This window comes from Nesoenas mayeri (assembly GCF_963082525.1).
Source record: "Nesoenas mayeri genome assembly, chromosome: 4".
In the NCBI taxonomy this organism is placed as follows: domain Eukaryota; kingdom Metazoa; phylum Chordata; class Aves; order Columbiformes; family Columbidae; genus Nesoenas; species Nesoenas mayeri.
Window position 1 is genome coordinate 458,019 of NC_137540.1, and position 234,267 is coordinate 692,285.

The 234,267-nt window shown below is 49.9% G+C and overlaps 6 protein-coding genes across 6 annotated transcripts; 3 read left to right on the top strand and 3 right to left on the bottom strand.

Annotated features, from left to right (window-relative positions):
* Positions 1–5,469: 5,469 nt before the first annotated feature.
* Positions 5,470–6,662, top strand: STBD1 (starch binding domain 1; the record flags this gene model as incomplete). The annotated part of the gene is made up of 2 exons (XM_080343933.1): positions 5,470–5,713; positions 5,848–6,662. 2 exons carry the CDS (start codon positions 5,470–5,472, stop codon positions 6,660–6,662), a joined length of 1,059 nt encoding a protein of 352 aa, XP_080200059.1.
* Positions 6,663–10,712: 4,050 nt separating this feature from the next.
* CCDC158 (coiled-coil domain containing 158) lies at positions 10,713–33,528 on the bottom strand (the record flags this gene model as incomplete). The annotated part of the gene is given in 20 exon segments (XM_080343320.1): positions 10,713–10,789; positions 11,956–12,057; positions 13,981–14,048; positions 15,026–15,189; positions 17,040–17,150; positions 17,945–18,037; positions 19,712–19,870; positions 20,635–20,747; positions 21,190–21,342; positions 22,243–22,432; positions 23,196–23,678; positions 24,947–25,144; positions 26,628–26,744; positions 29,086–29,241; positions 30,355–30,413; positions 30,416–30,468; positions 30,867–30,943; positions 31,287–31,614; positions 31,870–31,979; positions 33,457–33,528. Coding segments are annotated over 20 exon segments (2,883 nt in total).
* A 5,701-nt stretch (positions 33,529–39,229) lies between these two features.
* SHROOM3 (shroom family member 3) lies at positions 39,230–157,813 on the top strand (the record flags this gene model as incomplete). Its single annotated transcript, XM_080343723.1, has 11 exons — positions 39,230–39,394; positions 71,136–71,290; positions 129,879–129,998; positions 138,951–139,082; positions 141,461–144,644; positions 147,223–147,299; positions 149,521–150,417; positions 151,437–151,952; positions 152,643–152,793; positions 156,561–156,833; positions 157,457–157,813. 11 exons carry the CDS (start codon positions 39,230–39,232, stop codon positions 157,811–157,813), a joined length of 6,027 nt encoding a protein of 2,008 aa, XP_080199849.1.
* Positions 157,814–167,686: 9,873 nt separating this feature from the next.
* Positions 167,687–170,132, bottom strand: LOC308039718 (16 kDa beta-galactoside-binding lectin; the record flags this gene model as incomplete). Its single annotated transcript, XM_080343321.1, has 4 exons — positions 167,687–167,830; positions 168,323–168,494; positions 168,608–168,687; positions 170,124–170,132. 4 exons carry the CDS (start codon positions 170,130–170,132, stop codon positions 167,687–167,689), a joined length of 405 nt encoding a protein of 134 aa, XP_080199447.1.
* An 11,031-nt stretch (positions 170,133–181,163) lies between these two features.
* SOWAHB (sosondowah ankyrin repeat domain family member B) lies at positions 181,164–183,380 on the bottom strand (the record flags this gene model as incomplete). The annotated part of the gene is made up of 1 exon (XM_080343322.1): positions 181,164–183,380. One exon carries the CDS (start codon positions 183,378–183,380, stop codon positions 181,164–181,166), a length of 2,217 nt encoding a protein of 738 aa, XP_080199448.1.
* A 5,125-nt stretch (positions 183,381–188,505) lies between these two features.
* Positions 188,506–229,680, top strand: SEPTIN11 (septin 11; the record flags this gene model as incomplete). Its single annotated transcript, XM_080343694.1, has 9 exons — positions 188,506–188,532; positions 213,762–213,876; positions 217,381–217,576; positions 219,699–219,885; positions 221,776–221,937; positions 223,695–223,791; positions 225,543–225,711; positions 229,170–229,302; positions 229,489–229,680. 9 exons carry the CDS (start codon positions 188,506–188,508, stop codon positions 229,678–229,680), a joined length of 1,278 nt encoding a protein of 425 aa, XP_080199820.1.
* Positions 229,681–234,267: the final 4,587 nt, after the last annotated feature.

Consider the following 234,267-nt stretch of genomic DNA (forward strand, 5'->3'; position numbering starts at 1 on the left):
ATGCTTTCTCCTGTCATCAGACCAAAGCAGCGCATGACTAAGTGACCACTGACACCCTCCTGCAAACATGAAACTCAGAAAGAGGAACTCTGAGGAACAGTTTTGGCATGGGGCATGTAGATTTGGTGTCAGCAAAACTGCTGTTTCAAGGCACATGAAAGATTCCTGTTGCTGCCTTAATTGCATCCTGCCTTCTTATTTCGGGGGGTAGGGGGGAAGTACATAACATTGATGAATATACTCCCATGCATCTCTGTGATACCAGATCTATCATCCAGCCTGTTTGGGTTGTGGAGATAAACATTCTACCACCAGAGCTTATAGATCATTTGTAAGAATCCTTTCCAAAGAGCGCTGTGAGGAGTCCTCGTGTGGTAAGCAGGATACACAGAAAAAAAAGGCAAAATCAGGGAACTGGAAGCTTCATTTGGAATTCAAGCATATGATTTATAAAACTATCTAAGTGCTTCCAGCTCTTAGGAAAGCATTATCGAAATGAAGGGACATGAACACCATATTCAGAAATTCTATAAAGGTTTGGTATAAGATATCTCCTGAAGATTAAGAGCATCTTAAGCCCCTGAGAATGAAATGCTTGTATGCAGTGATATACAAAGAAGTGCAAAAGAACATATAGTCAGGCAGGGGCTGAGGAAAGTGCTCATGAAAAGAAAGCCCTTCGGGCCTTGTTTCTGTGCCACTCCTCTACATGTCCTTAGCTCCTGTGATACTTCATTGTGATAAACTTCAGAAAAAGCTCAGCAAAATCGTTTCCTCTCTCCAGCTTACAAGGTTATACCTGTCAGCTACAAACACAGACACCCTTTTTTTAATGACAAAACTCAAGCTTGTATTTGTTTGCTCAGTGCTCTTCAGACTTTGGACTTTGCTAAATTTCTGTGCTAGAAGTTGTTTGAAAATCAATATTCAGATATGGTTTATGCTGCATTTTTCGATGGGCCTGACAACGTAAAGAATCTATGTGGAAGTCAGAGCTGATTCATGATGAGAAACAGCTTTTCCCCTCCTCCTCACTGGCTGCCTCGCAGAGTTAACAGCTGAGAATGTAAAGCGGGTCTGGATCTGGGGCGTCCGCATAACTAACCCGTCAGATGGCTAATTGTGGGGACAGCACTCCCACCACTTCTGATCTGCCTGCCTCTCTGCTCTCCCTACATTCTTCAGTGTCTCACTGCAGAACGCAACTTCTTGGTCAGCAACCAAGGACAGAAGGCATGGAAAATATTACTCTTCAGAAGCCGATAGCAACGGAGAGAACCCACTCCCGGCTGGAAGGGCCGAGCTTTTCCGGACAGCCGCGCTCCTCATGTGCCGCCTGCTGGCTGCGCGGAAATGGTGCACAGAGGATCCAGGGTGCGCAGCCCCGTTACTCTCAATGAATATGGAGAAAGGATGGTACAGAAAGACAGGCAGGGTTATGATTTCTTCCATGAGTGTGATGCAGGTCCAAAGTATATGAACACTTCACCGTTCCCGTTTTTCAGCCTGGCTGGGTGAGACTCAATGCAGAAATTGTCAAGGAAAACTCCCATGGCAGCAGAAAGGCCTATTTCCCAGTGTGTCCTGAGTCCTGAATGTTAGATTGTAGCTACTGTAGACTAAACTTTGTGAGCTACTGTCATCTATGAGATGATGTTGTTCTTTTTCCAGTATCTCCTTTTACCTCACTAGCAAATGGGTGAGTTAGAATACTCAGCAAGAATAGCAGGTGGGATGTAAGTCTTCTGTCGAGTATTGTTCACACTGAAAGAATCAATGGTGCTGAACTTGGCTATGCTTTATTGCTACTGCAAGGAAGAACTACCGAAGCACAATTAAGCAACACTAGTACTTGGTACCTGCTCTATCAATAGGAAATATGATTAAAGGAGAATTACTACACATTATTCTCTATTTTTTTAGGAATCACGCCAGTCTAAATTTGTTAAGAGTAGATAGAGTGCCTGGTGCCTTGATCCTAAAACATGGAAAAAGCAACACATGGGTGAATCTTTAATGGATCTGAAAGAAACGGGCTCAAAACTTCCGAACGCTGTGTGCTTAGAAGGTACCACCAGCACAGAGCCCAGCTGAGCTGAGGACCACAGGGCACACAGGTTACGGGAACATGCCCATGCACCACATGCAGCGATAATAAGAGGCATAATATCTCCTACTGTTCACCTGACTGGTGACAATGGCTGCTTGGTTCTGTGACACCGAGAAGACACAGTGTAAGGCCTGGCAATGTGCAAGCACCGAGAGCTCTTATTCGTTATCAGAAAGCTGCTACCTGCTTCTAACCTCACCTATGAGCTCTTCTCCTTTCCCTCCTCAACAGTTTTATAAAAGCACCACTGGGTTTCTATGTGTGCTGTCCTCACGCTCAGGAAGAGCTTCCTGCAAGCCTCCACAAAGCTCGCCTGCCAAACCCTCATTCTGGAGTTGTCTGTGGAAATTCCAGGTGCCCCGATAGTGCTGCCACAAGGAATATCAGGGCTCCCTAATTTTGATTTCTTCAGTACTTACTCATGTTTCCATTTTGTTCTATCAGAAAAGTAAAATTGGAAGAACCACTGTATACACACAAGGGCTGTTGAAGAGCACGACTCTCCAACATCCTTAATAGAGCAGCTGTTGATGCCAGGGATCGCGTGGTGACCTGCAGCCAGGCTCAGAACAGCAAACGCTGGAGCCCCTGTCAGAGCCAGGGCAGCGGGAACCCGCACCCCTGCTCTGGCTCAGCAGGGCACTGCTCGCTGCTCTCAAACCACAGCGGAGATTCCCCGGCACCGCACTAGATGGCACAGCTTACAAAATAAAGTTCAGAATGTTCATTAGAGACAGTGCACATGGGCCAGGGCTTCCCAATAACAGCTATTGCTGGAGAGCGGTTTCTAGAATTGTAGCAACAAACACCCACACTCCTGCTTTGGGTTTGAAATCCGAAAAGGCAGCAGGCTGGTGGCTCCTGATCTTACAGCAGTCAGCTGGCTGGGCATTCTTCACACTCACATGTGCCTCTTCAAAATGTAGTCGCATTTACTGACTAAACAGCACAATGAAGCCTCAGTGTTCACAGAGCACTAACTTCCAAACCAATGCCACCTCAGAAATGATCACATGAACAAATTAAAATCTTGAATTAATTAGAAACAGAATTGTTAGTGTCTCTGAGACCTTGGCAAACTGCCTCCTGCTCCTTTATTGAACTATCGCTTTGCCTAAAGAGCAGCAGGATGTAGGTGCCCTAACTGATGATCCCAGCTGTGCGCAGTGGTGTACAAATACAGAGTATGGAACCCTCCCTGTTCTGAAGGCTAGAAAAAAGGGATACAAGTAAACTAGGAAAATCGCATCTATTACGCAAAGAGTTTCAGTAGTTTACACAACTCATTACAGTCAAATGTCTGTTTCAAGTAGCAAGGCCAAGATGCACCCTGAAGCATCAGCAGTGGTGGAAGGGAGCGCACCCCAAAGCACATTGATTGAGAAAGAGCCCAGGCAGGTCCTCACTTCTCAGCACTGGTCTTTCACTGCGCCACTGAGCAGAAGGTCCAAGCAGTGCACGCCTGGCACACGCCTCGAGACACTCCACACGCCTCGAGACACTCCACACGCCTTGAGACGCTCCACATGCCCCGAGACGCTCCACACGCCCCGAGACACTCCACACGCCTCGAGACACTCCACACGCCTCGAGACACTCCACACGCCTGGAGACGCTCCACACGCCTCGAGACGCTCCACACGCCTGGAGACGCTCCACACGCCTCGAGACGCTCCACACGCCTCGAGACGCTCCACACGCCTGGAGACGCTCCACACGCCTCGAGACACTCCACACGCCTCGAGACACTCCACACGCCTCAAGACACTCCACACGCCTTGAGACACTCCACACGCCTCGAGACACTCCACACGCCTCGAGACACTCCACACGCCCCGAGACACTCCACACGCCTCGAGACACTCCACACGCCCCGAGACACTCCACACGCCTCGAGACACTCCACACGCCTCGAGACACTCCACACGCCTCGAGACACTCCACACGCCCCGAGACACTCCACACGCCCCGAGACACTCCACACGCCTCGAGACGCTCCACACGCCTAAGTACCCAAGTAGATATTTTTACTTAAGCACAAGCTCAGCACTTGGAGCAGGGCTTAGCTACTGTGGTAAGCAAAGAAAGGAGAAATATTTCGATCATGAATTCCGTGTGTTCACACAGGCCACCGTATAGCACATCAGCCAGGCTGCACACTTGTGCTTCTATAAATGCAAATGACATTTACTGTCCTGTTAAGCTGAGGTAGCACTGCTCCAAGTGACACTGAGAGATTAAGAAGTTCGCACACTGAAAATAGACTTATTTGGAGATCCACTTAGCCACTCTCTTTTCTAATGAGATAGCAGACAGAATCTCATCAGTGAGCTTTAGAAATCAATTAATGACAACACCTTTGCTAAGATAACAGAATAGATTTAAAAAACAGGGGTCAACACCGAATGGAACCGCCTTCTTCTCTGGTGTTAATCTTCAGTGTTCAAAGTCCAGCCTCTGCTAGATTGATAAGCATTTTTACAGTTCATCACTCCAGAATTACCAATTCAAAATACAAAATCATTTACTAATTCTTTTGGGTTCCTAGTGTTGAATTTATCTGTATAGCCCTCTAATTAAAATTTCACATCATCACTCCAAGAGGAAAATTGGGCAGTAAATGAAGGTAAATGAAAATGAACATCAGATGTACTCTGCACTAATGGACTCTGAAGTCCTGGCAGTCCAAAAAAGCTTCCTGAGCATAATATGGAAGATGGCAGAGAAGGACAATGTTAAGAAATCCAATTGTAATCATTAGACTATGATGCAGAAGTTACAAAATTAGTAGTGAATTAATCTCCCTGCTCAGAGGTAACAGTGAACGCCTGGACATCCATCAGTGCAAGCATTAAAAATACAAGCAATCCGTCCCCCTCAGTGTGCCCGTTAGAGCACATAAATAAAATGCCGTGGGTACTGCTAGAATTAAACTTCATAAACTTGCACAGTTCCTGTAGCTCCAATGTTCTCTTTCAAGCAAAAAAAGGAAAGAAATTCAAGCATTTAGTCCTCAACTTTTGGGTGTCATTTTCCCTCATTTTTGCACTACCTGTGGTTTAAAACACTTGCAGCATGGCTGCCTTACGCAGAGTCTAGATATAGGGACCGAATGGAGAGAGAGAGAAGGAAAAAAGATGGAGAAATGGCAGAAAAGAGGGGGGACGAACAGAAAGCAAGCTTTTCAACTCCTTCCCACCTGACTCCTGCCTTTCTCCTCCTGCCCCGAGCTCCCGTCCCGCAGCACCGCCCGGCGGGGCCGGCCCCGCGGAGCCCCGCGTCCCGCCCCGGGGGCGGCCCCTCCCGGCCGGGCTAAAAGCGGCTCGGGGGCAGCGCGGGCCCCGCTGCCAGCGCCGGCCATGGCCCGAGACCGCGGCCCGCCCGTGCTGCGGCAGCCGCCCGCCGCCCGCGTCCCGCCCGCCGGGCCGCCCGCCGAGCCCCGCGCCTGGGCCGGGCTGGGCGCCGGGCTGTGGCCGGCGCTGCTGGTGGGGCTGCTGGCCGCGCTGCTCGCCTGGCTCTGGTACGGCCGCGCCGACGGGCGAGGCGCGGAGGGCGAGGAACGGAGCCCGCGGGCCGGGGCCGAGGCCGCGCAGCCGGCTGCAGGTACCGGGCGGGGGGGTGGGGGCCGGGGCCAGGGGCCGGCTCGCTGTGTTTGGCAGCGAGGACTTGGTTTTGCGGCTGCTAAGGCTAATGGCGTTACTGCAATCATTCCTGTTTTAATGAAATGTCATTTTCAGAGGCTGTTCTGGGAAGCAAGGAGCAAGTGCTGCTGGAGGCCAAGGCTGCCGCGCTGTCCAGCCCTCAGAAGTCAGGAGAGGATCTGGCAGCTCTACCAAGGAAAGAGCTCAACCACGTTCAAAGTGGTGGAGTTTCTGCCGAAACTCTGGAGACGGAGCAGCTTCTCCCAAAGCAGGGCACAACCCAGCCCAGGGAGCGTCCCGCTGATGCTCACGGCAGCCAGGCCGGTGAACTGAGACCCCAGACGGAACAGGCAAGCGATGGACGGTGCGTGATGAACTTGGCAGGAGCTCCCGATGATGTCTGTAAGGACACAAGTGAGAAGCAGCTGGGTCAGCCAGCTAAGAGTCAGGACTGGGACCATGAAGAAGACTGGGAAGTTCTTTCTGAGCACCTGGCCTGGGGGGAGGCTGGCAAGACTGGCAGCGTGGAAGACTCCGACAGCAAGGAATGGGAACAAGGAGACTGCCCTGATGGGGACTCGAAAGCAAAGAGAGTTGCAGCTGTGCCCCCCATGTTTCAAAATCTCCACGTGACTTTCCGAGTGCACTACATCACCCACTCTGAGGCCCAGCTGATCGGTGTCACTGGTGACCACGAGTGTCTGGGCCAGTGGCACAGCTATGTTCCCCTCAAGTGCGACAAGGATGGCTTCTGGTCTGAATCCATTATTCTGCCCGTAGACACCAAAGTAGAGTGGAAATTTATCTTGGTGGAGAATGGGAAGGTCAGTCGTTGGGAAGAATGCGGTAACAGGACCCTAGTGACTGGATACGAAGATCAAATTGTTCATCAGTGGTGGGGATACCATTAACGGGAGTTGGGAAGCTGCCTGTCCAATGGCAAACCTGGTTAGATTCTTTACAGAGCCCCTCAACTTTACCCTCTTCAGTAGAGACAAGCTCATCTGCAGAGCTCTGTAAGATGGCTCTGCGTGGAGCCTGGTTACACTGTGTGAGCAGCAGATCCCGGCCATCCCCCTTTAGGAAGACTATTTGGCAACCTGAAAAAATCAGCTTGAAACACACTTGGAACATGTGCAAGGTAGGCTATGGAGGCACGAGCGGCATCCCAAGCGGCTGCCTGTCCGGGGAATCTGGACCCTGGGCATGAGCTGGTGTGGCTTTGACTGGGGCTATGGGCTGCATCTTTGTATCAACTGCTATGGGCTTCTGAAGATACTAGGAGTGTGGTTACCTACACTGTAATAGAAACTTAAGTGTTTTAACTTATGCAATGTATTCAGTGAGCAATAAACATTTTCAGACTGACAGTCCTTTACAACTTGACCAGTGATCCGACTCTTCATAACTTTGGCAGAAGTGAGTTACTTGATCTGAAACCTCAGTGCTAAAGAATTCCTGAGAAGGGGCTGGCACTCCCTGGAGTAACCAAGGTGCAACCCCCACATGTTTCAGTCTCTACTCCCTACTGTCCAGGAAGCAGCTCAGCTCAAATGAAGATTTGGCAGGTAGGTCCCTTTAGCCAGATCATCCTGCAGAGCAAAGGTCAGAAAGGACTGTCTGGGCTTAATAAATTACTTTGTCAGGGTAGGAGCAGGCTTTAAAAAAACCTGGCCCGCTGGGGTGGCCAGGGAATAGGATTCCTCCTGAAACACAGTCAGGTGGCATATTCTGCTTACTTATGAACAACACCACAACATTGTTAACAAATACTTATCTTCATTTTTTTTTTTCCCCAATTAGGCTTTTCAACACCAATTTCTTTAAAGCCGTGGCCTTCTAGGAAGCCAGATAACGTAGAGTACTTCCAGCTTCAACCAGATTATATTTTTACATGACAGAAACAAAAAGCTGCTGTGCTTGCCTGCTTTTTGGGGGTTTTGTTTGGTTACAAACAGATGATGCCACTTTAGCAATCCCGTCTTTCCATAATGAGGAGTATAGCTTGCAAAGATTAGTTTCCTAGAGTGAACTTCATCTGAAGAGCAGTTTTACAGGAGTTCTGCCTAAATTAGCACTTGGGTTTGGAATATTTACTCCAATAGCACACTGCTGACCTAATTGTCTCTGCTAATTCTTTGCTGCTTTGCATGGTGGAGCAATGTGAATATGTGAAACAGACTGGAAGATGAGCTTCAGAGGCTTATCTCCTGCACCCAGCAGTTACTGGCCATCCAGCTGCTGAGACCGTACTGGAGCTGCTGGGAAGAACAAGTGTCTGAAAGGTTGGTAGTGGGACTCCAGTACCAGCTGCTTGACAAAACAAATCCAGTGAAAGAGGGCTGGGCTGCCCGCTCGTGCAGGCACAGCCACAAAATGGGTAAAGCAAGCTGTGTGAGAAGTGTTGCAGGTGTAGAAGGAACGTGGTACCATTTCTAGCAACTGACTGAAAAGGGAGAGGATGGAGCTGACGATTCAGCAGGTGGCTGATGTTCCTTCAGTGGTCCTAAACACTCAAGTGCACACACGTGTCTCAGCTCTCAACAGGAAACAAATATGGGACCTAAGTTACTTACTACATGAACTTAAAAGAAAAACAGCATATAGTTAGCATGGCCCAGGCTGAAAAATAACTTAAAATGAGGCTCCTTTTGTTTTAGGGGCTACTGCTTTACTGTAACAAATATTTCTACTGTTTAATTGTGACTATGCTCACTGTGTGACAGAATTTGTGCTCTCAAGTTCTGTCCGTGTGCACCACTACTGAGTACATAAAACATTTGTGTGTCAGCAATTTAAAACTCTAAAGGAACAGGTTAAATTGTGCTGGAACTAGTGGCTCGGTACCCCCTCATTGCATTTTTTGCACTTATATTTTCTAACAATAAATTCAAGTGAACGATATACCTAATATACAGAGATGCAGCTGAAGCAGAAGTTGATCCTCAGAAATCATTCAAGTCAAAGCAAAACATATTATTTCAAGCTGTTTACAAGTCCTTTTCCCACTAATGCAAGCTCTTCACATATTGAGATATTGTCAACTTCAGAACTTGTCCAACAGCCACCGCCATTTGAATATATTTATACATACATTGGAAGCTTGGCTGAGAAGATTACCTGTGGTATTAGGTTAAGATATGCACCAGAAAGCCACTTAACCTGCACTAGAATAGATTCTCTAATGCAATTTTGAACATGTTTCAGAGTAATCCTGAGAAGTCACTCAAATTCAGAACAATTTATTTTTTTAATTAAACACCTTGCACTTTGCTCCCACAGACAACACACGGTCCTCATGATTGCATCATCTTGCTGAATGATCAAGCAAGGTTTCTCCAAAGCCCTGTGCCGCACTTTTACTGTAGCCTCTAAATTATAATGCCATTGACATCACTGCTTGCCCAGCAGGCCCCATCCTATGTAAATTGTTATTTGTATAATGAAAGAACTCTGGATTTCAGTTTTATCGGAGGAGCTGATTAATATTTTCTCCAGTTTACGGAGGTGATTCTCATTATTGAACAAATGATTCACTTAAATGCCAGAGCAAATTTCAACCAAGTTGCCTTGCTGCATGAAGATGAAGCTAGAATGGGCTGCCATCTGCCTAACACAATGTCCCGGCTGTGAGACAGATGAAGCTACATGTGAGACAAGTTCTTGCTGACGTTCCTGCATGGATGTAACAGCCTAGCAGCCGGCAGCTCAGGATATCGGAACGCAAACAATAAACTGCCTCCCTTACAGCTTGGCAGAGCCAGAAATACTGCAACCACAGCCCTACCTTTAGAGTTCACCTGCTCATGCTGCTCACAACAAACTTCTGGCAAATTAGACAATTTGATTACTTTTAGGTGAAATGCTATCTACTTCTATTTGTGAAGTAGTTTGGTGTACGAATGCTAACTCCTGCACCTTGCTGGTGAGATGAGCAGGCAGCCTGAGGCTGGAACGGGTACTGGGCTCTTGTTGGGCATAAACCAGTTTAAAGTCACATATAGAAACTTGCACTGCAACTTGTCTGTTTCCTATTCACTTTGCAGATGCCTTTGCAAAAACCATGCCCGTCCCATGTTCTCTTTGTGAGTTCAACTTACTGTTTGGAGTCTCTTCAAATGTTCCATCCAAAAAATATTAGACTGCTATTAGGCTTTCTCTCTAGAGGGCTGGTTGTCATCTCTGGTGTCCTGCTGTGGGCAAGATCTGCCTAACAGTCCTCCTGTCATCCACCTGTGTAAGACGGAACAACAAACGCTGTTTGTGCTGCCAAGTCCAGGCTGTACAGAGCTGCTCTGGAGCCCACAAGTCTATGACCCCTTCAGCTCCCCAGGCCAATTCTTTCCCTTCTGCTGCTGGCAGGGAGGAAGCCCAGACCTGTTCTCAACTCCACTGAATTCCAGCACAAGGATGTTAAGCTGCCTTCTTGCTTGGCAGATCTCCATTCTCCGTCTTTTTATACCTCTCCACCTGCTCCTTTCCATTCTCACAGGCCTGCGGTCTTTTGAAACTCTTTTCAGCTTGGCTCCCTTCACAGAAGTGTGAGTGCACTTTTCACTGACATTCTCTAACCACTGGGCTGTGGGCTGAATATATACTCTCCTTCCCTACGCCTCAGCCTTTTCTTACTAAAAAACTGGTACATCTCTCTTATATGTATAAGAAGTCCAAACTAGAACGCTTTGAAGAAATCCTGGAACCTGAAGCAGTCAGCAATGGCCTGTGGCCAGAGTCCCTCACAACACAGCTATTGAAAATGCGTGCCAGGAAAAATCTGCATTTAGATGTATTTTTACTCCTCTGTACTTACCACTCATTTAAAAGTAAAAACTCTAAATAGTGTGTCCTGGGTAAAGGCGAGAATTACAAAACTTAAAAAATGTTTATTAATCTTTAAAAATATAACATATTTTAAACTTAATGTACATACGTGAAAGTAATCACTAATGTATACAGCCTCTTCACTTTGACAGCTTTTTCTTCTTTTCCTTTGCTTTGTCTGTCTTCATTTTCTGAGTTCTGATCGTTGATGACAAGGCTGAAAATAGCAGCAAGAACAGATTATCTGAACACCACCTTAGGTTAAAATGATTGAGGCCTTGGGTGCAGACACCAGAAGCTTTGTGATACCCTCCCGCACATTACACTGGACCTACCAAGCCCTCCGAATACCGCTTTGGTTTGCATTTCTTTGTATGCAGGTTCTTAACAGAAAAGATAAACCTACTTATAAACAGGCACCACCTCATCTGCTTTGTGAAACTAAAACATCGAATGCTGAAGAAGTGGCAAAATGCTATTGATTTCACGATCTCTCATGGGATGCTGTGAAATTCATACCTTTGGCCCAGTGCTCGTGGAAACAAGTTTACTTAGTGTGCCCCTAAAGAATTGCCCCATGTTTTTATATAGTAACTCGATACATTACAGATGAATACATATTTTTACGTGGTTATAGAAAACTGGCAAATTGAAGATCTTAATGGATAGCAAAGAATAAAAGTGAGAACATTACCTTATACTTTTTAATAAAAAATTTGATTAGTTTTATCTAAATCAGGTTACTTGTATGTCCCTGACATGTGTGCGCTGTATGATGAGGGGAAATGATAATTTCCCAGAACTATGCAGGGAGACTTAAAGGGGAAGCAACTGTAATGTGCAATAAGAAAAAGCACAAAGAAGAGAAATTCCATCTCACTTGACCCCCTGCTGTCATAGGAAATCAGGAGCGTTTCACCAGGAACTTCAAAGGGAGCAAGGACAGAAGTCGAGAAGCTCTCCACCGACACATTTCAGAGGAAAGGAGCTGGGGAAGATGGGTGTGCTTCCAAGGCCACTGCTGGGAAGCCATGTTTTTGGAGTCTACTGCTGTCAGAGTTATCTTGGCATTTCCATCAAAACATCATCAGCTTCTTAAAAATGTCATTTAATTTCATGTGAAGGCCCCCCTGACCAGCTGTCATGTTTGAAATGTTAAGGATCTTGAAGCTTATTAGAATTAAGGGGCCGAGCAACAGTGCATTGGGGAGTTAATCTAATTACTCTCCCAGGACCAGGATAATGTAAAGTGGGTGCTGCCAGTACATCTAAACCTGACCTTATGCAGAAACATAGGCAATGCTTTGGCAGGTAAGAGGAACAGTTTCTGCAGAGTGTGGGTATTTTAAATGAAATAGGAATATTTTTGGTAAATTCTGGCACCTTGGTTTTTCGTCTGTAACGATTCCACCAGGTTTTGCAGGCTTTCCACCTTGTTCTGCAGCCTCCTAGGTGTATTCATGCTGGTTTCCACGGGCTGAGAAGCTAGTGAGAAAATTAATCATCAATATGGTATCACATATTAAAAAAAATAAATCATTGAAGTATTGAAGGCCAGTGGGACTCCAGTGGTTTCTACACAATTACCAAAGGGCTGGATTTAACCTACAGTTTGTAACTCCTTGACTGTACTGGCTGTAAGAGAGCTAGCCAAGCTCTTTGCATCAGTAAACTGGACACACGTACTTGTCTGGGGTACCGCTGCTCCCCCTGGAGAGCCGCACTTCCTGCCACGCCGTCGGTGCTCTGCTGAGGCGCTGGGGCCAGCCGCGACCTCAGAGGGTGGGGAAGTCAACAGTGCGTGGACCGGAGACTTGTCTCTGCATCTCTCCTCCCGAGAGACCTTCTCGGGGCAGGATGTGCGACAAGGAGCTGCTGAGAAGATGGATGTACCTGCTAGGAGATCAGCAAGCCAAGAGCTGTAAGCACACACCTGGGCACTCTTCCCCAGAGTCGATTCTTTCTCTGTAAGAGTTATAAGGCGGGTTCCCTTCATTGTGCTCTCTGGTCCTTTCAATTCCTTACTAGTAGCCAAAGCAATAGGAGACTAGAGCCTCAATGCAAACCACGCTTGTTTCTGTTAACGCGATGGTCAGGTGAAGAATGGCTGCTACAGCTGCCTGCCCAGGAGAAAGCTGTGCCTGCTTCTGACGGCCACTCACCTCATGTTTACTTCCAAAAAGGCCTGATGGGAGCATCATTGCTGCTATCAGCAACAACTGAGACTCCCCGTAGGTTACTGCTGACTTGGATCTCTTTACTTCGTATAAAAAGCAGAAAAAATTGCTTATGTGGGTCTGCCATTTCCCCTCTTTCCAATCACAAATTGGAAAGCTCTGAATTGCTGGCAGAAAGGGAGTCATAAGGAAAGAGACAAGATATGCATAGAAATCAGCTATCAATGGATTACACAAAACATTTTTGTATGTACAGCATTCAGCATGTAGGTTAAAAAAAGGGTATATGCAACTAATAAGGGGAAGATGCACTACAAATCTTTCTTCCCATAGTGTGTTTCCTTACTCCTAACGTCCCTCCTGGAACGTCTAGAAAACAAATTATTGGGAGTTTCTAAAATATTCCTCTTGTTCAACTATTTCTTGACTCTCCTATGTAAATACTACTACCTGCAGCTGCTTTGCAAGCTAGGAAGGATCCCTGGGCGTTGCTGCAGGTTTGCTAGAAGGTTGACAGTATCCATTCAGGAGATGTTCTTTAATGCTCAGAAGTTTAAAAAGAGGACCCATAGTAGTTACTTAGGACACACAGAGAAGATCTAGCCTATCTAGGACAAACAGAGGAGAGCTAGCCTACCTCTGAAGCACAGTGGCTTAAATACTAAGAGAGAACAATTAAACCTATCAGCATCTGCAGGCAATTTTCAAAGAAAAATCACAGAAGGGAGAATCTGGGGGCACCAAAACAGAAGGCAGGTACGACCAGTATCTTCAAACCCTGATACCCAAAGCCATATCCTTCTGTTTCTGCTTAGGTTACTAAATTAATGTCACTGTACTTTAAAAGGTACTGACTACTCAGTTCTTTGAAGGAAATCAATGGCATTTACAACAACCTAATTCCTCTCAAAAGCACGTCCATAGACACCTGGGTACAGAGTTTAACAGACTCAATTTATGCGCCAAAATGTGACAATATTATCCATGCTAATTAGGCAAGACTATTCACTAATAACTACGATAGAAAATAACCATCTAGGTGTGCTGGTATCAGTCTCCATGGAGCTGGTTTCCAACAAGATACAGATTTTGCATTAAGTGCAATAGAGATGTTGTAATAGCAACTGTGAAAAGGTATTTGAATAAATGACCTTGGAATAGGTCCCTGTATCTGGGCTGTATTTTTTGTAACATTCTGTAATATTCCAGTTCCACGCCAGTGAAAACTTACCAGGGGACGCAAAGGGCAGCGTAACATCTTGGGACTGAATATCTGCAGTGCGTAAGCATGAAGGATCCCTGCAAGAAAAACAATGGCACAACTTGCATTCTGGAAGGATTATGCCCAGCTCTGGTAATGCTAGCGAGCCTCCACATTGAGAACGAGAAGCTCTCGTATGTAATCTCCAGATCTTATACCTTTATCTCAAAGGCAAACAATATAAATTAAGTTCCAGAGCTCTTTCTTGAAGGGATGAAAGTAACATCACAGCTTTGTTTTGTAATTCCCAGGAAACTTTTAGAATTTTGCATAAAACAATACAAAGAAGCTCAGGACTGATGCTGTGTTAAAAAAGCCTTAGGAACTGAATCTCAAGTGAGTACTTTGAGAAGCAGGTTACTCAGCTAAGCAAAAGCACTTCCCACTGGTCAAAAGTGTCCTTTTCCATGGTGCTTTCAGCAGCAGAGTCTCCAGCTGCAGTCTCCCTGCATGGCAAACATAGCGCTGTCAAAACCACAGCGAGGCCTTGCCAGTACGATTGCTACATCGCACATTTTCAGATGATCAGCTTGTTTTTTAAACAGAGTGCAACGGCAGCACGTTTGAACAGTGCAGAAAAGACATAGTAAAACTGTTATACGAGTTCACTCGAAAAGTTTGAGAGATCGATTTCCAAAAAAACCAGCTACACTCATTTTAAGCACCAGCATGAAGAGACACTTGGAAGTGTTCCAGCCAAGTAAACCTCTGCTCAATTTAACGTTTACCTTTTAGAAACACTCCATTTCCACCAGGAGCTCTGCTGTTGTACCCATACCTACCCAAAAACTCCCTGCTATACATCCTTGAAACACAAAGTGGTCTCCTCCTTCAGCATACAAAAGCTTCTTGCTCTGTGCCAGGCTTTTGGTGGCAACCTCAGCTTTGAACAGACAGAAAAAAACCCCCCACAACAGGGAAGATGTTATAGCCCCTGAACACTTGCCAGAACGGCCAGATCCTAGTTTTAGAGCGCACACAGCACACAACAGAAATAAAAGTATATTATTCTTACGCTGTGTTCCTCACGGTGGCTAAAGGTGACTTTCTCCCACCGTTGCTGTCACTCTTGCCAAGATCCACAGTGGGAATGTCATTGGCTGAGCTTGTTAATTCTTGAAGAATCCTCTTCAGCTCCTGCAACAGTTCTTCCTTCAAAACACCTGGCTTGGAAGGCATCTGAAAGGAAGTAATGCAGTTACAAAGTATTTATAAAGGCACTCTCTTTTTCAGCTCTTACCCACTCTTCCAAAGTCACACGTTTCTTTCCCCCTCTATTCCTGTCCTATCAGTTAGATCAGGGTGGGGCTTTTGTAGTTTAGTATAGAAGTGGTGGAGACTAAATGATCATCACTTGAAGACTGTCAAAATACCTTCTGAATATGACTGCGGTCTTGATCTGCAAAGTTACCTGTGGAAAGCAGCTAAATATGACTGAGGCAGAACACAGCTAACATCTGCATTTTGAATAAATGTTGTAAAAACGTTACTATTGCTCTTTCAAGGTCAAAAAAACCAAAACAAGCCTTTAATTATGAAAGCTCTGCCCAATACAACCATTACCTTCTTCAGTACCCAGAACCATTAATCTTTGCTTATGTGACAACGCTTTTTTCTCCTTTATAACCTATGATCCCATATATTAATGCACAGTACACAAACACAGCTCTAAAGACAGAAATACTAGCACACTGGTGTTTTCTAGGCATTCATTTCTGTAACAGCTGAGTTGTGGGCAGCTATAAACCAGCTGAGTGTCACAGCCCCGCTCCGAGGTGAAGTGCAGCATTCTCTCATTACACCGATCAGGACCTGGGGCAAAGGCCTAGTTCAAAAGAAACAATTATTTCTGTCAAGAACTGGATTTTTCAGACTGTTTAGCACTTCGCATGTTCAAAGAGCTTCTCTCACTTATTTACACTTCATTTGTGGATGGAAGCAGCTACAAACACGGGTCAATGTGCTACTGAGTCAGACCAAACCCTTCTTTCCCACATTGCTGCTGAGAAACCGTGCTGTTGAGTCTTAGTCTCAAGTGTTCGAGCTGCTTCATTTTGTGCAGTAATTAATCATGCAGGAAGCAAGAAGGTTCAAGGACACCTTGAATCAAGTTCTCCTACAACCTGTTAGGGCCTACATGGCACTACATGCAAAATTGGTCCTTTTTCCTCCTCTGTCCTCAGAAGTATAAATGGATTAACCCAGAGAACAGAGAATGGGAGTGCCTGATGCTGTAGGTATTTCACAGAATTAACTGCCCTTTGTCACCACATCACAAAGTAAAAGAGACAATATTAAAAATATCTGCAGTAGCTTGCAGCCTCGAACAGACCATGAAGTAAAAAATAATGGAAACATTTCCACCCATTTTTGTGGGAGTTACATCAGGCCCCTTCTGGAGAATTATACAGAATCTATACAGAAAAGACCAAAGCATTTGTTTTGCAAGAGAGATTTGAGTTGGTGTTCTCTGTAAGAAAAAAATCAGAACACTAGTATCTAATTTAAATCAAAATGTAGATGTGTAAAACAAAAGGAAAGAAGGGCAATGATATGTCTTTTTAGATAAAGCTGGTCAAAATCAGTGAAGGCCAGCTTGGAGAAAGATTTCAGTATTAAAAGCTATTACAGGTCAGTCAGCTGGTGAAATTTATCAGAACTATGTACAAGTCTGTTTTCACTGACAAATGTGATTTACGGCAAGTAAAGCACCAAACTGGTTAGAGATGAGTAAATTCAATTGTAATACTTTATAAATGTTACGGGTGGTAGAGACAAGATAAACTCCTATTACAATCTACAGATTTTCCTACCGTCTGGTTCTCACCTATATTTTGCAAACGGAAAAAAATTAAAATGTGGAAGGTCATACTGTATGAGAAGCTACCAAAAATTATTTCATCTTTGGTGGTAAGAATTCACTGTCAGACACTTTTACCAGATGCTCTCCCGCCTACAAATTCCACGTTATTTGGACTCTTGGGAGCGTCCCTGCTCCGCGGCAGTTTGGCTGTGGAGCAGGTACTCACTGGAGGGGCACGGGAGCCGGCCAGGACAGCTGAGCGCAGCTGGGAAAGAGGCGCCGTGTGCCGCCGCCTGCCCCAAGCAGGAGCCGACGAGAAACCAGGGCCCTGCAGCTCCTGCGGAAAACATGAGGCAAGCAGAGTGAGCGGGGATAGAGAGCAAGGCCTGGGTAACCAGGCATCTCTGTTAGTCACATCTTTTGTAACATCCAACACTCAATTCTCCAAACATTTCTTAGCACTTTTTAGCTGTGCTCAGACATGATGCTCTTAGTGAGTGAACTGCATGCAATAATGGAAGTTTTATTTGTTTGGAGAATTTTAACATATGCTCTGGAACCATTCAAGCAGAGACCATCTCAGGGCCACCACAGAACTACACCGTTCCACACCTCCTGTACCTTTTTGCCCGCCACTTAGGGCTGGTGACTCCAGCCCTGCCCTGGGCAGCCTGTTCCAATGCCCCACAGCCCTTTGGGGAAGAAATTGTTCCCCAGATCCAACCTCAACCTGCCCGGTGCAACTTGAGGCTGTAAAAGGCATCACCCGTCCCTACAAACCTTGTCTCTCTAATGCATTTTTTATAATAATGCCATGAACATTTCTAGCTGTTATTTGTCTAAAGCTGCAAGAAGATGCTGAAGTGTCACTGAAACGAAATGCTTAACAGCTGAAGCATATGTTCAAGTATTTCTGTAGCTGTTTAATTTTGTTATGCCCTTACTGTAAATAACACTTGGAAACTGAAATGATGAACATGACTTGTACAGTAATGAGGTACTCCAGGTGAAAAAAGGATTCAGAACATAGACTTTTGAGAGCACTCTGCAATAAATGGGCTTAAGCCAGAAGTCAGGCCGCAAAGTAAATGCATCTAGCTTTATAGCCATACTTTTCAGTAACGTACTTACTTTTACATCTAAAGTGTGCTGCAGTCTGAAGCGCATCGCTGCTTGTTCCTGACACTGGATTATGCACTGACATTCCGCAAACTGTACAGATGCCTGTGAGAGAGGGTACAAGGGGCAGAAATTGATTTTACTAACTTCCTGTGGATGACACTTTTCTATGTTTTCTTTCCAATAAAGAAACAGCAATGTACACATATAGACACTTTATTTGTTTGCTGCTCTAAGTACAGAAATACTGGAAGATGACCAGATGCCTTTCTTGATACTGGCAACCAACCGGTTATATGATCCTAGTAGCTATAATATGCACACCATAACACCGGAGAAGGGAGCTAATCCTGCCAGGGACAGTCCTAGACCTACCGAACACCTCTGGGATTAGATAATTCCAATGTGCTAATGAGGCAAAACTATTCTGAAGGTTTTAAAATGGATGGCTCTTAAGTTTGTTGACCCATCTTTGTTAAGTCATTAAATGTTCTTTCCTCTTTAAACAGTTGATTCCGAAAGGCACGGGAAGATCTAATAATTTAACTATTTTTCATTGAGTACTTACCAGGATAGTTAGAGAGAGGAAGCACTAAATCAAAACAGTGAAGGACAAAAGGTAGGAGAGACCTTTATGAACCAGACCGCTTTTGTCTCTCCAGCAGAGTTCCCTTGCTGTTTTAAATAAACCTGGCTCTCCTGTGCTGCTGTGTGAGCGCCACTGCGGCGAGTGCAGGCTCACTGACGCACTGTGGCTGCGTGGTTACAAGAGCAGCTTTTGGAACACTTAACTCTGAAGCAATAATGATGAGCAAGATGGCAAATTACACTTTCTAATGTTTATACCACAGATGCTCTGTAACGGTATATACTAGTGTCCTGTCAGACAGCACAGTACAGCCTTTACGAATTTCTAAGCATTGTTATTTAGTGTACCATACGTGCTGGTTTTCAGTGAGCACCCGCCCCCACTGTGGCCAGTACTGTGCACAACGATCTGTATTACAAGGAAAGTTCAGTTTCCAGTGTCAAGCCTTTAAAGTGAGGAATGCCACACTTGGGGTACAGTATCACTCCTTTTTTCTTTTTTTATTGAAAGCAATGAAGCAATCTGAGAAAGACACTTCACATGGAACTTTACATCCTGAGAAGCAAATTCAGAGCAGCTGAAAAGGACTCTCCCTTCTGGAGGAGCAGCAGCTCACCTGTAGGCACCTGGGATTTATGTGCTAGTTGGACCAAAATGCAGAACCTTGTCTTAAGAGTCAGGTATGTCAGCAGCAGAAAGCTCCACTAAAACAGGCAGATCCAACACCACCATGTCCCTCCTGAGGGACCACAGCTGGCTGCCTCAGGCCCCAGAAAGGACTCAGCCTGGTCAAGTGCATTGAGTCCGTGTGTGCTCACGCTTGGTAGCAGCAGAGCCCCTGTTATAATCGAATAACAGCCTCTCTCGCCAGGGAAAGGAGCCATGCAGGAGCAAGCGCTACTGCCTGGAAGGGCAATCTCCTTTAAATCCCCTGCTGTTTGCATTTCCCTGAGCTAGAAAGAAGTAAATCAAGAATTCTCTTAATGAAAACAGATGCCTTTTACCATTAAAAAAAATACACAACAGAAGATGGTCTTAACTATAGGTATCTCTTCAGTTAAGTATTCCAAAGTACATGCGAGTAGGACATAGTAAATACAACCTAAGCAGGAGGTCAGACATCTGCTCCCCAGAGACTGCAGAGGAGAGCACCCAGCAGTCTCCCGCAACTGAAAGCTGCCTTAGGGTACCTTATCGAGGGCTCTCTCCATCTTAGCTATTTTTTCTTTCAGACGTTTGTCTTGTGATCTCAGGATCTCCAGCTCCCCAGCAATCTTGGTATTTTCTGCTGTAATATAGCTCAATTCTTGACTTAGTTTACTGTTTTCCTCTCTGAGGTAATGCTTCTCCTGAATTTAAGGAGGTGAGGACAACAAAGAATGAGCAAAGAATTTACAACTACCTACATAACACATAATTTGTACTCTGCATTTTCTTATTCCCTTCAGAAGATGTAAATTAACCCTTTCAGAAGCTTAGCTATTGTGTCTTGCAGAAAGATGAGATTTTTCAACTGAGGTCTTATAAAGAAAGTACAATCAGATTGGTGCTGATTAAGTAGCATCTCAGATATTAGACTGATTTTGAAACTGGAATTTTAAGCTTCAAGATGTGCTGGATCCAAAGTCAGTAAATAAGGAGGACAAGTCATAGTGAACAGATATCAATAGTCATTCAGTAAACTCCAGCTATTGGTAACTCAGTGATATCTTTGTCACAGAAAGTGCTAGAAAGACTTCAACATACTAGACAGACCTTGACACAGTTTACAAGTAGAACTGCCTCGGAAAACAAAGAGGGGAAACACTGTGGGCCAAATTCACAAAGATACAGACTGCATTACGTGAGGTTTTTTAAAAAGAACCTGATTCAAGAGCCTGATTCTCATTGAAAGCAGTACTGTTCTTTCCCAGAGAACAAAGGAAAACGAAACGCTGGCTCTATGGAGGAGACTAGTTGATGTGGGAAGCTCTGTGCTGGTGGGAGGCCAGACAAGGTGCCCATTACATTCCCTCTGGTCCTTCTTGCATGAGTTGTGCTTCTAGCCATGCATTTCTCCAAAGAACAATTTATCTAAATAGAGTTAAATACATTTATTTGGCGCATTTATGACCTTAACTGCATTTGTCATTGCCTCTTCCAAGAATTTAATCTTGCTCTGTAACGCATCTATCTGTCCCCTCTTAGCTGTGATCTGCTTCTGCATTCCCACTGCAACTTTCATAGCTGTAAAAGACCAAGTGAATTCTCAATGAACAACACTGATTATGCATTATGACAAAAGGCTCTCGAAATCAGTATCAGCAATGTGCTAGAATAAGTTGAACCAGGATCCTCTAGTCACTTATGTGCACCACCCACCCACCACAACCAGCAGGAGTTTTGTCAATAGCGGCACCAGAGCCATCACACACACGAAGCGAGATGACAGCATTCCCTGGCAATCTGCATAAGGAGCAGAGAAAATTCAGCCCATGCTCCAAGTTTTACAGCATGTAGTAAATAGTGACATAAAAAATATAATGTCATCATCTGCAATATTGTTTCTTTATTACACAAAATATCTGGACTATTATTACATAATCTATTGAGGGATCAATACCTACAAAAATCCCCATGTTAAAAAGACAAACGTGTGTGATTTTTGGGAAGTTCAATCCATAATTACCATGGCCGTCAGATCCCTCCATAGCCTTTAGAGCAGTCCTGGTCTGTTCAAGTTCAGCCTGAGCAGATTTCAACTGCATTTTCAGTCTGTTTACAGTGTTTTCCATCTCCTTGATTTTATCCTGGTAATCCCTCTTCAGATCTTCAAATTCCTCTAGGAAGGGTAAATTAAGATTAAAATTATAGTGACAATAATAATAATTCTTCTAGAGTAAGAATGCTGATCTGTCACCCACTCCCTTTAAATGAATATTAGATATGGAGATACCCAAGATGTAAAGCAAAAAACTGCTAACAAAGGCACAACTAGGAATTTGTTGTCCTACATGTTCACTGTTGTTGCACCAGAAACAAATGTGTTATTTCACTGCTCACCAAAGCAACATCTTGTTAAAGTGACAGAAATCCACATTTCTGGGTTCCTGCTGCTAGAACCAACTGCATATTGTGAAAGTTAAGGCTATAAGTGAGAGACAGCTGAGTTCTGAAGAAATAAATGATATCAGAGGGCATTTTATGACAGTCCAGGGCTGTGTAGAGAGCAAAGTATGTGAACAGTATCATCTGGCTGGCTGCAGTGCAGACTGAACACCAGACTGAGGTGGCTGCCAGGCTCAGAGATCCAGCCCTCTAAACAATGCTTGGAGTTAGGACATTATCTTCTGAATAACATTGTAGCAAGCCCACCACAAAACAGAAACCAAGTTCCACTGTAATTTAACCACAGGTGGTTAAAGGGACCCGCTAAGGCTCTTAAATACCACTCAGAAATAGCACTCAAGTTTCTATTCTGAGATTCACCAGATCTCCTTTGGTCTCCAGAGACAGACAGTTTAAATATTTTTGCCAGGGTGGCGAGAGGCTGCACTGAAGATTGTATTCCCACTATTCTGTAGCAGAACCCCAGCCCATGACTCCACTCCGCAGCAAGCTGACCATCCCCTGCGGCAGGGAAGCTGCTGCTGTACCAGTAGCCCTATTTGGATTCAGCAGGCAAGACTGAATTCTATTTTTAACACAGCTATGTGAGCTGAGCTAAGCGGAGGGTCCCTACCTGCCAGGCCAGCCAGCTCACTCTGGCTGTCTTGGAGCTCATTCATTAGCTGGTCTTGTTCCAGTTTCATGTCATTAAGCGCACGGAGCCTCTCAGTGCATGTGTTTATGAGTTTAACATTTTCCAGCTCCAGCCCTCTCACTCTGGTCTCCATTTCATGTATTCTGGCTTCTTTCTCATCCATTGCAATCTACTTATACAAAAAACAAGACCAACTATGTGTAATATACATAATTATATAAAATAACCACAAAGACATGCAGACATCATTACTACTTTAAATCTCAGCTGTCAGAGAACAGTTGGAGGCAAGAAAGGAAAACAAGAGAAGAACACAAAGATTACTTTTGTGAAAATTCCTAATCCAGGCAAAAAGGGCACAACAGAATCTGATCTGATGGCTTTACGGCATGTTTAACCGTACCAGGTGTGTGGTATGAATACTGTTTCCATCCTCTTGCGGCACTACCTCCATACTCACTCTTAATGCTCAACAGTTTTTTCACAGAAGAGGATGAATTCTTTATCTGGAGTGAATTTTTCTGAAGCTGCTGACCCATCTCAGACTGCCCTGTCACGCAACTCTTGGCCCAGAAAGAACCACTTACAAACAGTGTCGTCACATGCGAATTCTGAGTGCTCACCCTCTGCTGTTTCTCAGTGACACTCTGTGCTGCTGGCTCCCTTATTCGTGTGGATAAATGCATCACTGAGGACAGCTTGCTACACTTCAGCTTTCAGAAGCCTTTTGGCAACTGCTTTGCACTAGCGAATTTTCATTTTTGGTGGTCATATTATTCTTCTCTGCCCACTAACTCCTCTAGTGCTCTTAGGATTCAAGGAGCATCACCTGACCTGCTTTAAAACCTTAGTATTAGCACATTAAGGTACAGATTTAAAACAGAAAACATTTACTGTCTTAGAGAGACATAAATACAACATCATTTGCACACCTTAAGTTCTTGTGCTTCAAGTTTCCAGTCGTTCAGTTCTTTTATAAGCTGAGATTTCTCGACTTCCCTTGCTCCAGCAGTTCGACTGTGCTGGCCCACGATCTGGGTGACGATATCAATCTGCCTTTGGAAGATGTCAATAATCCTCTCCTTCTCTGTCACCTGCAGTTTCAGTGCTTCACACTCCGACTGCACATCGCGTAAATGGTTCTCTTCATTCTTCAGGCGCTGGAGCTCCTGCATCCTACTGCCGAGTTGTGAATGCAGCTCCTTGATTTCCTTCTCAGTGAGCTCAAGGGCGCTCTCTTTCTCCTGCAGACAGGCCGTCAGATCTGACACCGTCTGCTCCGCAGTCTCCAAATCCTTCTGTTTGGCTGTAAGATCTTCTTTAACCTTGCAGAGTGTTTCCTTGGTTGACTCCAGTTGGACAGTCAAAGAGGAGATTCTACCAACGCTTTCATTCTTTTCCTTAATTGCAGCCATCTGAATAATAGAAATAAAATGATTGACCAAGAGAAACATTTATTTCTACCTTTAGAATTCCCTGTGACATTGCTGGTTTTCTATAGTTCATCTTAACCACTTGAGTTTTATAGGTCAGCAAGGTCTGGTCTGCAACGACTAGGTGATTCGTCTGGCTTTCTTTCCTCTTTCTCCATGTTAATAAATTAACTGCTACTTGAAATATTGTGGATTTTTTAATCACAGAAAATGAAATACGTTCAACTGACTCAAATAAAATACGAATAAACCAGCAATGTTTTCTATAACTTAGAGCAGTTCAGGCTAAAGAATTTAAGTGTTAAAACTCAACTGACTGTGCTGTAAGTTGGGAAAAAAAAAAATGTGAATGACTAATTTACCCCCGACTTCATTTCTGCAGACAGTGATGTGCACCACTGACAGCACGCGGTGCTGAAACTCGGGAACTGCTGGTAGTACGGAACAGAAACACAGGAAAACAACTAACATTCTGCTGAGAGGATTTTAAAGGAAAAAGAATGGATTGAGGAAACCTAGAAGGATGTGTGAGGTAGGACAAGCCCGTGGTTTGGTAGAAAATAAAAGAATTAACTTGATCTTTACTTGTAATGCAAAGTGGCTAGTGAAACTGTCAGTGAGTTACTTAATTACAGTTCAGTTTTTGACAGGCTGAAGCCTTAAAGAAAGAGGATTGCACTAGGATTGTGAGTGTCTAGGAGTCTACTTTGTCAGAAGCAGCTCTTTCTGACACAGCACTGCATTCAGCTTAGAGTTCTAACACAAACTTCATTAGGTGTTCATTAAGCACTACATAAAGTAAGGTGGTATGCAGGCCTTTAATTTACTAATTCTCCTCACGGAAGAGCTCACTGCTGAAAAGAACACCTTCAACTGTTCGTTTGTTAGGTGTGGAAGCATCAGACTTCCTGGAAATTTACAAAGTTGTGTTTGGGAGGTTTGCAATCAAAACCGAACACATTATCAGCAGAACATGAATTTTCTTCTAAGGATTATACACCACAAGTCAAAATTAAAGAGAATGTTCCTAGTGCCCCATCAGCAAAGAAAAAAAAAGGCTGGATAGGCCAGATTGATAGAAAGAAAAATGCAAATTCTGACCGTCATGTATCTGCATCTTTGGAAGGGAAATTTTGGCACCCGAGGTCCCAACCACAGTAGCTGGAGTTAGAGCATTTCTACCTGAAGAACAGCCCCTGGTCTGTGTGCTTTGTATCCTGAACACGACCACACCGAATCTGCTCACCAACCTGGTGCTCCATTTGCCTGTGACACTCAGCCCTCATGGCCTTCACTGTGCTTTCCATGTGCTGCAACTGCATGGTTTTGTTGTCCAGTTCTCTCCTCAGATGGTCAATGATGATGCTGTCGTCTGTGTTCCGATCCCAAATCCGCTTGTTCTGCTCTTTTTCTAGATGTAGTTCTATCTCTTTTTTATGGAGTTCAGTCTACGAGAAATTAAAGTCATCTCCCTCCTTGAATCTCATTTAGGATTTCTCATTTTTCTTTCAGCAACATTCAATTACACAGTTACATATCCGAATAGTGGCTACTACACCTTTTACACTTAGTAGGGCCAGGAATATTGGCTAAACCAGCATGACACCTCCTACTCTTTTTCTTCCAACAAAGTAGTAACTTCTGAGTTTACCTATTATGGCTGTAATTATTTAACATGTGTAAGGTCTCAGCGCTGGAGTCTGATGTCATTTATATCTATTCCAAAACAAGCGTAAGGTACAAATCAAAAAAAGCTAATATTGTATCAACATCAAGTGAGAAACAACGAAGAACCATATGACATGCTACGGAGGGCTTCTCTCCAAAAATACCTCTCTTTAGATTTGTTCATCACTTCTTTCATTTAATGCAATAACTTGTTACATGTTCATCAGAGCTTAAATGTTTTTCAACTGAGACATAATCGTAATAGTACATAATTACAATTATAAATAATTTAAAATGTAAATAATAATAAAAATACTGACATAGACATTTCAGAGCTGCTTATATAAAAAATATGAATGTAAAATGTTCCCAAACTGAATTATCAATAGACACGTCTGCTAATAACTTTTGCTACTATTTTGGAAGCTGAGACTATCTGTATATTGTTACAGCTGAAGCAGAAAACTAAGCAGGCAGCGCAGAGAATGGCAGAATGAAAACATGAACTGATGATAAAGAAACAAAAGGGGTCCTAAAATTAGACTCCTAACTTTCAGTTATGTAATGACTATTCTGACTGCAGTCTCCACTACAGCTGTGTACGATCTGTAGGAGGATTTATACCAACATTTGGAATGAAATTATTTCACCACCTCCTTCAGAAGCACTGTGACACTAACTAGGTAAACAAACCTAATGAGACCACACAAACTAACCTCTCAAAATTCTGTCATTAAGGCATAATTTTATGTAAAGAAGAAAACCAAGGCTAATTATAGTAGATTAAGGCAGTCGTGATGAATCAAACCCTATGTGACAAAATTTTCTCCACTGCATGTTCAATCGGTGAATATTTGCAGTCAGTCACAAAGGAATGTTTAGTGCTCTTAAGAAAATCCTGGATGTGTCTTGCAAAATATGCGTTAAGGCGCCAAGGTTCCTTAACGGAGGGATCTAACTACGGGGTTAGAGTAAAGGCGACTCAGCATCTCTAATATGATTTGCATAAGCTTCAAGGAATTCAAGGAATTTGAATTTATGACAAAGTTAATCTTAATCCTGAATGTCCTGTATTGCTAGCGGCAAAGGCCTTTGGGAAACTTCCTGCACAGCTAATTCAAATTTCTAGTAAAAATAACCCTCAAACTCCAGATTAAGGGGATGCTGCGCTTTGGAAACAAGGAATGAGTGTATCTGAACACCAGCAGTAAGAAGAGTCTTTGAGGAGGAAGGATTTTTTTCAATGCTATCACTTGTCCTTACCATCAGCTGATGAATCTGGTCTTCCAGACTGCCAGATTCTTGGCCACGTGGATCCTGTTCTGTGTGAGGTTCGGCTGTCTCAGAATGAGCTGGGTGTGACTCCTCAAGGTCTTTGACCTAAAATAAAGACAAAATTCATTAAGAATTATCCTACTGTATTCTACTTTAAATAGTACATTGGATTTCTTCCAGTTTTCTTTTAGGTTCGACCCTAAAGATGTCCAAATGTTATCTTTTGGCTCCACAGCGGTATTTTCTAGCTGTATTCAGAATTCCATTGTCTTCTTTCAGTGACTAAGCTTGACTTCATTGAAGAATTTATCGTGGTCCCTGAGAATGGATTGGATTCCACTCTGATCCAAAACTAGGACATTCAGAAATCTACAGGCAAACATGTTTTGCTCCAAGTGGTTGTCACACCCTTCCCTGAAAGTTCTGACAGAGTATGAGATGACAGGCTACAACCCTTTTGAATCAACAGAAAGAGATTAACATGGGCATAACCAAACAGAACACCCACACATGTACATTTGTATCCACTAGTTAAGCAGCAGATTTTCTGACTGCTGAAAGTCCCTGGTGCCAATAGCTTACACTGGCTGTAGTTAGCACCTACTGCCTCGAAAACTGTAGTTGCTAAGGTGTTTTCCTACCAGAGAAGCTGCCAAGAAATGTGTGTTGCAAAAGAGAGACATACAGTTGTAAAAGCTTTATGTAGATTCTCTCCTACACCTTCCTGGAAATGACCCCACATCACAGCCTGAGACCAAGTGACCTCCAGCGATCAACTTGTCTCTCACTGAAGCCTTCCTAAGCAATTTAGTGTATGACATCTCCTATATAAACACAATTTGTACTGGACCAAATAGCATAGGCTTCATAGACATATGGAACCCACATTTTCTGGATTGGGTAGGCTGTGAAAAATAGCCTGAAATGGAGTCCCAGTTTCCAATGTTACATGTTATGAGGTAAGCACTCTCAAAGGGAGCAGGCCTAAGAAATACACACCACAGTTACAGCTACCTGTGATATGACCTTATCCTGTGCACTGCTTGATTTAAATCAAAAGAACAGACCTAACATGAAAAGTGCAGTGTACAGTGTACTCTTCCTTGAGGATGAAATACAGTAGTGGAGATTAATTTACCAATTCACTATAGTTCAGTTACAATGCCATGACAAGCCACTATTGAACTGACCAGTGTGAGTTTCGGTCCGTGTGAATCCATGGAATTTATAAATGTGGAAGCCTCCAGGAACAGGCAAACACACCATCCTCCCCGCTCTGCTGCGCAGCCCGAGCACACGTACAGCACGGCCCCGCAGCCCTGCCCTGCCGCAGCCCTGCCCTGCCAGGCCATTCTCCGAGTGGTTTGGATCGGAGACTAACAGCCCTGCCAAACTTCACAGCACTCCTGTGACCCGAGCTGTTCCTGTCCAGTAGTGTACAGAGGATGCCAAAATCCTCACGACTTGTAATCTAAGATGGACTTGGACCCATAAGCATTTCTGCGTGGGTCAGCCCCTCAAATTTTTCAAGAGAGGGGAGAGCAACTGTTTTCAGGTCATTTTGAAGGGGCAAAAATGAGCTGCCTTTTACCAAAAGTAAGGAAGAATTTAAAGAAATTCAAATTGTTTATAACAGTGGAATCCCAAGCAGCAAAATAAGTGAAAGATACAAGCAACTGATATGGAAAGGGGATATAAACTGCTGCACTTAGTGACCGAGATTCTGTTACGGCACTGCAAGAATTTCTCTCCGTGTGTCTGCAGTAATTCCCTGCTGTACTACCAGAAAAAAAGTTTGTTATAAAGTGCGGTTATAAAAAAGCTTGTAAAGACTGAAGTTTTCTAATGGGATTGAGAAATTATTTGAATAAACAGGAGCTGGCGAGCCAGTCTTTTTTTTGCCTGTATAACATCCTGCCTGAGGATTTCAGGGATGGTTAAGATTCTTAACTCCAACTGGAGCATCTCTGGGTACCTCAAACACTGTTGTAGTCTCTGTGCTCTGTCCTCACACTTACTAAGACAAAGTAACCAAAAGATCTTTCTGGGCAGTACGACTTAAATAAGAAGGTATTTTTCCTGCCTATTTTTCCTGACATATTCTCTAGTGATATGGCAGAACGATGATCTTGTCCTGCATGTGCAAGTGATGTTGGTAGCGCAGAACCATTTTATTTATTTCCAGAAGGCATCATTTATGGTATGCTCTCAATACATTCTGCAAAACTACTTCATGTTCAACACATTCTGCAAAGCTGGTTTGTGTTAAAGAAATAGAACTTGTTCTTGGAAATAACACAGAGTTAGGGATAATGTAATTTACCTTGTTGTCCACATGGTTTTTCAGAAGCAGAGCTTTGCCAAAAGACTTATCTATCCAGAACATTTCACGATGCACATAGCCAGTTTAGCTGGCACTAATCATAACATATGAACCCATACGCACCTTGTCTTCAGACATCCTCTTAGCCCCTTGTGATTCAGAACGCAGCTGAGAAACTGTAGATTGCAGGTGACTAACTTGATGCGCACGCACTGTGTTTTGGTTTCTTGTTTGTCCTCTACAAAATGTTTCAAATGGAGAAATTAGAAACTGTAAAAACTGTGAAATCATGAGACAAGTGTGGCTGGTTTTGCTGTAATCAGTATAACCACTGAAACGCACTGCTTGGAAGTATGATTATCATTCCCAGCGAGATCACATGGAAAGTATACCTTATCACTGGTCAGATTTGTCCTCGGAGAGCCACCTCACATAAAATAATTAATATCTTAATACTTTTTATTCCTGATGATATTCCATTTATCCTCAAGTAAGTTCTAGCAAAGTTAAGTCTGTTTCCAAATGCACCCCAACTGTTCTACATGCAGAACTGAGAAGCATTTTGCTATCAGCTATTTGGTCTCAACTATTCAAGTCAGACACAGCCCATACGGAGTTTCAAAATCTCCTGTTTGGAACATTGCATGGCATGTCCTCCTTTTTTAACAGAAAAATTGAGGACTGATTTTTAAGTCAAGTGGCTGGTAAGAACTAGTGGTTTTTTATACTTGATTACTGCCAAAGTCAATAGTATGAATGTAGCTGTTTATGACAAATGACAATTACCCATTCTTTAAAGTTACCATTTCTTACTATTTGTACATGCATGCGAGCATGTGATTCAACTGATAATGCTGCTGCGAATTAATTTTGAATCTGGACCACTGAACATGTTGAAGACAAAGCTCACGGTGCAATACAGCCACATAAAACTGCACTTTGCCACAACTCTTAGTCTGTATTCTCTGTAATCCCTCAGCTTTAGCCAGGTGCTCTGCAGAAACTGGTCCCAACTCAGACTGAAACCCGAGATCAGTCATTCCAAAAGCCGGTGACAAGAACAGGGGTGATGGCTTGAGCCACAGCTTGTACTCCCACCCACTTTGCTGACCTTACCCTTTTTCTGAACCACCGTGGACTGACAACAGACCAAGCCCGCCAGTCTCCCAGTTCTCAGAGTTTGCCTAATGCATTATCATTTTGCCCCTCCTTTAAACAGCATGTTTGGGTCTTTTTTCTTCATTTCATAATTTATGCAAGGACTGTTTAACTCTTTAAACAAAGACACTGAGAAATGAAAAGAGTAGGGCAGAGAACAGAGTATACTAGCAGCATAAGCTTTGTCTCAAATTAAGGTTACTCTTAACATTTTCTGTACTATAACTAAAAAACGTATTGAATGATCTCTACCTGACTCGGGATACTATTGGCATAGCTGCGGGCACCGTTAGCTGGTCAGTCAGTGCTGCCCCCTCCTGTTCATGCTCACTTATTAGCTGCTCAAACCTGTTTTAAAAAGAAAATACTGGTTATAGTTTCAGTCTTGGGAAATAATGGCTTCTCCACTGAAGAGGTAATGATATTTTTCAGTAGCCAGAAATGTCGTAATTTTGATATTTTATTGTGGATGAAATGTTACGTATCAAGTTATTTACCCTTTTACTTTGAACAGGTTACTGTATAATTCAGGCAGACAGCTCAGAAAATTAGGACTTCTTGAACAAAGAAGGACAAAGCTCTTGATTATATCAGGAAGAAAGAGCTGATGTAATCACCCAAGCGATTACCTTCATTATTTTATCTACATTTATTTACACCCTCCCAATGTCATAATCAAATAATTATCCATGGACCGTGGGCAAAACTGTCTATATTTTATGAAAAAATAAATGGAGAACAGGTACCTATTTTGATGTTGCTGAAGCAGAAGTTGCCTTTGGGCCTGTGAATCTTTTTTCAATGACTCCAGTTCTTCTTCCACCTGTTGTAAGCAGATGACAATGCTAACGCCTAAAGAAAACACTGTCTAAACAGTAGTTTTCGAAGTGTTATTCCCTTCCTTTTGTTTCCACCTTGAACTGTGAAAATGTGCAGACTACAGCCTAAATTCTAGCAATAAATCCAGGCTCCAGCTGGGGACAGTGCAGCAGCCTGGCATACCAGCCCCTGCCACCTCAACTGCAAAACAGCATTTGTACATGTTTATGCCATAACAATTTCCTTAGGCCAGTTTAGATGGGAGCTTACATAGAGTTTTAAAAACTATTCTCTAAAAAACCAAAACTCAGAGTGTTGGAAGGAGAAGGAGCACTTTTTTCACATACCAGCACAACCTTTTCCTTGAGGCATGACACCTCTGAGTCTACATCTCGCAAGACAGCAGCAAATGCTGTGCTCAGGTTGTGCATGTGCAGGGTAGCGATATTCTCATGCGCACAGAGTTTCTTGCCTGTGCAGTACTTGTAGTCCCTAAGGATGCGGTGTAGTTCCAGAAGCACTTCCTCCTGGCTTTGGACCATCTTTTTCAAGCGCTCCGTTTGGCTGTCAGCCTCCCTCAGCATCTCCTCCTGCAGCTGGTTGGCAGCTTCCAGCTCTTGAATAGCATTTTTTAGCTGTATTTTTTCATTCTCTTGGCTCTGAGATTCTTTTTGTCTAAATTTAGAAATCAAAGACATAATTTACAAAACAGGATTCACAACATAGATTTTTATCCTGACTAAGAGATACAATACTCTGGTTGATTAACTCCTGTTTTTTACAACTACATAGTAAGTGATCTTCTAAACCAAGGTGCCACAGTCTCCTTGTCTTCATTCCCGAGGGCCACCTTCTCACTTGGGAGATCTGGTGCGCCTCTGAAAGCTCATGTGGAGACCCTCCAAAATACATCTACCTTGGTCTTTGTACCTGGTATCCTGAAGCACATCTCTTTCCAATTGCACTTCCATGGGTTTGGTCTGTAAATCAGCAATGATGGCTCTTAAATTGATTTTCTGATGCTCATGTAGCTCAGTGGTCTAAAGAAAACAACCAAACAAAACAATCAAGCTAGACCAAGCAAAACAGTGAATAAATTACCCTAAAAATGAGGCTGAGAGTAGCATGGGTATGGGAATTAAGAGCTTATTTTTCTTTCTTTCTTTCCCCTTTTTCTTTTTTCCCCCTAACTATTTCCTAGTTAACCAGGTAGTCACCCTGTGCTGGGGTAGACAGACTATGCATGGAACACTGTTACGGGGATCAGGCCAACAACATTATTACTCACTACCTATTTCTGTCTATCAAATAGCATGCGGGAACCACAAAGGCCAAGTAGATTTACGGCAGCCAAGAGGCTGCTCAAAATAGCACCAGCAACACTATCCAAAGACACAGCAGTGACAAAAGCTCCTCTCACTACAGAGTGACTTGGGCACCTATATCGTTAAATTTTGTGTTCACATCTTTTCTGTCACATTAGTGTAAAAGCCTAGACCTTCAGAATCTGCTGGCTTCCATCCCCAGCGAGTGAGCTTCTTACTGTAACGGCTGATAGCAGCTGCGGGAATTTCTCTAATAACAAACAAAATCTGTGTACTACCTTAATTCCTGAGAATTCTTGATCATTGTAACAGCACCTGCAAAGAAAAAGATCTGTATTTTCTTATATATTAAGAATCAACTTTAGGTCATAAAAAATGAATTTTGTTCGTCTAATTTTAATACCGCAGGAGGAATTGAAGGATATTGAGAGAGGTGGCTCCTCTCCTTTGTCAAGTCTTAGGCTTTGCTCTGCCGGGATGAGCAGAGATGCAGCCTGTTAGATGTACTGGTCATTATCTCCTGTTAAATCTTTCAACAATTAAGTAGCAAGTGGCATACACTAACACTTTGCTACACTGTTTCCACGTACAGAATTTTTCTACAAGAAACACTGAAGAGGAGGCTTCTATAACATCTATAAATGTCTTTTTTTATCCCAACCGGTTTGATTAAAGCCAAATGGACCTTTTCCTCCCAGAAATGCTTTTGGGGGTACGCCCGAAGAAAAGAGAAACTTAAGTCAGGGGCAAGGCCAAGGAGGGAACATTTAGACTTGTACATCTTGAATTTTGGGAGTGTTATTGCTATTAAAAAGCCCTGAGGGACATGTCTGTGAGTTTACTCCTCAAGACAAAAAAAAAAAAAAAGGAAAATGTATTACTTAGGTGTAGCTTTGAGCAGGATGGTATTTGATGGAACTTCATTTGCATTATTTGGATTTTCCTAGGTCCTCTGGAAAACACGGGACTACACTGTAATTCTGAGGTAGCTGCCGCAGCAGTTTCCATGTTACCGATAATTCGGAATTTTTAGTCAAATGGTGTACTGAAGAACACCACCCCAGGTGCTTCCCGAGGGCGTGTAACAGTGCAGAGCCCTTTGTCCGACACCCCAACCTGGAGTACCAGGAGTACCTGCTCAGTGTGAACGCGGCGTCCCCAGCCCTCACACAGCAGCCCTGGAGCGCCCCACGGCGCCAGGGCCGCTTTCCCCAACTATGGCGGCCCCGCCGCCCCCGCCCCTCGCACTGTCGTGCGGCAACATGGCCGCCGCGCGCGGCCACCTGCGCTCCCGCGGCGGGAAGCCAGGGGCGCGAGGGGCGCCCGGAGCGCCGCGGCCGGGCTCGCGGGGCCGGCCCGAGACTCCCCCTGCCTCGTGCAGCCTCCGCGCCCACCTCCGAGGAGCTTCCGACTCCACCGCGGCTCACACGGTAACGCGGCCCCGGGAGCCCGTGCTTTCAGGGGCAGGGAGCCGCCTGCTGCGCGGCCCGGGGGCACGTCCGGCGGGGTCCGCAGGGGCCGGGCAGCCCCGGCGCCGCCATCCCTGCGGGGCTCAGCGCCCCCCGCCCCGCCGCAAAATGGCCGCTGAGGCGCGGCCCCTCCGGCACGGGAGGAGCGCAGCCGGCCCACAAAAACCCTTTCCTGAGGGGAAACGGGGCAGGGTCGGGTCATTTTGCCCAAGGGATTTGGCCAGCACGGTAGCACACTTCGGGGTGACCACGGGAGCCCAGGTTGGGGTGAGGAGGGTTTCCTTCTGCCGCAGAGAGGGACAGAGGCTCAAAACACTCCCCAGAAATCCAGTTAAGAAGTAATATCAAAACGTTCTGATTCTTGTACCAATTTCTCCAGAGATGAAATAGTTTTGAATTCTTAAAGGTATTTTCAATACTCGGAGAGTGGGCCCAGAGTCACAAGAGTATAACTACTTCAAAAAAGAAAGTACTGTGTCTGACTGTCCCGTTTTGGGTCTTGGTTTCGGGAGTGAACACACAGGTGTCAACTGACTGTCCCTCCTTTCAACTTATTCAGAGTAACAGCCAACAGCTTATACCAGATACCCCATGTTACGAGCCTCCAGAAACCTTAGTTCTAAAAGACAAGCCTAAAGACGAAGAAAAGTGGTTTTATGTGGACTACTTCAGGCCGAGGGAAGAAAAGTAACAATAACCCGCAGGAAACAGGTCTGGTCTGCACTCCCTTAGCTGCACCGCGCTCCAGAACTGTCAGTGCACCAACAGCCAGAACACACATGGAGGATGGAGAACAACTTGAGGAAAGGGGACTTTCTATCACACTACTTGGAAAAAGAGGCCAAGGAGTTTATAGGTAAATATTCTACACAACATCTTGAAGCCAGATTTCAATGTTCAAACAGTCTGAGCTGTTAATAAAGCACGAAAACCCACCCGTGGGGGGAGTTGCACCTACCTGTGACAGACACGGCCGAGACTGGTTTCTGCTGTGGTTTGGGGGTGCACGGGGGCTGTGCCCCTTGCTCTAGGGCTGCGACAAGAGGGGACACCGCTCAGCTCGCAGCCGCTCCTGCTTTTGCTGGGCATCCAGCCGCCGAGCCCTGCGGAGCTGCGGGAGCCACCTGCGCCTCCCCGCGCCCTGCAGCCCGCTCGGTAGCCTTGGCAACAAACCGCTCCCGCGGGGCTGCCCGTGGGCGGGGAGCCCGGACCGCCGCAGCCAGCGCCGGGATTGCTCGGCAGTGTCGCTCCGGTGCTCCGGCTGCAGCGGGAAACTCGATCGCTTTTGCCGTGGGGGCTGCGCAAGTGCTTGCTGCGGGCGTTGGTTCTTTCCTGGCAACAGCTGCCTTTTCAGTCTGGTGGTGCGTGGGCTCTCTGCTGCTCCCCCTGCCACCCTGAAACACCAGTTGCACCCTTGAAACAGAATAATCCTTTGAGGATGTAATTCCTGAAAAATTTTCTCCTACTTTGGGAATATCTCTGGGAAGAAAAAAAAAACAATCTAAGAATCATGTCAGGCTTGTCAGCAAGATGCAAATATAAATTTGTTAATTTAAAATAATCTGTTCTTCCCACAAAGCGGACTATGAGCTGTGCAGGGGGATATAGCTTCCAAGAAAGGTCATGGAGTAGTTTAAACCAGCAGAGGCTCTGCTTCTAAAATGCCTGGACCATCCCGTCAACCATTTCAAGTTGGGTTAAAGGCATTAATAGCTGCTTTAACTGTTAAATAATAATCCTATTTTTGTGAGGAAAACTCCCTGGAAATTTATCTATCTGAACCTGCTGTGTTTTTTCATGTGGCACATGACAAACATAAATGTCTACAGACTTGACCCTGCTCTTTGCAGAATGAGCTCAGGCACAGGGCTGCATCAGTTGCACTTTTGCTCTTCTGACGTCCAACTCTGAGCTGTTTTGGTACGTTACTTCTCCTCAGATGTCCCGTCTGTACAGATGAGGGCTGCTGTGTTTTATAAAACTGATTTTTAGACTTAAGTTGTGAATTTGCTTCCTCTGAACTTAAAGAATATAAATAAACAGAAGGTAGATTTGAACTAAGCATAATGTTTAATTCCTCAGTCGAGAAAGGCAAAAACAGATGTGTACAAAATTTAGGAGCTGAATTTCCTGTCTTTGATTTCTAGGTTTACTTTCATCTGAGCTGATGACTTGCAAGCTCAGGGACTCAGGTAAGATCAATAACACCACTCTGACTACTTCGGAAAGATTGTGCTTCCTTTCTGAAAGGGCAAAGCATAGTAAATGCATGTTAGCTGTTTCTGAAATGTCACATTTATATCAGGACAATTTGAGCTGTGATAGCTGTTTAAAAAACTGTGTTAGCTGAAAACCAGCGGATGGGGGCAGTGTTGCTTTGATGAACTTCTGCATTTGCAAAAGAAACTGGGTATTTGAAGGAATTTAGGAAAAATCAGAGCAGCCAGCAGCAAGGAGTCAGTGCCTTTACTGATTATAAATGTGGGGTTTGGTTGTGACATCTGAACAATGAAATCAACGGCAATTTCGCCTGCTTTAGCAGTGTAGTACTCGGCAATTGAGAGAAAGGGTTCTGACATTACTCTGTCCAAAATTTATTTTAATAATTCATGGAAATGAGGATGAATAGCGAATATTGCTTTAACTGTATTGAGCGTGGAAACCTATTTCTCAGAATATTTAGTTTTCAAGTAAAGCACACCAATGCATGTTGTTAATCCCACTTTCTTAATCAAGAGTTGCACTATGTTATTAATTTATCTTGCACTGGTTTGGTTTGCCTTGCGTCTGGCGGGAAGTTCGATCCCCCGTGTGTGGGCTGGCCTTGGTGCTGTCTCTAGGCTTCCAAAAATCCTTTGGTTTCTGTGGGCGTCGCCAAGAGCTTGGCATCGTGAGGACAGACAGAAACTGCATTCTGTCAGCACCTGAGTGATGTGTAACTCCTGTGCAGAATACAAGCCTGCTGAGAAAGCAGCACGGTATCTGGCAGCCCATTCGGGTGATTGATCCACCGTTTTTTCTTAGCTGTTCTTGGGTCTCTGGTATGTGCAAAGCGCCTGTGTGTAGACCTTTTTAGAGCTGGCTTAGCAATGTGGTGGACTAGCACATCTGGAGGTGGTAGGGGCGAGAAAATTCCATGCTTGCGACAATGACAAATTTGATGGAGTTATTGGGGAAAAGGTGTTGGATTCAGCACTCGAAGTGAATTGCAGTGCTGAAGCAGAATGAAAGCTGGACCTCAGAACTTATGTTGATAACAGTTAATCATCAGCCATTGTAGGCACCCTGGGAACCAAAGCTCTTGCTGAAATTCCGATGTCTGCAGACATGAGGTTCCGTATTTAGTGTTGGAAATTGCTATAATGCAAAGAAGTACCTTGGCTTGTTAACAGACTGGCACATTCTTGCAGAGTCCTAAACAGCCCTGATGGCTCCGGATAGGAGGATATGTGGCCCCAAGAGACAGGTCCTGGAGCCTTAGCCTGTCTCCAGAAGGCCTGTGGAGGGACAGAAATGAATTGCTCTTTGTGGTGACTCGGAATGAGGGTTTTACAGTGAAATACTAGGAGTGTAAAAGTGCAGAAATCTGATTTGAGGCAGGCTGAAGGGAGAGTTGGGGATAAAAGCAAGCTGCGAGCCCGACCAGGGTGTGAAGCGGCTGAAAACTCAGCCCCTGGGAGGGAAGCAGAGGGAACAAAGCTCCGTATGAGCACGGATTGAGGATCATCTTCCATGAAAAATAAAGGGAGGGGCCACTTTTCTGCATTTCTCCTTGTGGCTGTTGGGAGTGAGAGCTGGGACACATGGGGCAAATAGGAGGCTGTGGGGAAACCATAACATGAAAGGGGATGGGAATGGGGCAGCATGAACGGTGTGAACAAATGCAAAGATTTCTCATTTTAGAGTCACAGCTTCCAAGTTTTTCTCCCACAGTTCATTTTGTGTTTGTTAACACAAGATCTTCACTGCTTTCAGAGCCCAAAGGAGAAAATTCACACGTACCAGGCACTATGAGATCAAAAGTGCAGGCACCTCACAGGCACTACTGTTGGTTTGCTCGGCTACACAGGCAGGACGAGCAGTGGTCTGGGGGCTACCTTCTGTCGTCCTGTTCAAGGGCAGATACGAACCAGAACGTTTTGTGAACATCTCGGTGATCTCTGCTAGGAGTACAGTCAAGAGCTTTTAAAATGATGAGTCAGATGTCTAAGCCTGTGTGCATATGTGCAAGAAAAACTGCGTTCACATGGATAAATTCTGCATTCTCATTGGTGACTGCCTGCATTCGTAAAAGTATCCTAAGTTCTTACTGTTCTTATTCCATATACTGGAATAGTATTGCCTTTTTATGACAACAGAAATGGGAGAAAGAAATACGTTCAGGGAAGCTGGTAGGCGCCATGCAGAGGAAAAGCACTTTATGCAAGCGGAATCATTAGCAGCGCTCCACTGTGCTGGTTTGGAACAGGTCCATTGTGTTTGCAGCAACTGGCAGTTTGGATTGTTACAATTCCTTGGCAAGGACAATAGAAAGATGGTGGTTTCCGGGGGCAGGATAAAAGGGTGAGCCCCAGCTTTCGCACACGGCATTTTCTAATTGCGTGATGTGCACAACGGGGCAGCACTGCCTTAATCCACCTCTCTCTCTCTCTCTCACTTCCTCACGCTCTCATAGCAGCGGTAGCTGCTGCCGCTGTGGCAGATCAGCGGGGAGAGCACAGAGAATGCAAAGAGCTCGGCTATCGTCTTAACATTTTTCCCAAAGGATTAATTTCACCTGCTTCTCTGCTTTTCCTCATAGACTTTTTCTGTGCCTTTTAATCCAAAGGATGGAGTTCTGTCACATTTTAAACCCCTCTAAATAGTTTTGGGAATGGACTTTCTCTCTCCTCCCCAGCCTTTTTTATTTTTTTTGACAAGTCCGAAAATTGTGAAGTAAGTGGACAGAGCAGCTGAGAGCTGAGAGGGAGAAGACGCTCCATTCTTTCAGTGCAGTGGGCTGAGGCAGAAAGGCCATTGTAATGGTAAATTGCGTGCAGAAAGGAAGAAAAGACCAATAATCAATCACAAATGAAGCATTCGCTTGGATTTTGGCAAGTTGCTGCCCAGGGGCTTTTAAATCTATGAACATTTTATTTGCTTTTTTTTTGCCTACGCCTTTAAAAGCACAAGTTTGATATATCAAGGACAGGAAGATAAATCTTTATAGAGCTATCATGCCCAGGATAGCTGGGAATGGGGAAAGCACAGTGCTGAAACAACAATAGAATGTCACAATTCTGAAGGAGGAACAATGTGCTGAAATGTTGGTGGGAACCGTTTTTAACCCATCACCTCGGACTGCCGCTCTGAAGAAAAGTTTTCCGTCTCAGGCTCGTCTTGTTTCACGCGTTCAGTAATGAGCTGTGGGGGCTTCTGGGGAGTTCAGTTTGCAGCTTCGTTATTCTGTGATTGCCTGAGTGGGTTTTGTATTTGACTGAGTATGTGATAGGACAGATGAGGATGTTGGACAATATTAACAGCAGCCTATCATCTCCAGAGCCCAGCGCCACCCAGGAGGGAAGATACATCTACCTGGAGGCGCTGCTCCAAGGCGGCGCGCCGTGGGGCTTCGCGCTGCAGGGCGGGCTGGAGCACGGCCAGCCATTAATCATCTCTAAGGTATTTTTCTTATTTTTAATGGAATGCACGCAAGTGAGGAGGGGTGCCCGATTTAAAGGGCAAGAGACACTGAAATGTTGTATTTGAGATTGTGTTGGGCTTGGTTTTGAAAACTGTTGAGCATCTTTTGAAGTCAGTATGCCTGCTCAGGAGCTGCCTATCTGAGCAACACGAGAGCTCTCGGCATTGTCGAACTACCAAAGGGCGGGTTTTGTCCCACAGGAAGTATCTTGGCTTGCAGAAATTGGCTCTATTTATCTCACTGCTGTGAATGGGGGCAGTAAGGGACTCTCAGGAGGTGATCTGGTGTCATGAAGTCATAACGTATCTAAGCGTGTTCAGTAATCCATCGCCACCTCTTCTGAAGAGAAAGAAAGTAAGTGCTTTAAGTCACGTGAAGTGACGTTGGCTGATTAGAAGTGTGTGTGGGGAACCAGAAGAATAATGAATACTTAACCATACATTATGCTGTGTTAGCAGTTTTCTTACCCTACTTATTAAATATTAAGTATGGTGCATTTTCAAGATTTTTATTATTTTAGTAACTCATGACTGAGAAGTGTCAACAGGCAACTAGTAGTGTAACTCACCAGATGTTTGGAGGGGAAAAAATGGGAGAAAGAGTTCCTCGTTCTGATCAGAACCAGGCTGTTTGGAGTACCCAGGTACCTGAAGGTTCACATACTGAAGACAACACATGTTGAAAAGCGTCAAATTGGATCTATTAATATCTAAAATATGTTTGACCTGTGGCTCTAAACCTTTTTTGAATATAGGATTTAGGTAATTCTGAAATTTTACCTGTGTGGCTCTTGACCATATTTCTCTTCAGTGTCATCTGTCTGATCAGTTCTGCTTGTTAATAGTATGCATTTCTATAGCAAGCTGTTAGGTGCATAGGTGTACTTATGTCTAATTCTACAGCCTCATGAAAACTGGGATGTATGTGGGGTGTTTAGAGGGTCAGACCAATGTCAGCTAAGAGAAAATGCTGATAATCAAACACAGTGTTACTCACATCCTGCAGCTCGCTGTGCAAACAGTCACATGAAGAGTGTCAGTCACTTGAAAAGTTGAACTGAAATAAGTGATTTGTAATTAACGCATCAACATGCTGAAAGTAAAAAGCAGAGACTTCCATAAAAGTAGTTTCATCATGAAGGGATTATAGAAATTTCACATAATCGTCTTTCCTGCAGGACGTTCTTGGAGATAGTTTGGCATAGCCACATAAAGCAGAACTGAGCTCACTGGAATGCTGTTAGGTGTTTTCACTATATAAACATGAGGGACTAACACTTCAGCCAGGTTGTTCACTTTTATTGGTAGTGTTCTGCATCTGTGAGGAAAAGAGCGTTTCTTTCTGCTCGGGCATTCTTCTGTGATATAAAGAGCATCACCTTCCTCTTTTCTTTTTTATTTTAATTGGTGGCGGGGGGGCGAGAGGAAGAGGGACAGCCCTGGCTGCCAACGTTCATTCAGCTGTGGGGTTTGGTTTCCACAGCAACCGGGCCCCATAATGTCGACCACGCCTGGAGCGTGCACAGCGCCCCTGGGAGCGGGGTGCCTTGTGCCTGCCGCTGGGAAACAGCGCTGCGAAAATGGGGAGGGGGTTTGTTTTGCACTGGTAGTGACTGCTTGGTCTGTGCTATCGGTGTTAGCATTTGCTCGTTTCGCTCGTGCTGGAGAGCAGCTTGCGCTTGAAAGCCATGCTTTCTGAATTCACGCAGCACCTTGAGCTGCTTCCTGGTTCCCAGCTTCAGCTGAGGAATTATCTACTTTCCTCTTGTGTTTGAACGCACTGTACGCTCTTCAGAAGTAATTGTGTGTTAGTCATGTAGCTAGTTCAGTATTCTTCTTCCAAGTATACTGTGAAGTAATGAGGAGCTGTGGAAGTGATAGATTGAGTCGTGGGAGAGGTCAAATCCTCCCGTGCTCCCCCAGGGGTACTCGCAGAACCATGGGGTGGTTGGGCTGGGAGGGACCGATGACGATCACACTGCTCCTGCAGGTACGCACTGGGAATGATCCAATAACGCGTACCTGTAAGTATCAGAAGAAGTGTGTCAGTTTTTCATTTCCAATTATTCAGAATTAAGGTAGGAGCTTTATTTCTGTTTTGTTTCAGCAAACATGTTTATGACCACTTAACTGTCTGTTTGCATTGACAGAGTGGTGTTAAACAGCCTTAGTATAAATAAACATGTAGATTTCAGCAAATATTTAAGTTGGTACCCATGAAAGCTTACAACATGACATAAAGCAATCAAAGTAACATTGCCCTATTGTTCTAGAACCCTAGACAGATAGCAGGTGTGTTTGAATGTGATAGTTCTTTCTAGACATCACGAACTGGTGCTAATTTGAGACCCACAAGTATTGGCTTGTCTCGGTTTCAGACTAAAGACTGTGGTAGAATTTAAAAACCAGGATGAGCGAATTTACGAAAGGCCCAGATGCACAAATACTGATTCTCACAGCCCTGTGCAGTTCTTCGGAAAGACATATTTTTTCCACCAATAACATGCCAAGAAATTACCCATAAGCAATGGCAACAACGGTTGGGAGTGTGAGTTGCAGAAAGCAGACTTACTCCGCGCAGGCAGAAGGTGTCGTGTTGGAGGTCCGGTTACCAGGGTTTTCAGAGCTGTGCACCGTCTCTGAGCCGAGGTCCCTTTGCAGTGCGGAGCCCTGGCAGCGCTGCAGCGCACCAGTGCACCAGGACAGGCCGTTTCTCCGGCCCGCGGTGCAGTGGCAGACAGGCACACGGTTAAACACACCAGTAAGCGCTTTGCTTTGTCGGCCACGGAGCTCAGCACATCACGGGACCAAGTCTAAATCAACTTGTCAGAAATGTCGGTTGTGCAGCTAAGGTGAATTTAGCTAGTTAAAACAGATGACCTTTTTATGCTAATACTGGTCTTTTTTTACTTGGTGGAAAGATAAACTTGTACTGAAGCAGTTTCCTAAGAGCTAAATCAACAGGGGTCTCTTCATGATGTGTTTTGCTGAAGGTGAGGGCAGACCATCAACAAATTTATTACATCCGACCCATGGTTTTCCCTCTCCACGTAGGAAACTGCTTCGATTCCTTCTAGCTTACTCGTTCTATCTTGTTTCTGGACTGACTATATACAACTCGTCATATGAAGGCTGTAGAATCATAATATGTTATGATTGTGGCTATATGGGACATTAGAGTGTACTGATTTTGAATGAAAAGAAACGTGGCAATCCTAGCAGTCTGTTTCCAAAATGGAGAGACAGGGTGTTGACTGTCCTGGAGCAGCACTTAGTAATCCTGGGAAGGTAAGGAGCTTCCCCTTGGCTTCTGGAGCTGCCTGTTCCACCGTCCTGCTGACGTTCCCACCCTTGTGGTGACATTTCCACTCTTGCGGATGGTGTGTGGTGTTCCTGTGGTGTGTGCTTCAGGTTGCTGTGTGGTGTTCTGGTCTACCACCTGAACACAAGCTTGTGGGAAGTATCATAAATAGGCTTTGTGGAATTTTTCCAGCGTGAATTTTTGCTGTACCAGAAGAAAAGGAAAGGAAGAATGGGCAAAAACTAGTGAGTTGCATGTTCTTTTTCCACAGTACCTCAAGGCAACGTCCAGAAATCAGCACCTGATGAGCAGCAGAATGTCACTGGTTAGCAGTGAGCATCCAAAACCGTGGATCTGGATCCCAGCTGCCCCCAGACACTTCTCCCCGTCCCTGCCTCTGATCAAGGCCCTCGGAGTCAGTGCTCTCCCGTAAATCGGTACCAGGAGCCAGTTGCTCTCCCCATTCCAATGCCCAGAGTCCCCATAAACAAAATCAAATTATCTTATGCCCTGACAGGCAGAGCTGCTTTGCATCCATTCCCCATATCCCTGTGTGTGACAAATGGCAATTTAGAAACTGTTAATCTTTCTGTAGGGTTGCAATGCTCACATGAGAGCTGCTTGTCTGAAGTTGGCAAATCACGGAAGTTAGTGGCCTGGGCATGAGGACACGAACCTGAGCCAGGGGCATGGTGACTTGTTTTGTGATTTTTATAATTGGTTTTTTGTCTCAGAGTTTCCACACTTGTTGTTTTTTGGCTAAATATGGACTCCATTTGTTTGTCCTCACTGCTGAAGGATAGATAGAGGCTTGGGGCCTCTGTGGGGTTCATGTTTGAAAAAAATAGCCCTTTTCACTAGTTATCTTCCAGTATGCTGTGAGTGGGCTGATGAAAGGATCCGTTTCAAAACCGTAAACAGCTTGTTATGCTCAGTCCTTCTTGCAGAGCATCATTGTACTGGTTACACTTTTAGGGCCATAGACATGGATGTTATATATATATATGTGGCAGGTCGTCAGAAATGTGTATTCTCTTGTGTACGAATAGAAGAATGGTATACAAGAATTGCCCGAGTACTGCTCTTACTGTTTAACTGTATCAGCTTACTGGGCGTGGAGAGTTGGTGCGTTCATTGTTCTTTCCCTTCCGTGTTCCCCAGGGAAAGCAGTCAGTGAACAGTGAGCGTGCAGTAATTCGTCCAGGACTAAGCCAAACTGGAATTGCTTTGTGTTTGGTCTCTGTCCAAAGGCAGGAGAAAAGGTGCTGCCGAGAGCAAAAGAATTACAGATCTGCACTGACCAGCCTCCAGTCCACCTTGCAGGAAAAAGATCAAGGACCAAATCAGCTGGTTGGCACAAATGCTTTCTCCCTCTCCTTGGCCCCCAGCACCTGTTTCAGGTTGGGCGCTGGCGAAGGGTGCGCTCTGTCCGCTGATGAGCCGAGGGGTTCATTGTGCAAAGTGGTTTGCCTGCGGATATGAGTCCTGTTCTTGACTGTGGCACACAGTCAAGCACACAGGCATTTTAAGCACACAGGGAATCTGGATGATGCAGCCCTTGGCTCTCAGAGAAGGAGAAGGGAACTGATGCTGTGGTTGTTTCAGAAAGCGGAGGGGCAGTTCCTCACCACTCTTCCTTGTTTCTGAGGGCTCACAAGTGCCTCACGAAAGACTGCTGATGCCAGCACAAGCAACAGGATCGTCTACCTTTTCTTAAGGCTAGGGAGCTGCTTGATGAAAAGGCTCCTATTGTCAGCCCCCTCCGTTAGGCTGCCGATCGTTCTTGAGCACAAAAAGACTTCTGTTCACTTCCATGGCCCTGAATTGGCAACTGCAGACGAAACGGCTGAGTGACGCGAGCAGTGCCTGGCTGAGCGTTGCTGCTGCACCAGCAAAGTCACGGCGAGCTTTGCCAGCTGCAGCGGGCTGTCTGGAGGGGTAGTACCGCTTGGGCTGTGGTGCGCCGCGATGAGCCCATCGCACACCTTGGTTGTCCTTGTTAACAAAGACCAGCACGGATGAATCCCAGGGTGCGCAGGTGGCTCAGTGGTGTGACTTTGTGAACGTGCATGTGGAAGGAAATTACCCTTGACAAAAGTCATGTCTCTGTGCTAAGGAGAGGAGGGGGGTTACTGACAGGTGTCTGTCTCCAGCTGACTGGTCATGCCTTAGAGTTACCTTCTTACCAGAAATCAACCCAAGCTCCCAAGTTTTAATCCAAATCCAGAGATAGCTGATGTGAAAGATCAGCTCCTGTACTGCTGTGCAACCACATGAGTTAAAGAGGACCATATGCGGTGTAATGTCCTTCAAAGTCACAAAAAGGTGTCACAGAGGAAGTATTTTCTTCTCAGGTTCTTGGACAGAGAGGACTCCTGTGTGATTAAAAACAACATGTAATCCTTAGGGTCAATAAATGGAGCTTTCATAAATCTTGCCCTGGCTTTAGCTTACATGAAAGAGATTAGACAGAAATAAGCCATGTATCCCTCTTTGCTTGGCTGTAGCAGGTATATAACCAGAGCTGAGATTTATACTGATCCTAGAATGAGAAGCAGAGAATGTGCTCTGTAAATCGGTGTTTGTGCAGAATAGAGGATTGCTTGTGAAGGGCTCCACTGCGTTCAACCTTTCCCACGCTTCTTGGGAGCCCAAGGCATAAGAAGAACAAGCATCATCGATAATAGAACTGGAGCTGAGCTAATCTCATCTCAAATTTCGTCAGTGTTTGCCTTCAGGATCGTTTGATGAAGCTCAAACTGCGGAGCATGAATCCGCCGTGAACTTATTGTGTGTAAACTGGTCAGAGTTTGGGAGGGAACTTGGAAGGTGTAAATGAGCCGAACTGTAATTGGCTTGCCAACGTTGAGAGTCAGAGAAAAAACGTCTGGAGGCCTTGGCAAATAGACGGCTGAAGCACAAAATCTTTGTCACTTGTTTGCGCATTTCCAGAGCCCTGAGTGGATCACCGTCTCGTGGCCACAGAGAACATTCGAGAGCAGTGGCAGAAAACCCTCCAGTGTGTTGCTGTCCCTCAGCCCAGGAGGCAAATCTCTCCCTCGCTTGAGAGCTGAGAGGTTAGACTTGGAGCGTTTGAGCACGAACAACAGAAAGAGCTGGGTGTTCAGCCATCATTCTGGAGTCTTCAGGATGCGATTCTCACCCTGCCTAGAGGGGCTTTCCTTTTCTGTCTGCCCCAAACCCGCCTTTGTGCTTGGAACAAGGAATGTCCAGTGCATGATGGAAAAATGCAATTCAGCCCCAGGACTAGCTCGTCGGCAGGAAGAGCTCGGCACCCTCCAGCTGCCCAGCGCCCAGCCACGTCAAGCTCACATCTCAGATTTCCTTCAGTGAAGTCAGCAGTGTGGTCTGCATGAGGAATTATGATGAATATCTGCCGGTGTGGGTGCTGAACAGAACCGAGCCTGCCTGGTCCACTGGACATGAGGAAGTCGGACCCTTGGGTGGCCCCGGCTATCACACACCGGCGATGGAGCAAGGTTCCCCGAAGACCTCCCTTGGCTGGGGCAGGATACTGGTCATGGCCGCGTGTCAGACGAGCAGAATTCCAAAGTGTAGATGTTAAGTGTGCTAACTATGTTTCTCCTCTTCCTTATAATCTCATCTCACATAGGCTGCCTCATCTGTGTGTCTGTCTCACCCAAAGGGGTTCCCGCCTTCTTTGTAGGTATCGTGAACCCCTCAGCTGTGGCTCGCCTACCGCAGCCCGTTTCTGAAGGGATCTGCATCTCTGTATCACACTTGGCTCTCCAGGTGAAAAAACATCTTCCTAGATGTTTTAAGTTTGTTTTAATTAAGAGAGGGCTTGTGTACGTTTGTCCATGTCTGAGCTGCAAACAGAGTTCTGTTTCTCCACTTGCAGCCAGACGCTGCCTAAATCCATCGCCACTGCTCTTGTTTCTTTGCTGTGGACTTTAAAAACCCACCCAGACAGAAACAACCGAACCCAAACAAACCAATAAATGATTCCAGGTTTCTTGGTCAATTGGAATCAGGAAAAAGACACCAGGAACAGCTTATCCAGGACACAGCTTGTTAACATCCTAACTGGTATTCAAGCATAATATTAATTTTTCACACTTGCGTTAAAAAATCCCACAAAAAATGCCTAAAACCATAGCGAAGAATGATTCCTGCTGATAAGAAAATCACTGTGCTTAAATTCTTTAGCAGAATAGACTGTGGGATACATTTCAAAGCGCGGGGTGAGAAATAAGCTCCTAAATCCCATTAAGAAATAACAGGATTTATGTGCATTCCTGCCATATATTAACTTTCCCCTCTGGAAACGCCTTGTGCCGCGTTGGTGCCGTTGTTCAGGCAGGTGCAGTGTGTCGCGGTTCCCACAGCCCGCGGGCTGAGCCCTTCTCGTGCGGGGCTTCCCGGCGCGGCTGAGCGACGCGCCTGCCTCACCGGCGTCTCGGCTCCGAGTCCTCTGGGGACACAGGCCCACATTCTGCAGCGGTGCTGTAACCAGTTCTGCTCTGTCCCTATCAGCAGTTAGAATGGTTCAAGGAGCAGCTGGCAGAGGTAGAAGAGAGAGTGCTTTTCAATAGCCATTATCAGTAGTGGGCCGTTCTCTGAACATCACTTGACATATAGATGAACAGCATGCGATGCTGAAGTCTTTGGGGAATTGGTTTGTATTGGCAGCAGGGTCAGATTTTATTAGCACTTTAAAGGTGTTTCACCTCTTTATTAAAGGCAAGTTTTTGAAAATATGCCAAATCTTCACATTTGCCATAACTTAAAAGAGTTTTCAGTACTTCTTTCCTTTTGAAGGCATGCATACATGTAAAATGTTAACTCACATCAAAATGCAGATAAACGTATTACAGAAATATTTGCCAAAGAATTGGCAAACAGTTCCCTTTCAAAACGTGCCAAGTGGGAACAGTTTAATAGGACAGCAGGAGGCCAGAAGGGTTTCTGGGACCCCGAAGAGACACGTGTTATGGAAAGAGGTGTTTATTGCAGGAGAATTGAAAGAGCATACAGTCCATGACATGTTGCAGAGCACTTCCTAACACCTATAGAGAACTACTGACTTCCTGATAAGGGTGTTAACTACAGTCATACAGAAGTATTTTTCTCGGTTTTCTGTTCAGCTTGTATTCAGTATTTATGTTTTCTGTCCTGGTTGTGCCAGCAGGTCACAGTTAAACTCTAACCCCTTTGTTCTGTTTGTGGGCGTGACAAAAACAACCTGTTTCTGGGCATTCAGAATTTACAGTTGTGATACAGTCACAAGGTGTAAATAGAAAAAGACAAAAACCAAACCAAACCCAAATATGGTGGCGGTCGAAGTGTGAAGCAGGACTGAGTCTGCAAACACATGGGTGGCTTTACTATCTCATGTAATTATATAATATGTTGCTTGGAGCTGTGTTGCTGAAGGTTGGATTTGAAGACGTGTACATAATCACCGGAGTAACTGCATCTTTGAAAACGTGCAGGAGTGCTGGATCCATTATTGCTATTTTTTTATTCTTCTGTAAAAATATGCGTTATTTAAATGAATGATTCTTTTAGAAAGGTAGCTTGGTGCCTGGTGTCAGACCTCATGTTTTTATGCATTGATTGATGACCGGCCTTGCCACCGGGCTGAGAGACGCACACTTCTCAACTGCAGTCTCATAGAAACTGGGAAATGAGCTGGTGGAATTCAGACCAAAGGTCTGGCTGTTTTCCAGCAGCCAGTACATGGCAAGAGGCATTTCCAGTTTCAAGAGAGAGGCTTGAGATGGAGAAAGCAATGGGAAACATTTGGACAGAAAGGGGGAGAGTTGAGGGGGAATCTTCATGCAATCAGTGATCCCACGCCGCTCCCCTGCCCCGCTTCATTTCGTGTTTGCTAGAAACACTTGCCAGTGTTTGTGAACAGTGGCCGCAGAAGGGACGCAGCCGCTGACCTGACTGCAGGGCAGCAGCAGCAGGTTAGTAGAATTAGTCTTGTACTGCAGACTTGTATTAATAGTTGTATTGTGGTGGTGTTGGCACAAGCTCTGCAATTAAATAAGTTGTTGGCACTCTTCCCTAGGTTAAATTACTACCGCTGTTCCCCCTGCTTGCAAGTCAATGAGCACAACACTTTTGGGGACGCAAGTTCAAACGTTTTTGTTCTTTTGGGATTCTGCACGTTGCTGATTTCAAGCTAAGAGGTTTCTGCTGGCTTTCCAAGCAGACCGCTGCTGCTGTGTGTCTCTGCAAACAGCCCCTGCAAACTGCTGCTGGAATGACCAAGCGGGCAGGAGGTGGGGGAGCAGGAAAGGCACAAGAGACTCGTGTAGAAGGAAATGCCCTTCGGAACGGGTGCTCACTTTCTCTCTTGGCTGAACGCAGGGATGTTTCTCAGCACCTGTCTGTTGTTGCAGGAGATTAGGTTTCCATCACAGCTTCATCGGGGCAAGGTCCGCTTTCAGTCAGCCCAGAAAGACAGATACAGACACCGATGGGGTAACCACCCCCGCCTTTCCTTGCCCGAACACGCCAAGCAGCCGCGCTTTCCAGCACCAGGCCCGGTTCCCGCTCCCGCTCTAGTCCTGGTGCTGCGTGTGGCTGCGGCTCCTGCGCCTTGGTGCTGCGCAGCGGGGCCGCCGCAGCCACGCGCCGCCCGCTCCCGCTCCCCAGAAAGCTGCTTATTCGCAGTTTATTGACAGTTCCTTCTCTTACATTTGGAGAATAGGAGGCCTTGTCCTTCTTCCCAAGTCTGCCTCTAATTTAGCAACAGATGTTGGCCTCCCAGACAGCACCTCTGTCCTCACCTGGTCACTAAGGAGTATATCTGAAAACTGCTGCTCCCTGGCACATCATAACTTTCTTTTGCTGCAGTGTTTTCAGTAAAGCGAGAGAGTCAACCACACTCTGACTTCTCTTCATGACCTACACGAAGCCCAAGATGCGGCCCAGTCCTTTGGGCAGCACCCCGTGCACATCAGACAGAGCTGGAAGTGCTTCGGTCTGTTTGCCTGTGGCCAGTGATGAAATGCAGCAAGTCTGTGTGGAGACAGTGCTACTGTATGGGCTGGGAAGCTTGGGCGAAGAATGGTGGTATGCAGAAAAATAACTAGGGAGAACCTTAATCTGTGTTTTCCTCAAGACTGACCGTTATTTAATCAGTCGTCACATGTTAATAACGAACTGCATTTAGAGGTTTCCCTGCCCACCAATGACATGATCTTTCAGTGGCTTATCTGGGTGTTTAATGGAGATTGACAGAGAGCGAGCCCCTGCACGTCAGTTGGAGCTGGGGGTTAGCAGAAGGGAGTAAGCAGAAACAAAAGTAAGTGCGCTTGAGTGACTCTGTGTCTCTATGACTTGTGTGTGTCTCATCAGCTGCTTAAACAAAAGGTTCCTCTGCTGGCTGGAGCTGAAGGGAACCAGCATGAGCATCCATTGTTCTGTATGCTTTATTGTGCTCAGGCTGTGATCTTGCCAGCTCTCATTAGCTTAACAGGCTGGACTGTGTCACTCCTTGGCTGGGAGACTTTGCGATGCAACGAGAAATGACACAAGTGGCTCAGTCTGTGGCGCTGGTCCCTCTGTCGGTGCTGAATCACTGACCCTCCAGGGCTGCGGTGGAGGGGTACGGTAGAGCTGCTCTTTGAGATGTTCTGCCTTTGGGGATGGAATGTTATAGAAGGTCAGTTGGTGGCATATTTTACTACCAAAAAAATGTGATCCTATGAGCCAAACTCTGTTTGGGATAAATTGCATACCAACACCAGTATCATAATATTTATTTTTTCTTGTTCTAGAGCAGCTAAGACTTGCAGGTGACTGTTACGAGATGCTTTGGTAGCAGATCGGAGTGCTTGCAGAGAAATGGTTGTATTTATATATATGTATATATATTTGTGTGTGTGCATCAGCAGAGGGTGCTTATAGTTTGTAATCCTATAAAGTCCCAGGATGCAAAAAAGTCATGCTTTCGAGGTGAGTCAGAATATATGCTGGAGTATAGAACTGCAAGGTGGATGTACAGGGATCCCTGCACACCAGTCCCATGCTGTTCTCTTCCCTTAAATCAGTGTTTTGTGGAGAGGGAGAAAGAACTGGCCCTTAGCACAGGAAACAGAGACGTGAGAGTTGGGGAAAGGAGTAACTACAAAAAGTCAGGGCTTGCATAATACGCTTATGACAGTGTGGTGGTGCTGGTTAAGAGGTCTGGCCCGTGCATCCAGTCAGCTCAGTTTTTAAGCCCTTTTTGTAATTCACGGGGGTGTAATCTGCCCTTGTACTTTCAGTCAGCTGTAGACCGAGCAGAATACTCGGCCAAATGTCTTTGGTTAGTTGCTGAGTCTTCAGCACTACAAGTGGTCTGCTTTTCTCTCGGGTAGTTTGAAAACGGTGGCAGTACCCTGCCGTTTCCAGTTAAAGCATTATCTGCCATTGTGCTCGTGCCATTCCAAAATGACCTCAAGGACACAAATTACTCCAGTGACAGTGAATCTGAGTGCCAGTGTTGCGAGGCTTTCTACAGCTGTGGGGTAGCACTGACCATCTTCAGCAGCAGAGCCCAGAAATCTGCAAGGCAAGTGCATCCTGCCAAGGGATTTCCTAACGCGGTGGTTGGAGATATGGGTGAGTGCACGTTCTGTAAGGTGGTGACGTGGGAGCTGGGCAGGGGAGCCAAAGGTAGAGAGACAGGTGAGAGGCTGTGCCTTTCCGAACTCTGCATATATCCTCGCAAAATCCCTATTAAAAATAAAAAAAAGGAAATTAAAAAAAGAAAAGGATTTTTTTTTAAAGAAGGAAATAAAATATAAGATGGCCAAAGGGAAAGAGTAGTTGTCTCATAGCTGCTCAGCAGGCGGCTCTGAGGCTCGGGACCCTCCTGGTGAACTGCAGCTGAATGGGTCATTGTTCGGTGTGTCACCCAGCTGGGGGGTCAGGGCGCTGCTCTGACCTGGGCCCGCCGCTGACGGACAGCTCTGCAGAGGCCATTGGCACAACATAATCACAGGTCTGAAAAGAGAGCTCTGGGTGCCTTTCTTAACTTTTCCCCCCTGTTCTCCAAATCTTTAGGGTAATACAGCTTTTCTTATTTTACTCTGAATCTCTTAATGCTTCTGTTATGTATGAAGGTTTTCACAGCAAAATATGACCTGGAGAGCAGAAAATGGAGCTCTTCCAGGGATCCACGAGGATCTGCAAGGATTCTCTTGTGCTGCTAAAGGAAGAATTAATCGCGGTCAGAAAGCTTTCCTGCAGGGTTGTGGTGTGCTCTGTGCTTTCATCCATCTCTGAGGCACTAGTGGAAATTCCAGCTGGCAAGGAGATGCTTTGTTTGGTTTGGTTTGGTTTGTTTTTCTGGTTAACTAAATCAGTTTTGGAATCGGACAGAGTAAGTTCTCAGTGGTGTTACTGCTCTTACCAAAACCAACAGCAGCCGGGAAGAAGAATGCTGGAAACGCGCTGGAAACTGTTTTCTCAGCTTTGCGTGGCCCACACCTTGTCCGCTTGGCTCTGTCTCTGGCTGCTCTGCGCTCTGCAGGTTTGATGTCTGACTATATGTTGGAGCACAGCTCGGGAATGGGAGCTGCCCCGCTGCTGGTGCTCAACATAACAGCAGCTGGAAGGTCACCAGACCTGGTATTTCTGCCCACCCTTGTTCTCGGTTAAGTATCCAGATGGCCGTAAGTCCCAGCACGAGATATCGCTCTCAAGGGCTGCCTAACCCGCAGGGCTTGCCTTGCCTGAGTTGTCGTGGCGTTTAACCAACTTGGCCGGCTCTAAGGTTAACTGAGGACAGCTGCGGCATGCAGGACACGGGCTTGCTCCTCCCCACGTGGAGCACGGAACGGGCAGCGGGGTGACCGGAGGAGGGTGGGAGCGCAGGCGGAGCTCGCTGGGATGTGCGTGTGCGCTGGTGAGTCCCCGAGCCCATGGCGGCCAGCTCTCGCCAAGGGTGCTTTGCACGTGAGCGCACCGAGAATGCGCCAGCTATTCAACAATAATAAGTTTCTATAAGCACGCGTTTCTGAGCATGTCAAATTCTGTGCCCATTCAGCTGCTAAAATCCATGGAATTTGACACTTGGGAAACAATCCCATCTGAGAAGGGCTTGTACAAAGGGGAACTCGCATTATTTCCCAGCTAGAGCCTGGGCACTTGATTGGCTTGTCTAACACAATATCGCACATTTATTCCTAAAGCAAGATTAAAACTGTAGAAGAAGAAAGATTAGTCAGCAAGATTAGAAGAGGAAGCATTCTTAGAGAGTTGTATTAGCCGTAAAGAACCCTCTGCTCTCCGCAACCGCAAAAGGAAAAGGTTTTTCTTCCACAGTTTCGGATGGTAGAGTTCTGCAAACACACAAATGGAGGGTCTAGTCTGTTCTCAGCTTAGAAATCCCATTATTTTCTCTAACATTACTTATATGTTTGAAGGAGAACATACTTAAGATTGTGAATAAGATGAGCAAATAGAAAAGATTCATGTTCTTAGAGACCTTGGTGTCCCAAAACCGTGTCAGCACCGGAAGGTGCTGATGTGCCCAAGGGCTGCTCACGCTGGAATGAGAGCGGAACACGTTATCTCCTCCATTAGAACAAAATGCTGGAATCTAAGCCTTTCCAGCTATAGAAAGTCACTGGTGAGACTCAGTACCACCAAGGAAATGGGAATTAAGAGAGAATAGGGATCAGGATAATGCTAAAAACAGAGAAGTCATGAAGCAAAACTTCTCCGATTTCACTGGAAAGCTTTTCATCTGCTTTGGCTAAAATTAATGTACCAAAGGCACAGGGGTTCCCCACTCGGGTGGGCTGAACAGGCCGTGTCAGGTTGGAGCTGCTGTAAATCGGTGTGGTTTTCTGACCTCAGGAGGCTCACCCTCACACACGTCATTCCTTCCCGCTTTTCCAGACCATCCTACAACCCACATTTCCTCTCCGTTCCATCCATTCCTTAGTCAAAATAGAAATGCTGCTGGGGTTAAGTAGTTCGCTGGCTCTGGGGAGGTCATCACTGTACCAGCAGCAAGGTGTCCTCACAAAGAGAAAATAACTCTTAGATCGACCCATTTTTGTCCACGTTACCTTCCTGACTGAGTATTGAAAAGCTGGAGATGAATGCACTGAAACCTTTCCCACACTGCAGTCTGGTATCAGTTTACCACAATAACCGCTCTCTGGAAAAACAAACATTAGCTCAGAAGAAGGCAAACTGCAACATACAAAGAGATGAAATATTAAGGAAATTGTCAGCAGCCACTTGAGCTTGTACAGTGGCACTTCACTTTCTGACCCAAGGGCTCAAGTGAGGTGAGCAGAGTTATTGAAACTCCTTAACCATGAATCCATTGTTCGTTTTAAGCTTTTTCCATGGGGTGATCGATACTTCAAAACCTGCGTGGGAACTGAAGGGAGATGGGAACAAACAGTGAGACCAGACGACAGGCTGGGTCCTTTGTTTGTGCCGCCGGTGCGGAAAGCGCTGGGGCAGGACAAGGAGCCCTGCGGGAGGGCCGGGATTCCGCCTGCGCTGTCCCATCCCGCGTCTCACCTTTGCTTTGGGGCCAGAAGAGGCTCCAGCAGGTTGGTGAGGGTGAAATAAAATTTTCAAGTCTGCCATGACGAACTTGCTGCTGTTGTGGGGTTGGTTTGTTTGTGCGTTGCTTTGTTTCTAAGTGTTGCACAGAAAGGATTTTAGAAGCAGGACTGCTGAGTGCATCTGTGCAGGCGCGACGAACCCTCAGACTGGAAATCTGCGTGGGAAATGGTCCCGTGCTAAACCTGGGAAGAGTCGGCGAGATGTCAGTGGTATCTCCTCTGCTACACGCTGATGGAGCAGCAGCAGGTTTGGTTCTGGCTGTTTCAGTGCGATGGATGAGTGTCATTATCTGCCTGCAGGAACCGAAGGACAGCAGCAGAGCCACCCGAGGACAGGCTTGGGAGCTGGCCAACACCCCAAATCTGCCCTATGGCACCAAAAGCCAGTGGTTTGTGAGCTGAGCTGCTTCTCTCCCAGACACAGAAAAGAGAGAGGAATTTTGTGGATAAAGTAGAATTCATTACTGCTACAGAAATAAAATATGACGGCCTTTTGAGTTCTGACGCAAAACAACGTATATAATTCTGAATAACCGCATCACCTCTTTCTTAGATCAAGGGTCAGTTTTGCCTCCTCCATCACTCCCACGAAAGGCACCTCATTGATCAGATTCATCAAGTGTAACGCATGGAGGAATGATTTGCAGAGCGCAGTGCTTGAGCTGATACAAATCAAGGCGTTGGTTCTACTGGAACGACACCAGGATCTCAGCTGAGAAACTGGCTTGTGTTTTTCTTTCATTCTTCATTTCCTGGAGTGAATAATGTTTCTCTAGGGTACAAAACTCATTCTAGGAGGCATATTGCTCTGTCGCAAAGGACAGACTCAGGAATTCTGGTAGGTAGTGTTAGGCATAAAGGTCAGGCGTAAGGTTCAGCAAAATTTTGGGAGAGAATAATTTCCCAGCTGTCTTTCAAACCGGGTCTTTTGGAAAGTTTGCTTGCAATAGTTGTGGGGGATTTTCCTGCTTCGTCCCGCTCTTTAAGGAAAGACACCAGCAAAACCAGAGTGGGGTGCCCTGGTATGTTTGTTCTTAGAAAACTGGCTTTTTTAGGGATAGAAGTTCAGCAGAAGGAAAGCGAGACTAGAAGTGGCACTGTCTTGGAACAGAGTTTCATACACAGCTTCAGCAGCGCATTCAGCCCTGAACTAACAGTTCAGAGAGGAGATAGGCAAAATACACAATGAAAATAATAGACGCAGCAGGTCATTCAGATGAATGCGTTCTTCTGCCACCCACATAAAGAGCTGCAGGGTTTTTGTTCAGAGAGGCTTTCTGTGGTTCCTTCGGAAAAGCAGGGCTGGCAAGAAGCATTTCTTGTTGCTGTCCCAAGGGAGAAAGACATTTGCTTGAGGATGAGCCCCTTCCATGTTTGCAGGGCAGGTTGTGAGAGATCCCAAAGGAATGTGATCAAGCGACAGAGGTGATATTTACATCACTGGAAAAATGGTTCCAAAAGGGAAAGTTTCTCAGGCTGCGCTATGGAGCGTGTGTCTTTACAGTGCAAAAAACTGCTGTAATGACTCCTATTAGACAAGAGTATTTTGTAAGAGTCAGTTTTACAGAATGAGCTGAGCCGGCGGCATGCATTGTGACACATGGTAGTTAAAGCCAGTGTTTGTGCTTTCCAGCTCTTGCTGTTTCGTGCACGCTTTATTGTTATGTAGAAAACACTAGGTTATGTACCTCAGCTCTGTCTTCTGCTGTATTGACTCTGAATACCCAGGTAACTTATAGGGGCTCTCAGCCTCGCTTCTGCTTGCATCTGATTCATTCATAACAAAGGACAATTTAACCATATGAATATCGCATTTGTGTATTCCTGTGTGTCTTAAGTCATTCCTCTCACGGTTTAGGTATATGTAAACTTGCAGAATGCCTGATAGGGTAACCGAATCTGCATTGTAATAAGTGTCCAGGGTCTGCTTTATTAGCTGGCAGTATTGCTCTATGATTCTTTCTCCTCCTCGTGAGGTAGTGAACAAGCAGCGTCCAGTATCAGCGTTACCATGTATCCCATCTACCGCGTCTCTGAGCCTGGCACTTGAGAGACAAAGCGGGAATGGCCCAGCGCAGCAGTGTCCCCGAGAACCCGAGCGCTGGAGGGGCAGCCGGTGTGGGGTGCAGGGAGCGGATGGCGGGCAGGGTGACTGTGGGCTGGAATGGCACTCGCGGGATGTTCCTTAGCACTTCATCTTTGTCCCTGGGCATTTGTGAAAGCTACTGAGTAAATATCGTCTGGGAGAAGAAGAATCTGGGCTCCCCACAACTGTTTGTAAGTTATGATCTCATGGTGCTCAGGGAATAACGGTGGCAGCGGGAGCTTGTGCTTTCTGATGAGAGAAGGTGGTTTGCTGGTGACTGGGGTCACTGGCACTGGCAAGCGGTGGTTTGGTCCTTTTTCTTAGCGTTGTGCCAAGGCGGCTGGTACTGGGTTTCTTTGCTGATCGCAGGCCACCAAGGATGTGACGCGGCCGTGATGACTGCTGCTCTGGCACAGCCCTCCGCCTGTGCGCACAGAAAAACCTCGTCTGCTGAAAGTACTTGCTGTTTCTTTTTATGTATGGGGTTCAAACATGCCGAGAAAAGGAGCTGGGTGGTTGTGCACAGGTATGTTTCCAGCCTAAGGGAATGCAATTAACTCCAGTGCCTTCGGAGTCCAGTTGACCTGACCCAGGGAGCTTGACTCAGTGTGCTGTGTGGCTTTAGTTCCCTGAGCCCAGCGAATCCTCCGGCACCTTCTAAACCTTCTGCTGGGATAACGGAGCCAGACAGTGCCAGAACCACTAGATTTTAAAATGCAGGCTGTGTTTTTGGACGTTGTGTTAACTGATATTAATGCATTTTCCTATTAGGTGACCTGAATGCAGGGTTTTTTTCCTTATGAATCAGATAGTCAAATTCTCATTTTAGAAATGTGTTCTGTTCTCATAGTACTTTTAAATCCATAAGGAATTTTATATACATGTAGTATTTTGGTGCCTAACTGATTTCATCTGCATGCAGTTGGGGATCTGGGCCTTTATGTTGCTGTGCATTGGTTTCCTCTCTGTACTTTCTGAATATAAGAGGCGTTTGTGAGACTGTAACAGTATGAGATACTAGAGTGTCTCAAACGGCAGCAGACACCTAAACATATTGTATTTGGGCAAAACTCATTGTTTTAAATAATAGCTTTTAAACCATAGCAGTAGGGTTGCAGTGTCATCAGGGTCTTAATTTCTTATGGAGCTGGGGAAAAGCCATATCTGAAGTTGTAATAGACCTGCAGGTCACCTGGCTGTATTTGGGTCTGCCTTCTCAGTCAGGCTGGCGTTTGTGCCCGTTGCAGCAGTGTGGTTGGGATAACGGTGGGTGAAATGGAACCATGACAATGAGTATTTCAGGCACGCTGAGCTGGCACTCGAACCAACGGACTGTGACTCAAAGGGAACAGATCTGACATGGAGACCATGCGGTGCAAACGGCAGCCACAAAAGAGCAGTGTGCCTTTCTTTTCTGATCACAGTAGGTTAACAACTGCTTGTTAGTCCCAAGGTGTCCTCTCCTTCCCCAAGTCCATTGCTTAGGGAAAGCAACGAGTTTTGCCTTTATTACTCAAATGAACAGTTGGATGTGATGTGAGGTTTGAGGTGATGAAGCATGTATTATGAGCTATTACAACTTTATTGGCAAGCGTCAGGGCAAAACTGTTTAGGGACTGTGGGCACAGCAATGGATAAGAGCCTTTTTATTTATTAATCACTTTAGTTCACATCTGAAACTCAGCCAGCGGAAAAATAATCAGCTCTGGAAAATAGGCACATAGAGCAGAACACAGTCAGCTCATGGCTTGGTCTTGACATCGGCATTTTACCACTTGTGCGCTAGGACGATATGCCAGGTTTAATGACTGCAGACAGAGCTGAGGAAATGTTCATTATATGTGGAAGTTTATTAGATTAACTGTCTGGGAGACATTTTGTGGGGAACTTCAGTGAGGCACTGCCAGTCCTGATGCTCCATGTTTTGCATTGCATGTTAAGTGCCTTCGGTTTAACTACAGAAGATACGTCAGCAGTGGTTGGATGCTGAAGCTACAAGATGTGATTAGAGACACAGCGTGGCTGGCAAGGACAAGGTGAAGCGCAGCAGTTCAGCGCCGCGTTCACACGGTCTCTGCGGGGCGGGAGGGCCAGGCTGCTGTCGGGCGCGGGGCTGGGCTGTTACACACAGGCTGCTGCACATTTCAAGGCCCAAACCTTGGGCTTCCTTTGGATTTGGAAGCCCTGAGGAAGGGCTGCTGCTGGCCGTCACTAGCCATAGCGGAGTGAAATAGCCATTGCAAGCCCTTGCAGGGCGCCACTGCATGGTCATTGCTCTCTTACAACGGGAGGACTGTGTCTGCAAAATACTTCTGTGTAGTCGTCATCCACATATAGTGACTTTAGCAATGCTTGGTCAGGTCCCCAGAAGGATGTGAGTTAAACCAATTCCAAACAGCCCAAGCAATGTCTGCCACAAGATTTCTGCCTCGAGGTTTGGAGCGTACTTTTTGTTCTTTCCTCTTAGAACATTTACGCAATCTTGAAGTTTTCTGCAGCTTTTTTGACTCAAAGCTGTTGTTGCAAACTTGTTTACCAGAAGGGACATGTTCATCATTCTCAGGACCTGTTAAATTCCTGAGAGATTCCTTCAGTGACGATGACATCCCGGGGATGCTGTGGATGCGGTGGCTGATCCCAGGGGTGCTGCGGAGCCACTCGGAGCTGACACAATTGACCACATTCATTGAAGCGGCAGGGAGAGCGCAGGGCAAGAGTGTAGTTACCTTCTCTGGAATTTGGCCAGCGTCCCAGCTACCACTAATGCCTCTGCTCTTACAGCAGTGTCCTGGGATTTTCTTTAATGTATGATTCAGCTTATAAAAACATGTGCCTGCTGCCTCAGCCCCTGGAGCTATGGCAATTAACGAAATGTCATTTAGCCAGTGTGTACCGACTGGCTTTAGCAGGCACATTTCCTTCCTTTTAGGTATTTCTGCTCCCCTCCCCTTTCTTGTCCTCCCCATCCCCAGGATGCCAGAGTGAAGTTTCCAGCGCCTTGCGTAAACAGTGAGTCCCTGTGCCCCGTTCAGGTGGTGTTTTGGTCGTACAAAGAGTCGAGTGGATTTAGAAAAGGCTCTGAGCAGCCTGACGGTCAGACGGACTCGGCGTCTGCCAGCGAGCGAGGGCCCTGCGACGCTCTTGACTGTTCCTGTTGTGCATGAAGCAGGAATATGATTTTCGGTGCTTAAGACTGAAGCCAAGAAAATGGAAAGGGTCGTTTAATATTCAGATGTAAAGTGCTCCCTGCACTTGGTCCAGCAGAGCCCACAGGCATTCATACGTCACCATGGGGACATGCTGATCCCTCGGGACCCAGCTCTACGCGTGAGAAGGGAGGACACAGGCGAGCCCCAGAGGCCTCTCATGGTGCAGGAGTCATGACAGGTTTTGGGCGCTGTCCTTGCTTAGGTGTGGAGCTGGAGCAAGCCTAGCAGTGCCCATCAGAAACATGCCTTGGGAGTCTCGTTCCTTCCTGAGATCAAGGGCCTTCCGCTGCTGATGGCCGAACAGGTCATTTCACATTGCCCGTGTCAGTGGGAATCTCGTAGCTGTTTGTCCTATCAGTTTATTTTCAGTGACATTTTTGGAAACAAAAGAGCAGCAAAAAAACGGAGAGAACTGTGAGAAACCAGGAAATGGTGCCAAGTGGAGGAGAAAGCAGGAAGGGAATGAATGTTTGCAGTTTGTATTTGACATGCTTATGGTGGACTTTTCACTGGCACATATGGTAAAATAAGAATGTGAAAGCCTTACTCTAAAAAGCATTTACATATCATGCCGGTGGGTCTGAACCCTGCATTTCGGGTGCAGGGCGAGGGGTGAGTATAGGCTTCTGCTGAGTCAGCAGCTGTCTGGACTGTGCATGGAGGTTTGTAGTCACACAGAAAGCAGTTTCAAAAGGCAAGCGTAAGAGCGAGAGCTCTCCCGCCCGCGAGGAGGCAGCGGGCAGCGTGCCGGCTGTTCTTCCAGGTGTGCTTGCCTCCTCCATCTCCGCAGCACCTAACGGCATCGCTGGCTCGGAGGACTTGGACCGGGCTCCACCTGAACAGCAGCTGAACTCATTAATGTGTCTGCTGTGCCTAAAAATAGTTCTGCCAAGAAGTATTTGGCTTGATAAAGGAATGAGCGTGGAAGCACGGCTATAAATCACCTTCCCTAAATAAAGGGCTTGATAAGACAATTCTGAGAAAGATGTGGCTACTTCAGAGGACTCAGGCAGGGAGAGGGATAGGTGCTGTGTGCATACATTAATGAACTTCAGCGCTGCTGGTACAGGACAAAATAGAGGAGGAAAAACTACTGCTCTCTTGAGAGGACAAAGGCTGGACCTTAGGAAAACAAACGTTGTGCTCTGTAAGGCCTAGGAGCTTGTCCTGTGCATCATCTCTCAGGATACATGTAAAAGGGACACAGCAGGCACTTTGCTTTTCTGTTGTGAGAGTAGCTTTAGGAACGACCTTTCCCTCTCACTCACATCTGAGGGGAATTTTTTAAGGCAGAAGAGAACAAACGTGCTTCCTTGCATACCCTGGCTGCTTTTGCATCATTCCTGTCCACATCTGCAGCGTAATATTAACAAGCAAGTTCCTGTATTGCTGTGAAATGCTTTGCTAATCACTAGCTAAGCCTGCTTTTATCATCTTACTTTCAGAATTGCTCCAGCATTTTCTTGATCTGGCAGAAACTGCTCCATGCACAGGTTGGGGACATTTAGGCTGACACTTGGGCAGGGGTCTGGGGGGGCTCTTGGCCTCTTGGACACGAGTTAAAGAATTGACACAGAGCCCAAACAAAATGAATTCAGCGCTTGTTAACATGCGTATTATCCAGTGTTTAGCAGCCTAAGGTACTTCCAGGACAAACTGGTAGAGAACGTGCTCTGACCCAGCAGGCTGAGTGCTGTGAGCAAAAACGTGGGAGAGCTGCGGAGCTGCGGAGAGAGCATGGGCACAGGCTGGAGGGCAGGACCCCTCTTCTCTCCTTTGGTACTTAGGGGACTGCAGCATTCCCTGGTGAGTCTCACTGCGTTTCCAAATCTAAATTAAGAAATAAGGTAAATGCCGCTGTTTAACAGTTTATTCTTGCTTTCCCACACCATAAAATTTATCCATGCATCTGCCTTTGACTCTTTGAGATATTCACTCTGGCTTAAGTGCAGCAACTGCTCTGTTTTCATGACAACAGTGATAACTGGATGGCCTTTCAGATTAATTTGCCACTCGTGCATAACTCATGTTACTGAAAACAGAGCTACCCATGTGTTTGAAGAGTGAAGGTCAGGCTTAGGCCCGGCTCTGGGCTGGCAGGGTTTCGTTCCTCTCCTCATTAACACCGCATGAGCTGCTCTTTCAGCCCATCATGAGGAGCGCAGCCCTCATTGCCGAGTCCCGCAGAGAAAAGCGATTGTCCCTGCCATTCCAGCTGCCGCGGGGTGGCAGCAGGGGACAGGAATAGTGGCAGCAGGGGACAGGAATAGTGGCAGCAGGGGGAAGGCTTTGAGCAGAGTTTATTCTTCCATCTCCCTGCCGCTCTCAGTAGGACCACCGAGCCCTGAGAGACATCCCCCATGCCTGAGCACGGACAGGCTTTCCAGATCCCCCACTCGTTTCCATTTGGGTGAGCTGGTAGGACCCTGTTTAGGAAACGGCTCAGCCCAGGTTGCACACCTTCTGCCCGGTTCATGGGAGCAGGCTCTCTAGTGCGCAGCCAGGCGCGGGGTTGTGGGCAGTGCAGGCAGGGTGTACAGCGGTACGTGGTGCCGCTCAGAGGTACACGGACACTTTGATTTTCAGATATTCATTCTTGTATGAAATTGAAACATATTGCTCTGCTCCCTCCTGTGCTTTTGATCAGTTCTGAGGATTTGATTGTGATCCTTTACTATCTGGGGGTTACAGCAGTGTCACAGAAAATGCTGGGGGGCAGTTCTTTTAGTGTGTTCATGTGGGGGAGAAGACTGATGGATGGTGCCATGAAGTGCTCTTCACACAGACAGCGTGCCTGTGTACGGTGTGCTACCACACATATGGTGCAGTGTGCTCCCACATTCTGCTGCACAAAACCCGTCTTTTAAAAGTAGCTGCTGCATGGATCTCTAGAGCTGGCCTTCTCAGCAGCAGCACTGAGCATGTTGGAGAAGTAGCCTTCCTTTTGTCTCCAGGAGGCTTTGTCCTTCACTGCAGGGTTAAGCACGCTGGAGGTGCGGTGGGGAGAAGGGCGGCAAGCCCATCTGTAGGCAAGGAAGAGGAATCTCAAGGGTTGCAAGTCTGGCATCTGTCGTGGGCACTAAATTCGCTTGAGAAGACTTTTAAATAATTATGGAAGGCTGGGGAATAAAGAAAGGGTTTGCCAAGTGCGATGTGATGACAGTGGCTCGGACTGTAAAATTCCTCTTCTGCAGCGGCACCGTGGCTCTAAGCTGCACTGTTGCCATTATCTGGTCCGGGGGAGTTCTCGCTGTGTTATTGTGGAGCGTGTGTGACCTGGCAGCGATTCAAAAGACATCGAGCCGCTGTGCTGGGATAAACTGGCCCAGCTACCTCTCAGATCCCAGTAGCATCACTTTCTCATGGCCTGGGGACGTTAGCGGTGCTGTCTTGCGCTCAAGGACACATCTCTTGATGTTGAGCTGTGCTTTAATTGCTGTTGGCTGCTCTAACCTTCAAAGAGTGCCTAAAAATTTTGATGTCTGGTTCTCATTAAAAAGAGCGAGAACTCAATCCAGGGATCCCCATGGCAGCTGTTGGATGCCTGGCGGGAGCACCGGTCGCTTCACCAAGCATGGCTCTGCTGCATCATCTTTTTGTCTTCCTTTTGGTTAAAGACCGTTTAGTGGTTATTAGTTTGTGTTAGGAAGCTCAGGGAGGAATGAGGATCATGATGAAGAGCAGAATATAGCGTAAAAGAAATTGAAACGGAACACAATGGAGGAGATGACAACCACAGCAAATAGAGAAGAATTAAAACTATGGAGACAAGTGGGGAGCCAAAATACAGATGGAAGGCTATCCAAGAGCAGTTCTGCTTGGCTGCAGAAAGGGGGAAGTTGCCATGAGGGAAATGTCTCACTGGTGAGGACATGGTAGAAATGGCGAAGGGGAGGGAGTCTCGGTTGGCATCAGCACAGCATGGCCCGGCAGGCAGCTGCAGCTCCATGCTGACGTGTGGCTCTTTCTGTGACCCGGGAAAAGTTACATCAACATTGCTGCTGGTTTTATTCCTCTCTAATTTAGGAACAATACTTCCTGCTGTCTTCCCATGGCGTTGAAAGGTCAAATTAGCTAATGGGAGGAAAGTTCTTGAGGATCATTATTACTGTTGTCATTACTATTATTATTGCTGTTTATAATAACAGGTATGATAAATGCGTTAATACTGGGGAAGGGAAATAGGGGCAAGAGAAGTGGGAAACATCAAAAGCAGCGAGTGGCTGTGCTGGGCCAAGGATCTGTCTCCAGGAAGGATAAGTACTACCTGTTCAGTAGCCAGAAAACCCTCTAGGTTTAGCTTTACCTAATGTATGGAGTTACCTGATCGCAGGGCAGATTTTCTTGGCGTCCGTATTTTGAATTCAGGTGAGCAGTGTGCCGGGGCAGGATGTTCGCTGTCTAATCGTGGTGAAAAAGCCCCTCAACAACTACACTTTGAGAGCTTGCTGGTTGTCTCCTTTCTTCTCTGACCCGACCACAGCTGTGTACATCTCAGCCCTGTTTTCTTGGGTGGAAATATTATCCAGTTACCCCAAAAAGACACAATCCAGAGAAAGTCTCATGTCAAGCTACAACCCCTAGGGGTTATGGCAATATAGCTCATAACAGCAAGTAGAGAAAAGAGGTAGAGAGGTCTGAGGGGGCTTGTAAAGCCTCCTCTAACAAGGACTGCAAGGCAAGGGCTGCATGTTGTTGAAAATTGCCCTTAGAGTAGGTAATAAAAAGAATTTTGCATCTCTGACTGGTTTGTTGTCCTAGATAGCAAGGACGGGGAGGGAGGGTATGTAAGGTCTTGCTGTCAGAAGAGAGTATGCAAAGCAAAAGAAACGGCAAACAGCAGAGCAATAGTAAAATGTTCCTGTGCCTGTCCATTTGCACTCAAAGGTGACATTTCTGGAGGTGGGCCCGTTCTTGCACGTTTTACGTTTTGGTTCATGAGGGGGTGTTGGTTCGTGACATCCCACAGTTTGGGGGATACATTGCAGCCCCCAAGAAGGGCTGTTTGGAGATGGCAAGGGAAAAGGTTCAGGGAGCACTTGGTGCCATTGACCCCAAATCCTAGGGTTTGTAGGGCTCAGACGGACTCCTAAAGCAGTCCTGATTGCGGAAACCTTGGGTGTGCTTGGGGCAGGGTCTTTGACAAGCAGCTATTTGTAACTCTCACACTGCAAAGCAAACGTTAACTCTCAGACCTGTGCAGCCGTGGCTCTGGGTGCTCCGTCAGATACACCAGGGTAGCGGGGAATGAGTTCTTGCAGCCCCTTGAGCCGATATCGCCCTGATAATTGCTGCAGACCAAACAGGAGCAAGTTAACGTGCTCCAGGCCTCGTATTTGTATCACCTGTTCATATACCCTCTGTGGCACGCATGGAATGGATTGTTTGCAAAAAACAAACAGTGAACAAAGAAGTAAGGCTCTCGGATTCCCGTGTGCACGGGGTGTGTGCTGCGGGCAGGATTGCTGCACAAAAGCTGGGCTCACACAGGGAGCGGGGAGCCAGCAGGAGAGAGCGGTCCCGCGGGTTCCAGCGCTGCAGAGGGCGAACGTTGCCTTTCCACAGCGGCTCTGTGGCTCAGGTGCACATGGGTGCTTTTATTCAGGAGCTGGCCGTGATAACGTGTTTGTACCATCCCTCTGCAGAGGGAGCTGATACGGCTCTAGGTGTTACCGTAGAGCAAACACAGGTTAGTTCTTTGTCTTGTATATATGGAGTGGGGTGGAGTAAATTCATTGTTAGTTTTGCTGCTTCTTACAGAAAAGATCCTGGAGGCTTCTTGAAGGCCTTGTGTCAAAGCTGTAGTGTTAGGTCCATCTTTTTTGTGCATTAGCTGAAAGGAGACTTGATTTCCCTTGCCTCTTCTACTTTTATATGTAAAAATCTCTGTGGGAGCCTAAAAGTTCATTGCTTAAGAAGATGGAAAATTCTCTTAAGAGCTAAGCCTTCTTTCCTCCGCTGGCTTAGGAGCTGAGAGCTACCCGGAGGAGTCAGACGCACACTCATCCAAGCAGGTCTCCTTATCTCCTGTGGCTGAAGCCAGCAATCTGTTTTCCATCCGCTTCGTGCCAGTTTTTGCGGAAGGGCCGACTGCTGAGATTAACCTTGTTCCCAGGACAGGAAGCAATCCTGTGGGACGCAGGAAGGCGTGGAAGTGTTGGACTGCAGGGCAGTCCTAGGAATGACCTTCAATCCTCGCATTTGTCAGCGCTTGCACCCATCCTGCCTGGGTCACAGTGGTATTTCTGCAGCTGGATCGCTGCTTCAGTGCCCGAAGCTGCTTTGCTTTGCTCCCCTCAGTAAATTATGCTGGGAAAGGTCCCGGTCCTTGGGGCAGTCTGTCCGCGCTGGGATGGGGGCTCTGCAGTGTACCGCCACATTCCCATCTGCAGTGCTTGGGGGAGAACAGGCAGCGCTGCGGCTGCATGGGCTTCGGTTTGGCTTTGGGGAATAGCCAGAAAAGGCGAGATCCTGGTCCCCTTTGTACCACAGGCTCTGTACAGTTTTCACACGGCATCCTGGACGGGTTTCAGGTTGGGTAAATACGACTCGCTTGCCTGAAATCCCTCCTGTGAAAAAAACATAAGTAGTTCCTGCTCCTTCCAGCTTTCATCACACACGCTGCAGAGGAGCCGTGAGCCGTCTGGGAAGCTCTGGCGCAGCCGGGGCTCCTGACCCTTCCCTATGGGGACAAATACCGCGGGGTTTGTCACAATGCTAACATCAGAGCTGGGGGCACTGCCAGCTTGGTGAGTAAATGCCCCTCTGGATTTACGGTGGTGCCTGGCTGATGTAGTATCTGGAAAATAATATCCCACTATGTGGAAAATGATGTCCCTTCCAATCCCGGACATTCTGTGATCCTGTGAAAATAAGCCTGGAGATGCCAGAAGTGTCAGAGCTGTGAATGATAAGGGCTGGGTCTTGCTCCAAGCCAAGTAAATATATTTGTTAACATGGTTCACGCTGAGTGTGGGAGAAAATATGTTTGTTTGCCTGTCTTAAATAACAGATTTTTTTTGGAAGTGCCAGAAAAATTTCATAGCGCTGCTCACCCTTCAAACCCGTGTCGTTTAACTTGTTCTTCTACTGGATAAAGTTCAGCCTCTCAAGGTGAATTCATTCTGTGTACACCTTGTATGACTACCTGGAATAAATCAGTGTCTCCACTACCATGCTTTGAAGATGGGAGCAGAAATGTTACTGTAGAACCATCCAGAGCACTATGAGAAAGAATTCCTTCCCACTTCCCTGCAGAATAAAACAATAACTAACTTGGAAACACTTTTCTTTGGCTCAGGGTAAATGTCACTAGATGAATTCTCTGGAGGTGCGTGTCTGCATCAGGGATGGGGATATCCAGCCGAGACACGGCTCCAGAGAGAGACCTTTGACTTCACTATTTTTTGATTGAATTGTCTTAACTGCTCTATCATGCTGACACAGAGGCTGGGGACAATGGGGAAGAATGTCTGTGTGCTGCATGGGAGACACTGGCTGCCCCGGCTCGTGACACGGCACTGGGTCTGAGCGAGGGAGCGGCGTGTGCCCTGGGGCTGCTCAGCAGCTCTGCAGCGTCCTTTGCAGGTTTGGGAGCCCGCTCTGAACTCCCCCAGGGGCTTAAAAACCTCCAACAGGAAGCCGAATCAATCAGGTACTGCAGGAGTTCAGTGAGCAAGCCGCGCTTGGCTGTGTGCGCTGCTGTGCGTGCGTGGTGCGGCTGCTCTGGGGTGCTGTGTTACACCTAGCGGTGCGCACCTGTCTCACCTGGCCGGTGCTCCAGTCTGCACACTGGGAGGTGATTAAAATCTTGACTGTTGAATTTGGAAGAGGAGACAGTCAGTTTCCCTGTGTTTGCTCTCAGATCCTCAGCTGGTTTGGCCCTTTTCCCCGGGTTGCAGCAGTGCTGATGACCCGGTGAGTGCCCCGGCAGAGGCGAACCCCAGATTCGCTGGCAATGCATCGTTCCACTGGAAAGAACAAAACCAGCTCCAGGAAAATGTTTGAAAATAAGGGGTGCAAAGTGGAGAGCGTTATTCTGTATCTCTCCTGGGTGGGTCAGATCTTGTGTAGCAGAGGTAGCGACCTCTCTCAGTTCCTTTGTGGAACAAATATTTTTCCCTCTCTCACCCTGTCGTTTCCTATAAAACCTTTTTCTGCAGCTCAGGAATTCTGGACAGCCATCTCCAGCAGTTCATTTGTGGTGCTTCCCTTCCCCCCGTTGCAATATCTGACACGAAAAGGGCAGCGGTTTGTCGTTGCGACTGCTGCTGCTGCCGACACGCAGCTGAGCCGGCCGGTCCTCGCAGAGCACGTCCCGGTGTCGCGAGCAGCTGCACCCGCCTGCGCGGCACAGCTCTCCCTGGGTACTGCGTATGCTGTGCATACGTGTTTGCTTCCTTGCTTGGTTTCTTCATAGAGAAACCTCGGCCATTAGGTTTACAGTCTAGGAATCGCTCGTGCCATTTGTAATACAATGAACACAAAGATGGAACGATCCATCTTAAGAGCTACAGAGAATTTGTTGTTACTAAAGCCCCTCACAGAAAGACGCAGAGAAAAGAGAAATAAATAAAGAAAACCTATTTAAAATAATCAAGAAAGGATCTCAGTTAGACAGCATTCTCTAAACCTACAGTAACCATAGCAAGCCAAACAAAAGACAGTAGTAATAAGTCTTATGTATCCTTGGTGATCTGCTTAAGCAACTTGTTGCTTTTACAGTAAGCCAAAAAAAGGGAGAACAGATGGGTTCAAAGTCTGCCGCAACATCTATTGAGTGACAAGAAGCCTCCTCTAATGGAAGAAAATGGAGTGGATGGTGAATGCAAAGCAGGGCCGGGGTGGCCCGGGGCTTTTGAGGGGAGGGCAGTGGGCAGGGAAGGCTTTGCTGCAGTAAAGGCAACTGAGGGACGTGGGTTTGCGTCAGAGGCGTTTTGAAGCGGGTGTATTTCGGGAGAGGCCACCTTGGCAGGGAAGGGCTCTTACTGGCTGTCGAGTGACCTCTTACACTAGCTCACGTAGCTCATGGCTATTACATTTTTGGCGCAAGTGAGTGTTGAGGATGATTTTGACGATTCTGTGACTGCTCAAGCTGCTCCAACACAACTTACACGCGTAGAACAACTGTGTTGCTGGCTCTGCCCTTGCTGACGGGCAGCACGCAGAACCACTTGAGGCTGAGGGAACAGCTCGAGACTTGGCCTCTCGTTTGTCTCCCAGGGTGAGCAGGTTGTTCAGGAAGGTGAGCGCTGGCACAAGCGGCCGGCTGCCTATTGCCTGCGCGGCTCTGCAGGCGCCTTCCCTCCTGAGCCGCCAGGGCATCGCGGAGCAGCAGGTCCCAGCCCTGCCTTTGCTCAGCCTGGCCCCGTGAAGCAGGTGTTCATTTCAGTAGATGATGTGTACGCTGAGCTCTGTTTGCTTTGTTGGTAATTGTTACAAGCAGTAGAGATAGAGCTTTGTGTTTATAGTGCAGCTTGTTTTGTTTGAATCATTCAGTCCTTTCCTTGAAATATTGCCACTCCTTAAACACAAATATTTTCAGAGGCATTGAGGGAGAAGAAATGAACGTGGAGCCCGGGAGCCTGGCTTTGCGAGGCAGTGCCTTGTTTCGGGGCTTCGGATGGAAACCCGGGACTCTTTTAGCCTCTTCTGACTCCCAGAGTTCTATTGCCAGGTCACAGGGCTGTCGTCAGTCTTTCCTTCAGAAACCTTCAGGAATTTGCATCCAGGGTACGCCAGACGAATAGATGAGACAACTGTACCTAAGCAACAGACAGCCGAGAAGGCTAAAGGATTATTAATAGATAACGATGTAAACAACAAAAGATCAATCAATTAAAAAAAAATCCCTTCTGTTGACTATATCCCAGGTTAATCTAACCCATAGCATCCCAGTCTATTGTATGTGGTTGAAATGATACCCACCTGTTTTCCTTCGGAACAGCAACAAACTGAGCAATACCGCATCTTAGTTTGTTATTTATTTATGCTGGCAGCACGGTCTAATGTTTCATCTTCCACCCTTCCTGGTCATTGTGATGCAAGGCTCTTTATAGCAAGTCTCATTCCTGTGGTTTTATCCATTCTTAAGAAGAAAAGAACAAACTCATTCATCAGTGGAATGACTTCCTGGTAGGATGAACGACAATGATTTTTACCTGCCTTTGTAGGGGGGTAAGAGAATCTATTAGCTAATGTTTGTGGAAGTCAAGATTTTATGTGTTAGAAGATACATGAGCTGGAATACTATTGTTCAGAAGAACAGAGCTGCTTTGCCTGTGGGAAATCACCATTCAACACAGAAATGAATGTTCTGGTAAAAATCTGGCTAATCTACGTGTGGCGAGTCCCATGTCCGAGTTACGGCTCAGTTACCTTTTGCCTGGCATGGCATGAAATGAGTGACTGCGTGCAGTCTCGGTGCTCAGCAGATGGGACCCTGCAAGCAGCAGCGCTGCCGCTGCCCGAGCAGAGCCCCAACTCACTTCAGATGCCGTTTGTTGTCTCAGGGCCATGTTGGGAAGGGGAAGGACTGAAGAGAGAGGTTATACTTCTAACGTGCCATGAGACGTTATACTCAAGTATGGGGCACACAACAATTGCTGGCTTCTGGGGAACAGGAACTGCCAGGTGCCTTGAATATCAGATTTTGTGGTGGCAAGTTTTATAATAAAAGCTATTTCAGTCGCACTCCCAACTGGTTGCACTCCTTAGTCCCCAGAAATCGGGGATTTGCGGTGCATTAACCCAAATACACCCTGGCCCTCTGCTATGCTAGTCCTTTGCAGAGAGGTAGGGCATTCATGCACAAGGCTGCAGTTCAGAAAGCCAGGGCCAAATTTGCTTGTCCTTTGCCTTGTCACTTCTTTGCAGGCTTGATGTGTTTCTGCTGGCACGCTGAGGGAGAATCGGTGCGCGTGGAGGACCATACACAACAAAGTGCCTTAAGATTCCTCTTTGGTTTGCCACTACATAGCCTTGGGCGTGCTGCTCACTTTCTCAGAAATTAAAACATTTGCCTACTTTCTTTTACACTGTGCTTTGAAATCCCTGGCTGAAAATCCTTGAAGAGGTGCTACATGTCATTACCAACATAGTCCTGTGTGCATCTGCTCTCTTGCTGCCCAGTAAGCAAGAAGCTGTTGTTAACCAGCCAGCTAGATCACCAACAGCAGCTTGAACAATAAAGAATCCCATCCAAGCTCTTCTCATCCTGGCTTTGCCCTTGGGCTTATGCCTGAGTACTGTTATCAGGAAGTGTTCCATGGCTGTTTTGCTGGTGTTTACTGCTTCCAAATACCAATGACTTTTCAAAGCAGTGCTTCTTGGCAGGATTAGTTTGGCAGCTGATCCCCAGCTTCCATCTATATGAAATGTAGGGGAGTCAAGCACAGCCCTTTGAGGAAGCTGGCTGGCAAAGAGAGAGCTGAGTTTGGGGCTGACAGACCTAATCCCTTCAACAGAAGTGCATGCTCAACTCTGTGTGTGACAGCCAGAGCATGGCAGGCATGTCTCACCATTTCTTTCCTCTCTCCTCCCTGTGCAGGTCGAGGAGGGAGGCAAAGCGGACTCCCTGCCGTCCAGGCTGCGGGCTGGTGACGAAGTGGTGAACATCAACGAGGTGGAGCTGAGCAGCTCCAGAAGAGAGGCCATCTCCCTGGTTAAAGGGTCCTACAAGAAACTGAAGCTGGTCGTCCGCAGGTAGGCAAGATGCAGCGCTCCCTCCCTCCCTCCCCGGAGGCTGTTCCAGCTGTCCCCTCGCGTCTCCAGCTGGAAGTCTAGGACTTTCCTGGTCTTGGCAAAAGCCTTGGTTTAGGCACACAGGCGTGAGCCCAAGGGCAAGTGTTTGTTCTTCCCAGCTAACATTTCTGTGACTCCTTTGCCACCAGTACATCCAAGCATGTGCAATAGTTACCCAGACCTGTTCCTCTGCTCCCCTGCCACATGGCAATCCAGGACTCCTGCTCAGTGACTGACCAGCAGTCCATGTTCTCTCCAAGTGCCTGGGGCTCTCTGTGAGGGGGTGGCGGTTCTGTACGTAGCGCATGTCTCATTTGCTGCATGTTGTCACTGTTGCGGTGACAGCAGAAGGATTTCCACTGGCCTCAGCAAGACTGGGAGCTGTTTCGTGTTCTGCAGGTGAGTACTGCCTGGCTGTGGCTGTGCTGCCCGCGAGCAGTCTGACCGATACTGTACTCGGGACTGATGCAGGGGAAGAGCAGCTGCCTCACCTGCATCCTTTGAGCAACAGCCTCTGCATTATCACCGAATGAATGAGCTGTGACCCATTCTGTGTCGCCGTTTCCCTGGCTGTCTCAGGCCTTGCAAATGGTCCTGAGTAGCGATGTCAGTGTGCTGGGTTTGATGGCTGAGCATAACCCAGCTGAGCAAATCCCGCTGATCCCCTCTGGTGACATGTGTAACAAATCTGTTTGTCTTACGGTCAGGCCACAGAACTTGCGTCTTGTTGTGCATCTTGAATCAGAGGTGTTTGGATTTGGAGTCTGGGTGTTTTTCTGAGACCTTAGTAGAGATGCTTTCTGTATGTTTTTGCCATGGGCATGTCCAAACAGTTTTTGCTGTGTGGGTTGGGTGGTAGCGGGTATCACTGTATGGAGTGCTCTATCCTGAGTGCACTCAGACAGAGGAGTGTGGGCCAAGATCAGCATAGCTGAGGAGCTGCCATTAGCCAAACAAAAGGTCTGTGCTGGAGCTGGAGTAACTAACACCCTCCTGCTCTCTGGAGTATATTTCAGGCTTTTGCTGGCTCTGTTCTGCTATTTACCTAAAGCACATTTGGGTACTGACCAGTTCTGGATATCCATAGACAGAACTGCTAGATGGTTTGCGTGGCCACTGCCAGGAGATTTGCAAAACTAGTTCATTGCAGTCTGAGTGTTTTCTAGAAAAAATGGTTTTTATTGAAGGCCTATGTAGATTGTAGTGCAACTCTATTGACTGAACAAAATGTTTAATTCAAACTAAGTTAGCAAAAGTTCGAAATTAAAACCCCTTTGTCACATTTTAGTTTCATTTTGCCAAGACGAACTTTCCTTTTCCTTTGTAACAAGTGTGCAGGGGTATTTGATATTTTTTCTGGTTCAGAATACTATAGTGAATGTGAAGGAACTTTGGTTCTGAGCCTTTCATGGTTTCATTTCATCCCCACTAGAAAGCACGTCAAGCACACTGACTTTAGGAGTTGTTACATTCACATGCCGTCTCCTTGCCAAGGTGCTTCAAGCCCTTTCTGCACATTTAAAGCTCAGTGACAATCCATAAACTTTGAACTGGAGAATGAAAATGAAGAGCTCAGCCCAGACTTTGTTTGGGGTAGCTGGACGCAGCCCCGGCTGAGCCTGCAGTGCTGCGCGCGCTGGAAAGCAGCGAACAACAGAGCTGTGGCGTCCCGACTGCTTCGTGGGCAGTGGCTCAGAATGAGGAAAAAACCAACCCAAAAAGCAAATTAAAGCAAGCAGCTGAGCGCAGAACCTGAGCCACGCGGAGCCTTTACCTCAGTGGGATGCTGCGGGACCGGCCAACATCCGCGTGATGAAATGTGAACAAACAGAGGTTTGCAAGCCCAGTTTGAATGTGCAGACGATCTTCACTCCAGACATAACGAGTTTAGCCATTGAGGCTGATGAAGGAAGCACTGTGTGCTTCCCTGCTGGGGCTGGGTTTTGTTACGGGCACAAGAAGGTGATGTTTTGCAGTACCGCATCATCTGAAAATAAACTAGTAGTGAAGTGCCTAAGATACTGATTTTTTTGAATTGGCCATAATGATGTAATTGAAGTGAATTAGGGTTGCTTGCTGCAAATACCAGCAGTCTGAAAACTCTCTGAACCGTCACTTGTCACCTGAAGTTTGAGTCTGTGATTTTAGCTTCACACTGACATGGACTTTACCCCTTAAAAGTCATATGCAAACAATAGCGAGGTCTGTTTGGTGTCTGTGGTTTTTCCAAAGCATATTCAAGGTCAGCGTGTTTTTGATTGCTTGTTTTTCAAATTGCAGTCTCCGGAGCTCTGTGGAGCGGTAGGCAGTGACTCCAGACAGCACAAAGGCCAGAAAGCACACATCTTTCTATTCAGATGTATTGCAGTGAGAATACCAAACAGAGGAGCTACAAGATACATCTGACCCACTCCATACATTTGCGTAGCCCATGTAACACACTCAGATTGCTGTTTAATCGTAGCTTTTTATTTTAGGACAAAGGCAAGCTTTTAGTACCGGTGGCAGCAGAGTGGAGCTCTAGCTGTGTTACTAAGCAAAAGTTGATGTTACAGCAGCTTGCTGGGTCTGCAGACAGGTTGTGGCAATTGTGTTATTTTACTTGGAATGTCATCTGCAAAGCTCAATACTGGTACATCAGTGTCTGTCATCGTCAGTCTGTTATTTGTCACTTTAATCGAGGAAAAGGGTGGGAATGGTTTCAATGAAGGGAATGTGAAGGGAAAGTAGAGGCTTAGTTGTTTCATTGTGGAAGATGAGTTATTTTTTCCAACTTGCTTTTTTTCTGTCACTTCCTCTCAGACTTCAGTGTCTAAGCAGATTTGGTGCAATTAAAAAAGACCCAGGCCTTTCCAGTTGTATCGATTCGATCTAATTGTGTTGTGCACGCTCATATCAGCTGAAGATAAGGCTCAAAACACGGGCATTGCCTTGTCTGCTTTGCAGTGACCGCAGTGGCCTACAGCAGTTGCCAAAAATAGACTTTTGCACAGGTCAGTAAGCAAGAATGGCTGTCAGAGCGTCACACTGTTTACATAGTTTTACATTCAACGTGTTCATAACGGCAGCAATTAGCTCACTGAGGCATGATGGCCAGTGTAGCCGTGCTGCGAGTACAGCGCTGCAGGGAACGCAGGGACAGCGGCTCTCGGCCGCAGTGCTGCCTGCAGCAGGGTCTCCGCCAGCCGCCCTGCAGAGCCGTGCTGCAAGTACGGCGCTGCAGGGAACGCAGGGACAGCGGCTCTCGGCTGCAGTGCTGCCTGCAGCAGGGTCCCCGCCAGCCGCCCCGCAGAGCCACCGTGCTCGCTGCTGCAGGACGGCAGAGCTGGAAACACCAAGTCATTCTTGCTGGCCCGGCACTGTCACGGAGCGAGCTGGTGGCGGGCCATTTGCACTCTCGGCCGGCGTAAAGCAGCTCCATCGGCTAGAATGGAGTTCAGATGAACCTCGGGACAGAATTTGGCCCTCGGATTCTTTAAACTCTTGGATCCTGCATCAGTCTTGTTTAATAAATGCAAAGGTCTGTTAAATTTGCTAGTGGAACAGCAAGTAACAATTTTCTACAGAGAACTACCAATGTTTTAGGCCTTTCCTCTGCGGCTGCTGACATGCAGGAGTCCTGTGGAGACCTTCCGGGGTGCTGTTTTTAGGGTTCAGGGATGTGGGGGGTTCTGCATTTGCAGAGCCGGTGAGATTGCATGAAGCATGAATCACAAAAGAACTGCGGCGTACAACAAAACCGCATACCCGGAGATGCACAATACGTGTTCTTAGTGAATATCGGATGGTACAGATATGAGCAACTGTAGGAAGCCTGTTCGAGTATTACTGATGTAGTATATACAATATTGTATCAAAAATGAAGTACATTCTGTTCCTACAGCGTATATTTCCCTAGTATCTTACTGCTCTTGACGCTCGATGTGGGACAGGGTGGCACAGAGCCCAGCGCTGCTGAGCCCAGCGCGGGAACACCGCCCCTCGCCTTGTTCCTCTCCACAGCCGCCCAAGAGCGACTCCTCTGCTCATACAAACCATCGGAAGCTTGAATGGGGAGCAGGTGTTGTGGGCTTGGTGCTCGCCATCACTGCGAGATGTGTACCACAATTAAAACACGTGGCTGCCGCTGCTCCTGTACCGCCTAACGGCTTTGCTGGCAGCTCTGCCTGTCCCAGGGCTGCGCATTCGCACAGTTCTCATCCTGTGTTGTGTGTGCAGTGAAAGACGTTTGACTATGTTGTCTCTCACTTTCTGGGGCAGCTCTCTGGTGAGGTGTAAGTAAACAAAAAGATACAACCACAGCAAAGATCCGTATTGAAGGCAGCTGATGTTCTGTTTTCAGTGTTCGTGGTTGGTAGTTTGTGTCTGCTTCGAGTTCAGCAATGCCTGCAATTCTTATTCATCTCAAAGAGCCTTAAGCTGAAAATACAAGTCAAATAAAGGAGAAGTGGGCATAGAAAACGTTATCCTCATTTTCCTGTTGTGCTAAAAACTGTACAAAAAGAAAGGATTAGGCTTATCCGTGGCTATAACTGTAATCTGTGTGTTGGGTTTTATGCTTCCCTACAGATTCTCTGTGTTGCTTGAGTTATTCAGCTTATTCTCTTGGCACATTCCTGTCCCTGGGCCCCCTTGTCTGAATGATGGGACCTGGGAGGAGGAATAGGCTGTAGACGTGAGTGCAGGAGTGCCAGAGGGAAGCTGGTGATTGAGGTGACCGCGGTTTCACCAGGGATGCACCCCCTGGGCACACCAGTCCCCTGGTGCCAGGAGCTGTGTCACACCTATGCAGTCGCTGCAGTGCAGACTGCTGGGGCCGGGAGGAGGCTGAAGGGTTGGAGACACAGGTGTATTTGCTCTGCTCTTATCTTCGTCTTGACATGTCTGCGTCAGGTGCTGACAGGGAGAAGATGCTGGTCTACATGGCTACAAAGTTCTTCTCCTTTCAGCAGCCAGCTGTGATAACTAGGGCTTTAAAATAGAGACAGGGAAAAGTCTTCCACTGTACTTGAAACATGACCCTATGGAAGTCGAAGTGTGGGAGGAAGATGTCAGTGCGACCCACATCTGAGGCGTAGAGCCGATTGGAGCTCGTGGGAAGCGGTGGAAAGATTCCCACAGACTCAGAAAGGTTTGGCTCAAACGCTCACCGCGCAGCAGTTCCCTCATTGACCGGGAGAGAATGGGCTGTTCCTGGAGAGAGGGGAGGCTGCTGGTGTTTCTACAAAAAGCCAAGCGCCAGCACAATTCTTCAAAGGACTCTGGGGACTAATCCTTTCCTCTTATGACACTAATGTAATTTTGTGTCGTATCTGACAGCGTGCCAAAATTTGCGTCAAATAAATCCAAGTTTTGTGAATGAAATTAATGAGGACAGGCGCTGGCTCGCGCCGCACTCTGCAGTACCGCGGGAGCGGGTTTGCCGGGAGCTGCTGTGCGCCGTGGCTGGTGTTTGTGCAGCGATGGTGACCGGTGTGGTGTACATGGAAGCTGTAATCCCGACAGCTCGGGAGGCCAGAGCTGGCACCGCGCTGCCAGGCACTGGCAGGGCGGGCTTGTGGGGACACTGCGGGGCGCTGGGCCATGAGCTCCTCAGCTCCGCACTCTGCCTTTGCTCGCAGCTCCCGGCTGCCGGCTGTCACTGATGCTCTGTTGCATGACGTCTTTGCACGGGGGCTGGTTCTTTCAAAGAGTGTCTTTTTAACGCTCTGAATAATGAGTTGGAGTTTTACATGAGGAGATGGGTCCTCAGCTGATACAATTGAGGGCAGACTTTTGAACAGGGCCTGTTGAGCTAAGACAAGGGGTGATGGTTTTAAACTAAAGGAGGGAGATTCAGGCTGGGCATGAGGAAGGAATTGTTGCCCTGAGGTTGGTGAGAGCCTGGCCCAGGTACCCAGAGAGGGGGTGGATGAACCATCCCTGAGACACCCCAGGCCAGGCTGGATGGGGCTCTGAGCACCCTGAGCTGGTGCAGATGTCCCTGCTCATGGCAGGGGGGCACTGGGGAGCTGGGAACATCCCTCCAACATGAACCATCCTGTGATTCTGGGATTCTGGGATTCTCTGACCAGCCAAAGCCCATCAGGGTCCTCAGCCATTGTTTGTACGGTGTTTAAAATACATCATTCAGAAACTGAGAAGAGCCATTTAGCTCTGAGTCTTCTGTTTACCAGAGTTAAAACCCGTTGCTATGGGAGGTGAGTGGAGGCGGTCAGTGCCATCCTCGCCCTCGGGGAGTCAGGAAACTCCTCCAGAACGCCGTGTTGGGTTCCTCCTGCTCAGAGATGTTTTCATGCAATACCACTCCTTACATTCGCTCCCCTTACCAACGGGCGATCCAGCGCTGCTGCCTGGTGGCTGCCAGGGAGCTGACTGCATCCCGGGGGATCTGTGCGCAGAGCCTCCAAGTACAGGGGACAGGGAAGTGTTTGGGCAAGACTGTGAAAAATGTGGCTTGTTCTAACAGCGGAACTGGGAAAAAGATGGTTAGGGGAAGTGGAAGTGAAACTGTGTGTTCCTTTTGGCCAGAAATGAAACATTTTGCTCCCTGTAGGAAAAGCAGGTTAATGTAATGTAGGTAGCATGGATGTAGTGTGTGTTTTCAGCATTCCACTGGACGCTAAGGCAGGCTGGCTGAGTGGAGGGCAGCTGGGACTGCCTGGCAGTGTCAGGCTGACATTCTCTGTGTCAGGATGGGTCCGGCGTGCTGAGGGGCAGGGACTTGTCAGCGGTATTTCCGTGGGTTTCACACAGACCTGCGTGCCCGCAGCCTTCTCCTGGGCCGGCTGTCAAGCCCCAGGCAGGACAAGAGGCAGAGGGACCTGTGGAGCTGCCGCTGGCAGAAGGAACCATTGTGGGCGTCTTTTCAACCTTGACCTTGCAGCTGAATTCCTCTGCTGGAACGTGTGGGCCAGGGAGCAGCAGAGACTCATGTCCTGCTCCACCTCTCCTCCACTGTGGGGTTTTATCCCCCACTCTCACTTCCAGTTACTTTTTCCTAATGAAATCCGAGTGGTGAATTTCAAGAGAAACAATAAATATTTGTGGGTGGCTGGAAGCACTTCTTTATTGAGTACAGTTTCTCCTCTCTCCCCCACACAGCCTGCTGTGCGTTCCGAGCGCGGGCCGAGCTCGGAGCTGCGGAGCCGGGACGGAGCTGCCTGGCACTTTCCCTGGGCAGATTTCCCTTTGCTCACGGTCCGTGCTCCTGTCTGTCAGGCCTGCTGACGACTGCCGGGGAGGAGGGCAGTAATCTGAGCCGCCGGCCCAGCAAACCTCCAGCTCTTTACTGCGGGATTAGTCCCGAGGTGCCTCTGTGCGCAGCACCTGTATCTGCGGCTTGGTATCTCAGTCGCCGTGCTCCCCTTTCTCCGCTTTCCGGGGCGGTGCCGTTCCCCGCTCCCAGGACCGCGCTGGCCACATGGCGGGCTGGCTCCGCCGGGATAGGGACACCTGAGGCTCCGGCCGCTGTCTCAGAAGGTAAGGAGCCTCTCGGCACACACAGCAAAGCGAGGCGGGCACAGCGCTGTGCCCGCAGAGGCAGCTGGACCTCGCGGCAAGGCTTCTGAGAGGGACGACGGGAGTCTTAAGGACCCTGCTTGTCCTAAATATCACAAGCATCATAAGCTTCTGAGCAAATAAGTGCCCAGGCAGTGCCGTGGAGGGTTTTTTGGGTGCTGTTGTAAGCGAGCTGGTAGCAAACCAGGAGCCGGTGCCGCAGCGCCGCTCAGGCTCTGTCGCGCTGGACTGGCGAGTGCTGTGAGCAGATGTGCTGGGCTCAGGCTACAACAGTGCCAGGAGCTCGCAGGGGAGCTGGACTCAGAGCCCCCGGTGTGTCTGAGGCCATTGTCGCCCTTGGTGTCAAAGGGTACTAATCACACCATGCACTTGGGACTGGAGGATGTGACTCACATCCACAGCATGTTGTGTCGGGTGTATTTTGCAGTTTTGTGGTCTAGAAGAGTCTCTGCTCAGTGAAGTGGCACTGGTTTTGGGCTTCGCCTTTTGTCAGCTGAGTGTTGTTCCACATGGGTGTCAAACCAGACCAACACTTGCGTTAATGTTTAGTGTGGACGGACTAGCTGTACAGCGCAGGATATATTCTTGTTTGATTGGAATGGTAACATTGCAGACAGCAGAGACAGAATGAGAGACTGCTTCTTAGGAGATGGCAGTCAGTATAGCTCCAGTGTGGCCCTGCACAAATTTACGTTCGTTGAAGACCTGTCCTATATTATACACACCTATACACCCTTTTAGATTGGTTGTGAATCATAAAACTAAGTTAACTGAACTTTGATTTTGATTCTTTCCTGAGACATGAAGTCCTTTAGAAAACCCAATAAATAATCTTTAGACTCATTACCTGCTTCGTTGCTATGAGGGTAAGTTTCACTTCAGCTTTGTTTGTTTGTTGCTGTGGATGTGAGCCAAACCTTTAGCCGTGCGCTCCAGCTGAAGCTGTAGCACCTGGTGGTGTTGCTGCCATGTGGTGATCTGTTTAGTGAAGATTGGCAGTGCGGGTGAAGGCGCGTTCAAGTGGTGCTGGTGACATATTGGGGTCTTTGTCCTTGTCTATGCAAAAAGGAGTATTTTGAGGGTTTAGATTATCTGCTTAAGAAAATCAGCTTGAAACAGCCCATTCTGAAGTACAGAAGCAGCCACGACATGGGAGTGCAGCACACCGCTTTGCCTAATACGCACTCATTATTCCAGTATTTAGAGAGCAGGGAGATGTTCACAATAAAACTAGAACTGGCTGCAGTAGCAGACTCCCAGATTTCCTCCTTTTGCCTTGCCTAAGCAAGCTCTTCCTTGCCAGAAGGATCTGGCCGGGAAAGGACCGTCCGTGTGCTGTCAGCTTGGGTCGCTGGAGCTCTCGCAGGCCAGCTGTCCCACCGGGGCAGACACGTGCGCTGGGAGCGCGTGGGTGTCCTGCCCGCTGTGGCTGCTCTCAGGAGCACACGCTGGCCAGCAGAGCCCAGGCTGCTCAGCACGTCAGTAGCCCTGGAGGTTCCCGCGGCGGCAGAGCTGACAGCCCCACGGCGTGGAAAAAGCAGCTGTTTCCCAGCACAGGTGCCATGGCCCTGCGGCACGGGCGGGTGCCTGCATGGATGGGCATGTTCCCCGGCTGCCGTGGCCTGAGGAGCCTCCTGTCCTGTGCTGAGGCCCCTGTGCCTGCAGCAGGGAGGTGGGAGCTCTGCAGAGGGCAGCGCGGCTCTCCCCTCTCACCCTGCGGCGTGCTGGGCTCTGTCCCGAGGCACTGCAGGCAGTGCTGCAGACCAGGCACTCGCTGGAGCTTACTGTGGACACAGGTACGGGCAAGGGCGTCACTTGGGTCCTCAGCCACTCCTGCTTGGGTGATCGGACATCTCCTGTGCTCTTCGTGCCAGGTTGTAGATGAGCCAGACGTACATTTCTTCTTCATTCCTGGAAACAATGTGAGCAGAGTGATTCAGTGCTCTATAGTATAGAATGCGGAAAAAGGTCACGCATGTAGGATCTGAAATTTGAAGAGATGCCTAAATTAAAGAGCCTTGGTGGTCACCTCCTTCAAGTGAATTGAAAAAAACATCTAGAGGTGATGTTACTGTTTCCTCTGGTCTGTTTTATAGTCTCTTAAAAACAAGTCTTTCTGAAGCCTTCCAAGGGTTAAGGGCAATACCTCATAGAAACCCAAGTGGCTGAAGAAATACCAGATAGTAACATTTACCTCAGTTGCCAAAGCCTGGACATTTTTTTCTGCTTTTTAGTAATTACAGCCTGCAGGGACCATTTAACAATAAATCGTAGCAACTTGGCTGTTATAGGGCAACCCATGTGCATAAGCACTTGAGGGCTGTGCCAGCATCTCCTTTGTCCAATAAAGTAACAGCAGGAATTTGATTAAAGACTGATAGAAAAGAGAGGGAGGGAGAGGGAGATACATAGGAAAGATTAAAGAAAGAAAGAGCCACCTGGAAACTTCATTCCTCCTTTATTTCTAACTTAAGCTCATAAATACCAAATCTAAACCATTGTGTGTGTGAGAGGGAGGGAGAATTTCCTGCGTGCCTGCACAGAAAAGACTGCACACGCAGCCGCGCCGGCTGACGTGCAGCACAGTCGTACTCTCTATTACAAACTTGGTACTTGCTCCTTGTCTGCATCAGAAGAAAAGGGAACCAGGAAATAACTGTATCCGTGGTGTGTTGGAAGGACGGCACTCGGGAGGGCCTGGCGAGCCGCAGCCGCGAAGGGGAGCGCTGGAGGAGCTTGGCCGGAGCTGCGGGCGAGCAGCGCGGGCTGCCCAGGCTGGCACAGTGCACGGCAGCTGCACCGCCAGCGCCGCGTCCTGCTCGCCCACTGCATCTGCCGCTTTGTCTGCAGCCCGCTCGGGACCCCCAAATGAAAATAAACCCGGTGACTCCAGCAGACAAACGCAAATAAGCCCCAAAGAGCCCTCTTATGTGTGATCAGCAAGCGACAGGCAAATCGCACTCAAATTCCTTACTGCAGAGCCAACACGCCTGTTGTTTGGGTTTAGGAGACCAGAACGGTATGATCGAGTGTCACATGTGCACACGGGGGTGGTGGCGGTTGACTTCTCCTTGGTCCGGTTGTAGCCGGGAGCTGGGCAGACGCCGCTGTGCGGTCGGAGGTGCGTTTGGCTTCTCAGGCAGGATTTTGCAGGGCTAAGACCATGAACTCGCCAGCACTGGGATCTGCAGCAGGTTTCTCAACAGAGTCTTGCATATTTTGGGTGCTCTCGCAGGTAACGTTGCCCTAGACTAGACTAGATGGAGCAGGAAGGCAGAATGCTGTACCTGGAGCTCATCGCTGCTGCTTCTGCCATCTGTCTCCTATAAACCTGGACACCTCATCTGCTTAAATCATGCTTTTCCCCACCTGGTGCTTCTCTTACTCCATCTCTACATTGTTTTCCCTCTGCACACTTGCACACTTTTTAGCTCTTAGTCACCTGTTAGCCAGTGAATCCTTTCTGGCGGTGCCCTTGGCTCTGAAAGTGCTTTGGATGTGACGATGTGCTCTGAAGCAGAGCAGAGAGCCCCCAGCTTTCCTGGCCTCAGGCCGTTATCCTGGAGGCTGCTGCCTCCTCCCAGCAGCACAGGAAGGTGCGCAGCCCAGGGCTGGACCAGGCCCTAAGGGGCTGGTTTGTCTCTCGCCCTCATTCAGACCCGTGCAAGGATGCAGGAGCCGGCAGCGTCCGGGACTGAGCCACCAGCCAGGAAACCTCTTTGTCAGAGTGAACACTCAGAAGGTGCAGAGTTCAAATTCTGTATGGCAGCTCAGTTGACGGCAAGCTCAGGGATGGAGCGGGATGGAAGAGGCAGAGGGGGTGGCACAGGCGCCCAGAGCAGAGGGGTCGGCGGGCGACGAGGGGCCGGGCCGCCCTGCGCCCCAGCCTGGCCCGCAGGAATGCGGGGAATGCGAATGGCATGCTTGAGTGGACAGCTTCAGAGCCCGGCCCGCCGGCGCTCCTGCCATCTGTTGGGAACCCCGCGGGCCCATAGCAACAGCCGCTCAGGAATGGGGCTGCTTTTTGCTTCTTTTCCATAAAGCAATTCTTCCTCGCCCTGTTCTCCCTCCTGCATGCGCATACTCATGAATAAGCGGGACGGGGCTGGGATTCCTCCTGCGGAGTGATGCATGCTGAACGAGACAAGGGGCTTTTAGCACTCGGCTTGCATTTGGGGTGGGGAGGAATTTTCCTTCTGAGCTGCGACATTCCAGGAACATGAACCGATGTGTGCAATTTATTTTTAATTGCCAAAATCTTGTTCTACTCAAATCAATAGCGGGTTCGTATTTGTCATGGGGTATTCTCAGTAAAGTCTCCAGTGGATGTGTAGCCACCTGGTTGTCCTTCTTGGTAAAACAGAGACCCCTTCTGCCATAGTATTACAGATGCCAAGGTTATAACTGCTGCAGATAACATCAGTGTGTTGATTTATTGTAACTCTCCTTTTCCTCGGGCCCCGCAGCAGTTCTGTTCTAGCCAAGGGGCTTTGCTGCATGGTCAAGTGGTGGGACCGGATTCCTGGGGTTCCAGATAGCTCAGCATCACCCGTTTCCTGAGCGATGTGCACTGCTGTGCCAGGGAAGGTTTTGCCCCGTGAGAACTCTGTCTCCTAAAGACAAAAGCTTTGAGATGTGCTACTGGGAAGGGTCAGTGCAGAAACAGCCTCCATTCAGGCAGCAGGGCTAGGATCTGTCTGTCTGTCTGTCTGTCCAAGTCCATGGGTTTACTCCTCCTTTTCCCCTGGAAACTCAGTTCTGAGATGCAGGCTTCTGGTCCCGCTCTCAGGTAACTGTGGCCGCGTTCCTGCGCATTGCTCAACCTCTCGCTGTGACTCAGCAAAGGGGATTGTTTTTAAGCAGGCGTTTTACTGCTGTTAACACAATGAATTATACGCTGTAATTTAACGTGAGAGTTTCAAGAGGTTTGAGGGGAGACATTCAGAACCTTTCCAAACAGTGTGTTGATTTATTGAGTATTCCTGTGCCTCAGTCAGCACCGAGTACAGCGGGAGGGAGAGCGGCGGCTCCTGAGCGCTCAGGGCTGCGTGGAGCTGGGCGCACGGCTGTCCTGGCCGCGTCACCGCCCGCCGGGTGTCCTGTCACTGCCAGCCGACAGGGCCATGGGGAGGGGACGGAACTCTCCCTCTTACAGGTATTTATTGTCACTTGACAGCTGTCAGTTCACAGTAGGTGATTTGCCTTCCTGTCAGCTCTCTGAGAACTGGGTGTGTTTGCCTAAGGTTGTGGGGAACGGTAGAAATCCTGCTTTCAAGTGCAGGTATCATTTAACCGTGATAAGGCAGCAGGTAACGCATTTCTTCTTCAAGATGGCTGTGGGGAACAGGGAAGTAAAGTCTCTCTGTTCCTACCGAGACGGGAAAAAACAAGTCATTAAAATCTGATACCTACCTGCTTTTAATGAGGGAAACGTTGTTCAAAGAAATAATCTCAGCCCTATCGCCACCGAACTATTTTCAGGAGCCATTAGCCTTTCACCTCCTCATATTTCCTTTCTTTTACTTTTGATCTCATTCGGGGAAAACGGCAAAGCTTCTGCAACCGGAGATTTGGGCGTGAGCTTTGATCCGGAGCTTAGACAGCCATAACCATGCTCTTACAGCCTTTCCTTCCCAGCAGATGACCTGCAGAAGAACAGGGGGGTAAGGCATAGAAAACAACGCTTGAAATCAAGCACTTGGTGTCTTTAGTTGTGCTCATTTATTCACTGAGCCACTACAGGTATTTTAAAGGGTTCTGCAGTGCTGCCTTCATCTTTAGGCTCTTCTTCCCGCCCAGAGACCTCTTTTCAGCAGTTGGGGTCTGTGATTGTTAGCTGCAAGCGTGATCTACAGGCACGATGCTGTTGATATTTCTCGTCAAGCTGGAAAAAGCAAAGAACAAGAGCAAGCTGCTAATGGATGTTGTGAGTGACACCGAGTAGACACAATATCCGACTCAATTTAACCCAACCTTAGCATTGAGTTATACCTTTTGTTTCCTCAGTTTGCTGTATTTTCTACTTGAAAGCTGTTGTAGTGTATTAATAGAATAAGGTCCTTCATCCATGCACAGGCACTCCCACATCCCCCAGCTGTGAGGAACAGGAGCGGAGTCAGGACAGTTTATTTTTGGACAATGGGATCCGTAAAGGAGGCTTGTGAGTAACTGAGCTCTCTGGAGGTTCAATCTCATTCTCTTCAGTGTGTATTACAGAGTTTTGTACTTTGCTCCATTCTGAAGAACATTTAAAACGAAAGCAGCAGAGCGGGTTAGGTTCTTCGCCAGCGTGCATTGCCGTTTATCTGACGTACGATCCTCGCTTTAGAGCTCCAGCTCCCGACCCAGGAGACACTGACTCTGTCTGCTTTCAGGTTTCTAGCTCTCACAATTCAAAGCCTGGAAGCCAAGTCAAAATTCTGCATGTCCTAATTGTGACACAGAGATGACTTTTAACCTGCTCATGTGGTTTTGGGGGCCGATTGACGCTTTTACACAGTTGGAGCATAAGGGCTCAGCATAATGGAAGGGGCAGAGGCTTTTTGCGATGTTCAGGTTTCTCGTTCCTGTGAAGTTCACTTGCTCCCATCACAGCTCCTGGGACCGCGTTGCCCCTGAAGATCCAGCCCGTGGCATCAAGGGAGCGTCGATTCCTCACACAGCTTTGCAGGAGGCTGCTCGGCAGAAATCTGTTTGTGCAATAGTACTGCACCAGTCGTCATTGCATTATAATGACTTCTTTGGGGACGGGGGAGGAAGGAAAATGAATAGTTACCGTTGGCATCATTTCATTACACTCTTCCACCCTGAAAAGCATCATCGTTTCTGAAGTGGAGAGGAGAACTGCCTGCAGAAGAGGCGATGAAGCCCCTGCTGAAGGGGGTTCTCCCTGTCAGTCTGTTGTTCTTCACACCACAAGGACCTGGCCACAAAAATTGTTAAATCTGGGGAAAATTTGAAGCCTCCAATCAGCTCAGTTCTGGGAACAGCTACAGATCACATCAAGAAAGAGGCTACTGAAGTTGCCCGTTCCTTGCATCTGACCTCCCCAGAAATGTTTCCCAGTTCCTCGCTTTGTACAGCATCATGAAATGCTGGACTGTCCTACTGATCTACCCAGTTTGAGGTGTCGCTTCAGCCGGTGCCCAGCAGAGGAGGTTCAGAGAGCAGCTCTGGGCACACCTGCCTGCCCAGCCCGTGACAGGAGCTGTGACCGCGCTGCAGGCAGGAGCGCTGCTGGCCAGGCTGCCGTCCCCCCAGCCCCGCAGCCGGACGTGCTGGGGACCGTCCCCCCCAGCCCTGCAGCCAGACGTGCTGGGACCGTCCCCCCCAGCCCCGCAGCCGGACGTGCTGGGGACCGTCTTCCCCAGCCCCGCAGCCGGACGTGCTGGGACCGTCCCCCCCAGCCCCGCAGCCGGACGTGCTGGGGACCGTCCTCCCCAGCCCCGCAGCCGGACGTGCTGGGGACCGTCCCCCCCAGCCCTGCAGCCGGATGCACTGGGGACCGTCCCCCCCAGCCCTGCAGCCGGATGTGCTGGTGACCGGCCATCGCCAGCTCCGCGCTGGTCTTGTTCTGGCCACCTGGTGCCAGCCAAGGGTTTACCCACCACCTGTGTGTAAACGCAGACGCCGTGCCTGTACCGCCAGATGGGAAGACGAGCTGTATCCTCTGCCTCATCTTGTCCAGGGGTCCCTTTCACTATATTAAGTGTAGCCGCTGTTGTTGCTGTTCCCACACCACAGCAGGTCTCCAGAATCCTTCATCTTCTGAAATATTTTCCACCTCAGCCCCAACATGTAGCATCAGGTGGGGTTTGATGCTTCTTTTTTTTCCCTTTGTTTATTTCAGACTGGCAGCTGTTTTAATTCCAGCCCAGTTTTATTTCAAAAGTTTTCCATGATCAGTGCATCAAAAAATTTCTTTGCTGAAGACAAATGAGTGAAAAAATATGAGAATTATGAATGAGATAAAATATATATGTTTATTTCAGTGCAGCATGTCCATATTTCTTCCCTTCTTTTTCTTCCTTTTATCTATGGCTATCAAAAAGCAAAAAAATGCCAAGAATGTCACATGGCATTGCAGTTACATTCAGAGCAATCCACGACAACAGCTGTATGGCCCATATGTCTTCAAGCAGAAAATCGTACACCGTGTGGGACAATGCCCGGCATTGCAGACCGACACGGGGCCACATCGCGGTCACGGTGCAGCCAGCGCTGCTCCCCTGGGCTGTTTGTGTGCACAACATCGTGCTTATAATATTGCTGTAACATAGCACTTTGCATCTAATTTAAGCAATACTGGGGCTTTTGTTTGTCTTACAAGGTCTAACGTAAAGACAAAGGATGTAGTCCGGCCTGAAGTTTATGAGACGTTACCAGACATTCATGTTCACACATACACGCTCCGTCAGAGGAATTTATGGCCATTACGATGTCCTCTAATGAGTACAAAATGAGACCGTTACATCTTCACTTAATTAGTTTGACAGATTTTCATTTAAATATAAAAAGACTTCTAGTCTCTAGAGAACAAAAGCAGGGCTTTGTTTCCAGCGCAGTTTTTGACTCTGCTTTGCTGGAGCAGGAGGCTGGGGTGACAACAGGAGGGGGACGCTTTAGTGTGGATGATTCTCATCCTCAGATTTGGCGTTGCCGTGGCTGTGCTGCTCCTCCCGCCCCCCGGCGCCCCTGGGGGGCTGCGTGACGCTGCAGCACCAGCACAGCGGGGCTGCCCGGAGCCTGGGGGTGCTCTGAGGTTGGGAGCAGGGGGAGCGCTCGGGATGTTAGAGAGATGCTGTGAGCCCCAGGTGAACTTCAGTCTGCAAACCTATTAGCTCACTAGTCCTTTGGCCTAGATAGTATCAGTGCAGGCAACTCCTGCTTTAATAAAAGTTGGGAACTGGCATTATAAGCTTGCTTGCAGCTTTTTTCTGCCCTGTTAACAGCTCTGTGCATTAGGAATTGTTCCAGAGTCCAGCACGAGCCCTGACACACAGCAGACAAGTAATGCTGGGACATGATCTTTGTGGGAGCCCGTTCATTTGTGACTGGGATCCTGTGTCTCATCGGATGAAGTGGATGAGAGCACCGTACTCTGGTGTCTCCGTACCCTGGAGCAGCGGTGTGTTGGTGTGGGCCCTGGAGCTCACAAGCTGTTCTCTCAGGTTTGTAACTGTTCGTTGGGAGCATAGAAGCCAGCAGGGGGAAGCTGCCGTGTGCTCACAGCCACGCTGGCACAGCCGCTGGGCTCTCCTCAAGCCTTTCCAAACACCGTGTGCCAGTCGGGCTGTCCCCGTGGCTGCCCACCTTACCTGCCGTGAGCTCGGTGGTGCCTTTATCCGTGTGTTTAGGGATCTCCTAGGCAGGATCAGACAACACACTGGTAAATAAATGCGGTTGTCTGAGGTGCGTTAGCGACACAAACTCTATCGCACTTGGAGTTACCCGCATGCCACAGGAGCAGGAAACGTGTAGGGAAAAATGTGCTGCAAAACCAGCTGCTGTCCATGTGGAGAAATGTTGATGTTTCAGCAGAAATCTCCTTTTTCACCCGTTTCTGAACTTAGCAAAGAAAGTGCCTCATTCTTGCATCGCGGACTTGCAGACTTGCCCTCGTCCCTCGCTAACACACAGGCTAACAGCACGAGAAGAGGCTGATGGCCGCCCAAACACCCCCGGCCTTCTCCCTGCTCTGGGATTTCCCGCAGGACAGCCCTGGCAGTCCAGAGTCCCTGGGGAGAAGAGGCTCTGGGTGCTGTGAGTGCGGGTTTCTGTACGCTGCTGAGCGCCGCTGCTGGGAAAACCCGCTTGCACAAGTGCCTGCTCACGGTTCAGAGACGTGGGAGTTGCGCAGTAGCATCTCTAAGCTGCTTTCTCAGCGTGACTGCATTCCGAGTGATGTTTTCTGTAGAGGTCGGTGGGATTGTGTGGGGCAGAGAGCTCAGCAGCGTGTCTCTCACAAAGGAGGCGTGTTTGCGCCAGAGATACCGTGGTGCGTACATGCAAGTATGTGGGTGAGAGAGAGAGCCACACAGTGGCTCCCACAGACTCCTGCTCTGGAAGCCTCGTCATCCCGACACGCCGAGGAAAGTGTTGCAGAGGAAGGTACTCACAAATCCAAGAAATCATTTGGGGCTGGCACAGGGTAAGAGTAAATGGTCCCTTTTTATTGTGCCACATTTCCATGTGGGAACGAATGTGTTTGTGTAGTGACTTCATTGAAGAGGTGAGCCTGGCCTCAGGAAATTACACGCTTTGCAGCATGTTATTTAGCAAAAATGTAAAGCGTGATGCTAGGTACCATCTCTTCTTTGTCCAGGGGGGAGCCGAAGGAATGTGTCCTTGCTCTTCAAGCTGTCAGTCTGTACTGCAGTGGCTGTTGATGGGAACACAATAAAATTGTATAGAGAGATTTTTTCACCTTAGTAACTTTAACCACTTGGAACAACGTCGGCCTTGCCACTGAAGCCACAGGGTGTATGCACCCAGCTCCCCGGCGCACCGGCCACGCCAGCGCTGGTCACAGCACACCTGGGTGTGCTCACCGCGGCGCTGGCACCTCGAGGCGCCTTCTCCTTGCACACCCAACTTGTGTCTCCATGGGAGAGCCCAGGTGATGAACTGCGGGTTTGTGATACCTTATCTTGGGCACCCTGAGATAACACTTAGTACCTCCTTTGCCAAGTCCCTTCCTGGCTTTGTCGCTTCCTGGCATAGCAACGAGTTAATCTTAAATAACCTGGAGCTGGGCCTGGCCCTGAAAAATGTCTTCACTGAATTTACATAACAGGGACTATCTAAAATACAAACCATTTTGAAGGTTAATAGTATTTTAGCAACATATGAATGACCCTTTCTAAAAAGATCAGTGTTCTTTTAAGCTAGTGTTTGTCTCTAGAGTCACTTAGCAAAGGTGATGAAGCTGGCAGGCAGTGCACCCTGGAGACTGGTGCTCTGAGTCTTGTGTCAGTCCTGCAATTTTGGGGATTTTTTCCCAATATCATCCTGCAGCGACAAGTTCTGTTTCTCAGATCGGAAAAAGAGGTAGTGCTTTTGTTTTTCCAGTTGTGGTGATTTCTCTTTGGAAGGGTTAGCTACAGCTATACCGGCTTCCTCTGGCCCTTTTCACATGCCTTTTTCACGTCTCTTCCATCTGCGCTCATTTGTCCTTCGGTTTATTCATCCTTTTGTATTCCATATGCTTTACTGGCGTCACTTCAGCTGTGGTTTTTGCTGCTAAACTGGTTGGGATATGCAGCTATTTCAGTGACTCACAAAGGGACACTTGCTTGATTTTGCTTCTGTTTCTTAGAGGCTACATGTTGGCCTGGTCTCCTGCAACTGAGGAGCGCTGAACGTAACCATTTCCAACAACATTTCTGTACTGACTAGCAGGAATTCTTACAAGTCAACCTTAAGTGTCCTTCAAAGACCCATCTGGCATATCCAAACCAAAACTCCTTTGGTTACGGCAGATATAGATTGGATTACCCACCTGAGATCTGCCACCTAGCACAACAGGTTAGTGCCCTTAAACCATTTAAAGCGTTTCTTTGGTTCATGGTGCCGTCTGTGGGGCCACTCAGCTTTGTGTAACCAGCCTGTATCCTTATCGGGGCTGACAAAGTCTGTTCCTGCCCAGGGGTGACGTGCTCGAGCAGGACTGAGTGCACAGCTGCTTATTTACATGTCTAAGTGCACAGCTGCTTATTTACATGTCTCAGTGCCTCCTGGATGATGCTGGGAAATTCGTGAATGCTGCAGGTTCCCTGTGACATTTGTGCAACGAGATCTTGTGCAAAATCCAGACCGGCTCAGACAATGTGATGCTTCCCACACCTCTCTTTAACCTGTTAGAGCTTATGGTGCCCTTGTTGTCTTTGGCTTACTGGCAACGTCCCATCCCAGGACGTTCCTCCCGTATAATTTGTCCAGCTGTGATCTGAGAGTAGGAAATATTTTATTGGTGGTTCCCGCTGCTGGTTCCCCCAGCCGAACGGAAACACCACTTTGCACGTTTCATTCAGGATGCAAGCACTTCTGATCCATGTTGTTTAGCTCTATCATCTGTCTTGCCTGGCACAGGCTTTTTAAAGTGACCTAATGAAAAGGAGTTTGGGCCTAGTGATGAATGAGTACTATTAGAATTGGAACTGCTTTTGTTTTTGCAAGTTATTCTGATCAAAGAGGCCGTGCTTCTGGAAGAGGAACAGAGGCTGCTCTGTTCGGTGGAACTGACAAAGCAGGAAATGATCAGACAGCTCTTAACCAGATCATAAGTGAATATTTTCTTTGAGCCATGGTGGGAGAGCCCCAGACTCACAAATCAACCTACTAAGCCTTCAGACACAAGTTTTTGGAACCTCCCAGGTATTTCTTTTTCTGCTGCTGATAAGAAGTCTTTGAAGCCTGCAAGCTTCATGATCTCATTAAGGACAAGAGCAAGTGATGTTGCTCCAGGCCTGTCATCAAGGCAATGGGTGACCTTCCCCTCCAGAAACAAATACCAGCAGCTTCATCTCTGTGCATTTATTATGCATATACACAAAGTGAAATGAGATACCAGTTTATCGGGAAGGAGAGATGGTCGTGTCTGTGTAGAAGAGGTAGAATTGCCTGACTTGTTTTAAGAAGGTACATTGAAGGAATCGGACCCTGTCTGCCCAGTAAGTGATTTCAGAGCAAACAAATGAATGTAGCCTTTGCCCGCTCTCTTGAGCAACGTGGAAGCAGATGCTGACACTTCATAGAGTTATCTCTTTCTAAGAGACCTTGACCAACACTTTGGACCAGCCTTTTTCAGACCATGACTGTTTTCCAGAGCAGCAGCAGAGGCAGCAGAGCGCAGGGGAAGCAGGCAGAGGCGGTGGCTGCGCTGTGTCCCGGCAGCTCAGCTTTGCTTGTGCTGTAGGACACAGCTTCTTAGATCTCTGAGTCCTTCTGTTTCTTGGAGAGACGTGGGAGCCGTGACTGTGTCGTGTGTTGCTTCCTGGATTACGAGCAAGGTGTGCACAGAGATGTCAGGAAATTCCCCCACCCAGTCTCTTTGAGGAGAGTTTCTGCCGCCCGCCTCTCCCTCCTTGGGTGGCCAGGAGCTCCAGGATGCTTTTCATTGCCTATTTATTGCCCATTATTTATCTGAAGGTTAAGCCTGGCCCAAATGAGTGGCTGAGGGGGAAGCATCTGTCACCTTGTCATGGTTCAATCCTGCCCCATGGAAGATGGGGGGTTTTGGTGCGTCTGAAACGGAGCCCGTCAATAAGCCCTGTGTGCAGTCTTAGGACGTGCATGTCTGGTGCTTTGCAAAGAGACAGCAAGCCTTCGGATGAACGGTTAGGGGCAAAGAAGAATACAAACCATCAGCACTTAACATTATTTAAACTTGTGAGTAAGGCAGGTAGTATTATTCTTCCCTGTTTAACCAGCTCTGATCCCCTTAGAAGCTTAAAGAAATAATAATTAACCAATATCTACTTTTAAAAAATCAGCAGTATGTCTCTTTCCTCGTAGAAAACATTACAATAAGAGCCCGTAGTTACATCGTATAAAGTCTGATTACTAGGTGTACGCTTTCAGACTGCTGGATTGCTATAATGCTGGGTAATGATTTCCCCTGGGCGTAGAATAGGAACCAAATCGTCCTTGCTGAGCAGAAAAGAGTTTTCTCCTTTATGTGGTGGTGTCAGGGAGAGATGAGCTCAAATATTAGGGGTCAGGGTGTCTGGGTTTCATTTCTGGCCATGCCACATATTCACTGCGAGATGAGATGTTTGCTTTTGTGTGTTTGCATTTCTCTGTCTGGGCAGCGTGTGTGACAGTCCTTCCTAAGGTGAGGATGCTATGAGGCTTAATTACCATGTGCAAAGCACTTTGCAAAGTGCATTGTACCGCTGAAGGGATGAAGTGGCAATTAAAAGGAAGAAAAAGAAGGTCTTTCTCTCTAATTTTCAGAGGAATGTCTTTGACTCGGTTTCTGTAACTGCAGCCCAGGAGATTTTCCTGCTAAGTAGGTGGTGAGAACTGCTTCTTAGTAAAAGAAAAATACCACCTTCCTCAGCCACAGTCACCCAGGAATGAGCTTTTCAAAGCTAAAAAACCCCCAGATTCTTCATCCAGCCTGTGGACCCTTTCTGCTTCCCCTCTTCCTCATTGTCTTTGTCGTGGCAGGGGGGCTGGAATCATGAGCACTATAAACTTCTCTTGTACTTCCAGAGCCTCTGAAAGTGTGCAAAACTAATGGAGCACCCAGGTACCTGTAGCTCTCCATAAGCATTAGAGTCTATAGGGTTTTGCAAGTAAAGCTGGCACTGTCTGTGGTCTGCTCCCTGCCATCCCAGCAGCTCATGATATGGGCTGAAACCTGCAGAATCACAGAGTAGTTTGGATGGGAAGGGACGTTCCCAGCTCCCCAGTGCCCCCCTGCCATGACAGGGACATCTGCACCAGCTCAGGGTGCTCAGAGCCCCATCCAACCTGGCCTGGGGTGTCTCCAGGGATGGTTCATCCACCACCTCTCTGGGTACCTGGGCCAGGCTCTCACCACCCTCAGGACCAACAATTTCTTCATTTCTAACCCGAATCTCTCTCCTTTAGTTTAAAACCACCACCCGTTGTCCTATCTTAACAGGCCCTGCTCAAAAGTCTGTCCCCATCTTTCTTATTGCCCCCTTTTAAGTACAAAAAGGCCACACTAAGGTATCCCCGGAGCTTCTCTTTTCCAGCTGACCAGCCCAGCTCTCTCAGCCTGTGCTCCCAGCAGAGCTGCTCCAGCCTCGGGTCATCTCGGTGGGCTCCTCTGGCCCCTCTCCAGCAGGTCCATGTCTTGTCTCTTAGCGGAGCATCTCTGCTGAAAATCACTGTAACGCTTTCAATGCTGGCACTTGCGCGCCCCTGCGGACTCTGCAGTGCTTCAGCTCCCGCACAGTTCAGCTGAACTGAAGAATACTCTCAGCAGAGTCTCCATTGCTAAGGCCTCTTCTCCTTCTGCAGGTTTCCATGGGCACCCCATCCCCTCATGGCTGCAGTGGGACTGATCAGACAGTCAGGATTACTCATGTGAGTAAAACCTTGCAGGCCTGAGCTGCCCCGTGTTGTCCACCGTCACGTTTGTTCTTCCCACCATTGGCCACAACCTGGGAGACGGGCAGAGGTGTATTTTCCAGGGCCCTGAACCTTTTAGCAGAAGTCACAAGGTTAATTTGAGCTGTCCTATGACCTTCTGACCCACAACATGCTCTGGGGTGAAAGGTGCTTTGTTCCTCGCCCCAGTTTTGTCTGAGCCTCTGAGGAATGGACAGGCAGAGGAGCTAATGTGCTGTCCAGATGATGGAGGAAGGTCCAGCAACATCAGCGTTACTTGGCGTTAATGACTGATCCTGATTTCTGTGTTAGCAGATGGTAGGGTGGAGCAGCTCCTTTGCAGTGCCCTATGTCTTATTTTTTATAAACCTCTCAGTCAACTTCATGACCTGGTTCCTCTCCAGTGGATGCTTTGGCTGAGGTCGAGTCCTGCAGTGCTTGGTTGAGAAGAGGGAGCTGAAAGGAGACGTTTTTCAAATAGCCGAACAATCTTCTGTGTGTGAGCTGGAGGCAGTAAGGTGTGCCGGGTACAGCACTGCCCCTGGAACCAGGACACTGGCTTCTAATTAGTGCTAGTTGTTATCTACACGGTTGTATCTCCGAGGAGCCCTGCTCCTGGGTTAGGAACCAGCAGTGCTCGCTGCCATGAAACCAGAGCACGAGGCAGAGCCCTGGGGTGCAGCGATCCCCAGTGCGCCTGGTCCCCATCACCCAGCGGGCGTTACGGCATCGCTGCAGCTCTGCAGCAATCCCCAGTGCGCCTGATGCCCATGATGCAGCGGGCATTACGGCATCGCTGCGGCTCTGCAGCAATCCCCAGTGCGCCTGGTGCCCATCACCCAGCAGGCGTTACGGCATCGCTGCGGCTCTGCAGCAATCTCCAGTGCGCCTGGTCCCCATGGCCCAGCGGGTATTACGGCATCGCTGCGGCTCTGCAGCAATCCCCAGTGCGCCTGGTCCCCATGGCCCAGCGGGTGTTACGGCATCGCTGCGGCTCTGCAGCAATCCCCAGTGTGCCTGGTCCCCATCACCCAGCGGGCGTTACACCAAATGCTTTCCACCCTCTGTAAGACTGTTCTTCTTATTTCTCTTTCATGATAAGAAGCGAATGTGATGTTCAAATGTCTTTGTGATGATTGCACTCTGTGTCACTTCAAAAGAACTAATTCACAAATAAGTGAAGAGATGCCATTTTAACATCGTCCGCAAGTAGGAATGCAGCTTGTGCGTGTCGGTGTGTGAGGCTGGCTCTGCAAGCAGCTCTCCATAGCAGAAAGTCATGTGCTTTCTTATGCACTTATGCACTGAGCTGAGCTCTGTTAATCCCACCTGCATCAACAGATTGGTGTCGTGGAAAGCCAGCGATTTCTGTGGAGCGATGGTTCCAGCAGCAGGACGTGAGGCAGCACTGTCTGTGGCTGAGGGCAGGGCTGAAGGCTGAGGTTTGCGGGGTGTGCGGTTTGGTGGCTGTGGCTCTGCACCCCGCAGCGGGTGTGCCTGGTGCTGGCAGCGCTCCTCTGCTACACCGTGGCTATTTGCCTTTCAGTTGTGTTCAGACGTGGGAGACCCCGTTCCAGCCCCAGCTCCGCCGCTCGTCTGTGGGGTGGCACCGGATTTGGGACGTGCCTTTTCCTAAAGAAAAGGACTAAGAGCTCAGCTTTATTTTTTCATAGTTAAGGTGTACGTAAGAGGATCTCACTTTAATTTCAAAGTCATTAAAATATCTTCTGTCATGGAACTTAGCAGGCAGACATCTTTCATCTGACTTACCTCTGTGTGTGTGCATATGAGAGCTTGTTACAAATGGCTTTTTTTAAAGAGTGAATAAGGGTTTGCAGTTACCATAAGCTGCCTAAGAATTGTGAAGTATCTTATCTTTTTAATGAAAACAGCTCCGGTGGTAACCTCCTGCCTGCTGGAGCTCCTGCTGTCGCAGTGCAGGTTCCTGCCCCACTTTGCTCTTAGGGGCTAGCATTCAGGGATGGATTCACCCACGATACAATTTGCTCGATGAAAATATTTTACTTCTTCAGCGTCTCTGCCATTTCGTCTTCCCCCCAGGGAAATGAGGAGTGTGGTGCAATAGCTGCTGGGGTTGTTTTAAGGCTAAGCCCAGCAAGATTGCTGATGCCTCAGGGGCTAATCTCTAAGAGCCACATATATCGATCACTTTCCTTTATCAGGTGAGACACTGGTAGGACCAGAGAGCGGTGGCGATGTCTGTTCCCTAAAAGCGAAGGCAGGAACTGTTCCTGGAGTCGAGGGACCAGCTTGCCTCTGCCAGGCTGGAAGCACAACCTTTCCAACCAGTTTGACAGCTCAATTATTTAGCAACCTGCTTTGTTTATGCTCTACAACTTGGCTCCTGCATTGAATGTGGATTGCCAGAGGGCACAGGAACAACAGGGCGAGTTGCTTTAAATCCTGTGCGTTAACTACATCAGGCCCTAGAGTTGTAAAGACAAGGTTCCTTTCTGGTTGCTGGATTTATTCTCAGTCACATTCCTGTGACCCCGGTGGGGGCACAGGCAGAATGCAGCTCGTGCGCTGTGGTTAGAGCAGCGGGAGCTCCCGAGCAAGGACCAAAACACTCTGCCCCATGGGGAATTCGAGTCAGGCTGACAGAGCAGAGGGGCTTCAACAGCCTGCAGATCCTTCCCCTGACATTGTCTTCAGACCTCTTTGGGCTCTAACAGAGCCAAGGTGCGTTAGGGGGAGGTTTTCCTTGAAACCTGAGCTAAACAGTATTGAAGATGCTCAGACCCACCTTGGGCTCAAACCTGCCAAGCCTTTCACACTGAGTCCCTGCAGGCTCCATGAGCTGTGGTGCGGGAGGTGGGGAGCTTTTCTTTTACTCGTGTTCCTCACAAGTACTGGCGTACCTAAAGGCAAGCCCAACCCACGTGATTTACGCTTCAGCCTGGCTCTGACCTGTGCCGCAGTTTGGAAACTGCTCCACTCATCATTTTGTTGCCTTTGCCGCTTCCTGGGGATGTTCATCGGGCTGCTCAAGCGAAAGGGCACGTTGCCTGCAATCAGCAGTTTGTAGTGCAGAGCAAAGTGCAGGCGGATCGCTTCACGAGTGCCTTTTGTGCGTGGCGCTGCCATGGAGGTGACCGGCACACCAGAACAAACCCTTCCCAGCGGCGCAGTCTCGTGCTCCGCCAAATATCCTGGTTAGATCCCGAAAAGCTTTTAAGATCACGATCAGCTTTAGGAGGGTGAGCAGTTCACTGATGTGGGTGCCGCGATGCTGGCGTGGGGACAGCAGGCACAGCCTGGCAGGATCAGGCCCTAGGAGAGAGGCCACATCCCGGTGGAAGGGACATGATGCCGGCGTGCCTGTCGCACACCGGTACCCCGGAATTTAGGGAAAAAGCACATGGGACTTCTTTGTTTCGTGCCAATCTGCCTCAAGTCTTCAAACTATGCAAACTGAGATCAACAAAAGAGGCTAAAAGCTCCTAACACCTGTTTCTCTTATTTGCCGACAGCAACTTGAGGCACAAAATCAGCTTCTTTCTGGGTGTCAGGTCGGTCGGAGAGCGCAGAGTGCCCCAGAAGGGGATTCTTGGGGATTTATGTTCCATCAACAAGACGGGTGATAATTAAAGCTGAATATTTCTGCTAAGCTGGGAAACAAAGAAGACCTGTCTTAATTCCTTAGATTCCTCATGCCAGGCTGTAAAATCTATTCCATTCATGCCTGTGTCTCGCTGCTTGTTCTCTTGGTGCCTCATTCTTTAGCATCGAGCCACCTGTTTGCAACCAGCGTCCTGCAGGTTCTTGGGGCGCTTTCTTCCCCGCTCTCGCTGCCCTTGGTCTTGTTGCTTTGACACTGAGGCCTTGTTGTCTGCCAGGGACGGTCCATTAGAGCTCCTGGCTTGCCTCACTCCCGTAACTTCATTCTTGGAAAGTTTCTGAGTTTCCCGGGTGATAAAACACGAGCAACGTTTGCTCTGACCTGAATCGTTTCTGAAGGCATCCAGCCCTGTTTTGTTGTGAAGGTTACTCGGGCTGGGTGGCGGGGCATGAGAATTCCCAGCGATGGCCGTTCCTGAAAAGTGTCAGTAAGTCGGCGCCCGCACCTCTCACGGCACGCGGTTGTTTTGCTTGGTGTTGTGGTGTATGCGGGAGGTGCAGCTGACACTCGGGAGGGCAGGGACACCGCAGAGCGAGCCAGCGCCTTCCGGGAGGGGCTGTCGCTGCCTTCCCCGCAGAAAAAGAGAACAAAAGAGGAAAGGAAGCAACCCCGAGCCCCAGCTCTGTGTATGGAGCGGCTATCAAACCGTCACAGATCACTGCTGTTATATCTCGGGTTAGGGTAATAGAATAGTGGAGTGTTTGCTAGACTTGTAAAAACCTCCAGTTATTCACTGGAGACCAAACTAATGAATCAAGCAGGACACTGTTTAAAACTGTTAAAAACCCCATAAATTGACAAAAATCCCTGCCAGTAAATAGCTCTGGAATGCTGTGGGTTGACTGCATGGGATGTTTTTTTCTTTGCTCTGCAAGGCAGAATAGGCAGAAGAGTTCAGATTAAGAGGCTAAATGCAGCTTTTATATTGCAGCAAGAGGAAGTTTACATTACATTAAAATGTTCTGCCGCCTTCACTGTGGTTGGAGTGCTTGTGCTTCACCCATTGTTAACTGGCTTTACTTAATTGCTCGGAGTGGCACAGAGCATTTCCTTGGCGTGTCATGTGTATCAAGATGCACATTTTATTTTCAGCATCGCGGTTACCTTTGCAATTGCTTCTCGACGTCATAAGGGTTTCTCTGTTATAATAGAAGCGATGGCTCAGTGACCTTTGAAGAACAGCATGTGCTCAGAAATGGCCAATGTGAACATCACGCACTGAAGGCAGTGGCACACACGGATCCTGCTTTGCCCCCACGTTTTCTGGGAACTCGCACATTCTGACCACGGAGCAACAACTAGAGCACATTTCGTTTCTCTTTCGGGAGTGCTGTTCACAAGGGTTCGTACACAAGATCTGAGGTGTGAATAAAACCCCGCCATTTCTGCCCTGTCGTGTCTTGTTAATTACAGTGTGACACAGAGACCCTCGGTGGGGTCTCAGGGAGCGTGTGGACAGATGATGTTAATCCAATTCAGACAAATTCCAAGGCAGAATCTTGTATGCCCGTGGTGTTTGGGGACAGCCCGTAGCAAGGCTGTGGCTGGCACGCACAGGCTGGGCTGCAGCCTCTTCCAGCATTACCAGCTGCACAGACGTGTATGAGGTGAGGGAGGAACCACACTTGGGTAGTTTGGCAGAGCAGTTGGCTACCTGGCAGTCTGGGAGCATATGTCATTAAAACATTCCTGTCTCCAGCTCGAGGCTTGTGAATCTGTGCTGGCTGGCTGTAATTAGAGGTGCTGAGCAGATGTGTTGGTGTTTGGAGTGGGATTATTGGTACTTTCCTTGCTTCTGGTCCTCCTGCTTTCTGGTGGCGTGTTCCTTGTGACGTCTGAGGCGTTTGGTATCGGGGAAGGAGCGGAGCAGGAGGCGGTGTGGGCAGGTTGAGATCCAAGGAGGCACTGCCCTGCTGTTTGTCTGCTCTTCAGAGAAAGCATTCGGAATTGCGGCACATCCCTAATGAAGCTCCGGAGGGACTGGTCTCCTGTTACTGATATAGATATATATAGATGGGGAGGGGAAATCATCCCAAGTTCAGCAAGTGCACACTGTGGGCAGAGCTCACCGGGAGATGAGCACAGTCCTCCCGGAGCAGAGCCAGCGGTTCACGGGGAGCCGCTGGATCCCAGCGAGCGCCCGCGCTGCGCCCGCCATGTGCTGGCGCCGGCGCTCTGCAGCCTGGGTGCCATCCCAGCCCCGGCCCGCAGGCCAGGCTTTGGGCAAAGACGGATCCTTGTCTTTTCCCTCTTTTCCAAACCCTGTGGAGGGCTGAGCGGGCTCTCTGAAGGCGGTGGGTCTGCAGACTGCTCCGTGCTTTCGAAACTCAGGCCAGGAATTTAGGCACCAGCTTTTTAAAGATCTTGATCTATAAACTTAGCAGCGCTTTAGCTTCCCTATCCATATGACAGGTCAAATGATTCCTGCTTGCTTCAGGATCTGAAATGTGGAGTGGAGCAAAAATGCCCCTGCCTTGCAGGAAAATCTCACGTAACGTCATGTGGATGGCTGTGTGAGGGACCCAGTTGAGCCAGTAACCTTCCGAGTATAACAAGGAAATGAAATCATGTTCACGAATGTTTCCCTTTACGGGAAAATTAATTATGTAATTTGATTGGATGGCATAAAGCCTGCACAGAAAGGTTGTCATATGTGATTCAGTAAGGTGACCTTTTATCGTAAGGATTCCCTTATCTACCTTTCTCTGGAACTCATTTTCGTCCTGGTCTCTCCGTCATTTCTTTTTGGGTTATGAATGTCACCGTACCCGTCCCTGCCTTTCTCGTCTCCTCGTTTCGCCGTGCGGGGCGGGTGGGCAGCAGCGTTTCCCCGGCCTGTCCCGGGACCAGCTCCCGTTGCCGGGGCAGAACGAACGGGGTGTCTGAGCCAACAGGGCCGGGGCAGAACGGGGCATCTGAGCCAGCAGGGCCGGGGCGCCCGGCCGGTGTGCTTGTGAAACTGGCTATGCCGTTTCTATCCAGTCTGTCTTTCTGAGCACTGGAGATCACACGGGGTAGCTGATCAAAACCAGGAAAGATGTGAGAACTGCTGGCATTGTGCTTGTTTCTGTTATTGTCGTTTCCCACAGAGCCATTGACTCCACTGTGAAACTGAAATAGAGGCTTTTAAAAATTCATTATTTATAACAACATTTTCAGAAAGCATCAAGATGGGGCTGGAATAAATCTTCCCTCCTTGGTGCAAGTCTGCGAGGCGGCGCTGATCTGTTTGAGCTTCTGAGGGCTCAGGGTCACTAAATCTGGTGGGTCTGCCGTCAGCTTCCAGGGCTGGCAGTGCTCTCCCAAGGGGTGACGGGCGCGTGGCTTCTCACTCGCGCACCCTTCCTGCTTCTCCTTCCTGCCTTAGTTACCCTGCTCGCTTGACTCCTGTCCCGTCGCTCGGTGCCTACAGCCACAGCAATTACTGCGGCGAGCGTCCAACGAGCCCCGGCTGTCTGACTGCGGCGAGCACAGCTCTGTCATTACTAGCGCCTGCCTGTTAAAAGGGCGAGCGAGCTGGATGCTTCTCCCTCCTGCCCCTCACCTGCCTGCTCCTGCGCTCCCTCGCCCTCCCCGCGCTGGCAGCGCCCATGGTGCAGGGACGTCCCCCCGCTCGCCGCGAGCAGCCCCCCGGCACCGCTCACCATGCAGCCCAACCTGCACGCCTTTAGGAAGATCCTGGCCTTCTGGACCGCGTCGCCACGGTGCGTACCCAGCTCCAACTCACTGCTGCTTGTTCCGTCCGTCTTGTTTCGTGTGGGATTGGACACTCAGACACATGCTGAGCTAGGACGCTGGCTTTGCTGTCGCCTCTCATTCTCTTTTATGCCATTTTCTCCTCCTTTTAATCATGAAGCTGGATAGGTCAACACAGCTGAAGCTTTTAGGACGATACAGCCGGCTGTGCGTGGGAAATAGCGTGTTTCTGACCAACAGTTCCAGCCTCCCGCAGGCCCACCAGCAGCAGCCAGGGTGCTGCTTTCCTGCCTGCATGTGTCTCATGCTCAGTCCCTGCAAGGACTCTACGCGCTCTCTTATCACAATGATGTATGTTTCTGTTCTTGGATGTATTGTTATAGATGATGACAAGTTCCATCACAGGTGGGCTCTGTTGTTCCATAGTCTTGAACAGCTGTATGATTCCTGAAGGCGTCAGTGTTCAAGTGATTCCTTTTCTTGGGCTTCAAGTGTTTGGAAATAAATGGCTTGGCTTTTCAGAAATACTTAGTATCTAGGACAATCCCAAGGAAATCATCATGTGTTGCAGCTTAGACATACTTAAATCTAGGCACTTATTTAGATGTCAAAGATTTTTAGGTGTTGTACCCAGCCCTAGATTAACTCGCCACTAACAGGTTCAAATGTTTCTTGTTTGTTATTTACTTTAAGTGCTCAGGGTGAGTTCCTCTCCTTGGCCTCTTCCCATGTCAACAGATTGCAGTTTCTTGTAGTGATGGATGCTAACGAGAGTTTAATTGCATGAGAGCACAGGGCGCCATGCCTGTTGTACCACCTGGACAGCGCTGGTGGGAGAAAAGGCTCCAAGCCAGGCTTTGCCGAGTCACGCTGACCTCATTAGGAGCAGAAATAAACCCTTGTGTCTATACGTTGCAAGTGACATTTGGCTTTCACCAAATTCTCCATCCCTCAGTGTGGAGAAACAGCTGAGCAAATTCTGATCTCCAGAATTTCAGCAATAGCGTGTAACAAGATTTGTAGATGACATTGTATTCATCAGCACAGGGAAGGTTTTTTAGATGCGTTGACTTGCAGATGGTCACTTATTCATACAAGGGAAGCAAAGCTTTATCCAACTATAAAAGGGAATGTGAGGACTTAAATTGTAGTCTGGAGGTTTTGAAAGTTAAAAAATATATGTTTATTTAAGTGTACCTTTACACGTCTGGTAAGCGTAGTAAGGCAGTAATTGGTAGGGTGACTCACAGAGGACTAATAAGAGGGCAGAGGAGACAGAGACATCGTTGTGTGAACAGCGCCGCGTCCTCCGAGCACGCAGACCCTGCCGGGGCTGGTCACTGTTCCTGCAAACACACCACCCGCAGGACTGCTCTTCGTAGCAGGGAGTGAAGTGAGCCCGGCCCATTCGGAGGCAGAGCACCGTGTACCTAAGGGATCCCACAGGATAACAAACTCATCTATTTCATCGGCTCCTTGAAGATGTCTCAGCCCGAGTTCATTGCGGAGAGCAGACCCAGTGGTGTGTTCTGTTCTGAGCACTCGCTCAGTGGTGTGTCCAATCTCTTTTAGGAACATACTTGGCCTACAAACCCCGCGATGATAATTTGCAGATCTGGATCTACCTTTACCGCCGAGAGGTTTTCAGCTCTGTGGCTCCGAGTGGCTGCACTGGGCTCCTGTGGCTAAATTATTCACACTTGAGCTTCGCTTTTTGGTTGTATTGGTTTACACAGCGCTTTCTTGTGAAACAGCATGTTAAAGAGATCAAATCATTCTTCTTACCAAGACTTTGAGGGATCCCAAGTGTATTTTGGCATCCAGATCTATTAAATTCAGGCGAGCCTCAGGTGCTTATCTTTCCCTGTTGATTACATAATATTCTTCCTTTCAGGAAACAATCCAGTTGCCCTGAGCCCTTGTCACAGAGTTAAGGTCCATGTACGCAGGGAGCCACCGAGACCACAGCGCCCACATTTTGACAGATTCAGATGTGGATCAGGAGCTTCCCGCTCCTGCTGTCCTTCCCAACTTGTGTCTCTGCCGTGGGGCGGGTGCTGGGGGCTGGATCCTGCGAAAGCTGCAGGAGGAGCGGGGAGTCACCGGCTCACATCGGAGCTGCAGATTACTGAGAGATAAGGTCCCCGCTCCTCTCCTTACTTGCTCTTACATTAGATGACACACCTCGCAGTGAGTTTGCTGGGGGGGCAGCAGCCAATCATGCTTATAAACTAGAATGACTCTTAAGCAGAGCAAACCAAGAGGGCACGTTACGTGAGGAACATGACACGGTGCGTATAAAATATATGAAATTGAACCTACAGAGGTTATGATGCAGTTGAGAAGATGCTATATTAGATAATTAAACAAGCGGCTGCGACTTAAACCAGTGGGAGACCAGGTGCTGTGTTTGATGGGCTGTTCGCAGACCTGTATCTTTCCTCACCTTTAAGATATTCCAAGGGCAGATATGTAAGGATGGGGTGGATTTTCTGTGCTCTGGTGGCTCTGCATTTCTCTAACAGTTTCCCCGAGCTTTGCCAGTAATTCAGTCTAAATTACCTCTCATTAAAACAACGAGAATCACCTAAAATACACCTCTCATTAAACATTTGACTACCGACTTGCACATAGGAATGCACGCAAAAACTCCGTTTCTTTCTTAAACCTTTATAAAGCCATTAAAGTAGAAGTGGCCACTGACCTAGAAATACAGCGGCTGCATCTCTGGTAATCACTAGAACAGCCTCCTGGTGACCCAGTTTCTGCCAGCAGTGAGCATCGTGCTGCACGAGCACGGATCCTTCCCAATAAACTCATGGACAAACGCTGCTTGCCGCTCGGTCTTTGGAGAGGTTGCAAATAGAGTGGCAAAGCGGGAGGAGCTGTCATGTTTTCAACTGGGTGGAAAAATCTGGCTTTAGATAATTGTCAAAGCAGGAACCCTTCAGTTAAGAGTGAGGGAGTGTGTCAAGTGTCTGAACAGCGGCTTCGGATTTGAATGGCAAGTCCCAGTGTACGGGCACAGCCCAGGTTACACAGGACTCATTAAAGCTGGGAACGCCCGAGTTGCTGGATGCTTTGGGAAACGTGACCTTGTATGCGTTGGTTAACCCCGGAGCTGCTGTGCAGTTTGCTCTTCCAGCCCTGCAGATACTACAAGGACGTATGTTGGCTTTTGAGACGCAAAATCCAAATAAAAAAGGGACCTGATTTTAAGCCTTTGGGGCAATGTCATCTCTCGGTGTTTCCCGCAGGCCCCGCTGCGGTGTGCAGAGCGGTGTGCAGAGCGGTGCGGAGCGGAGCAGGAGCGCGCAGCCTGCTGCCGTGCAAACCCTTGCTGTGCAGCGACGGCTCTGCTTTCCATCCTGCATCTTGCGCAGCCTGGGTCATAGCCTTCCTCTTCTATACACAGCCGTTAGCCTGACCCTGCCTCTAGGCAACAACACGATACGTGAGACATGCACTTGGGAAGCCCCTGGAGAAGCTGTCCAACCTGACCAGGCTAGACAGCATTAAGTGTAAGCCCTAGGGAACTCTCTCTTATAAGCTTATTTTGTTTAAATTATGTTTTTTTGCTTTCCTGTTTTGGTTTCTGTAGAGCAACAGTGACATCCATTGGCCTGTTAAGCTAACCAAAAGCACTGTACACCCCGCGTGTTTACCCAAGATGGAGGGCTGTACCAGAGCTTTCTCATTTAAATAGCAGCTGCTTGCTCTCCAAAACAAGAGCTCCTCTCGTGCAGCAACCTGTTGGCATCCTCATTTCAGACACTGACTCTTCATCTCTGCTTGGATGCTTAAAGCATCCTCGTTAAGATGCCGGTGAAAGCTGGGATTCCCTTTTCAGCAGGGATACATGGAGGCCGAGCCGCAGGTCCTGGGAGCGGCTCGGCAGCTCGGGGCTGGTGCAGTGACCTTTCTGCATGTGCCTCGCACATGAGAGGTTATAAAACACCAGTTCTTCGGGTAATTTTCAGCACTGCAGCACCAACCCAGGCAGAAAAAAATTGAAGCCATTTTGCTTCAGCTTACTTGTTGGTGAGAATGTGTTAAATTTTGATTCCAGAAATAAAAATCTGTTTTATTTTAATAGCTGCATCATTTCTTAGAGACAGGAGAGTTTAGAGGAACCACAAAAGAGAGAGTTGGGAGAGACTGGGACATGCGGTGGCGGAACTGACAGCAGGAGAGTTGAAAAAGCAATGGGAACGTCAGACTTGAAGTCTGAAATAGAGGATTCGGTGACAAAAACAAAGCAAAACAAATTATTTGTCCGGGAGGGAGATCTGGAGGATTCCGATTTCGTTCAAAAAACCCTGAACACCGTTCAGTTCCTTTTTCAGCTAGTAAGTAAATCAGCAGAGGTTTCCTGCAGACATTTCACTGAACACGACCGGTGTTGCAGATTTTTGAGCAGCCGTGGTTACGATCCCACTCGGGGTGAACAGCCCGTGTGTGCCGGGGTGTGTTTGCCATGCAGGTTGCGCTCAGGAGCCCCGGGGCCGTCTCCTGGGCCCGCGGCACAGCGCGGCTGTTGCCGTTTGCCTGCAGTGAGGTGCAGCCTCTCCCTCGCCGCTGGGACAGCGGGACCGTCACCCCGCGGGGTCAGCACGGGCAGAGGAAAGGAGCTGCCAGCACGGGGCAGAGGAAAGGAGCTGTGCTGAGTCCTGTGGTCCAGGTCAGAGCTCTGAACTGGAACGGAAATTGTGAGCGCTGTGGATCCTGGTTTGGAGCAATCACAACACAGGGGAGCCCGAGGTCTTCAGCGCAAGGTGTTACATCCATCTCAGCAGCTTTGGGTCTGTGTCCAGAGCACCTGAGCAGAGGGACCTTCCCCTTATTTAGGGGCTGATTTCCGCCGGGAGAGCCTAGGAAGCGTTTCCAGGTGCTGCTCAGTGTACTGGGGGATTTCAGACTGCGCAGAGCGAGCAGGCGGGAAACCCCTGCAGCCGCTTTGCCTCCCGTCCCTCCAAACTGCAACGTGCTGGAAATACTTCTGTCCAGCTCATGTGGCTTAAGCCCTTAGAGCATCTTTCCCTCACCTGCATGTCTCTTGTGTTGCCCCTTTGTACGGTCTCACAGCTTGTGAAGCTTTCTCCTGGGTGTTTTAGATCCTGCCGTGCTGTACAGCTCAGTGCAGGCAGCCTGTTGATACCCAGCCTTCCCCTGCCTGACTGTGGGGGCTTCTCCGCGGAGGTTCACCGCTCCTTTCCCCTCTTTCCCAGCTCCTCCGAGGTGCTTTCGTGCCTGTCGGTGGATGCGCGTCTGCCAGGGCCAGCGCGCTGCTGCTAGGCTGCCATGGGCCCAAGGGAGAACGCGGCGTTTGTTTTTTCAGCTCTCTGGCCCATCTCTGGCTGGTTTCTCTCTCACAGCTGCTGTGCAGTCCAGCTGCGTCCCGTGTTTGGGTTTGCAGGGGCTGATCTTCCCCAGCCATTGCCAAGTGCTGGAATGTCCCCGGTGCTGAGTTCCTTTCCCCGCTCCTGCAGTGTGCGGTTTCACAGGGAGTGGCTGCCTGGCTGCTCACATTTCTTTGCTTATGCTTTGTATACATTTTCCATGATCAGGGACCCAGTGTTTGCCGATAACAGCGGATAACATTGTTGTGCTAACAGACATTTGCATGAGAGATATGAAAACGGCCCCATTCATACCCTTGTGTGACAGTGCTGGGTCACAACAGCAGCTTTGAAATTTGAGGTGGCTGGTTGCTGGATCACATACGGCAACCGGCATGGCCAGGGCTCTCCGATGGCTGCAGGTGCAGGACTCGGCTGTGCTGGGAGGCCAAGGCCAGTGTTCCTGCCCCTGCTGCAGAGCTCCCGGCACCCCCGGCAGACTGCGGGCTGCCCGCCCGTGTCACTCTGCGCGTTTCAGAGGGTGGAAGGGGAAATACCGTACCTGTGCTCCATGCTTAGCCCCATGCCTACCCAGAAAGCAGGGATGATTTACAATAAAATCATAATAATTAAAAAATCCAAATGCCTTTTGGTAATGAATAAGCAAAAATGTGGTCTTCTTCTGGAGAAAATATTGACGTGTCATTGAAAACCAGAGTACCCCAGAAGTGCACCGGCACGTGTGGCAGCACACGCTGCAGAGGCTGCACCAGCCGGTTGGTGTAGCGGTGAGGGCGGCGTTTCTCCAGCCGCGTTCTCGTGCCGCGGGGCCCTGGAGCCTGCGGTGAGCGGACAGCTCTGCCCGTGCTGGGGAGCGAGGGCTGGGGCTCTCCTGTCCCACAGCGACCTTGTTCTGTCTGCGTGTCCCTCATTAATAGCATCCTGTGCTGATCGCTGCCGTCACCAGCGCTGCCCACTCAGGTACCTGATTTTGCTTGTGCTGCTAGACTGAATTGTCCAAATGTGGCACATCTGGGGCAGCGAGGAGGCTTTAATTTAGACAATTCTCTCTCATGTAGGATTCTGCAAGGAGCTTTCACGGCTCTGCTGGAGCGAAGGGGACATTCTCTCTTTTGGTGATCTGCCAGTGCTCCTGCGCTTTCACATGCTCGAGCTGTGTGCATGTTTTCAGCAAATAATGCTTTATTACTGCCCTGGTCAAAGGAGGAAGGCAGAGTTAAAAAATGAAAGAGAGAGAGAAGATCTTGTGAACCTGCTGTTCTCAGATCTCTCCGATAAGGACAGTTCCGAGTGCGTGAGAAGTTTCCTACTCCGAGATTTATTTACTTCTGAAAGAAAAGCCACCTTCATCTCATTATTTTATTTTCAATACAGGTTTTAATTTGGTGAGAAAATATCTTCCCCATAAAGAACCTATTCTGCCTCATTAACTCCTGTAAAAAGCATCCCCCCTAAGCTTGAAATGTTAAAAGAAGCATAAATTAAGGCTAAGTTTGTTGTTTGCCGCTTTAATCAACAAACAACCTCAAAAGGGACCCACAAAAGGTTCAGTAAACTAAATTTATTGGTGAGCAGAACAGGCCCTCAGCTGCAGCCCCGGACTCGCAGCGCCGGGCTCGCGGGGACCGGTTTTGTTTCGGGCTCTTTCTCTCCGGGCAGGTTCTGTGCTCCCATGGATCTCTGTCAGACCTTTGTGATGCAGCTGAACCGAACTGACTTGGGACGGACTCTGTTCATTAGGTCTTCAAAGCCTCCTCCGTTCATTTTCTTCACTGTACAAATGTCCTTTTAAACTCCTCCTTTCCCTAAATCTGCTTGTCAGTAGCTCAGAAGGAGAGAGGAGCTTTTTCTCAGCAAGAGCGATGTGCCGTTCTGCCTGCCTTCCTCCGGCCTCTCCAGATGCTGCACGTCTCCTTCCTGCCCTTTCCCTCTCCTTGGTGTGTTTAAGAAGCCTTCCTCTGTTTCTTCTTTGTGCTCTCATCATTCTCATCATTTACATCTTCAGGGTATCTCCACTCACAGAGTGATGCTCGCAGTGGATCCAGGGAAAAGCCCAGGGACATAATCTAGAAAGTTCCAACGCAGGGGACAGGAGAGATGGATAAAAACACTGAGAATTAACTTTCCTAAGCCAGCACATGTGAAAATGTGATTTAGTTCTGAATTCCCCTTGACATAACAATGAATGTCCTTACAAACCTCTTGCATTCAGATTCATTTCAATCTTAAATGGATTTTTCACTGGCCTTATTCGGGAGAAGCTGCCATGAGAACATTTCATACTGGATTTTGTTCATTGCTGCAGGGTTTCGACTTCCTTGCTGCTTTTTTTCTCTTTCCCAGCTATGTTAAGTTCAGTGTGAGATACGCAGTGCAAGAGAGATCCAAGAAAAATCACTTCACTGGAAACAATTGCCTTGACCCATTAGAGAGCGGTTTCTGATATTTATCTGAGCACCTTCTCACCTCCCAGGAGTTCATTTGAAGTGGAGATGAGCCAAAAGGGGGAGTTTCTCTAAACTCCGCTGAGCTTTATGGGCTTGGATTGGAAGGGTCCTGGCTCTGAACAGCCTGCGGTTCAGGTTTACGAAATCCCAAGGCGACGGGGCACGTTTTCAGAACCTGACCCTCCCGGGAGTTTTGCTCTCGTCCGATCGCTGGCCCCGGCCCCGGCCCCCCTTGCTCTGGCTCGTCATGGTCTGTGGGTAGGTCGGCACTGCAGGCAGCTCCTCAGAGGAAACCATCCTTCTTCGGTGCAGCCCATGTCTTATTTCAGAAACTCATTTCCTCTGTCCATCCCACGCCTTCCCTTCCTCCGCCCGCAAACGTGACACGGGTCTCGCGTTTCACACCAGCTGCCTCGGCAAGTGCACAAGCCCGTCCACGTTCGCTGGAGCCTGGCACCTGCGCTGCCCAGAGAGCCAGGGACATAAATTACAGGCACAAGACGGTTTCCCTTTGGGCGTTTGACGTTGTCCTTTCATCCTTCAAAGCAGATGTCCTTCCGTGCCTGTGAGGCAGCCGCAGCCCAGCTCCGTGTCCCGCAGCTCGCGTTGCGAGGAGCAGGAGGCGGGAGGCAGGGGAGCGGGGCCGGGGCGCGGGCTCCGTGCCCTTCCAGTGCCACATACAGCCTCCTAAAAACGTGCTGGGCATCCGCCTGCGCTGGCACTCCTGGGCGTTCTGGTTCTGCCAGCTAGCCTAGGCTTTTCTGTCATTGGCTATTGATCCTATGGTGAGTCTCTCTTAATATTTATTTCCCTTTGGACTTTTTGCTGTTGATTCAGAGGTTTGGAGAGTTTTTTGTGGTGACTAGAAAAAGCGAGACAGTAGAAACCCAAGACAAATGTCTGAGTGCTTTGTTTCCCCAGAGCACAGTGACCCCTGTCATCTCTGGTGAAATGCGTGAGGAGGGGGCGGTACGTGGAGTTATTTGTGGCATTGATCTGAAAGCTGTGCTTGAGTGCTTTGCAGGTGTGGGGCAGGTGTACCCGCTCACCACGTCCATGCATTGATCCTGCTAATGCACAGCAGCCCCAGCTTGAGGAAGCTTGCTGTGTTTATTCTTCCGTCTCCATCACCATGTCCATCGGTGACATGAACCAAAGAATTTAATAGCTTGAAAGCCCCGTGACCCTCCCAAGTGCCCCTAGTCTCTATCTGACAAGGGGTGCAGCTCTCGTTGTGTGGTCTGCTGACCAAAATGCCACATTTTGTGTCCTCAAATCACCATGGCTATCGGTCGGCTCTCCCCTTACCTTCCAGAGCTCTCCTTGTGATGGCTTCTGCAGCTGGTTCCCAACAATTATTTGCACGAATGGTCCAGGCACAGCCCTGAGGCGTCTTCATCTCCTCCCAAAGGCAAACACAGCAAAGGGACGTCAGGGCGGCGTGTACGCAGGTTGTTTTCAGGCTGTCCCCCCGCTGCAGATGCAGCTGGCGGCCCAGGGCTGCGGCAGCAGCGTGTACACGGGCTGGTGGCTGCGAGGTGGAAACTGAAATGGAATCACCTGCCTGCTTCCAATCTGAGTCCAGTGTTGCCAGCGTCACAAATCTTGCTTGCTTATCTATATTATTTCCTTTGTTTGTATGGAAGGGCTTTTTTCTCCAGAAGGAGCGCTGGAGGCCGCGGCGCTCAGGCTGGTCGCAGCTGGACACAGCCACGGGGGCAGTCCGGTGGGGCCGGGCTGTGCCGTGCCGGGGAGGCTGTGTGAGCACGCACGGGACAGCACAGCACAGCACAGCACAGCACAGCACAGCACAGCACAGCACACCATCCAGGGCTGTTCCAGGGCTGAAAAACCACTTTGCTGTTGAGGGAGGATGAGGAGAGAACTGTGCAAAAGCCAAAGTGCAGTTTTCCAAGCTGGCACTTAGTGTGAGAGCAGGTATCAGCTGGCAAGACACGGACGTGTTACCATCACTCCCAGTTAATTCCCGCTTGGACTAGCTGCTTGTCATCTGCCTCAGGGTGAGACCCTGTGCTATCCTAAGTACGTAATAGTTAAATAAACACTCCAAGGTTCTGGGGAGCCTCAGGTTCCTACTGCAGGTGATAATTTTGTTGTTTTTATCACATGAGCTTTTATGGTTACATCCCAAAAAAGGACTTTGTTTCATTGCCTGGCAACTTCAGGGAAACTGTTTACCACTCGGTATCGCTCGGAGTTTCTGTCCAAGATGCAAAGTACACTTACAGTGTTTAAAACCCCAACAAAACCATCTGGAATCATTTAATGAGGCAAATTATTGCAGGTCTATCTGGCTGCTAATGGACAGATCCCGAACAGGTGAGATGTGCTGTATATGCTGGCGTGGGGAAATACAGCGTTGCACGTAGCTCTGCAATCAGAGCGAGCGATCGCTCGGGAGAGGTGGTGGCAGCAGTCGTGCCTGCGCCTGCGCCTGCGCCTGGCGGTGCTGCAGGCAGGAGCTCTGCTGGCAGCAGTCGCCCTGCTCCTGCATGAAGCGCTTGGGTTTTAACTGGGTGTCTGGTTCAGATCGGAAAGGGACCCTGCCTGGGAAGCAAACGAGAGGGCAGCTGTCACCCAAATCATCTTTCCTCACTGTTATTACCAAGCTGTTCAATCCTGTTTCCCTGAAGGCCAAAACATCGCCTTTCACGTTGTACGATAGCAGTTTAGGGCTGTTGAAATTGTTAACCCGTTTTGATGGCACATCCCCATAGCACGTGCAGGGGAGGGCTACGAGGGTGTCCCTGGGTGCAATCCTGACTTTCACAGCCACGCTAACCGTGTTGTCACAGACTGGGGCTGAGCTGAGGCGTGTGACGGCACGACAGACTTTACAGAGACAAGTAGTTTGCACTAGGAAGCACAAGTGGAAAGAATCCTGGCAATGATACTCACAGTGCTGTGAGAAGTCCTGCTTCATGATGGGCTTCTCGATTCAGACTCATAGCTAACGCTTACCGCCTTCATCACGTCGCCTCAGGTGTTCGTCCGCATCTCACATTCTGGTTTGTCACTGGCTCTTTGATTCATGCTGCTTGTTAAACATGAAGCATTTTAGGCTTGGTGATTGTGGAAGATAGAGAGGAAGAGGTGTCAGCATGAAAAGCAGCACTGGCTGAGCATCATTTAACCTCATATGGATGTGCCTGTGCAAAAGGCCATTAAGCCACTCTTACATTTATTTGGAAGTAGAATATTTTAGTTCAAATAACACTGACAGGAACCATTTTAAGCTAAGACAGAATAAGTTACTTATGAACTGAAATAAAACTATTGACGTAACCTTTTATGCTATCTTAACAGTGTGTGAATGAACGGCTGCAGTGAAGCCAGAGCCTCTTGTGAAGAGCACACCAGGGAGTGGGATCCTTTCCACTCAAATTAGGGGCACATCCCTCTTCCTCCCTCTGTAAAATATTTATTCTCCCTCTAGAAAATAGGGATACTTTTGGATGGCCCTTGGACATTCCTGGGTAAAAGATCCATTATGGGCCAGATACATTGTGAAGAGCATTTTTTGCAGCATCTCCTCCTCTCACCTCTTTGGGGTCAAAAGGTATTTTCTTTCCTTTCGTGCATATGCATCACATTACCCATGGACTTGCCATGTCACCGATCTCCGCCTGTCATCTTCCTTCATGAACAACAGTTCAGCTTTTCATCTCTTAGGGCTGATTAAGTGTTGTGTATGAAACAAGCCTGGTAGGTGACAGTAGCTGTCCAAGCCACCCTGGGTGAACGTGCTTGCTGTGGCTGCTGGGTTTGGCTCTCGAGAGCCGCGGGTTGCGATAGTGCAGGGTCAGCGTGCCGTCAGAAGCACCCGCCATGCAGCCCTGATGCCTCTGATCCACGGTGTGGTGGGACAGGGATGGCAGGGATGGAGACAGCCCAGTTCTCTGAGGTCTGTGCACCACGGCTGGATGGGGCTCGGGCTGAGTTCTGCTGGTGGCACAGCCCCAGTGGAGCTGTGCGAGGAGGGCGAGCTCGGTACCCAGCCAACTTTTGCAGCGGGGTGCTGCTGGTTTTCTGCCATCGTGGCCATAAAAGCACAAGGCAGCGTGAGTCGGTGCGGTTGCAGGTTCGCACCCGCGCTGGGTGCCGAGGGGAGGCGGGGAGCGCCGGGGTGTCCGTCCCTGCACCGCCAGCCTGCGGGGCTGCGGCTCCGCGCTGCCCCTCCCGCCGGGCACGGCCGCTCGTCCCGGGGCTCCGGGGGCGGTGCCGGGGGCGGGCTGCCCCCGCGGCACCTGCCGGGCTCCGGCGCCCTCGCCTGGGGCTGTGAGCGCCGAGCCGCGGCGGGGAGCTGGAGGCGCCGCCGGCCCCGGTGAGTGCGGGGACCGGGCTGCGGGGCCGGGCGGAGCGGCGGGGGCTGCGCGGCGGCCGGGGGGCGTAGGGAGCGGCCCCGGGGACGTGCGGCGGCCGCAGTTCGCGGGGACCGGGGCGCTGGGGCGGCGGGGCGGGCGGAAGGCGGGCTGCACATCGGCCGGCGGCAGGGGCTGCGGGGGGCGCTCGGGGTGGCGGCAGCCGGGGGAGCCCGGGGCAGGGACGCTCCGGGGCAGGGACCCTCCCGGGCAGGGACCCTTCCGCGGCAGGGCAGGGCAAGGCTAACAAAGAGCGGCGGGCCCGGAGCCCGGCGGGCACCGGCGGAACCTCCCGGGGCTGGGGAGGCTTGGGGGCGGCCGCCCCCTCCCGTTTCACGTGCGACCTCCTCTTTTGGTGTTTTTGGAGGCTCTGGATGCAGGAGGGGAGCGGTGAGCGGGAGAAGGGGTGTCGGATCAGCCCCCGCCGGGCTTCTCTGTGCACATGTGAGAAGCTCATTACCCGGAGGCATTCTCCAGGTGTGATTTTAAACCCATCTTTTGTTCTGATTGCTTGGATGTCTCCAGGACAACATCGTTCAGCTGTCCTGTCTGCCCGCAGAGCGGCTAGGCAAGGGCTGGGTGTTCCAGAGGTCTCTTTCCATCACTTTCTCCAGAAGGAATTGCCGGGCATCTCAGCAGCAGGAGGTCCCTTGTTTGCGCGCCTGCTGGGCTGCTGCGTGTTGCGGTGAGCAGCATGGTGCTCTTGGAGGCAGTTCTGCTGGGGGCACCTTGCAATGAGGCACCGGGACAGAAGCTGAGAAGTTTTATTGCCTGGTTTGAATGGCCCAGGGAGTCTTTAAAATGGCTAAGAACAGAATTATATTCAAATGTAAGATGGTCAGCCAGCATCTTTCTTTGTGAATTTGGGAGGAATGTGACCCACAGACCTCATTTGCCCATTTACCTTTACTCTGATTTTCTCCTCTGCTGCTTCTGCTCGGAAGGTCCAGAGGTTCGTTTTTCTCATTCCCTGCTCTAATGTCTTTTTAAGACTGATCCCTGTGTGCTTTTCTGCCTACGCCCAGCCTTAAATTTCCTCTGTGTTCAGTGCTCCCTGCCCATGCGGTCACACCAGCAGCACCGCTTGAAGCTCCAAACCTTGGTAGTGTTTTGCCCTCTTTTGCCCAGCAAAGGCTGAATCTCAGCAGCCTGGTATATTTTCTCAGCTGTGGAGCCTGATTTGGGTCCAGCTGGGTGGTTATTGAATTTTCATTGATTGTAGTAGGAACAATGTTAAGGAAAAATCAATACCCTAAACCTGCTTTGGCTAGAAGAGGTGAAGCCCAAGGTGGCTGAGACTGAGGAGAGAAGAGGGTGCTCCTGCAGGTTCATAACATGGGAATTTAGAGGACTGAGAGCTTTTTGGCTCGTATTGAATGATGCTTGGTACCTGTCATTCTTAAATTGAAGAGGGAAGTTCAGTTTGACTGAAATAATTAACTAATTTTTATGGGAAGGTTCTGGCTGTCATTTAACAATTGCAGAGGCTTTTCTTGTAGAGATGAGCAGGTGAGAGGTTTAGGTATAAGACGCTGCTGAGAAGCCAATGACTGAATACCCGGAGAGCTCCGGCCTCCTCGGCAGCGCCCAGCAGAGGGCTGTGCCCGCGGCAGGGGTCGTCCTGCCTCGGGGGACACCAAGCGGGGATCCTGCAGCAGCCAGAAGCCTCGGCACGTGTCCCTGTGTTCAGCAGATGGCAGAGCAACAGAGCTCAGGTTTCTGATGAGAAGCAGAGCGATGGGATGTCGGCCCTTCTCCCGCTGCGTGGGGGCCTGGTCTGGGCGGCAGCGGGAGGAGAGCCATGCTGCTGGTGGTGGGTGCAGCCAGTGAAGGACCGAGGGAACAGCACTGACGGGAGAACGTCCTTCCTGTGGTTGTTTGGTTAGGGTGGACCTGACTTGAGTGGTAAACCCTCGGGGTGAGCAGTCATCCTTCACTGCCGTGTTTGCAGAGCATCTGGCACAGTGCAGCCTGGTCCATCCCTGCGCTTCCTCATCTTAGTGGCGGTATAAGGAACTAAATGAGCAGGATATGACATCAAATGAGGTATTTTATAATGCTACTTTTCCCTGGGGTTGCGTGATATCAACCAGAATTGCTAGCTTGGCTAACATTTGTTTAGAAGAGGAGTTCTCCTGGCCAGCACTGGGTGTTTGGTAAGCAAGTCTCAGCGTCTGGCTTTGGACATCTAGGACCATAGCACCTCTGCTTCTGGAATGGCACTAGGGGTGTAGGCGAAGAGCTGAACCGCTGCTTTGAGGGCCCTGATTCAACAGCAAACACTCCGTTTTAAACCTGGGGTAGGCTGACCTGGCCCTTAGCGCAGGTTTCAGCAGAGCTCATGTGGTGGGCGGCAGGCTGGCTGCTTTGGTGGGTGTGGGAGTAGAGAACAGCTTATGCTCAGCAGGATCAGGCCCGCTGTAGCCACACTCTGTATAATATCAGTGTAAAAACCTGTTATTGACATGGAAATGGAACGAAGCTGATTTTCGCTAACTGCAGACCTAGCCCTAAGTCGGTGACAGGTCAGACATTCGAAATTAAGTACTAATTGCCCGTTACAAATGCTTATTCATGGCTGTCCCCAAGTGGAGGCTTATTTGTGCTCTGGATTCCTGTAAGAGTGCGGTTGGGAGTCCTGATTCTCGCCACACAAAGACTACCTTTATATGAGCGGCCATACAAGCGAGCTGCACAGTGGGGATAAAGCCTCTTGCCCTGAATGAACAATCCCAGAGCTCAGCTGAACTCCTGTAAGCCAGGGGAGGGACAATGACAATGTTTCCCTAATTCTTGCACCAGTTTTAGCCAAGCCGCTCTGCCGGCCTCCGGGGTGGCAGCGTCCCTCATTTCGGCAGCGGCAATCGAGCCGAGGGTGGTCACCCTTCTGTCACCGCTGCTGCCACCGCGATGTTCCCGCTGGTCACCTGTGCTGCGGAGGAGAAGGATGCAAACTGTCGATCCATCCTCACAAACATGTCCTTTCTGTTGGCAAGTGCTGCGCTGAAAACAGCTGATTCTGTCCAAAGAACCCAACGTTGCCGGAGGACATGAATACGTAAAGCTTTGTGATACCCATGCAGATAGAAGAAACACATGAGAAGAGACTGCGTGTGTTTGCAAGCGGTGATTTAGTGGGATCGTTCCCAAGTTTTAAGTGGGGTGAGCAGCCTGGCTAACCGTGATGTGACGCATGCTTGCCTGTATTCAGCTGAGAGCCACTTCTCTAATCCTTCCCATTCTGGTTGTACCAGTGCTTGAATTAGTGGCACTGTCCTTTGGGCTTAAAGAAACGTGAAGAATTTCAGTCATCCGTTGTTCTTGATGGAAGAGGGTTGGGGGGTTTTTTTGGACGTAGCTAAAACTAATGTATTGGCTCAGTTCTAGTGGAATGGAGGATATCAAAAGGGTAAATTTGTGCCTTTGAAAGAGGAATCTGGTGAAAATGAAACCAGCCCATTTCACCCTGATTAGATTTCATCATGTCGTGACTTGAAAATGCCTTCAGCATCCCAGCAACGAGGGCAGAGAGTTGAGAAACATCCAAAAGTTAAAAGGACACGGTTCCTATGGATTATCAGCCTATCTGCTTTTTAAAAAATCTCATCTTTGCTGTTCTTTCAGCAACTTAAAGCAGGCGTCGGAGAAAAGTATTCAGCCAGACAATAAAAATAGCAAGGCCAAGTGCTCTCCAGCGGTGACCTGATCCCGTCTCGTGTGGTACGGAGGGCACAGATTCCTTTGCAGTTACAAACCGGCTCCGGGCTGGAGACAGACTCCATTTCAGACTAATTTAAGTGAAGTACGTGATGATAACTGATGGCCAGTGTACAGTGCGGTTATAATGGGGACAGGCCCCCCCGTGCAACGTGGCTGCACCCTAATTGTGCTGCGGCAGCTTCGGTTTCCTGGAGAGATGGGAACAAGCCTGCGCTGTGAAGCATCGCTCCAGAACCTGTGCTGCAGCCTGCAGCGCATCTGTCTTAATGTCAAGTTAGCCCATCTAGGCAGGGAGAAGGAAACCATGTTGTTATGCAGTTCCCAAGTTCTTCTGAAGTGGTTTTCACAACGTTTTGTATGCCGGTTTGTTCAGGGTATGTGTCGTTCCTGGCTATTTCTGGCAGATTATTAGATCCCATGTGCAGCAGACAAGGAATACGGTAGCAAGCAAGAGAAACAGGAAAATATAGGGGTAAAAGAAGACCTAGCAACAGCATACAAACAAAAGCCCAAATCTTGCCTGTGTCACAAGCAGGGGTCAAATATAAATCCAAGTATCTACCCTGCAAGACGTGCCACCGTCATTGCACCCAGCGGGAGCTCCTTTCTGAGACGGCGGACAGAGGAAGGCGGCTCTGTCCCCAGGCTCGGCACAGGTGACTGCAGCCTGGCCGAGGCTGAGCCGGGCTGGCTCCCTCCGGCTCTGCACGGCTGGTGCGCGGTGCCGTCGCACACCCGCGGCACAGCGCGTACCGCCGCTCGGGGAGAGCGACTCTGCGACGTTTGGAGTTTGCCTTGGGAAAGCACGGCTTTGCTTTTTCCCGTGCAGACGTCTTTGGCCCAGGAGCACTCTTACTCTGTGCTAATTCGGGTGCTTAACGCGCTGCGGTCCAGACTGCGGGACGGTGCTGCTGTGTGTCAGGGAAGAGAGCAGTTAATCCAGCAAAGCCGCTCCAGACCAGACAGAGGTGTGTGTTGAGAGGTAGATGGAAAGGAAAAGATTTTCCGGGGCCCAGTGGCTTTGCTGTGAAGGATGGCAAACCTTCGGGCTGGAACCTGTGGGCTATCACTGTGCGAAGTATAAAAAGAGCTTAGTTTCTAAGTGGTTAATGAGTTTACTGCCTTGTTTCTGTCAAGGGTTTTGCAGGGCGATGCTGATTAATGTGTCATGCCCTTTCCCCAAGGCTATCCCCTTCCTCTTCCACCTCACCAGGCTCAGTCTGACACCATTTATTAGTCTACTTGTCCCTGATTTGTGAGGAATAACTATTGACAGTGATGGCTGCTTAATAGGATTTGGGTTCACTGTTCCCTCTGTGAAAGAGTTTGGCGCTTCTGACTCAACCGACAGTTTGTGTTTGGGAATGGCTCCATCAGGACTTGATTTGGAGGGGCTTTTGTGGGGTTTTTTTGGTTATGTCTTTGGGTTTGTTTGTTTTGTTGTTTGGCGAGGGTGGGCACAGCATGTCCTGTGCGTGAGGAGGCTGAGACTGGAGAGATGCATTGCTCCCTTTTCCCCTATTGACAGGCAGAGCAGAGGTTTCCAGACTGACTGTCGATCATGGTGTGTCCCTAGCAAAGATGTGGCTTCCTCTGAGAGGGTGCAGGTGTTCACGCTGAGGAATAGTAAGGGGAGACCCTGAGCTCATCCAGGTGAGTGTGTGGGCTTCCCCGGCCTCTGTGGGAGCAAATCCCGGCTCCAGGCTTTGCTTTGAGCCCAAGGAGGCTCAGGGTCTGGGCTTGGGATGGTCAGACCCAAACGCAGTAAACGAGGTGGCAGAGTGGAGTTTTCCTGTTGGCAGGGCACACGGAAGCTCCCGCAGACAGCTATGTACAGCGACGGTACCTGCAGTACCTTTCCAGCAGGAGGAAGGCAGAGGTCTGGTTATGCTGCATAACAGTAGAGCTAGTCCTAAATGACCTGAAATTTGTACATTCCCCGGTCCTGTGATTAACAGAAAAATGTTCATGACTTTGTTACTGTTAGCAGTTGTTCACGTGTCAGCGGTGGTGGTATTAATCTTGTTCCTGATGTGTAAGACCTCACGGTGTAGAGACACCAGGTGAGTGTTTCCGCAGCCGTGCGTGCAGACAGGCAGCGTCCCGCGGGCCGGCCCCGCTGGCAGCTGCCCGGGGCTCGCTGGCTCCGCTGGTGGTTCCTCCTCCGCTCAGTGCTGATCCTCCTTTGAGTGGTGTGTGTGAGCAGCCGGGCGAGGGGCCCGAGGGTCCTGCTCTCAGACCGTGTGTCCTGTCGCCCCTGCACTCCTCGTCCCATTCCAAACTCTTGCCAGGTAGCTCTGGTCTCGGCAGACTGGCAGATGCTAAAAGTAATTTGAGTGGCAAACAGATATTTAGATTTTTCTTTTAGCTTAGCCCACATTTCTGTCTCACCATGTGCGCTCTTTGAAAGCCCAAGAGTCACGGAAGGCTCGCAGGGCAGAGCCCAAGCCTGGGCACACTGTGGTGACTGGAACGGCTTCCCTTGCTCAGGCTTCACTGCCTGCACTGATCTATAGCTGCATTTATGGCCCAAGTGATGCAGGGGGACTGTAACCACAGCAAACTCATTTTACTCTTGAAAAATAACAATGCAAGGAGGTGAGCACCAGACTGCAACTGTGCTGCATTCAGCAGGCTTTTGTTTGCTCTGTGCTTAAACCACGCTCAGTGCACTCTGTATGTACCTGAAAACTCAAGTCTTTTCTGTTATTGCCAGGTTATTTTTTGCCCTCCCTGCATAGGACATTGGTTTTCCACAGGACCTGCCCAGGTAACGTGGTGCAGAGGTGTGATGGAGCAGGGACAGCGTTTCTTGCCTCGGGGATGGATGCACAGCTAACAGACGTAGCTGGGTTCTGTTGTAACTGTGGTTTTCCCCTTGCTTGTCTGTCGTACCGTCCCTGAGAGCTACAGGTCTTTGAACCCTATGCAAAACGATGCTGCAGGTGCTGCAGAGATTTTGTATTTGCAAAGCAGCTGGCTAAATCCTTGTCTGCTTGCTCAGCCTCTCTCATTTGTCACTCCAGCAGTCTCCTGCTGAAGTGCTGAGGAACTCACTGGGTGCTGTGTTGAGCACGGGGTTCAGGAGTCTGTCCAGGCAGAGGCGGCTGGGTGGGGTGGAGAAGCAGCTTGTTAGAATTAGCTCCTGTTGTGGGGATTGGGCATTGCTACGCTTGGGAAGGTGACTTAGGTCTGTAAAATGCACTCCACCTCTCGCGTTACTGCAATTAACATCCGGCGTGCCAGGAGACACTGCGAAGTGGTCAGGGTAGAGAGACAGAGACAACTCGGCTGCAGACTCCAGTCGTTCTTGATGCTGAACGTCCACCATACCTGTGAGAAACGTGAATGAGGCTTTCTTCTGCCCACTCTGAATCGATGTCTGGATTGTCACTTGCTCAGTAGGAACCATTGAGACCAGTTCTTCAGAAACCAGCTGAGCTCCGGCTCCAGCACGTCAGTAACGCCCGTCTTTTCCAAGGAGAGCCAGCTGCTCGGGTGAGGTTTCAGGGCAGGTTCCTTCAGGCGCGGTGTGTGCAAGCCAGGGACAGAGATCCAGCTGTGCCGGTGGAAGAGATTAATGCCCTCGCTCGCTCATCTGTGCCAGAGATCTCATCCATCTGCCACTGGAACAGTTCCTGTAAGCGCTCCCTTAATCTTTAGCTTTAAACCATTTAAATTGCTGGTCTGAACTGACCTAGTTTGTTTTGCCTTTAACGCGTTAGGAAGCGCTCACGCGAAGCAGTGAAGCACCCAGCTCCTCTTTGCTGTCCGAAAGGTTCCCGCTGAGGGTTGGTCTCACCTTTCGGGTGTCGGGTCTGCACCCCATGGCCAGGTCGCAGGTGGGATCAAGCCCTGCATGGCGTTCAGACCCCTCCCTAGGACATTCCTTTTGTATCTGGAAAATAGCGCTGCTCTGAAGGGTGAGTGTAAAAAGAGTCATTCTGGAAAAATAGCTTCTGCATATGGATCTCTCTGTGAGCATAATTTCTTCAGCAGGGAGGGCTTGTGGTCTTTTGCCATGGAATTGCTTAAATACTCTGATCCCAAGATGGAAAACAGCTCTTATTTTGTATGGGTATGGCTTTTGCTTCCTTTTTATGGCTGCCTTTCTTTGTAGGAGCTGCATTTCTCTTTCATTTACACCTGTCCTTCACAGCCAGCTTATGCTTTGTGTTGTGTCATGTACGAGAAGGTGAATGTTGCAATTCACACCAAGTGACTTTTGATCAGCATGATTCAGCATCGGGATACCCCAGAACCTGTTCATATGAGGTTATTGCGTGTGATTGTCCTGGCCTCAAAGGGAGAGAAGCATTAATTGCCCTTCTGCTTGCCTGAGCTCTGCAGTACATCACCTTCCTTTTGGGGACCTCTGACTAACAGATCTGAGCACTCTGCACCTCAGACAGAATTGATCCCAATCTGTATTGCCAGGCCTGACAGGGCTGATGGTCCTGAGCAGCCCATGAAGTGGAGCGGTGCTCCGATCCCCTAGGCGAACCCCACAGCTTCCCAGTGGGCCCATGGGACTTGGTGTCATCTGAGCTTTTCCTGGTGGGCAAGAGCGAGTCTGCAGATGTGTGAATCCTTGTGAGGAGAGTCGGGTGCAGGCGGATTGCACTCCCCTCATTTGGGTGGTACCATCCAAAGACCGAGCACCTCAGCTGTCATTTCTCACCTCCTGAGAAGGTGAGCTCTGCGCAGAGTCGGTGCTGCAGCACTGGGCATTGGGAATTATCACAGCAATTATTATTCCTATAATGAAAGGAGTGACCTTTTGTGATATATCAGTGTCTCCACCTGGACTGGCGGGCTCCAGCGCCTGGCCAGGCCGGCTCTCTGGCTGCCAGCGCAGCACAGCCACTGAGTATAATTGAGTATAACCATAAACCTCTATTACAAAAAGCCAAGAATCGGGATGCAAACTAATTTCTCAGCCCTACAGGTTCTTCCTTCCGTCCAGACCCAGGTCTCTTGGCAGGGCTGTGCAGGGAGGGCAGCGCAAGCAGGGACTGTGTGTGGGGGTGCGTGCCCAGCCGCCCCTGCCCGCCCGCTTCGCACGCTGTCGGAGCGCCGTGCAGACACCGCGGTTCAGAAAGCCTCAGTTTAGGGTGTTTTAGAAGTGCGGCAGCCTCTGAGGTCGAGGTCCGGGTGCAGTGGAATGCCTATTGTCAGACCTAAAGACCAAAGTGAACAGTACATATTGTGGACCCAAATGCAGCTGGCATGAGCCAAAAATGTGCATGTGAGTGCCTTTCTAAGTACCCAGTAATCCTCCAGGGCAGAACGAGGATTAGGTCTCTCTCGCACACAAAGAGGGAGTTCATTTTCTCAAAGATCCCTTGGCCAATACCAGATTAAGTGAGGAACCCAAATGAATGCGACTACTCCTTTCAGCCCTCTGCTTGCAAACAGGTACAGCCCGGAGCAGCTTGTTTGTGTGGGTCTGTGCAAACACAGCGCCGCCCGATTGTGGGATTGAGGTCAGGCCGAGTCAAACCCATCCAGTCTCAGAAAATAGAAAGCCAGAAAAACGCTGGACAAGTGGGACTAATGGTTATCGCACAGTCAAAACGTGCTCTCCTTCCTCTGGACTTTGTGCATCTGACACTGCTCACTGAAGTCATTCAGGTTGGAGTTGTGTAAGTGAAGAGCCCTCCTAGAAGGAAACCTGGGAGTCTCAATGAGTTCCACGTGGCTTCCCGGGCTCCACATTTCTTTGCCCTGACATACGGCACGTAGGAGCCTTTACATTGGAAGTGGTGGATGAAAGAGTCTTTCCCAGGGTTTTCACAGGTAGGAGCCTGCTGAGTTTTAAGGTGCCCATAAAATAGTCTTGACTTCCTTATCCGCCTTGTTAGACTGTGGACTTGAACCTGGCTCTTCCACGTCTCAGGTGAGTGGCCTAAGTGTCAGGCTTGAGGCTTTACCCAGAAGCAGCGCCTTTTCCTGGCAGAAGCTTCAGTGCGAACCGCAGGCCCTCCAAAGAAAAGTTTTAGTTCAACTTAGGAGAATTTTTCTGATGGAAAAATGGTTTTGTCTGTGCATTTCCAGCTGGTCCTGGCTCTTTGTCTGGCTCGGGGGTACAATGAGAGCAGACTAACAAACCTGTGCTGGCAATGCTGGTGCCAACTAAGACCCCCATGTGCCCTGTCCAGGAGACAGCCTGGATCTTAGTGCTCTGACACCCAGGGCACTTCCACTTCAGCTAAAGGAGATTCTGTGAGCGTGACAGATAGGTGGATTATGGGCTATTTCTGGAGTGGCCAGAGGAGGTAAGGAAACAGGAGCCAGGTTAGCAATCCTGTCTTTGCGGTTGAGGCGCAGCGGCGGATCTGCAGGGCACCCGCTGGACAGCGCAAGGTGGGTGCTGCGGTCCCTCCCCTCCCACAGCCCGAGCCCTCTCCTTCGCAGCGAGGAGGAGGAGGAGGAGGAGGAAGGCTTGCTGTTCGCCAGGACGTGAGGGGCTGGTGGAGGAGGCATTTTCATTCACAAGGAGACGTAATTCCAGCTCACCAGCTGCTGAGATGGCGGGATGGGGACAGGCAGAGGTGGAGCTGCCCAGCTGTCCTCATGTCCCCTGACGGAGCTGGGCTGTCAGGATGTGACACTGTGTAACGGGCGCTGTGGGATGGAGCGGCAGCCTTAGCCTGCTCCTCCTGGCAGGGCTGTGGGGCTGAGCTCTGCGCTGCTGCTCCTGGTTTCTGTGCTGGAGGGGGTTTGCCTCTTAGTTCTGATTTAAGACAAAGAGAAAACCCATCAGGAAATGCCTATTGTAGAACTCTGAAGAAGAGTTCCTTGCTTAAATCTCAATTTCAGAAGCATCAGCGTGTGAGCATTTACTTCTCATTCTCATAGCGGTTCTAAACACTCCTGTCGATCTGGAATGATTTAAAAATCAGAATTTAAGCTCCATCCTCTTGTCTAGGAAAAGCAGTGGGCTTAGAGGTAATGAGACATTGAAAATTACGAAACCTATTAACATTTGGGGGTCTGATCCTCAGGGACTAAAGTCCTTTATTACCATGCAGCAAACTTGACAGTTTAAAGTAAGTTATTGTGACTCCAAGAGGCGGAGCCATTAGGAAAAAAACTATTTTTAAAAGTTAAAAAATGGTACTAATTTTTTACCTTTGGCCCAGGTGCTGCTGATAGACGATCTCAGCTCTATCCCAAACTCACCTGGAGCTGCAGACAGACAGACACAGCAGAGCAGGGGATGGTGTGCAGACAGAAGCAGCGTTAGGCTGGGGTGCTGGAAACAAACGCTCTGAGCAGAAAGAGCTTCAGGAGTTTGGTTTTGTGAGGCTTACCTGTGCAGAATCTCTCCTCTTTGGGACTTGCAGCCAGGCAGCTGAGCCGACACCGCAGCGTTTCCTTGGTGGAGCAATGATTTGCGCTGCTTCCATTGCTCAGGGAACTATGAAACTTGGCCTTTAATTCCTTGAGACTAATATCTCTGCAAAGCCTGGTTCAAACATAGCGGTTGGGGGATCTGCTGGGCAGAGGAATGCACCCACACCTATTGACGAGGCTTGATTTAGGAAGCCAGTCCCTACTGGAATGTGGAGATTATAAATAAGGATAAGAAAAACCAAAGAAGGTGAGAAAGAAGCGCCTAGAAGGTTAAGATAAACAGTATGAAACCGTTTCAAGTATGCAGGTAACAGGAGGTCAGCACAGGAGGCAGATAAGGCAGCTGGCGAGCTCCGAGTCGTCTGTGGTCAGAAGCAAAGGATCTTCTTAAAACATCAGGCATTTTCCTAAGGCATTTCTTAAAAAAGACTTAAATCTGTAGTACTGTGTCTTTGGTGTTGGTCGAGCAAGCACCAGGAGAAAAACCTAATGGCATATTTTTAGATAAGGGGAAAAGCTGAGCAGAGTGTCTTTGTGCAGCGAGTCATTAACGTGTGTGGCATTACGTACCAAGGGCACCATGGAAGCAGCAGGTATGAGTACCGGCTCGTAACTAAACACGAACTTTGCAGAAAAGGAAGGATTTTGGAGTCAGCCGCCAGCCCCAGGTGGAGGTGGAGGAGTTTTAAATAGGCTGCGCCAGGTGTCCTGCTCTCCAGCTTTGGGAACCGCACGATAACAGAAGAAAGGACTGCAGGCTGCTCCTTGCCAAGGGTACATTTAGCTTTGCATTTGTGATGCTCTTTGTGACATCCCCAAATCAAAGGCAGCCCAGAGCTGCCTTAGGAAACGGTTTAGGAATGTCTCAGGCAATCTCGTGGGCTGAGTGCTCGGGTCCCTGGCGCGGGCGTGGGGCAGGGGGCTGTGCGTGGGGGGGCAGCGCTGGGTGTGCGGGGCCGTTTTGGGGCACGTCCCCCAGCGCAGCCTCAGGTGTTCACCCCCTGCGCTGCCCCATCCTGGCGACCGTGTGCTCCGCCGGAGGAAGGACCCTCGTCTCTTGTGTTCCCCACTGAGCTTGATTAATGGTCTTATTTATAGACTGGCTGATTAGTTTTCAATGTCTTATTGAGCCTGCTGTTCCACACAGAGCTCAGTAATTACAGTTTTTTAAGAGGCTCGAGAAAAACTGCATTGCATTTCCTTCTTACCCCCCAACAACAAGTGCAGAGCCCATGCGGACACTAATTAACGTGTCTTTGTCTCTGCGAGGTAAAGCCCAAAGCTCTGCGGGCTGGCGAGCGGGGTTCATCCCGCTGCTCCCCCGGGGGGCCGGGTCTGTGTGCATCCCTATGGGGACGCTTGGCAGTGACAGGCTCGGAAAGCTGTGCTCACAGGCTGTGTTGTTTCCTGCTTTCTTCATGTGTTTCGAAACCTGTAGGCGCTTTCTCATTTTTGTTTCTCAGGCTGCTGATCACTGTTTTTAATGTATTTGGCACAGGGGCAATTCCCCTGTCCCAGGTATTGTTACTGACCCCTCCAGAGCTGAGCGGAGGGAAGGCACAGCAGCTTCGCACGCAGCCGCGGCACAGCTGCGTGGGGCCGGGCAGAGCCTAAGTCAGGGGGGTTTATTGCTGATCCGAGGTGTCTCCTGTGATCATGGCAAAGATCTTCTACCGGGCCAGCATCTGCTTTCAAACAGGTTGAAACAGCGTTCGGAGAATCGTCTCAAAGAAACAGCTTTGACTTTGTGTTTTGGTGTTGGGAGGAGGGTTGTGGCCGTTGGTGGCACCTTGGGACGTACAGTTCTGACGCGCACAAGGGTTACCCCAAATCAACGAGGCAGGTATGGCTTGTTCTCCCCTTTAAACTAAGGTCAGGTCACCCCAGCATCGTGCTGTCTGTGAGGGATCCTCATCTAACTGTCTGTTCTCCTCACTGCCCCGTTAGCAAACCAGGGAGGTGCAAGGGACGGTGGTTCCCAGGGTGCGAAGGGCGGCCTGAGAAGGTCAGGATGTGCCCTGGTGTTGAGAGAAGCGCCTCTGCTGGGCTCCGTTCCCCGTCATGGGATCATGCACCCGCACTGTCACCGAGACACCTCGTTAGGCTCAGCACGGTACGCAGCAGCCTCACCGCAAGCCTGAGCTGAGCTTAAACACCTGTGGGGCTCCTTGTCACAGAATCTCCGGGGCAGTGCTGTAGGGGCAGAACTGCAGTTCTTTGTGGCTGGGACCATCTCTCTTAAGCAGGGGACTTGGTCCTCTAAACACTACAGCCATAAATATATTTTGCTTCCAAAACTGTACACCTGTTTGTATGTATAAATTGAGTATGTACAGTCTTTTAAATCTTGCTCTCATCTGTAGCAGCTCTCGTGTCCTTTCTCTATCTCGCAGTGAGATCTCCCCAAAAAATGAGGAGTTTTTCATGGTGGACTTGGTAAGGAAAGAGAACCGGAGCAGTTAATGGCATTGGCACTTGACAGAGCTGCAGGAAGGGCGGTTGTGCTGCTGGTGAATAGCAAGCTGGTACAGGAGCAGGTCCCTTTCTAGTTGGGTGAGCGGCTTGACATCATCTCCCAGGGGAGACAAAGAAGAGTGGGTTTGGTACACGGAAAGAAAAGGCAGCTAAGGTGGGATTCGGGGTAAAATTTGGATGGAGATAAGCAGGGTGAGCAAAAAGGCCGTTCCGGACCAGTCGCTTTCCCTAATCTAGGTGAAAGTGCCACTGCGCTTCCCTGCTATATCTCATCCGCAATGTGAGGCTTAACATTCCTGCCTGGCACGTGGGGCTTGGGGCGGGGGCGCGGGGGAGGACCGGGCGGACACAAAGACGGCTGGCCTCTCAGCGCAATGGCATCCCAGCCATCCCAGCCATCCCGAGCCCCCCTGCCGGCGTGTGCGCCCAGCCTGCAGCCCGCTGAGCACCGAGACCATCCGGTGTGCGCCCAGCCTGCAGCCTGCTGAGCACCCAGAGACCATCCGGTGTGTGCCCAGCCTGCAGCCCGCTGAGCACAGAGATCATCTGGTGTGTGTGCCCAGCCTGCAGCCCGCTGAGCACAGAGATCATCTGGTGTGTGTGCCCAGCCTGCAGCCCGCTGAGCACAGAGATCATCTGGTGTGTGTGCCCAGCCTGCAGCCCGCTGAGCACAGAGACCATCCGGTGTGCGCCCAGCCTGCAGCCTGCTGAGCACCCAGAGACCATCCGGTGTGTGCCCAGCCTGCAGCCCGCTGAGCACAGAGACCATCCGGTGTGTGTGCCCAGCCTGCAGCCCGCTGAGCACAGAGATCATCTGATGTGTGTGCCCAGCCTGCAGCCCGCTGAGCACCGAGACCATCCGGTGTGTGCCCAGCCTGCAGCCCGCTGAGCACCGAGACCATCCGGTGTGCGCCCAGCCTGCAGCCTGCTGAGCACCCAGAGACCATCCGGTGTGTGCCCAGCCTGCAGCCCGCTGAGCACAGAGATCATCTGGTGTGTGTGCCCAGCCTGCAGCCCGCTGAGCACAGAGATCATCTGGTGTGTGTGCCCAGCCTGCAGCCCGCTGAGCACAGAGATCATCTGGTGTGTGTGCCCAGCCTGCAGCCCGCTGAGCACAGAGACCATCCGGTGTGCGCCCAGCCTGCAGCCTGCTGAGCACCCAGAGACCATCCGGTGTGTGTGCCCAGCCTGCAGCCCGCTGAGCACAGAGATCATCTGATGTGTGTGCCCAGCCTGCAGCCCGCTGAGCACCGAGACCATCCGGTGTGTGCCCAGCCTGCAGCCCGCTGAGCACAGAGATCATCTGGTGTGTGCCCAGCCTGCAGCCTGCTGAGCACCCAGAGACCATCCGGTGTGTGCCCAGCCTGCAGCCCGCTGAGCACAGAGACCATCCGGTGTGTGTGCCCAGCCTGCAGCCCGCTGAGCACAGAGATCATCTGATGTGTGTGCCCAGCCTGCAGCCCGCTGAGCACCGAGACCATCCGGTGTGTGCCCAGCCTGCAGCCCGCTGAGCACCCAGAGACCATCCGGTGTGTGCCCAGCCTGCAGCCCGCTGAGCACAGAGATCATCTGGTGTGTGTGCCCAGCCTGCAGCCCGCTGAGCACAGAGACCATCCGGTGTGTGTGCCCAGCCTGCAGCCTGCTGAGCACCCAGAGACCATCCGGTGTGTGCCCAGCCTGCAGCCCGCTGAGCACAGAGACCATCCGGTGTGTGCCCAGCCTGCAGCCTGCTGAGCACCCAGAGACCATCCGGTGTGTGCCCAGCCTGCAGCCTGCTGAGCACCCAGAGACCATCCGGTGTGTGCCCAGCCTGCAGCCCGCTGAGCACAGAGACCATCCGGTGTGTGCCCAGCCTGCAGCCCGCTGAGCACACAGAGATCATCTGGTGTGTGTGCCCAGCCTGCAGCCCGCTGAGCACACAGAGACCATCCGGTGTGTGCCCAGCCTGCAGCCCGCTGAGCACAGAGACCATCCGGTGTGTGCCCAGCCTGCAGCCCGCTGAGCACACAGAGACCATCCGGTGTGTGCCCAGCCTGCAGCCCGCTGAGCACACAGAGACCATCGCAGCGCCATCGCCGCTCCTTCCACACACACTTTGCTCCAGCGGGGGTTCCCTGGGCTGGGGAGATTTTAAATCAGTGCTTACACATGGAAGCCAGTGAGAGTGCAGGATTGTTTCAGGCTCTCCTGTGCCTGCGGGAAGGAAGGAGCTGAAGTGATGGTTACGCGATGTTTGTGTGACTTCTGCGTGCATTTGGTCAAGTGGGGTAAATAGTTGTTTGCTGACTTTGTGGGAATATCAGTGGGGGGGCAGGCTTCTCTTCCTTTCTCTCCCTGTGTGGACCTTTCTCTGAGCTTTTCTCGTGTGTTCACAGCATTTCCTGAGCTCGTGTAAGGTGCGGATAGGTGTGAGGTGTCAGCTCTTGTAAGGTGTGTGGATAGGGCACATCCTGCAGTGAAGCTTCTGAATTCCACAGTTCGGGGTTGTGGGCCCCAAAGCGCAGGTGCAGAGTGATGAGTTTTGTGCCGTGGATGCAGGAGCTGATCTCTCTCATGCTGCAGTATTGTGCAGCTCCTCCAAAACCGTGATGAGGGGCTCTCACAGGGACTGACCGCTGCCAGAGTATGGAGAGCGAGGCCTCGCTCTTACAGCCTGCCTGGGCAATGGCGGAGAGGAGAAAGGGGATACATGTGGCTTTCTGCAAATTTCTTTTTGCCCTTTATAAAAACTAGACGGATGCCCGTGCCTTGCCCCCTGCACCTCTATGTTGCCTTCTATCTCAACATGCTTTTTCAGCCCAGGGTATGAAGGCTGAGTATTTTGTGCGTTGTTTTTTGCACGGCCTTGGTTTCTTTTGGCAGGGACACGCATGCAGCCGAGGGATGCGCCGGCCTGTCTGCCAGTCCAGCCGCTGTGACCGCTGACTTTGCGCCCAGCGAAACCACGTGGTCGGGAGGAGTTAAGTTGCGGCTGAAGACCAGGTGAGAATGTGTGTATCTGTGTCCCTATCTGCCCACCTTTTCCCAAGGCTTCCTTGCCCTCGGCACGGTGCCAGGGAAATGAATTCATCAGCGTTGCTGGATGTCAGTAACTCCTGCACAGATCCGGGTGTAAAACAGTCACTGCTCTGGCTGCCATCAGGGTGAGGCGCTGAGAAGGGGCTGGAGGAGGTGTCCTGTCTCCCCAGCAGCGCTGTGTGTGGTGGAGAAGGTCGGCACACATGCAGGACCAAAGCGTCTCCGTGCGAGCGGTGTCAGGCTGCTGTGGCGCCCAGCTAGGCGCCTGCCTCCCCAAAACCACCTGGGACTTTGTGGAGGAGCTGGGTGTTCATGACACCCTGCGGAGTGCCGATCTGCATTTTCAAATGGTTAACAGTCTTCCGAGGCCAGTTTCCTGAATTGCTCTGGATCGGCCAGTGTGCCCGATTTCTGTGCAGTTTAGGACCAAATCTAACGGCATTTACTCAGGCAAGGCATTTGCTGGCATCAAAAGAGCCTCTTACATCAGTCAGATGGTAATCCGGATGACCTCATAGGTTTTTGTGTCTCAGGCCCTGAGATTTGCACCACAAAGTTGGAGCAGTGACTTTTATTGGCAGCATCGCGTTCAGACCTGGCCTTGCGTAAAGCCAAGAGGCGGCCCTCGTTGGCTGTAGCCGGAGGAAGCGCGGCCCCGCGCTGGCACCGAGCGGCTCGGGAGGGACTGCGGCACGGGAGCTCGCCTTTGGTTTTATCAGCGAGGAAGCACTTGCGGAGCAAACTGCCCGACCTCAGTGGAGTTGCTGCGCTCTGCCCGCTAGGGACGCTGACCCTGTGCTGCTCTTCCACCAGCGTTCACGCGTGTAACCTCAGCAAATGCCTATTGCTTTCCTCCAGCCGAGGATTTGGACCATAGATGATGTCTCTCTGGGCTGCAGCAGACCTTAGAGGCTAAAGTCTCTCCTCAAGCTTGTTTTGTGAGGGAGAGATTGATCTGTGACCGGCTTATGGGCTCTGGAGTTCCTGAGATACGTGACCCACATTGAATTTGGGGAAGAAGCTCCCATACATCCACCACCTTCTATAGCAATGAGTGTTTCAGTCTATGCCCTCTGTAAATCCTGCTTGCCTGTCAATCCAGTAGCAGATCGCCACAGAAGCTCCGAAGTTTAGCGTTTCACTTGGATTAATTTGTATTTGGATGCAGAGCCGATGTTGTGCTTTACTTTTCTGGCAGTGTCAGAGGCGGTGTCTGCACGTCTCGGTAGTTTAGCTGGGGCTGAGGCTTTGGTTACAAACAGGAAGCTGTTTAATGGGTAAGAATTGGGGTGTGGGAGGGTATTTCGGGCTCGGCCGCCTTTGCTTTGGCCATACCCGGGTGCAATTCTCCCACCTGTTTACTTACAGACGCACCCAAGGCGCTGAAGGCGACAGGCTGTCAGAGTCCCATTGGTTTCTGAAATTGGGGGTGATGGATGAATGAATGACCTTAGTCCAAGGGGAAATCCAGGGCTCAGGGCCGGTTTCTCGGGTGTTGCAGTTGAGCTCTATGGCAAGGAGCAGCACGGTACCATTCCGCCGTCCACCCTCCCGAGAGTACACACAGTGATTGCTCATTTCCTCCGCTGTGCAAAATAAATAAGGCCAGGGAGGTGTTGCCAGCCAGCCCAGCCACGTTACTACAGCTCTGCCCATTGGCAAAGGGCAATCTGAGTTGTGAAAGGGGGAAGAATTAGGTCTAGAAATCCAGATCCAGGGGTGTCTTTCATCAAAAAAATGGTTATTACCAAATTGGTTAGAAGTTTCCATGGGGAGAGGACAGATTAGTTGGCGGTTCTGTGATTTTAATGGTATTAGATCACTGCAGATCTGCGGTCGCTCTCTCTTCAGTGCTGTAGGGCTCAGTGAGATACTCGAGGATGTCACCTATCCCACCCGCTCCTGCAGGAACAGTGGGAACATGAGTTCCCATCTAGGACTAAATCATGACTTCCCCTGGCTTGCTGGAACTTTAAACTCCCCTTGGAACCTTGTATCCGTGTTTTTTCTTGCAGTACCTCAGAAATCCATGTGTTTGTGAGCTCCACACACTACAGTGTGTACTCAGAGACATATAGCCGGCACGCACACCTAAAGGACCTTCTTCTTCTCTCCTGTGTATCATTTCTACTGTGGCACTCTGGTGTTGAGTTTACTAGCGTTGTCTGTGGTTTGCAGCCCTGTAAGTGGGAGGAGAAGCCAGCTGCCGTCTGCAACGCCCTGATCATCCCCTTGGTTACCTGCCGTGACTCATTGTCCACGTTTCGTTTGGGTAATCAGGCTCACGGGGCAACGATTCCGCTGCCAGTCCCTCCTAAGCACCCAGACTGGGAAAACACATTCCTGCCATTGTTCCTAAGTCTCTCCTGTTGCAAGTTGCTGTGTGTTTGATATCAGAGTGTGAAAGAATCTGAACTATGCTTGTTTTTCTGTCTTTTTAAATAATTTACTGACTGGGGAAGAATGAGGAAAAATGATTTGAATTAAGCCCATTGGGCCAACTGATCAATACAGATAAATCACTGCGGCTCTGTGACTCCTGCGGCGCCGCAGGCAGCGTAAGTCACCGCAGGGTCTGGCTGCCGAGATGCTCTACCTGTGCTCTGAGAGGTGACGCGAGTGCTTGGAGAGGACAGGATGTAACAGGGTCCTTTTTAAAGACAGAGGCTGAAACAGAGAATCTTCTCAGCTGGTCGGCTGTCTCTTTTCCAGGCCTGTTCTTTCTTCCTCTTTTCCAGTGAGTCAGATCGTAGCAAGAAGAGGAAAGTTGCAGAGCGTCTTTAATCCAGCTCCTCACTCAAGGCAGTAAGAGCCAGACCCGAGGCTGCCTTGGCCGTCACATTTCCGAGCGGCAGTCCTGTGTGAACCGCACACACAGGCTGTCCCGCAGCAAGTACTTTCTCAACATAGAGTGCTGAAATACTCTTTATGAAAGCTGTCGGAAGATCCCAGTGGGACAAAGTCCTCGAATCCGATAATCAACAAGAATGAAGCTTGTATACATCACCTCTCACACTAATAACCAAAGCCCCGCTGTTCCTATTCAAGCGGGTTGTCTGGTTAGCGTCAGGGAATGTCAGTGGGACCCTTTCTTTGTGCGGGGCAGAGCGCAGTGTGAGCGTGGCCCGTCAGACAGACGCGAAGGGCACTCGAAGGGCGCGCTCGCAGCGCTGCGGTGGGCGCGCTGGGTGCTTCAGGTGAGCCGCCTCACCTCTCCAGGCCTTTGCTCCCCTCGCTGGAAAAGGGATAAATGCCTCTTTCTTGGATAAGCAGCCTGGGGGTTACCGAAGAGATGTGATAACACAGAGGTGTGACGCGCAAGGCCAGTCATTAATTACAATGTTTGACTGTTCCTGAGTTCAAGCAAGGAGCGGCTGTTGCTCACAGCTGCCATCAGCTCTGAGCAGTCCCAGCACATCCTGCTGCAGCCCAGGGCAAAGAGCGTCTCTTAAAAGAAACACCATCTCTGGTCTCCTGCAACCTCTGGCCATTTTGCTGCAGCGCTTGACGCTTTGGTGGATCCCAGCAGTCGCCCCGGCTGTACCCGTGGGCCTTCTCATCCACGGAATAATCTCTCCTCACCATTCCTCCCTGCCTGATTTTGGTGCCAGGGAGAGAAGAAGAGGGAGAGGTGGTTTCCTGCATGTGGAGCTGGGAACTGTATAAAAAATCCATGTGTACATCCACGCACGTGGTTGTGACCCCTTATTTCACCCAGGGCCTTTCCTCACAGTGCTGTGGTGGGGAGCTTTTTGCCAAGAGCTGGTGGTGGTAATGGCAGCAAACCTGAGCAGAAGCCTCTGATCCTCTGCCTCCTCACCCAGAGAGACTTCGAGGAGCTTGGTACCGCGCTCCCAGTTCCCATGAGGCACTTACAGCCTGTTGTGCGGCAACCCAGCCATCCCAAGTGGTGCTTCTCAAAGAGGAACAACAAACAGCGTCCGACATCAGCTGGAAACAACAACACGACAGCTGCCCGCACACTGAGGAAGGGGCCCGAGGGAGACGAGGCCAGAGCTGCGGGGTAGAGCCCTGAGCCTGCCTGGGATCTTTTCCTAAAGCTTTTTTCTTTGTGTTGGTTGAAGCCCGAGGCTGTTAGAGCTGTGAGATGCTCTGAAGGCATTGCCTGGGGGGAGTTGTGCTCTAGAAGTTGTGAAGAGGTACATATTGTGGAAAAGAAAGTCCTGATCTGAGCATATTCACACACTTGATCGAAGCATTCTGAACTGAGAGCTTTTTTCTGTGGTGTTTTCACTTAAGGAAAGTTTTCATCTGAGCATAAAGAGAGGCGGGGGTGTGACTCGTTCCTGTATAGGTGAGGAGACATTGTTGTCCAAGATCCATGACATGGAATATCATTCCTTATACTTCAGTTCTTTCTAAGCAGTCCTCCTTGTCTGTAGTCCAAGTTGTGAAGGGATAAAGCTCACTGCAGATTCTCTCCTTCCCAGAATTTACCAGAAGCGCTCTGTGAGCCTCAAAAGATTCCGTGACAGACACATCGAGCTGACACCATTATGGTCCGGCTTCTTTTTAATTGGCCTCGTCTGTTATGCTTATTTTTAGAACCATGACTGAACCTTAATTAAGAACGACGTTGCTTTGAGTAGATTGTGGCCTCGCTCGGTCGAAATCTTAATAGGCTTCTGAGTGCTTTAGTTTTTCCTTCATCTCCTGCTTAGCAGCTCGGCACAGGCACTGCAGCAATGCGACAGGACATCTGTAGAACGTACCCTTGTTGCGCTGATGCTGCTTTTAGATGGGACTGTCTCAGCGACAGGTCGGATGAACACTTAACTCCCCACGAGCTCTCTGGGTGTGCTGTGGTAGAAATACATCGCTTTATCGGGCCACTGATGACTCCAAGTTGCTAACTGGTGAGCCGCAGCATCGTCCTCCCGGCTTTCGCTCGTTAGCTTTCTAAAAGGCCAAGTTATGTCCCATTATGGTCTGCAAGGATAAAATTCAGTCTGTGTTTCCTAAGAGAAGGTGCTTTCCTTGTGAAATCCTTCTCTCCCGCTCCAGCAGCTCACTTGGAGCCTCTGACGCCGTGTCTGACCGCACAGCAAGGACCTGCCCAGCTGTGCCCAGGTGTGCCCAGCTGTGCCCAGCTGTGCCCAGCTGTGCCCAGGGTCCTGCTCTGCGAAACAGCAGATGCAGCACATGAGGGAGGGAGCTGCTTCCTTCCCGCCTCTCATCCTCTAGAAACCAGTCCCATAAACTGGCCATGATGACAGTCATCCACCTGCCATTCTTGTCTTATTTGAACATCTTTTTCATCTTATTTTTCTTCCCCTAAAACTGCCCCACTTGGAGATCTAGGACAAGGGAAATTTTTGCACGCAAATGTAGAAAAATTTACAAAGGCAATTTGAAGATACTGTGTTGTTTGTTTTGCTTAAAGATAACGCCTTTTTATACAGATATGTCTGTGTGCTCTCAGAGGACGCTGGTCCAGAGTACATTTGAATTGCAAAGCGCTTGGGTTATGTGTGTGCTCTGGCATCGTAAGGAACAGTACGTAGAGAGCAGCAATTAGCTTGAGTGCATTGTTCTGTGCGGGTTTAGTTTGTAACCTCGGGAAGAAGATCAATGACCGTTTGGTCATACTGTGAAGAAAGCTTGAGATGGCTGTTCTTCAGAAGGTAACGCATTTGTGGAGTTAATGCCAAGGTATCTTTATATAAAGTTCCATTATTGTTTTGCATACAAAGCAGAAAAATAATCTAGAGAGATTACAGAGAAGAACTGTAGCTCCTAATAAGAGCTACAAAGCTATTAATGGTAAAATAGAAATGTCGGTATGGTCTTTGCAGCCCAGACTGCATCAAGCCTTTGTTGCCAGACTGCGTTAGAGGAGACTATCGGAAAATGCCGCGGTTAGTGTAGAAACAAGGAGACCCAGATAACCGTTTTCCAGTTTACAGTGTGAATTTGGCAGTGTCTGGTGCGTGATCTGTGTTACAACTGCCACGGATCCCGTTTAGACGCCAGCGCTGCATCGGGGTCCGCTGACTTCTCCGGGTGTCTCCACCCCAAGGCGTTTGTTGTGATGCCAGCCCGACCTGGATGCCCACGCTCTCTGATCGCTGGAGGTGTCCGGACGAACCAGGAGCCGCTTTTCCAGCCTGGGCACTTAGAACAGAGGGGTCATTTTCCCCGTTACCTGAACTGGAGAAGCTTTTAGTAATAAGGTTGTCCAAAAGTTTTCACAAGTATGGTACAGGTGCAGCCCTTGAGGAACTAGTGTAAAGGATAAGGGGATGAGGTGGTTTTGATGATGATAATGATTACTATTATTATCATCATTATTATCATTATTATATTACATTGTTATTATTATATTAATATTATATTACAGTTGTGGTTTTTGAAATCCGATGACCTCCTGGAACAGTGTCGGCTGTTGCTCCTGGTTTTGTAGAAAGTGACTGAGCTACACCAATTTTGTGCCAGTTAAAGATATGATGATTTATTTGTCTTAAATAAGGAATTAGCTGCTGCATTTGCAAGTTTTATCCCTCAGCCTGTTTGTCTGGGTGAATCAGGATCTGACGTATGGGGCCTTACGAAAGCAGTTCTGCCCTACTTGCCAGAAGAGTTTGGTCTTGTGCTAGTTTGTATTGCTTTTTGTGCTCTGCAGTAAAGCAAGCGTCACCAAAAGCTGTTGCAAAATTGGCGGATTAACCGTGTTCAGCTCCCCCCGGATCTGAAATAGGAGATAGCTGTTGTCCTGTAGCCACCGTGGTGCTCACTGTCACATTACACTCCAGTTCCAGTCCTCCCTAATTGAGCAATAATAACCATAAACCAAGCTGAAGGAAGCAGTGTGAAGCAAGGTGCTATTTTCAGGTGTTCCCGGAGGCTGGAGCGAGGGACTTGTCGGCATTCCCCAGCGCCCACAGGCGGGCACAGACAGCGCCGGCCGTGCCTTTCTTTACGCCCCCTGAGCTCCGTCCCGGGACAGTGCTTTGGTCTATTCAGCGGGGACAGGATCCAGCCCTCTGTTCCCCTGTTCTCTGCCTTTGGGTGCGTGTGTGCGTAGACCCCCCGTCGCCCATCCTGCCGCCTCCTCACAGCTCCCCTGCAACACGAGCTGGCCATCGTGTGCCCCCAGCGCTTCCTCTCCTGCCTTAAGCTCACCCGGGATTCAGTTACCCGTAATCCACGTTTGCAGGGTCAGGTAGGTGTGGAAACAATGCAAGGTTATCCTGCGCTGAGCTGGGACGGCGTGTCTTCTGACTGAAATTCACAGCTTCGCTGTCCACTTGTGGTATTATTACAAGGATAACAACCAGAAGGGTTTAAAATACCCGTGGCTCAAAAGATTGGCTGCACAGCTCCCTCGCAGCTTTTTACTGAGCAAATCAAGGGATAATGTGCTTTGCTTGTGATCGTTCAGTGTGCTTCCCCAAGCAAAACAATAATGCTGGGGGACTGGACTGCTCGAAGGTACAAAGGCAGCCTTTCAGTGTCTGCAATGAAAGAGGCAAGGATGCGGGTTATTCCCAACAAACAGTTTGTCAGCTTCCCATCCAGCAGCGTCCAGGCTCCCTGGGCAGGGTCATACCTACACGTGCAGTGCCGAAACGCCGCTGGGTCAGCGTGCCCTCCCGCTCAGCTCTCGTTCAGACAACCCTGTCACAACAAGCGTTAAAAGCAGAAATGTGCCCTTTTCTTTTTTCTGCTAGCTGATGAGTGAGTGACCTTTGCTGATGAAACCCCTGTGGAAAACCTGCTGGTGAAATGGTTCTAGCTCTCACTTTCTGCCAATGCTTTTCTGTGTTGTAGAACATCAGCTGGTGCCCATGTTAACTTGTGCCACTGAAGGATGTGACCCTATCGTTTTTTACTTTGTACGCCTTCCTGTATCTTTCCCCAGTCTCGGGCAGTACTGGGAGAGTCCTCTTTAGGTGTCTGGTTGACATCGACAAGAGGGTGTTTTAATCTGTTTGCTGCTTTATTCAGGACATGCTGTGCTGTGGAATTTTCAGTGAGACAAAGACTTTAGAGATGTGTCACATCCTCTTCTTGCATTTCTGCTTTCTAGGTGGTCGAGGCTGTCCTGCAGGCTGTCACACTTGGATCTTCGGTGTTGTACAGGAGTGGTGCTGCCCATCGTTCTCGCAGGAGGAGTTAGAAACTGCGGAGACGAGCACTAGAGCAAGGGGAGAGATTCCCTGTGGGAAGCAGGGAGAGGATTAAGGCCAAGCCCAAAGGCCAGGGTGAAGGAGAGTCTGTGCGGCATGCTCAGGGACCTGATCGCTAATCCCCTGCTTTGACTTTCCATTGCACCATTATGTGCTTTAAATAAGGTTGTCGGTGTTGTTTTCCTCCCGGTCGCTGCCGCTGGCTTTCCTCGGCGCGGCCAGCCGAGCGGCGCCCGCTCAGGCGCTGCGGGGACAGCTGGCGCTTGCTCCTCACGTCCCTTCCTGCGTTTTTAGCAGCACTTGAGGAGAGATCAAAACAGCACCGTGAGGGCTCCCACCCCCTCGCGGTATTTGATTCTTTAGATGACTTTGCCAGCCGTCGCTTGAGAGCGCAGGGAACCTTTGGAGCAAAGGGGCCCTTTAGCATCCGTCGCAATCCCGTGCGGCTGCCAGCCGGGAAAGTGCTGCCTGTGAGTGGCCCAGGGGCAAAGCTCCTGGCTGGGAGGAGCAGGGGGAGGCCCCCGCTCCCTGGTACCCCCTTGCCTGCCCACGCCTGTTGCCCTGCAGACACGATGGGGAGCGGCTTGTCTGAGTATCAGGAACGGCACGTGGTTCCTGCTTGATTCATGTGGAAAAGACAAAAATATAGTGAAGCAGAAGTGACCGTGAGCGATTTTAAATGTGGCTGTTGGTGTTACTTCACGTTCATCTTCCCTGGAAGAGCTGGGCTGTTGCTGATGTGCAAAATCCTTCTGCTTTCACGCAGGCGGAGTGAAACTCCAGGCCGACCTCACTCCTGGCATTCGGTCAAACTTGCGGAGAACCAGCCCGATCCCAGCATGATGCAAATATCTCAGGGTACGCTTGGCACCCCTTGGCATCAGTCCTACCACTCCAGGTAAGCGCTGCACGGCTCCGGTCCTGCGCTGCGTGGCCAGAGGTGTAAAGCGGTTTTGGTTTAGCAGCATTTGCCCTGGGTTTACGTTTCTCCCAAGGTGTAGAAATCAACCTCCAAAGCTCGCATGCTGCTCAACTAGTCCCCCAGTCCTGTGTCCTTCCTTATTTGTAGTGTCACGCTGGCTTTGGGGAGGCTCTGCGTCGGGCCCAAGGATGCGTTGTGATGGCACCACTTACAAGATGGGGGTTTAAATCTAGAGCACAGGAGTGAAGGAAGGGGATAAAAGATGTGGTAGAAAAATGTTACTAGTTGCCTCCATAGAGCTGGACAGGTTTACACACAGCCAGGGGTGGGATAGGAGAGAGGGAGGCTTTGGTTCCTGTCTGGGTACCCAGATAAAGTGGCCTTGTTCTCCTCCTTAGAGTGCTCGGTGAGGTGATTAACAGCTTGGCAATGAATTGCTTGAAAAATCCCTGTTGCTGCCAAGATGGGAGCCCGCTGTCGGGACAGGAAGCTTTCTGCGGATCCCCATACCCCTCAGCTCCCCCGAGCGGCCCCAAAATGCGCTTGGTGATAAGCCCTGGCTCATCTTCAGGGGGACGAGTTTAAGTTCTGCCCATGGAGGGTTTTCCCTGGAAAGGCAGAAGCGTTTCCGGAGCAGCAAACTCTCCCTTGTAGCCCCTGGGATTTAAGCCCTGCTTCTTGTACAGGTGAGACCAAGCCTTGGCAGCGGGGAGGGAAAATAAAACAGGGCAGCAACAAAAGTGAGGGAGTGGCTGAAAAAGAAAGTACGTTAGATTGTTCAGCACAGATGGTGCCGCAGCACATTCCTTCCCACTGCGGGGTTTGCTCCGCACCCCAGCGCCTGGCACAGCGCTTGGCAGCGGCCGTGTCTCCGGGTGCCTGCGGAGGAGCACGGGGAACACCTAGTGGCCGGCTGGCCGGGCCGGGCATGGCCAGGGAGGTCAGGTTTGTTGAACTAAAAGAGAGTGCTGCATTTCAGGGAGGAAACCGCCCTTACTCTGAGTTTTGCCAGATCGTTTTCTGCCTGTGTCTGCGTTCCTCTGCGTGTCTCTGCGGACATGCTGCTGTTTCCCCTTGCAGGCAGGGTTCCTTCTGCCTTTGCTTGTCCCTGGCAGCCCTCTCCCCGCTGTCCTTTGGGCTCGGGGTGTCAGTCCAGCAGCGTGGAAGTGACTGCGCTGGGATATGACCTGGAGCAAGCGTTAGGCTCTTCTGCAGACACTTGTTAGCGAGGGGCTGTTACCAAATGCATTTGCTGGCTCCTCGATTCCCAGGCCTGCTGCGCATCCCCCGCTGCGTGGAGCAGGTTTGGGTCTTATCCCAATGAAGCAAAGCACGCAGAAATTGAGTTTTGCCTTTCCCCGTGCCAAAGTTCCCTCTCCTCCTCCCTCTCCCTTTCTTTTCCTTTCCTTTCTTTCTCTTTCCCTCTGCCAGGTCTGCAAATGTAGCTGCGAGGGACTAGAGAAAGCTCTGTCTAAGGGAGGGGAGCTGGGAACAGAAGGAAGGAAAGTGAAATCCTCAAGCCAGTCCAAGGGTATTTGCCCAAATCTGGGAGGGTAAACTAGCAAGGGCAAACTGCAGATACATTTTTGATATCCCCATGTGAGATGTAAAGAGAACTGTGGCCTGCACAGGGAGCTCTCTTCCAGCTGATAGAAGGACCTCTGAATATCCTTCTTCACGCACACATCTCTGGAGGCCACGAGTCCTCTTCCAGTACCCGTGCTGAGGACCTTTCCAGGCGCACGTGCACCTGCTGGGTGGTGGTGACGCCTTCCTGGGGCGTCCCCAGCCTGTTGCTGTTGCTGCACCCCCACTTGCCTCCACGCACATTCACGCGCATCACTTCTCTGTCGTGTCAGTTTAGTTTTCTCACAGCAGACAAACTATCCCTGGGACAGCTGAATTTCCAGGAAGCCTGCCAGGGCATAGCCTTCATCTCCATAAAAAGAAATGAAATGGGAAAAAAAGAAAGAGATTAGATTCCCCGCAGAACGCCTCTCGTGCTCTCCTCCTCCTCCTCCTCCTCGGTGGCGGCAGCGCTCATTCAGCTTTCCAAGTGCCTTGGATGGGTCTGATGGGTGGGGTTGATCCTCCCTGGCTCCAGAGATGCGCTGTCTTTCTGTCTGCGTTTCCCTCCCACCATTCTGTGGTAAATAAGAGCCATGTGTTGCAATGTCAAGTAGTTCCTCTTGGTGAACTGGGATGACTGCAAACAGGGGATGGAGTACGGCCCAAATATGGGGTTTCGTCTGCACTTCTCAAAACTAAACATCTTGCTTCTGAGCTCACTTATAAGTTGTTGTGCCTCTCCTCTGCTGACAGTGGGTTTTTACTCTGCTCTCGCTCTTCCTCAGCTCCTCAACCAGCGATCTCTCTGGCTACGAGCATGGCTATCTGAGGAGAAGTCCCGACCAGTACAGCTCCCGGGGCAGCATGGAGAGCTTGGACCACTCCTCCCCTGCCTACTACCCTTGTCACCTGTCCCCGGCCAAATCCACCAACAGCATCGACCAGCTCTCCCACCTCCACAGCAAGAGAGACTCTGCCTACAGCTCCTTCTCCACCAACTCCAGCATCCCTGAGTATCCCGCTCCGCCGCTGGGCAAGGAGCACTCCTGCTCCACGGACAGCGTGCACTCCCGCGGCGGCCCGCAGGAGGGGATGAGGCAAGCCGACATCCGGTACGTCAGGACGGTCTACGATGCCCAGCGAGGGATCTCCGAGGAGTACGAGGTGAAGTCCTCCACCTTGCTCCCGAGCTGCGAGGCCCGTGCCCCGCTGGACGGTCGCGGCCGCGGCACGCTGCACGGCTTCGGCCGGCACAGCGCAGCTCCCTCCTGGGCACAGCCGGCCCAGGGCTCCTCGGACAGCCAGAACCAGCCCCCCAGGGGGCCCCCTTTGCCCCCTGCCCGCAGCGACAGCTACGCGGCCATCAGGCACCACGAGAGGCCCAGCTCCTGCGCTGGCCTTGACCTGAGCAAGCCCAGTCGAAGCCAGCCAAAAGGGACGTGGCCTCCGCTTGCCAGCACTCTCTCCCAGGGGCTGAAGAGCCCCTTTGCAGAAGGGCTTCTGCACACCGTGGTGGAGAAGAGCCCAGAGAGCAGCCCCACCGTGAAGCCCAAGCAGAGCTACTCCCAGCCGGGGCAGCCCCTGCTGCCTACTGGTGTCTACCCGGTACCTTCCCCAGAGCCGCACTACGCCCACGTGCCCCAGCCTTCGGCAAGCAGTAACGGGACGCTTTATCCAGCTCTGGCCAAAGAAAGCAGCTACTCGCCACCCATTCCAGTCTCAAAGGCTGTAGCCAGCAGCACCTTGGGCTTTGATGAGAATGGAAACCAAAGCACTACGAACAGATCAGCTGTCTTCTACCAGTCCCTAGCTGCTGAGAAAAAGCATGATGCTGCAGCAAAACTTCTCCAGCAAAAACCTGCTAGCTCGGCTGGCGCAGAAGTCTGCCTGACCACATCGAGAAAGGAGGAGTTGTTACCCAAACACAGCTTCCAAGCTCCACCGCCACAGCTGAGGGATGCTGGGGAGAGAAGACCCCATTACCAGCCCAAAGAGGACTGGATGGCCGAATCCCAGGAGGACAAAAATGGTAATGCACAGATAAACGAGAGAGATGCTGCTGCTCATCACCAGTGGGGTCACAGCACGGCCAAACAGTATGGCTTCTCCTCCTTGCAGAACATCCCAGAGAGTTCCAGGAGGCAAAGCAGCTCCGAGCTGAGGGAGATGCAGCCAGGGGAGGGCTATTGCAACACCAGACTGTCCTTCTTGAACAGCAGCTGTAAAGAGGAGAAGGATCACAGGGGACAGGGGCCCAGACAGTGGAGTGACATGAACACACAGGCCTTTGGGAGTCAGGAAGAGGAGGGCATGAGCACGGCCCCATTCCATGCTGCTGAGCCCAAGTGCGAAGAGCCCCCTTCGCCGCAGCACCCAAAGACCTCTGATTTTGGGAGGAGCCGGCTCAGTTCTAGCAGCACCCAGAGCTTTCCCTACGGCAAACCAGAGCCCAGCAAGCCCCGCTGCTCGGTGCTGGAGAAGGTCAGCAAGTTTGAGCAGCGAGAGCAGAGCACTCACCGGCCGCCCAGCGCTGGCGTGCCCAGCTTCGGCCAGCACTACGGGCCGAGCAGGGCGAGCCAGCCCTCGGGCGCCAGGTCCTCGCTCAACAGCCTGGAGGACACGTGGGGCAAGCTCCACGAGCCCGGCCACCTGCCCGCTGAGCCAGGCAGGCTCTCCAGCCCCTCCGTCAGGAACGGGAAGCTTGAAGAGCTCGACTGGCGCCCCGTGGAGCTGCAGATGGTGGCTTCGGCGAAGCAGGCGAGAGCCAGCGAATGCTACAGCCTGTGTCCTGAAAGCAAGGCACAAGTAAGGACGGCTCAGCTGCCGAGGAGTAAAAGCACGTTCCAGCTAGGAGAGAAGCCGGAGAAGGAGGTCCTCTGGAAGGACAACATCCAGGATGCCCACGGCTCGCAGCTGGACACACCGTTCAACAGGGCCTACAGGAACAGCATCAAAGACGCTCAGTCCAGGGTGCTGAGGGCCACTTCGTTCCGCCGTATCAGCCCCCCGTTTGGGAGCACGCCCAAGAGGACCGCGCAGAGGCCCGCCTCGGCCCACGTGGGCACGAGGAGCACGGCTGCATCGCCGCACACCCCGAAGGAGAGGCACAGCGTCACGCCGACAGAAGGCAGCCTCTCCGCCATGGACTATGCCAAGGCGCAGCACATCTTGCGCATCGGGGGCCGAAGGCGGCTGACGGCGGAGCAGAAGAAGCGGTCATACTCAGAGCCGGAGAAGATGAATGAGGTGGGCATCTCTGACGGGGACCAGTCACCTTTCTCCTTCCAGAAGAAAGGGCTCCATTTTGTCTTCCCAGAGAATACGGTGGCCGACCGGCGTAAGATCTTCGAAAGGGATGGCAAAACTTCCTCCACAGCCAGCATCTCCAAGCCGGAGCTCAAGCAGCTCCAGCAGAGCGCCCTTGCTGACTACATGCAGCGCAAAACGGGGAGACGGCCGTCCTCGCAGGACGTGGGGCTGCTGCGGGAGCGCTCCCACAGCTCCTACCTACAGGCAGGTGGCCCAGACAGCCAGAGCCTTTCCTCCGCCTCCAGCATGAATTCCCTGCAGGACCAGAACCTGTACCGCCGGAGAGAGTCCCTAGAGCAGGTGTGCAGGACGGGGCGGATATCTTCCACCCTGCCTCCTGGACTGATGGGCTGCTTCGACGTGAGCGGAGATGAGAAGAAGAAAGGGCAGAAGGACAGCTCGGTCACGAGCCGCCTGAAAACAGACAGGTGCCGGGATTCCAGAGCCAAAGCGGAGCTCAGCAAAGCCACACAGACAGACCTGGGCACGCAGGGCCAGCTGCGCTGCAGGAAGCAGGAGCAGGGCTTTGAAAGACGCTCGAGCACCAGGAAATCTGGGAAATCCATGTCTGTGGAAGACTTGCTCGATAGGTACGACAATCAGAAAGTCCCTGTGCATGTACGTTCCAGATCGTCTCCCACGGCAGATAAGGAACACCAGGTATGTGCAAACTGGATTGTACATTCAATCAAGTGGTGCCCTCTGAACCAGGGAAAGAGAGGGGATGTCAGAGAGCAGGGTGATGTTCAGTCAATTACTGCGCTGGTTAGAGAGAAGTTATTATAATTGCATGTTGAGATAGAGACCAGTTGTTGCGTTTAAACTGCCAGCATGCTGTTGTAAGTGTTCGCCTGTGGGGTACCGCTTCTGTTCAGCTCTCGTTGCTGAGGCTGTTTCAGGGATTCCAGAGGTGCTGGGATTTCAATACATTTGCTGGTAACGTGTGTGTGTTCCTGCTGCTGCTGACATCCCACCCGAGGTGTCCTGTGCTCAGCACTGAGCACCTTTCTGGTGGCGTGAAGGTGGTGACACGCTGTTGCTGCTCTTCTGCCTTCCCCAGCTTTCCTGGGGTGAAGCAGAGAAGCTGAGAGGCCGCTGGAAGTTGCTCTGGCTGTGCCTGACACAGCTGGGAGACGCTCGGCACAGGCACTGCCAGGTAATCGTTATGTTTTGCCTCCAGCCCTGGAGGGAAACACTGCAGAGAAAACTTAGCAGAGACCCTGGCCACTCTTTCTGTGTCCCCTGCTTGGCAGTTGGGAACATGGCACTGAGGTCGCAAATGGGGAATTTGGTGATGATCAACAGTAGAAACGGCCTGACTTCTTAAGCAAAAACTGCTATCTGAAACTGCTCGGACCTGCTTAGGTAACTGCAGCTGGTTGAGCTGCACGGATTTACAGCAGCGGTGGGTCTGCTGCCCCATCCCCATTTCCACACCAGGCTCCATTCAGCACGGAGGGAGGGAGGAAACAACCAGAGCGTGTGGACAACTCCTCGCTCCAAATAGCCTGAGCGTTTGGACAGTCCCGCGCATTTACTGGGCAGCTGAGATCAAACACAACTCCTTCTACTCCTGCACTTGCTACTGGCCCAAGAACAGAGTATCTGGGTGCAGCAAAGTGATATGGGGTCACGTAGTGTAAAGGAGGCTCTGGGCATCAGGCTCATCTGTGCGATTTTGTCACACTCATGTATAGTAGGAGGACAGTCCTTAAGAAGGAGTTAGGGTGAAGGCTGAGCTGCGGCTTTTCTCTGCCTCCTGGAACAGTCAGAGCAGCAACAAAAACAAGCATCTGGAAAAGGAAAAATCACTAAAATGTGCTTTTCAGTGGCAGGCTGGACAACACACAGCCCTAGTTCAGTTTTAGCCCAAGCCCTCCCTTGGGCAGGGCACATACAGGGTAGTTCTTGAGGTCTTTATTTCCCCCTTGTTGCCACGTTTTCAGCCCCAGCTCCTGCCCGTTGGCGCTGGTGAGGGAACGGGTGAGCAGCCCGCTCCGGGGAGCGCCCAGAGCAGCCCTGGCTGTTGTCTGTTGTATCTGCTTCTGCAATGAGGATTTAGTCCCAGAGGCAGCAAGGCACTTGTGAAAAAGCTGTTCTTGCATCCTAACTCAGGAAGGCGTGCTGGACTGCAAACATATACACCAATCTGTCAGTGTCTGTTTGAAAGGGAAGTATAAGTGCTCTCTTAATTAGGTGTTTCTGAATTGTCTCCAATACAAGTCCACAGTTACAGAAGTGGGGGACAAAGCCAAAGCAACAAGGTGGGGGTTTTGTTGGTTTTTTGGGTTTTTTTTACCCTTTTCAGATTTTTTGTGGGAAATGTGTATTTCCAGTGCAGCAGCCAACTTGTCCGCCTCACTGTATGTTCTTCAGGGCCTTGCGTACAGTGTATAATGTTCCTGTCAGGCTGCATATAAATCACATTGCAGTATCACTGTAGGAATTTGTTTAAAGATATAAGGCAATTGATAGCCGTGTGGAATTATTAGCGCTCAGTCTCCAGAACACATTCTCAGCCTCCTTCCCTCTGCTTTTTCAGTCTCTCAGGCTGCATATCTCCTAAATCAGGATGTGCGCTCACCCTCCTCCGCGGCCACGCCGACCAGAGCAGCGAACTGCTGAGGCTGTGGGGAGGGGGCGCTGAAATGCTCCACGCTAAACGATCGCACGGGGGAAAATACCAGCTCTTGAAAAGCAGGCTTAGCGTTGGCTTTCATGTCTCATAATAGCCTGGTGTCCTGTGGTGGGACCTCTGGGGCACACAGAGGCAGATTCACAAAGGTATTTCAGCTGCAGAATTTCTCTGGTTTTAGATGACATAAATGCCTAAAGAAGAGGTAGTTCCTGCGCTTTGGCTTTCAAAAGAACCGAGTGACAGACTTTGTGATGGTTTTCAGCACTGTGGCTTTGTTCGTTCAGCATCTGGCGCATGTCAGCGCTGGTTTGGCACCGGGCTGGCCCAGGTTATTCACTCTTTAGCGTCCTGGTTAAGGCTGCGTCAGAGGCGCCTCGGCTTCTTGCTTGCCTGGAAAACACAGGGGATGAGCACCCGGTCCCACTGGCACCGGTGAGCAGGATTTTAGGCAGGAACAGGGTGCTGGCAGGCAGGACACCATGCCAGAGTTTGCCTCCCAGCTGTATATGGCAAATGCTGTACTTTCTTACTAGGCAGCATCAACATTTTGTTACTTTGGTTTGCTTTTTGCTTGCTGTTAACGCTTTCTTTGCACTCCAGGACCTGCTGAGAGGGGAAAACAGCGAATTTGGCCCCATGGTGAGAGATCCTTTCTATGTGGTCAGCGCAGGAGCCAGGTAGGTGTATGTTAACGTCCCCTTTGTCGCCGCAGGGTCAGCTCTTGTCCTGCTGCCAGCAGCAGTTGGCATGTGGTGTCTGGATTGTGACAAACTAGGGAAACATCTGCACGCACACAGTTCTGGGTGTGCTGTGCCCCGCAGAGTCAGGAGGAGTAAGGTGCTGTGAGCTTTTTTGTTCCACCGTAGACATGAATTCACTATCAATTCCTCCTCGTGTCATCTCAGAGCATATTTCTGCAGCCAGTTTCCATTTAGGTACCTTCCTGCTGTCTCCACTGAAGGATTCTAAAGGGAAAAATGCCTCGACGTCCCACTCTGGCTTTCCCCAGGGTGCTGCCTCCCCGAAAGCCAGTATCCATTTTCATGGTTACCTTGCTGAACGGGGGGCTTTGTGTTTCGGCTGCTTCCCTGCGTGCAGGCAGGATGTTTTGCTCAGCCCCAGGAGCCAGAGAAATGCTTTTAAAAATAGAAAAATGTAATAATAAAACTCATCATATTAGGACTTATGCAACAATCCGCTTAGCGGTGGGTTGTTTTGCAGTTAAGTAGAACTGAAGTTGATCTTGCTGTATTTACATTTAAATAATAAATAGACGCTTGCCCTAAGCTCTGAGTACCCAGACAGCTCACTCACATTGCAGTAAAAGCCAGAGGAGGGCCTGACGGAGTTATTCGCAGAGGAGCTGTGTTTATCTGCCCGCAGCGCTCAGCACGCAGCTCCGGCCGGCCAGTCCCAGCCCAGCCCAGCTGGAGCCTCCTCCCGCCCGCCTGGCCGCTCTTGCCCCTCAGGACACACATGCTGGTTTGGGGGGCTCCGGCTGCCTTCAGGCACGGCCTTTCACAGTTATTTAAAACACACACTTTTACTTGGATTTAGAATAACTTCGTTCATTTTTTTCCCCAAGAACAGCACACAGTGCGCTGGGAGCGCTTCTTGCTCCACCAGCTCTAGAATCCACCGTGGCTTCCGCAGTAGGAGAGAGAGATCTTTCGATTAGAGAATCATCATCTGGTGTTGGTGACAAACGCTGAGCATCTGAAAAAAAATACACATTGCTACTGTCCAGGAAGCCCAGACAATACCGAGAGCAGTCTGTCTGGGGAGCTCCCACCCCAGGCAGACACTGCCAAATCCTCTTCTCCGTCACACCGTAATAAAGCCAGAACGACCCGTGTCTTTGGCAGAGTTACTCTTAATTTGTAGCACTACATCTGGGAGCAAATTTGGGGCCCAAGTCTCAAATATCACAGCTTGGCTGTGTTAGATTATTTGAACAGTGCATCTCGAGAACAGAAGATATATTGGCAGTAGAGCTTTATTGTATTTTATTTATGGTATGGCCTCATGTTTCTAGGCCATCTCTTGAATCTGCTGGCACTGTTACTCATTTTGTTTCCCAGCTAGATAGCCATATAGGCAAATAGGTTTGGCTCTGTGTTCTGACAGGATCCTCACCCAGAGGTGTTCCTCAGGCTCAAATGAGAACCTCTGCAAAGATCTGGAAAGAGCCATTTAATCTGCTGACCTTGCAGCCTGACCCTCCGTCCGCAGCTCAAGTGTCTTGGCTGTGACTGTTCTAACACCTGTCTGAGTGGAGCTTTTTTAACAACAGCATTCCCAAGGTTGTAAGAGCTTTTTTCCCTTTTTCTCTGCAGTCAAAATACTGCACGTTTTGGCCTCAGTTCTCAGAGACAGTTGAATCATTTAATGGCAGCTTTCCAAAAGGAGCAGATAATGTAATGGGAATTTTTGGCCCATAAAGCTGAAATTCTTAAAATGATCAGCAATTGAGAGTGGAGCTTGATGGCAGATAATGTCAAGTAGTCTTCCTTACAGCAGTCACTAGTAACCTCATCTGTTACAAACAAAATCCAAACGAAGGCTGAAAGGAACTTAGGTTTTCCTAAGGCACTTAGGTTTTCCTACGCTTGTTTCTATGGGGTGATCGTGGTGATGCTTGTGTGTTGTGTGATCTTGCATGTGGCCAGAGCGATGGGAGACGCTGAGTGGGAATGGACATGGCTCTGTGTCCCCAGCATCACTAGGCTGGATTTTAGTACCGGTTTCAAAGCATGACTGGACCTCGCTTGGATCAGCAGGCACTGACCCAGCCCTCCGATGTGGTTGTGTAATTTTCTCATTAAGAAGGTGCCCAGTGACTTTTCTTGTTTGTTGATTAATTGTTAATCTTATCGTGGTCTGTCTCTTGGTTTTCAGGTCTACCACCAAGAAAGAAAGAAGCCATTCAGAAAAAATGGCGTTCACAAGTTATTACCCTCATCCTCACCGCAGCAGCGACGTTGCCACCGGGTCCGCCACACTGACCGAGAACCACAAGCTCTCAGAACTTTCCAGGCCAGATAGCAGGACTTCTGCATTTGTCCCATCCCCAACAGAGGCAAGGAGTCACTATCCTGAGCAAAAGCAAGGCTTTAAACCCTTGTTCCTTAACCTTATTCCTTCTGGATCTAGCCAGTCCTCCCTGAATACGCCCACTCAGACTCCTTCAGACTTCCAGACTGCAGGTCCGAGACAGCACCATGCCAAACGAGATGCTGGTCCTCCCGAGGGCAGCGGTAATATTCAAGCACAGTCTTTCGATGCTGTCCAGGATAGGTTCCCTGAGACTCCCACGGAAGAAATGATGTGGAGAAGGAAAGCGGGGCCGCTTCACAGACCCCTGCCACCCAAAGTGGTGTGGGCTCACTTGATGAAAGACAACAGCCACTCCAGGGCTGTGGTGCCTCCTCCAGCAGCTGGGCCGAAGTTGTCCCAGAGGTGGCAGTCCCTGCCGACACACAGCAGCACTTCTTCTGACCCAGACACTCCTTCTCCCCAGGGCACAACCCATCTCCACATCTCGGAATCGGCCCTGCAGCTCACGCCGCCGGCGCTGCTGCAGGACGATGACGATGACGAGGTGTTTGTCATGCCTTCCCAGCCCGCTCCATCCTTCTCAGCCCCGCTGCCATCCCGTCCTCCTCCTGAGCTGAGCTCTTGCCCTTCTGCAAACTGCGAGGAGGAATTCCCACCTCTGCCCCCACCGGCGGTGCTGCAGGAGAGCGGGGCAGCTGGAGGCAAATCCGCCGGGCTCACAGAGGAGCCCGCAGCAAGGTAAGGGGGGCCGTAACACGGCGTCTCGGGCGCTGTAAGGCCATATACAGTAAGATATGCGGGACTCCAGACAAATGGCACTGACCTCCGCGGTTCTGCATGCCGCCGTGACCCACCCACAGCTGCGAGCTCAGTGCACATGCCATGAGGGGAGAGGGACAGACAGACAGACGCGCTGCCTCTGGGCTTTGCTGGCTGCCAAGAGCCTCGTCAAATGATGTGGGCAAGGCAGGGGCAGAGCAAGAAGACGGAAAGCTTTGCGGCCCGTCAGCAGATGCACTGACAGGTGCTTCACCGGCACGGCAAAGCAGATTAGGGTGAGAAACTGTCCTGGTCTAGTTCTGTCTGCAGTTACCAAATGGGTTTCAGTGGGGTTGTTTCTTGCTCGCTCCAGCATGCAGAGTTAAAATGGCTGCTAACCCCTTCCAGTTACTGGTTTTGAGAGAGAACTCTGAGAATCCATGACAGTTTTTCTAAACAGTTAAGAGTTTCCCAGAATACATTTAGACCTGGCACAAAATAAGGCTATTATGAAACAGCGACCATCTGCTAAGAAGTGACAACAGAAATATGTCACAGTAACACATATTTCTCTGAAGGACAGGACTTTGGGCCGGGTGCCCAGCTGGTTTCACTCGGCACAGCTTCCTGTGCTCCCCGAGCTGCTCTCGTCTCTGTCAGGGAAGAATGTGGCCGGGCTGCGATAGCGAGTGGCTTTTCCAGCGTGAAAAGGACAAATGATACAGACTGCTCAGGGTACGCTCCCAAGTGGTGAGACTCAATGTCCCCAACCTGCGAGCAGAGAACCAGCTGGCTTGTCCCTTTCTAGTCCTTTCTGTGTTGCAGTGACAGGAAGAGCAGCGTCCACGTTGAGGGGATGGAACACTGCTGCCAGTAGCTTCATGGTGTGTTGAGATGTGAATTAAGAGACAAACATAACTGTTAGGCCTTCATGTGTTCACAGCAGTCTTGTCTGGTGAGTTTGTCTTCATCTCACAGAATTTTTCTCTCTGTCGCAGCTTGCAAAGCTTTCCCAAAGCCCCGGCCGAGAGGGAGGTGACGGAGCTGGGCACCAGTATCGGTGAGAATAGTTGGCCCCTCTCACCACCTGCGTCACAGCGGACTAGCTCTCCGCCTGCTGTGGATAAGCAGCACCAGTTACCTGCTGCTTCTGAAGGTGCTCAGAGCTCCGATAGAGAGCTCACAGCTCCACCTGAAGGCAGCCGCAGCGAGCCAGCAGGCGCCACCGGGGAGTCCCAAACCAGCAGCCTGGGCACCGGGACACCCAGCGCGGCACCTCCAGCCACGACAAAGACAAAGACCCCAGAGGATATGAAGTCAGAGGCTCTAGCAAAAGAGATCATCCATAAAGACAAGTCTCTGGCCGATATCCTGGATCCAGATTCCAAAATGAAGACAACCATGGACTTAATGGAAGGGCTTTTCCCCAGTGGAACGAGCTTGCTGAAGGAGAACAACATGAAAAGAAAGATGACGCAGAAGAAAGCTGGCAGGACAGTACCCACAGAAGACACGTAAGCACTGCTTGTTTGGGTCGTGCGGTGCGGCAGACTTGCTGCTTGCTCGCTTTTGAGGACAGGCCTGCGCTGAACTTTTGCACGTGTGCCAAGGTGGATTCTGGCAGAGGGGGAGTTTGCCGGTTCCCAGGCGCGGGGACTGGCACAGCCTCTCTGAACGCCCTCTCGTGAGCTCGGCTTTCCTGAGCTCACCTCTCTGCGCTGTGGAGGAAAAGGTGCTGAGCCTGGTAACAGGGCAGGAAATGAACCATCTCCAGAGATGTTATTTGATTTTGCTATCTTAATCTTTGTAATCTGAAGCAATTCAGTCCAAAGCACAGAGATATCAGAGTAAAATCAAGACTCAAACGGTGTCAGGCAGAAAGATAATGAGAGGCCAGATTTTGGAAGGAGGGATGGGGGCACCTATTTATAGGGGGATGCACAGGTCGGCCCAGGTCCTGCAGCGTGGTTGCTCTAGGGTAGAGACTCCAGGTGATAGCTGGAGAACTCCAGAGGCGTAAGTTTGGTGCACCACGCCAGGCTGAGCTGTGCAATGCCCTGATCCTGCGTTCTGCAGAGGGGAGCACAGCTGACGGGCACCCTCTGACGGCAGGAACCCGCCGCTTCCTCTGCGGTTAATAGCGCTGGGAGGGTAACACAGGCTCAACTCAGACTGAACTCTTTTTTTCCTTCGTTGTGGTGTAGGAAAGAAGAAAAGGAAACTCCTGTAACCCTGGTCACCTGTCCTGCTTATTACAGTGTTTCGGCACCCAAAGCGGAACTGCTGAATAAAATCAAGGACTTGCCAGAAGAAATAGGCGAGGAAGAGGAGTTACTGGACATCAATGAGAAGAAGGTAAACTCAGCACATACCACCATTTGCTGGTTACATTCCTGAAATATTTAATAAGCCCTAAAGTAAAGTGGTTTTCTGTTTGCGTAGGGCTTGGGTGCATTTAAGCCACTTGCGAAGCTTCATTAGGGTGACCCCAATGGAATGACGAGGACTAACCTGAGTACTTACTGCAGGACCAGGCTGTCTCAGCATGTGGTTTCACTCGAGGATTTTCCTCCTGGGCAGAGCAAGCTTAGCAATTTTACCTGCTGCTGGACTCAGCCCAAATATCAGTTACTCTTTTTCCCTACACCTGATTCTTTCTTGGTCCTGCTGAAAGCCGTGTGTGCCTCGGCTTCAGTCAGCACAGCCTCTGCGTGATGACTTGCATGGGGAGGAGGAAACATTGTCCTCTCGTTTTGCAGCTACATTTCACTGAGGAATGGCCCCTGCAGTCCTTGCTGTAGGCTTGGGTGCTCTGTCTTCCAGGGCTTTTGCAGGGCCTTCTAATTTGCCCCTGTGGTTGTCTCACGTCGGTTACCTGCTCATTACAGACATGTTGTGAAGCTCACAAATCCCCAGGAGCCACAGGCGGGTACTTGCGTGTCTGTGCCTCCATTTACAGACCTGCTGCCTTAATGGCAAAAGCAGCTCTGCCTGCCTGCAAATTTAAAACATCCTACATTGCACTGGACAGAGTAGCACAGCCTACATTTCATGCTGTCTGTACAACAGCAGAGTTTAAACAACCTGAAGGACACAAATATTTGTGCAAATGCCATATGCTGTGAATGTTTAGTTCTTCCTGCACTGAAATCAGTCATAGGTTTAAAGAAAGGCTCCCAAACTCAGCCTCTGTCACAGTGCGGGGAACTCCTGTGTCTCTAGCACACTTCCACATCTCTGGGTCCTCATCCCCGGGCCAGGTGTCCCAAGAGCAGAGAGAAGCTGTGAGGCCGAGTGGCGGATGGGAAGAAGCAGTTTATCCTGCAGCGCTGCCTTGGAGAGCTCCCCTCTCTTTTCCACGTTGCCTTACTTCTCTCTGCTCTCAGCTTCTATCTGCTAAGCAAAGTCTGTTCCCTGCCAGGCTTCGACACCATGGCAGCCAGACCAGGACCTGCATCCAAATGCTCTGTAACACACACGGTGAATAGTGGATTAGCTCTGTTTTGTGTGGCATTTGAGGTACAGGTAAGACCGCACTGGGTCTTTAGAGAACAGTCGCACCCTGATGGAAGGGACTGGAGACACTGGCCGTGCCTGCCATCTCCTCTTTCTGTGGTCCTACACCAATTCTGGGTAGCAAATCTACACAGGTAGATCATGCATGTGTTGCTAGTCAAAAGCATTTGGCTAACACCTTCGTCTGCTGCTTTAATTATCCATCCCAAGCCATAGAGCACTCAGCTTCAAAGGTCATCACAGCCATATCTGTAGCACTCGATTGATTCTTGGGGTGCCTGGTTATAGCGATGTGAAAGGTAGGGGTGATTAAACAAGGCGAGGGTGCTGCTCCAAGGAGTAGCTGGATGTGCTGCAAGCATCTGACAGGCTTGCAAGCAGACGTGAGCCTGCCATGGAGGACAAGTCCCAGGCCTCAAAGGTTACATTTGCATGGAAAAACAGAAATAGATGGGAGTGATTAGGCCCAGACAGCAAGATCTGCCGGTGTGTTTGTTCATGGTCTGTGTGGAATAACATTTGCATAGGAATTCTCCGAGAAGGCAGCTACTCTGAGAGGTCATTTGGATAAAACAAGCTCATTTCCATTGTAAGTATGCAAAGGAGCTATATTGCTTGGCATTTGGGATCGCAGGAGAGTCACTGATTAATGAACACAATGCAAGTATTTCGCAGCTGTCCGGCTCCCATGCCTTCAGAACAAAGGTGTGGCACGCTGGGCCTTCCCGTGGCCTCCTGCTGCGGGTGGAGGGCCGGTCTGCACCTTGAGCAAGGCTCCCGGAGCGCGGGGAACAGCCGCTGAGCAGCTGGGCCCTCCTGGAAACCGCTGGGGTTAATGCCAGACTTTGTGTCCGGCCCACAGCACTGTAATCATTGAAAATGCATCCTTCGTTTGCTCCTCAGGATTTAGTCTAGCAATCAGCTGGTGAGGACCTCGGCATTAGCGTCATAGGCACAGGGAAGGGCAAGTGTTGGTTCGTGTCCCTGGATGCTCCCTGTCCTACCGAAGGGAGAATCCAAGTAGAGTTTTGGTTGTCCCTTATCCCAGCAGGTGGGATTTAGCAGCACTTTTGCTCTCCTCTTCCCCTGAGCTGCCTTGCTAACAAACAGCATGATTTAGCCGTCCTTCCCCCGTAAGCCTGGTAGCTGACGTTTGTTTGAAGAGAGTCTTACTGACATGTTACTCAGCCGTTGCGTGTAGGAGGAAGCTGCCGGCGGACTGTGGCGCAGCCGCAGACCGTGTGCTGCGGAGGGCGCACCCGAAGCGTGCGTACCATCTAGCGGTGTCTGGCCGAACACTGCTCTCGACTTCCCAGCTGCCAAACCAGCCTTTTGAGCCCAGCTCTGGTAGGCCACCCAGGGGATAAGGACCAATTCAGAGCAACCCCCAGCCTGGCAGGTTTGAAGATCCCTCCTCCTTTGAAACAGACTGCTGTCCCACTTGGAATTCCCGTCAGTTTTGATGGAAAGAAGCCTGTGTTAGTAAACTTCGGGAGAATATTTTCAGGCAACCTTATGATTTACTTCTATTTCATCCTGCAGCGTTTGTATGCAGAGCAGATTAATGTATTAATACATAAAATGGTGCCCCAGCAGTGCATGAACTGAAGATGCTGAACATACCCAGCCCTTGTGTGGAGAGCGTTTCCCGCTCTCTGTGCTCTCAGCTCTGACTAATGGAAGCAAGAGCTGCAAGCTCCAGGCCACCGACTTCTGCTTTTGCATATGTCTTTCCCCTAAACCCTGACAGAAATTAGGATCTCCAGCACATGTGCAGCGCTGCTGCTTCTGGAGTAACTGAACCCCGGGGGCTCCTTTTCTCTGCCAGTGAAATGCTTGCCAGCGTTTTTGCAAAATGGGTGCATGTTCGCCGTGGTTTTGCTCAGTCGCCGGGGAAATTTAGAGCGACTTTAGTTTAAACGCTTGGTTGATCCTCCCTGTGTGAGGCGGGGAGTTCTGCTCACAGCTGAATTGGAGACTTGCACCTCAACACCAAAGTGGACAAGTAAGGAGCAGTCAGTCGTTTCAGGGCACTGTAGGGAAGGGAAGTATGTAACCATTCCTTCTTCCTTGCTGAGTCCTATGTAAGTAGCAAGGGCCAGCTCAGTCTCCTGTCCTGTCGCTAATACAGCTTAAATCCATTATTCTGCCAGTTAGTTGCTTTCTACAGTTCTGGGCTGTAAAAAATACAACATGCAAACAGGAAATCCCAGGCTGGGGCAGGAGTGGGAATATGCAGGAGATGTGACTGGAACTCTTTTCGCTCTGATACTTTAAAGAAGTTTTTGAAGGAAGGTGCATACGATTATCCTCTTTCAGATGTCAGCTCCTGGGTATCGGAATACAGCACACCAAATCAGATGTCTCTTCTAAAAGTGTTTGTTGGTGGTAGAACAAATTTATCTTCGTGTAATCTGATCGGGTACTCAGATTATCACCTAGATGTGGAATTTCGGAGTTTTCTCTGTTTCCTCTTTCATGTCCTCTTTGTCAGCCGTTGACCCTGCTCCTCAGGAACTGCAGCCACATCCTCCTGCTGTCCTCACGCGTATGACCAGGGTGGTGGTGGTAATGACCCATGTGGCAATGTGTTTCCCTTCCGACAGGCTGAGCTCATCGGGAGCTTGACCCATAAGCTGGAAATCCTGAAGGAAGCCAAGGAGGGCCTGCTTGCGGACATTAAGATGAATAATGCGCTCGGAGAGGAGGTGGAGCTGCTGATCAGCCAGCTGTGCAAACCTAACGAGTTTGACAAATACAAGATGTTCATTGGCGATTTGGATAAGGTGGTGAACCTCTTGCTGTCCCTCTCAGGACGCCTGGCCCGGGTAGAGAATGTTTTGAGTAGTCTAGGGGAAAATGCCAACAGTGAAGAGCGGGTACGTATCTCTGCAGCCGTAGCATCGTGGCCGTCTTCAGGGTGCGGGACAGCAGCAGTCACAGGAATGTACTTGCATAAGCAAAGCCCTCCAAAAGCTTGTAGGGAGGCAGGTGCTTCAGTGCTTATGTATAAGCAGCAGTAAACACGGCTCTATCCCTGGCAGTCTTGGTCCCAGTTTGTATAAATGTCTCAGATCCTGCGGCTTTTGTCTCGAAACAGTGTGGCAGTGTTTGGGACAGCACGGCCGTGACCTGTGGCTGGGGCGCAGGCTGTTGTGGAACAACCCACCACCTTTTGCCTCGCTTAAAGCCACACGTTAACATTTTTTGGGTGGTGGTAGGAGACAAAGCTGGATTTTCCTGGTAGTTGTTGCTTTCAAGGAGGTTTTACAGACTTTCTTGGAGCACCTTCTGCTCCACATTGACTAGAACATTCAAGAGTCTGATTCAGTGGGATTCACATTGGGAGCTCATCCTCCTCCTCTGGGCTTTTGCGTGTGTGTTCGGGAGCTTAGAAGCCGTCCCAGCTCCCCAGAGGTGGCAGACGTGGCGCCGGGGGGATGAGAAGGGGGCGGTGAGCTTGGTGCTGCTGATACTGAAGCACTCTCTCTGGTGTGTGCAGAGTTCGCTGAACGAGAAGAGGAAACTGCTGGCTGGCCAGCACGAGGACGCCCGGGAGCTCAAGGAAAACCTTGACCGTCGAGAGCGCGTGGTCTTGGAGATCCTGGGCAACTACTTCTCCGAGGAACAGCTCCAGGATTACCAGCACTTTGTCAAGATGAAGTCCGCGCTCCTCATAGAGCAGCGAGAGCTGGACGATAAAATCAAACTGGGTCAGGAGCAGCTCAAGTGCCTGATGGAAAGCCTCCCCACGGACTTCACGCCCAGGGATGCGACAGCAGCAGCTGCCCTGGCTGCAGCACTTGCTACCTCCGCCGGGGCCGGGGGTAGAACACCTCCCGCCGCCTCCTCGCTCTGACCATCCCCAGGTGGACCCTGGGTCGCGTCCTCCTGCTCGAGTCCGTTTCACCCAAGTCCTGGGCAGGTGGTTCTCTGCAATGACAATGAACAGGTTGAAAACGAGATTTTAATGAAGGAAAAAAAAAGTAGCAATAATAAATGTTTTATTTTCCTTTCCTTACACCTTTGCTTCCTGGAAACTTAAATCAATGTGGACACAAGTCTCCTCCTGCCAGAGATGAGGAAGAGTCTCACGAGAAATAAACACATGACCTGTAATAAAACACATGACCTCTTCTCTTCCCTCCCTTTCCTGCCTACCTGGCACCACATTAAATAATGAAGGATCTAAAAGAATGAAGCCTTAAAAATAAAACCAACCCATTCTACCGAACATTATTGATATCTATATTTTTTAAAGAAAAGACGGAATGTGTAAGTTTTGTACATACTCTAATCAGGTACTTGATTTTACTTTGTTCTCTATGTAGAAAAGACATTTAATTTGTATTTTGTGCAAACCTTAACAAAAAGAGGGAACCCCAAAGATAGTCATGCAGTAGCTTGGAACATCTCTTCGTGCTTTTGTTGATGTTGTTGTTCTTGTTTTTTAATATAATAAAGGGCTACCAGAAGAAGTTTCAACCCGTTTGAACACACGCACCATTAAGTGGCCTTGGGAAGGATTTTTAACCAGGAAAATGCAGTTTGTCCTCTTCTGGATCTTGTGATCCAGTGCTTCTGGAGTGTAAAGATGCTCCTGTGAGAAGCTGCCTCTGGGAGGTCCAGGTCAGCGTGAAGTAACGAGCTCAGGTCTGGACTCACAGGGGAGTCGGTTTTAAATAATCCAACTCCCCGTCTGTGTTACTGCTGCAGCTGGAATGCGTTCCCGTGAGACGTGAGAGGGATCTCTGGTGACATTATTTGTAGGCTGGTTTGGTGGAAGGGTGATGTACACTAGGACATACAGCAATACCTCCTTTTTCAGAACCCATTGCATCAGAAATTATTTTACAAGCCAGAAGACGCATTCACTTGGCACATGGTGTTCTCTTCCTACCCACAGAAATCATGCACATGTAACAATAGTTGCGTATGCCCTGGTTAGGCAAGAGCTGCTCTAAAGACTGTTGGATTGTTTCCTAGCCAAGCCAGCCTGGAGTAACTAAATTTGCCCAAATGAACTTTGCTGTGTCAAGTTACCGAGTGCTGGAGGAGTGCTGCCAGTGTGCCGGCAGCAAAGCCTCCTTTTTTCGTTACAGAACACCTTTTCCTCTGGAAGCAGCTGCGTTGCTGCTCAAGCACAGCACCTGGAGGCAGCACGACCGGGTTACCGCGGTGGCTGGTGAGCCGAACTGGGCTCATCTCTCCTCTGGTATCGCCGTTACACTGTCCCATCCTGTCTTGCCACCTGGACCAGAGCAGAGATTTTAGTCATGTAGTTTTTAAGTTCATTCCTTTTGAATTTCAGCTCCAGCATGTGACTGACAGTCACAACGTTCATTGCTTTCAGTGCTGCTTTTAAACCCCCCTTGGCTTTTTCAAGGCTCTTCCACAGGCAGCTTGGCAGATGAAAGAAAATGCCAGTGTCCTTCTGTCATATCAAGCATCAATTCTCCAATACCTAAAATAAAATCTACCTAGTTTTTAATGCTTTTCAAAGCAGCAAGCCAATTACAGCAAACATATCCTTTTCATTGCTTCTGAGCTTCAGTGCTGTTCAGTCTCACACAGCATCTCATGAGAACCCTTACCAGGGGAACTGATTTTATGCCTTCATAGCTAAATCAAAAACAAAACTGGAGGGAACAACATTTTTGGGGTCGTTCAAGAATAACTATTTGTTTGAGGAGAGTTTCCAGAAAAGCAGTGGGGGGAGCTGCTTCAAGCCAATCAAAACATTTAATGTGTCCGAAAAACAAATCCTCCACAGTACTTCAGTTTAGTTTTTCCGATTTAAAAGTTTTGGGTGAGATTTTTTACAGCCACCCTTCTGTGCCGCACTTCCCAAACAGATCAGCCAGCCCTGGCACATCGGGCAGCCCTTGCGCTGCAGGTCATGGTTTCCAAGCCTTGGGCAGCCCGCCAGCCGTGCGGCGCTGCTGTATGAGGCTTCACTAAATAGCACGGAAAACAGTGTCTTTTGTTGGGTTTCCAGCTAAAAAGTTTGAGGTTAAGATCGTGATCGTTCACGGGAAAGGCGGCTGTTCGGCGCGGCCCTGCGGTCCCGCGGGTTTGGAGGTGGATGGCGAGCCCCGCTCTGCTCCCGCGGTGCACACCATGAGCCAAGTCACAGTCACTTACAGTTTTATGACAGCTTAGATCTTCGGGTGAAAAATAAGTTAAAGTGCACATTTCTGTGGTAAGCGCTGGTAAGTTTATCGTGAGGGAAACAGTCTTTGCACAACTTTGTTCAAAAATTGCTCCCCTGACTGCAAGTTTCACTGAGTTTGGTAGAAGCACATCTTGACATGTATTTAAAGGTAACTGAACATTGGCCAAGCCAGCTGATGTTCATCTGAGCAAACTAGGGGCATATCTAGGGACCTGGTACCCAGTGCCTTTGGCAAAAAGGGCAACTTATTCATTGCTCCTTATCCCCCATTGCTTTTCCCTCGTGTTTTTTAAACTAGAGTATAATGGAACCTCACCTCTCAGAGCGATGACATGATTTCATGGGACAGGAGTGCCATGGCCAGAAGTTTAGTTATTGTTTAGTCCTTGTAAACTTACTGAGACAAATCTAGGTTTTGGGTTGGGCTAAATTAGATTTTTAGATGTGAACCTGTAGAGAAAAGCAGTAATCTAGACACAGCAAATATGGTTTTCATTGCTACCCCCTCCCCAAAATCAGCGTGTTTTGTGTCCCACCGCCCAGGGCACTTCCCCTGGGAACTGCAGCAGGGACTATGCATTACAGTGTGTTACACACTCACTTCTGTCCTGTGCCTTTCTGGCTCAGGGTGCACACCTCTGCGCCTCAAGGATGTTACTGTGTTATCTGCCTTCCCTACACTGTCCATTCTCACTCTCAGTTAATACCTCGCTTGCTGGGGAAAATCCCAGTTTACCCAGTGCCAACTGCCGTTTGGTTTTGGGGCCAGCCAGAAAAGCCATGGGGAAGAGAGCGAGACATCATTTTTTCCTGAGTCAGCATTCCCTAAATCCTTATCTCCAATTTGCAGCCGGTTTCTGAGGAGCCCTCAGGAAGAGCAGCTGTGGATCAGTGTTGTTGCACAGCCTCCTGCTCAGCGGCAGCCTCGGCACGGAGACCCGGGGCGCGCTCTCCTGGGGCTGGTGACGGAGCAGCCTGCGCTGCTGCCACAGCCCCCGGCGCGGGGGACAGCGAGGCCGGGGGCACCGTGGTGTCGTCTGCTGCACGGGGTAGCGGAGCAGGTCTTCTAAACCTAGCTCTAAGTCCTCACGTGCCTTTGACAGCATGCTGCGCCTACATCCTGCGCGGCCATGCCGTGCCATGTGATGAAAGCTCGGTGAAAACAGAGTCATTTGACCTACAGTTTGCTTTTTTTTAATCAGAGCCCGGGGGCAGTTGACAGTCACAAGGAATGCACATCAGATGCTTTCCTCAAGACTGAATCTAGTGAACAGTGTTTACATGTCTGTTGGCTGAAGTTTGCACACAAGCTCTTTTGGGAAGATTACCTATAAAGTCGGTCAAACATAGAGCACCAAAACAGCTCATGTGTCAGGCCCGATCCATCATCTCTACAACTCAGCCTCTGTCGTGGTCATTTAGACTGGTAATTAGGAGAAGCAAGCAAACCTAACTGGATAGCATTTCATACTCACTCCACAAATCCTGAATATAACGTGAGCAGTGCCTTGTTATTTGCAAAATGGGAAACAGAACAAGCTTTCATAGAAGAGCCCGTGCTTTAAATCATCTGAGCAAACTAGGGGCATATCTAGGGACCTGGTACCCAGGTTTCTCCGTGCCTCATTCAGCCATCCATGAAGCCACTGTTTACAGCTGGGCTTCATTCGTTTGAGAGCTGTTTCTTCCTTTATTTCTCTTCTAGAGGGGATATACATTGGCATTATGGTTTGGCTGTGTTCCTACAGGACCGCTGCTCGTGCCTCTGCACATAAATTAAGCGTTGTACACCTCTCATGTATTACAGGGTTTTTCTAGCAACGTGTTACTGAACAAACATTGTTGATGTGGTGTGACTGAACGTGTTTATGTGGCCAGAGTGGTGTCAGTCTAACAGACGGTCCTTTCCTGCCCAGGTCAGCCAGAATCCTCTGTCTCTCTCAGTACGAACTGCAGAAACCAGCTGAGTTCAGGGTGTTGAGGAGCCCAGAGGGCCCTTGCCAGATGCTTACACACGGGCAGCTCATGCTGTTGCCTATGTGCATGCAGTGAGACAACCTCTCCAGCTGTAGCTGTGGCCGTGGTGCAGCGCTTTGGTTAGTGCCAAAATCTCTGCAAACATCTGCTGTCCCGTGGCCTGTTGCAAGATGTCGGGGACCTGGAGCCAGCCAGCTCGGCGCTCAGCGGGGCTCACGAGGGTGGTAACGTGGCTCTGCTTGGACTGGGACTTGGGATTAGGAAAACGTGCTCATTTTACTCTACACCCTGAAGAAAACTTGGTAAATGTGAGCCAGGCAGCTTTTATTCTCTGATTTACAGTCTGAGACAACGCTGGCGCAGCACCAGCCCTGCTCTGCAGTGGGGCAGATACTGAGGAAACAGCTTATTTTTGCACAGATTGTTTTACCAAGCTCAAGTAAGATTGTGATTTGGAAAAAAAGAATTGATCTGGGCAAGCTCAGGGAGGATGGCATTTGAAAGTGAGAAGCCATCGGGGGGGCTGGCAGGAGAACGCGTCTCTCACAAGTTTCTCTTGGCGGGTGTTGCTGTGGGCACCATTTTACCTCACAAAGGGGGCAGCGAGACCCCCACCAACCGCCACACGCTGCTGCAGGCGGCAGCAAAGGGGACACCGGGGACGCTCCCCTAGCACCATCCCCCACCAAAACCTCCAAAAATGATAGCAAGGCTTGCTAACAATTAGCATCTGTGGGCAAGCGAGGCTAATGAGGGACAGCTGGGCTGGGGGCGGCCGGCAGGAGCCCACAAACAATGCCCTGCAGGAGGACGCACACCTCAGCCTGAAGTCTGCAGAGAAAAGGTGAGTACATACAGATTTTTATATATTTTTTGCCTGCTTGCACCTGATGTGGAGCAGCCCTGTGGGGGTTGAGGAGGAAAAAGTCCTAATTTGTTGGAAAGCGGGCACTGTGAGGGGTCAGTTTGCCAAGGGGTGTCCTCGGAGGGCGGGCCCCACCTGAGGGGCTGTGAGGCCGCCTGTGTCCAGGCTCTCGGCATGGCACGCGGGGACAGCGGCGTCCCCGCTCGTGTGGCAGCATCTGCCCCCCGCCCCTGGGACCCACACCAGCGGCATCCAGCCTCCGCCATGCTGCGGGATGGGGAATCGTGTGGTTAAAGCCTCTGCCATGTTACGGGACAGGGAATTGTGTGGTTAAAGCCTCCGCCATGTTACAGGATGGGGAATTGTGTGGTTAAAGCCTCTGCCATGTTACGGGACAGGGAATTGTGTGGTTAAAGCCTCCGCCATGTTACAGGATGGGGAATTGTGTGGTTAAAGCCTCCACCATGTTACGGGATGGGGAATTGTGTGGTTAAAGCCTCCGCCATGTTACAGGATGGGGAATTGTGTGGTTAAAGCCTCCGCCATGTTACAGGATGGGGAATTGTGTGGTTAAAACCTCCGCCATGTTACAGGATGAGGAATTGTGTGGTTAAAGTCTCCACCACGCTATGGGATGGGGAATTGTGTGGTTAAAGCCTCCGCCATGTTATGGGACAGGGAATTGTGTGGTTAAAGTCTCCACTATGCTACGGGATGGGGAATTGTGTGGTTAAAACCTCTGCCATGCTACGGGATGGGGAATTGTGTGGTTAAAACCTCTGCCATGCTACGGGATGGGGAATTGTGTGGTTAAAACCTCTGCCATGCTACGGGATGGGGAATTGTGTGGTTAAAACCTCTGCCATGTTACGGGATGGGGAATTGTGTGGTTAAAGCCTCCGCCATGTTACGGGATGGGGAATTGTGTGCTTAAAGCCTGCTCCATGCTACAAGAAAGGGGAATTAGGTGGTTAAAGTATCGCATGCTCCGCACCACACGGGAGCCTGTTAGCAGGTAACGCAGCTTAGGGGTAGGGCTGACTTCTTGAAAGTGAGAGACACAAGTTCCCTTTGGCTTGTAAATGGTGAAACTGGGGCTGAGGGAGCAGGAGGTGAGACAAAGAAAGGACAAACAGTCAGCACACTTGCAGAGCTGGCTGCTGGTCACCTTGTCATTTCCTACAGCAGATGTCGGTTAATTTCGTACCTCTGTTGTTTGGTCAGAATTGCCTTGCACCTTTTTGCTTGTCAGTTCCGGAGGGGAGTGACCCAGCTGGCATCCCAAGGCCCCCAAACTGGCTGTCCCATCACCTCCCCAGCGCTCGCCTCGCACACCCCACACGTACTGGCACCATGTGCGGTTTCTGTGTGCACAGTGCCCTGCAACTGTCTTTCGGGCTGTGCTGAACAGGGTCACATGTTTGTGGAGCCGCAGAGTCACTCGGATGGCCTATTTCTGTCAGGTGAAGTTAACGCCAACTGCTCAGGGAAAAGTTATCTTTTGGAGAATACAAAGCAGCTGGTTTCTCTTAGCCACCAGTACTCTTTTAGGTCCTGCATGAGATTTTCATTCCTCAGCCACATCTACCATTTCCAAACTAATCTCTTCTGCAATTGGATATTTGTTCTCCTCTTCTGAGACACAAGGTTACTTAATACTTAATTTGTGTTCACATTAAAACACAAAGACTCACAGCTGTTCCCCGAGGTTTATGCTGTCCCCTTTTCCCTGCCCCTCATGCTGTAAGGTAGGCAGGCGGTACAGCTTTGGTTCCTGGTGAACAGCCAGGGATAGAGGGCAAGCTGGGATTAGGAAACTCGGAGGATTCAGCAAAAACACCCACCTCAACAGGGGTCGGTGCTGTTTCCCCACCCTCCCCGTGCTCCCAGTGCTCAGGCAGCCAAGGGCCAGCTCTCCCTGTAAACTCTGCTCTTCTCTTTGCATGTGTTGCTGGACTGAAAGATAAAACTACCACCCTCAGGCTTGCTGTGGTGCTTTCTGCTCCTCCCCAAAGCAAGAGCAGAGCTCAGTGCCCTGCTCAGAGCTCAGGGTCCTCCCCAAGACACCGACAAGTGAAGTTCACCGTGCACTTGCAGGAGAGTATTCGCAAGGACAAGCTGTGCTTTTGCTTTTGCTGTGACCCCCTGCCTTTCGCAGGGCGTAGCATTCTTGCTTTCCTGAGCACTCCAGCAGAAGAGACTTGTCATCAATCCAGGGCACTTTGCATTTACTCTGCCTGTTTACCCGTGTTACTTGGAGGAATAGGAGTAATTATAGCTCTGGGACATGGGAGAACAAAACTCAAAAGGCAGGAAGCACTGGCAAAGGCTTGCTTCCTTCCTACCCTTTCTCCTGGTTTGTGGTCTTCTTAGTGGTAGCTGCCAGTGTTAGAAAGCAGGATAAGCCTAATTAACTGTTGTGTAGAGCAGAAGGTGAGGGCAGCCCCCATGAAGGCACTATTCGTACCCTGAGCATAGTGGTCAGGAACACTTGTGGCTAATGTACCTAGAAGTCAGCATTGCCATCTTAACAGATAAAAATGAGATCAGTTAGATTCATTAGTGCTGACAGACATACACTTCATCTCCTCAGGGCAGCCAGCAACAGTGAGGGCAGAGGAGCTGCTCTAAGCTCCCTTGTCCTTCTGCAACAGGAATTCCTTGTACTTTCAAAGAACTTGTGCACTTCTGTGTACCCTCAGCCAGGTATTCACACAGGGATAGAGTGGGGAACAAGACCAAAAGCCATCCTCTTCTCCCTAATCCATCCCTTTTGGAAAGAGCCTTCCAAAAAATTCTTAAGATTATTTGACAAGGGAAAGCATAAGCAAGGCTTGTCTCATGCTTTACACGGTAAATCCATCCTATCCTATAAATAATGCAATAGATGTGGGACAGGAATTCTAAGCAGCATTGTGTGTGCCCCTGTCAGTGTGAAATGAGATGGTCCTGCTATCTTTGTGCTACCCCACGCAGCAGCTGGGTGCAGCAGCCGGGTACAGCAGCCCTTCCCACCCACCCAGCACATACCGAGTGGAAACTTTGCTGAACTTGTGACACGGCAGCAGAGCCTGGTGGTGCTCCCCGGAGGAGCAGGTGCCCAGAAAGCCTCCTGCTTCTTTGCAACCAAGACCTTGCTATCACAAGCTGCATCAGCTCTAGAGTAAAAGAGGAAGAGCTGTGGCAGAGCTGCAAGGCAGCCCCCACAGCACGGGTTATCACAGGTTAGAGGACATCAGTAAAGCAGTAGGGTCCATGCTCCAAAGCCAATCCCCCATCGCTCATGGGGTGCCCAGCTCTGGGACAGCTACTGCAGTACACATCTGGACGGTGTTACTGCCATGCACCACTTGTGCTGGCTCGAAGGGAACAGGCTTGTAGCCTCTCAGCCTCCCCATACACAGCCTTCAAATGGCTGAAATATTCTGCAGAGTGCTCTTGTCCCCACCCACACAACTGGCTGAACTGCTCAGCTGCTCAAAATAGCAGAAAATGCAGCACTGGTCTACCACAGCCCTGCTGCGAGAGGTTAGCCAACAGGAGCCTAATTCCCCCACTTGAGCAGCTTTCGGCTAAGGCCAGACCTCCCACCAGTACAGTCTCTTGCCAGCTGAGCTGCCCTGGGGCAGGACTGTTGCAGCTTAGGCAGCCACAGAGCCAGCCCCCCACCCCGGACCACCTGCCCCGCTCTCCCCCACCTGTCATCAGTCCTCAAACACTGCAGTAGTCCCCACTCAAGCCATCTTAGGTGGGCACAGCTAGCAGGCATCTGGGGAACAGCAGTACAGACATGCTCCAAGGCATAGCATGAGCGGAGCAAGGAGGTTGTAGGCAGAATAGACCATTTACTCAGCTCTTTTTTTTTTTTTTTTTTCTTTAAGTCTGTCTTAACTACAACTAGTGCAGGGGTACCACTCGATATAGGCTGCACCTAGAGCTTAGCAGTCAAGTGCTGCAGACACTGCCCCACAGGCTGCTAGATGGCTTGTCACCCACAGCTGCCATATCACCAAGGCACTGACTTCAGGGTACAACATGACACTGGGTCTCTGTCAGTGTCAAGACAAAGCAGCAGGGACAGCCTGGGTCTTCTCAAGACCTCTGTCAGGCTTGACTCCAGAATTCACCTTTCATTCCATGTCTTTTCACCTGGCAAATGGAGTTGCCTGCTCTTCTCTATGCCTTAATTACACTAGCACCAGCCTGCAATGCACCCAACTGCTGAGCACATCCTTGGAAAGCAAAGCTATTGGCGAGAGCACAAGCCATGCTCTGTCCCCAGTCAGTCCCCCATCCCCAGCAAGGACAGGCGAGCAGCACTCCCTGGCCAGAGATGGCACAAGTCATGCCCAACAGATGTGTGTGAGCATCTCTGGCACAGCAGCCTGGCTGGGACTAGTCCCAGAACTTACAAACCCAACAGCCCAGAGACCACTTGCTGCAGCAAAAAAGGTCAAGGGAGCAGCTACTGCAAAGGTAGCTGTATTGGCAATAAATCATGCTTGGCCTGGCACGTGGTCTCACTCTGTACCAGCTGCAAGGCCACAGTGTATATAGGCACAAAGATGGATCAGTAGCCCTTCCCACTGCCCACCCTGTGGCACACACGGGAGCAAGCAGATTAGAGCAGGAAACAGCAGAGGAAGCCATTGCAAGTTTGCATTTATTTCGGTATGCAGGAGGGAGAGAAAACAAACCAAACCATGCTATAGCTGTTAGTGGAACTTAATAGCTTTGACTTTAAAGTCACCCTCCACAGCCAGGTATTCGATTTTCTCCATGCCCAGGCGATTGGGGAACTGGAACTCCACCTCAGGCAGCTTCACTGTTGCCTCCAGTTCATTGAAAGAGATGCAGATCTGTAGAGAGCCACAAGAAGGAAGGCTAACATCACAGCTCCCAAGCCTTGCTCCCGCTCCCCACTCCCGCCAGCCTGGGTGCAGGACGGATGAGGTGGCTGCAGGTTCCTAAGCCATGCCCACTAGCTCAGCCGCCCAGAGGCATGGAGGGGAGGAAACTTGTTTGCTCTGCCCAAGGTCAGCTCCAGGCTTCCACCATGAAGGGATGAGACAGATTGAGTCTGAATCTCAGCTCAGTGTTCTAATTGTTCTTAACTGCATGGCTTATAAAGGAAGGCCAGAGATGAGCACTTAATTTACCTGAGCTGTTGGGCATTGACTTGCGCAAAGCAGGTCTGGACGGTTGTTTGGCTTCAGCTGTGAGGTTCTTCCCTTATTATTCCCCTTTCCATGCCTGCCTGTCCTCCACCACAGAGGAAGATGGCAGCACTAAGAGCTGTTAGCCCATCAGCGCTCTGTGCCAGGCCCTTGCACGCACCCCTGGAGCCTCACCTCAGTCTTGTCACCGTGCTGGAAGGGAAAGTCTGCCTTCCTGTCCTCCTCGCCCCACACACCATCCTCCTTTGAGTTGCACACGATGGTGTTGACATCCCCGTGGCAGTCGAAGCGAGGGTTGAAGTGCAGCATGAGGTTGCTGCTGTCCTTCCCTACGTTCACAGCAAACCTGGGGAGACAGAAAGGTGGTGCAAAGGTGGTACTTGCACAGCAGCTCCAGCTACCCAATGCTGACAAGCTGCACCCAGGAGCTCAGGCTCAATTCACCACCTCCTCACTCACCCTTTGGCATCAGACAGGATCTTCCCTTTGACTTTGATGCACTCTCCAGGCTGGACGTCCAGCTGAGTAACAACCAGTCCCTGCAGGCAAAGCACAGGCATTAGTCTCTCCCAAGGCAAGCCTACCAGCCCTGCTTGGGCCAAGGCACAAACCCGCTCTGGCAAACGCAAAGGTATTTGCAGTTCAGTGCTAGAGGAAGGGCTGCATCAGGCCAGGTGTCTCTCTCAGCCCCTGCAGGGACCCCTAGTTCACAGCCATCACCCCACTAAACAGCATAAGCTGACAAGGAGGTAGTTGAAGCCAGTTTAACAAGGGCAGGATATAGGCTCCAATTTACACACTGCTGATAAAGACGTCTTTACAAGCAAGCTTGCATCTGCAAGTCAGCAGCCTCCAGAGCCATTAGCACAGGATTAATGTTAGTTAGGCAGTTTTCCTGATACTAGGTAGGTCTCCAAGCAACAGAGGCCACCAAAAGAAGTGTGCTGTCTTGACTTGGAGCATCCAACACAGAGAAAGAGGGGTCAGTGAAGCCCACTGCTGGCTACAACCCAGTAAAGCAGAACCAACACCCCTTGGGAAGCTCCCACTTCAAAGAGGGCTTGTTCTTTTCCTCATAGCCAGGTTATTCACTCCCCCAGCCACATACCCCCAAAACATCACTTAACATCACTCATTTCTCTCAGCTAAGAGGAAGACACTGTTCAGTCAGGTCGGGCATAACTCAAATCAGGCTTTGCTGTCTGTGCTCCAGACCCAGGTGCAATGATGCTGAGCTGCACATGCCAGATACGGCAGGGAGGCTAACTGAAAATCAGTCATATTGTTTACTAGGGCTATTTCTCCTTGCCTGGCTTATGCAGGCCCATGGCCAGGAGCTGCCAGCTGCTCTGGAGCGCAGAGCAGCCCTAGAACTGTCACCCAGCCCCAACGCTGCTTGTCCTCACGTCTGCTCTGCCCACTGCAACTGCTAAGGTCAGATTTCCCCCAGTTGCTAAACTGCTTATTGTCACAGGCCTAATGCTGCCGTCTGTCTCTATTTCTAGCGCAGTGCTGGAGCAAAGGCTGCAACACAGCCTCCGTGCCCAGGGAGAGCTTTTGAGAGGGGAGAGCTAGGGGAGGGTCAGAATCGACTGCCAGCCAGCTTTCCTCTGTTCTTGCACCATGACATGGCCCAGCCCCGTACCCAAAAGGCTTTTTTCCAGAAAGAAAATACCAAGAAAAAAACCCACGACAGTACAAAGGGTATTCAAACTGTAGAGTTGCAAATGACCTCAAGCCTTTAGAGTACTCAAAGATATAAACATGCATTAAAACAGCTTCGCCACTTAGATAACACGCTAGAGAAGAAAAACTGCTGGTCAGCCCCAAGTATTCCTCCCACAGCCATGTATCATTATAGCATTTCCTCTCAGCTAATCTTCCTCCTCCTACCTCTGGCACCGAGCCCAAAACCCACACAAACCAAACCCTGGCCCTGCTTGCCGCACCAGCACGGCTTGCAATTGGCACTCACTTGCTCCATGCTGCAGCCACCAGCCCACCAGGCAGAACACCCCCAGACCAGGCTCCACAGGCACTCCCACGGCTTAAATCGCTTGGGCAGGACCATCACATGATGGGGGGAGGTGAAGAAAGGGATCAGTTGCAGCTGTTCGGGGCTGGAGCTTTGACAGCCATTTAAAGTGGGAGAGCTCTGTCGATATTGTTCTTTGCAGGCAGGATGTGTACGATTTTAAAAGCTAGTGGTTGTTTGCTTCTGCGTGATCCTTGCAGTCCTTACTGCAAGCTGTTCTAGCTGCTGTGTGGTGTATGTTGGCCCTTAGCCCAGGGGCTCGAGTGTGGCTCTGTGCCTGCAGGGGGGTGGCTGCTTTTTGTTAAGTGATCCCTGTCTAAAATCACAGTTCAAGTCCTCACGTTACTGCTGCAGAGTGGCAGCCCCTGAGAATATGTGCGTACGCGTCCTCCCAGCCCCGTGCCTGCGAGGAGCCTGGGCTGACAGGAGCCCCTCAGTACAAATAGTCACTTTTCACAGTTAAATAAAATCCAAGATTGTTATATTCTATACCAAAAGTTCTGGAAAGGTGAGGCTGCTTGCATGGGGCACTACTAAGTGTGAGAATTCATGCTGCAGTTTTTGAAAAGTAGCATGAATTCACTGGTTCCATTCCAGTTGCAAAAGACTCCAGAGGGAAAAGAGAAATGCTTTGTTAGCGGAGAAGGAGGCCAGGCAGGCAGGGCTGAGTGCAGCCCGCGAGAAAGGAGGCTGCTTTCCCAACGCCCGCTTTTCCCCTTTGCTGTGTCTCTTAAAATTGCACAGCATCAGCGCCCCGAGGACCTTTGCAGCGCAGGGAGGTGAGGCTGGGAGCAGCCGTGCTGCTTTGTGTGTCTGTGTGGCTGGGTCAGCTGGGTGCCACCTGTAGCTTTGGATTTGCTTTAGCAGGGTCTTGAGGCTGCTGTGCCTCAGTTTCCCTCACACATGAGGTGACATTAATGACACTCAGTTTCACAATCCCACTTGTGAAACTTAAGTCAGAGCTGCTGTATAAATGCAGTGTGGTACTCATTGGCTAGGCCATGACTAGCCTGTGAGACACATATCTGCAGCTAACTTTTGGAAGGGCTGCACCAGGCAGCTTAAGAAACAGCTCAGGAATTTATGGCTGAGTAGCAAAAGGAACCAGGCTGCCACACAGGAGGCTGCTGGAGCTTTATTAGAGCATTTCCACTGATAATCCAATGGCATCCTGACTCCATCTTTTGCCCCTGATATCCCTCACACCTATTTCGGAGCACTCATGAGACATACCAGCATCCCGTATGACTCTGGGTGAATTAAAGCTGAGCTGCGTTTGAACTAGAAAGTCACAAGCCTGCATTGGAGCCCTGTGACCAGGGTGTACAAAAGAGGGCAAAACGCTGACTGAAAGTGCTGTAGGGGAAACCCCACGCGTGGTCTCGCTTCCAAGTAGTTTGCCGGCTGTCCTGTGTGTACGCAGGAGCTGTGCTGGAGTCAGGGGTGAACTACAGCAGCAAACTTGGTTCAGGCAGCAAACACCATGGAGAGCAGGGCCGTCCATGGACAGTTTGGAGAAAGCCCAAATAATTCCACCTTAAGTTTGCCCCAGTCCCTGGTGTGATGTTGGCTGGGATCACGTGTTACAGACGGGCTTTGGGCGCCTGCTTTCTGTGTGCCTGAATTACCGTGCATTTGTTCTGCTTGCTGCCACGTGTGAGGGGTTGAGCAAATTCTGCTTGGTCGGTTGAGTTTTGGTATTTGTTTTCCATTCAGCTATGCAAAATCCCCGGAGACTTTTCTCCTCCTTTCAGTGCTGCGGTGTTTCTGGAGCCAGAGCTGCTGCTGAGGGCACTTGTGACACTGGGGCTGCACAGTGCCATAGCATTGGCCATCTGAGTCGCCTTCTGAAACACGCGTTTCTTGTGAGCTGCTTTTCTGGCCTGAAGTGTCCTCCTCTGACCCTTTCCTTCAGACAGGGAAATACCCTTCTAATAATAGGTGAGGACTGTACTGTTTATTTTCCTTGAGTGCTCTGCCCTGGCAGCCTAGTTGGTTTAGCAACAAACCCTTTGGTTTTGCCCTAATTTAAAGCACTCCTGGCCTTACACACTGTGAAATCCGTAAAGTGTTTATTCTTGGACCACAATGCTGAGGTGCCCACCCCTCCTCCATTTTTCCTGGGCAATAAAGTAATGGTGGAGGGGCAGCAGAAAGAACGTCTTCCCTTTTGCAGCATCCACTGGGAAAAAGTGGATTTCCTTCCCTTTCAGAGGGTTTGTAGAGGGAGACAAGCTGCAAAGCGGGGTCACACCGCCCAGCCCCATCCCATCAAGGGTGACCCCAGACCCTCCACACAACCTGAGGGAGAGGACACCGTGCATTGCTCGCAGAGAAGGGGCTCAGCCCCAACACCCTCCGCTTTCTGGGATGGGAGTTTGGTGCCTAAGGAAAATCATAAAGCTCACAACATGCAGGGGATTAGGATGTGCTTTGTGGCCTGGGGGGCAGAAAGAGAGATGCTGCGCTATGCAAACTGCTTTTGCAGCCGGAACCAGCAGGTGATGCTCTGAGACGAAACCCTGGGCAAGAGCCAGAAAGCAGAAGAGCCCAAGTGGGGTTATTCTGGCTCGTAGCAGCGGACTGCAATATGTACAGGCTCTGAGAGAGAGGGGCTGGGGTGCACCCAGTGTACCTGTTCCCATTTCCAGGCGTTACTGCTCTCTGACATGCTTTCAGGGAAGTGTTGCACCCACCGGGCAGCTCTGGCAGAGGCAGGGAGGGAAGAGTCATCTCCTGCTCATCCGGAGGGTGACGCCCACAGCAATTTTCCCCTGTGAGGAAAATTAGGGGTGCCCTCCCAGCACCCAGCATTCTTGCTTGAGGACATGGGCCCTGCTCAGCACCAGATCCCCAGCCCAAACTCTTGATTCATCATTTGCACACACTGAAACCAGACAGCTGGCCAGTCTCATTTTCCTATAACAGTTCCTAGAAATGCCCTGGATTTGCTTTTGAAAATTGTAAATGCCAATTTAATAATGAGCATGCTCATTATGATTCTGTTTACTCTTCCACAAGAGAAAACACACCCTAGCCCTTAGCAAGTCATAACCCCAGCTGATCACTCCTGTCATTAGATACGGCTTACCCTGGTTTTGGAAGGGCTGAGCACACACCTCTGCTGCGGGATGGCTCAGGAATGAGGGATGTGCTCTATCCTGCGTGACGTGGGGTGCCGAGACCAGCACTGCTGGCTCCTCCCGATCTGCGCCTGGCTTTTCTTGCATTGAACCCACACACCCCGGTAGCTGTTGATGCTACATATCCAAGGTTATTCATTGTTGTAGCTAAAAAAGAAGTCCCAGTTCTTGCTAAAGGCATAGTAGTAGCTTTCTTCTCCACTATGATACACGTGCCTCCTGGGGGGGCGCCACTGCTTCAGTCATTGCACCAGTGGGGACGCACATACCCAAATCACTTAGGCTGGCCAGAGAGGGAAGAAAACTGCGCCAATTCATATTCACTACTGCAAGGATTATACTGCTAAATGACAAGAAGAAATACTCCTCTTGCTTCTCCAGTGTGAACTAAAGCTTACATTTCACTGTAAGGTTGTGGAGGGGAGGTTGCACTTTCTTTAGGGAAGATTTGGTCTCGTCTCTATAAGGTCCTTTTCAGTTCATCAAGCAAATACAGGATCTTTCTGTTGAACTGTCTTTAGGGAAGATGTGTGTCAATACTATCTGGATGGGATCCTGATCTCAGCAACAGCCCCTGCTTATGCTTGCAGCCTAAATATTATGGTCTTATAGCATTGTATATACACACACACACACTTTATATACATACAAATCTGTTTCTACCTCAGAATACCTGGGCACGTTAATTTAAGCCATCCTCTGCTACTGCTGTTAATGTGTCCAGTTCTTCTCAGTTCTCCTGTAGCATGTTAGTCTCATCCAAGAAGGTTTTGGCTTTTTGCTGGAGCAGTCATAAGCCCCTGAAGAGTTTGGTTGTGCCATTTCTCTGGACCCTTCTGCACCGAAGGTCTCTTGCACGGCTGGCTCAAACAACGCTCTCACCACTGTGGTATCTACCCGGGGAAACTTCAGGGGTGTTCTGGAGACCACGTAGAGATAGAGCCAGACCCCCCCACAAAACACCCTTAGCCTGCTCTTGAAAGACAAAGGATGAGTCAGGAGCCACAGTCCAGTTTGGCAGGAGGTTGAGGGGCCCTCCCAAAGCCTGCAGGCACTGAGCTTCCCAAAGCTGAAGGTGCAGTCCACCCTGGATGCCAGCTGGGATTGCATGGCCATGTGTCACTGCAGCATTTTTATCCCAGAGGGCTTCCAGATTTCAGCTTTCCCTATATTAAAAGGGAAGCACCTCTATTCCACCCTAATTATAAAGTAAGTTAATTATAAAGAACTTCTTGCACTATCTCAAAGTGATGAAAGGAGTTTGCTGATCCCTTCAGTGGGATTTAAATTACTACTTATAATTTTATTTCCCTCATTAACACTGACCCAAGCTGTCAATCCCTATGTCTTTCTCATCTCTCAGTGGATTAGATTTAACTAGAGCAAATTGTTAGCTGCCCAGGAGAACTGGGGCTTTGTTATTTTGGACTTCAGCACCTCACCCCATACCTTGTAAGTTTACAGGTGGCAAACACCTCTCCTCATCTCTTCCTCCCTTCCTCCTTTTCTTCCTTTCATCCTTCTCCCTCAGGGTTTTAACAGCCAGATTTAGGCTTTACCTGAACTGAATCCTGGGTCATGAGGGCTCCCTTGCTTAAGAAACAAGCTCTCATCTTCTCTAGCTGTAAACAAAAGTAGACTCAGGCTTAGGACTAACATTACTGGATCCCTCTAATGCAGCAGCTGCAAATCAGAATCAAATGCAGCCCCATCATTTGACTGTCTTCTGTTATTTACAATTTCTCAAATGGCTGGAAGGTGACATCTCAGCTGCAACCAAAGAAAAAGGATCCAGTTAGCAATACGCGTACACACACATTGAGAAATACACTTGTAAGTTGCAGTTCAGTAAGTTCTGCTTGGAAGCAGGAGCATCATTACCAAGCACTGTGGGCAGATCAGAAACCCTGTTCCTAAACCCCCTGGAGGCTGTGATTGTCTTGTTTGGGTGAGTCCATAAAGAGATTGTGGCCACAGCAGGATGAAATGAGGCGATGGTGGGGAGCCCTGGGCACTGCAGGACTGGAGGCAAGAGGAGGCCAGACAGGATTTCTCCCACTGACAGGAAGCAGGGAGCTGGGAGAGCGTGACTCACACCAGAGGCCTCGCGGTGACTCACGACAGGGCTGCAGCACACCCTCCGGTCCCGCAGGAGGGCACAAGCACAAATGGCACCTTAATGCAGCCGCCACATTAGTCAGCAGGGGCTGGCAGGCTGCACCGCGGCACTGCCCTCGCACCGGGGTGCACAGCTCCAGAGGGAACGGTCTGACAAAACCCGGCTGCACGTGATCCCGCAGCACCTCTGCGGATCTCAGCCCACGGACAGACAAACAGCACCACCCACAAAAGTCTGCAAGACACCGGAATCCAGGGTAGCACCGCTGCATCTGCCCTCCCCTTTGGCCACAAGCAGGAGGAACAGAACTTTTCCAGGTGCTCTCTACGTGTATGGATGTACAGACCCACGACTGCTGTTGACCAGACCAGCCAGCAGCTGAAAAGTCATGTTACATCAAGAGATGAGCAGGAACAGTGACCTTGGCCTTGATGTGAGGCAGCAACGAGAAACCAAGGAGAAGGGAGAGTTGCAAGATGTTTGCTTAAATCATCATTCAGTATTTATAAAGCAAAGAGACAAAAAAATCCAAATCAGATGCAAGTAACTCCTGAACGGAAAGATCTGCGTTTCCCTTGAGCATGCCGTTCAGTAGATGACTAAGCCGATTCTATTGTTTATGCAAAGAAAAAACGTGCAGCTTCCCTTGACTATGCCCGTCTCTGCGTGTTAACCTGGAGGCAGGACTGCCAGGCTTGCTGGCCTCCTGTAGCCGGTATTGGTTACAGCTGTTTGCCTGGAAGCTGCCCTGCCTGGGCAAGAGCATTTCATTGCTTTTTTCCCCTCTAAAACACTTAAGCCACATCTGGTCAACGAGATGTACAACTTTGTACAGTGCCATGCAGCGGCTCATCTTTTTCTGGAAACAGATGTGTTTTGACATATAGATACTATGTGTTATGAAACAACATTGCTCATCCCCCCATCCATGAAAGTGGCGTTATTTATAGTTATTTCTGATGGGTTTTGTCAGCTTCTTGTGCTTGCTGTGAACTACCATCCCCTAGTGCAATGATACTTTTCTTGCCTGTGGACTGCAGTGACCAGGACTCAGGTGGGGAGAATAAATGCAAGGTAACAGGCTTAGGGCTTATAGACCTCCAGCAGAAAAATGTTAAAACAAGATTCAAGCTTTACCTTTTTTGTCACTAATGTTATGACTCACAAACAGAGCTGCAAACTCAGCCAATGAATTATTCTAATACAAGCAGCTATCTAGGAAGGAGAAGAGCAAGCTTTTCTCATGCAGTTGGACTGTTTTATACATGCTTTCTTAGATGAGAGTCTGTCTTCTTGCAGCATTTGTGTTTCCCTTGGGCTTTAGCTCTGGAGCCCCACTGTCTTCCCGAGCCACTAGCAGGCTTGCAAACCACCTGGGCTCTGAGAACAAGCCCAGCCCAAATCCTTATCAGCTCCCCCTTTTGTTCCAGGGCCAGGAGAAGAGACAAACCACTGGACTAAGTGCTGGCACTGGGCGGCCAAGGACAGGGTGCCAGAACAGCAAGGCTGCTGGCCCTTCAGACAAAGGCTGCAGTCCCATGTACTCATTTATCTCTGATAAGAGAGCAGCCCAAATCCCTGCACTTCAGATACCATCTCAACATGCAGAGCAAGAAACACTAGGGAGATAAGGAGGGTGAAGTACTTGTTAGTGGAGGGAGCACAGCTCTGTGTCCCTGTAGCAATAACACTCCCCATTAAAGGTGTTTCTCATCCTCTCTCAGACTCAAGACCTTCCCCTTTCTCCTAAGCAATCTCTTCTGTTTACCGGCAGCATGCAACTCCCATGCGGACTTTGGCCTTGTGATAAGGCCTGCTCTTTGCTTGGCTGTGCAAAGCTATTCGTCCTCTGTGGAGTTATTGTGAGACTCTGGACCTCAGACACACACTAATGCTTCAGATCGGGAAGCCTGGTGCACTTCTGGTTTGTTAGTAGATGGGGAGCTCCTCTCAGATGGAAAGCTTTGATTTGCTGGGTGGGAGGAGCTTCATATCTTCAAAGAACAGTTCTGCCACAAAACAGGACTCAAACTGATGCATTCCCCCTTCTGTGCTGGTTTTACCCTTTCAGCAAAGATGATTGCTAGTTTAGGCACCAGCTTTGCAAACTCCTGTGATTTGAGGAGTCACTCTGTCACGCTTAAGTGACAAGACTCTGTGAGCACAGGATAGTTGGTGGTTCACAAAATACTTTAATAGCTGAGCAGTCACATCAGACTGCCAGCTCACCTGTGCAACTTCTGTTAGTAAAGGCTGCAGAGTGAGTCTAATCAGTGCCCAAATTTGAGAGCATAAATGAGACCTTAAGAGAAACCGTGTGAACCAGGATCAACACCCAGTTCTGCTGTGCTGCCTGCTTTTGGCCATGTAATGAGTGGCTGGGAAAGCATGTGCCCCAGGAGCAGGGGGGCTGTGAGCAGGGGGCACTGCACTGTCAGGGTTACTTTTACCGTAACTGTATAAGTCTCAGAGCTCACAGGCTTGATGGTGTGTGATGGACAAAGTCTTCTGCATGCAAAGACACCCCTCTCCTGTGAAGGATGTGGCTCTCAGAGTTCAAAGCAGTTGGTCAGAGATAAGCATATTAGTGTGGAGGGGTGGACTTTATAATCAGCAGCTGTCAAGTGGGAGGTGTGCTTTCAAAAGCACGAGAGGAGAGGGCAGAGTCCTGCTGCGCATTCATGACGTGGCCTGTGTTTCAGGGTGGTGTGAAATCAGATGCCTGCATTGGGTGTGAGGCGAGGAGCCACGTCCACCTGCAATGAGGACACAGCAGCGTGCACGGGTGTGGAAGGGGCCAGGCAGGCCGATGAGTAAGTAGCAAGGATGTGAGGAGCACGTTGGAGCAGAGATGCTCAGGCTGCTTGTGTGTATATCCAGGGGTGGGTTACTCCTGGGGGACTGCACCTGGGATCCGAGCATAGCCCTGCCTGCTTTATGTGTTTCCTCCAGACATGGCTAATGAAAGATCTGGCCTTGCCTTCTGCAGTGAGCTGGAAATCAAGTTCACCCTGTCCATTGCGTATTTCCCCAGCATAAAACTTGGAGGCTAAGGCTTTCTGTGGGTTAAAAGTGGTTATTCCTACAAGCAGTGATGCTTTAAAAAGTATTGTGGTGTAAGAGCTGTGCTGTATTGCCAATGTTGCCAATCCAAGAACTCCTAAGTAATCCTAGGGTGATAAACCAGACTCAGTGCACAATGGATCCAGTAGGAGGAGTTTTTTGTAGGGTCAGACTTCCTAAGGGTTGCTTTGTAATTTAAAACTTGGAGAAAGCAGCTTGTCTGTGTCATCTCAAAAGGTGAGTAAACAGTGGTCACACAATGATTTCACATCTTGTTATTAGGTTGCTGAACTAAATACTGCTAGGAAGAGAAAACTGCTCTTAAAAAGATGACAGACAAGGTCTGCAACAGTATGCAGGAAAAAAGGGCTGCTTTGATTTACGTCATGGAAAAAGGTCATGGAAAGGCTGTAAAATGAGAATCCCAGGGTAGCTCTGTCCTTCTCAGTCTTTGTCTCAGCAAGCTGCAGATAGTAAGGGCAAAATCTTATTCTTCAGAAGCTGTAGATGGCTGTGGAGCACAAGTATGCTCCTCACCAGCAACCAGTGGAGAGGTAGTGACTGCTCCAGGGATGGAACCTTGTTTCTGATCCAAAAATGTGTGTCCCCTTTCCCACTACCTAGCTTTGATCAGCTCACAAACTTCTTTCTTTTGGAGTTTCTTCCCTGGAGCTCGCTGTGCACCCTGAATCCATGATACCCACCATAAGATTACTTTTCAGAGCTTCTAGCCAAGGCTTAGGGAGGGCTTTAGAGAGAGAGCCATCTCTCAAGGGGGCCTGATGCCTGATGCCAATTGTGGCAATGGCTCTGAATGTGATGGAAAAGACCTGAGCGTTTTACCAGGCAATGGTCGCTTTGTGTGTTGGTGCTGAGGAAGAGCAAAGCTAGGACTTGTGTTGTGCGAGATTCCTAGGAAGCCCTCCAAGCGTCCATGCCAATGACTCAGAAGCCATGTCAGAGTTGAATTTCATATGAGTTCAAGCTTGCATTATCCTCTCAGAGAGGAACCATCTTTCACAGAATACCGCATCAGTTTACTGAGCTCTTTCCCCTGCAAAAGGAGAAAACCAGACTGAGAAAATGCCACAACCTTTTGTGGCCACAGAGGCAGGCAGAGCAGCTTCCCTTCTGCAGGAAAGAATTCCTCCCTCAAATAAACCCCAAGCAAAGCACAGACCTCAATTAGTGCTTGAGCAAGGACTCGAGGCATTCCCCAGCGCTCGTGTTGTGCAACGTCAGGTTCTGCTGCCCTGGTTCCCATTCCTCCCTGAAACTGCAGACTTTTAGGCACATCTCAAATACATGAGCAGTCCCACCTACTGCACTGGTCTGCCCTGAAGTGTCCAGCCAAAGCAGAGCCAGCAGCCCTAGTTTCACAAGCACTGACATCAACTGGTCCTACAGCTGAAGTTACCCAGCAGCAGGAGCATCAACCAGGCAGTGAGGTGCCCCCATCTTAGCTCTCTTCCTGGCTTCATAAAGGAGAGCTAGATCAGGTACAAAATTAACCTATTGCATTTTTGGACTGTTTAGAAGATCGTTTATGCTAAATCACAGAACATTACAGGACCCATGTCACCCGGGGAGAATTCTAAAGCCAGCTTGTTATTTGCAAAGTCTCAGGAATGATCACACTGGACATCTCTTACCTGCACGTGGACCCCCCAGTCTCATCCACTCCCCTTACATAAACATTTATAAGTCAATTTAGGGCTGGGGTCTCTGGGGAAATGCAGCTCTGGTTGCAGAACTGCCTTCTCTCAACAAACCTGGGACCCACACTGTGGCACAGCTCCTTTCCTGTCTAACCCAGATCATGCAGCGATGCTTTCCATGATCAGGCATGAGAATGGGCCACTAGCCACCACATGGGCACCGTTCCCGGGTCCTGCGGTGTGAGGAATGGGACTGGAGGTGCAGGAAGGAGGGGGCAGTATCGGTGCTGCCGGGCAGCCCGGGGCAGTCGTGGGGAGGAGCAGGGCTGCGGTGCTGCCCTGCATTCCTTTCTGCATGGGCTGGTGGGCTGAGAAACAGCGTGGGTGTGTTGCAGCCTGCTCTACTTGGGGCTCTCCAGCTGCTGCCTTCTGCCACAGCTGGTCACCCTCTGAGGACTCTTGCTGGAAGGCAGGACCTTGATCTGCTGCATTTTTGAAAGCAGGACTCATCCTTCATCTGCTGGGATTAAAAAGGGACGCAGTCTTAGCTACTCCCCAGGATTTAAGTAGTGTGAAGAAGTGTTTTGCAAACCCCAGGACCAACAAGAATCTGTTGCTATAAGCAAAAGCAAGCACTCTGCCTTGTTTGTGGCCAGGCTGGGAGCTTCACACTGGAGTTTGAGACCCCCAAACCCATGGTGCTACTAGTGCTGGTGATTGTGGCTGCTCTCCGCAGCTCGTGTTTGCCCTGTGGGTTGTGTAGGGCTTGCCTCAGATGTGCTTCCAGCAGAGACGTCGCATCCTTTCACTGGTGGAAAAATGAGAAATGGGAGGGAGGGCAGAGAGGCTCAGACAACTCTTCATTGGATTAATTTAAAAATACATTCTTCAATAGGTTCAATCTGTTTCACAGCTTTTCTCTACCTGCCTGGCTTCCCCTTGCGGGATGGCCCCCGGGGTCCTGTCTCCAGCGGCAGGGTGTGCCGGGGGGTGTCTTTCAGTCGCTCTCGCTGCAGGTTTGGTGGGATGCTGCCCCATGGCCGTGCTGCGGCCTGAGGCAGGCAGGCAGTGTCGCCCTGCCAGCGGACAGTGAGACCTTGCTGACAGAGGACACGCTGCGGGCCAGGGGCTGCGTGGGGAACATGATGGTCCCTCGGGGTGCCTCCAGGAGCTGCCAGATCTCCCCCGAGGTGGAGCTGCCCAGGTACTCCCAGGGCCGGCGCCCGCTGCCGTCCCGCACTTGCACCTGGCATCCCAACTGCAGCACCAGCACCTTGATGACAGGCTGGTGGCCGTGTATGGCAGCCAGATGCAACGGTGTGTACCCACAGCCCGAGCGGGCATCCACATCCAGGGTCAGCCCAGCCTGCCGCGCTGCTGCCGCCAGCTCCTGCAGGCCTGGCCCATCGCCGTGCTTAGCCAGCCAGTGAAGGACCGTGAAGCCCGACATGAAGTCCCGCTGCAGGGCCAGCTCTGGCTCTTCCAGGAAGAGCCCCCGCACCTGGGCCCAGCACCCTGCTGACACTGCCACTAGCCAGGCATGTTCCCGTCTCCCCAGCGGCACCGACAGCCCCCGGCTTTGGATGTTCCTAGGGGAGCTCTTGGAGGGCATGGTGCGGGGCTGCCTCCCGCCGTCATCTGGCAGTGATGAAGGGATACCCTGCACCTCCAACGAAGCAAGCTGGCACCTGATGCTCCTGAAGACAGGCAGCAGTGCTGTGGGGCTGCTTTCTGGGGCTGGGGGTCCTGTGGGGCCGTTCACTGGCATCAGGGACTGGGATGCTGGTGGCCTGGTGGGGGACAGCACCCTAGAGCTTGATGGCAGTGGCAGAGTTTGGTATGGGGATGGCCCGGTGGGGTGCAGCTGCAGGGCTTGAGATGGGGTTGGTTTGTTGGGGGTCAGCACCCTGGGTCCCCTCGGTGGGGCTGGGGATGGCCCGGTGGGCAGTTGCTGCAGGGACCTGGACTGTGACGGGGGCAGCCTGGTGGAGGGAAGCACATCTGGACCTGATAAAAGCAGTGGGGATGGGGATGGGGATGGGGAGGGGCTGGGGAGCAGTGTCTGCAGGGACCGGGACAGGGGCAGCACCCCAGGGGTGGACAGCGACTGCAGAGATTGGGATAGGGGTGGATTGGCAAGGGGTGGCTTTAGGGACCAAGACGGGGGTGGATCGGGACGGGACAGCACCTTGGGTCCTGATGACAGCAGTGGGGATTGGGATGATGCGGGTGGTGGCCACCCTCCTGGACTTGCTGAGGATGGTGAGTTCTTCAATAGGGGCAACCTGGCGGGAAGCTGTGGCGGAGCCTGGCACAGAGGCAGCCTGTCAGGCGGCAGCACCCCGGGACCCGATGGCAGGGACTGGGAGGGCGGCGGCCCGCTAAAGCCTTGTGGTGGCAGGGACCCGGACGGGACTGACCCATTGGGAGGCAGCAGCCCGGGACCCGACGGCAGCGGTGGGGACCGGGGCGGTCTGGCAGAGGGCGGCTGCAGGCTCTGGTATGGGGGCATCCCGGCGGGGGGCGGCAAGCGGGACCGCGGTGGCACAGCGGGGGTGAGCGTTCCAGGAGCCGACGGCAGCGCCGGGGACCGGGACCGCGGTGGCCCGCCGGAGTGCAGCGCCCAGAGGCCCGAGGACAGCGGCTGGGTCCGGTACGGGGGCGGCTGCGCAGGGGGCGGCGGCGGGGAACGGGGCGGCCCGGCGGGGGACGGCGCCCCGGGGACCGGCACGGCGGCGGCGGCAGCGCGGCGCGCCCGGCGGCATTCACAACAGGGTCCGCCGCGGCCCCGGGCAGCGCAGCCCCCCGCGACGGCGGCCCCGGGGAGCTGCCCCCCGCCGGGCCGCCCCTTTTCCGCCACCTCCTCTCGGGGGCCGTGCCGCCGGTCGGGGTCGCGTCGGGGCGGCGGCGGGTCCTTCTCTGCTTCCTGCTCCGGCTGTTCCTCCGGCGGCGGCAGCTCCTCGTCGAGGAGGTCGCGGTACCTGCGGCGGAGGACGATGTCCTTGGAGGCGCCGGGGGCGGCGGCGGGGTGGACGGTGGCCAGGGAATTGACGAGGCTCTTGAAGTATTCGCGGCGCTCCCGCCGCTGCTGCTCCGTCAGCGCCGGGTCGCGGAGAAAGCGCTGGAAGTGGCGGAGCAGAGCCGTGTTGGGGGCTCGGCCCCCGGCCGCCCAGAGGAAATCCAGCACGGCCTCCTGGCTCAGCTCCCGCGCCATGCTCCGGGCCGGCCCTCGGTGCTGCCGCTCGGTGCTGCACGTCGGTGCTGGGGCTGTACCCAGGTGTGCGGCGCTGCCGCGACGGGGAAACCCGCCTCCTGCCGCGCTCGGCCTCTCCGCCTCCTCCTCCTCCTCTCCTGCGCAGCCGGGCCGCCAGCCTACCCGCTTGCCTTTGCCCGGGGTGGTGGCCCGCGGGGCTGCGGTGACAGTGGAGAGAAACTGCGCTGGTGAAGGGGGGTTAGAAGCGGGTTAGAGGGGCTGGAGGGGCCCTGCTAGTGCTCCCCGAAGTGCAAGGCTAATTTGCCGGCATGCGGTGAGCAGAAAGAGTGTTTTACCAGTTGTTAGGTCAGTGAGTGGACAGGAGGCAATAGGCCCAAACTGAAATGCTAAAAATTCCTTTTGTGTGTGAGGAAAAACACCTTTACATTGAGGGTGGTCAAGCACTGGAACAGGTTGCCTGTGGAGGTGGTGGTGTCCATCCTTAGACATTCAGAACTGCACTTTGGACACAGTCCTACCCATCTCCAGAGGTGCCTTCCAACCTGAGCCACTGGCAGTAAAAGTAAATGAATGTGATGTGGTTCAGGGCAGCTGGTATTACAAGTGTGTGGGGTTGTACCCATGTACGACAACCACACACAAATACCAAGAGTGCCTGAAGTCAAATTATATCTCATATAATCTCTATTCACTGTGTGGCTGAGGTAGGTTGGACACACGTTATGCTAGAGAATGGGGATCTGATCTTGTTCTGTATTGCTGATGCTATTATCATAAGTGTGTACATCACAGCTGAGAGGGATGGGTAAGATCGGTGCGGTTTGCCTTGTGTACACCAGTGGCAGCCCCTGCCCCAAGGAGTCTGGGGCAGGAACGGCAGGTGGAAAGTGTGGGAGTGTGCTCTTTTTCTGCCTTCCAGTCAGGGAACAGACACATGGAGGGACACAGCTTAATATGGACTTGCTGGCATTCAAGAGGTCTGGATTGGACTCCAGAAGTCACTCCAGAAATCACCTCTACTGCAGGCTCCTGGGTATCCATAAAAATTTTACCTGCCTGTCATCCAGGCGGCTGGAATATCCTCCAGCCCCCTGCAAACCCAGAAGTGTATGCAACCTTCACAAACCTCGAGCAGAGACTGCAACAGGTGGTGTCTACAGGTTTGTAATTTCTGTTTCGGTAACACAGAACTTCAGCATAACTTTTAAGAGTCAGACGCTGCCAACGCTTGCCAGAGTGGATGTGTGCGGCAGTGTCGCTCTCAGATAATCAAGCTATGCAGGTCTGTGATTTCGGGTTGGTGACTCTGAACTGTTAGTTTCTGCCATAGTCCATTTTTTTGCTGGTTTGGAGGATGGGTTGTTCTGCGGAGCTGCAGGATGGCTAAACTGTAACTTCTGGAGTGATGGCAACAGTCCTAAAAGAAACTTTGACATTTCTAGGTCAAAAGTTACATTTTAGGCAATGTATCAGAAAAGTTTTCTAGAGTGCCAAGATTTGGGTTACTTCTATTGCGCAACAAGAGTAAGTGCACTTCCATGCTCTGCTACATCTTGCCTTTGGTTTTCCTTGTGGTCTGTACTGGAGGAGAGTGTGGCTGCATCCCATCACTGCTGTGCGACTGAGTAGGGGGCAGGTGGTGGGAACAGTGTAAGGCCCATGTTAATATTTTATCATTTTGCCCATTCTTTCTTCAAGGAATAAATACCTTTCTGCCCATTCTTCTGATGAGCCCTGAATTGCAGTCATAATTCTGTGTTTGATAACAGCACACTCTCAGCAGAAGCAGTTGAGATGAAATTAATGGAGCATAATGATATAATTGTAATCACAAATAGGAGAGGAAAATAGATAGTGAAGATAAAAAATCCAAGTAAATAACAGTGTCAAATGGCAACACTGCTATGAAAATGTTGGTTTGGTTTAATGATCTAAGGTGTAGCAGTAACATTTTACAGCTTTATTTTATCATATTCTTTTTAAACACACTTGGAAGTATGATGTTGTTTACTATCAGTTTAGCTTTGACTAAAATGTAGAGGTTTTCTCCTGAGAAATGTTAGCTCTCTCCCTGTAGATTCTTTTCTTGAGGTCAGTGGAACGCGCTCAGGTAATGTGAAGTGACCACTGAAGTACCTGCAGGACTGAAACTGGCACCGAATGCCGATGCTTTGCATTGCTGAGGCTGGAAAACCTCGCTGAGCTTGTTCGAGTGAAACGGGTTAAGCTAATTCGTCTCGCTTGGCAGTCACTGCTGGCTGGGAGCGTGTCACTTACCAGGTCGCTCAGACGATGGGCAATAACATGGAGTTGGTTGAAACCCATTTGGTTATGACCGTGTGTCGACAGCCTTTGCGGGTACCTGCGGAAACCTGCTGAAAGCATAGTTTGTGTGCGTTCAGAGGCAGACTCAATGCTGGCACGGATCTCTCCCCTTACAGCCTGAGCTGCAAATCACATTTTGAGATTCATGGAGTAAAATGCTGTGTGCAGGCAAGGAGAAGCGCAGCCCTGCTACCTGGAGTCACTTCATTAGCTGCTTCAAGCTATGAGATTTAAAGAGAATGTTGTTTCCCCTTATGTGCTAATGATTTACCCTGTCTGTAAATTGTTCGCTTTAGGTTGTGGGTGGTTTTCAGAATGGCTAGATTTACCCCAGTCTCATATTTTTTGGAGGATCTGGACACAGCAGGTCTTTGGATTCTTTGGGTGAAATTTGAGCGAGTTGTGAGAAGTGCTAATCACAAAATGGAGTCAGGATCAAACATTACTTCAACATTAAAAGAAATAAAAAGCCTACCACTTAGTCTTGTAGCTTCCTGTTGCTGCGCAAAAAGGATGCTGTTTACGCCTGTGTTTGTTTTTAAGCAGGAGGCAAATTAACCCAAGCTCTGTGTCTGTTTGTGTATTTTCTCATCCCGCGAAATCTGACGAATTGCCTTGTAGCTGTATGTACAGAATGACGTAAAAAAGCATTGGAAACAGTTTCCACAGGGGCTCTATAACGTGGGAGTGTTGATTCCCTTTGCATGAGTATGGATTTCTTAGCAGCATTTGTGAAACTTTTGTGAGCGAGGGGTCTGCCTGTTCCTGTTGAACACCAGGAGTGCAAGGAACTATGCTAGCCGAGGTCTAGACAGATTGCAGAACATTTCTTGCTATTGATGTTGGTTTTTTTTTTATTCCCTACTCTTTCATTCTGAACACCAATACCTGGAAAGATCTGTATGCATGAGTATCGGGGAGAAAACTCGGCCACAGCTCTCCCTGCTTTGGACCAAGGAAGGACATGGTGAGTCACGCTGGGGTTTTGCAGACACGGATGTTTGTGTTAATTCAGTTGTGCTGATGCAGGATTATCACACATGCCTCTCATTCAGACAAGGGGAAGCTGTGTCGGCCTCACCCACAGGTGGAACGAGGGCAACTCTTTCGGTATGATCATGAGGTTTCCACTAGAGGCTGCACTGGTCCGAGTGCATTTCCCAGCACAGGCACGCTCACACCTCCTCACCTGGAGCCGCGCAGGCGGGAGGAGATTGCTGCAAGAGCAACAACGTGAGTTTAGTATGGCAACCTCCCTAGGATATTAGCAGTAATGCCTAACATGCTACTGTAATAAAAGTACCGCGTTCACTATGCTTGCAAAATTTTCCTGGCAGAAACCCTATTAACTTTCTTTTTGGTGTAGCTGTTTGGCTCATGATGGCTGCACCTGTCAGTGCCCAGTGCAGCTTCTGCCCCAGGTGCACATCTTCAGCCCCACCTGAAGAGCAGTGCCAGCTGGTGCTCGGGGGCCACCCTTGTTTCCATTCCATCAGGGGCTGCACATGCAGGTGTGGGTGACCACTCTTAACTATCAGCTCCTGCGTCCCTCAAAAAAGTGATAAAAGGAGCTGCAGGAATGAAATGTCTGGAGTTTTGTAGCCCTCTACAGCCATGTGTTTTTTCACCATGGTACCAAAATGGCTTTTGAAGTGAACAGGTAAAAGCTTTAGGCTAAAGGATGTGCAGATGGTAAGCATACCACTGAAATCTGCTTAGTTACCACCCTGGGTTATTTGCTTGCAGGAGGTACTCTCAGCTTTTATCCTTTGTCTTTTTACCTTGTTTCTGTGGTGGATGTTCGCATCAGGGGGTACCTCTCAGACTTCTGTAATTCAACATGCCCTTAATGTGTGTGTAGAATCAGGTCTTTGCCTTTTGTTGCCTTTGGGGGTTTTATGCCTTGTAAGGTGCTGCAGGATCTGAGCCTGTGGGGCCTTTCCTTTATTGCTGGCTTGGTTTAAGGTTTGTGAGCAGACATGTTGAATTTAGCCCTACAACGTCCACCTTTGCAGATGAGGTGGTATCACAATTAATGCCAGAATGTTCAGCGCTTGGGCAGCTGGAGCAGCAAGGAGCTGGCTGTGCCTGGAACCACTTACTAGGTGGGGAGAGCAAGCGGCCACTGGGACAAGACTGTTGTTTTGATAAACCCAGTTTGTTTAAAAAGTGTGCGGTGTGTTGAGCAGGGAGGGACAAACAGAAACAAGAAGGACCAGGGTGCCTGGCTTTGCCACCTATGTCGTTACAGGAGGGCATTAGAGGCTCCTGTTGGCAAACGGCCCCAGCTGTGGGAGCTCCTGTCTGATTCCTGTTACATTTACCGAATCTCCATCCTCCTTCTTAACCAAACTGGTAGCAGAGGGACCTTGCCAGCCGCCTGCGTTGTCATCTCTTTACAAGGGCCCCTGGAGCAGATGGGTATTTTTGCTTTCAGCTGTGCCCCCATCGATGCGGGGATGCCAGAGCGGGTGACATTTTCGGGTGAGGGGCATGGGTGCCAGCGGCCGGGCGGGGGGGAGCGGGCAGGCCGGCCTCGCTAAGAGCGGGATTAATTGCAATGGCTGGTGGGGATTGAGTGTAGCCCGCCGGGCTCCGGCCCGCTTTCGGGTACCCCGATCGCGCCGGGGCTGCAGGCGGCCGGGGCGGTGCCGGCGGCCCCGGGGGAGGGCCGGGGGGGTCCCGCCTCGCCGCCCGGCCCCTTTGCATTGCGCATGGGCCCTCCCCGCCGGGTGGCCATGTTGCAGCAGTAGCAGGCAGCGCAGAGGCGGCGGGCCGGGGAGCGCAGCACTGCACCGCGATGGCCGTGGCCGTGGGCAGACCGGCGGTGAGTGCGGCGGCGGGCGACGCGGGGGCTGCGGTGCCGGAGGCCGGAGGGGGGCAGTGCCATGGCGGGGGCGCGCTGCTGGGGGTGCATTGCCCGAGTACGGCGACGTGCCGCGCTGGGGCTGTAGGGGTGCAGCGCCGGGGATGCTGTGCCGGGGACTGTAGGGGTGCGGTGCCGGGGGTGCAATGCGGAGGGCTGCGGGGTGCGGTGCCGAGGGGCACAGCGGGCTCGCCGCGGCCGTGTGCCGGAGCGCCGCTGCCTCTGCCCGTTCCCGGGGCCGGAGGGGCGGCCGCGCAAAACTTTTTCGCCCCGGCTTGGGGCCGCGGCTCTTTGTTGTAGCGGCGGCGGGAAGCCGCTGTCGGAGCCCTTGGCGTTGAGACACCGGGGTGGTCCCCGGGCCGCTCCCGCGTTTGGGGGCTCGCCGCGGGTGTTGCTGCCCCGCCGCTTCCCACGGACGGGAGAGCAGGGCAGGGCTGTGTCCCGGCCGGGAGAGCAGTGCCCGCAGCCGCTTTGGGCGCTCCGCTGCGGCGGGAGCGGTCGCGGGGATCCCGCGTTGAAAGTCTACCGAGGAGCACGCGTGTTTCGCATCTTCCAGCGTGACCGTCCTTCTGGGATGTGGTGGGAGTTGCTTACATCCATGTTGAGAAAGACAAAGGATTTCCCCTTTACGGGGCGGGCGGGAGGAATTAAAAATAAACAAACCCCAAAGCCCACAGAAACTAACAGACGCTGTTCCTGAAGAACGAAAGTCTCTCTCTGGCATCCAGCTTGCAGAAATGTGAATGAAACTCCACCATGACCGGTCTGAATGCACTTTTGTGCATCGTCGGTCGGGGGAGGGAGAGAGACTTGACCGACTTCCCAGGAACTTTTTCAGCGTATTTCAAGTAAAACAGATGTTGGCGTGAGCTGAGGACTTAAGTGTGGCTCCTTCTCAGGATAAGAACATTGTCTGTGCTCAAGATGTGACTAGGATGAGATGATTTTTAAGTAGCGTTTATTATGCTAGTAGGAGTGGCAAATGAATGAAGATGGGCTTAATGGTGTTACTGGAAGTGGTGGAATTATGCTCCTAAGCAAAATGCTCATAAGCAAGATGTGATTATGATTTGTTCTTGTATGTGCGTTTTTGCTTTATTTTGCTGTCATTATATTAAACCAATGCCACTATGCTGTCTCTCACTGTTTTGGTTAATCCAAGTCCACTAGCAATCTCAAACCAGCATTCACAGAGGGTTTTGTACTGGTTAAACTAAATTGGTACCTGTGTGCCACTGAGTCCAGTCCGGTGGGACCGACTGCCCAATAAAGCATACTTCAGCATGAAAGAAAATGAATGTGTAGGAGAAGGGAGGATGAGGGGACTTGGCTTCCTCCTAAGCAGCTGATGGGCAAGACCAGTCATCCTCCAGGATCGTTGCTTTTTGGAGAAGAGAGGTGTTTTATCTTGAGGTGATAAGAGAAGAAAGGATGGTGGGCTGGTAGTCGGTAGGTGCTGAGGGCACTTCATCTCATATGCCTTCTTATCTAATCCTCTTTGCTGCGTCTTTGCATGCTGCCGTTGTGCTGCTGGGGGGTGGTAGGGAGTTTGAAGAAATAATTGATTATACAGTAGAGCAAGGCTGATGAATGTTGGACTATCAAGTTTTCAGTGTAATAATTGTTTTGTAAGGGCTCTGGGTGGTATGAGTTTTATGGGAGAGAGCACAGGCGTAGAATTAAAGGAAGGACGAAAGAAAGGAGATGGAATGAAACGAAAAGCGAGTCAGTTTGACTTAAAACTCAGATAACATTCCTGAGTCACAACCCTTTAGATCCTGGCAGGATATGACTTTATGCTAATTGTAAAAGCATGCATAGAAAATAACTTCAGCGAACTGCTCTGAAGTGTCTGTGTTTAATTGTAGCTGAGCAGGGTGTGTTTCGGTCAGATGGGCGGCTTTCATTTTAAGGCCCTGATCCCACAGATGTGAAGGCACATGTGTAATGCACTGCCTGTAATTTCATTGACTTAATAGAGACTGAGCTGAGGATGTAAATGTCAAGGCATGCATAAGCAGAGCTTTGGCAGGATCGATGCCGGGGGCCCTCTCAGCCGATGAAAAGCTTGCATGTGCTGAAGCACACAGCAGAGGGCAAGGACGCATGTGGTCATCTGTGCTGGCTCTAGCTGTCCTCAGTGGCAGGCACGCCACCAGCAGTCTAGAAAGTGGGGTGTGGTACGTAGGGGACCCCCTTGTTCCTCCTGTGTTAACTCCCAGCATTCTGACCAGTGCAGAATGGTTTCTCAGTAGTCTGGAGCATGGAAGAGGGCTCTGGCCTCACCACCCTTCTCTTCATTGATTTATTGTAAATGTTTCCAGAATCATAGCTTAGTCTGCTTAAAGGAGCAAACCTGATGTATACACACACAAACTACACCCCCACCCCTGTAATTGAAACAAACACATGATGGAAAATGAGGCTGGAATAGAATTTTTACATGGGTGCAGTGGAAAATGTTATCTGAGAGACTGAAACAGCACAGTGTATTCTTTAATCTGTTTTAAAAATACTTTATAATGAGAGACTGCCAGTTTCCATGGAGGGGAGGGAATGAAAGAGACGAGAAGGTATAGCAGAGCTGATGTAGGTTAAGAATCTGTGGGTTTTTTGTCTGTCTTCAAGCAGCTGATCCACCGACACCCACTGGGATCAGCACAAGCTGCGAGGCAGCGCCTCGGGAAAGCCAAGTCCGCGTGTCTGTGGGTGGAGCGGAGCTGCCACGGCTGCTCATCTTAAGCAGTGAGATGAGTGCTGTGAAGAGGGATACACCCTGTGTCTGTGGCTGTTTCTGTGCCAAGTGTCTGGTTGTGTTCACTGACAGAGGTGCTGCTGGGTGGGAGAAGAGCTATTGCAGGTACAGAGCTGAGAGTAAGAGGGGCTGGGGATGGAGCCTCAGGCAGGCAATGGATTGTCATGCTCCAAGCACAGGTTGGCAGTGTCCTGCCTGCTTTGAAGCTTGTCCCTTTCCAAGTGTAAGGCTGAGCTGTCTCTGCTATCAGGTGTTATCCAGGTATCACCCTGGGGCTGTGGACCCCTCCTCCCAGTAAATGTGGCAGTGCTGTGGGCTTGGGTGGTGCTGCTGAGGTGGCCAGGGCCATGGGTTAGGGCTTCCTTACCTGCTCTCTGCTATTAAATGTGGCTTTTTGGGCCATGGGTTTGGGCTTCCTTACCTGCTCTCTGCTATTAAGTGTGGCTTTTTGGGGCCTGTCTCAGTTGCCAGGGCCAGGGAGGCAGACCTGGGTGGTGCACACGGGAGTGTGTTTTCGTTTGTGAGCTCCTGATTTCCTTTATTCACCTCAGTGCCTTGTCTGCAGTAGGAAATAGTTTTGAACAATTCTTGTTGCTCTCATTAACAATGGTGGGAACCTGCCTCCTCCTCGCCTTGTTTCCAGCACAGCCTCAGTCCTGGGCCAGGTTACGTGTCCAGCCCACCACGAGCTCGAGGCCACTGGCATGAATTGAGCTGACCTGGAGTCAGGACCTGATGGCCATCCTTCGAAAATCCTTACTTGGTGTAGATGAGATCACAGAGGATCATTTTTTCTGCCTGAGTAGGGCCTCTGAAATAATGATGGAGATTGATTGAGCAGCATGAATCTGAGAAGTAAAATATTTACTCAGAGCTGAGGCATGTTTTCTATGTCCCCTTCCCGCCCCTGCAGCCCGCAAGAGAGATGGCGTCTCTGGCCGGCTGCCCACCCTGGAGCAGTGAGAGGGCCGTCACTCCTTTTGCTCTCGCTATTCTTGCTCTTGAGGTCGTGCGCGGGCACAAGGCTGCTCTTCAGCTTGCGGCTTGCCTTGCAGGACACATGCCGAGGGGACGTGGTCTTCTCTTGGCTTTGCAAACTCTTCTGCCTTGTCCAGCCTCTTTGGTGGCTTGCTTTGGTTCTAGGCTTCAGTCCTACAGCTACAGTGGCTCTTGTAGGTAAAGATGCTGAAGCAGTTTGGGGTCAGAACAGTTTTGAGCAACCAGGTGATATAAAACCAAGCCAGAGCCTCACAGCAGCACTTCAGGCTTTTTTTAGATAGAGTATCTAGCTGCCTTCACTTCCAGCTCTGTGAACAGCTCTCCAGCCTGTTGTAATAAGTGATGCGTAATAATGGTTCGGACAAACACCACGGTGCTGTTAGCATTCAGCATTAATACTGGTGGAGAATGCTCCAGATGAGAGGTGGATAACCATGTTCCGGGTCTTGCTGTATTAGTTAAGAGCACCAGTAACAAAAAATTCCCCAAATCATGTTGTTTGTCCCTATAAGTGCCAGTTTTCTGTGCCCCCGTGTGATGCACACAGTGAGAAGGCAATAAGAAACGCTCTTCTTGGCTGCTGTGTTACATCTGGATGCCCTTCCATCTCCTTGATGCTGCAGTGCCTGGTGTAGACCTATGTGGGCCAGGACTTGCAGAGGTGCCAGAGCTGGTTTCATCCACAGCTTGGGCAGGTGTGATTAATGCAGGGATAGGCCAGGCCTGTGTGGTCTCGCACGAGGCATTGGAGAAAGAGCTGTGAGAAGGAGGAAAAGCTGCCTGTGGGTTTCTGTTAGCGAGAGCCAGCCTTTCCACAAGCTTTCTCCTTGCAGCTGCGCTCTCTGCTTGTCCGATATTAAGTGGTGCGGTTGGCAACACACAGGTGGTCCAAAGGCTATTGGTGCCATTTCACTAGTAGTACAATCGTGTTGCTGCACCCTGCAGTTGATAAGGCTTGAGCTATCTCTGGGACTCTGTTTAAAAATCCAGATGGTTCCCGTGACTAGATGGCCTTAGCATCTGAGGCTGCAATTAGAGCTTTTGAAGTTGGCAAAAATACGGAGGAGCTGAATGTTTTTCTTGCAGGCTTAGGCTTCTTGTTTTTAGTATCATCCCACATGAAGTGGTGGCAAAGAGCAGACTGCTGCTGGTTTTGGAGTTGTTTGGGTTTCTTTTCCATCTCGGTTTACAGCTTCTTTAGATCTTTGTATTATCTATTTTTTTTTTCTGTCACTGTTTCTGCATCCCAGATTTATTTTCAGATGGGATCTGGCTGCTTGAAAGATGTTATTGAAGTATTCCATGGCGGGTTATTTCTTTCCCAGATCTGGTCATGAATACTTGGCACAGGCTGATAGCCCAAGACTTGTTTGAGAAACATTTTGGTTTTGCCGCAGATGTTGCCCACTTTTCCAGCAGCTCCTGAGAACCGATTCCTGTGACAGCAATAGCTGCAATAGGAGTTATTTTGGAAATCTGCATGCGTCTGATGTGGTTCATTCAGAAATTGTGTTCACCTCTCTCACGTGATGGGAGTGGAAGGGGAGAAATTAAGTGTTTTGAATCCTGACAGGACTGTTTGGGGCTGTGTGTGGGTTTGAAGGTGTTCTGTGAAGTCTATGGGTGTTTGCTGGGGGTTAACTGGCTGCAATGTGAAGTACAATGCCCTGTGCAAACAGCAGACTCAACCACTTATTTACCAGACATGTGTTGAATGCGTTGAGGGTGCTAAATGCTTTACTTAAGCACATTAACGCGGCTGGAGTTAAGTTTCTGACAGTCTGGCGGCAGCCTCTGTTTCTGTCTGTTCTGGTGGCGGAGAAGCGAGTTGGGTAGATGTCTCGCTCGGTGCTGGCGTGAGCTTGCGGTCCCCTCTGTCCCAGGGAAGCACAGGGACTGATTGGCAGTGAAGTGCAAGAGCACGAACGGCAGGAGAGTTCAAACTGCAGGTCTGCTTTTATTCTTTGGGATGGAGGCTCCTGCTTGTAGCCACAGCCCCATCTTGGTGTTCCAAAGCTCACAGGTCAGCTCCTTTCAGCCTCTGTGGAAACCATCTCCTCCAATCTGAGTCAGTGTAGGAACTTTTGGCAGTTTTCAGATGAATGGAGAATATCAGGTGATGGTCCTGGCTTTATTTCTCCAGGATAAAATTTGGCAGGCAGCAGCTTGACTTGGAAGTAAGAAATTTGCACCTCGAAAGGGGAAGGTATCTGGTTGTCATTGACACCCGCTCTTGGCGTCTCTGGGCAATAATGTGCATTACCCCAAATTCTCCAGATGTGTATAGGAAATGTATAGGGTTGCTAATAAAGAGGTTATGCGTAAGTGTAGTTAGATTTTCCTTTTCTTGCTGCTTCATATGATTAAAGATTTTTCTTTGTCTCCTTTTGTTTTAATCAGTGGAATTAAATCTCTTGTGTATCTGCAGAATGAGCTTACTTTGAAATGACATGGCTAATGATACATGAATAGTCTTTGGTTTTGTTTTGTTCCTAGTCTGAGATGTTGAGACTGAAATCTTTAGAAATTCCTGAATGAAATAACTGGAAACAGTTCTTATTCTCAGCTTTTACAGCTAAAATATAAGGTGGTCGTACTATGAACAGGTATTTTGCCAGCAGTGATGATAAGGCTTATCACAGCTGTCTGGGACTGAACATATGCACAGGCCCCAAATCCTCATGTCAAGACCCTGAGAGGAGAAGGTATTTTGCAGATCATCTGCTGCCTTGCTTTAGCGGTCAGTTCACCCCCATCCATTGGCTGCTTCTTTCTCCCCCTGTGAGTTTTCCATGTGATTCGAGCTAGGGCAGGTTTCACTGTGCCTTTCCTTGCCTGGCGGTCACAGAGCTCTGGACTGACATTTCTTGCCTGCAAGTGCCAGGGTGGAGGTGGGGGGCAGAAAAAGAAGTAACTGCCAAAATCCCATGTTACCAACTTCATCTGTCAAGCTTTCCCTCGCTGTGGCCAGGTAACTCAACTTGCAGCTGTTGTTTCTGCAGGAGAAACAATGAACCAACGGTTACTCCTTTGTTAGCTTTCAGAATTGGAAGATTAAGATTTTTGATTACATTGAAAATGGATTCTTTTGTTTCCTGTACATTGGGATTTCCAAGCCAGGAATAATCCGTGATGCTTTTAAATGAATGCCTTTCTGCCACAAAGTGTCTTTTATCACAGAAAACGCCAACTTAGTCTCATCCTGTTTCATCTGTCTCATTAATATTGAATAGATGGCACTTGAATATGGCAGCCGAAGCAAAGCATGGAATTTCAGCTAATATCTGACAGCAACAAGCTGAGATTAAATGACATCCAAGCACGATCTGCTATTTATAAAGTAATTGGCATTTTCCAGGAGCATTTGACCTAATTTGTTGTGGGATTTTTTTCTCCCCTTGCCCCCTCAAATCTGTCTTGTGAGGCTGTTTGGTCAGGAGGGTTTCGGAGCCCTCAGCCTGGGTTGGTGCTTGGTGCCAGCCGCTTTTGAGTGCCCGTGGGGGTGAGAGCTGCCAAGCATCTTTAGGGGGCAGACCATTTTCAGGCGGTTTGGCAACTGCAGCACAAGTCCCTGGTGCCCAGTGGAGGTGGAAAGCGGCACCTTATCTAGGAGCGGTTTCGTGCTGGAACCCTATGTGTAAGTCCCCACCATGGCCCCGGGCCAGCCCTCCAGCCAAGCAGCAGCAAACCCTCCTGGTGCTGAGTTACGGGGACGCTGGGCTGGAAGCTGAGACCCTGTCTCGAAGAAAGTGCCTTTACCTTCTGGGATGCACAGCGGAGGGTCACTGAACAATTAGAACAGTTCGGTTTGGTTTCTGATGTATAATTGACAAAAAGTAGTAGTGTCAGGGGACCTTGGGCTTTGTGTTTCCAGCTAGCTGAATGCTCATCCTGCTGGAAAGCACTCTTGGTGTTCTGCATTTGGAGTTATGCAGTTATTCATTATTAGATCAGTAATTACGAGAGGCACTTGGGACTAGGGCTTGTGTGGCTGACATACTGCAAGTGTTTCAATCCCATTTGCTGGGTGGTCTTGGGCAAATGGCTTTATTTTGGTGTGCTTTTGTCTTTGCCATCTGTAGAGCACACGGTAATTCCTGTCCTTGTTTTGTAAGGTGCAAAGCTGTGATCAATGAGTTGATAGTGTGGCCGTAGTCACCGCTACAAACTTAGCCCTATTGTGCTAAATGTAGTGCGATCTTGTGGCACAGAAGCATTACCAGACTAAATGCTTTTTAATTAAAACCCCTTTCAAGAAAACAACTATTCAGGTAGGTTAATATGCAAGTTATGCTTTCAAGGAGATGTAATAAGTAATTTGAATAAGGAAGAAGAGTTTACAAGTGAGCAGTGTGAATAACTCCACTGACCTTGTTTCTTTGGGTTTACGTAAATGCAACTGAGGGCAATTTTCATATAGAGCATTCCTAAGGCATGGCGAGTTTCTCTGACATAGGCCAGAACCACTTAAACATCAAAGCCAGAGGTGTTTTGGGTTTGTTGTTCAAACAAAAACCTTATTTGAAATGGTAGCCTCGAGTGTGAGTGCCGTTGTGCGGAACACAGCCACGTTGCCCCAGGCTCGGTCTCGCCAGGACCGGAGCTCAGGAGAGCAGTTTTTCCATGGGATCTGTATTATTTGGCTTTGATATAACCTAAGGAAAGCAATATTTTTTTTTTATAGCCTGACCAAGCAGCCTGGTGGTTTCTGCCAGTGGGAAGCACCAGAAGGCTGGCAGTGTAAATCCAGGCGAGCTGGCTGTGGTACGAGTTGCATGCAAGGAAGGGCAGTGTCAAGTTCATGCAGGCTAAAATGAAATGGTTAATACTTTGGGCATGAAATAGGTGGTTGGTCTCTATGTAATAAACACAATAGGAAGTCTCAAGAGAAGAGTGTGCAGATGCTGTCCCCATGTGCACTAACTGTGATAAATAGGTCTCTTTCTGGACCGTGTGCGCTGAAATAGCTTGGCTGTGGAAGGCTGTTCAGGGCAGGGGACCTGGTATTTCTGTTGTGGTCCCTTGCCGGGGGGGGTCATGGCCCTGAGTTTCAGGATCAGTGGTGCTAAATGGTAGGAGGGAAGATGGACTCAACTGGACAGGTACTATTCTCCTAGCTCCTGTGCAAGCCTGCTCTTGAGATTTATGCTGCAGTTTGCACCCTTGGGGGCTACTGAGTGGCCCAGGGAGATGTGAGTGGAAAGACCGTGCCCCATGGGAGGGCTGCCCTGGCTGCCCTGCCTCTGTGGAGGTTAGGGTGTGCCGGCTCCATGCAGGACTAGGCTCTTGTGTGGGTACAGGGCTGCACACAGAGTGAGGGCCTTTATGCTGCATATGCAATCCAGCTCCTTTTCCTAGAGCCGGCCATTAGCCTTCCTCTCTGAAGGCTTACCAGGTCCCTGAGCAGTTATTTACCCATCAGACCCCCATGCAGTGCTTCGTGTGGCTCCATGTGTTACCTACTGCTTTGAGCAGTGCAGGGTTGGAGACAGCTGCATCTCTAGCCCTCGCAGTGTTAATAAGGAATGTGCATCAGCAGATATCTGGCTTTGGTGTCTTCATATTAAATAATTCAAGCCAAGGGCAAAAGCATGCACTGCACATGGGAATTGTGCCCCAGTTTTGGGATAGACAGGTCTGCAGCGCTTGGACTGTGAAGCATGTCAGAGCAGGGAGCTCCTTCATGTGAGCTAATCTCGTTTCCCTCTATGGGAAACGCTTGCTCAGAGCAGCCTGAATTTGCCCTGGGGTGCATTTGTCCTCCTGAATCCTTAGGCTTGGCTCTATTAAGCTGTGACAGGATTTACCTGCTCTGTCAGGCCTTTAAATCCTTGCTGCCACAGAGAGATGGAGCGCGGCGAGGTGGAGCCTGCTCGCTCGGCAGCACCGTGGCTCATCTGTCACAGTCGTTCTTGCTCTGTACTCAACTCGTGCTCAGCTGTTACGTGGTATGTGCTGGCACAGTTAGCTGGCCAAGCCAAACAGTTAACTGCTCTGCTTACAGAGGGATACCTGACATGCCCTGCTGCCTATCCTGGTGCTTCCAGGAATAAAAAGGAATACGAGGTTGCACCTGGAAAATGGGATTTAGAACAGGCAACCTGAGAGCCGCATGGGACCCTAGCTGACAGGATGGTGAGCTGGCCCCGCGATGTGCCTTTGCAGACCTGGCCGCGGGAGATGAGCCTGCCGTGAGCCGCCTCTGCGCTCTCGTGCCGAGCGGTGGCGTGAGCGGTGGCTGGCACCTGGGCACGGCATCGCATCACACTGCCACCCCGAGGGGCAAAGAGACCATTAGGAATGTGAGTAGTGTGGGTAGACAGAGCTACAGCATGAAGTAACTGCAAGAGATGCAAGCTAGTGGCAAATCCTCTTGTTTATTGTTATTTGGAGAAACAGCCTTGCAAAATGTTTTCTTCCCTGCCAGAAGTTGTCCTTGAGCTATGTGTTTCAACAAAGTGGAGTGGCATGTATTTTGTCTATATTTAAAAGGCTGCAAGAATTTGAATTCTACCAGGCATGTGCTTAGCTTGACTGGGAGAAGAATCTGAGCAGTGGGCACTGTTCAGATGGGTAGTGAGTGTGCTGCTGCATTCATGCTGCCTGCATTTGGGGTGTATCAAAGAGCACCGAAGTGTGGGTTTAATTCAACACTAGTCTGTTACAGTCTTGACAGGAGGACAGAAACTGTAAGTCTGGATCTGATTCTTTTTGCTTTCCTTTAAAGCACAAGCATGGCTGGAGTGGACAGTCAAAGCAGAACACGGTGGCCAACATAAATGTGTCTGTGGGGGTGGACACTGGCTCTCGTTTAACCTTTTAGCAGAGCTCTGTCGACACTAGTGATGTTGCAGCAGCCCACGTGTGGAATAATTTATGAATCTGGAAGAACACAAATCCAGTGAGCATGTGGGTTAGTGCCGGCGGTTTGCAACTCTCTGCCAGTGGTCTTGTGAGCAGCAGCCTGCTGCAGGAGAAGAGCGCTGGATTGCTTCAGGATAACGTTTAGGAGTGTCACGCTTAGTTCCTGAAGCAGAGGGCTTTAGGCAGGGCGTTCTGCTGGAGGAGCAGTAAACAGAAATGTGTTAAATATGAGTATTCTTCGTGCATCAAACAAGAAGTAGAGAGCAAGACAGGGAGAGATTTTCAGCTACCGGCTCTTCCCAAGCAGCCTTTGCAGTATTGCTGTCATTTGAGAAGACAGTCCTTTCATTTCAAGTGCGCAGACTGTCTGGGGATGTGCCAGCTTGCTTGATCTTGCAGCTCCAGGGCAGCTTGGTACCATTACAGACCCATTATCTGGCTTGGGAGCTTGGTGTTGTGTGTTTCCTGCAGCTGAAGAAAGGGAGTCCTTGCCTCAGCACCGAACTGGAGAGCCAGATGTGAACCCAGCAGCACCCCCCTGTCTGTTTCCAGCATTTCAGCCTTCTGCTTTTAATTAAACTGTCGCGACACTGCAGGCAGAGCAGGACTGAGATACCAGAAGCCAAAGGTCCGGCTCACAAAGGCATCTGGGAGCCTTGGTATGCGGATGTGAAGCCTTTGATGGCACGTAGGGCAGGGTGGGTGCCTGCTGCCCACTAATTGTGGGTTGTTTGCTCTCTGCCATTCTGCGGCAGGGCTGGAAACACCATTGAAGTCTGGCATTCTCCCCTCATGCTGCTTTTAATAACTAAAGTGTATCCTCACACCTGAGGAGCACCGCAGGTAATAGCTGCCCCTTTGTGAACGTTCAGAGTGTCTCTTTGCAGACCTTCTCACACAACATTTGGCTGTGAGAATCACTGTTGCTTTGAGGGTAATTACAGAGGACTCTGAGGAGGCTTGTGATAGTTAATCTGTTACCTGGTGTGTCTTGGCGCTTTATGCCTCCAGATGTGGTCACACCATATAATGTGATTGCATCTGGAGTGGCTGCCTTCTGCAGGGTTATTTGTGGTGGTAGGAGAGCCCAGGAGCTGGATGGAGAAGACATGGTCTTCAGACAGGTGGGTGAAACTCTCTGTCAGGTTTGTTCCTGGCGGCTGGGCTGTTGCATCAGATACGGAAACCTGCCGAGCAGCAACTGCTGACGGCCCCGCAGGGGCTGGCAGGGCGTTACTGCTTGAGAGGGGCACTCGGCAGTTTTGTAGCTCAGTCCGTAGCTGTCACCTGTGGGGAGGCAGCCCGCGGAGCCTGGGGCCCGCCTCACCTGGGCCGCTGGAGCTCGGCGGGGCCGCGCTGGTGCTGTGAGCTCACTGCGAAGCAGCAGGGACATCTGGGTCCCTGGAGCCGCGGCCAGTGACCTGCTCAAATCAAGTTCGCTGTCCTCTGGTTGAAGACCCCATGTTCCCATAAAGCATGTGATCTTTTAAGTAAGCGTTGGCTGTAACACAAAGTGTCCTCTCTTTCTTATTAAAGACACTGATAACCAAACAACACTTTTGCTGGTGGCCTTTTCCTGGCAGAGCCATGGTGCTGGGAAGCACGGTCAAGTCTTTATGGCCAGCAGAGCCCTGCAAGTAAATCTTCCATTTCATAGGAAGGAAATTGACACTTGCAGCAGCCCCTGTTTTGGCACAAGAAGCTGGGTCCGCAGTTGGCGTGCTCGGCAGGGAGCGCTGCTCCTCCCAGCCACGGGATCCCCACAGGAGACCTGGTGGTGCTGGCAGCTGCTGCTCGCAGAAGCCTCGGCTACCCTGGTGGCTGTGCTCCTGGAGCTTAGCCCTTTGCCTGCCGCAGAAGCATCTACCGTTTCCAAGCCAAGTGGTGCTCCTGCTAGGTGTGTAAGGGACTGCTTGCTGCCCGTCTTGTTACAAATGTCAGGGCTTTTGAGTGGACAGGAGAAAATGCAACGTAATCCTCAAATGCTCTAGAGCTGTGACATATACCGTGAGGTCACTGAACACGCAGCTCTGCCAGGGAATGCATTGGGATGGGGAGATTTAGAGATAACAGCAATTGGAAGGCTGTTTCTGGAAGGGAGGAATAAAGAAGCTAAACATCAACCTACACCCTTACTGATGGTAAGAGGTCTAGGGAAAAGTTTGAGGACTGGAAAGTTGGTTTGCGTTGAGGTGCAAGTCCTCATAGTTTGATCAGGTCAAAAGGCATAAAGCTGTATATGGTATTTTTAACAGATTTTAAAGGAATTTCTGTGACTTTGAGAGTGCAGAGAGTTACCAAATGATAACTGTGCCTGCTAATTGACTTTGCTCCTGAGTGGTGGCCAAAGGCCATCTGACCCCCTTCTTCCTGCGCTGTTCTCTGGGACAGGCTGGCTGAGCGAGGGCTCGGTCCTGGAGAGCCGTGGCGGTTTCTGCCGGGTTAGTGTGCAATATGCTTCCTCAGGTTTCACGGAGTTTTTGGCTTTTTTGTTTGTTTCCCTGCTGGAATAAACTTGTTACGGCTGGAGCGCTGGGGCCTTTTAGGTTGATAGCAGGTTTTGGATGAAGGTATCAGAATTATTTATGAGTAAGAATAGAATTTTATGTTTACAGGATGCATTTAATTAGTGTCTGGAATTTAGCCACTAATGTGAGTTTGTTTCTAGAAATACTGTTAGTATTTTCTTTTGGCACTTTTTGTTTGCTGCATGTAGTTGTTCAACATAATACCTCGTGTTAATCAAACTTAGCAGCAGTTAAGAGAAGGATACTTTTCTCTTGCTTATTTCCTTCTGCTATGCATTTAAACATTGTTCCCATTGTTTTTTCTTTTTTGTTTTTGGGATGGTGACAGTGTTTTGGGGTACATATGTGGCTTTTTCTGGGGTAAAATTTTAAGTTGTCGGCCCAAAAAAGGAAACCAAGAGCTTATGAAAACATACCAGTTGGCTGAAGATTGAGAAGCATCTGAACCTGCTTGTGTGAGGGGAGCTGTGGGACCTCCAAGCTTGGCTTAGTTATTGTTTGTTTCGTGTTGGAAGGTCCCGAGGACAGTTCTTCCTGCAGCTCCTCCTTCCCAACTCCAGGAGTCCAGTGTTGCACTTGGGCTTTCGTGATTGCCCACGTGGTGTTTGCGGGAAGTTCAATGTGAGATTGGTCTTGTCTTTTGAAGAATGAACTCCCCCTCTCCCAAAATCTAGGTACACTGCCTAGAGACTTGCTGGGGCTGTTCTGAAGCTGCTGAGCTTGAGATGTGCAGGGAGATTGCAGGCTGTAAACCAGGACATTTGGAGCCCAGCTGCTTAGGAATTGTTAGCACCATGGTGGAAAGCCTGGCAGCGAGGGTGAGCACTGGCCAAGGAGGAGAGGAGGCAGAGGCAGGGAGAAGGGTAAAAGCCATTGCTAGGCACTAGCTGAAGCCACAACTAGTATTAGTTGGTGATCCCAAACCTTTTTAGTTGTTGCCAGCCCTGCTTACAGCACTGAAGGCAGGTGGGTGTGTAGCCACAGCAATTTTAAGATTACAGGTTTGTCTGCGCTCCTGCATTTTTGCGGGGAAGCCAGGGCCTGGATTTCCCCCAGCTCAGGTCGGCTTTGTTTCGGGTGGCTCAGGAGCGGTTCCCTCCTAGACATCTCTCACACAGACAAGGTTGCTGCTTTTACTCCAGTGCATAAATACGTAGCCTTCAGAAGCGGAGTTCTGAAACATGCCTTTTCCTGCGGAGGAGCGCTTGGCTGTGGAGTGAGCTGCGCTGAGGAAATCCTCATTATATAGAGGAGCAGGGGAAGCTGAAGTGGCTGCGGGGGTTGATGTTGCTGCTGTGACCCGAGCTTGGCCTGGTGGGAAAGCTTGTCCAGACAGCTCAGGAGCCTGGTGCATCCAGCATGCTGTGGTGTGGCCTCATTGCAGTAAATTCCCAATTGCACAACTGAAACTATGTGTTTTATTCCCCAGGAATTCCTGCCTCAGTAATACAGAGGTGTTGGGAAAATAGGTTCCTGTAGAAGAAACTCGTTGGGCGAGTCTAAAGTGAGGTGGTGCTGCCCAGAGCTGGGGGAAGGATCCCTCCCTGCTGGGCCCTTTCCCAGGCTGGCCCCTGTGGGAAGAGCCCACTCAGCAGGGAAACACAGCCCGCAAGGTTTAAATGTGCAACAGAAGGAAATAAGCAAGAGAAAAATATTTGTGTCTTCACTGCTGCTACGTTTGATTAACACGAGGTGTTATGTTGAACAACTACACGAAGCAAACAAAAACTTCCGAAAGAAAACACTAACAGTATTTCTATAAACAGTCAGCCCAGGCTGGTTCCTGCACGACATGTGATTTCAAGTCCCCCTCTTTTCTCTTGGAGACATCAGCTTGGGGGAGCATCTCTGGGACTTTGTGCCAGCTGCTCCGGCCCAGGCAAAAACCAAATAGGTGTTGTAGCTGTGTGTCCTTGGCGGTCTGTTAGCAGCCAGAAGCCAAGGCTGTATTTGGGAGGGGATGGAAATGCTCAGCTTTGCAATGGAGTTTTGCTGTTCTGGGTAAGAAGCCTTGGGCAGCCCATGCTGTGCTGGAGACTTGTACTTCTGTAGTATCTTTCACATTGTGTTACTTGTAGTTGCAGCTGGAGCACAAGGCTTTTTCCTTTCGGGGTGGTGGTGGGTCATAGCTCAATGTAAACATCACTGCAGAAAATAGATACGGGGCTGAGTGGGACTCTGTGTTTATGGGAGTTGGTTTAGATCTCTGGAATAAAAGCCTTATCTCTGCCACAACCCAGGAACTGGAGCTGTAAAGCTCATCCTTGGATTCCTTGTGACTAGAGAGTTAATCTCTTCCTCTGGTTCCATGAATGTTTATTTAACCATCTCTCATGCATTTATGCAGTTGAAACATTTTTGAGTGTATGTTGGGCAACTGCCGGTGTCCTGTCTGGGATTCTTTACGACTTGGAGCGTCACCAGGATTGCAGTGGTCATCAAACGCCTTTGCGGTCCTCCCCTCCGCAAGTGATGGATGTGGAGAGGGCTGTGGGAACATTCCTTCTGTGGGCTGTTTGGAGGAAGAAGCTGTGTGTTGTGCTGCCTGTGGTGCGTGAAGTCTCCGCAGCAGTCCATCAGGACAGCGAAACGCAGGGCGCAAAAAGCTTGTGTCATGTGGCCTTGAATTCCGTCTCCTCTTCATGATACGAGTGTTATGACTGTGGTGGACTGAGATCAATGTGCTTTCCTCTGGAGGAACAGCAGCCAATTAATATTTTTGGAAAGACAAACCAGTTTTTTGAAGGCAACCACAGAACTTTGGAATTAGTGAGGTGGAGGGAAGGAAGTGCTTCAGCTGGAGAGGGGAATTGCTCCTTGGAGCTTGTCCTACTTATGGAAATTTCTGTATAGGCTTTCCTTGTTCCAGGCAGGAAAACTAAGACTTGCTGAAGGCGAGTGGGGAGCGTTTTTGCTGTTGAGTCAGTTGAGAGCTTGAAGATGTTTCAAACTGTCAACTAAATAATTCAAGAATCCTTGACCTTTTCCCCTGCACGTGGATTCAGTTCAACTCAATTCCACTTTTGCTCCTGCGGAAAAAAAGAAAACTGCATGCTAAGGCAAACGCTGTTATTTGTAACCCTCTATATTCCTTGATTGCTGGCCTTTTCTTATTAATGTGAATGACTTCTGCGGGACCTTAGAGAGCTCCTTGTACTGTAAGGGGGGATACATACTCTCCCCTCTTGCTTTTTATAAAGCAGGTGCAAGGGCTAGGACTTCATAGCCAGAAATCACCTTCCTTTAGAAATTAGACCATACTATGAACAGCTTGAAGTCTGGTTTTTATGCTTTTTGTCTCGATTACATCACCAGAACCATATTTGAGTGTATGCATTGCTAGATGAGTCCTGGTTTTTTCACACTTGCAAAATCTGAAATGTTTTCTCTGGCTTTAGTTGAATATCCTTAGTGACGTACATGCGTGTGCATGTGACGTGAGTTAAAGAAGAGCTGTTCTGAGCCAGCTCTTGCCACCCGGTTGGTACTGGTCCAACACTTCTCCTGTGGTGATGGGCCGGTCAGGTTTTCCTGAGGAATTGCGGTGTGTGCCGTGCCTGCTGGAGCCCCGATAGTCCTGGCAGGGATCTTCCGAGGGGCGCGTTTACCTGCTGCTTTTAGGCCCTCCAGTAACTCTGAGCTCAAGACCAGTTGCTGGTGCACTTATGTGAAATCCTGTAGGTGAATGATGATTTTTTTTTAAATTAAAGTCAAGACCTGTTCATACTCAGTGCTGTGGTACCTGGCACTGAAGAAACCGTGTGTGTACGTCAGTGTTGTCTTAGGATTTTGATATGAAGACAAATGCTGTGATAAAGCACAGTATTAATGCAGATCCTGCTAGTAGGTCCCAGGGCTAATTAATTATCCTGGGCAAGACATGGGGCACCTTGCAGTGCAGGAGCTTGCTGAATGGGAGCTGCCAAACATACCCTTGATGCGTGGCTACAGTTTTTGAAGAAGGATGACGGAGGGTCGGGGACCCTAAGCCAGCCCTGCTCAGCGGTGTCTGCAGCTCCTTCTCACCTTTGGAGTGGCCCTTAGTTTGAATCAGCTATTGGAACTGGGCTGTCTTGTTACAGTTTGATAAACAAGCCCTATGGGCTGCTTTCCTTTCTAAAACATCTCTGTGTTTAGCTCTGGTTGTGTTCACACCCTGAACTGGACTGGAACTGGTAGAAGCCTGGGAAAGGTTTGTGGAGAAGTTGGCAGTGGGATCAGCTGTTCCGCTCCAGGGCTTGTGTTGCTTCTGCCTTGTCGTGCCCAGGATCGGTGTCCCGGAGAGATCCCTGCAAACGGCCTCCGAGTTAGTGGGAGTGGGAGTCTGGCCAAGATCATATATCACACTTTGCTCTGTGTCAAGTCCCTATTGCGCTGTGCCTCCAGCTAAAGGCTTTTAGCAAAGTATAAATCTGCTTATTTAACGGTCTGTGATGCAGCTGTTTCTGGGCTATTTTAAGTGCATGACAGTGGAATACAGAAGGAAATGGCTGTTGGGTTTTTTCTTCTCCGCTGTCATGCTGGACTACATCTGTATCTGGTGGTGTGGGACTGTATAGCCAGGAGGTCTGGAAAAAGGGCAAAAGAACTGAAAAAGATTTTCTGCTGTCCATATAGTGATATGCCTCCTTGCCATCTCTCAGCTTCTGCCCTATTGATGTGTTGGGTTTAACTGTAAAGATGACGTGTTCTCAAGTTTAACCGAGTTGATGTTCTCCAGCACTTGGTGGTGTGAAGTGGCCTCGTGTTCCCGACCGCAGGTGCCGTACCGCTCCCCACTGGAACGCTTGCTTCGGGGCTGCTGGGAAGGGTGCTCCAGCTGCCCCAGCTGTGTCTGGCTGACAGGATGGCTGGGGATGCTGGAATGGTTGTGTTTGCCTTTTCTGTGGCAGCTGGGAAGACAAAAGGTGGGGAAACTACAAAAAATGCAGGCCTTTTGATGGAACAGGAGTGGAGCATTTCAACCGGGGGAGCCTGGCACTGCATAATAACTCACATTTTGGTTCATCAGCCTCATAGAAGTGGTCAAAAAGGCTGTTAGTTGTACATGGTTGTCCTGTCAGGAGAGAGGCTGGCCAGAGCAGCAAAGAGCATCTGGTTCTCATTGGGCTCTGCTTTTGGATGGTCTTAATTCTTGTTTGTAACATTATGTCTCTCTCCCTCCCCCTTCCTCCCTTTCCTCCTTCCTCTCTTTTGTGTTGTCTTTTCCCCTTCTCCGAGTTGACGAGCCTCACTGGAATGCACATATGGTCCTTATCATCCCTCAAGTCCTTTTTTATTTTTTTGCCGGTTAGCAGTTTCTGACATCAGGGGTTGTTGGAGCCATTAGTCACGTTTACTCCAAATAGAAAGCTCTGTGGTTTTTGGAAACCTGTGGAGGAAAATGTCTTTTATGTCAGTTCTTGGCAAAAATGGAACTTAGGTGCTCTGAGCTTGCGCCGACCTTTAGCCAAACGTTTTGCTTGGAAGACAAATGTTCATTTCCACTCGCTGCAGTTATTCCTGAATCGTAAGATTTTGCTGACTTCCCTCCTCCCAGAAGAATGTGGCTGTATCATTTTTCCCGGGCTTCCCGCGGTGCTGCTGCGGCGTGCCCGTGGCAGGGGCTGTGGCTCGCACTTGCAGCCTGCTGGCTACCAGGATATTTGCCGCTGCGTGCCAGGGAGGGGGACGGCGAGCTCCCCGCCCCATGCTGTTGGTGCTGGGGAGCTGGGAGCGGGGCAGGGCTTTGCCTCTGGTAGGCACGGCCTGGGTGGGCTGTAACTGGGCAGGGCCAGCTCACTGTCCCCAGTGTCATCCTGACATTCATTCAGGGAGCTCAGTGGGGGTAAAAAGGAAACTGGGTTGTCCCTGAGCGGGAGTCTGTAACCCACTCTTGGAGAGAAAATGTTTCCTTCCCCATCAGCTCTGGGTGTTCTTGCCTGTGCTGATGTGTGTCCAGCATCACCCGGTGCCCTCTGGGGCCCCGCTGGCTCTGTCTCACTGGAGCCTCCTTTGGCTGGTGAATCCCTGGGTCAGAACTCGTGTGTGCAGGGCAGTACTTTGTGTGAGGGACAGCCCGAGTCCCACACCTCGCGTTCCCGCTCTGCGCTGCCCGCTGCTTTGTCAGCCAAATTGCTTCCAGCCATCCTCCTACAACATAACCTTTTCTGCTGTCTTGATTCTCCAGGATTAGAAGAAAAACCCAGCGTGCTCAAGAGAGCCTCGTTGTGTTCCCTGTGACCTGCATGGTTACAGAGCAAGGGAGCCAACTGTGGCGCAACACTTGGGTTGCAGTGTCTCATAACCGGGAGTGGGGAGAGCTGGCTGCTTGCTGTCGTTTTACGTGTTGCTGGGCGGGGTACTTTGTGAAGGAAGGAGGCTCTATTGAGCATCTGTGTGCACAGAGCAGCCGCAGCTGGGGCCAGCGTTGTGCGGGAACAACAAGGTGTTTGCTGAGGTCCAGCCTGGGGCACTGGCTGCAGGCGTGAGGCAACCAGAGGGTTGGTGGCCGGGTGGGAGGTGCTGGCCATCCAGACTGTCTACTGCTCTGATCAGTCTTTATGGTTTGCCTGACATACTCACCTACAGAATGATGTTTTCCAAAAGATTCTTCTCTTCCTGTTGCACAGGAGGAGGAGGAAAGGGGAAAAAAAACAAGACCTCTCAGACTTGAGTAGCTTGTGGAGACATCTGCCTGAGTTTGCTGCAGCAGCGTGGAGACGGGAGCTCCCCCTGTTCTGCTGGTGACACTGATGGTTATCCTAGCCTCAAACAACAAGCCAAAAGAGTCCTTCCTTCTTTGATTAACCGATTGATTGCTACGAGCTGTTTTCTTGTGGCATGACTGCACCAGCAATGGCAAAGAAAGGAAAATAATTGTTCTTTCTTATTTTCTCCTTGTAGGATCATACTTTAGTTTGCCTGTGCAAGATTTAAGGATTTAAGCATGGCTTAAGTCTGTAAGCAAATGGAGGGAGGTTGTGTGTGCTGTTTCAAGGAGCTTCGGCAGTGAGCTTGGCCCTGGCACGGGTCCGGGAGCACTGCATGTCCTGCCGGCGGGGACCGCTGTGGCTGTGACGAGGTACGGCAGAGCTGTCTCTGCAAGTGCTCCTTGTTTCTGTGCTCGCTGCTGCTTCCTCAGCCGCCACTTTTGTCAGAGCAGGCTAAAGCATCTCTGAGGTCCCGGGCTTTAGATGCAGCATCTACGATTACCTCAGAAACACAGGAACGTTTGCCCAGTAATGGGACAAAAACGCAGCTAGTCCGAGCTGCTGACAACAATAACAGCTTTCAGAATTTCTTAAAGGTGCCTCCGAAGTTGTGTGGCCTCAGTAACTAAACACTTGGTTCATATTTGTGGTTGAGCTCAATATTTTACATACCAGCGTTTTTCCTCTCTCGAATTGGAGGCTCGTTGTTGTTTTCTTTAACTCTTTGGAGGCCGTGTGAAAGTGACCCCAGCCGGCAGGGCGGTGGGACGGGGGCCCGAAACGGGGAATGCTTTGCCGGCAGTTTGAAAGCTCAGCCAGGAGCTTGCGTGGCTGAAGGAATGGCGGTCGTGGTTCAGGCTGGGTGCGGAGGGCAGAGCGGGACAATAATGTGGGATACAATGTGGGTATCCGTGTGGACCCGCTCACCTCAGCCTCCTGGCAGTGATGCTGGGTTCTTTTAGTTCTACCTGGGAGAAGAGCAACTGTAGCTTGTCAGATCAGCTACCAGACACCTTCTGAAGCATAAAGACATAGCTCTCCTTTGTGCAGACCCTGCAGAAGTGATGCATTTCTAATCCCGGGACCTTCCTTTATGCCCATCTCCCCGTGTGCACACAGGCAATACTGTTGCTGACTCCAATAAGGAAAATAAGTTTGTTTCTCCTTACTCGTCCTAGCTCTGCCAAGCCACTGTGGCTTAGGAGGAATGAGCTGATTCTGTCCTTGCACGTGCCTCGTCAGCCAAATAGTTTTATGAAGCTTTGCTGAATGACATCCAGGCAAACCCTCTGGTTGCCGCAGAGCATCCATTACAGCCTTGCTTGACCTACAAAACCTTTGTCACCAGGAGCCATGTATGAAGAAAAGCAGATCCGAGGGTGAGTTAGCAGGCTTGGAAATTGCAAACCCTTTTTTGTCTGTACAAGGATTTTTTAAAATTTTTTTTCCCTTAAAACTAAGAGTGCTGGGCCATGGGGTCCTGGTTATTTATCTCTTTATAGTGATGGTATAATGCATAGTAGACCCTGTGCCTATGGAGACCCGTCTCTGCTTTACGTACCTTTTCCATTCCCCTGCTAGAGTTAAAACCAGCAGCTGGATAATAGCATTGGAATGAGTGTTGTCAACCCAAGAAATATCAACTGTGGGATGTATTGTAGGTCACTCGGTAAAGAAAAGTAAAGTGATCAGCATCTTTCACAATAAACAGACGTTTATTTATTCATGTTGCTCTATTGCTTTTGTAGGGTTAGGATAGAATTCTGGAGGTTTAGAATTGCTTCCTGGTTGTGTGGATGGTATGTAGGGAGGGAGGCAGGATTTGCTGTGTAATTTGTGGTTCTATGAAGGAGATGCAAGTGTGTCATAGGAAAGAGTTTAAGAATTCAGACTGCTCACGGGGTGTGTTAAACCGACAGATGAGCATGTCCAGACCCCTTAGTCCAGCAGCGTATCTGGTGCAAATTGGCTGACATCTCTGGGGGTCTGTGGAGCTGCGATTTTACCCAGGCTGATCTTGTCCATCGCTCCGAAGCTGTGAGCGAGGAATGGTGCTCGGCAAACGGTTGTTCCTTTAGCATGCTTGCAAGAGGTCAGCTCTTCCAGATTCAGCAACTCGTTTGTGCGTTAATAAGGCACCTCTTAGGACTGTGTTACTGCCAGCGACAGCAGAGTTGTTGTTTTAGTCCAGTATGTTTACGTGCAGTGTAGGAGAGAGGGAGGAGTTGTGCTCAACTCCAATACATGCTCAGCCCTCTTAATCTTTTGAGGGGAAAAAACGAGGAATTCCCTTGGGCAGAAGGCAGTGAGGCAGGGTAATGACATGCCGTTCGGCTCAGGGTGAATGCCTGGGCAGCATGGCTGCCTTCCTCTGGAAGAAGAGACCGAGGGCAGGAGGGGTAAATGGGTGCTTGTGGGGAGCACGCAGTGGCTCTGGGCTTGTCTCTGCAGGGCAGGAGCCTTTGCCTGTCGCCTTGGAGCACTCTGCAGCTGGAGACACCCCATTCACCGTGGGACGACTCACTTGAGGTGGAAACCGAGCCCACTGGCTCTTCCCAGGAGCTTGTCACAGCGATTCCCAGCCAGAGCAGCATGGCCATCTGATTTAGTATCCCATTGTTTTTAAACACTTGTGTTTTGCCAGACTGAATGCGTGAATCACTTGCTTGTTCTGCTAATTATACACTGAGCAATCACGCTTGTTGCTCTCCAGCAGAGGCTCTTTTCTGTGTTGTAAAACCTGAGCTCACGAGCTGCTCCTGAGTTTTCAGTGATTGCAGTCCTTGCCCACCCTGCCCAGGCAGCCCCAGGGCTGGACACTGCAGTGAGGTCAAGCTAATAAACCCAGAACTGCCTATTCTGATGCAATGAGGCTAAATGGTAAGATTGTCCATTGCGGTTTTGTGCTTTGCCACCCTTGGCAGACCTGTGCCTTGGCTGAAGGGGCCACATAGTGTCATGGGGGGTCCTGCGGCTTGCAGCCTGCTGTCCAAAGCTCTGCTGTGGGGAGCAGGGAAGGACACGGTGTCCGCGTCCCCGTGGTTACTGGGGGGCAGTGGGAGCAGAGGCCTGGCTGCAGCGGGAGGGGTAAGTGTGCGTGCCTCCCGTTCATCCTCCTCCTCGGAGAAGGGCAACCTCTGTGTCCCCAGACAAGTGCTACCTGTGCGGGTCCTCCTCCATGCCCTGGGACTGGCTGTAATGCTGCACAACGCTTTCATTTGTGTGTGGATATTTAGGAACTCTAGTCTCTGGCTCTCCTGCCGTGTCCCAAATGCATGTGTGTGGTACTTGTACAGAAACGCACATGTTTTCTGTGTCCCCCCAAGGAGATGTGCTGCAGTCTGGGCAGCACGGGGGAGGTGGAGACGCTTGGGTTTGCCTTTCATCTCTGCCTATGCCTTGGGCTTCTGAGCTTTTCATGAGGGTTTTGGTGTTCTGGGCAGATACCCAACTACCCTTCTGCCTCCTGTTATGTGGCGCAGCTCGTGAAAAATATGTGCCGTTAAAAACTGTAGAGATACTGGGTTGGGTTTTTTCCTACTGTTGATGTTTGCCACTTGCAGGAAAAAAAGAGCGAGGAACCAAACCCAAAAACCTGTGCAGCAAAAAATAACTGACACAGATGCAAGAGATGAGTCCAGCTTGTGTTCCTGCTGAGTAACTGATGATGAGGCAGTACTTGCTTTCCCAAAATATATCAGGGAAAGAGATACTGGTGCTGTGCTGAGAGGTGTTCAACACCCACCACTTTCTGTGAAGCCGGTGAGTCACGGGCACCCATTGCTTTCTGGGATCTGCTCTGAGCTCCTTAATCATCAACCCAAGCTCACTGGAGTTTTAAAAACACTAACTTAACAAATACCTTATTTAACCCGTTGACATCACACGTAAATCCCAGGGCATCCTTCCATTGCCTGGGGCTTTTCCAGAAAATTACTGTTGCAGGTAAACGAGGTGATGATCTCTTGTTTTGTGTTGGTTTTTGATGTGTGTGGGTTTTTGTGGTGGTGTTGTAGTTGTTGTTGTTGTTTTGTGTGTTTTGTTTGGTTCATGTGCTTGTTTTTCACCCAGTTGAGTGAAGAGGGCTGGCATCCCTTCAGTCACCTGAAGCTTCTGTGGTACGGTGCTGGTCAGTATCCTTCCAGTGTATGGAGGGATGGAGGTGAACAGTCTCGTGTACTGATCCTAAGCCTTCAGGCAAGCCTGGTTCAAGTGTTAAGACAAGGCTCAAGTATGTAGGACGGGTGTCAAGCCGCATGTGCCAGAATGGCAGAGAGGAGCCCTTTGCCCCTGCCCCATTCCTCTTAGCCGTGGTGGTGGCACCACACACTCAGGCACTTTTCTTTTACATGTTGCCTTTCTTAGAGAATTTCCATATGTATTTTTGAGCTCAGTCTGAGGGGTGTTCTCCTCAACGCTCACCCCAGATGTAACTTTTCCTGCAGACCATGGCTGCTCTGTGTGTGGAGGAGGGAAGTGGGGGGCTCAGGAGTTGCGTGGGGAGCAGGAGGTCCTCCTCTGCTTTTGATTCTGTTTTTATGTGTGCTGTCTTTTTCCATATCTAGCCCAAAGCCCAGTGGTTTTGTGGGAAACAAGTTGGTGCTTCCAGCGTCTCTACAGCATGCTGCAGCTGCCCACGGCTGTTGTTCAGCTGAGTGGTACAGGCTAGGTGGAGGGACTTGGATGAAAATAGTTGGGTTTGGAGAAAGGCTGGTGTCTGAACTTATGGACAGCAGCCTCTGGAGAAAAGTGTGTGGAGGAACAGCAGAGCTGCTCTAGGGCTGTCAAGGTGGGGTTTGGTTTGGTTTTAGTTGGTGCTCAAGATGTTGGCATAACTGTGATTTGCCAGGGAAAAGATAACCAGGCTGACTTCTTGTAGGGAGCTCTGTGAGAGTTACTGTACAGCTGTTGTGGAGAAGGGGAGGGCGTGCGGCAGCCATGGAGGAGGCAGACTCAGCTGCCCACTGGTTCAACAGGAACTGCTCTGCTCGCACCCACCGCTGTGTTTCACTCTCTCTTCCAGGGGTCTGCCCAAAAAGTCTTGAGGCAACCCAGGCAATATGTGATGCTGGCACCTCAAAACCAGTGTCTGGTGTTGACAGTTTGCTATAGAATCATGGTTTATTAGTCACAGGCATGGAGAAACAGTCTGGTGGTGTGTCTGGGGTTGAGGATGTTTTAGCTCCTGAGCCCCACAGTGGAGAGCTGGATGGAAGTAAAGGAGAACATGTTTGGGAGGTAGACCCAGAAAGATCCTGTGTCCTCACAGAGTTCCAACAGGACTGGGCACATCTTTCTTCACCGAGACTGGTGTCAGAACCCTGTTAACCGCCTTTCTCCTTGCTGTTACAGAGCGATGACCTTAGGAACTTGTCCCTCTCTGGCCATGTGGGCTTCGACAGCCTCCCCGACCAGCTGGTCAACAAGTCAACGTCACAGGGCTTCTGCTTCAACATCCTCTGCGTGGGTAAGTGCTCCCGAGCCGCGGGGCCATCAGCGTGTGCCGGGGGCTGCACGTGTCCGCAATCAGCAGCTTCTCCCACCTGCGAAGGGTCGGACCTGAGCTGCTCAGGATGGGAGCTGCAGGGAAATGATGATTTCTTCTGTGAGCTGCTCCAGGGTAAAACCTGGTGTCCTTCTCCTTTTTTCCATGCCATCCTCTCAGTCAACACGTGGACATTTCTAGGTGTTAAAAATCTACCCGTTTGATGCTGCAGTTCTGCTTTCGTCAAGGGCTGCCCATAAGGAAACAGAGCTGACTTGGGAACTAAATGTATTTTTAAAAGAACGTTGAGTTAAATCTGTCTTTCTCCAAGTCAAGCGCAGAGGCTGTTTCTCAAAAAGCTGCGTTCCTTCCCTTCCAGGCTTTGCCTGCCGGTCTTGTTACATTCTTAGTTTCTCCAGCTGGAAACGGTGCCATTTTTAGTCTCCAAATGATGTACTTGGGAACAAAGCCTGTCACCTGTTCTCTGCTGTGTTTAATATGGGTTCTGCAAGTTGGTTTTTATAGCCTGAGTTATTGTGTCCCAAATTTTTCAGAGGTGAAATGTGGAGGCAGAACTCCTACTCAGCTATAGAGAGATACGTGCTGTCTTGGCACTCGGAGGCTACTAGCAACTGGAAATCCATTGCTCAGCCCCAGGGAGCTGTGTGCCAAACCAGCTATTGGTGGACCTCTCCAACATGCCCCCAGAATGTGGTTCTGGAAATGGACAAAACCAGTGGGTTTTACTCTTAGTTTGGCAGAGCAGTCTGTAAACAGCATCTTTCCATCCATAGCTCATTTAAGCCCTTAAGAAGGGAGTATTGTCCCTTCTAATTAGTTACATTAGTTAGCTGGAAAACCCACAACCCTCTGGCTGTGCTTTTCTGAGAATTTGTCTGCAGTGCAGGGTGAGGCATCTGAGAAGAAATCTGGTGAGCGAACCAGGCTCCTCTCCATAGCTTTGTGTGCCGAGGGAGGAGATGAGGAGCAGGGTTCTGCACACCACGGCTACCCACCGCTCCAGGACTCTCCTAGCAGCACGAGATGGTGTAAAATCCAGCAGGGAATGCCTGATCTGCAGGCAGCTCTTTGATCAAAATGGCGTGTGTTAGGTGCCTTTTTCTCTTACAGTAAATATTCCTTTCTTAACATGACTTGGTATGTCTTCATTAACATAGCAATTTGGTCCAACTCTTTTCTCTTGTAAAATGTGCTGATCAACCATTTTCAGCCCCAGATCAAAATTTCACACCAATTGGTGCAGTTGTCCAAGGAACGGGGATCTTTCCCTTGATGAAAACACAACTTTGTAAGTTCTGTTTAGATAATTTATTTTTGAGCTTTGACACTGCAGAGTTGGCTTTTAATAGGACGTGCATGGGTGAAATGCTGCAGAGCCCGTCCAGCACAGCGTGCGCTGCGGTCACCGCAGGAGCTCACTCAGATATGGAGCTGCAGAGGTTAATAGTCTGTGCCATCAGTTTAGGACTGATCTTCCTCATGTGGGTTCTGCTGTGTGTGGGCTTAGATTTTGAACTATCATGTCCTGTATACTTTCTATCACCTTCCTCTTGCATTTGTGTGTTCTTTTTTAAAAGCTTACTTGATGTCCTGCAGCTTCCCAGGGTAGGAATGCTGCGACAAGCATATCTGCTCGATTATTTTACTGGGCTTGTAGGTAATCACTGACCTTCCAGAGCCAAGCATCAAAGTGGTCAAAGCCAGAAAAATGAGCTGTCGAGTCTCACAGAGCAACAGGCAGTTGCTGAGTACTGGGATTTGTTTCTGCAGACACAATATGGCTCTCTGAGGGTCTTCTGAGTGGGGGTTTTGTGCTTTGGGAGCCTTTGCTGCTGGGAGAGCTGCGTACAGCCCAGAGAGATGCCTGCGGGCAGCCCCAGATGCAGGCTCCCTTCTCCCACCTGATTTATTTTGCATTCCTTTTCAATTATTCCCTTCTGTGTGAGGTTTTGGGGCGTGGGAGAGGCCTGGGACCCCTCGCGAGGCGGAGCTGCGAGGCCAGCGCTGCACGCTGCGGTGCAGGATGTCTGTCCTGTGTCAGAGCGGCCCGGGGACGGTGCCTCAGCTCGCCTCCTGCTCCGAGCACGGGAACCACAGCGATTCGAGTGTCACCGCGAAGCAAACTCTGCTGACTTAAAAATGGGATTTAGGCTAATGCTTTCATCCACATTACTGATTGCACTGGGGATTAGTCAACCTGTAATAGTTATAAAAGCTGGCATTTGAGTGGTGTGCTGGTTTAGATTTTTAGAACGCTTTTTATGTATTTCTCTGTCTCGAATTTTCATTGCCCAAGTTTCATTATGCATTTTTTGTTTCACATGAAAAAGAAACAGGTGGAAAAATCTGATCTGGAGAGAATCAGTTAGCTCCTTGGGAATCAAACTCAGAGTTGAGAGAATTAACAGTTTGCTTCTATAAAGAAAGTCATATCTGAACTAGGACTTGACCTACACTGTTAAGAAGAGAATTAAATATTTTTGGAGTAAGAACAACTGCTTGCTGTCTTGAATGCATGTGGCCATCAAACAGGAGTGAGCCTGTACCACCAGTCAGGTTGTACCAATGTGGTAACTGCTGGCTGCAGCTGAAGGCTGCTGGGAGCCAATGCTTCCATGGGAAAGGGATGATTGTGTCTCTTGCCCTGCCAGTGTAACAAGTCGAGTCTCTGGGTTCCACCAGCAGCAGGCGTTGCCCGTTGGCCACAGGAGCCCTTTCCGTCTCTGGGCAGGGAGGCTTACTTGGCAAATGTCGAAGTAACTGTTCTTGGAACTGTCATCTTTTTTCTCTTCCTCCAGCTTAGTCACTTCACTTCAGGGATCTCATAAGCCTCAGCACATCCTCTCCTATTCCTCCTTTTCCCATGGGAGATGTTAACAGTATTATTACTGGAGAAGACTTTGTGCCTTTTTTTGTTTGCAAAATTATTCCCTTTCCTTCCCCAAAGTAACAAAAAGTCCCTGAGCTCGGTGGTGCTGTGATCTCTGACGTCCCTTGCTCTGTCCTTGCCTGCGCATATGCTGCATCTTTCATGAAAGCCCAGCGCACAGAGACCTGTGTGTCATTCCCAGCAGAGCAGCCAGGCTCTTTGCTTCAGGTGATGGCTTTCAGCTCTGAAGACGCTTGGTTTATCACGATGTCTGTCCGGGTAGCAGCTTTCACCCAGCAGGGGCTCGCTGTGGATCCACATCCCTGGCCCCTGGTGCTTTGGGGTGTGTCTGCAGAGACCCACAAAGGAAATTATTGCTCCTGTTACCTCCCAAAGTCCGCCAAGTAAAGATTGGTGAAGATGGGGATTCTCTCAAAAGGCCTCTGTTCCTGCAGGCATTGTTTTGCTGAGTTGTGTATGAGTCCCCTAATTGCACTGCTGCCCAAGTGGAATAACTCCTTAGCCTGACGAACGTGCCTGAGAATGAGATGAGGAAAAAGGATCAGGCCCTGCTAACGTTGCTTTTGTCTGCGCAGGGGAAACTGGCATCGGCAAGTCAACGTTGATGGACACTCTGTTCAATACCAAGTTTGAAAGTGAGCCTGCGACGCACAACGAGCCTGGCGTGCGATTGAAAGCCAGGAGTTACGAGCTCCAGGAGAGTAACGTCCGTCTGAAGCTGACAATTGTCGACACGGTTGGATTTGGCGATCAAATTAACAAAGATGACAGGTAAGCCTATTTCTGCCAGGAGGAGCCATTGTCAGAAGGGCTGGATCCCGTGCGGGGAGCGGGGCAGGTCCCCCGCGGCTTCTGGGGTGTTTCCTGATCCAGGTGTGGCAGCTAAAATCTCTCACCCCACAAGAGAGGTAGAAGTGATGCACCGAAGATCAAACAGATCGGCTAGGACACAACTGAAATTGCATTTCTGCCCTCCGCACCTATGTACAGCCCAGTGAAAGTCTCTGCTTGAATTGAAACATGTATGTGCAAGCATGAGTTCAAATTGCAATGCCATTGTCAGCTTTCAGGGAGCTGCAATTCGGATTATAATCCCTGTTCACACCATCCTGCGCTGTTCAGGTCCACATGGGTTTTACTTTAACCTTGTACCTACACCCTGATTTTCATGTAGTGGGTGTGAAGTAAATATTCTGGGCAGCCTATGCAATCCCTTGTGTCCATCCATATGGACATTTGCTGTAGTATTAAAACCAGTCATTCTGTGATCATGGCTAATAACATAATTGAAGTGTTTTCTATATTTTAGAGCTAAACATTCCCTCACTGCAGTAATCCCAGCTCCCTCTGCAGGGTTGTTGATGACTCTCGATGCCTTGCCCAGAGAGGACTCGCTGGCTGGCAGCATGTGTGCTGACCAGAAGCTATTGGGCCACTAGATACACAGACAGTGAAAGCTCTTTGAAAACACAAGCTTAAAATCCAGGTTTCCACCAAGACCAGCTTTAGTGTGGAGATGGAGCAGGTTCTGCTTCCTGTTCCATGGGGAAAACTTGCAGATCTTGAAGAAAACATTCTACAATGCTTTATTTCCACAAAGCTTCTTTGCTGCCTGACCTGACACCAAAATGCAACTGTTGCCCCCACTTTGCTGCTCCCAACTAATGGTACAGAGCCAAAAATGAGAGGGACATGTGCTACGTGTCAGACGCTGCCATATGCTCTTGGGTGAGAACAAAAGCTGCTCAGAGGAGGAGCAGGTGTGCGGAGCGGGGATGCTGTGCCGCTTGTGCTGAGCCGCTTTGTGTGTGCAGCATTGGGCAGACCCGAAGAGCCAGCGGTTGTGGTGGGGAAAGCCTCTTTGACTTGTCTCCCAGGCAGCTGGAGCCGGGGCCTTTGGTGCTCACGCAGCGCTGACTTGTGGGCTGCAGCTCTTGCTTGGTCTGTTCTAGTTCACCCAGGGTCTTGGGCAACTGCTCCAGCAGCTGCACTGGCACCTGGAGCAGGGGGGCCAGAGCAAGCCTTGCTGGCCGCCTGTCAGAAGGGTGTTTCTGGAGGACTTAAACTCCTGGCAGCCTTTTTCTTCCTCACAACAGCTTGTTAATACTGCTGTGAGTGCAGTGCTCAAGGCAGAGGCAGTGCCTTCATCTCGGTGCTCTCCTTCGAGGGCTTCCTTGGGCTGAAGGTACTGAAAAGTTTCATTCCAGAAGCACAGAAAATTAGTCAGACCGGGACATGTTACACCGCACCAGCATTTTCACTTCAACAAAACCATAATTCTGAAGGTCTTTTCCAACCTAAATGATTCTGTGGAACTGGTGGTATTTAGCTTGGAGACACGGATACTCAGGGGACACCTTGTCATCTCTACAACTACCTGAAGGGAGGTTGTAATGCACTGAATGCTCATCTCCTCCCAAGTAGCAAGTGCTTTGCTCACAGGCTTCAATTCCTGAAGAGTTCCTTTTATTCCATTGTGGATCTCTCTTCCCTCTTCTAAAGTCACGGGGTTTTGGAGAAGCTAGGATAGGTGGCAGTTTCACGTTAAAATTGATTATATCTGATGATTCTCAGTGACGTGGGCAGAGCAGCAGTTCAGACTTTAATGCAGGGACTGCAAAATACGTGATTGTTCAGAGTAGCAGCTTTGTGTGGTTTCCATGCACCTGAAGTCCAGGGTCTCTGCCGCTTTATCTTGCAAATGTGTCCATAATACTCATGCTGTGCACCAAGTGGAAACACACGCTAGCTAAGGAGAGGCTGCAGGTTGGGCAGGGAGGGTCCCAGGAGCAGCATTTATCCCTGTTATGTGCAGAGCACCCGCCAAGTGACCTGTGTTGTTCCAGCAGTGAATACCCTGGTTTTCTCTCTGCTGTGTCTTCTCTCTCCTCAGCTACAAGCCTATAGTAGAATATATCGATGCACAGTTTGAAGCTTACTTGCAAGAGGAGCTGAAGATCAAGCGATCCCTGTTCAATTACCACGACACCAGGATTCATGCCTGCCTGTATTTCATTGCACCAACCGGGCACTCGCTGAAGTCCCTGGACTTGGTCACCATGAAGAAACTGGACAGTAAGGTACTTGCTGCCTATGTTATGACCCTCACACGGCCCTACTAGTGTGTTAATCATCTTGCCATGAGCTTAGAGAAACCTGTGTTTTCTGGCTGCTGCAAAAGAGGAAAGTTTTTCTTTTTTAAATCCATAAATAAAAATGAGGGGTAGTAGTTGAGCTCTGCTAGTTCTGGCACTCAAAGGCATGGTTGCCATCTCTTTCACTTTCTCCAACAGGTTAATTAGGTTGTGGTACAAAACTTGTTTAATGTATATGAGATGAGAAGTACATCTCAACACTTTAGGTCATCTTGGTAACTGATGAGAAAAGAAATCAGAATGCTCTATGTGTGTGTGCTCTGACTGCATCCAGCTAGACACAGATAGTGATTTGATCGTCTGTGACAAACATAGTGTTATTCTAACCATGATTGGAGAAACAAGAAGCTTCTGAATAAGTAAGTTACTTGGCATATGCTTGTTAATTTACTCTGCTGACTAGCAAGGAGGGGAGCTGAGCTTGGTTTAAACCATGGTGTTTTACTAGATACTTGTGAGAAGATTTCTCCTCTTTTCCTTTAACCAAGGTACAAAGGTAAAACACGAGTATTTAAACTGAGCTTTCTCTGTGCATCTTTGTATCATGATTAAGCAATTCAAATCAGTCCACCTTGCACCTTTGACTCCTGACTCTGTGGAAGGTAATTGATGACAAGGGTTCTTTACTTCCTGTTGATTGGGTTTTATGCAGCAATAGATAAGGATCCCTGTTCTGTTCAACTTATAATAGGGTTATGGAGATTTACCCAAAATGAGCTAATTGGCATTTATATTCTGTCGTTGGCAACGGTGGATTTAATAACTCTAGGCCATCCTCCAAACAGAATTAAGTGATATAACAGGATTTTCAAATGTTCTAGTTAAAATCCCTTCATGTAGGTCAGCACCTACCTCTTCCTTCCTAAAATTTCCGTGTGCTGCTGCGGCGGAAAGTGAGGAAAAAGCAAGCCCTGCAAGATCAAAAGCAGAATTAGTCCATCTGGAGAGAGCAGAAAGGCCAAGCAAGCAGGATTCCTCCTCCCAATGCGTTCTTGCTGTCTCCAGCAGAGCAGAGGCCTGTGGGGTGCTCGCTGTGCATCGATCCGTTCAGCTGCACAGAGGGTGCCGTGCTCTCTCCCCTTGGCTCCTCTGTCCCTGCTGTTTGCCGTCCTGCTGCTGGTGTTGCAAACAGCCTGTCTAGGGGAGAGAGTCGGTAGCTTATCCTCCATTTCCACGTTAAACCCTGTCATGCTGTGCTCCTGGCTGATTGTGCTAGGGCTGTGCGGGGATAGATCAACCCCGGTCCTGCAGTACAGCGCTGTGTGGGAGTGCGTGAGGGCAGGGAGGTGCGGGATACATCCCGTGTTACTGCCCGCTCCCGTCCTGTGTGTCACCTGGTCAGATATACGGACCATCTGTTTCCCCTCCAGCAGGGCAGCAGCACCCGGGTGTCCCTGATGCAAACGCCCACGAGAAGCTGCTGTGTGAGCACGCTGCTCGCAGTAGTGCAGCCTGCCGTGCGGGGAGGAGACGTGCCTGCATGCTAACTTCCTTTTTTTGGAACAGCTTGTAATGATCTGACAGCTTTTCCTGTCCAGCCAATTCGGATGAGGAGAGGAATATGAAAGGACAGGAAATAGCATGTTGCCAAATTGCATTTGACTTCTTTCGAAGGCTGTGGCTGCTGCTGCCTGCGAACTCTGTTGAAGGTGCAGCGGTTGCTGTCAGCGGCCGCAGGGAGGGTGTTCTGCGGGGTGGGCACGGGCTGGTGGCCGTTCTAGGGCTGCGGCGGCAGGCTGTGTGCTGCTCTCCGTCCCGTCCCAGCCGTCCAGCGTGTGCAGTCCTATATGTGGAGGTGCTGTCTTTGTCTTGCAGGTGAACATCATCCCCATCATTGCCAAGGCTGACACCATTGCCAAAAACGAGTTGCACAAGTTCAAGAGTAAAATCATGAGCGAGCTGGTCAGCAACGGCGTCCAGATCTACCAGTTCCCGACAGATGAAGAGACGGTGGCTGAGATAAATGCCACGATGAGTGTATGTTTTTGTGGGGCTTTTCTTTGCCTTTGATCGTGTGGGCTCATCCCTGAGGGGAGGACACATTGTGCCATTTACTTTAGGCTTTAAAACACCAATACAAGTACTGAAATCAGGCTGACTGGAAGGCTTTGGAGCTGGACATACCTGTCAAATGTGGGCTGCCTGGTCTGACACACTCCATTGTCTGACAAACAATCTCTCTCTGAGGGTTTTTTCACATCCTTCCCCTATTTCAGTGTTCCCATCTCGGGAAAGGAACAGGATGGGAGGCAGGGCCCTGGTGGAGCAGTCAGGGCAGAGGGCTTGGCTCTGGGTTTCCGGGCCCAAATGACCCCTTGGTGCTTAGTGGGGGGTGATTCACTTGTGCCTTTGTTCTGCTTTCCGGTGAGAGCGGGGGCACTGTCGATGCTTCCAGTTCTCGGCAGAGCCGATGGCCATCAGCAGCAAGGGCTCTGGCTCGTGCCTCCTTCCTCTTCCTCTAGCGATACGTATGGGGATCGATGGCGAAAAGGACTGGGGTAGAACAAATATCTCACTAACAGTTGGGTTTGCAGAGGGGAAACAACTCTTTCTCATGGGGCTGACTTGGAGCGCAGGGGCAAGGACCTGAGCTCAGGGGTTTTGGCAGTGCCGTGCATTGCAGCGGTGCTCAGAGGGCTCTTTGGCTGTAGCGGGGCGTGTAACACCCGAGAGGATGAACCAGCCCCAAAGCAAGTGCACTCAAGAGCACGTGCAAGTACAAGATTGAGTTATCTGCGTTTTGCAGAGAATGGAGGCATCAAGATCAAGACAATTCCTTGCAACTTGAAGGTTTTCTGAGCTTTCTTGCACAACTCCTTGTAGATGGGCAGTTGTGGCATCCAGCTGGATATCAGGCCCTCTTTGAACCTCAGCGTTTTCTCCCTCTTTTCCCCGTGTTGTGTTGTGATCAGGAAGAAGGTGGCACAGAGAACGGACTTGCCCCTGCCAGGCCATTGTGTGCAGCGTTTTGCCTTCCTGCAGTGCAGCCTGGCTGCTGGGAAACTCCTTTGCCAGTTTAATCACATCCACTCCCGTCAATCGCATCTCTTCTTGCCCTCCCACCCAGCCTGTCAGCACAGCTTGGCTGACATGGCACCAGCTCCCAGAGCTTGCGCTGGCCCTTTGGGCCGCTGTTGAGGCGGGGAGAGCGTGGCGGCCATGGGCGAGCTGGGTCCTGGCAGCAGGTCCACATTGTCAGCACCACAGCCGCGGAGACACCAGGGTGGAGTGAGTGGAGCTCGGTGACTCAGACACATCAACCCAGCGCTGGGGCGACTCAGCTCTTCTTGCTCAAAGCTTTGCTGTTTAAGGGGAAGCGTTCACAGTTATTTCTAGCAGCAGAAACCCCCTGTGTTTTTAGCCTTCCTTAGACCTTCCTTGGAGCATGTACTTCTATTTGATTTTTCTTGTTGTTTGGCAGTTATTTTTCCTTCAGTGTTCAGATTTATTTACAGTTTGTGAGACTTCTGTGCCTAAGATAGTAATGATTTGTAATTACATGTAAAATATGGACATCTCATGTATTTCTAGGACTGTAGAATTTTGGACTCTGTTTGAGCAGCTTTCTCATTCAGACTATTCTGTTGGTCTTTCTAAAACATCAGATGAATTGCAAAGGCACTTAAGCAACTCAAACCCAGCACAAGTGCCGCAGTAAACAGCTCTCTTCAGAAACAATCCCTGGCAAGGCAGCAAAGGAAATCCCTAACATCATTGTCCTCTTCCTTTTGTAGGTCCACCTTCCTTTTGCTGTAGTTGGCAGTACTGAAGAAGTGAAGATTGGCAATAAGATGGCGAAGGCCAGGCAGTACCCGTGGGGAGTCGTGCAGGGTATGTTACTGAGAGCACAACAAAGTCCTTGTCATCCTGGCTCACTCTGATGAAAGGTGCATTGATCTCTGGATGGTCCTTATCAGAATCTGTCTTGAGAAATCAAGATACCAGCTCTAAAACTTCTTAAAATCAGGGCTTTACAACCTAGATTTAGGCATGGAGGGGATTCATAGGAGGATAGTGGTGTCAACCTTGCCAATTGCTTTGGGAAAGAGCAGGGTAACCTTACTAAATGTTAAAAACTGGCTTGGAAAATGACAATTTAGTTTGCCATTCTCTGTTCCTTATGCTTTTCTGCTGGCAAAAAAAGCATGAACAATGGGGAAGGCCTAGGTGGCTGAATGGTTCGGCTTGGACCTTGCACTCGAGCCTGAATGCAGACATGTAGCCGGGGGGTTTTCCAGGGAGGCCAGCGGTGCTCTGCCCTTTCATTTCGGAGTGAGGGCAGAGCTAACTCGACACTGACTGCTTCGGTGTGTCTTGTCCTGGTGTCTGAACTGTGGGCAGACAGCTTAGGCGTGTAGTGCCCCACAAAGTCAACCAGAACCTCCTTCCTTTTGGAGAGCAGAGCTTGGCTAGGGCTGTGTTTGCAGGCTGCTAGAGACAGAGCTGGTCCTTGCTTTCCCAGCCAGCACTGGGAGATACTGGGTTGTGACTGGGGTGGTCTGCTTGTGGCTTCAGCTGCGCATCCCGTTGGAGAACGGCCCAGCAAGCTGCAGGGGACCATCCACAGGGCAGTTCTGCAAAACTCGCCCAGTTATTGTGTTACTCACAGTAATACAAGCTGACCCTGAAGCAGCTTCAGACTGAGTGTCTTTAGCTGTGCACACCAGAGGATAGTACTGGTAATAACTCATAATTAGGACAGAAGTTCAAGTTTGGAGATTGTTGGACTTGACGCATATGCTGCTGGGTTCTTGCTGTTCCCAGGAATCTAGGGACCAGACAGCCAGAGCTGTAGTTGGGTAGCAGAGAGACTTTGAACATCTGGCTGTCTCCCCTCAGACAGCTGCTCCGATCTGGAGGGGAGCAGCTGGGGAGCGTTGCTGGCTCCCCGAGGTTTGCTGCAGAGATGCCTGCTGCTTGCTCTCGCGTCCTACAGAGAGAGCTTCCAGCCCTTGTGGAAGCCTGCCCGAGCTGTTTGCTGGCGCTGAAGCGTGCAGCCCTCTGGCCACGTGGGCTGAACAGCTTGTTTGCCCAGGGGCTCACCGTGGTGCACTGGAGCCTCTTCTGAATAGAAGCTGTTGTGGGAAGCTGAGGTATACTCTGTGCTGCCTCCCTTCAGTGCCAGGAACAGGGGTTTAGGGATGCTTTATGATGTTTGCTGGTATGGAAGGGGTACACTGTCTTTGGTGGGGTCTTCTCATAAACTTTGCTTTCACCACTGCCACCAGCTGGGACTTCATTGCCTGCCTGGGCCCCTGTGGGTGACTTGGATTTAGAGCGGGTCTGAGTGGCAAGTGAATTGCTGGTGCAGAACTGCACAGAGAGGCAGGAGTTTGGTGACAGATGGGAAACGCAGAGATCTTGCAAATCCCAGGAGAGGCCTTGAAACGATGCCCATGATTTGGCATGAGATGATTTAACCCCCAGTTCAGCAAGATGCTTTGGTGCAGGCTGACTTGGAGTGCTGCTTGTGTGCCTGAAGAGCTCTCAGGCTTGTTAAACTGGAGCTTGGGTCCAGGGAAAGGAGGGACCCAGATCCTGGGCTTAATGTTCTCTCTATGGATGGTCTGTCTTGTTTGCAGTTGAAAATGAAAATCACTGTGACTTCGTGAAGCTGCGGGAGATGCTGATCCGAGTGAACATGGAGGACTTGAGGGAGCAGACGCACACCCGGCACTACGAGCTGTACAGGCGCTGTAAACTTGAAGAGATGGGGTTCAAGGACACGGATCCAGACAGCAAGCCTTTCAGGTAGGGAAGAGTAACTCAGGCCTCATATGGACAGAGGTGGAGGTTGCCCATGTTTGCAAGAACCAGTGACGGAATAGCCATGGTCACTTGGAGATGAAGGAGACTTATACGTTGAGGTATAACTGGTTATCAAAGGGGAGATCCTGGAATAAATGTTCCTCTTGACCCTCCTAGAGCTTTTCACAGCTGGTCCAAGGTGCACTGTGAAGAGGTTTGGCTGATTACTAAATGCAGGGTTTATACTGTCTGACAGCTTTATTGGTCAGAAGCCCAAGTCGTTGGCCAGGGACAACAGCTGTGTGGGAATTCAGGAGGGAGTGTTTGTTTTCTCCTTTCATTTCCTGTTTCTCATTCCTCCCCAACTTTTCCCCAATAATTGCGCTGGCTCCCTTAGCAGCATCCCACGCTCCTCGCTGCCCCAGGGGAAGGGAGTCAGAATTACACGTGCATCAGTGTGGGTTTGCCCCATAACACACATGCACGTCAGGAGCTGTTGTGCCAGTCTCTGAGGTGGCAGCCATGCCACTGGCCTGCATGGATCACCGTGGATGTGCTTCGTCTCTGATCCTAAACAGAGAAGAGCCGGGTAGGATCCCCAGCAGGAGGCAGACTGGGTGCCTTGTGCTCCCGTTTCTGGGTAACGGCACTCCATGGGGAGCCTGTGCCACGACACGGAGCTCCCGTCACTTCAGGGCTTTATTTGTGATGTGCGGACACTCTGCAGCTGCATTTCTTTTGCAGCACAGGAACTCTGCTGGAATCAGTCGAGCCTAGTTCTGTCACTAAGCCCAAATGTGCAGCTTTATTGGATTTCCTTTCTGGAGAGCAGTGGCTTAAGATGGGCTCAACCCTTCCCTTTGAGGAATCTGAGGAATTTCCATTGCTTCCTGTATGCGAGGCCTCTTTTGACCAAACTATAAGTAGAAAGGAAATGAAAATGTACAGAATTTCTCCATCTGGTACGTGCTAGTTCAGAGCAGTTCACTTGGGTGCCTCCTCCCTCCAGTAAACAAACAAACCCCATGAACCCAAGCTGTTTGGCCGAGGCCAGTGTATATCTGAAATGAGAACAGTAGGTTTGATTCTTTCTGTTCTTTCTTCTGCAACCAGGGATCAAAAGCCTCTCCCCCCTCAGCCCATTTGCCTGGCCAGGAGCAGGATGCGTTGTGTGGATGTTGGGGTGAGCTGGGGAGAAGCCCCCAGCAGACCATGGGGCGCTTGCGCCAGGTGTGGAAAGGGAGGCTGGTCTTGCTGGCTGAGTCCCCATTGCTTGTCCCAGCTGTGGAGGGAGCACCGGTTCCCTGTAGGCGTCTGGTGTGTGAAACGGGGTCCTCTGTCACCCAGCCCCACACTCTGTGTGTGTGTGGACTGGCTTCTCTGCTGCTCTGGTTCCTTTCCTCAAAACATTGTTTGTCTTAAGGGAAACTACTTGCAAGGGCATTCTTCAGCGCGTGGGTGTGAGTGTGTCAGGGAATCAAGTTACTCGTGTAATCTAGGTTCATGTGTTTGTGTACTTAAACAGCAAATTCCCATGTTATCTTAGTCTGTGAGAAGCTGTGGGAATCTCAGTTGGTTTGGACTGTTGTTCCTTGGGGCTGTAAATGTGAGGGTTTTCATATGCAGCCTGGAGTTGCTGGGCCAGTTTCTCTGAGAACTTTGCCTCTCTGGAAGCCAGAGTCGCTTCAGTAGAGAATTAAGCTTGCTGGCTTTAGGTTAGTGCTAAATTGTTTAAGCTTGAGGCTGGGATTAGGATTGAACCTGGGACAATTGAACAGCAAGCCCCCTCGCTCTTGCTAGACTTTTCCTTCACCCGGTGTTGTTTTTGGGAACGTGCTTTGTCTGCGATGCGGGGTGCGGAGCTGGCGGTGCGGAGCTGGCGGTGCGGAGCTGGCGGTGCGGAGCTGGCGGTGCGGAGCTGGCGGTGCGGAGCTGGCCGTGTTGGTCTGCGCGGCTCTGCTGCTCCCTAGGACGGCGTGTCGCTCACTGCAGGCTCAGCCTGCTCGCTGAGCGCTCGGGCTCAGCTGCCCTCCGGCTTTGCTGGGCTCTAGCCAGACCTTCCAGAACGGTTTAGAAATGTCCATAGCAGTGTCCATGGATAATTAAATCCAAGACTAAAAGGTAGGGAGGTTTTGACTGGAGTCTCCTGATTTCTGTCTGCTGTGGCTGGTCTGGTTCTTGACTTAGTTCAGAATCTATAGGTGACTCTTGTCCTGTTCCCGCACAAAAAGGTGTCTGTCATTTTCACAATAAGCATGTTTGGTTCCGTGTGTGGGAAGCGGTGTGGTCAGCTGGAGCTGTGTGGTTCCTGCAGGGTGGCCATGCTGGGGCAGCCTGTCTGGGGAGTATTTCAGGAGGCTGCTGACGTGCCTATCAATTAGACTCGAGTCTTGGGTTTAACACTGCTTTCCGTCAGGTTTTGTTCACCAGCTCAACCCTCCCCTGCAAAAACCAGTTAAACAAAGCCACCAAAACCCAGCACCATGTACTGGGAAAGGCAGAAGCTTGACTTTACGGGGATTAAGGTGTTCCGCTAGCCCGCTGGTTAACGTGTTCCTTAGGCGCATGGATTCAACACATCTCTGTGCTAGCGGAGGAGCTTTTATTTAAAAAATGCATTTTCAAGCAAGCGTCTGGGGGGAAATAGTTATCATTCCCACACTATCATTATGACTGAAATATCCAAATCCTTTTAAGGAATAAAATGAAAAGGAATTTGGCGTCCAGAGTTCCTAAGAGGCTCTGAAAAATCTCAGAGGTGCATGGACAACATGTTTTGTGTCCCACATCTTTCTTGGGGAAATAAAGGAATGCCAAGAAGTAGAGAGGGGAATAAAGGCATGAGGGAATCCAGTGATGTGGTTATTTGGAGGAGGAAAACTACTGCTTGTTCATGAAGGCTTAACCTCCCTTGACGGCTAAAGGAGCAAGAGAGAGAGGTGTCCCAAGGTGGCTTTATCTAAATAAAGCCCCTGATCTGAATCTGTCAGCAATGAGTAGTGAAATTTAGTTGTACTGTGTCAGTGTCATGTTCAATGAACTCCATAAAGCCAGATCTTGCGTTCTGCTATACCTGTATCTGTTCCACAAATCTTGGACTTGGAAAGGAGAGATTCAGTGCAAACACTGGGAGAAGGGAGAAGGTGGCACTGGGACCACAAGCCGCGGGAGCATCAGGGGTTGCTATTGATTCTTACCTAGTGGCTGTTTGCTTTCGAGGACGGTTATCTCGCCTGGTAAGTCATGGGCAGGATCAGAACAGTGTGTCGGTTTTTGCCTGCCAGCTTGTCTCCCAGTGCTGCCACCTAGCAAGTTAGGACTGGTTTTGGTGGGGTGTTCATGCTTCTGGTGTAGTTGGGGATCTCTGAAGTTTTGTGATGAGACAATGTGGTAAGATTAGTAAAGGCTGGAAACTCATGACTGTGCTTGAACACATCTCTGTTTGTTTCTGTTTCTAACAGTCTCCAAGAGACTTACGAAGCAAAGAGGAACGAATTCCTGGGTGAACTCCAGAAGAAGGAGGATGAAATGAGACAGATGTTTGTCATGCGAGTGAAGGAGAAGGAAGCAGAGTTGAAGGAAGCAGAGAAAGATGTGAGTGTATTGGAACTCGGAGGATTGTGTGTGAGGGTTCTGGCATGTTTGGGACAGGCCAATGACTTGTTATTAATGCGGTGAGGCCGCAGTGCCAGCAGAACCACTTTGGTCATCGTTACCAATGACAGGGGTAAAACATATTCTTCTCTTACTATGCAATTCTCGTTGTCTGTGTCCTGGCAGCTTCACGAAAAGTTTGACCACCTAAAGAGGACTCACCAAGAAGAGAAGAAAAAAGTGGAAGACAAAAAGAAGGAACTTGAGGAAGAGCTGAACAACTTTCAGAAGAAGAAGGCGGCAGCTCAGCTATTACAGTCCCAGGCTCAGCAGGCAGGTTCGCAACAAACCAAGAAAGACAAGGACAAGAAAAAGTAAGCGGATGTCACCCACATCCTTTGTAGGGTTTACTACAGTTTGGGAGGTCGTTTTTTCTTTCTTGCTGCATGTCTGTAGTTGCTTTTCCCCATTACCAGACTGGAAACGGGGCTCTTAGCAGCCTCATCAAATAAAATATTTTTTCTAAAGGGTGGGCCAGGGACATGATGTTAATTTTCTCTAGAAGAGTACCTTCAAATGTCATCGGAGTCTGACTGGTACGGGAGAGCACTTGGATGGTGGAGGTTTGACCTGTGAGCCGTCCAGCCGCTTCTGGAACAGCTCTGGGACGTTCTGGACTCAGGTTTATCTGCCTTGAGCCAAAATTAAAAGGGATTCTCTCCCTGTCCTTCCTTTGAGCGAAGAGTAGTCTCCAGTTCCCATTCCTTAAGGTTATAGTCCATAAGTAGAAGTAGATTAGAAACCAAAACCACCATGTTATTTTTACATGGGAAATGCTAGTGCCAAAAGTTGAATGCTTGGAGGCTTCCTTTAAAGACAAGAAGGTTTTGTGTTTTTGTTTTAAAAACAAACCAAACCAAACGGCTATGGTACTGTAACTGCAGGTAAATGGCATTTGTGGTTGTATGGAGTTGATATAATAAGCTAAGAAACACATACCTTTTAGTAAAGATAATAGCACTGTTTTGTACTATTTTCTATTTGTATGCTAGGAGTATAATTCTATATGCTCCAGTCCGGTGAGACTGCAGCAGCTTCAGCAGGCACCAAGCGCGCTGTGGCCGGTGTGTCCGAGGCAGGGTGAGGAGGTGGCGTTCAGACGTGCTCCGCTGGGACCTGACTCTGCATCTGCTGGGGGTGCAGGAACGGGCCCCTGCCTGGGCTCAGTGAGGTCACTGCAGAGCGCCGCTGAACACCGCGCTCTGAGCTGACGGCAGCTGGTGCAAGCTCCTTCACGCAGCCTGTGCTTGGGGATGGCGACGGTTAGCTTGCTCGTAGTGCAAGAAACCCCTGGTTGTTACATGGTACCAGCTGCTTCACCGTGCTTTAAAAACCAGAACGTGAGGTCCACTTCTAGATGTGGTATGTCCGGTGGACGGAGCTTGCAGGGGTGAAGCAGGCTGTGCACAGCTGGTTTGTGTAGTGTAGTGGGACAGGTTACTCAAATGGGGGCTGCTCTGGGGCCTCCTGCCCTAATTTCCATCCACTTTTTGTGTACCCAATACGGGGGAACTCATGCAAGCCCTTTCCGGTCCATCTGTGATAATGGCACTAGTCAATAACTGCAATCAGGAAAGCTGTAAAGGTGGTAATGCAGCAAAAATCACTGGAAAACACTTATTTCTTTAACCCCCACACAAAAATGACAGTTCCACGCTTCTCTTAATAGCTGATAGTGAATGGGTGTACTCCTTAATGGACTCTGGCAGAGGAGCTTGCTCAATTAACACTGATCTGTCACTGTTGAAAGAACCAAAATGCTGGTAGGGCTGTGGTGTGGACATTTGAGTCTCCCTTGCTGGCCTGTGCTCTCAGCCGGCTCTGAGCCGCTTTATAGCGGGAGCCCGGGAGGTTCTGTCGTGCTGCCCGTATACCCGTATATGTGTATCCTTTGGGAAGCTGTGCTGATGCTCACTGTGTCCCCTGTCCCCGCTGCTGATTCAGTGCCCGTCACTCGTTGCTTCTGCCGCTGGCTTCCCGGGAAGGCGAGGAGGTTCCTCAGCCCGTGCCAATCCATGTAGCTCCTATGGAGCCGTGCTGCTTTGTGCTGAGAACCTGATACACGGAATGCTTGTGTGCTGCATGCCCTGCTCACCTAAACACATCATTGCAGACTGACTAGTTGTGTCATGCTGAACTGTAGAAATGCTGCATGTCTGGCAGCTCGTGTCCAAGCATGCTGAAATATCCCTCCGCCTGATGCTTTTAAATACCAGTCTTCCATTGCATGAGAATTCAGATGTGGCGACCTGCTTCCTTGAAAGGAATAGAACATTTTGAGGGCCTTTTTTCTTATCTCTTAAACAGGGTTGGTAGTTCAATATTTTTAAGAACTCTGCAGTGAGTTTTTTCACCTCTCGGAGATGAGAGCAGAGCAGTATGTAATGGTCTGGGGAGTTTTAGAACTCTGGGCAGTCAGTATTAGCTACTATTTGCTTCAGTGAAGTTGGCTGGCACATGCACAATGTTAAGGGTGCGATACACTGATGTTTCTAGCAACCACAACACACGCAGTTTCCGCTTTGCTGATGCGTGCACAGAACTCCATTGCTGAGGAGCACACGCGTGTTTTGGTGTGTCCTGGGTGTCGCTCCACACCACGTGCTGTAACTGCTCCATTGTTTTCTTTAGTGTCTGAATTACTAATGGAGGCTTTAAAGGGAGATGCTGATGCTTCTGCCTCGTAGCACACCTTTGTTTTTCTGAAGGCTTTCAGCTTCTCCCTGCACTCTAATGAAAAGCTGCAGTTTGTATAGGCGAGGCTTTCCGGCTCTGTGCTGGACCGTGGTGGTTCTCTGCAGTTGCCAGAGGAAACCTTTGCCATGCACCATCCTTGTGGCTTCCCCAGGCCGTGATTCACGGGAATGCTTCGTTCTCAAGGTGGGATCAGATTTCTCCAACTTGGACAATGGAGACTTTCCACTGTGCTGTGCAAGCCGGAGGGGAGACTCGGGGCAAAATCTGTGGCTGGCCTGACTCCATGGAGGAGAACTTGGCCCTCTGGATTTCCAGAGTCTTCCCGGAGGAGCAACTTGTCTTTTTATACCTCCTTCTTTTTTTTTTTCCATGATAGATTTCTCAGATTCCCGTAGGTTGTGTGTTTTTCATCTGCAGAGGTGCAGCTGTGGCCCGTGTGCTGTTTCCAGGGCAGCACAGCTGTAGCTCAGGCGCTCGTGTGTCCGCAGCAGAGACATGTGCTCGGGCACCCCCTGGGCGCGGGCTGAGCCTGCTGACCGAGCCCCCGCTGGAGCTGTGGGATGGGACTGTACTTCAGACCCCAACAGCCTGGTTTGTGGCCACGGACTTGGCAGGGCGGTACAGGGGCAGCAGATCTCCTTCACGTGCTTGCCTGGTGTTGGGTAGATGGCCACACGTACATCTCAACACTGCTGTTGTGTTCCCTGCTCATCCTTAACCCTCCCAGGAGCCAGGACCAGCTGTTTGGGCTCTGCTTCTGTTTATTTCAAGCTACTTCTGAAAAACAGATGCAAAACATTTTTTTCCAGCTTCCTTTTCAGTCTGTTTCCAGTCCAACGTGACTGGTCCGCCAGTCCCAGGCCACGCTCGGTCCCGAGGCAGCCCCTGAGCTGTAACGTGTGTGAGGACCTGGCCCCACACCACGGGGCTGTGTTGGTGTCTGAAGGACCCGACTGGGGTCAGAAAGCTGACGTGTGCTGCGGCGCTGGGGACACCGTGGGGCCGGGCTGGGACAGCCAGGCTGGCGAGGGCTGCACGGCCACTGCAGGAGCAGCTCGCCCCAACCGGGCACCCGTGCCCCTGCCACGCGTCTTCTGACAAGCGAGGCTTCGAGACAGCAGCCACGGGCAGGGTGGCCCTGGCTAACTTGCGTGCTTGGTTGGTCAGTGGCTGTGCCCCCTCGGTTTTCCTTTTTGCTGGTCGCACAGGCTAGAGCAGAGCCCAGCCTTGGGGTTTCATTGCTGTTTCGTTCCGTACCCCACCCGCGTGCCCCCACACCAGTGCAGTTGCTGCTGTTGCCTCTCTCAGCCTCCTCCGATTTTTTAATTTTTATTTTTTTCCCCACTTTGGTTCTATTATTGCTAATGGTTTTTTGTTTTTTGTTCTTTTTTAACTTGCAGTGCAAGCTTCACATAAAGCCTGTCAAGCCAAGGATGTTCCTGCATTCACCTGCTTTTGCAGTAATGTGTTTCTGCCATCTATTTTCTTTCTTTTTTTAATATCATTTTTTTAACATGAATAACTATTAACTCATCTAATAACACAGTGGGAACAAGAAGGAAGAAGGGTTGGGTGCAGGACTGTTTGCAACTGGAAGGTCAGGGGTGGATGGAGGGGCTAGATAACGATACCACCCATTTTTCTGGTCAAAACCAGCAGCAGCAAACCACTTTTGGCCCCAGATTTGGACAGAGTCGGGGCAGGATGTCAGCAGCTCGGGCAAGCACCATCGCCTGGAGGGGCCGGTGCTGCCGGCGCCGTGCCCGCCTTGGCGCTGGGCTGCGGTGCTGCTGGCGGTGCCAGGGGCTCCCGGCTCTGCAGCCACCCAGCCTCTGGAATTGCTGCTGTCCCAGGGGACCTGGAGCCGAGTGTGCCCCGTGATCCTGCAGAGTTAGTGTGCTAGAAAAATAAGGGTCCCGCTGTTGGGGAGGGGGGGGGTGTGTAGATAACAAAAGTTTAACTGACCTTGCATGCCATTACATTTGCATGATATTTCTTTTTATTAGTTATTGTTTTCGTTGCCTGATGTGATCGTATTACTTGGCTTGGGTCCATTGTCACGTGCCAGCATGTTTTTACAGCCGCCCTTCCAGCTCGGGGTAGTAGGTACCTGCTGAATGCTGAGATAGGACCCAAACGGCGCTGCAGGGGCCGGGGAGAAGGACCTTTTCTCAGCGCTGCTTCCTTGTGTTACTTGCTGGACCAGCA